A 224,931-nucleotide genomic window follows, 5' to 3' on the forward strand; every position below is an offset into this window, starting at 1 on the left:
ACATTTATATAAATATGCATAGATACTAATGCATTCACATACAAGCAATTTACCACTTCTGTGATAGTTAAAAAAAAGACTCTTCTCTCACTATGTTTGGAAAAGAAGTATTAAATGCCAAGCACCAGGTTTTTTCTGATAGGAGACATGCCTTAGGCCAGACCGCATCTCCCACATAGAATCATAGAATGATCCAGGTTGGAAAAGACCTTGAAGATCATCAAGTCCAACCACAGCCTAACCACAGTACCCTAACTCCAACAACCCTCTGCTAAATCATATCTCTGAATGACATGGAGTTGTCTCTGTCATTTCAGAATTTTTGGATTTTGCATACATGAAGGAAAGAGAAATTAGCAACATTACCAGCAAATACTCCAAGAATAACTTGGTGAGGGAAATGTGTTGCTATGAATACTCTTGAGATGCACACACTGATCTGGATAATCCAAAAAACAGTCCAGAGTAACGACCACATCAGTCTAAGAGGAAAAAGAAAGATGCTTAAAAATTAAGATATTTCACCTCATAATTTACACCAGGTGCATTTGTGTCAAGTTTGTCTTTTAACCGAGCAGAGACAAGTAGAGAAGTTTAGAATCATAGGACTAAAAACTGAAAGTAAGTACTAAAATACTAGCAAGAATAGTTTAGTTATTCTCTTGCAGCCACATCCAGGGCTGCAAGAACAGATCTCAGTAGTTCCAGATCGTGACACTATGATATATTATAGTGATGAAAGGCAAGTTAAATTAGAACTATTGCCTTGAACATATTTAGCATCATAAAGGCATATTCAAACACAAAGCATCATTAATTTGGTGTAATATAGGGACAACCTCACCAAGCTTGGAAAGCACAGACACCAAAGTAAATACAGGGCTTTCCCACAGAGCTGAATAACATGGTACAGTGCACTCTGCTAGCATTATGTGTTTGCTTTAAAACAGGGTAAGAATGACTACCATGGAAGCAGTACATTAATGCAATAATAAAATAAAAAGACCCAGCATGTAAAAAAATTGTTGATAGAATTTAAAATTTCTGACACTAAGGACCTGATGCAGTCTGTAATGGGAGGCTGATTCAGACAGATCATGATGTAACATCTGTAAGTTATGACATACCAACCTATAGAAATGCATAACTCTTCTTAGTATTCTTTGTCTTCAGCTGAAGTAAATTACAGTGTGGGGTTTTTTGTTTGTTTGGTTGTTGTTGTTTTGTTGTTGTTGTTTTGCTTTTTCAAACTGGATAAAAGCTACTATGAATATTTGGTTAAAAATAAGCCCATTAAAGGCACAACATGTTAAGAAAAATCAGTATGAGTTATCATAATGGGAAGATACTGACCTGTGAAGGGTAACTGCTGATTTCTCTTTCCACCTCACAGTGTAGCTAAGTGCTGCCGTTACCATCACATACCAGACGCAGGAAGATCCCATGGCATGTCCAGATGGGCTCCCTAATAAAATCAAAAAGTTTAAGCTTAAAAATGATGGCTATAACAGGCATACAAAAAGTTTGTTTTCTCAATATAAATTTTTTAGCAGATTCATCTATTTGGAATCCAGAATATTTGCCAGTAATCAAGCAGGTAACATCTCACCCATCTTATACCAGTGTCAGCCAGTATCCTGATCAGAAAGCACAGCATTTTTCCATGACTTAGACTTGGACTATGGTTAAAAAGTAGAGCATTTAGTTGCTAGCTGAATGCTGATGTCTTTACATAATTGTCATAATTCTACAGCTTGAGTTGGTCAATATTATTTTTCCGTTGCCACATAAAGAATATGAGATAACAAATCTGAGTAATTTTTATTTTTCCTGAAGCAACACGCTTACAGGGAGTGTGCCAAGCTGCTGTATTTCTTTCATATACAGCAAGTTATGGCATACCTGAGCTAATGGCATTGAAAACAGCTCCACAGATCCGAGCAGCCAGAGGCCTAATTCAACAACTACTGACACTGAAACTTGAGCTGTTACTCTGTTACCTTGTTGTTATAAACACTAGAACTCCTCCCAGGGTTTGCAGCATATAATGTACAAGTTACATATCCATAGGCTACTTCATATTTTTAATACCACACAAAATCATCGTAAGTCACATTCTCTGCTTACCCCCAAAGCCAACATATGTATTAAATGTTTCAATGCAATCTCCAACATTTCTTACCTGGTCCAGTTTCACATGTTATAGGAAACTGTTCAAGGCATGGACTGGACTGATTGGGATAAATCATTGTTTCATGCACCCACCAGTAGGGACGATGGCCAAATAAAATCCTAACAAAATAAAATGAAGAAGAAATGCAATAAAAAGGTTTTTTTATGTAACAACACCTCAGCAAAGCATGATAAATAACATTATGACAAACACAAAGGTCTATACTGCCCAAACTGCTGTCTAACAGTGCTATAGGTTCTTGTCTACGCAAAATTTCATTTCAGACTTCTCTTAAAAATCTTCATTGTGAAACCTTACTTTAAAATGATGGGGGAAAGTCTACCACTCCACCATCCACAGAACACATCCCAAGCTTGAGGAACATACAGAATCACACAGAATCACAGAATTCGCTAACCATCATTAGAAATAAATAGCAAATTTTAGAATAAATACAACTTCTTACCATTTAAATATGAGGTTGAACCAATCACCAATGACTGCCACCCATATCATTTTAGTACCAACCACTTGGTTGAGCTGAAACCAAAGAGGAAAATAAAATGAGAATATATTCCGAGGATCTCCAACATGTGACATAAAATTAAGGAAATCCTGGTAAGCCCTGTAGTCTCTCTGTAAATGCTGAATGATAAGCACTCCATTGCTATGAAGGAGATCCATCTTAATCGATTAAACTGTATTTGAAATATAGCAAAGCTCCTTTAATCTTAAGTTTCTAGTGAGGGAGAATGAGAACCATGGAAGGGAGCTATTAAAAAGCGAGAGAGAAGGTGATTAATTCTGCCTTTATATTGTATCGGTGTGGCATACCTGGCCATTCCTGGAACACGTGGCTCTGAAGCTCTGAGTCTGTTAGCACTGCAAAGCTTGTCTGTTTGCAAATTTTAATTGGAGGAAAGTAAGTGAAGTACATGCTGATCAGCAGCAAATTGTGGGGAAAGTTTTGTGGGAACACAGCGCGTGACTTATGTAATCCTTTGTATGAACAGTTGGAACATGTTTGCTTGAATTTTTTCACAGTTCATTTCTCTGCAGGATGGACATTAGTAACGTGTATACCTCATTAAGTTTTGCCTGTATAAAGAAGAGAAAGAATACGCAGTGATGGGTCCTTGCAGAACTGACATTAAAACTGTACATCTCCATTTGAAGTAGAATTTGGCTACCATACTGCACCCAATACACAATGCATTTTTAATCAAAGAAAAAACAACGAGCATCCATACATTAACCATTCTGTTGGACACTAGATTCATCTTTTAAAAGGCAACTTTCTCAAAGCTGTGAAAAAGAATTATTTCCTTGATGAGGGAGGCCCTGTTAACCCCCATGCTGCAGACGATGCTTACCCTCCAAACAACCTCATTTAGCATTGCCATTCACACACATTGCTTAAGTGACACAAGTGCTACACACCTGTCCCAAAAGGAGCTGAACCTGCCCAATTGCAGCACAATGTGTGGTCAGGGAAGTCACATGGAACCATTAAGTAGATTCAACAAACAAGGCCTGATCATTAAATGGACTTAGAAGACCTCTCTTCCTGACACAGACTCACCTTTACTTAGCCATTAATAGTTTGCTTTTAGAAACACTTTACCAGGTGTGAAACCTATATCGCTTACTGCTACCAGCTGCACTGAACCACGCAGAAAACTGATGGTTAAAAAAGAGCATGAAAATTCTATGAACTGTTTCTGAATAACTATAAAAGTACTTTTCTGTACATTGACTAAATTGTTCACTTGGTTTCAAGGAAAATCCTTTGCATCCTTTTACTACTTCTGGGTACAAAAATACACCAGGACATCTGCTCAGGCAGAACCCTCCTCCTCGGGCAGATCCACTCAGGCACTCCTTTGGCTCTCCAGATGTTTCACATACACAAAGCCTGAAGGAGCACGCCTCAACAACACTGCAGCGAGGTACCCTCTTCAGGTACAAATGCTAGAGCCAACATTCATTTTAATTGAAAATATTCTGCTGCTGATTCGTATGCTGATAATTATCTTTCTGCTTAGATAGAAAGATAATCACATCGGAATTAACGAATACACCATTATGCTCTTAACAGGTAACAGCAAACATATGAATAAACTTTAGTTTTCTCCTACATTCTTCTGACTGTTTCTGCAGCTCCTACATTCAGATATACAAGAGAAGTCATGTTTATAAAAGATGGGGTTTTTTGGGAAAAAACCAACCCAACAACACAGCAAGTCCACATCTGACAAACAAAAGGCAGGAGGGGTTGGGAAGAGGTAAGCAGGTTTCTGCGAGATAGGCAGCTCAGGTGATGTTGCTGCAGTGCCTGGAAGCTCTCACAATCCTGCCTCATCCAGCTGATGTGTGGGTCACTGCTGTGGCATCTGGCAGTCCACAAAGGGCTGAGATACCCAAGACTTTCTGAGCTCCAGCAACCAGCAAAGACAAGACAGAGAAATATCTACTGAAATAGAGCATTTAACAACTACTTTGAACTCTGGGAATGAAGAGCTACTTCCTCAATAGGCTTTTCCTTCCTATTCTGTGCAAAGCACTGCAAAATGATCTGTAATGCTCCCAGTCTTTTGAACTGCTCAAGATAATATATGAAACAGAACTATTTGCTGTATTTTAGCAAGTGGAAATGCAAGGAAAACTAGTTATCTGCATAAAATGGTAACAAAGTAATTCAAAACGTGCTCTGACATCAAAGATTTTGACATAAAAACCCTTTAAAATCGTTTCTGCTCACATAAAAGGATTTTAACTGGCTTCATTTTTTCCCAGATAAGCAAAAACAGAGATTATAAAAAACATTCTATAATATTGATAATAACACAGAAACAAAATCACGCTGATGAACCACAGGAGGAAGAACAAAATGTTTACAGCTACTTTACACCTACACCTGAGAGCAAACATTACATAACCAATGTCAGACGTTGCAAAGCAAATGTTTGCAAGGGAAAGAAAAGCCGTCAAAGCAAACATCTTCTAAATCACTGTTAATGGGAGCCTATGTACCAGGCCTAAATTTCTGCTACATTATGTTTAGTTAACTGAACAGTAACGTTAATTTCCATGTCGGTGTTTTCATTGGCACTGGACCAACTACAAGGATTGATTAACTAGCAAAGCCTCCACACAATAGCAGACAGCTGTTTTCTTCAGTAAGGATATTCTCCAAATGGAGCCACTGAGAAGATGTATCTTAATTTCATATTTCAGAACAGAACAGTCTTTCAAGCAGCTCTTACTTTCCTTCCATATTTCACGCCCTCAAGCACTCTGTTGGACCCAGGACCCATGATTGCTCTGGTGAACATGAAATTCTTGTGGACTGGACTGACCATTGGAGTTAGCAAAAGCTAACACAAACTAACTGCTTTCTCTTGGTTCTGACACCTTAATCTGATCTTTCCTTACTACTGTAATTCTTCATTCCTTGGTATAAACTTAACTATGCAAATAGAGGAAACTACAGGAACTCCCATTTCCAACACTAACTGTGAGACTTTAATATTGTATATATTCCTGTCTGCTTGTACATGTAATGACGTCTATGGTACAAACAAAACATAGAATATGGTTCTGGCATGTTCCTGAAACTATCAAAGCTCAGGGATGTTATAATTTCAAGTATAAGGAAATACATTTTTGGTACCACAAGCAATCTAGAGTTTAAGATTGAGTAAAAAGTATAACTTAGCCTTCAAGTTCCATAAACTGCAGGAAGCTGTGGAGTCAGGACCCATTAGGACAAAAACCTTCACTATAATTTTTTGTTCCCTTTCCAATAAGATCACTCTTGTCTTATTTATTAATTGCCATTCCCTGGCCTCTGACACTACCCCTATCAACAGCAGCCCACTGAGATTAGAAGCCTGGCAAGCTGAGTCTGCTTATGAGCACCAGCTCCTCAATTTTATGTTCCCTGAGCAGGTTCCATCCGAGCTGCAGCAGCTTCCTTGCCTTGAGCTGAAGCTCTCACCTAACCTTGTCTTCAGCACCGCAATATCAGGTCAGGACTTGCAGCCAGCAGTATAATAACGCTACAGATTTTTGTTGGCAGAAACATGCCCCTCTTTTTGCAAGCATCTGTCACCCGCTGGTGCCACAACAAGTTTAACCATGTTACACGCACATACACCCAAAAAAGAGCCAGAAAAGGGGGAAATCAGAACAATTGCACTGCCTGCACCAGATCTCATAGGGGTACAAGCAAGGTAAATCACTGTCAAAACTTCATTCCATGCATTACTGCAATGCTTGAATATGTCAGACATTTAGAAAATAACACATTTTAAAACAAATTCCTGGTCCAGAGTTCGTGAGGGTTAGTTTTTGATGGAATCAGACTGTTAAAAGACATTCTAGGTTAGGGCTTGTTTAGATCAGTTGAATTTGCATTTGCTTAACTACTAGGTTTAGGAAAATCGCATATTCAGACAGTTGCCCAAAGAAGAAAGGCAGTTGTGTCAGGAGCAACACTGAAATGTTACACTGGCAGTGTTCACTCAGGTGTAAGGTTGGGTTGCGAAAAGAACAGAATCATAGAATCAGAATCATAGAAGAGACCCCAACGATCCACCAGTTTCATCCCCGCTGCGAGCAGCGCTGCCAGTCAGTAACTGAGGCACTACATAAGGCTGCTAAAGGCCACAACCCGCCCACAGGCCCCGCCCCAGCCCCGAGGCCGCCTCCCACCGCCCGGCCCTCACTCCAGCCGCCGCAGGAAGCACGGCCGGGCCAATGAACGTTGCGCTTGTTGCGGGGCGGCAGCCGTTAGAGAGGCGGGAAGGCGCCGGAGGTTCGAACTCGGAACTCGGCTGGTCCTGCCCCGCACGGAGCGTTGTGTCCGGGAGGGGACAGACAGCTCGGCACGGCCCGCACCGCTCCGTGACGGGGCAGACGGAAAGGAAAAGGATAATGGCAACTCACGGGAGGCGATAGCTGCCCCGACTCTCTCTCCTTAACGCTGGGTCCAGCTGCTGGGGTTGGCTTGCGTCTCGGCAGTGTTTGCTCATACGCTGTAGCACCATGTGTGCTGTAAAGACAGAAGATGAAATTACCGTCGTCGAGAGGGAAGTGAAAGAATTTTGGACTGAATTGAAAAGCATTTATGGCGCTGAGCAGATCAATCAGACCTTAGCGCTGAGAGACTCGTGCAAGGAGTCCATAAAGCTCCTTTCAGGTAAGAACGCCGTGTGTTCGTGGCATCCTGTGTTCTCCTGTTACCTCAGTGTTCATCAGGTAACTGCGGGCTCTTCCTTACAGAGAGATGGTCCAAGAAGCTGAAAGAAGGAGACCTGATGATTGATAAAATCCAGGAGTACAGGAATGGTACAGTATGCTGTTCTACTTATTGTCTCCCTTTGCTAACATTAATACAGCTGCATGTCGCACTTCCTGTTTTAAAAGGTAACTTGCAAAGCTGGAATGAAGCTAGAATCAAAGCCCATTGCCTTCAGACACAGGATGGGAACTGGAGGTCAGGAACTATTTGCTGCAGGACGTAATTGCTCATTCAGAAAGGATAAAGACTAATTAAACGTTTTCTGTATAGTGTTTTCATTGCTCAAGAATGAACTGGTGATTACACTCAAAACAACCAAGTAAAGTTAAATGTTGTTTGGCTACTTATGCCTCTGTTAATAAAATAGAGTCAACAATCTTGGACTAATAGCTCAAAATGTAGCAATTGAATTTCAGAATCTCAGGGAAAAATTAGTTGCAACATGTAATATCAGTGAGTGTTTCCTTACCTGCGGGGTTTCTGCTGAGCAGTTTGTCTGTGAAGATCCATCATCCTCACGTTTTGTAGATGTTACCAGTTCTGGCAGCAGAAACATCCTCCATGTCACTGAACTGTCAGAGGAACTTGCTTCTCTGTAGCTATTTTTCTGAACAACTTTTACTCAGTGTTGATGTTTGATGCTCGCAGTCATGCTGACTTTTCTATCTGTTGGGGTTAGCATGCATTTCACTACATTTTATTCAAATGAATCATCACAAACTGTACAGGCAATTACTAAATAGTGGAGACCTAATCAATCAGATGTAAATGTTTGTATTTTCTTGTTTCCTGTCAGAGATTCTCCAGCAGAACAAACATATATCAGAAAATGAAAAACATTTGACAGAAATAAAATCTAAGCTAAACCAGGAAGAAGAGCAAAAGAAGGAGCTCACTGACAGCATCCGAGAGCTTAAAAAAGAGCTGATGAAGAAAAAGGAAAGTAGGTAGAGTTTCTTAACTAGAGGAGGAATTGTTTTCAGTGCTGGCTCTTGATGAGCTTTTCTGCTGTTGAAAGTTTTGCTATGCTTTGCTAACCTTTACCTTCATATTTCTGGTGGTTTTTAAAATTCTAGTAATAGCTTCTAAAAACAAAGCCACTAAGGAGAAAGTGGAACGACTGTGCAGGTCTAAAGAGTTGTTTGAAGAGCGGCTTGGATTGGAAATACGCAGAATTCATAGTAAGTTATTGGTTTCTTTGGTTTCCAAATGCACTGATATAATCTGGTTAACACTGTATTATACAGTAAAGTTGCATCTCACACAACTGAAGAATTACTTCAAATTAAATTGCTTCTCTAGTGCATTACATTGAGTCATTTTCCTTTCATTACATTTGCTTACACCATTTATCACTGCCAATGTGCGCTGATTGAGCAGCAGGCATAGTCTGGGCCTCTATCTGTGTCACTGTGTCTCAGTTGCTTTTGTCATGGAAGAACAGTTCAGATATCTTTGTAACGCTGAGGAAGCAATGGTTAGTAACTGCCAACTGCAAGTAAGTCTCTCAAATGGCAAAAGATGGTATATTAAAACACATCTGCCTTGCAAAGAGACTAGGTTTGCTGAATTTGCAAGTATTCTAACTGTATCTTAATACTTCATTTTGTTTAATTGCTGAGGTTCTCCATCCAAGGTTAATGGTGTTAATGAATTGTTTGTTTGCTTTAGATGAGCAGTTACAGTTTATATTCAGACATATCGACCACAAAGATCCCGACAAGCCGTATATGTTTACCCTTTCCATAAATGAACAGGGAGATTATGAAGGTATGTGAATTTTAAGTTCTTTAATATGAGAACAGAATCTGATGTGCATATTTGAGAGACAACTATAAGTACAGTTTAGTTGTAACCTTCTAACTTAAGAGTGAAAAAAAAAATGCAGCATTAATATGTTCTTAATGAAGTTACTCTTATAATGGAAACGTATCTGCTTACCTGCACTGTCCTTCACTTGTGAAGTTGCTGTTTTCTTTGTACCAAGCAAAGCAGGAGAGAGATGCGGGGACAGATGGATGCTCCAGTCTCTCCGTGCCCCTGGGTACAGACAGTAGACTTCATTTTCCATTAATTTAAGACCAAACTGTGTTGAAGTTTATCACATGCTGGGCTACATCAGTTTTCAGTATGCCCACCTGCAGTGCAACAAAAATGCTTAGGAATGCATTTCAGTCTTTGAGGCAGGATGCAAATTGCTACAATTGAAGCAGGAGCACAGAACCAAGTGGGAGGTCTGGAAATAAAGGAAAATTGTGTTTCTTGGAAGCTTTGTCTTCACTGGAAGAAAATATTTTAATAGATTCTTCAAAAATAATAAGTGAAGGTAAAACACAACACAGGCTGCCATCTACATAATTCGTAAGTCTGGAAAAAGCACTAATACGTATACATATACTTTTAATAAAAGTGGTCTAATTTTTCCAAATCTTTCTTGTTTTAGTGACTTCCTGTACTCCTCCTCTGGACTGTATATCAGAGTTCCAGCTGAAAGTGAGAGAAACGAACAATTTTTCTGCATTTATTGCCAACATCAGAAAAGCCTTCACTGCTTTATCTTTTAAACAGACTACTTAAGATTAGCTCATAACTGCTTCCAGTTAAGAAGCACTTTTAATTTTCCTTCCCGTGCTGTGAAAGTATGTATTTGTCTTTGTCTCACTCTCATTCTCTAATTTCTAAATAAAAATAATGAAAACAGTATTATAGTCCAGTGTTATAAAAGGACATTTTGGATAATTTTGGGAACAACATTATACTCAACTACTTCCTTAACTGAGTGTCTCTAGACACGTAAGTATGGATCCAGAAGCAAACAGCTAAGTTTTCATTTAAGAGGTTTATAAAAGTTGAGTAATGTGTTATTTCTGTTTGTTTTTATTATTTTGTTATTACTCGTGTGTTGTTGGTACTCCTACCACCTTTCTTGTAGTAACTCCATCAATGTTACAAATTCCCATCCCTTTTGACTTCTCACTAACTGTCACCCTCCTAGTGCAGAATGCCTGAATTCATTTTCAAGCTTGTTCCTACCCTTCTCCATCTGCCTGTGCTACGCAATTCTTAGCTGCAATGGAAACATCTAAATATCTAACAGCTTTTAAGTACAAGCAAAAAGGCACTATGCAGTCACCTTATTTCCATGCTTTCAAGTAGAACTTTCTCACTAGGAGTGTACAAATTGCTTAGGTGCACTCTGAAACATGTCATCTTCACAGGGTGAAAAAAACACACTGAAAAAGGCTCTAACAAAGACAAACACTCAGAATTACTGCTGTTTTCTTTTCACCTGCCATCATTTCTTCTTTTCATGTTCATTCCAGGCATGAGTAGTTGGTTTATGGCTTCTAATGAAATTACTTTGCCAAGATCATTCTGTACAGAACATAAAATAAATGACAAATAATTCCTAGGCATGTACATTCCAATGCAGTATCGGCTAGAAGAGATGTGCCTGGTTGAAAATATTCTGCGCACACCCCTAAAAAAAGCACTGCAGTTTAAAATGTTTATTGTGTGTAATTTAAAGCTTTGCAACTCCTTTTGGAATTTTAATAATGTATGTTTGTATTCATCAAGGCAAATTAGATGAGATCTTGCTTCCCTCAGAAAAAAGCTAGGCATTCCAAAAGCAGGTAAAGGCTAAATAGCAATATATTTGTTTCCCTTACTGCAAAACATGAAGTAGAACTCGCTTGTGACATCTCTGAAACAGCCTATCTGCTAGTTGAATATTTGTCATAAATGCTTAAAACTTCTGTGCTTTGAGCAATTGCACTTAAGCCTCATACGCTGGAATGTGTCAATTTGGAATTTCATGTTCTGAATTTGCACAACGCATCTTTATACAATAATAGCAGGGCCAACTAGGATAATAATATATTGACTCAATAGATGCAATTATTGGGACCCCAGGATACTGAATAACAGACAGACTGAAATTTCTTAAAGAGCTTATTCAGACAAGCTTTTGAGCTTAAAAGCAAAATGCAGCTCCGTGACTATGACACAGTCATCCATCTCCCTTCAGCTGGGAGTGCTCCATCTTTCAGTAGGATCACAGCTATCTTGATCCAGAGAGATTCTATTTTTGCAAAAGTCAGAAAAGGCTTTTTTAAATTTATTTTTTATATTTAAAATAGGTAATGTTCCCAGCCCTAAATACTGCCTTCTCTTTCAAATTATCTACCTGTACTCAGCTACTGAGGCTTAAGTTTGAAATTCATTGACCAGCTGCTACTAATGACTACAGAGAAACTTCTAATGCACATCAGCATGTATGCTCAGAGCCTCATCAAATTTATTCCATAACTGCAGAAAATCTAGGAAAAAGTGTTGGATTTAAAATATATTAAAGTATATTAAAAATTCATTGTGAATTTGAGGGCAGAATTTGAGACAAAATATTAAACATTAGTGTTTTCACCATATTCACCATTAGCTCGCTGGAGGTCAGATTTGAAAAGAAATTGCAATACTTTAATAGTTGTTCTGGCTAACAACAGTTTTATTATACAGCTACTCAAACAAGATTGGAGGTGGTTTGACTGAATTTGATGTTTTCCATAACCCCCCTTGCACTTTGCTAGACTTTATAAAAAGCAAATGTGCTTCTCTATCACGTTTCAGTTGTTTTATATTACTTACTATCTTCCCTAATGCTTCAATAAACTGAATTTATTCAATACCCTGAAATTGTCTAAATTAGTCCCACTGTTATAATACCCTTAAATCACTATGCACTTATTTGTGAGTGATTCAAATTTCTGCTGAACTTGATATAACAAACCTGTGCATACATAAGTCATTTAGTCCCACTGGCAGATTACAGTACACATTCTAACATTATGAAAAAACTATACTAGATAATTATTGTAATACTCTCTTACCTTTTTGAAAGAAAAAGGTGCAACCCAATTACACATTAGGCTGTACTGCTGAAATAGGATTCTATGCCTGAAAGGTTTTGGGAAACAGCTTTGATTGCCAAACAATGAGAATTCATTCTTGTACTTATTATCTCTGATCAGTCTAAAAATTATCCACAAAGAACACTTCAGAATCTTGAGCTCGTAAGCAAGTTGTTCCAGAGGTACTGAAGCCTGGCTTCCCACAGATCTGTGTTACTGTCCTGAAACTGCCATTTCTCTTCACTGCAATATCTCATCTCTTCCTTACAATCTTCCTAGTGAGTGTGAGCTTGCCCCAGTCCTCAGTTATGCTATTTTGTTGCCTGGTTGGCTGCTGCTAAATCAGAAGGATAACAGTTGTTCCCTGTCCACACCTCAGTGTGGAACATGGATTTGTGGCTCTCCCCTTTACCTTGCTGTTGATTTCTAATACACTGTTGAAACACCAGTAGCTGCAACACTACTTGATATTCATATTCGAGTTAAGCATTAGATTCATAAGTTTTTAGAGATACTACGTTATAATTTTTAATCATGTAAGTGCACTGTTTTTTTCTATAGCCTTATGGATATTTTAAAGTGCCTGTGCACTGAAATGATAAATTGAAACAAGATGCAATTAGTGTTTTTCTTTTCTCACTTTTCCTTTTCTCAGATCACAGCATGTTGAACAATGCTAATTGCTATTGACCCACTGCTTGGTAAGGAAACATGCACTTTGCCTGACTTGGCTCAATACATTCTTTTGCACAGAGTACTGAATCATGGGCCCAGTTCTTCAGTGTCCTGTATCTTCTGCACCAGAGCTTCAGTTGGAATAACTGTCTCAGCAGAGAAAGAGGCCTAATGCAACTCCAAAGAGTCTGCTAGATCCCACTCCTGGGTTCTGGCAAGCTCTGTAACCACTTCTCAGCCCCAACTTAGGCTTCAAATTTGGAATTTCTATGAGAAGTAAACAAGCAGCACATGGATTTGTCACTGATCACCTGGCAGAATTACTAAACCCAAAGCTCCTTAATGTATAACACAGTGAAGATTTGAATATTATCTGTGCAGTCAATATACACACATCAATTCCAAAAATATCAGACTCAGAACTGTTTCTTGCTCCACTGCTCTGGCTTTATGATGTGAATGATGTAGCAAGCTCCGGTCTAACAGCTTCCTGTACTATATTTGCCTGATGGCATTTCTACACTCTCCTCATCTCCACTAAAACAGTTCTACAATGGCTCTGGTTTTTAATTTTGCAGGTAAAACAGTGTGTCTGAAGCATGACCTATTTTTAAATATATTAATCAGTCTTTTGATGGCTGCTCTGATATCCCTGAATCAAGAAGGCTACTGAGACCATCACCACTCAACCTGTACCAGAGGAGACTGTCATCTTCCCTGCTGAATGTTACATTTACAGATTGTCTCACAATTGCACTGATAGTTTTTTCCCCGACATCTAACAATACAAGCTCAAGTCCAATTTGCTGTGCTTAATGTTCTAAAAGTTCTGTAATCACTATTTACTTCCAGTTTTTTTTTTCTTTTTTTTTTTTTCTCCCACTGTCTCTGCTTCTGTAGGGTTACTCTCCCTCAGAACACTTTATCTCAATCTATTTTGCCAGCGTATCTAATCTTAGGGGTTTCTGCAGTCTGTTATATGTGGAAACCCAGAGCTTCTCACACTGAACATTAATTCTGAATTTCATGAAAGTAGGACCTTGGAAAACCTTCAGTGCTTTTCATCTACTAGTTCTAAAGCATATTTTCACAACGTTCTTCAATGGTTTCCGCAAGCACAGGCTGCCTCCTACAGACAGCCTCACTTGTTTCCTTCATGCAAAGCAAAGCATTGTGCCTCCATCAATGGACCAGCAGCAACTATCTGGGGAAAGCCAGCTATCCTCTAGCACTCAACCTCTGCCCCTCTAACATGTGCATAGAGATAAGCTTCACTGGATGTGTAAAAATAAAATAAACTTGCTTGCAGAATTAATTTACATTTGCCTTGCACAGAAAGGTTTTGTATTATCAAACTTAAAGCCAGCTGCTTAGTGCTTAAGTTTTCATGGAGTGACAGATTCTGGCTTTGAGAGTGCCAGAGGGGAAGGACAATCACTAGTAAGAATTCTGGACACCTAAGTTAGCCCAACATACATTCTATCTTCATTCTTATTACTCATATTCAACAAAAGAGAAGCAAAAAAACCACCAGCATGAGTCAGGGAAACAACAACCTTCCATCTGCATTAGAAAAGCCTGAACTGATGTTGTGGAGCAGAAAATCCTTCTATGCACGCTCCTGGGTTATGCCCATGACAGTGTGATGAACTACTGAGCCACACTGAAATTTGCACACTCAACACATTTATACATCTGGATTCCTTCCACTCACCTTCTGTCCTGCAGGAAGCTGTCTGTGGGCAGCTGGTGTGTTTTAGCTCTTCTGAAGCAGCACAGGCCTCCTGCTTTCTTCTGAGAACCACTACACTTTCTTTTGCAGATTTGTACAGACTTGAAAGCAGAACACCAAGAAAGTCTTGGTTTTTTTTGTTTTATATTATCCTGTGCCATTTTCTGTACACACTTGCTGTCACCTGTGCTATGTAAGCTGAGTGGTACAAATGGATTAGGAAGAAAAAGACATTAAACATACAACTAGATACATTCCTGAATAACTAAATCTTCCAGTACATCTCTTTAAAAAGAATTTGATACACTCAATCTGCAAGATTTTTTTCTACATATTACCATGGTGACATTAAAAAACTGCAGTAATTAGTTCTTGAAATATAGTGTAAATTTCTAGGTTTAATCATCTCCCAGAAGAAAAACTTCCACCTGATGTGTGGATATCCCTATATAACTGGTACTTGTGTTTTGCAAAAATGTTACTGAAATTTCTTCTGAAGCTGCATGAATGTTTCTATGCATCTCACCATTCAAGAAGTTCCTCACAGTGTTCTAGTGCTGCACCAGAGGCTGCCTGATGGTGGTATCTTGTAAACTCTACAACTGCGAGTGTACAAAAAATTCCAACTCAGTGCACTGGAGTTGCTGCTTTACCGACTGACCGTCTAACCTGAAACATACAAAAGAATCCATTCATCCATTTTTATAAAACTCTGATCACGTAGACCACTTGAGAAGTGGGTAAAGCTGGACACTCAGAAATGGTAACTTCCAGAATTTTATATTTGAAATCCTAGCAAAATGTCTATTTTTCACATAGAGAACTTGCTCTTCTAACACTCATTGATAATCGTCTCAACCAAGAAATGCCAGACAATACCACAGTGACAATCTCTGCAAAGACATACTTGGTTCATCCTAAAAATGCTGACATCTGCAGTGTGGATGACAACCTATGAGTTAAGACAAAGGAAAACTTGCTGTTAGCATTTCATGCAAAATAAGGCAACTGACAGTACATTCCTAATATTTATGTTTATTATGAAAGTGTCTCCAAATTAAAATAGCCCACAATATTGATTGGTTCCAGAGACTTTATGAGGAATAATAATTTTCCATATTATAAAAGAAACAACCAACAAAACCAAACTGAGTTAAACAAAAATAACTCCTGAAGTTCTATGCAACAGCTGTACATTAAAGGACTTTCAGCTAGCTAGCACATCACTGTGTCTGGAACTGTGGAGTTCCTACATATCGCTGCATTTCTGAAAGAGTTGCTCACGCACAAGATTGTAATGAAAACACAGCTGAAAGTGTCATCTACCTGTCATCTACCTCACTCTAACCCTGACTTGCAATAGGCAGTCAACGTGCACAGTACAGTATGAGAACTTGCCTATGAAATTTAAATCCTGGGACAACAAGAAGTTCAACAGAAGCTATAAAACATCTTTTACTGCACAGATCATTATAGGTGAAGTAAGATCATTTTGATTTTTTCATCTCATATCTAATCATGGCTACAAAACATAATTTCATGGCATTTTCATCCACTTTCAAATTGAAAGCAATTTCAAAATTGTTCTGTACAGACACATTCAAGCACTGTGTTTTCATTGCAACTACAGTCAGAAGTCTTTACAGTTTAAAGTCTACATACATATGCCACTTTTCCAAACTTCCATAAAGGTTTTCCAAAAAGAAAAGAAATAAAGAATAAGGTTGTCTTCCTGAAGTTCCCATTATGTCCCTGCTCCAAATCAAACCTGTCAAAGCAAGTAATAAAAACTGTTTTTTCTTTATGGTTTAAAGGCAACTGTAGTTTGCAGAACACTGAAGTTAGGCCTAACAGTTTTTACATTACAGGAAGGATAAAAAGTATTCAACAGCTTCTTTTACAACAAATGTCACAAGTAGTAGACAAGTAGGAGACATACAAAAATGGGTTGTAGCAAATAGATTAAAAAAATACCAAAGCATCAACTATACAAAACCAATGTTAGCCCATATTTCTCTGAGAATATGGAAGGCTGAGCTAATGAAAAGATGAACATAACAGGCATGATGCTTCCTAGTAGAACAGGCTGCGTAAAACACAGCATCTAAATCACCTCAAGCTGATCACTGTTTGTTGCAGGGTAACAGCTTTTGCCATCAAAGTCTGTTCAGAACTGTGAAGTGATTTTCATTCAGATTTAAGACAAGAATCATTCTACTGTAAGCAAAGTTTTAGTGCATGTACTGGGGTCTCAGAAAAAGGATTTGGCATCAGCAATCATACAGAATGGTCCCAGTCTGAAACAGGAGTTGAACACATCTGAAACTGTGACACCTGTTTCAATTCTGCTTGAATTAAATAATTAGCACATAGAAAAAATACAAAATGGCAACAAGGAAACAACATGGGACGCTTTGGTATTATAGAACTAGCACTATTTAACAGCAATCAAGACCCAAATGACTCCAGAGTTCACCACTGTTGTTTCATTAGATATTTCTCCCATTTTCTGCAGTGTTTGTTTAAAGTGTTTTTGTTTTGTATTCTTCAGAAAAAAACAACCCAACAAAAAATATATATGTTTTTTTCTCTGGTACAAAACATGAGAATATGAAAAGCAGTAAGCAAAGGGAGACCTGAATCTTACTTTAATGTACTCTGGACCGGCTAGGGAGAGAAGAAAAATTCCTACCATTTACTAACAAACTCTACACATCACTTCCTCATTTTTCTACTTCAACATCTTAACCACTGTGTCGTGTACTGTACTATAGACAGAGAGCATAGAGGTTGAAGACAAAAAGGTTACAGAGTACAAACCCTCATTTCTAAATTCTACAAAAGGTATGAATATACAGAACCTTTTCAGATATTGCATTTACCATGAGCCATGCGAATCATTTTAATAAATTTTCAGGAATACGTGTGATTATCCTTTATATATGTAACAGCCTCCAAAAGCACCTTACAAACCTCTTCAGCAAAGAAGCAAACAAATTGAACTGAAAAGGAAACAAGTGCGTGATCTTCTCTAGAAGATGAGGCCAAAGCAGTGAATCAAAGCACGCTGCCAAGTATGGTCACTAAAACACTTGGCCGTTCTCGGTAAGGACAAAAAAATAATAAAAAATTTAAGAACTCTTAATCTCCATTAAAAATTGTTTAGCAAAGTTTAGATAAGTACTCAAAGCTTCTTTGCTCTCATCCCATTTTCACAAACATGCCTTTTGTCTCTGTTACTCAGAATATTTTCTAGACATATTTGTTTTTATTCTAGGCTACAAAGAATGGAATTCAAAAAGCCTGGTTTGTAGGAGATAAATAAGTTAAATAAGGGGGGGGGGGGGGGGAGGTCAGATTAACCACAGTAAGTATTTACACGCTTTAGTACATGACAGATACAACTTAATTTAGAATTCAAATCATTTTCAATGCAAGTTTCCATTCAAGTTACATTATTTAACAATGGGGATACACTAAGCCAGAGGCAGTTAGTTAACTCTGTAGCACTGACTGTAGGTCTGTATCAACACAGAACAGCTGGTGAGGATCAACAGGGACTGAGGTTACCTGCCTCTTGTTTGGAGATTGTTAATGGGAACTGTTTTCTGTCCAGATACCAAAGACGTGACAGTAATACAGGTGTATACTCACAATTGAGAGCAACATTCTGCCCCCCACATAAGACAAAATATTTGCCAAAACACCAGCTTTGTAATTATCTTTGCAAAAGGGAAATCCTGTAGAGCCAAATCTGAAAATCATAAAGGAGGAATGTTTAGGCCTATTCACCAGAGACTGGTTGGCACTGGAGCAGTCTCCCCAGAGCAGTGGTCACAACCTCATTTGGCCAAAATTCAAAGAACATTTGGACAACATTCTTAGGGTTTAAATTGTGGGTGGTTCTCAGTGGAGCCAGGAGCTGAATTCAACAATCCCTTGTGGATCTCTTCTAACTCTGGATATTCTATGATTCTAAGATGTTATTCTCAATGACTATCAGGTCAGATTTCAGAAATAATAAGGCTTATTCACTTTGTTTTAAAACCTTAGTATAATCTTAACAACAATTATTGAACAGTGTCCACTTCAAATACTGTGGATAGGATAGTTTCTATTGCAATCACGATATCTCCATATGTGTTACACACTATCTTCATGTGTTTTACTTGCATTAAAATCAGAGGCACAGAAGACAGATGAAAAAAATGAGACTCAAAGAAGCTTTTAGAGGAGAGGAAGATTTAAATAAGGTTCCCTTTCTCCCTCTGATATGCTCAGGGACATACAAACTATGGAACTGCTGACTAATGAAGGATGCTGTATAAGTATCAAAACTGACAATTTTTCTCCCATGATTTAGAAGTTTTTCATTTTCTTACCTTTGTGTTCTACTAAGTGGTGGTGTGATTTTCATTCATATGATTCTGCCCTTACTTTCAGTGCATCTTTGCTAATATGCAAATGCTTCCTATGAGTAATAAAAGTTTCAGAAGTTTTCAAGACTCACAAGTGGAATAGAACAATTTTTTTTTTTCCTCAAAAAGAGAGAAGTGGTAACAAAACTTTCTTCAGTGGAGTCCGTATACAGTAGAGTCTTTAAACATGTTTTATGATGCCAGAAACCATCTATATTTTACCATTTGCATAGGTAGGAGGAATAAAGAAATATTTCCTGGACTAGACTTTCAGCTGAAGGCAACATTCTAGTCTCCTTCAATATATAAGACATGCTGTTACATTTTTTTTCCAGTTTATTCCTTCCTTCCATATTTTTTTCTTTTCTTTATATATATATATATATATATATACGTCTTTGGTCTATAAGCACATTGGTTCTTTGTGCACATACACAATACTGTTGAACAGTAGGTTGCATAGAGTCTGTTGCCCGAGAACCTTGCCTATTTTGGCACTGCTATCACAACTAACAGAAAAATGTCCCACAAGAGTTTTATGATCCTTAGCATCCTATGTCAAACTCTGATCTTGGAAGAAGTGAGTATATCATGTTAAAACGATACCTATTTGGGGTATTATTTTGTCTTCTTCAGGACACAGTTTGTAAATCTTGGATGAAACAGGAGAGCAAAGTTATTCAACAGACAATCTAAATTTGATTTATAAAAGTGACAGAATAATGCTGAACCTTCAAAGTTTTATGTTAAAAATTATGTTAAGTGAATTTTGCTCAAGTTTTCATGCATTTAAGCTACTTCTAGTAATGTGTGGCATTCTGTCTTTTCTCTCTCCAGCCTACTAAAATAGTGGCAACAACTATAAGAACGATACCTAATATAAACTGTGTCCAAGAAAACACTGACTTTTCATCCGCTTTTTTTTCGTTCTCTGCTCTCATCCTTATGAACTTGCAAGAACAGTTTCAGGAGTGAGATCTGGATTCACAATGGTGCACTTGAACAAATACCTTTCAACATGGAATCTGTGTAAAAAGCTGCAATCTATAGATGTTGAAAATTGCAAGGAAAAATAAAAGGCAAGACTGAGTGCATCCTAACTGCTGACATCAATGCTTCTGGACACTTGCACAACTAATCAAATCTTCTTCTAGTGCAATTAATCACCAGTTTTGAATTTGAACATTTCCACAATCACAACAGTTCTTTTTCCCCTAATTGCTAATTGACCATATTACCTAGCATTCAAAATATCAATCCAGTCTTTTAAAACTTTATGTTGGAGGAAGGGCCAATGTAATTTGATAGGCAGTTTCAAAATCAGCACTTTAAAACACAAATGTAGCAAAAATATCTGAAGCAGAACTAGAATCTGCAAAGCTATATTCTATCTTTTGTAAGTAACAAATCAAGCAACTATTATTTATAGCAGACTCAGCAAAAGCAACAGGGATGGACAGAAGAGATCAGAGCATGATGCTCTCCACCACTGAGAATCCCAAGAGATAGTTTGAGAATGGATGTTCCCTTTTGTCCAGAAGTTCCCAGAAGTAATACAGAATAAATAATATTTCAAAGATGGTACAAGTGAAAATAATGCTCCCATTGTGTCAATTACATACACATACAGCATGCCTACCTATGTATACAGAATGATGTGTCGTCTTCATTCACGAACAGGGAGTATGGCAGTGCACTATCAGAATGCTTTGATACTCCTAATTTTTTTGACGCTGAGATATATGAAGAAACCGCATTCACAACTTCTAATTTACTTACAGTAGCAAACAGTTCATTCTGTTTGTGTCTTGTGACACTCAAAGATTAATGCTCCTCTGAGCATGTGCTACCAGTAAGATACCCGTTTGTCCCATTGGCACCACCAGTCCCATTAGTGGTGACAGTGCTGTGCAGGGTCTTTGAACGAGGTACTGTTTCTTCCTCATCTGAGCTTGACTCAATGTCACTTCGGTCATCCTTTGTTACCTGTAGAATTTGAAGAAAAAACAAGCAGTAGACAATTTTAAGGAAAGAATAGAACTTTTTGATTCAAGCTGGAATCAGAGAATTCAAACAGTTTTCAATTGGAGATTTGAAAGCGGCATCAGGTCTGGCACATTTCTCCTCCTGCCTAGTCCTAGATTAATGTACAGGCAGTTTTAAGCTGGCCATTGTCTTTCTGCAAGTGTCTGACTCTACTTTCATACAACTTAAATTTCCTTGGTTGAACTACAAGGCAGAGGACTCATACTCTCATGTATGCTTCCTGAATGGTGCAAGAGTAGTTGTTATCCTAACAGTATTTATGTACAAAAATGCTTGTAATGCAATAACACCAAGACATTATGAATATTAGGTGATGCACATACAAGAAGTAAAAACAGCCTTAAAAGACAGTCTTTCTTCAAATATCTAAATACAAGCAATGGGAAAAATAAAAATAAAAAAAAAAAATCAGGCAGAAATTGCAAAACAAAAACAAAAGCATCTTTTGTTAAAACAAAAATATCTTTTGTATAGTAAATGTAATGAAACTTACATGCAAGGGGTTCCACTTTCCAGCCTTCCAATGCAGCACAAGGGAAAGGACAGACAAGCAGAGTAAGAGAGGATGCGAAACAACAGGCCAAGTTCTGATGTATATTCAGAGAAAGCAGTTATCTATAGAACAGTCACTATTCCATTTCGGGGTGGCTATGCATCTAAAATAACTACTTATGAGCTCTAATCCTTAAGGGCAAAATATCCCATACTTTACACAGTCCTTAGGCATAACATTCATAGTCCAAATACAAGTGTTGTTTCTCACACAAAGTAGAATGAGGTTAGCATTTTTTGTGAATTACATCTCCCCATCAAATGTAACAATGCTAACAAGACAGTACATTCTATCCCAAACACTTTTGCTGGGGAGATACCTCTGGCCCTTCCCAGAGTCTCACAAATACCAAAAAGAGGTTGTGGTTTGTAACCTTGCCACTAGCAAAGGCAGAAGAATTTCAGTTTGTATTATTATTATTAATATCAGCTGGGAAGCTAACACTTTTCTAACTAGTATGAAGAAGAAAAACAGAATTGGCAGCTCCTGGAAAACAGTTTGCTTGTTTTTTAAAATTCTATTTCCCCAGATTAGTTTGATCTAGTGCATCAGGTCATTCAAAAAAAGTGTGTGAAAGCATGTATAAATACACTTGCTTTAGGGGATTTATTAACTTATTTAATATTTGCTAGAGGTAGTTGACAAATTTTCCATAAAATGGAAAATCTAAACACATAAAGTGTTTAGATAAGATGTGTGTTTAGTAATTAATGTATTTGGATTCAGAAAGAAAATGTACCCCAAAAGTGACCATGTATTGATACTGAAACAGATAAAATAGTAAACATGAAACAAAAGCCTGTCAGTGCTGTCTTACCTTCCCCTTTGAAATAGCTTTGTAGGCCGCCTTTATTATTAGGTAAGACCAAAAACAGTGCAGAATTTGAAGAACCACAAGCAGCACATTGAAGACCCATAAGGCAGGAAAATTGCCCAGAGCTTCATAGAGTTCAAACAACGTAGTGTTTAATATCCTAGAAGAGAAAGGAACAGAAAAATCCTTACACTTTTTTTAAGCCAGTAATCTCAAAGGATGCTTTCTAAATCAAGACAAATAAGGGATTAGATGGGATCTACCCATCTTACAGCAGTAGTGACTTGGTCTGAATCATCTTGGTGTCTCTAGAGAGAACCACCACCAAAATTTGGCTTTCAGTGCTTAATGTCACTTAACACACACATTACACACAGGAAACAAAAACTGTCAGCATGCACTTCTTCCTTTATAAAGCTGGCCAGGTATCACTTGTCTTGAATAACCAAAATGGTGATCAATAATAATGATTGCTTAATTCTGATTTATTTATTTATTTATTTTTTAAATAAAGTTTTTTTCATCTTGACACCCTCCAGATATGGTACCCATGTACTACCAACACAAAAGAAAGAGCATATATGGGGACTGTTACTTTGAACGCATCTCCCGCATTCCCAGGCTGCGATAGGGATGCAACCGATCCAGGGAAGAGAATTAGTATCAATCTATAGTCATTAGATGGCAATAGACATGCTTTGTCTGAATGCAAAAGGGACATTTCTGAGATCCTGCAAGGATTCAGGACAGCAGAGCTTAACTTTTGAAACACTAGGGACACTGAGCTCCACTTTTTAATAATCACACTTGCCACAGCTACAGTCCTTTCCAAAAACATTACAATCAGCTCAAGCAATAATAAGTACGTACACACACTTAAGTCAGAGTACAGCATAATGATTTATATATATAACAGCACTGAGCATAAATCAGGCAGTGATTTCTAACACTGTTCTTGCCGAAGTGCAAAATATTGGAAAACAGAAAGGTCAAAGAGAGTGTTTCCAATTCCAAAAACAGTTCCTTTGTGCAAATTGTTGTGTGGGAAACAAGCTTTCAGTGAAAAAGCAGAACGCTTACTTGCTTGTGTCTGGTATCAGGTGTTTTGGTCCAGTTGTCAAAAAAAAAAGCAAAATAATGTGAAACAAGAGTGGGGAAAACTACCCCAAAACTTATCAAGCATACCTTTGTCCTGCATCAGAATTCTTTCATAAGAACTTATATGGATGCGGTGTTTATTCCAAAGTGATTTGCTGTAATGGCCTCCTCATATCTGAGCACTAATGAGGCTTGAAGTGAACCAGTACCATTGCTCTGCTTTTAAATTCACTCTAGCATTGTAAAATATGTCCCACTAGCAGCAAACCCCACTGCTACAGATCTATAATACAAGAAGAAAAGTGGAAACACTGACTGAACAGCCTGTCCCCAACAACAGAGGTCATTATTGCAGCCACAGGGCACAGACTATAAAAACTAAAAATGAGGATAGGAACTGACTTTGGAAGACCTGATAAAATCCTTTTTCATTTCATTTTTTTCCAGTTGCGATCACATAAGTCTTAAAACCTAAAATGCTGAACAAATGCCACTACTTGTTATTTACACTGCAAAGCCACAGTGATGAATGACATGCATAACCTTTCAATTTCTTACAGCTTTCCTGTAAACTCATCAGTATTAACCCAGCATTTTATAGACTTCAATTTTTCTTTACATAGCTTGCAGAGTCCTGAGTTCACAAGTGCTGTAAACTTGAGGAAATAAAATAACCAGGCATTATTAAGGACATCTTTGACAAAAGCAGATGGGATGACATTATATATACGTATGTCTGCTACAGAGCTAAGAGTTGAAGTTAGTGCTTTCTTCGAATGTTCTTTAGTTAGCTTGCCAGAAACTCTTTATAAATGCTGTTGATTAAGTGGATAGGCTATGAGTTGCCTGCTGAAACAACAAAACACCTGAATTACAAGGACATTACATAATTTTTGCTGTTAGTTCTGCAGCATCCACTCAATGATGCCATGAATAATATCGGGAATCAAATACACTGGATTAAAATAAGAACTCATTCCTTCAATATCTGCTATCCCAGTCTAGGTTGTGCATTATTTTAGACAATGTTATGAGCAAAATGAGGTCAAAACAGTGTCAGAAAAGATTTACTTTTATAACAAGAAAGTAATTCATTTTACTGCAGAGCACTTAGATATGTCTGTCCAGCTCTATCCATAATACTGGCCAGAATAGAAAGGTTTTCACTGGCCTCAGGATCCAGTGAGAACAAGTAAGGCCATCATAAGTAAAACACTTTTCATTCAGAGTACAGGTGAGGTTTGGGCAGCTGGGATTTATCTGGTTACCTAGATTTTCACCATGCCTAGTAAATAACCATAAATCTTGCTTTAGCTAGTGCCCACGTCTTGTTTTGATGCAGTAGGATGCTTGTGGGTTTGAGCTTTCTGTTTTACCAATATGTTCAGAGGAATGAAGCAGGGTGCCTCTGTCAGGGTCCACATGCTGCCTTCCCACCATACACATGCTCAAAGGGCCAAACATTAGAAAATGTGCTTGGAAGGAAAAGCAGTATCAGAAAATGTTCCAAATTCTCTGCATGCTAGGAACTGCAAAAAACAGTCAAAATCAGCTAGAAAAAAAATGAGGACAGGAAAATAAAAAAAAAAAAGAGGTTCAGCAAATCTCTTCAGCAGCTGCTACAGACAGGGGCTCTGTGCTGCCCTATTAATAACCCATGCTGCAATTTCACTCAGAGAGAAGCTGATTGCAGGATAAAAGGAAGGAGACAGAACAGTGCAAACTGGCAGCACTGGATCACTATTTGGAGACCCAGTGTGTGCATTAATAACATGGCTGTATTCCACAGTGTTGTTTAACTAATGAGGAAACTCAGGAAGTGCTAGTCAGCTGGTCATGCAGAGATGAGAGAGAGATAGTAATAAGTAACTAGGGCTTGTTCCAGCACACCAATGGTGAAAAGAACTTAATTTTAACTCAGCAAGGATCATTCTATGCCTGTTTGGCTCATGCAGATAATCACTGACACAAAAAGGCAATTAGAAAGTAGTTATTCTGAAAACTGGCAGACCTGTGGTTATATAGCTCTTGTTGTCATAAGAAAAAAAGCAAACAACCATTTAGCAACTACACTTTTGAGTCAATGAAAAGACAGGTACCTGATACAGTGAGAATTATTATCATTACTGAGAGAATCTTTCCAAGTAGATGCACAAATGGAACATCCAGTTAGATGTACCAACTAATATTAAACAGACCACACCATGTAGCCAAAGCAGTTTTCTATCTGTGCTCACAGCTTCTAATGTTTCGGAGGCATCAAGAGTGTCTGAAGAGGCCAACAACAGGACTACCTGGGTAATAGCAAATCTAACTATATTAGAATTTGATGGACAGGAGGAAGATGCCTGTGTTCTTTATAATCAGCTTGAATCAATCTTTCACTCAGTTTTCAAGCTTTCACATACAGTTAAGCTACAGTTGTTTTACAACATTTGTGAGTGAATTTACACAGTATGCACACACTGACACTTCACAGATCTCATGAGTGCAAATCCCATTACCCTGCTCTCTTTACTTTTGATAGTGGCATTTTCCTGCAACTCAGTGTGTTCTAGTTTTCCTATTTATTGCCTATTAATCAAAAGTAGTGAAAAATAACCTCATAATAGTACTATTCTTAGAATCCTACATTTACACAACTTAGCATTATCCACATGGTAAGCATTAGCCTTGCTTTCGTTGGAGCCTTCTCTTCCTTCTTTCAATCCAAAAGTTACACCTTTTTGTAGCTATTTCAATACATTCCAAAACAGTAAATGAGTTTACTATCCTTGTGTTTCTCTCTCCACACCAACTGCTTTCCACTGAAGCTCTTCAAAATACCTGTCACCTTGTGAAACCAGTTTCAGATACTGAACTCTTCATAGCATTATTCCAACTGCTCTGTCACAAAAAGAAAACACAATGCACAAATTCTGGAAGGATAAGCACAGTAAGCGAGTAGCCCTCTTTAGCCCAAACTTCATGAATTTCACAGATCTCAGAACAAGGATTCTGCAACAAGCAAAGAAAGACTAGAAATCTTCACTGCTATAATGCATCATCTTCTTCAAACCCACATCTCCTGTAATGTAAGAGCCCATTTGTTCCCTATACACTTCAAATAATGATTAATAAATATTACGGCCCCTTGGCATTTTCCATTCAGGATACTGAAATAAAAACAAAATGACATCAAAAAGCAAACCATTCCTTTATCAATGGAGAACAAACTGCATCTGTGCAACTACATCAAAACCATATGTTTGAGAATTAGGGAAAAGAACTCACAAGGAATTCTGGAATGAAGAAAAGCTGATGTAACAGTTCTGCACAGTATGATCACAGTATTAAACCAACCAGGATCTCACATCACTTCTGTCAAGTCTGAGGCTGCCTTAATTCTCTTTACAACTCTTTATCACCTGAGAAGTCATCATATTCCCTCGACTCATACAGAGTTGTGTTTTATGTTGTAATTTGCTAGAACAGAGATTATGCACAAGTGGGAGAATTTCACAAGCATAATGTCTTGTCAGTGAAAATAGCAGCTTTACTCCTACATTCACTTAGAGGCAGGAGGCAGAAAGTGTCCTGGGGTTTTTGAATTATTGCTGAAATGAACTCCAGATGCCTGTAGAAAGACTGCTAAATATATACCTAATTGCCTGTTTCTTTTGTCTTAGCCCTGCTGCTAAACAACCTTCAGACAACAGCATTTGATACATTCTGAATTCTTTATTAGCACCTTTATGCAGAATTAAATGGCACTTGTGCAAAGCTGGAGCACAAGCTTATGCCTGCACTTCATAAGCAGTGCTGTTGGAACTCTGCCTTGGATATTTGCCTTCCTGTGTGGGGGAGGTTTTCTTATAAATTACAGTCTTCCTTTCACATTACATACTCACTGATTTTTTTTTACCTCTTAGTTTTTATGCTAGAGAAATCTGCATATTTATGTAATATTAATCAAGCACCAAATTTTGCTATTTTGAATATTCAGCAACAAGGAAAAGGAGAGCAGAACTATGTTTTCTGGCCTGCTGCCACTCCAATGACTCATATTCGTTGACATGCAAGCTAATGGGGATGAAGAGTTAGAACTGCAGCTTCATAGAAAAAGGGGATTTGCGAGATACAAGCTCATGCATCCCGTACTTAATCTCTACTAACCATGGCTCCCTTGTGCAATGCTCCCACTAAGCTGAGAATTATGAAACTGCCTCCAAACTCTGTGATTACAGATGTTTGTAAGGATAGTCATTAAGAGTATGTAAATTGATACTTTGGTCTGGAGAAATGATGGTGTCAAAAATCACAAATCATATACACCACACTTATACTCTCTTCCCTGCAGTTGAAGCATCCTTGCAACTAACACTCCAGCAGGAGTACCCTCTGAAGACACCTTTCCATTTATTCCTTTCTGTTAGAAGGTATTTTATGGCTAACCTGTGATTCATAGTTTAATAAGATTTCAGTGGAGCCTGTTATTTCATTACTTAGTCATGCAGGTAAGCTTATTAAAGACTGCATGCACTTCAAGGCAAGGATCATACTTTTCTTGCAGTGTGATTGTTTTTCTTGTTATGAAAACAAACAAACAACCCAACACCACCACTGTGCATTTATTAAGAAGACAAATTTCCAAAGCTGAAATGCTGGATTTTATTTAATTATTATTATTATTATTATTATTTAATTTATTTATTTATTTATTTATATATAAATGAAAAAGTGAAAGGACCAGGAAAACTGACAATTTCAAGACATAGACAGAAATGTCACTGTTATGAATAACATCAGGTTCCAGGTGGACTCAGTGTGATACAAACAATGTTACAATGTTCACAGTTCAGTTTCATATTCACAAGGTCAAGTTGAATGGCTAAACTGTTCGCAAATTCAAGTGACATAAACATGCTCTTTGGTCAGCTAAGCAGGAAGAAAGGCAAAGGGATTGCTAGTGTAACCATCCTACCTGTGAAACAAGAGTACATTGTCTGCTGCTAGCTACACACAAGCCCTCTGCCTTCTCTGATTTTGCCAGTCTGTTTTGAATGATACCACCTAACCAACTCCAATCCACAATGCATTCTTCTACCACAGGCTCCACAAGAACAAAATATGGGTATTACACAGGCAGTATGTCAAACAAATTCTACCCTTGTAAAAAAAAAAAAAAAAAAAGTTTGTTGTCTACATTATCTAGCAACTAACCTTGCCCATAGCTGTAACCTGATGTCCTCATGAACCCAGTATATTCTGCCCCTCTTTCCCAGATCTACTCACCACAATTTTCATCCTGTTTTCAGTACACTGGGCCACTGCTACTCTATAGAGCAGGATTCAGACAATGTTCAATAAGAAGTGTTACAGAACTGCTGGTGGTACCCAGTGCACACAGGAATAGATCGGTGCACCCTTGATCAACAGAATCACAGAATCACAGAATTGTAGGGGTTGGAAGGGACCTCTAGAGATCATCAAGTCCAACCCCCCTGCCAAAGCAGGCTCCCTACACCATGTCACACAGGTATGCGTCCAGGTGGGTCTTAAATATCTCCAGAGAAGGAGACTCCACCACCTCCCTGGGCAGCCTGTTCCAGTGCTCCGTCACCCTCACTGTAAAGAAGTTCTTCCGCACATTTGTGCGGAACTTCCTATGCTGTACTTAACAGCAAAAAATGTCATGCCTGTAAAGCAATGCTCCAATTTCTATGCTTGCTCAGTAATGTAATGCTGTGCTGGCAGTCTCTTCTAGGACTCTGCAAGTCTGACAGCATGAGTGTGCATTACAGATATTTACGAAGACTTCAGCTCTACTATGCCTGGCTTTCACTAGCCATGTTGATCTTTATAACATTGCCTAGTCCTAGTTCTCTAGTGTGCATGAACCTCAGTTCTGGTTACAAATGCAGTGTTATTTTGAATGTCTCCAAGTTAAAGTGTGGATTTTCAAAAACTTGACTACCAAATCAGGATGTAAAAGATGAGAAAATCTTCACCTTAATGATGTTAAGATATCTCAAGAGAAAAAGCATACTGGGCATCTGCTTCTAGTTTGACATGTATGGGATTAATGTCTGCTTTCAAAATCATGCACTCTGGAAAGATTAATCTGCTCTTCATTGACTGTTTATCAAAGCAAGCACAAAGCAGTGATCTGCCCAAGTAACAAAATTTAAAATCAGCAGTTCTTTCTTTGCCATTTCAAATAATAAGGACAGTGGTTTAAATGTTCATCCTAGTGCTACAGATAAACACATAAGGCTCCCTGTAGTATCACAGAAAGACTAAGGTTGGAGGGTACCTCTGCAGATTATCTACTCCAACATTCCCATTCAGGCATGGTCATCTAGGGCAGGCTGTCCAAGACTTGGACATTTTCTGCAACACCAGGTCCCCTATCTCATTCAGCTGTAAGGCCCTTATTTTCCCTAGTCTTCCTTTTCGTTGCCCATGCATTTACATAAGACCTCTGTTGCCTTTGATATTCCTTGCCAAAGGAAAGAGAAGTGACTAGTAGGATTTCTATTTCAAGCTGCCATAATCAGACTGATCCTTTCATGCATTTCCCAATATAAAGCAGTGTGTGACAGTTGGATTAAATCCTATGATCAGAAATGCCATCATTTTTCCTATTTCAGATCATACAGATAGAAAAATCAACTCAATTCACTTAGAGAAATTCAGTGAATGGGCAAGACACTTCAGGGAAGTATTAACGAAAAGGAAGCAAAGACGTTTAAGAAACAAATAATCACTCCTTGGAATAAAATAACATGCATTTAAAAATTGCAGTTTGTGTGTCTAAATATTTCTTCCTTTCCTTATGGGACAGTACAAACTCACAGCAGAGTAGGAATCAGGCATTATCATATTAATCTTGGGGGTCATTAACAACCAAAAGAGATTTCTACATTCTAGTGTTAATCAGCACCTTAAGGGCTCCTTAGGTTTATCCTGGTTGCATTAAGAAAAGCCAGAAAGAGATACCATTATATAGGATTTGAGAGGCAATTGCAAAGGAGATTGATACTACTATCCGTACATCCTCTGTCTAACCTTTTGCAAAGGGTAACATTTCTGATGCTTTCCAAAACCAAAACTACTGCCATTATCTTCTGACATAATAATAGATCCTTTCTGGTCCCACAGAGATGTGGAAATTTCAGTTAGTTCTGTTCAGACTAGAGGAAGGAAGGATCTTGAACATAAAAGAGTGAGGTCAATGCCTTCTCCCAGGCTGGCTCATATATATATATATATATATATATATATAGGATACATGGGCCTATAGTAGAGCATTTCCTTTTTAGGCAAAACTAACTCATACTATAGTTACAGAGAGACTTCAAAGAATTTCTCCACTGGTATAGGATGAGTCTGCAGCCTTCTGGACATGAAGATTCTAGATAAAGAATCAAGTATCTATGTCTATTTGTATGTGTTCACGTGTATGTACCTAAGAGAGAGGATGTGCACACACAAGCAGCTAGCTTTGTCTGGGAAGAGATGAGATTACATTAACACTATTATAATTACCTTAAAGATGCATATTTTGCAGACCTTTCCCAGTACCTCTGACTCAAAGGAAGGATAATAGCCTGTGGTACTGCAAATCTGCATGACAATAACATCCTTACACTGATTTCAGCAGGGCTGGACTTTCCTCAGCTCACTGTGCTTTCTTTAAGCTGAATGCGTTCATAAAGCATGTGTTGAAAGCTAATGAGAAGATCCTAGCTTCAAGCTTAGCATCTGTTCAGTGCATTCAGTGACTAATATTTTATTTTCCCTCCTACTTCTTGCCAACACAAGAAACTACCTAGTAACCTGAAGCCATGTGATTTCCAATTAACTTCTAACTTAAAACCAGCAGAAGCCCCATATGTTTCTTGTCTAACACACTGTAAATCCAATGGCAGTCTAGCAAATAGGCTACTACAACACCTGGTTATATCTGAAGCACCCTTTGACGCTTTGGGAAACAGAGTAATGTCAACAAATCCTATTCAATTACAACAAAGTTATTTCGAAATTTGTTTGACACTTAGCATTTGGTGGAAATCATGTGCTTACTCACCATAAGGGAAATATGCCAAGCCTACTGACAATGAAGACAATGGCAAACGTAAGGAACAGGAGGTCACTCAGTTTTTGACACTTGCAATAGTTTGCCATTTTGGCAGCCTGTAAAAGAAAGAAATGCCTGTTTATTTCTGTGAGGACAACTGGATTCTCTCGAATCATGTATAAGTTGCTAAAAAAAAAACAAAACAAAAAAAAACAAAAACCAACCAAATTTTGATTAAATCATTGGGCTGCCTCACAGAAACCTCAGTATTCCTCTGAACCAAGCAGCTAGAAAATGTGTTTTTTTCCTGAGAAAAAGAAAAAGATGCACAAAACCAGAATATTTCCTCTTCATTCATCTTCATTCCATTCCCTTTTTGAAATCCTACAATTTCAAATTTACAAAACTCTTGTAGAGATTTTACTGAACTCCACTATGTTTATTCTTTCCTTGTCAGCAAGCTTTTAACTTACTTTCTCTCATCTTTTCGCAGTGCTACAAATCTGAGTCTTTCCCACCAGGCTGCAGTTTTGGCTACTATACATCTTTCAGCTGTCCCATACTTCCATCTTCCAGTTTTTGCTATATATAACACCCTTGTTTCAAATGCTCTACTGTGCCCCATAGCCTCTATTCTCCTACAGTATCTTTCCTGCCTTTCTGGACCATAAAGAGAAGTTTCTGTCTCTTAAGTTTGTATTCCTCTCTCTAAATCTTTTTTCAAGGCTTCTATTGCTCCTAATGTCCTCCTCCTCATCTACATCACCTTTGCTCACCTAACCTTTTGCCCTAAGGCTATTTTTACATGCTTTTCTCATTTGTCTTCATGCAATCTTCTGACTCTTTCCTTGTTCAGGGAGTCAACCAAATATACTTTATCAAACTCTTTAGACTTTCCAGAGGCTAGGAGGGATAAAAATAACTGCAATGCATGTAGAATACTTGGTCCGACTGCAGAACTCAAACAAAAATACTATTTAAAATGGTGAGAGACAGTCCTGCATTGTTTAATTCTATTTGTATGAACACACTGAACCTGAAAATGCTCAACACTCGTGTCAGACAATCCACATGCCAAAACCAGCCAGCAATTCAGGATTTAACATAGCATCTGCAATGTTTCTATTCAAAACCTGAACATAAAGCATATTCTTTCAAACAGAAAAGAAATTAGGAAGCTTACAAAATATTTGGAAAGCTGCAAGTGCTGCAAAGAAATCATAAGCATTCTGAATCAAACCTATATTCCTTAACGCGTTCTCAATCAGTCCTGTATTCTACTGGACATGAATGAGTTTCCTAGCTGTTTGTACTCAGTTTGTAAGGATAAAGTTTGCTGGATAAGGAAAAGATAATACTTTGGATGCCAACATGTAAGGAGAAGATTTACTAACATCTTGATTTTACAACAACTGAAAGTTCAGTATTCTTGTGACAGCAGTCTAAAAAAGATGGTTTTACAGTGTGTGAAGCTGGTATTGCCATGGCAGCTCGTAGTTGTATTTCTCAAAAACAGTACAGGTGATGGATTATCAGTACTCAAAACACAAATCTACAATCAATATTGATAAGGAAAACTGGAAAAAATTAGAAAAGTGCATGTCAAGGTCCCTCTGGATAGCAGCATGGCTCAGCACTCCCTCCCATTTTGTATCACCTGAATTCATCCAGATAGTTAATGAAGATGTTAAACATGACTGGATGCAGCATTGGCTCTTGAGGTACTCCACTGCTTACCAGCCTATAATTAGCGTTTTCACCACTGACCTTTCCCTTCATCCAGTCCCGCTATTACTCTTCTACACGTGTGCTTTATCGTCTATGGAAAAAAAAAAACTCACCTCCAGTATTTCCAACAATACATACTGCTTTCTGCAATGAGAACAGCAAAACTAATGCATCCCCACTGTAAATATTTTGTTAAGAAGTGGTAGGTGGAAACAATTTAGTGACTACTAGAAGTAGTTTTCCATTTGTACCAGTATGTAACATATAAAACAGGTCAGGTGCACAACTGACCCATCATGGCAAGAAATTCTATCAGCTTCTTTTGCAGCTAAATATTCATTTTCCTCTGTATTAACCTTCACTAAATAATGTCAGCAGAGTTCATTTTGCCTCACATGGCACTGTGACTACTGTCTTAACAGAAGAGACCCTGTTGAGTGAGCTATAACAGCCTCCCTAGTAAATGTTTCTCAAGGATTTTGGTTATGATTCTTATACTTCATAAGCAGCTGTAGTATTCCCACGTAAAACAGACTGACTAAAAAGACAACAAAAGGCTTTCTCACATAACAAAACAGATTTTGGTTTATGTTTTCAAATAATTTGAGAACAGCAATCTCTCTTTGACTTGGGGGGGATGCAGGAATTGATCAAAAATATATATCCCAGTGTGTTCAAGCTAAGATTTTAGTTAGCCTACCACAGCTGCTCTTCAGTGTCTTTCTAGTTCCACAGGCACTGGTCTGATCTAAAATGACCAACATCAAGTATACCCTTCTGGTGACAAGAAAAAAGGGATGAAGAAGGTTTGGGTGAATTCACAGCCAGCAGAATGGATCTACACATGTTGCTAAAAAAGGAAAAAAGCTTGCAAAGATGTAATTATTTCTAATTGGAGAAAACCAGATTCTTTCTTGCCTTCATTCTCAGGCACTCACGTGATTTCTAGATTAAAAATAGATTAAAAAAATAAAACCAGGGTTATAGCATAATCAAACCAGAATGGCAAGACTTCAAGACTGAAAAAAAGTGCATCATGCAGTGAGGCTATGATCTTGCATAAAAGGATCCTTGAAAATACTTAAAAAAAATGAACAACAACAACAAAAAAACCACAACCAAACTTTTAGACAAAACAGTTATTATCTGATCCTGATGGAGAGTTCATAGCGCAGTCCCAGCATTACTCAGAGCATTACTGGTGAGAAAAATCTCTAAATTGCCACTAAAGAAGTTACAGATCATCTGGCTTAGAATATAAATAATCTCCCTCTTCTACAAACCCAGCTGCTTAATACTGGCATTTAGATGAGGTGTGGGGACAGGAATTTGAAAGTCCTCCAAAGAAGCAGGTGAGCTCACTGCCATTGCACAGAACAGCCACATTGCTCCAGGCCATCTGCTGATCAAAGAATAGTAGAAACAAAACACGACACCTTGACTCTTCCTGAGGCAGGATTCTCCCTTAGCTCATTACTTCAGAGTGGTCAAGCCAGGAGTTTATCCCATACAGCTACCACTTTTTCCATATTTCATAATCTTCAGGTTTTGTTTTGTTTTTTGTTTTTTTTTCATGCTAGATTTAAAATCTGTGCAACTCTTCCTGGCAACACATCATGAAACTGCTCTATGCAAGCAGCTTATCAAAGAATAAATCAGCCTTAAGTCACAAACACAGACTACTACAAGCTTAATACATTTCAGCAAGGAAATACACAATATTAATCAACATTACCATCTTGAACTAGCCTCTTTGCTTAGGAAATACACATTCTGCATAGCAAATAGATTCTACCCACTGACATGTAAGCTCTCAGAATAATGAATATCATGTACATTGATGACACAGGTATTGTCTCACCTCTAGGACAACATCAGCTGCATCATGGAGACATAAGGTCAGGGTTCCCACTCGTGTCAAATTGGTTACATATGAGAAGGTTATCAGGGTGACTGTTACAATGTGATGTGTAAACATGATGCCAAAATCCTAGAGAAGCAAGAAGCAGAAAAAAAAAAAAAAAGAAAAGAAAGAAAAAGAAAAACCAAAAACAATGAAACAAGCAGTGAGATTCAGTACTCATACATAAAAATGAATGTTTTTAATCCAGCATTATGGTTATGCTGCATGAAGATCCTCCTACTTAACTGCTGACCCAGCAATATATTTTCCTTTGACTTAATAAAATAGCCACTGTATGATAACAATAGACAAAAAGATTATCAGAAGCTAGAAAACAGCGATGCCTCTTAGTTTGTAATAATTTAATCTCAAAGTAAATATTCATGACTTATGCTACTTTGAAAAAACTTATGTACATACAAATCCACATCACAAAGAATTGGCTAAAAGCAGATAATTGTATCTTACTTTGACATACATCCAACATTTCTCAGTCAGACTATTTGGTCTCCAGCAGTCTGGAGCACAATCAAACATACTCAGCAATCATTTCAAGCAATTGTTTACATTCCATTCTCTTAAATAGAACGGAATACAAGGAAAATTAAAGGCTATTTCCTCTTTCTGAGGGTCTTAATTGAGAGCAAGAACATGGCATCTTAGTCAATTCAGTAACCACAAACCCACCCATGGGGACCATTTGACTCTGCCATAGTCAAAACAGCAAAGCATCTACCCCATTTTCCCCAGGGCTAGAAGTAAGGTGCTAGCATTCCCACATTGCCATATTGCAGATTGCATGCTTCAGTAGCAAATGCTATGGCACTTCTTCATTTTCCTGCTAACTGTAATTACGATTGCACATAGGCAGTCCAAATGAGGCAAGATAAGCAGAAAATTTACTCTGTTTTTATAGATGCCACATTCATGTTCTACAAAGACCAGAATTCCATTTCCTCCTGGGAACTTGCTCCTGGGAATGCATTCCTGACAATACAGATTATTCCTAAGCAGACCTAATGATTATGGGCAGCAGTCTTCTGCATCAATACATGAGACTACTTATTGAAATGCTGTCCAAGAACTCCTTCTCTGATAATGTTTATTGAAAGAGACAGTTGACTCCGCCAGCTCTGAAACAGAGATACTGGTCCAACATACTGAGAAATGTTAGAATAAAGTAGTAGTGATATAAATGACTTTTTTTATTCTAGTCCTTTCCTTCCTGCTATTTCCTTATCTCAGTAATTATTACTATTCTTCAAGAAGCTATGTCTTACATTTTAATTATACATAAGGCTAACAAATACACAGAAACTAATGTTGCAAGGCTACATAATGTCAAGTGGTACTTTCGTTCCCAGCTCACTCAAGTAGTTTTATACATACACAATAGAAGAGTAGCTATGCAAGAATGGTTTCTTTCTTTAGCGTATTTTGAACCATACACGTTTGCACAAGACACATTTATTTCCAGCACAACTGTAGCCTCCATTTGTAATTTCAGAAAAATAGCATGTGCCTGTATATGAAAATATGTTTCTAAGAATAGGAGCAAAACCATACTCATGACACCATCAGTGGAAGAATATGGTGCAGACAACAGAAAATCCCGTGAGTCTCAATCATGATACAAACCCTTCAGAAACAAGATTTCTGTTGCCTGACTATTCTATCAATGAATATTTCCGGTAACCAGAAAATGTTAAATAAGTCTGATTACTTTTAAAACTTATCAGAGTCTTGTTTGTCAATCTCATCATCTTCCTGTGTGTTTTACTAAAGAGGAGTACAGGAAGCTGGAGAGAAAATTAAAAAAACAAACACAACAAAACACCAAAACAAATGACAGCAAATCGTAGTCTTTGAAAATGCGAAACCCCAAAGAGTCGAATATAATTATAGCTACACAGTATATGTTTACGAAGCAAATAACACAATAAAACCATAGAAGATAGTCTATTCAATTCATTGCCCGAACTTAAACCTTAATATTTTGTTTGTATCTCTTCAGCCAGGCAGAAATAATCTGGTGGAACTTATAACAACTGAAAAAAAGATACACAGCTATTAAAAAAATCAGTGTAACCTTTTGAAATCATGAGTGTGTTGTTAGGGAATAACAAAAAAAAGAGACTGAAAATCAGAAGTTCATTTATCTTGAGCTGCACAAAGTAAAGGGCCTGTGCTGGAGCTATGCCAGTGCTCAGCGCTGGCATTTTCAGTAAAGACCTACAGCACCTTGCTTTGAGAAAGCAGGATGCACAAAAGTGGTTGGCTGAATTCCTGCAGTGCTCGAGTCTGCCTGGGCACTTTTGATCATTCCAGACCACAAGACAGGACATGTTGTATTTAAAAGTATCTAAAATGATAAGCACAACATACACAACAGTATTCCTCTCACAGTAGCAAGAAAACATGTTTATCAGACAGAGAACCGTTAATCTGTTCTACATAAACTGTCATGAAGTGTTACCACAACGTCTGATACTAGTTGGTAAATTTCCTGCTTCTTCCAGATATGGATGTCACTGTATCACATATTATACAGCAGACACATTAAGAAGTTTCCATATTTTTTAAATTAAATTTGTTCTTTAAAAGAGAACTATAATGGTGCTATAAAAGCTGATGTCTCCATCAAGCTTATACTCTATTGAGTGATGTTTAAATTTATTTATTTATTTATTTATTTATTTATTTTCAAAGAAGTTGCTTTTGTACTTTTACTTGCTGACCTAGTGAAGTCAGAATTTGGTGATGTGCAGAGCACCTCAGGAAACTGGCTTTAAGACCAATCTTTTGTCTCAAAAATCCATGAAGTGCATGAGTTTGAGCCAACATCATGCTTCTCACTTTATAGGTTGAGCACTTGTAAAACTTCTAGTCTTTCCTTGTTGGTACATATATCCATGTATTTGGTGCTCCTGAGTGTCTGACAGGAGTTCACCTTGGAGCTAAGGCTCACATCATGTTTTCCTAGCAACATTTTTATTCCCACTAGTCTGGCACATTGTCCATATGATATCCCTCTACATCCTGAGCTATCTTGTCAGAGAAGACATTCTGGCACAGTGTTGTGATCCAGCTGATGGCTGCCATTGCCTTGATGCCCAGCAGCATGTGGTACTACTTGTTGTCAACTGCTGTAAGCTCTCAGTGTTAACACTATTCAACTCATGGGTTTCCTTGACAGCCTGCATTTGCCCCTGGCAACAGAGCAGTTGTACTGTCTGACATCAGCACACAGCAGCATTTGTCCAGTCTGATCAACCTAGTTATCAATTTTGTTTAAACTACAAAAAGAACTAGCTCCACGGTGCAAAGCAGTCAGTGATCTCACAGTTAATTTACAAATACGGCATCGCCACTGTCTCCTGCAGTGTGCTTACAACGAAAGGTTTTTGACATGTTATCACTACACTACAGATACTATGCTCTTGTTCTGCTGAGACACTACATTCTCAGATACAGCAGATCTGCTGCTTCAACTTGGTGCTCTGGGGTCAATCACTGTAAATCTGTGATAATGGTGTAATTCAGCTGCAAGCAAACCTTACCTCCATTTCCCTTTCATTTCCAAAGCAGTATGTTGTGAAGCCTTTTGTATGAATGCACAGCGTGCATATATATACACATACATATATATACATACATACATACATATATATATATGTTATAAATATATGCATACACACACACATATATGTATTTGTCTGTAAGTCATTTATAAATAACTGAGAGACATACAAAAGATTCTTAGCTTGCAAAGAATGTATGTATGGACAGGATCAGACTGCCTGTGCTCAGCTCAACAATGGAAACAAACTCTCCAAGTCACAAGGGCAAATGCTATAGCTTTTTCTCAGGAGACATATTATTATGAAAGGTGTTACTGCCTACCACAATGGCTCTTTTCAGAACTGTACTTCAGCATACCTAGATGCTGATTGAGTACTTCCAATTACATTTCACATAAGGAAAACAACGAGTCAGGAATTTATCAAATATTCTTTAAAAATATAATGTTGCAATTGCAATGCTGTTGAATTTTGCTCTCTCAAGAGGTACACAAAGATAGGGAAATACAGCCAACAGTGCAGAGAGCTGAAATGGATGCATGGGGACTGATTAGATAAACACATTTCTGCAGCAATAATCTGAACAATTCTGTAGCACTGCTGTAGAGATTTGGTTTTAGTTTATAACCAAGGGTTATATGTAGCATCACTCTTTATTATTGAATGCATCTCTGTTTTCACTCTGTCTACGCAGGAAAATAAATTCAAAGCCTTCAAAGATCTTACCAAACAGTACTGTGAATTTATGAGGCAGCCTTGCTCCACCATTGATATATAATCATTTAACCCTTAGTAGAAATAATATATCCATTTGATCAGTTGAATTCAAGTCATTTTAAAAGAGCAGTAGATCTTTTCAGCTGGTGCCATTTCCCTTTGAATATCTGATTACACCAGGCTCTTCTTCCCATGTGCAGAAAAAAACAACCCCATCATAGTAGCAATGAACAGTGTGAAACAAGCACTCCAGCATCAGTTTTTCAGTAATGAATATCAAAGTCTTTGGTGTTTTCAGTCTCACTGTTCTTACCTTTCTTTTGATGTCAATGAATTGAGAAAACATTAAGGACCAGTAGAATGATAATTCAGCAATGTAGTAATAATGAAGGTCAGGCATCAATGGCTGAAAGACGAAATTGAGAAAAGGTTAAAAGAGAGTCTAAATGATAGTATGGGCACCTGAGGTCTATACAAGATATATTTAATCACAGATGGATTATTGTACTTTACATAAGGATTCTATGTGAGAAAAATGATGTTGCTTCTTACAAACTTCGATGGTTCTGGAAAAAAATACTCCTAGCCTACACTGGGAACAGTCTGCACTGACCCAATCACACACCCAAGCATAGTAAGAGCTATTTCAATCCAGAAAGAGGCATTTCAGTTGTCTCTTTTATTCCCATTCTTTTTTGCAGACCAATACTTCATAGACAAAGTTTTCAGGTGCTGACTGAATGTGCTATATGGGTTATTTAAATGTAGATAAATGTTTACACTTTATGACAAATGCGCACACTCAAAAATCAGTCTATTAAAATCACTGCTTGTGCCAATATAATCATCTTCTGATTTAGTGACACTATCAGTAGGCTTTTAACTAGGTGTAAGAAGAAAAGAAAAAAAAAGGAAGAGAACAAGAACTAACAGTGGTAGTAATGGGCTGCAACTATTACATTCATTTTGCACGAGAACTCACGAGGGAAAATTTCTAGTAAGATTATCAGATACTTTATTAGCAATAACATTAGTATTTCTAAGCCCACATACAATGATAATAGGCGAAGGGGGGATTCTAATAGCATCATGGTTTCCTTCCACAAGAACATAAATAGCGTGTTTAACTTAGCTAACATATTAGATTTCAGTTCCCTGAAGACTTAACTTCAATAGGACTGTTCCACTCTTATGGGTAAGCTGTCCTCCAAATGATTCATTTGACTGCACCTATTGTAAGTCCACTTAGATTTCTGCAATTTTGTGTTGAGTAACTTATAAAAGGATTGTAACAGACAAGACATTAGAACTTTTACCTATTTAAGAAACAAAGAACAAATGGAAAACCCAATGCATAATCCCGATCAGCACTCAGTAGATGCCTTTGTTTCTGAGACAAACATTTTGAAAATGATTTTTACTGGATGGTCTCATTTCTGATGGGACTCTCTTCTCCTGCAGCATGATTTTAGATACAGCAAGTATAATTGCCCCCTTTAAGACTAGTGACTAACTTTCTGAATTTCCCAGTCTGCTAGATCTCTGGCTTTGCTGAAACTTTCAGCATCCTCAGAACTTTGTAAAAACTGGCTTTTTCTCCAGTGTGACTGATGCCTGCTTTAATAGTTAGATTTCCCATATTTGTTTTCAGATAATGCGTTTCATGTCAAAACAAGTGTGACAGTTAAATTCCCATTTCCCATATTTAACACAAGCAAAACGTAGCATCTAGCAACATTTGAAACACCAGGTAGCTTGTTCAAACTAACATACTGACATAAAGCTCCATCATAATAAAAACAGAGCTCTTCAGAGATGCCATTTTTAGTTTTAGGCAGTACTTTTACCTGATATGGGTAACCATTCCAGCACTGTCTGGTATTCCAAAGCCAAGGTGTCTGAGAGAGAAAGGAAAATAAAACAAAAAAGTCTTTACATGTAGTTTCAGTCAATGTAAGTGTTTATGGTTAATACAAGTGAAGGACAAATCTATAGGAACAGCATAATATTTGCACTTGTGGATAAAGGCTACACGAACTCAATACAAGAAGTAGATTTTTTGAAGTTTCACAAATATACTAGGGCAAAATGCCCATCCTCAGAGAATTTCATTTAGTGCACTGTGACCTTATACAAATGGCTTTCACAGGAGCACAGACTGAATATGATCAGCCTGTGCACAGGTGGTCAGATCTCACATTACCTTCTCAACAACACAGGAAATCTTGACCCCAGACTGCAAGAACTTCTCTTATGTATACTACTACATGTAATCATCCTTCCGCACAGTACTACATCCTAGCCAATATATCCACTCCAGAAAGTGAACTATGCCTTTTGCTTTCCTGGTTGAGGAGACGACCATCCAGAGATGACGGATTTTGCTGCTACATGGGAAAGACTGATACCTTAGGGCAACATGAAAAGAGCCTCAGACAAATATATTGTTGCAAGAAACCACAGATTCTTCCATTACAAAAGGCTGGGCAAACTAAAAAACTTGACTTGGAGACATGCAGCTCTTGTGTCCTTTTTTTTTCTTTCTTTTTTTTTTTCCTGGCTGCACAAGGCGTATGCAATACTTCTTTTCCAGTGTTACACAAGATAAAGCCATGTAACTAGAGGTTGTTTAGCTTTTCCCTCCTTTTCTGTGCAACTATGGGACTCTAGATAGAAATTACCATGTGAACAAGCTCTTCTACCTAATGTTTTCAGCTGTTAAATATTTCCACAATAGGCAATAAGAACATGGCCAAGCCAACAGAAACCAAGTAGACACGCTTCTCCTTTTTTTTTTTTTTTTTTTTTTTTTTAATGCATGAGCATCAACAACTCCTTTTCAATGCGCATAGCACAAGAGCAAAGCACAGCTGTGTCTCAGGTTCTAGAGGCATCTGGACTTTGAGAAGAACAAGCCTACAGCACAAGAGTCTATCTACCAAGTGTCTCACTACAAACATGAAAAAAAGCTGTGAATTCAGGATATTTGTATCATTAGCTGCTCCATATCCAAGTACGAAGGCTGCAGAATATTGGTAGGTCTCCTGGATTAGAACACACATGCTCCTGCAAAGCTAAGTGCTTCTACCAACACCATGTTTTTTCACACAAATCCCTTGTGAATGAAACAGAGCATTTTCTTGTTTTCACCATCAGGTGGAGCAGTCCAGCTCAGGCAAAGCATAGCAACATGCATGTAAAATGCAATGTTTGTGAGGAGCGTCAAACCAAATAAAATAAACACTAAATAGAACATTGTTCTGGAGCCTAATGCCCTATGATGAAAATCAAGCTAGTAGAGTCTTTATAAATAGGAAGGATTTGTACCATATCAGAAGACTATAAATTACAGTCAGAATTATAGCAGAATTCCTAACTGATGCATAAGTCCTAGCTATGATTTGTCTTACAGAATGTCCTCAGAACCTTTCCTGGCTAGGAGTGACGTAAATATGACTATTAGAGACTCTTCCTACTTTTTTGAATGTGTCCAGAGGAAAGAAGAGAAGAAACTCGCACATACTCCCACTGCTCCTCAAGTGGAGATTAATAATTCTTACATTAACTTGAGCTGTATACCAACACTTACAAATAAAGGATCTCTTATGATTTTCTGATGCGTCTCTTACAAGGAGGCTGTAAGAATGGTGAAAGTCCATTCAAACCTCTCTACCCCTCTATTTGGAGTAATAATTTAATGAAAGCAATTCATCGGTTTAACACCTCCACAGTGATTACTGTGATATGAGTTCCTCCCATTTTACACAACAAAAAAGGTATCTTGAAAGAGATATAGCCCCTCTATCTACTACTGTTTATAATACATCAAATCTAAAATATTTTTTCAGGACAGCTGCTTAAAGTAGAGCCATCCAAATATTATCAAATATCAAATTTTATCCAGGTTTATAAAAGCTGCAACTGTCTTCCATATCAGATTCAACTAGAGATAAGATATACTTCCTATCCAATTATTTTAAATTATTTTTAATTATATTTTATTGTTAAATTATAGGTGCTGGCAAAAAAATCCGTATTTTTCTCTTTCAAATATTATGACACCTTAAGGCTTCTTAGGAGAGATTTATTCTATAGGAGCTGCAGATATAGTGATTACATTCAATTAAAATACCGAATGCTAAATAAAAGAGCTTTCACTGTAAGAATCCATCAAGACTTTACCACAAAGCCTGAAAGGATACCACAAATTGAGAAACAATGTAATAAATGCATTATTATTAAGTCTCAGAGACAACACACTACAAAACATCTGCTTCCAAGCCAAAGGCACCTCAGAAAGCAATGCTACCCTCATAAAAATGCTTCTGATCTGCTGTTTGAAAACCTAATTAGATTCTTTGTGGGCAACAGGCAGGCAACAGTGACTAAGACTGCAGGATATCTATACCATTTTCCTACCTCTGTTTCCTTCCCAGTCTCCTCACTACTTGCCTCAGCTTCTTGGAGTCAACTCTTAACTGTTTTAGTAGAAAGGGACTTGGGTTATGGTTTCCCTGGCATGCTTTAGTGTAGAGCGGAGAAAGAACACCTGGTTCACACACAGCCTTCCCGTCCAAACCTCTGCAATGAACATAGCCCTAGACTGAATTGGACTTCTCCTTAAAGACATAGTATTAGTAGAAGATATAAGTGCCTTACCTAATACTCTGTGAACCACACCACTCTAGGATACTCAGGGCAGGTTGAACTTGAAGGAGAGAATCCCTTATGTAACATAAAGAGCCCAATCAGCAGAGTATCAATGACAGTGAAGGATGACAAGCTGCTGTTAAAACTGCTGTCATTTACAGCATTAAGGAAAAAATTTATTTTATTTTACAGTAGTTACAGAAGTACCTGTCAAAAGCTCCAACAAACCTGTCTACAAACTCTGCGATTAAAGGGAATAATTTTCAAAAATTCTTTCAGAAAAAAAAAAAAAAAACAAAAGAAAAAATCCTCTTAAGACAAGAGAATGACTGAGATGCTTGCATATTAAGCAGAAGCCCCTGTTTGCCTTGCATGCATTGTCCTACTTACTTATCTGTAAAGAAAGCTTCTAACTGGGCCCTGGCTTTCACAAGCCCTAAAGTAATGAAAATCTGTGTGTCTTGCTCAAAATGCTGCTAGAATCTTCTACGTCAAAGGATAGTTTTGAAAGTAAATGATCAAAAAATAATAAAAATAAAAAGGTAGCACAATAAAACCACTCCCATTGTGACCTGTTCCCTAGGCAGTTGACAGTTGATTCAGTTGAAAGGCATTTCTGTGTGTTTTTTACCAGAGAGAAAATAAAAGTACCTGATCAAGTTCTATTTTAATATAAGAAGATTCTAATTCATCACACAGTGATATAAACAACCATGGATATTCCTTTTATCCATATGTGCCCAGCAAGATCCACTGAATACAAGAAACACAAAAAGGTCACAGGCTGGATCCTCTAACACACAGAAGCCCTCCATATCTTCCCCACACTGCTGGGGAATCAGCCATCAGATGCGTACATATAAGGCACGTAATAAGTGTAAGTGATTTACATGCACGTTTTTTATGAGCAGCTTGTGTTTTTAAATATGAACATATTTACACATGGGTCACACAGTTCTGCACAACAATTGTTAGTGTAAAGCTGAAGTTACTTTAACAGTTCATCTAATTCCAAGTTGCTCTGTCACTCACTAAGCTATTTGTACTTGTGCTGAGCAAAACTAGGACCCAAACAGGCAAGTGGTGCCCACATGCATTGATATTGCTTTGCCCAGTAATTCAGTTTCATCCTTGGAAGTATGAGTCTACAGATAAATAAGATGTGTGGGGAAAAAAAAAAAAAAAAAAAAAAAAAAAGAATAATTTTGCTGGCACTCATCTTTCTTTTCTGAAGCCTATAAAGCTGAAACAAGCAACATGCTTAGGAAACACTTCCAGAGGCACATCTTTAAGCCTAGCGGCAACAAACCCCAGTTCTCTACAAAACAGCCTCTACCTGACAGTTTCAAGTATCAAGCAGCTGTTATGCACCTGATTCACTCTTGATCATATGGGCACATTGTAATTCCCAAAGGAGTTCTTCCTCAGTTCCCAGGCAAGAAAGAAAAATCTCCCAACTTTTCCCATGGATGAATAAAGGAGGTGGGCCAGCTGTTTTCACCAAGATAGAGCATGCGAAAATCCAAGAATGCCGTAACAGAATCCCTGCATCTCAGGAAAGCCTATTATACACAAAACTGTATTTCAAATAAAAGCGAGACATTCTCAGTTTGAAAAAGATTATAAAACGCCTTTGTTGCCTTTGAAATTAGAATATTTTTGTCCCCATAAAGACAAAAAGAGCACAACACAGAAATTCTGAGCATTCAATGCACACATGCTCCCTACTCCAAAATCTGAAAAGGTCAAGATTTTGTCAGGCTTAGTTAATACATTTAGATACAGCTTTACAAAATTTTGTACCTTACAGCTATCTATGGTTCTATTTAGTGCAACAGAAATTAGCACTATTAATTAAAGTCAAGATAATACTTATGTCAAATTTCTACCCACCTTACTCTGATGCAAACACAAATGTCTCACGGCACCCATATCTCTACTTGCATCAAGTTAAAGCAGGCCCTTGGTCTTCAAATAATTATGTAGTTCAGCTGAGGCCAGAAGCTTTTCTCCTGGTCACTATTTATTTACTGAGGCCCCAAGATACTGTGCATAGTTTGTTCTCATCCCTAGACCTAAACGTTTCTCATCTCATACATATGTTCAATTTCCACTTTTCCTAAATAGTAGCTGTGTGCTCTCATTGTATTCTGCCTGCGATCTCTTGCTCATGGGGATCCTACTCTTCACATTTTTTTCCCCCAGTTAAAGTTAAGAAACCTAGCAATTTTATTCTTATTCAACATATTAGTAAACATTCCTCTTGCACATAATTTAGTTGAATAGGTGCTCACTTAGAGGAATTTACTTGAATTACTTTTTTTTTTTCTTTTTTTTTTTTTTTTCCCTACAACACATGCAGCCTTTTGGCAGGGTAAGTTGAGTAGCTGCTGACATTAGAAAGTCAGATCACCTTGGTAGCACACAAAGTATCTTTCCGTGGTTTCCCACTCCAGAGGCACCACACTGCTGTGCGAAAACAACTCTGCCCCACTGTCAGCAAGTGCATCTCTCAGATTAAAATTTCACAGGGGCTTCACTTGCTCCTGTGAACAATGTAGAAACCAACACTGTGTGTTTCTTTTTCTTAGCTACTGAAAAAACTCCTAGATGTTAATTGCCATAAAACAAGCCATAGATGAGTAGATACATGCTGTCACAAAAGAAAAACAATGAGAAACACTTCCTTGGCAATATAATTCATAAATAGTGCACTGATATATTATTAAAATAAGCAAAATGCACTGGGTTGTAACTAGCATCCTTTAACCATTCAGCCTGTCTTTATTAGCTTTCTGAATGTACTCCAAGCATTGCTTCAACTTAAAAATACCCAATAAATGCTGAGTAGATACTCTGCTGTTACTTCATCTTTATACAAACAAAATGAAATTAGAATCCTTGTTTAAACAGACTCACGGAGGCAAAGCAGTTACATACAGGGGCAAGGCTTGTACATTCTACTAACCATGCAAAAACTGGACTAGCACTAGTCTGTTCTGTCCATGTACAGGTAGTTAGCTGCCATATTAAAATAAACTACCTTACTTGGCCAGTTAATGCAGCTCCTGTGACTTCTGATGGCAAGTTTATTAGACAAAGTATTGGGCATCTGAGAGACACTTGTCAAAAATGCTCCACCTCTTATTCATTGCAGCACTCAGCAGCAGAGGTTAACATGTTAACAGCATAAAGTGACAAAGCTGAATACAAAACTTCTGCCATGTGCCATTTCCTTAGGCAGGACAGTGACTGGGGAATACAAGGTTTCAAGCCCTCAGTCTGATTTCTGGAAAGGCTCTCTCAACCAAAAATTCACTTGATATCCTGGTGATGAAACATGCAAATTCCTGTAAAGCATTATTGAACCATCAAAACTGATTATTCAAAGAAATTATGCAGCTGAAAACATCCAGCACTTATCAGTGGTACTATTTTCAGTTTCAACTGGAAAACTAACTTGTATTTTTAACTTCTGGACACATCTGTGATTTTATTATGATAATACAAGCATTAGCAGCATGTTCGTGATCATTTGGAGGTGGGTAAAGGGATCAATATCTTGATCATATTTCTTTCTGTTTAGTTATTTATTTTTTACAAGGAAGAGATTTTTGTTTGTTTGTTGTTTTTAGACAAGTATCTGCATTTTGCAGCAATTTTATCTTCAGCAGAAAGAAAATTCAACTTTTCCCCATTTGCCTTAATTTTTAGATTTACCAAGGAATAACCAGAATGCTCTATGTCAGCTTTTGACCGCGTTCCACTGTATTTGCCCAGCCTCCAAGTACTTCATATTTAAGATGTCTCAGAAACTTTATCTGGTCACCTAGAAATGTGTTTTTCCTCATAACGCCTCAAAAACCAACCTAAGACAGAATATGAATCACAGTAATATCATCCATTGTTATGGATGTATTTATTTTTCTAAGATCTATCTCACACTGAAGTCTCACCCATTCAAAAATTCTATCAGAGAGCTTCCAGCCTCCAGTTGCTGCTGTGACAGGTATTTCATGCACAATCCTAGCAGCTGATGGCACTGGCTGGTTTTGTTTATGGCAGGATGAACCATGGAGTCATCACAAAATTCTCCCTGCAGAGGCCAGTATTTAAATATCTATGGCTCAAAACTAAATGCATTTCCCCCTGCCTATGAAATCACCAAGCACTGACAATGGAAAATAGAAGAATCTGTGGCTAAATATTTTGTATCAACCTGCATTCTCTTCTTTTTAGTGACTGGAGGTTTTGTTTGCTTCTCATAGCAGGAACAGCATTTTCGTAATTCCTTACCGACCCAAGCAATCATTCATATTTCTTGGCACCATTCACAACATAACTGAAGACAATATGACACACTGCCAGTGAATCTCCTGAGGTTCTCTTTTCATATGTTATGACTAAGCAAACTGTCATAAGTTTCTATGGAACTGTTATTGCTCTTCAGTCTGTTATTGCTTTATGTCTGCAAAAACAAAGTATCGGGAAAATGCGCTTTTGCAATGCAGAAAACCCAGCCTTTCCCCTCAGCAATCCGCAGGGCTTACTTCCAAATATTATTAAAAATGGTACTTCTACTAATTGAAATAATAAAATGTACAGAAGGACACACTCCAAGGCCAAGATTAACAACAATCATTGAACAATGCACTTGACATTTCAAATGCAAATGTATGAGTGCACAAAATTATTTTTAGCAAAATATGAATTCAAATTTGGATTTATTTACATAAGTCACATCTGGAAAGGCAGAGTAAGCTCAGTGTACCACATATATCCACTTTACCCTTTAAAACTAAAACATACATTGGTCTTGTGTTGATAATCCCAATTTCAACTTAGAAATCATGTGGAAAACCACTCCCCAGTATTTTAAAATGAAAATGGTAAAAGGATTAGATAGATATGATAGTTGTAGAAAAGGGCTCTAACACCTACCTAAGGATAGAAGTGAAGGGAGGAAAGAAGCCTGCACTGTTTCTTGCAATGGACACTCAGAGGCCCAAGAGTGAAATTCAGCATGCATTACAAATTAATTTATTTATTTAAAATTAAATTTCTCTGTTAACTTTGATCTTTCATAGTGTGATTCATGATCTATACTTTCAGATACTCAAAGCACTCTATTAATCTCTCCTAAATGCTCTCAGCAACATTTATGCCCTTTGAAAGAGATGTGTGAAACAAGTTCCTTGTCCAATAAAGTGGGTCTAACTTTGGATTTGCTGGAAACACTTTTCCACTTTCACCGCTCACTTAGAAATGCAATATAGCATTTCCCTTTTTCAGAAGACTCGGGAACAAGCATTCTTCCTGCTTTCACAACAAAGTAGAAATTGTTTAAATGCAGCACCTATCACACAGCCCTACTTAAGGAGAAAGGAATGTGACTGGAATTGCATTTTAACATCCAAAATTAGTGCAGCTTAACAAAGTTCATCACTTATGGTCACAACTGAATTTGTTTTCACAATCAGGTAAATAAATAAATAAATAGAAATCAAGAAGAACAAGATCCCAAATCAATTTTAGAGCAAGTAAAATCTGCCTAAGGCCAGCTTCAATTCCTCCAAGTGGCACATCTGTGGGAAATTGGTAATCACAGCCTGAACCTCTGATTAATCAGCTGAGGCAAGTGTCGGGTCAGCTGTGGGAGCACAGGTGAGACTAATTTAGCTGTGCTCCCAGAAGGGATAGAGCTTGACTCCATCTCCTCTAGACCTCATTTAAGGGCTGACCACCACTAAGGCAGCATTTCTTGGAGATTGCTCCCTGATGAAGATTGCCTCAGCGTTTCCCAGCGAAAGCATCTATATCGGTGAGTTTTTCCCTATAAATAACCTTTTGAATATCTGTTACCATCTTTGTATCATTCCACCTTACAGGCACATGTATCATATTATCTCTCCATGAGCAGTACAATAAAATATTGAATAGCAGCATTGCATTAGAAATGCTGCAGACTGACACCTAACATTCTTCATTTAAATGAGAGCATTTATCCAGGAGCTTACAGATAACCTCAATGAACAAGAGCATCTACAAGGTTTCAACAGCAGATAATACAACCTTTCAGCTCTAATACAGGAAAGAAACACTTTAACACGTGCAGACTAGAAAATGTGCGCAACTGAATTACAGAACTGCAGGGGTTGGAAGAGGCCTCTAAGGAGGGCAGCAGTAATGGTTCTGAAGCAACCTCCCCCCCAGCATCAGCTGTTGTCACACCACTGTTTTCTAGAGTCAGGTCTGATATACACCAAGGTAGCAGACAAACTTGTGCTTTGGTATGCCCAATCTAACCGTAGAAGAGTCTGGCCCACCTTAATTAGTCTCATAAGAATCAGCCTGTCAGGTGTTTCACATACCCACAACAGCATGTCTTTGAGATGCTAAGTTTCCCATATCATTCTGTTCAGCAAAACAGCCAGAAGCAACAGCCTCATGAAGGAAAACATGCATCAACATGAACTGGAAATGTATGACAAATGAAGCAGTACCCATTCCCACCCAGCTTATATTTTTCCTCTTCCAAATCAGGAAAGCAATGCACAGTGTGTTTTGTGAATAGCTTTCCAGCAGCTGAGAAGCTTCTTCAATGAAGACAAGTCTTCTGCTGCCAGGAAAACCAAGAACTGCTTAATTATGGTGGTAGGACTGTTACTGAATCACTGAATGAGATACCAAATTCATCTGCAGTGTTGCTCCATGAAATTCTAAGTGATTTTCACCAGAAATACCTTCTGTTACCATCAAATTCCTTAGGTGCTTCAGAAGAAAGTATAAACTAAACTAAAATTTCTCTTTGTTATGGATCCTGCAATAACTTTAAATTCTCAACCCCTTGTCCTGTACAGGAAGCAGACCCAGTCAAGTACAACAATTTATTTGTCAGGTTTGCAGCTGCTGATATTCTGCACTTTGAGTTTTCCTTGTTTTTTAGGCAAAATAATTTGAGACAGAACTGTTTTATTGAGTCAGCACAGGGCAGCATTTATATTGCATGCGGGACATCCCACAAGCCTGCTGAGTTGCTAAATGGCTAAGACAGAAACAGGTGAACAGAGTACAGTGAAATCTCTTTCTTATTAGAGAAAACACGTACTTGCTCTTTAAAATAAGAGGAGTGATTCAATTAAGCCTATCATAATACAGCCAGAATGCAGTATTCATTTGTTTATCACTTTAGAGCAGTTTCCATTTAAAGGAAGATTAAATAATAGAAATGTACAGAACAATACAGTATTAATTTTAGAGTAACTCCTCACTTTTCAGGGAGCATGTGAGTTGTAATACTACTCTGGTTGGAGGTCCTCAAAGCATCAGCAAACAACCCTGATGTACAGATGAGCAGGACACAGAGAGAGCTGCCTGGAAATCCTGTCTTATGGAAGCTTTTTTCCCCTGAAGACCAAAGAGATCAGATGACTGTGAAATAGGAATGCTTTGGGAAGGAATGGGATGATTGAAATTAATTGAAAAGCAAATCTGAACAAAAGTTCTCTCTATAGCAAGACTATAGAAGAACTCTCTAGAAGTAAAATAAATTATCTACATAGATGGCAGAAACCTGAGGAAAACTGAAGGTGAAACATCAGTGATTAAATTGATGCAAGACACATCATACAGTGAAGCTATTAAATAGTTTGATGGTGTTTTAGAACAGCTGCATAACTGCTAAACAAAAGAAAATTTCCAAAATCAGAATGGCAAAAGAGATGCTACTCTAACTAAACATCTCATGTCCCCATCTTGTCTTACTTCTCACAAGATATGAACTCAATTTTCATCACAGAGACACCTCTTTCCCTGAATATAAATACTACAGAGTTGACTACTGCTGTGGGAATCAACAGCTACTTATTTCTTCAGTGGTTAACAATCTCTATGGTCAAGAGATAAAGATGTAACACCAAACATCAAATATTGGTCACCACTCCAAGAAGTAACAAATTCTCTTTTGCATTTCAAATGCATCATACCATGTATAAAACCTACAAACCTACAATGTGTTACAGGTTTCCTTACTGAGTGCAGTAAATCATCAGATATATTTTTATCAGCCATTAACTGCAGAAATGGAGAGTAATGCAAACAAGCTTGCCATAGCATTTTGAAAATGTACCACTGCTCTAAATTGCAGCTTTATTAGCTTTCCTGTGCCTGTGGTAGGGAAGTGATGAAAAAAGCAGAAATCTGATGCTTATTTCTCCATGTGAGATGCTTTACCAAGACAGATACAAAAGTTCCATTCTAAAAATAACATCAGCATGCATGCCATGCTGACAGACCCACTCAGTTCCATGACTAAAACAGAACTGATAAGTTTGTTATCTAATTTCTGCTTATTAAACGTTGGCATATCTTCCCAAATGAACTAGATAAGTTTGTCAGCTGCAAAAGCCACCAAAGACATAGTGACACTTTTTGCAAGAATGGTGGTTTGGCACCATATCCTTCTTAGTGTTTCCTCAGGTGGTTTGATGGCACACAAGGAAACACAAATCTGTTCTTTTGCTGACACTGCACTGATGCAGTAATACCACTTTATGTAGCAAAAAGGGAAGGTGACAGTAGAAGAGAAAGCAGCAGTGATTCATGTCCTGTGGGCATTATAAGAAATGTGTTTTCAGAAAGAGTTCAAAAAGACGAATTAGTATCCGGGCAAGGGGCCAGCACACCGGAAAGATCCTCAAAACTTGTTGTGCTTAAGTAATTGACAGTCTCCATACCAGTCTTGCATGAAAAGGTGAATGTCACCCTCAAACCAAGGAGAGCCAATTGTGAATAAAAGCAACCAGTTGGTCTAAAACAGCATAAGGAGCAAAGCAAAGGAACAACAGGTTAAGAGAAGACCAGGTCAGAAGGGAAGAAAATAGAGAAATGGTTTGTAATGAAATATGGATTTACTGTATTCTTTGTAGTCTTTAAAAGTGCTGGTATTAGAAGAATAGGGCTGCTTTACTTAAATGATGATTCTCTGTTGAATTAATTACTATCACAAGTAAAATATTTAAATAATTTTGATTTAAAGAAATCACACTGCTCCCTAAAATTCTATTGTGATCTGAAGAACATTACGTCATACATACCACTATTGGCATATGCTACTAAGCCAGAAAAAAAAGTATATATAATACAGCCATAGGGAAAAATAAAAACATTTTTAAAAATTCTGTTGCACCATGGCCACTCTCCCCATCAAACATTGGTAGAATAATGTGACTTTAAGTAGTAACTCTTCTGCACTGAGCAAAAGCATTCAAATAAGTCAGAAGCAAACTGTCAAGCGTACAGTATTCACTATGGCAGCAACATCCACTTAATTGCTTTTCGTTAAGTCTATTTTCGCATTTCATGAGAATTTTTCACAAAAATTGAAGGCAGAAAACAGAAAATTAGATCATGGAGCATTAGTGAAATACACCAAGGGGGAGCATTCAAGAAGAGCTTGTGCATAGCATGTGGCTTGTGTCCATTTGGAGGGCAGGCACACACACACTGTATCTGAGGCTGACCACTGTTAAGTGACTGAGAACAGCTCCAATATCCCCTCCCTGCCAAGGGGCATAATTAATCCTGCTGGCACCAATTTTGATCACCTGAGAATCTCAAGAATCACAACAGTAAAAAATGATGTGTTCCTCTCCCACTCTGAATCCCCAGGTTATACTTCTGTTTACAAATCACCAGAAGCATGTAAGATACATCCTACTGCATCAATTTTCTGTACAAAGCGAATAGTCAAAATTACATAAGCACAACTGAGAACACACATTCCCCTAAACTCAATCTCTCAGGCTTACATACATATTGCTTCACTTGTACAAATCCTCAGGGAACTAGCAACACTGTAAAAATTTGCACCACAGATACATACAACAACCAATGGTTAGGTTAACAGACCTATGATAAGGGCAACTGGATGCCATTAATATCCTTCCCTGTTTTAAATCACCAGAAACATACCACTGATAGGAAACCACACAATACATCTTTCCAAAGTACACCAGACAAAGAACAAGCAAAAATAGTATATACAAAATCACTAGTAGATTTTGCTTGTTATTAAAAATCAACTTCTGCCAGAGGAATTTAAATAAGAATGATGCAGAAGTTGAGCTGAATACTTCGGTGAGCCTTACAACCTGTTTAATGCCGATAATGAAAAGTGATAAAGTGAGTGAGGCATGTTGCTATAACCATGGATTTTTTTGTCCCGTTAACTATTGCTAAACTCCTTGTCAGTGCCAATGGCAACTCATATTATGAATGCAAATTAAATTTTAATTTTTGTTTTGTTTGTTCTGTTTTGTTAATTTCATGCCTGTGCTCCATGTTATATCTATGTAAAGTTTCAGAAAAGTCTGTGATGTGTTATGAAAACATAGCAATGCAAGTGCCTACCTTTTTCAGGAACCGTACTCCATAGGTAAATATATAAAGGTAAAATGTAAATCTCCACCTGCAAAAGGTACAATAGATTAACTCTAAGATACCAGCTTTACACAATTCAACAAACCATTACTTACAGCACCACAAGCTCAACATGTCCTGGTCACATTAACAGAAGTAGAAGCAAGACTCTGGGCTGTTTTTCTACAACTTTCATCATCAAACGTTCTGCTCATCCACCAGCTTTTTCCCAGCTTCCCACCCCTATGAAAATATTCTTTAATTTCAAATCAGGAGAAAAATCTTTCAAGGATCATTAAGTTCTAAAAAGTTTTGTGAAAACTTTTAATAGAGAACAATGGACTGTTCACAGGTCTGTTGCAGGCAAGTCCACGTGTTATTAAATACTGGAAAACCTACGAAGCTTAGGGAGAACAAAAGAATCCAAGACAGTGCTCATTACTTTTAAGTGAGAAAAACTGTAATCCTATTACTAAGTAGAGAATTCAAATATGAGAGAGATTTGTAAGAAACCGGGATTCATTAATTCCACTCTGATAACACTGTTTCTTTTGAAAGCTGCACTCAAATTCAATGAATCACTTCTGTAAATAATTAAAACTTATTTCAGTAAGTGACAATTCAGAACTTGTTTAAATTAAACACCTGTTCCATACTTCCCAGTTCCATTGTTACTCTGTTTCAGAGGTTGTTAGTGTTACACTTGCTTCAGTGGGGTTTCATTTTGAAGGCCTCTTATTTGGGAAAAAAGTATTAACATTAAACCACTTGCGTGCCAAGAACTTTGATTTTCACGAAAAAAAAATTAACACCTAGGATTGCTATCACTTCTGACACTCTGGAGTTACTGAGGAATCAGATAAAAAGAAAGATTTACTGCAATTACTCTACGGGACCTGACCTCCTACTTGGCACAATAAGAAATTTTATTAAGCTTTCAACAGGCAATGTTAGAGTGCTGCAGACAAAATATCATCTTCAGTGCTGTGAAGCATAATGTGCAGCAAGGAGAAATTGAGCAGAGCAGATTCCAGGAAGTCACTCTTGGTTTTAGTGAGAGAATTTACATCATATAGATATATTGGACATAGGTACATATCTGTAATTTATGTCTGCTTCCGAAGAGATTCCTAGCCACCCATTTTCAAGAGTTTCCTATTCCAAAACACACATGAAATAATTGTCAGGCTTCTAGGTCCTCCCTTCAGAGGCAAACTAAAAGTAAAGAGAATGATGACACAGGAGAGAAATCAACAGAAGACCTAAGAAGTCATCCTTGCTTCTATAGCTGCCTCCCTTCTGCAATAAAAGGCAGCATACTGAGCATCTTCCTATCCTCTGTCCAATTACTGGCTTAGAATAGAAAGGTCAGTGGAAGTATAAGGAAAGAAAAGAAAAGCCCTGTGCAATGCAAAATCTTACAGGAATCCCTGTAAGGTGTTTTGTTGTTGTTTTGGTTTTTTTTTCCTTTTTTCTTTTTCTTTTTTCCCATCCCATAGAATCATCATAGAATGGTCTGGGTTGAAAAGGACTACAATGATCATCTAGTTTCAATGCCCCTGCTACATGTAGGGTTGCCAACCACCCGACGAGGCTGCCCAGAGCCACATCCAGCCTGGCCTTGAATGCCTCCAGGGATGGGGAATCCACAGCCTCCTTGGGCAACCTGTTCCAGTGCATCACCACCGTCTGTATGGAAAACTTCCTCAAAATATCTAACCAAAACCTCCCCTGTCTTAGCTTAAAATCATTCCCCCCTTGTCCTTTTCCAGAGGACTGGAGCAATCATACAGACATGCTTGAAGTAAATACCAGTGACTTACTATTCATAACATTAACAGCAGGACGAGATTTAGCTTCACTAGTGAATCATCCTCTATTACATATTTTACAGGACAACTTTCTGTCCACAAGCAAAACTATTAGCTTACAGCTAACTGCCACTGAAGTGCATTCAGCCATTATTGGAATTATTTCAAACCTGAAAACACTCCTAGGAAAAAAAGGTTAATACAGATCTTACTCTTCAAAGCTACTTCTACAAGTGTTTAGAAGGAAATTTATCAGACATAAATAACTTTATGACAAGCTGCGTACAGGAGAGCATAAGAATATCAATGAGATTTTAACTGCAATACCTCCACTGCACAGAAATTGTCTCTTATCCTGTAACCTCCAGAGCACTGCAGAGGTTATTTACTCATTTGGTATTGTATAAATACCAGTCCCTTTGAGGGTTCAGTAATGCCAACAACACAGCTCACAGCCTATATGATAGCAATTTCACTTCAAGAGAGTACTTGGGGCAAAGGGGAGGTGAAGGTGAGAGTAGGTGTCCTGGTAGAAACCCTCAGACTACATACATGGAACAAATGCTTCAAGGATAGCAGCATGAAGCAAGGTTTTATTTAGTAACAACTTTCTCATTAGACCAGTTTTATGGCTAGGAAACCTGCTGTTTAAATTCAAAGTCATCTACTTCCTCTAGAAAAAGCTTCAAGACTGCTGCTGGGAAAAAAAAAAATATATATATATATATATATATATTTTTATATATTATATATATATATATATATATATATATATATATACACACACACAGAATCACAAAACGGCCCGGGTTGGAAGGGACCTCAAAGATCATGAAGTTCCAACCTTGTCTAAAAAGCATGCAAGCTTTCAGAGATCTGAAGAATTGCTATTCCTAGTTGCCATCACAGTTTCTTACACCTACTAAAGATATTTAAAATAAACAGCTTTAATAAATCCTACATTTGTTTGTGCTTAAAATGACAAACATACACATGGAAGCCCAAACACAGAGCAGACTGGAAACACAATTAGTGCATAACTCTGCCCCACACCATGCCTTCCGCTGATTCAGAATCCAGGCAGTGAAACTCTTCTTCTGTTTTTACTCCCCAGGAAATCCATACTTATCTTGGCTGTTGATAACTAAACTCATATGATGCTACGTAATAGTGTATTTGATGGCAGCAGCTTCACTGTTGCAATATTCTGCCTCACAAGATCTCTTTTAATGGTAATTTCCTGCATTTTTAAAAAGCCTGATGGATATAACTGGAGTTACAGTGTTAATTAAAATAATAATAATAACAATAAAAGTGCTCTTGCCCTTCTTGGCATGGTACTGCTGTTGAACTTGGCTGGAGCAATGATGTGAAAAGTAAGCACTGTGGTTAAGAAGCTATTTGAGGAAGGGGAAAGTTATACATAGCTCATTAAGATGTTCAAAACAGCAGGTATGGTGAATCGATAAATTTTCATTGCTTTCCTCTTCAATGTTATGGCTTAAGATTTGACTGTCATCTGATTTTCCTCTTGGCTGCAATCTGAAACAGTTGTTTAATATTTAATGTTACAGTGCCACTTGAGACCAGTCCTGTCCTAAATCTGTATGCTCAAAAAACAGCTCTGAAAGTCTTAAGAGCAAAATTTAGTGGTGCAGAACAAAAAACAACAAACAAACAAACAAAAAAAAAAAACCACAAAAAAACCCCCACCAAAACCCAACAACACAATGATGCAGTTTTACAAATAATAGAACATACTTATATAATTACATCAGAAAAGACGCACAATGTAATAGGTGTTTTGCTAATTCCTTCTAGGTTATGTAGCTTCTGTTTCACAGTTATGCAACTGCCCTGGGGCATCCAAAAGAGAACAACATGGAATAAAGCTCTGATAAGACAGAGATCTGTTATCCCTGCCAAATTCTGCCTTACTATCATGGAAAGCTCGTGGGAAGAGCACAGAGAAAACTGGCATCACTGCCATACCTTCTCTCTCCAACTGACAGAAAAGCTTTCCACAAAAGTGACATTCAGTGTACATAGCTGACACAAACCTTTGAGAGAAGAGACCCAAGGTCCTTACACCCTGAACTTCTAGTCTCTGTTCATACTGGTAATCTCACAAGCCACTTGTGTTTCAGAACATGGTCCTTTGACTTTCCTGTGGCAATCACAACATCCACTTTGTCCCACACTCTTCCAGTTTTAAAGTAACAAAAATTTCCAAATTACATTTGCTTCGCAGCTAGTAATGTTATCCAAGCTGTGATGGGCAGTGTATACACATAAGACAACTTTACTGACAGGTAACTATTATCTTAGACAAACTAACAGCAGCTTTTTCCACTTTTTCTCATGTTACTTCCCTGCAGCATTATTTCATTTGCTTCAGAGTAGTTTTTAGCCCGCTAAAGCAGATACTGGACCCTTACTGGTGCGGACCTTCCAAGAAATAGGTAAGGTGGAAGGGTTATTTCCCCACTTTCCCGAAGAAGCCACCCAGCTATACAGAGTAATTCAAATAGCACAGCATGTACTATGTCGGTGCACAGCAGCCACACACCCTTGATATTACAAGAGTCTAGATCAGACTTCTGGGGAGGGTTTGTTCCTGTTTCACATTCAGTACTTCATTTCAGCTGATAAACCTTGCTGAGTAGCAGTACTGTCATAGCTCAGACTGGAGAATTGGCCAAGTATGTAAACACTATATTCAAATCTCACACTGTCCTTCATTTTATTATCCCATTTACATCCTGAAGTGCACTTAGTCTTCTGCATTCTCCTATTTCTCTACTTTCTTGACATGACTAGTTGCATCACTAAAACATTAGGAAAAACAAACATCACACGATGCTCATTCTAATGAGCAAAGGCTGTTTTGTTGTTGTTGTATTTTTAATGTATGGGGCTGTTTTTTTTTTGTGTGTGTTTTGTTTTGTTTAAGATTTCATAAATAATCCTTCAGTATTCTGAGCTCACAATAAAGAAGTAGGAACAGGATGACATTTTAATATGCTTAATGCAAATGTGCTCCAGTAAGAGACCAACTTAAACAGCCAGAATGCTAGTATATTTAAAAAATATAATCCGCCCAAACCATACTTGGTAGTCTGAAACTTTTTAGATAACTAACCATATAGGATAGCATTTGATATTTCAGAGCATGGTTTCTACAGTACCTTGCACTGTTTCCTGCCTGATAGTCTCCACTTCAGCTACTTTTGAGGCCTGATCCTAGAAGCTTTATGGGAAGCAAGTTGCTCATGTTCAAGCTGCACTCTATGTACCTTCTTACCAAGACCAGTGCTAACTCACAGGCCATTGCTTGACTTCTTTTTAGGCAAACAGTACTCCTGTGTCACCTGCCTTACAGTCGTGGACATAATCAGGATGTTCAGTTCATATATCACAAAAAACAAAAAAACCCAACAACAGCCCAACAATCTGCCAAATCAATCTTTTTTCCCCCTTTAAATAAAAGGAAAATCATTCCATAAAATGATTTTGATTCACAGCAATACAAACACAGCATTAAGCAGGCATTGTCTTGAACCAGGCCAGTTTATAGCTTTCAGCTTTTAGCAAATAAATAAATAAATAAAAAGGAGAAGGAAGAAAATGGAGAATAATATCTCATAAGCTGCCACACTGTCTTACAAACTATTTACATTTTAAGCAAATAATCAGTTCAGCTTTCTCTAAAGAGCATGAAAGTACATTATCAGACAACTTACTAATACAGAAAGCAATGTAATTAAATGCCTGTAAGGAAAAAATATTAAACATTTGGAAGCTAATTCTCGTCTATAATTACATCTCTGTGAACAGCTGCACATAGTACATGTATCTACAAAATGAAAAGTAATAAAACGCATCATAAAACTGCGTGACAACTTAAATAAGAGAGAGAAGAGAGAAGTAAAGGCTAGAGTGCCAATTCAATGACTGCTGCACATAAAACAAAAACTTACTGTGACTATTCTTCAGAATGCATATCATTTTTACACGTTGATTGTGACTAGTGATCTGTGGAGAAGTCATTCTAATCAAACTTCTATCTAGTGAGGGAGAGCTGACAGTAATTTAGGAAGGTAAATCAGTAACAAAAACTACCATTCAGAAGAGATAAATATTTCAGACAAGCACACTGACATGATGAAAAAAAAACACCCAAAGTTTCAAATGGATCAAGAGAAACAAACTGGGAAAAGTCCTGGTGCTGAATTCACAGATCCTTTGCAAATCTTCAAGAGTCAGTTTTTAAACCCTGTGAATCCTATCTGCAGGTGGGAAAATAAAAAGCAAGAGATTCAGCCTTGAAATCTGTAGTATCCCAGACTGAGCACTTGTTCAGCCTTGATCACTGTTCAGAAAAATCCCAGGTCTACACGTTCTTTCACTTTTGTGCCACCGTCTGAGAGACTTGACAACTTATTTTTAAAATTGAGGCTAACTGAAGAGTCGGCCTTGTGCATCATCAAGGGCTGCACATTCAAGGCAGATGGAACATAAGAAACAAGCAGGAACTGCAGCCTGTGCAGTTTTCCCCTGGTTGGCTTTATCCACTACATTTAAGCAGTGATTTTGAACAAGTACACACATTAACTAGAATTTATGGAGGAGTTATCTAATTTCCATAACATAAAATAATGATGAACACATACAAACCACGAGAGAAAGGAAATCTATTTAATTTATTATAACCTTGGTTAATGTGCAGTGGGGTAATGTTAAGTGATGGTGTCTTTTTTGCAGGGCTAGAATCTGGGTTAATTTAAAAATATTAATTACATTAAAAACTGTGTCACAGAAGGCAGTAAGAGCAGGGAATTCAAAGTTGTAAGTAATCCAGTTTGAGGGAAGAGGGGAATTCCATAAGATGCAAAATGAAAAGTGCTTACAGCAAAGTCTAAAAATACAGTGAGCATCATCTGAAGTCACAGCATGGGCATATTTGCCTGCTTTCTCCAGCAGAACAGCAAAGGAAGAGACCTGATGATTCCTGACACCCTACCAATGCCTGTGCACAGAGATGTCCTGAGACTCATCTTACATCTTACAAGGCAAAATAAAGATCATAAATGAGATTCACATATGAGCGTGGCAGAGCAGGAAAGAAATCATCAGCAAAACTGCCAACACGGTCCAATTATAGGGTGTGCTTCATATGAGTTCTGAAATAACTGGAACCTCTGAAGCAGCAGACTAAGGAGTAACAAGAAGCCTACCCCTACCTCAACTTTCACACAACAGTTTAGCTCTCTATCCTGTAGTGAAATGGCAGGGCAGCAAAAGAAGACTTGCATTTTTTCTATTGAAAAATTAAGAAATATGGATAGGGAGGGTGTAAACAAATCCATAGGAGCAGCTGTTCAACAGAAAAGCATTAATTCTCCTAGCCACTGTTAGTTAATCTAAACACTTTGGAGATAACAGCATTGGCAGTACTCACAGGATGCCTTGTGCCCATGGCATGCCTTGCCTTGCTGTATTTTCCCATCCAGCCACACCGGAAGGAACTGTGTTGATGAAGAAACGCAGCAAAGCCTCCTCCTCCCCCCAGCTCCTCTGCTGCACCAAAACCTAAGTGTTCCCTTCTGATGCCTCCATATCTTCTGTTCTGTGCTCAGGGGCATATATAACCCCCTCTACCACAAGAAATGGGTCTCCAGAATGTTTATATTAGTACCTCATGACCCACATGAGGAAAATCTGACTGAGAAGCATGTTCTCTTTTTATGCAGGGTGTCACAGCTGTGTAGCTAGCTGCCTGCTGCAGCACAGAGCAAGGACAGGGTGAGTACCAGGCCAGGAGGGCCTTTACACTTGATGGGAGCAGCAACAGTAGCCTGTGCTGCTAAATGGCAGTCTGAGCCAGCCTGGGCAACTACTCTACAAGCCACTGAGAGACAGAAGCACCACAAAAGAATACAACAAGTTCATTAAGAAAATACATAATTCAGCTACTCCTGCCAGTCTGGCCAGAAAAGAAGTGTGAACAGTCAAAAGCTTGATAATACAGATGCTCCCAGAGGCAAAGCTGGAGGTATAAACTCATTGCAAATCACACTGTAACTGCAGGGTGTGATACCCAGCCCACCCCAAGCATCTGGAAGCACCAGTGCCAAGCAAGCTGCACTATAGAGAAGGCAAAGATATAATATTCAGTCCTGATTCATCAGGCAGCATTACAGCAGAACTAGAATTGCTCTCAGCAGCTGCACTGTGCGCTCATGATTTTAAAATCAGAATAGCTTATTTTGCCAGCCAATAACTTATTCCCATGTACAGAACCTTATATTGGGTTTATGTGGCAATAATGTGGTAGCAGGGGGCTGCAGGAGTGGCCTCTGCGAGCAGCACTCTGTAGCTGCCCCATGTCAGATCAGAGACAGCTCCAGCTGCTCCAGAGGGACCCACTAGTGCCAAAAGTGAGCTATGAGCAACTCTGAAAAAGCAGATTTAAGAAAGGGAAAAAAACAAAGCACAACAGCAACCAGAAGGATGAAAATGCAAGAGAAGCAGCCCTGCAGCCACCAAGGTCAGGGCAGGAGGAGGGCAGGAGGTACCCCAGGTACAGTGTGCCCTTCCAGGACCCACACACCACGCAGAGCAGATCCCATCATGAAGATGTAAATCTTACAAATAAAATAACACTACTTTACAGGCTTACAACAGACCACGATTGCTTTACTTCTCTCTATACTGTAGTCACCTGTTGCTAGATGACTTCAATTTGACCCTCCTTTTTGAGAATTGTGACTCATTACAACATCCCTGCTACCTGCAGATATTGCAAACCTCCTGCACTTGCTGAAGGTCACGTCTTGTTTCAGAACAACTTCACAGACTCCAGCTCCCTCCAGATCCCACAGAAGGCATCTTCCCTCACCTATCTGCCTCAAACCCAACTCCACCAGAACCTCAACTCATACTCCCTGTTATGGTCTTCAACTCAGACACCATTTGTTTTCAAGGCTCTTCTCTCCCTTACCTTCACACTCTGGTTTTAGCAAGTCTGATGCTCTGCAATTAAAAATAATGGTCTTCACAACTGTTTTCTATGCAAGCTATTTATTTATCAGCACAATACTTTATTGTCTTGTTGCTGAAGTAAACAAAACAATCTCTAATTACAAATTACTGCTGAATTATTGCCTTAGGAGAGCAATGAAAGAAACACGAAATCCTGATTAATTATTCAGAGTGTGAAAAATTGTTTTCAGTACTCAATTTTGAATAGCTTTCTTTTCCATTACCTATCCCCTGGTTCTCATACTATGCAATAGGTTGTCGACATTTTTCTCTTTATTCTCTTTATACAAATCATCATTTCCATACGCTTTTATCTTTTACTAAGGCAGCCCTTGCTCTTCTTCCACCGTCTCTGATCTACAGCATAAGCCCTTTAGTAGCTATATAGTTGATGTCCCACAATTTGTATCAGCAAAGCACTGTACTTTCATGTTACTTCTAATGAAAATTTTAAGTAAAAAAAAATGGCAATGGAATAATTCGTTCCACTTGAACCAGTCTAGCAGTACAGATGGGGAATGGTGACAAGCATCCTCTCTCAATAGGCTTCACAAGCAACAATTACATTCCTTTCAAAGTCAGCTTTTCTGGAGTTATAACAGAGCTCGTCTTTGCTGCTAACACCAATACTACATTCACATCATCTGACATGAATCCTTTCACAGACATTTCACGGAGTTGAAGGTTGCATGAGACCAACCAGGTTGGACTGGCTTATATCCACAGTGCTCTGGGCTGGAATGCTAGGTAGCACATGCCCAGGATTTCTTCTACATTCACAGGAAATATAGCTCCAAAACACTGAGAAGATGTATGTTTTTGTTATTTTTCTTTTCTTCCCCCTACTTCTCCCCCATCATAGTTTCTCAGATACAGAGACTGATAGACACATCTTGCCAGAATGATGCTTTTTTAGCCTAACACCAAGCATGTGCTTCATGCCCTATGGCACAGTGTGGACACACTAGCTCTGCCTGGATAACAAGACTATCACAGCTGGAAGAGTCAGATTTGGCATGTTCTGTATTACCTATCCTCTGTCTAGAGTAAAGCCTGGAGTGAATTGTCTTTTCAATAAATCATCCTTTCAGTAGCGCTCGCATTGTCTTTTGGCAAGGGACAGCAGGCAGGAGCAAAGCAGTGAAAGTGTACCGTGAATAAGGGTAAAAAACAGCAACAACCACCAGAGCTGAGGTTTTCAAGCTCCTACTTTTAGAAAGACAGTTAAATCAGGAAAAAACAAAAAACACAACACTAGAAAGAGAACATTGTGAGACCTTAACACCAAGAATACTTGTTTTTTAATTAATTCTTCTTCCTCTAGCATTTCCAAATTAGAAATCACACAGCACATTTCTTTACTTTCTTCTAACAGTTTAAAGAGTTACAAGTTCCTACTTTAAGGGCATTTTATAGCTGTTTAAGAGCCATCAATTCACCTTTACCAGCAGTTTAATGCCATACAGCTATCAGGAGTTCCCAATATGAAGTTCCCATAAATGGTAATGGAAAGATATCCATTAATGGAAAGTTACTTAGTTAGATGATTTTCCGTCAAAGATGGATGGATGAATAAATAAATAAATAAATAAATAAATAGACACATTTGGGAAACACCATTAAAGTAGACTTTATTTGTAAAGGCTGTCAAACTCAACCTTTTAAAGGCCCAATTCCTTCCCATTTTGGCCATACACTTTGTATTCACACTTAGAAGGCAGAGCAAAGGCAACTCACCCCACAGGAGCAGCTCTGTTTTTCAGACATCCTTTGCTCTCTTTTACAGCTGTGAAACACTGGTCAGCGCTCTGCTGCAAGCAACACTGAAGCAGCTGAAAATGTGTGTTGACAGTTCAGAAGTAAATGGACTCGCAGTACCATTTACCAGATATTTCTGCTTGCACCTCAAAGATCACTGAATTCAGCAGTGTTTTGTAGCTGAATTAAGTGGGCCTGAGGCCACAGAGCTACAAGCTTTTTGATGCCTATTTATTTTCTAGTGCTTTCTTGCAACATACAAAGCACAGACTGATGAATTCTTTTATGTGCTTTGTTAAGATTTTTACCAGCACTGTGCAGAATTCCAACAACCAAGCAGCTGTCTCAATTTTAATTCACATAGTTATTTTTCTTGTACAATTCTGCAGAACAGTTATTCTGCTGCTGAAGAAAAAAGGCAAGAAGTTGCAAACCGCCCATAAAATTTCCACAAAAACATGCACAAGTAGAAAAAAATGGTCTGTGTATATATATAAATATATATCTATATACATGCACATGTATACAAGTAGATATATACAGCAATCTTCCCCAGAGCAGCATCCTTAAACACTGTTTCACTTCCTTAAGAAAAAAATATGTTCTGTCTAGATTTCACTCCCCAGTATGCAAATCCCTTGTTTTCACACACAGACTGTTGCAGAAACTCAAGAAACACTCTTGTCCACACATATCTGCCAGCTGCTCCTTGGAAACCATGAAAATCTCTTTCATAACCAACTTTCTTCTACCTACACAGGTGAAGGACAGACAAGCCTTGTATCTGATGGTAACTTAGGACATCACAGATATTTTTTGCCTTTGCTCTGGACATGGAAGGGGAGCAGGATGCTTGTTTGTTCAATAATGTTTACCCTTTGAGAAAAGAAGTGCCTGTGTGCCCATAGCATGAAGCAGCAGCACAGTACACTGAAATGTCAAAGAACCTGGAAGTCATTTGGAATCACCACTGCACTGTCTTTCCATGTATACTAACAAAGATATCCCTGCATCCTGCACTCTGTCTGGCAGTCAGTAAAACCATCATTCAAGGCCTTCCAGGCATTACATCCTCTCAAATAGACCCCAGCACACCCTGAAGCTCCCTTTCTAGCTTATTTCATACCCTGAATTCTCATACTGCTATATTCGGATATAACTTCCCCCTTAAGATATTTCTGGGAATTTGTTTTCCATTAATGGCTAGACACTGACACTGTTTCAATGTGCTGGGGCCTGGCTCTTGGGCACCATTCATGACAACTCAAGTGTGTTTTCACTCTTAGCCTTTGTCCTACTGAATCTCTTCTGCCTTTCACGGTAACCAAGAAATCCATTACGAAGTAAAGATAAGGCAGTCAGAAATAGTATACAGTCCCTCCTGAACAACTGCCTTCTCCTCCACAACACAGAAAAGTGATTCTGGGCACAAGAACATTTTCACTAGCTGTAAATTGAACTGACTTCATATAATAGAGTTGGAGTTGTTCTTAAGCAGCTCCACATTTACTGTGGGTTCTGTCACTTCTATTCCCCAAGTCACAGCCAATGAAGTCCGTTGCCAGAAAAACCGTAGTGTTTTCTAGAAGGACAACAGAAGCTCCACAGCTGAAGGTGTGGGAGGAGATCACTGTTGCTTTGCTCACACTGTGCCCACAGATTACTCAAGGGGAGGTTTCACCCTCTGGCAGGCTACTAACCACCCTTCGGCACTATGTTACTGGAGGATTGGAGCACTACTGTTCCCACGGCTGCCACGGGAACACGTGCTTCTTACAGCACACAGCTCCAAGATGCCACCCACACAAGGATTCTTCAGACAAAAAAAAAAAAAAAGGGTATCCCTGATTTTCCACTGCTGTGTGGACTGACTGCTGCCAACTCTGTCCACTGTGCAAGACAAGGGACAGCTGCTGACACGTGGCACCACTGCAAATACTCACAGGGGAACTCTCTTCTAGCCAGATAACAGCTTGCTCTCACAGTAGCGCATACACACGAAGTTGCAGAAGCAGCTCCTACTGTGGCCTCTGAAAACCACAACCTAAGAGAATCTGAACTATTTACATACAAATTACAACAACCTGTTTCTTTTTTAAAATGCAACTACTGTCATTATTGTTAAGTATGTATATAGAAATAACACCCAACGGCAATCTCTAAATGAAGCTGGCACTTAATTATTCCTACAAAAGTTAAGGCACACAGAGTTTGATCTCACCTCTCAATTTGCATTCCCAGCTCTAATCCACACACTTTTTCCATAACATATGCCCAAAATATGGGCAGCCCAAATGCACTGTCACTCAGGCAAGAGAGAATCTTTGACCCGAGTTACAGAAGCAGCCAAATAAACTCCCTAGATATTTGAGACCTATCAGTGATAGTTTTGGTTTTTTGTTTTTATTCCAGATTCCACAGCCTCTCCTGCAAGTTATACAATACAAGTGTATACATTTGCAGATACCATGCTTGAAGAAAAAGATTGACCTTCAGTGATCTCAAAAGTTATCAACTCTAAGACCATCAGCTGTTGGGTAACACATTCACTATATTTACCCATAATCTCACTCTGCCTGGTTTTTCTTTAGCTAAGTAGGGCAGCTTTTATCTGTAAATACCACAGAAAGGAAGAGTTCTGACAGTTATGTTCATCTGTTCATTAAAAAACTATCATCTTCAGGCTTTTTTTTTTTTCCTTTTCAAATACAAAAATGACACTATCTCAGCTAGAGAGACAATGTGCTACAACAATTCTTCTAATTTCTCACCTAATCAGTCCTTAGTTGAAAAACAATAACAATTGCTACTGAAATAATATTTCATCTGTGACTTGGCTTTAATTTATATAAATTATATATTCAGGATATGGTTATGAACTTTCCTGTACATCTCCACAGGAAAATAAAGTTTAAGTAAAACAGTTTGGAAAGCCACATGAGAGGGGAATACAAAATGATATAACAGCACACTTCACAAGGAAAGAACATACAAAATCACTGCAGACTACCATATCCATAAACATATGCTGCAACACATATTTGTATGATTTCTTTACATGCAATTTTTAATGAACTCACAAAATCATAAAATTGTTTGAGTTGGTACAGTTGCCTAAAGGTCACCTAGTCCAACTCCTCTGCAACAAACAGAGACACCACAGCTATGGTGACATGGTGCTCAGAGCCTGGTTCAGCCTGACTTTGAATGTTTCTAAGGATGGGGCATACATTATCTCCTCTGGGCAAGCTGTTCCTGTGCCTTACCAGCTGTATTGTGAAAAAAAGTCCTTCCTTATATTCAATATAAATCTCCCATCTTTTTGTTTGAAACTGCTTTCCCTAGCCCTATTACAACAGACCCTACTAAAGAGTCTTTCCCCTTCTTTCTTATAGACTCCCTTTAGTTACTGAAAGGCTGAAATTATTTGGAATCAAATCAAGTTTGAGAAAAAAATATATTAAAACTAACTAGGGTTTGCTTTCTAATTTATACAGGCTTCTTTTGTTGCTGATGACATTTCTACCTAAAACTTCTTTCCCAGCTGGCAAAAAACATAACCGGCTTTCAGCCAGCTACAACTCATCTACTAAACAGGGTGTGATAAAGCTGATGGTTTTTTATGGCAATATTTTCCAAGTGTCTTGATTTGGAGCATATAAAACTTGCCTTAGATGTGTGACTTTCCACACCGAAGGAGTGACATTATACCAGTGCTGGAGGGCTGAGACTTTTAATTAAACAATGCTTTCAGATAAACCGCTATTCTTTGGGTATTGTTGCAGGTTCAATGTCTATCAGTTCTCCTTTAAGAAAAACATGTAAATGTATTAAGTAGATTTAGGTTTTTGTGCTCTTTCCACGTAGATTAAGCATTACTTTTCTAAATCCAGCTAGCATGAAAATATGACTCAGATACTAGAAAAAACAATGGTGTCTAACAAGAAGAAGAAATCTGTGTAGATAATGTTTGAAGAGCAATTGGATTCTGAGAAATAATCCTTAGAAGCAAATGCTTGAAGGTAAAAAAATTAACTTCCTCAAGAAATTGTAAGAACCTTTAGCTTCCAATCAGTAAACATACTCAAGAAAATGTGCTATTAAAAGTGACCACCCCAGAATGAGAAAGGCAAGGAAAATGGTTTAAGTCTTAAATTGGCTTTTATCTTTATCCCTCCTTTTCTGATCTCTGTCAAGCATATATATGTTAAGATATTTAAGCTAAAGACTGTGCTATAATGACAGTTTCCTTACATGCTCTCACAGAACTTCGTAAGAGTACTGGGCTTCTCCTGGTTGCGCCTTTGTCGAAACCAACGCTGAATGCTGCTTACATCCCAGTCCAGCTGCTTGGAGAGGCCCTCCAGCCTCTTTTCATCCGGATGCTATACAACAGAGATGGATAAAAATTATTTATTTTCCCAATGACATTAACTTTAAGTTTAAAACTGATTTAACTTCTTTCCAATGACTTAGAGGCTGTCTGTCTGACATATGGGTACATAGAAATAAAATGCCTATGACAGAAATCTCTGCTGGCACACGCACATCAAAATATGCTTACAGTGACTATTATTAATATAGAAGGCTGACATATGCTGTAATATTGCATGTGGGTTCTTAGTAAAGAAATTTACAGAAGGTAGCAGAATGAAAACTTGCATGAGACTTGGAAACAGTAATCAGCAGGGATAACGTGACATATACTTTTGAAGCAGTAGGGATTACAGACACTCCCTTGCCTTCCATATGCCTTGTCTGTTCCATCTTCTGTCCTGTTGATTGTTATAGGAGATTGTTTGACTGACACGGAAAGAGGAGGATATAACCCATGTTTTTTGCAAGGCAATGTTAAAAAATGAGGTCATTAAACAAAGTGACAACTTCAAATGGAATATCACCTTGGAAACAGGGAGGTTATTTTATTTTTTTTTCCCCTGTAAAATTAGCTACAGAGTTCTTCTCCACAGTAGCAAATATGAAACTTGACTTCCATTTGAATGGTTATGGCTCTGCAAACCAGGGCAGAAGCAAGACAGACAGAAAAGGTCTGTCCTTGACTACTCCACAGAATAGTATGGGCCATTTTTCACTTTTCTAGCTTTTCCCTCCAGGTTCAAAAGACACAAATCACAATGCAAACTGTGACAAGACTAGAAAACCACCAGCACCCTTCACTCAAGCAGTTGTTCTAGAAAGATTATCTTAAAAATTTCAGAGAAAACACAGTAAGGCATCTCATCATCTGTTATTTATTCAAATAAAAAAAAAAAAAAAGTGGGAATTTCTAAAAGGTAAAAAATGAAGGAAGCAAAATAAAAAAGCAGGTGGCTATATGGTACCTATGAAGTATTTCTATAACTTTTCTTTTTTTTTTAATTAAAAGCTCACAAGGTGATGCTCAACTGCTCAAGCTAGCATACCAAAACATCAGTGTTTGCATGTTCTGATTTCAGCTGTGAAAATGCAACACAGCTCTGAGCAGTTAGTTTCATTTCATTCAAATATATTTTATAGCGCCATATCCCACTTTATTACATAAATACTGTACCTTTGTAATGGCCGTAAAAACTTTTTCCAGGATAGCATTAGGTTGAGCTTTTTGTGGTCCATTGGCTTGGACTTTAAGGCCTAAGGCACATGGTTTAGCAATGAACCTACAAGAAACAGAAGAGTAAAAAAAGAAGGTAAGTGAAACCCTTTGATTATTTACTTCATTACTGTTATCAATAAATGATATGTGATAAATGCACAAGTATTATAAGCCTGCCAAAAACCCCCAAACCAATTGTTGGCCTAATTGCTTAAAAGAAACCTCATGCAAGTGATTGTGACAAAGTAAGTCACAGCACTTTGAAAGATGAAGTGAACTCCACCACAGAGTACAATGTGGAGGATTTTCTTTCATGCGTGGGAAAAGAAAAAAGCACACACACACACAAAAAAAAGTATGAGAGTGCCCAGACAAGCACCACTATGAAAAGAGCAGGGCAGCTTGCAGAAACAAGGAGAATGTAGTGTTCTCCAAACAGGACCTTTTTCATAGGTTAGTTTCCAGAGAGGCAATTGCCTCTTGACCTGTTTTGCACAGAGGAAATTCAAACAAATTTCTTAGAGGCAATAAGTATGAAGCACCCCAGTCAATATAATTTTATGATCCATAAAGCTTGAACAACATAGAGCCCATAGAGATTTTCCTCATGAAACATATCTTCCTCCCAATTCTTCTGCTGTAGCACAAAGCTGTTGCAGATCTAAATACCAATCCATAAAGTCATCCAGTTAATAAATTGGGTGTCTCCAATATATTTTAAAGATATTTTAAACATTAATTACATAATTTGCAAAGCTCAACATTACATTGAAGAATTAAACCATTTGCAACTTTGAACCCCATTCTTGAATCCCCATAAAAATTACTAAGTCTTGGTATTCAGGAATAGTAGAGGAATCAGAAACATCATTTCAACAGCACCAAAGATGTAAGCCATGGCATCACAGCAAAGCATGAGTGGATGTACTGAACCCAACAATTTCTTTGAAAAGAAAGGGGAAGACACTCTCAGAGAAATATGTCAGTATTTACCCCTATCTTTTGCTCATAAGCGGTGACTACTGTGAGACTATAAAATGTCTCCCAGTTGGAAAAAAACATACAGGAAAACTTGAATTGGAATAATTCAGGATGCTACTTAAATAAATCATATTTAAGTATTACTAGTCTGTTTATGTATAAACTCCTCAAGCTCAGGTACATCCTTTTTTTTCCTATATTTCTGGGGTCCCCTAATCACACAGCTGAAGGAGAACTCCAGGGTAAAATAAGGTTTGCTGACTTCTAACAAGTGGTGGTGGCCACAATGGTAACTGGAGTGAGAACTGGATCCCACTGTCTTCTGAAAATCAGATTCCTAAACACCCCTGAACTCAGTATGATCTTCACTACTAAATAAGTTCAAGCAATTTCTCCAGAAGACAAGAGAGCCAGACAAGAAACAGGTTTAAGACAGACAGTAAGGAGAACATTGCTCAGTGTTCAAGCAAATTTCACAAAGCTCTACAAGGAAATATGTATTAGTAGAGACAAGGCAGAGAAGTGACATAGGCAAAATAAAAATAAGTAAAGACAACTTCATCAGTTTCACTTATTCAACAAGGAATCCAATTTTGACTGTCACTGTCAACAGCAATGTCAAGAAGCATTCACTAAGTAAGTACAAATAAAGGTTTAAAAATTGTTTCAGATAGATTTTATGGGCCCTATAAAAGTCCGTCTCCTCTGAAATGAGATGGTGTACACAAATGTGCACATCTCAGTGTAAAAAAAATACCTCAACTCTTCTAGTGAGAGAAATGGGAGGTAACAGAATTCCAATAGAAAGGCAGTTTCCTAAAGACAGTAATTTAAAAGGAAAAAAAGTTTTTAATGTGCTCCAGTCAAAAGCAAGTAACAGTTCCCACTAGAAAAATTCTCCTGGAAGCAAATTTAACAAACCTAAACCCAGCCATTGGATTTGCTTAAATGCCATTCTTAAAACTTGCCTGGCTAATGAATAGTCCAAATAAACATAGGACAAAGAGAGATAAAATAGGAGATCTTATAGTTTTCTCGTGAAAACCTATTTTCAAACTACCCTTTGCAATATTAATAGTTTCATTTTAACCCTGAACAACATGTTAGAATTAAATCAATAGAATCTCAAATTTCCTATTGTTATCATAATTCTCACAAATAATTTTCTGTAACTATTTAAGTTAATTCATAACGAAACAAACCAAAAGCACTATTTGATACGTGCAAAAACTGAGTGTTTTGTCAAATGTTGTACTCCCTAAGAGCATTATTCATTTTTTCCATTTCTACATTATTGTGGTCTTCAATTCCCTAAGCAGAAATTAACAGGACTATTTATTACATAAGGTATTGCAATTAAAAGGGAAGAAGTATAGTGGAAGAAAGAGTAAGAAGTGCAGAACTGAATACACTGCCTGCTTTCCTCTTCATACATAAATCCAAGAAAACACCATAGCAATCTCTCTTTCAACTTACTGCAGTAAAGCTGAATTGAAAGCCAGCATTCAATTACACAGAAATTAAAAGGAAAAACATTTTTTGCCAAATGTAATCCCATCTATTCTGGATCTACAAATGAAATAACAACATAAACAACGGAATTAAACTCAGAATTCTAGAACCTTTGCAAAGGCGGCCTCCTCAACCCTGGTTTAAAACCATATTTTAAAGCAAACCAAACCCAAAAAAGCCAAAGGGAACCATTCGGATAACAAAGGTTACTACAGAGCACCCAGGCAGAAAATGTTTTGCCCTTGCTGGCCAAGAAATTCCATGCTGTCGAAATATGACAGGCATTTGTAAGCAACATGTAACATCCAAAGGCAGCCACTGGTTTCTATTTTGGATTGTGCCTTTATTTCTCAAGTATTTTCAGCAGTGACAGCAAGGCCTCATGGTCCACATAAAACACGCATAAATTTGATTAAGTACCACATTGGCTTTCCCATTTGTGTCTTTAGCAAATGATCATTTTACAAACCCAGCTGCTATTATGGCAGATGAGCAAGTGGAAAATCTAAAAAAAATAAAATATTAAAAATGAAACAAACAAAACAACAACAACAACCAAAACATAGACCTGTTGGTATACATCCAAAGAAGGGCCACAGAAATTATCCACAGAATGGCATGCCTCTCCTACAAGGACAGTCTGAGAGAGCTGAAGCTCTTCAGCCTAGAGAAGAGAAGGCTCCGAGTTGACCTTAGACTAGCCTTCCATTATCTAAAGGGGATCTACAGGAAAGAAGGGGACAGACTCCTTAGCAGGGTGTGCGATGACAAAAAGGGGGAAATGGTTTCAAGCTCAAAGAGGGTAGACTTAGGTCAGACATCAGAAAAAAATCCCAGTGGGGGTTGTGAGGCAGTGGAATAGGTTGTGCAGTGATGCGGTTGATGCCCCATCTCCGGAGACTTTCAAGACGAGTCTGGATAAGGCCCTGGGCAACCTGATGTAACTGTGGTGTCCTTGTTCACTACACTGGAGTTGGACTAGATGGCCTTCAGGGCTCCCTTCCAACTCTTAAGTATTCTGTGATTCTAAAATCTAAACGATTAATGATTTTTGCCCCAGTAGAAGTTAAAGCTACTGCTTGCAGTAGTTATAGTGGGCACGATACTATGTAACAAAAGGCCACAATTCCACCCATCCTTTGGTCCCAGCTGAAATGAAAGCCCAAACCTTCACACTATTCAGAAGTTGTTTTCAGTGCTCTACACAAGAGCGCAATTTCTCACATTCAGAAAGTCACAGCTCAGTAATCTGCTAGTTCCACTCTCTACACCCTTCACATCCTGTGAAAACTTTAGAAATATGAATGAGCCAGATCTTTCATAAACACAAATCATCCTGAACAAACAAACTAGAAACAATGTGGATGTGTACATCACAAATCAAATAACCTCAATAAAAGAGTAAGGGAAACACTTCCAATGACTCACAGTTACTTCTATGCTCATTTACTGCATGTTTCAGCCTTGCTAATTAATTACCACAAGCCTTTAAAAACTCACTGCTATTCATCTTGACAAATTATATCATTTTAAACTCAGAATTAACGAGACATTTTAGAGTTGGCCTTTGTAACACTATAACACAATGGAAAGCACAGCAATGACAGCAGAGTAGCAAAGTCCTAGGCTGCAGCAAGTGAGGACTTGCTCAAATGCAACAGCCACAGGCACAGAAATAAAGGAAAGAAACTGCTTACCTTCAGAAGGCCTCAGGTAGGCAGGGATCTCCAGCAAGATACCCTTACATCCACTGCCAACCCTTAAATGAGGTCTGGGAAGGGTTGGCCCTGCCTTCCCACCAGGTGCTCAGTCACTTTGTTCAGGCTGTGACTTAGCATTTCTGTGGCCTTCATTGTCCTATGAGGCTAATACTCATCAGCACTAACAAATTTTGCGTCACAGGAAGCAGAAGAGTACTTTTTTTTTTTTTAAAATTATTTTTATTTTTTAGCGACTCTGCATTTTACTACAAATCAAAGGGTCCTACTGTGATGTGCAATGTTTGCCCCAAATCCTGTCAAAACCAGCATACAGGAAAGCCTGTAATCATCTGGGACAAATGCTCCCACTCCATGCAGCAGTATTAAGGCTTCTGAAAGCTGTTCAATTTTTGAATTTAAATCTTTCAAGCTAACTGTACCGAGACAAGTGACCTGTCTGCTTCACAACCTTGAAACCTCTCCCACGGTCTGAAAACAGAAACTGAATTCATTTCTGTTTCTAACCTAATACTGTCATTTCTCAGGTTTGCATCAGCCTTCTTGTTTCTCCTGAGTCTTGTTAAAGCGATGACCTCTTCTGTCTAGTTTTAACACATGTATGTAGCACATTTAATGACACTGGAAAATCTTCACATGGGTTAGAAAACACTTTTCCGCTGATGCGTTTCAAGCACAGAAAGCTTCTTCCCTTGCTTGAACAGTTTTATTTTGTGGCCAGTTTCACTGTGGAAGCCCACTAGCAGATTTTAATCAGTACCAGTCAGAAAAGTAAAGCTAGCGTACAATTGACACTTAAAAAAAAGTATGTTGATCACAGCTTGAACTACTCCAATTTGGCTATCATTTTTGTCAGAAGTATGGACTATGGGCAAACAGGCAGTTTGCCTTACTATAACCTAAATCTTACAGAGCCATCCATCACCTGCCAAACTGTGTGTTTTCTGGGACGGTATCTATACCGTCCTTAAAAAAGCCACAATAAATTGCTGCTCCTATGTGTTCTGTGCTAATGGACTGAAACTTCTGTAAAGCCTTTGGACAGGATCCTGGCTGAGAATTCCCCATGAAAGCTGAGAATACACTTTTTTGCTTCAGCCTCTCAAATACACAAAAACTCTTGAGTGAGTTGCCTGTTGGTGCACAAGATAAGTTTGAATCTCCCCTTCCTTTGCAAAGGTAACATCTTCATGGGCAAATTAAGAAAAAACAATGCTGAATCAAAACTGAGAAGAACATCTCTGAGGGATAGGGAATGTGAGCTGGGTTTAGACTGTCGTGAGACAGGTTAGTTTTACCCTACTGATGATGTGTTGTTGCGCTAGTAACATTCCAAGAAAAATGAACTCTAGTTTGAGCTGAGCGGTAAACTGCCAATCTGCATACAGCATCTCTATGAATCTAATAAAAAGTCACATGAGCACAGGTACGATTCAAGTGGTGCTTGCGTAAAAGACCATTGATGGTGCTAACACAAGCCAACTGTGATCTCCATGGTAAAAAAAAATAAGCAAGTTATTCCTACAATTTAACGACATCACATCAAATCTTTTTTTTTTCCCTATTAGCATATTTATAAATACCCAAGGCAGCTGTAAAGCACAAAAATTCGTCTGTACTAAATATGTGTCCAACTTAATTTTGAGGAGTTAGGCACTCCTTTTGAAAGTGATGTGGAACAGATTTTCCCAGCTTCATGCTCTCTAAGCACAAATCATTCCAGGGATTTATGATCACAATTGTCTGACTTGTTAGACATTGCAGTTTTTAAATCTCAATCAGTTCCAGCTACAAGAACTGTGCAAAAAGAGGCTTGCTTCTGAGCAGACAGTCAACAGATTTACTGATGCAACATACTAACAAGCAGCTGAGTTTTTGGTCTTATTGTACAGCTGACCAATTTAACTCAGAAGTTACCTGTGTTACTAATTAAAACAAACACATAAATATAAATACAGAAAATCTCAGCAGTCCTTGGATAAATCCATTGGCTAGGCTACAGAATCACAGAATAATAGGGATTGGAAAAGAACTCTGGAGATCATGAAGTCCAAGCCCCCTGTCAAAGGAGGTTTCTCTCAGTAGGTTGCACAGGAAAGCATCCAGGCAGTCATTGGATATCCACACCATTTCTGGGCAGCTTGTTCCCGTGCTGTCACCTTCAAAAAGTAAAGAAGTTTTTCCTCACATTCAGACAAAACCTTCGAAGCCCAAATCTGTGCCTGCTGCCTTTTGTCCTGTTGCTGACTACCACTGAAAAGAGCTTGCTCACAGCCTAGGGAGTCACTTCAATATTCCATGTCCAGAATTGAATTTTCTTTATGTTTCTCAACACATTCTGCTCCAGAAGCACTACTAGGATGCAAGGCCTGAAGCAGAGGTAAGAGCTATGACACAATTAACCTTAACTTCTCTGTATAGCTTATGGGAGCCAACTCTTTCAGAGAGGATCTATTCCCAAGTCTCCTGAAGTGACCTTAGAACAACAGATGTATGCCTGTCATCTAAGAGATGTGATGCAGTCCTTTCTCTTCATGTTAGAAAGATGCATTACCCATTATTGATGCAGCAACATCATTATTCCATCTCTCCCATCAAATTTATATAAAGCACCGCACTGTGGAATCCACATGTTTATAAAAAAATAAACACTAAGTAGCTCACAGGAGCATTCAGGTTACTGAATGATTCAGGTTTTATCTCTCTGGCTCAAATTACTAGAAAGCATTTATGCTTACTGAAGGGAAAAACATGATTATTGGATAACAATTTTTTTTTCCTCTGAAGTTCTGAAAGCTTTTAATTGATATTTCTTCCTGAGAAACCTTCTCAACAAGCATGCTTGCTTTAGCCACTGCATTTCTAATAAATATCATAACATTCATTTTTTGTATGCAGCAAGCCATAGAACAGAAAAGAACTCCATAGACATGCTTTGTTCCTGAACGTTGTCATTGTGCTATTTAGGATAGCCACAAACTTGAAGTCTAGAGAGAAGCACTTGCCATAAAGCTTTTAAATATTTGTAAAGTTCCTCTTTGTTCTCTTGAGAGTCTGAGGGTGGTGCAAGAGTATGGCAGAGAGGATTTAAATTTATACCTCACTCTTAGTGACAAACCAGTAACTGCAGTGCAAATCCTGTCTCTTCCTCCATCTGGAGGCATTATGTGTTTCAGGAACTTTCCTACTCTGAGATGAAAGCTCAGACTAAATCTTTCTTCTGGTGAGTGAAGACTGTTCCCTTTGAAGAGGGAATAGGTCACGGATGCCTCACAGCAGGATGGCTGCGTCTCTGTCAGCAGCTGAAGTAGAGATGGTTGGTTTGACTTAGAAGTTAAACTTTCATTCCAAGAGTGAGGTCACAAAATCAAACCTTTTCAAAGTACTTAAAGAACCAATTTTTATCCTGGCTGGCAGGTATTAGTCACACAAGATGATCAAAGGTACTCATTTGTATACATTTTGTGTGTGTGCATATGTATGTACTATACATGCACATTATATAATACATGTATGTGCATATAAATGCACATTATACACATATATGTATGTACACACACATGTATGCCAAGTGTTAGAATCAAAGAGTCATCTTTACCACAACTACATATGAAAATACATGGCCAAATGAGATTAAAAATTGAGTAGAGAAAAGAACAGGAAGAATAGATATGAAAACACCTTTATATTCAAACAGTGAAACATCTAAATATTTAAAAAAAAAACAAAAACAAAACAGAACCAAACAATGACATACATATGAAATAGATGCACATATATACACAGGTATTCAAATATATATGTAATCTGTGTATATACAAAAATCAAACTTTTACGTATTGTCTGACTACTCAACAACAAGAATTAGAGCTTCATTTCTGTCCAGATTTTTTATACAACATTAGAACAAAATCCCTTTTCCAACTAGGATAAAATTTTCATTGTTCAACTTATTTCTAATTAACTTCTAACACACACACACACACACAGAGAATAATACAAATACGTTCAAGTATTCATAAAACATATTTCTGAAGAAGCATACAGTCAAACTATACAATAAATAATTATGCCTGTTGTATCCTCAAACTGAGGCCACCTGAAAACATAACACCATCCAAACTTCAAATAGATTCAACCAGGCCAGGAGAGGACAGGCACTACATCATTAAATACAATGCAGATCATTCATTCATACATTCAAACAAAACCAATTTTCACCAGCTTCAAGCTGCCCTGTACATTTCTCATCTCCATCCTTTCATCCTATTTCAAATTACTTACAAATTTTCCTAACATCCTCCTGGCTCATTTGCCACCTCACTGAGGCACTCTCCAGGAAGAGCACAGAAGCAGTGGTGGAATGCAGCCATGGCTCTGCACCAATGAGTGCAAGGCCCATGGCACACTGGATGAAGGTGCTGAGTTTCTATTAGCTTCACCATCTCCAAGTGCCAGGTGAGTGCCAGAATGAAGGATGCACACTGCTGTTTCAAGTTCTAAGCCTCCACTTTCTGCCTTTCATGCTGATGCCTTCCCAAAGCAAAACCCACTACTGCAAATGCTCAGCAAATCTTTCAGACAAAACGCTCATAACAAAGCTTACAGACATCTCATTGTACTCCTAATGCGTGATAAACAATTAGTGATTGGACAAAACAGTGCAAGATCAAATCCTATTAACAAATAATAGGATTTGTTTGTGGATCACCAAAACGCCACTTTGGCAATTACTCCCTTGGTAGCTGCAGCCAGCAGCACCAGGCAGGGAGCCCTGTGACACATATATCCCATGAGCCCCACACACAGATCCCAGCCAGCTTTGGGGCTCCCAGCACAGAGCAGCTGCTCGCTAACTAAGAGGAACTGAAATTGCTGCAGCGTGGGGCATACAAAAGAAATCTCCTAACTGAGTTTTTTTCTGAACCATTTACTCTTTGTATCACTTTGCAAGCATGTTTAGTACAATAAAACAGGCCAGAAAAGAAACAGTCACATTTTTAATTATTTTCAGCTCAGCACGAGTTTTCACAGGAACATACTGTGAAACATTTATCTCAAACTTAAAAAGTGGCAACTACTTGTTACCCTTGTTCAGTGGTGCCATTCCTTCTCATCTCCTTATTATCAATAGAACTGTCTCATTTGTTTTAACACGCTGCAGTGCATTCTGCTTGGAATTAAAACAACTTCTTTCACACCACATTACAAACTAACTGGACCCTCTGCCTTTCCAGTTAGAAAACAGAAATGGAAACTAATAACCAAAATTAGGAGCCCACAAGAGTTATAATTATGTAAGAATATTTGATAGCAGAATTAGAAAAAAAGAGATAAAACTAATAGCAGGCCATGAATTTTATTTTTTAACTAAAAGGTTTAACTATAAACCCATTCTTATTTAGAAGTATACCTAAAAGGTCAAAAGGAAAAACAACCTGCCTGTTAACAAAGCTTTGATCAGACAAACCAAGGCTACAGCAAAACAGAAATCTGGGTACAGGATAACTTACTCTTAATACAAAACCCACCCAGCTACTCTGAGAAACACACATGCTGCCTCATTAGGTATTAGGTCTTCCATAGGTGTTGAATATTTATCCCATTGCTCTAGGCAATGAAGTAAATTGAGCATTCTGGTGTGAATGAATGAGGCAATCTGGAGGAACAAGAACTAAAGCTATTTGGATGATCTGTTAGTTTGCCAGCTGAAGCAGCATCCAATCTGTAGTCCAGCTGCATTAGAGATTAGTTGTGCGTAGTACTGCCAAACTGGAAATGTCTTGTTCTGTATGCATGGCTACAAGAGAAAGAAGAGAGATGGAACCAAGTGGGAGAATATCTAGGTAAAATTGCTATAAGGCTGATTGCAGACTTACTCATGCAGACTCCTTGCTCAGTCAAAAAAGCATTTGCAGACCTCACAGACACCCAAACAGTTAAGGCCCTTGCACCTAAATGTTATTTATACCCCAAACCATACAGAATACTTATCAATTCAGTATCTGTATAGTGTTTGAACTAAACAAGGCTTTAGAAGCAAAGAGTGCTTGACAATTACCGACTTTACACAGAACTTCAACAGCCTGTCAGAGACAGCTGGTTCTAAATGTCTGGTCTTCCACTGCTGAGTAATAGAATTGAAATAAACAAACACCCCAACCAAGCAGAGCCCTCAATCACTTGATACAAATAGAAATAAAAAGAAGGCAAAATGATTAGTTAAGAGACATTATCAAAAATTATTTTAAAATATCTCTTTCAGCCTTGTTTACTTTGCATGCAAAGCAGTCACACCAACTCTTGCAAAAAGGTAAGAATATGGGCTTCACACACCTTGAAATATGACAGACTGGATGAAAAGTTAAGCATTTCATGTCACATAGCTACCAAACACAGGGATCATAGTGATGGCAGAGTGGAGGAGAAGAAAGCAGCAAAACCCAACATCCATCCAGCAGAAGTGCATGCCTTTCTTCACTTCCTCCCTATATGCACACATTTCCATTTCACTATACAGTAGCAACAAAATTTTTACATTTTACCACATTTGAACATTCAAAATAAATGCATCTGTTCATACGGGGGATAAAAATAAATAAATAAATGCTCTTCTACAGAGACAGGTTTAGAGCCGAATCTGCCTGCAGAGCCATACAGATTGGAAAAACTAGGTCAATTCTTTTGCTAGCCAATCTCACTGCTGTTCCTCCCCACCACCCTTCCTCTTTAGCTTTCAGTAGTTACTGAATCAATCAATTAATGAGAATGCAACAGATACGTCATATAGGTCTAAAATTACTTATGTTGAGTACATTTCAGGTGGGTTACCCATGCAATAACAGATGAAAGGGAGAAAAACTCAGTGGTTACAATTATTTTACAATACACAAATACTAATCCAATGCACTCAGTGCTACTAGAGTCTATTAGCAGCCAAACAGCAGCATATGCATAAGGTGCATGTTGGGTGGAGGGGAGGAGGAGGGTAAGGAGCATAGAAAGGCAGGAAAGAGACAGAGATGGGAGAATTGCTGTGCTTTCACTTTTGCTGCGCTCATGGGGAAAACATTATAGCATCTGCTGCATTTCTTCTTCTTCTTTTTTTTTTTTTGTTAAGCTTAGAATTCTTAAATGAAAGCTTGCTAGTCTATCTCCTACACTTTGCAAGTGAACAGTTTTAGAAACCTAACAAATATCACATTTTGACACTGAATTTTCAAAGTACAACAATGATTACTTTTCATATTTAGTATTCATTCTGTAAGTGTTTTAAGGAATTTTCTTTTAGGGAAAAAAACACCTTGGATACTCACTGTCACAGAGGCATTAAGTGTTTTGTCAGCCTTCACAAAACGCAGGGACCAAATCAGCTCAATTCGGCACACTCATTTTTATTCATTTCTCTCCTTCTGCCACCCAAGGCAGAAGGCACTCAGTTTCGTTATTAAAAAAACAAACAAAAAACAAAGAAAAAAGAAATGCAGTTCTGTACTAACTGAATCCTAGAACAAATCACTGTCAAACTCCATCTCTGCACATGCAATATGCTGCCTGACAAATTACTGCAAGAAGGCAAAGATGGCCAATCTAACTGGTTTGACAGTCCACGTGCCCAAATCTTCACTTGGATAAGTGCCACAGACACTGCCAGACAGACGCAGGGGGGAAACCAGTGAGCCACACTGGACAGGAAATGCACAGATCTAGGTGGCAAAATGAGTAACTATTCCGAAGCCATTTTAGCCTGAATTAATAGAAATCATAATAATTTCTCTGCACAGGTGCTCAGTGGAGTTTCTACTGTGATAGCAAGGCCTTTTTCCCTCACCAGTAATCCCAGGCCTACCACACATCAACTGCAAGAGCTATTTGGAACAGCAGGTATAACTGAGCAGCAGACTACAACTGAATTGCCAGAATGTACACAGGGGGCTCTGATGCTTCTTCAAGTTTAGCCTGCCTGCCTTTGGCTAAATTCCTCTGAAACCAAGGCCATACTACACACAACTTATCTAAGTAAGCCCCATTTGGCATTTATTACTGATGTGGACCTTACCTATAGCAGTCACTGTTAAGCTTTTAAAGTCTTGGATAATTTTTCACCCCCAACTCAGAAAGCCATAAAATAATTACTTCCTCAGTACCTTAGACAAATGGCCATGGAAATCCTGAAGAAAAAGTTGTGGGGTTTTGTTTTTGTTAGTTTTTGAGTTACTTTTTGTTGGTGGTTTGTTTTGACAGTGACATATTAAGAGGAGTGGACCCTCAAACCTGAACCCAGGAGGATCCTTGGAGTCAGGACTAAATGACACATTAAATGCAACCCAACAAACACTGCTTAATGCCTGTTGGATCAGAAGGTTGGTACAGAAACAGCAATGCTGGAACTATATTCAAGGTAGACAGACCAAGGAAGGTGTCAAAAATGAACATCTATCTGTGAGGAAGCTGCCGAACTAAAACCATTCTAGAACCACTGCACTGTCCAGTAGCAGCTTCCAACACACTGTGACTCACTCCAAGCAAATTACTCAGTTTTGAAGTCTGTACATTAATATTCCGTGCTTCTCCTCAAGCAGTGCTCATGGGTGATGGCCTAATAAAGATCTTTTGCTTCTATAAAAATTAGAAGATTCATTTTCTCCTATTCCTTTTAATGAAGGTTGGACAGAATATTTGGATTTCTCTAAATGACATGTTCCTTATTTATCTTTCCTTTTTAAATACTCAACTAGGATAAGAAATCCAAATTTTTCCAATTTTTCCCTTCAAAAAAGGGAATTAAAGTTTGAGGATTTCTTGTTCAAGCCTTGGTTATTTTGAAAATCCATAACCAGTCTTTCAGAAAACAGCTCTTTTCCTTAATTGGGTTCTTGCCACAGTACACACCTGGAAAGTCTATAAACTACTGAAAACACCTTGCGTTTCTACATGATCCAGACAATCAGAGTTGTTCTGTATTACTAGAAAACATCACCATATCCATATTTCCCTCTCACACAGGCACACACATATCCCTCCTCAGAACATAACATAAAGCAAGAACAATTATAATGCTACAGTATAACATTATACTTATATTATAACTTCAGTGCTAATCAAGTCATCAGAGAAGCACACTAATTTTCCAGAGTGACATGAGCAGTAGTTTTTGTACTGTGATTGCCAAAGATACGGACAAAAACTCATCTGACTGAAAAAAAGCTTTCTTAAAGTTTGGACTTTTCAATAAACAAATAATTCTTAAGAATTTTCAGAGCTCATCCCTCAAAAACTCAAGGGATTCACATACACAAAATTTCTTCCCAGGATACAAGTGATCTCATGTTCCTTTGAATTTAGAAGCATACTTCTCATTGTTTCTGGTGTGAACGCTTTCCCCTCTCTCTTGCTCCCAGTCTACATCTTTACTCACTTGCAGCTTCATTCCCTACTCCCTATAATTATAACCTATTTAATAATATATATATGCACACACACTTAGTTTGCTCTCTAAATAACTACACTGAGAAATGTGAAACAAACATCATTAAGGAGGGCACTTTTTATGCATAACCAGCGAAGCTCTTAATAGATCCTTATATTATCACTTTGGCAGTGTGACACAGTTGCAACACAGTTCCCAGCACAGTTCAGAACAAGCTGCAAACACCCCTGCAGGACTGCCAGTCCCTGTTCAGGGAACACCGGGATATTCTTTCCAGGCAACTCCAAATGTGTTGAAGTGAATTGCAACCACTACTACCACCACAGCCGTATCTGACAGTCATCTGTGAAGCAGCTCTGTGCAAGAGCAGACCTGAGGCAGGGCTTGTGGAAAGCTGCTGACAAGTTACTGCCTCACAGCCAGTCATTAAATTGCAGACTTGAAGCCTACTGTCAGTATTAGTGAAGCTCTTCAAAGAGGCAAGGCAAAGAAAAGCAAGCCTATCAAATGACCCTGTAAGAGCAGAGACTTGAGGAAAAGGAAAAGAGAGAAAGGACAATGGATGAGAAATTATGACACTACCAAGTTAATGTCCACTAAATGAATCTTCTGCAGGTGAGGTCTGCATATAGCAACCAGTGGCACTTGCTGGTGCACATGTATTACCAGTTCTAGCAAAAATGGTGGGCAGAGGAGTAAAAAGAGCAGCAATTAGTCAAAAAAAGCAAAAAAGGACAAAAAAAAAAAAAAAAAAAGAAACAGCAACCACAAAACTTAACAAACACTCCCACACAACAACAACAAAACCCAAATGTGATTGCCTTGATTTCCATCTGGCTGTAAAGCATCTTTTTGCTTCATAATTTCTAAAAGAATAATCAAACAGCTTTGCAGATCTGTATGTAATGACACAGTTTCTGATCTTCCTCAGTTTTACACCAGCACAACATCTGAACAACATGGAAACTAATTCCTAAATTACATTGGTAAAAGATCATATTCAGGATTTTTGTGAGTAAATAAATCATACCCAAGAGTAATATGCTCTGGTCTGAGATGTGGGAGATAAAAACTGATTATTTTCCAGATATTTTCTCAGTCCAATACCATTTCCAAACCTTTCAAAGAATATTATCTGGTACTTTATACAGAGAAAATGTGAAAGAAATTACTGTTTTTCTTAATAAACACTTGGAGGATTTTGCAACAGAACTGACAAAAATATGCTTACTCTAGCAAACTAGAGTTAGAAAAACAAAACTGAGATCAGCTTGAAGTCCTCCCTCAATCCAAACCTGTCTTCCTACACACCGCTGCACTCACTCTATTGAGGCTTTTATAATTAAAAACCATTTTTGAACCTAACTTACGAGTCTGCAACACTATTCATGCTGTCTTTCCATTAAGGTGTAGTGGAAACTGAATGATAAGGTTGATACTCTAACAGCACAAAAGGCACAGGTAGACAGCTTTTGTTCAAAGGAAGAGAAAAAAAATCAACAAGAAGAGGATGAATAAGAAGAAAGAGTAAGAAAGGAGCAGTTACAGGATAGAGAACATTTAAGAGGCATGAAGAAGAGGAGAAAAGATTGGAAAGATGCAAAACAAGAAATGCAGGGGTAATCCTTAATTTTAAGATAAGGGGGAAGAGCAAGGGAAATTTGTTCTGAGACTGGAGATGCAGTTATAAGATGAAAATTGCAAGAGACAGTTAAAATGTGTAAGGAATATTGCTTTGCCCTCAAACAATGCATATTTATTGAACTCTTAACACTCAGCTTCCACAGAAGATCTGAAATAATCAAAATCCTACACTCTATTACTATATTAACACAATCCTGGTGCTTCAAAGTTGCAATGGCTGTTAGAGACTAAACGCAACCTCCAGAAAATGGCAAAAAATTTAACTACAATGCATTTAAAAACATAAAAAGCCAGTATTGCTGCAGTTTTCTTTCAGCCACATTACTCTGAGAGATTTGCTATTACTATTTAAAGCTTTATATTTCTCTAGGGTTATGCCTAAACTATTCCAATCAGGAAAGAAAACGAAACACAAATTATTGTGATGGATACCAAGTGCCATTTTCTCTTCACACCTTGAAGTCACCTCTCATTGGAAGGGTAAGCAATACAAAGAGATGTTCCTTCATTTCTACTAGTGGACCTTTCATCTTGAAAAGAGAAGATAAAATATCAGGATAGAGTCCATTTTCAACAAAATCAACCCATTAAGAGGTTTGTTTTTATCTTTATTGATTTTTATTTTCTAGGTAGCATTCATACATATACAGGCTGCTAAGTCTAAAATTAGGAATTGGTCAAGAACATGTTTCTGAAGGCTAGTAACGCCATAAACATCTCATTTTTTGTACTACATCATTATCTTGTAAGCAAACCTATTAATCTGTGCTGGCTGAAAGTCAGGACATCTGTTCCTGAGAAATTTTGACATTTCTAAATTTCCTTTTCATTCCAAACTGGAAGAAAACCAAATATTTGTCATATTTTCCATAAATGCTCTAGAAAATAACAATTCCAGGTTCATGCTCTCACACAAAAGTAATGTCCCATTAATTAATTAGGATATAGAGCATGTTTCTTCTACCAAATGTCAAACTGCTTCATTATAACCCCAGGGAATCACGTTTTGGAATACCTCATTTTCTGGACCAGTCAACATTCCTTATCTCCTCTTAATGATTGTTGTTTTTAATTTAATGATTTTAAAATAAAGTAGAAAAAAAGAAGTATTCCATCAGAGTGACACAGTGCCAATGCAGTTTGTACATTCTTTCATGTTGTACACACATATATTTACAAATATATACTTATATTGTCTATATAGGCAACTAGCAAAGCAATAAGTGCTTTTCCAGTAAGACATGACCACCATTCCCTCTTAACAGGGGACACAAGAGCACTCTGTCTTGTAAATATCCCTTTTTGTAAATTTTTTGAGGACAAAATTATCCTGAAGACATTATGATATTTTAGAAGAATCAACTTACGAGGAACAAAACTGAAATTATTCTCAAAATTGCCTGCTATAATCACATTTAGTGCTATAGGAAACACAAAGTATTGATCCTACACAGGAACAGTTGCTGTTTATAACACAGCAACTCAGACTTCATTTAGGGTACTCACAAGTTAATTGCTGTCTTAGGAAGAGAACATCCAAACATATTTCTTGACTTATTTTCTGTCTGCTCATGCCAGACTACAATAAAAGCAACCAAAAAAGCCATTCTGAGGCAAACAGAAAATCCACATCTATCAAATGTTGTGTGCTCCACCTAAATTAATTTTCTCTTGTAGAATTACAGCAAACTTCAGCCTAATCCTCACCTATTTCAGACTTCCACTACAGTTCATCAACTTCATAAATATCTGGCCTCCCATGTGACTCCTTGAGTCCTGCATTGTGGAAACATGCCGTTTAGGACAGTCGTAATCTCACAGTATTTGCTACAGATGGAAGAGACCTCTGGAGATCACTAAGTTCACAGCCCCTGCTCACAGCAAGGTGAACTACAGCAGGTTGCTCAGAACTTTGTCCAGTTGTTTGAGCATCTTCAAAGATGGAAACTCTGAAACTTCTGTCCCAGTGTTTGACTACCATCCAAGGAACAAATTTATTCTTATGTTTAAACAGAATTTCTTGCATTTCAGTTGCATGTTGCCCCTTCCGCCCCAATAAATAGTCTGGCTCTACTTTCTTTACCTCTCTGCCCCAATCAAGTATTTGTACAAACTGATACAATCCATCCAAAGTGCCTCTTCTCCAGATTAAACAGTTGTAGCTCTCCCAGCCTCTTCTGATACAAATAATGCTCCAGAGGTTCATTGTCGGCCTCACTGCATTACCCTCATATCTTATGCAGGGAAACCAAAACTGGACCCAGAACTATTGATATGGCCTCACCAGCACTGAGCACCAGGGATATCATCACTTCCCTCACTCTCCTGGCTCTGCTCTTCCCAACGCAACCCAGAAATCTGTTGGTACATTTCTGGCTCACATTCAACCTATTACTCCCAAGACTCCATTTGAGGATCAACTTGTCATAATCATGTCAGTGCAATGACTGCAAAACTAATTTAGTACAACTGTGTTGTAATCCCTGGGAGCATTTGGCTTTGGAAATTTTCATATTTTCAGGCTATTCTGTTATATCAGTTATCTCCCTTTTCTCATATTAGGTGTGTGGGAAAAGTTGATAGATAAGTATCAACCACACAATTGCCACCCAATTCTTGCTTCAGTGTATACAAAACATCTTCTCACTTGCAGCATAACCACTTGCCTTTCTTTTTCCCAAAGGCTTATTTCCAACACACATCCATAAGGGGAATAAATACATCCAATTAGACTTGATAACCCTCTCCAGCTGCACGCTTTGGACAAGTAGTGGTAAGCAGCAGGAAGTCCAAGAAAATCTAGTGGACAGCTACAGAAAAGCTTGTCAACAGGCACATTCTTACTCATGTAAGTTGTGAATCTTCTCATTACACACATTTAGCTTAAACTTATTTTCAACAGAAGCAACTGGTCTCATCAGTTGCAACAAGGATTCTGGTCTTGGTGATTCATTGGTCTAATATGCTACAGCAATGCCCTGAGTCAGCACAAGAGGCTGCAGCCCTCCAGCTTCCCAGCTGAGATTGTTTCTTCCCTATAGGGCAGTGAGTCAGAGGAGCCTACAGCCATCTGAGTTTATGCTGCTAGAGCTATCCTAATCATTTCTCAGTTCAATTTCATTTCATGTAGATTTGATTTTCTGTGCTTTCCTTTACTGTATCTCCCACAGGTGTAGACTAACATTCAGTGTTTATACAGCCCGTCTACAGAGGTGCCACATAAAGGCTAAATTTCATCTTTCTTAAGGAGCCTATCTTGTTCAGGCTTTAATGACAGCACAACAATTTGCCTACAGCTATGTGAACAGTGCAAAAGTATCTTTCAAAAATAAAGCTCAGTGTGACTACACAATGCCAAATACCATAGCAAGTGAGAAGCAGAGAACTGCCCCCACTTCCACTTTCTCCTCAGTGAAGATGAGAGCCCCAGGGACATGGTAAGCAACAGATCCAGTGAAAGTTATGTACACAAGTCTCTCAGAATTGAACATCATCAGCATCAGAAGGAAGAAAGGAGTGTAAATTCCAAAGTAAAGACTTCAGCTTAATTTCAACTGAGTTTTTTGTTTTGTTTTCTCATCCTTCTGCTTGCACAAGTAAATTTTATCTCCAAGGTTGAGAAATGAGCAGGTGTGATCACACCAAATGTAACAAATAAAAGCCAGTTCTTTCTTCAAGTCATTTCACTGATGTTGAAAATATAGCAACTTGCTTGTTATGAAGGATACACAAATAATACTGCATGAACAAATACAGAAACAGCCTCAGAAATCTAAAAATCTTATGCCATACTGGGGTCTAACCTATGGGATTGTGTGTGTGTGTGTGTGTGTGTGTGTGTGTGTGTGTGTGTGCGTGCATATGTTTTGCACTAGAGTAACTATGTCAGTGAGACATCTATTTATTTTTACAGTACTGTAGGTTACTCCCTTTTGCCCCCGTTCTCTGCAAGAGAAACCAAGACAGAGTAGGTGCTGTTAAAAAGAAAGCTTTTACTAAACTTACACTGAAGGAAAATGTAAGTGGTTTAGATATATTCCTTTATCCATCATAGTGTGACCTCTGAGTGTAAAGATGTTTTCTTATCATTTCACACCAAGTGTTAAGGCACATCATTTGCAATGTTCAAATGAGGTGTCGACTTGAGAACCTGAAAGGTATTTCATTAATACAGGGTAATTAGGAGAATTTGAGCATTCTGTTCTTTCCTATTCAAAAGATAACTTGAGTTAATAGCTGATATATAAATATGTATTTGTCTTGCATGCTACAGATCTAATAGGATATTATACATCTTTACAGCTCTTATATCTTCTTAGTTATACAGACAACTAACTTGAGAGTTAAAATTCAATTATGTGACATCAGTAACAGCTGCAGGGAGCTTCACTACTGTTCAGCACTACTAAGTTTACAAAAGGATATATTAACTATGCAGAAAAAAAATAATAATTATATTTCACTCTCTGCTTCTAGTACAAAAATCATAGCTTTGTGTTACAGGTCCACCAGCATCATGAAAATCACCTCTAAGATCACAGCTGGCTCTGATCATACTTCAGTTCTTCCACCTCTGTCACCATTTCACTACTCAGAAAAACAGAAAAGGTATCATCCCGGTGAGAAATCAATGACTGCCAGACAGTCCTTACTGAAGACTGCAATTTGACATCATGTACTTCCTTGCAGAGGAAAACTACATATTCATCTTCCTTTCCTTCATTTGGATGCCTATCCCTACTGGCTTTCCCACATCTAATAATTCTCTAAACAAGTGAAGGGAGTCACTGGTTCAAGAGATTACAAAGAGATCACAATGTTAGATGAACAATTCCAAAGAACTGCTGATACACATCCCATGCATTATTTGTAAGGTACCAATTACAGGCTCAAGCCTACTATTGAGCGTTATCTCAGGTTAGTGTGCATGTTCTGTAAATTTAACTTCCTTGCCAAAACTTCAAGATAAACCTGAGACAGGCACAGAAACCCCCAAACTGTCAAAGCCACTGTAAACATGGAATAATTTTTTAGCATTATAAAAAAAAACAACAAAACAACAAAAACCACCAACACAAACAATGGTCAATTCAGGCACCCCCATTTTCTTTGCCTTGCTGACAAGTAGCAGAGATAGTCAAGGGCACAGATTTCACCAGATGTTAATTTACTACTTATTTTCTATGGACTAATAAGAAACTGGTATAGACAGAATCACAGAATCTTTTGAATTGGAAACGACCCTTAAAGGTCACGACCAGCCTGGTCCAGACTTTGAATGTCTCCATGGATGGGGCTTCCACCACATCTCTGGGCAAGCTGCTCCAGTGCCTCACTGCCCTTACTGTAAAAAACTTCTACCTTATATCAAATCTAAATCTCCCATCTTTTGGTTTGAAACTGTTTCCCCTTGTCCTATCACAACAGACACCAATAAAGATGAAGTCCCCTTCTTTCTTATAGTCCTCCTTTAGATACTGAAAGGGGGCTATCAAGTCTCCCTGGAGCCTTCTCCAGGCTGAAAAAGAGCAGAATATTAGAATCTGCTCTTTTTCCAATACGAAATTCTTAGCAAATGCCTGTTAACCAATGACAGGGGCAGAAATACAAGCAACAGAAAGAGCCACAGACAATTTGGATCAGAAAGCACTGTTAAAAAATCCAGGTGAGAAGTGAAAGGAAGTTGCTAACAGTAGTGGGGACCTCTACTCAGACCAAACACCGCTAATAGCAGCTCTGTGCAAGGAGTAAGCTCCCAGTATCCTTCAGTAACTTATCAATGAAACCCTTTTCTCAGATGAACTGCAGTTTGGCTGTCATACTGCTGTCACCTGGACATTTCAGAAATTGGTTTTAATGGCATTCTCCCCAGGAGCTCAACACATATCTCCAGTTTAACTCCTGATTTTAAGATCGGCACAAATGTTCACTTATAAATGGCTTACTATTTTAAGACATTAAAATAGTACCTATTATCTCTACTCTGTTTTTTTTTTTTTTTTTTAAAGAAATGGATAAACACTGTACAATACACATTTATTCCAAACACACTTACTATTAATGCTATAGTGTTATTATTTTAAAAGGGAGTTTGTTTAAAGTATGAAATAAATTGCTTTTTAGCTATTTTCTTTCTATGTCTTTTCATAAGGAAGCAACCAAAGTCCAATTTGGTTTCAACTGAATTAACTGTCCAAGCAAAAAAGTCCCAGATTTTCTTACTGAAAAAGGAATTGTATTAAAAAAAAAAAAAAAAAAAAAGAGAATGTTACTGTCAGAGAACATCTTTAACCATTGGCACACTAGTAAATGAAAACTGAACAATTAGATCATGTCTACTACACAAGGAACCATGCAAGACATCCAATAATACTGCAATCTATGAACAGGTTTGTCTGGGCAGAAATAACAATCCTTGCCTCACCCTGCCAGCCAAGAGGAGGTTTGGGGCTTCTGGAAATGCACAGCATCAGTACTCATCCTTCCAAATTCGGTACCCTCTCTAAGCTCCCTATAATCATAAGAAAGCACCAGTACTAGATGTCTTGGAGATTACGAAGATCAAACATACATACACATACACCATATACCAGAGACACTGACAATGCTTTAATGTATTGGCACTTGAATTAATTTTGACAGTTTGCAATATCTATGTGCGCACATATATATACATGCTCACACACCCGCTCATTGTATCATGTCACCCTGACTCACTAGGAATTATACAGCACTGAACTAAATACGAGTCAGCTGAGGTTAGCTTTGAGGCTGAACTATCATTATAAAAGCAAAATGTCAAACAAAAGTAATAAATTTCCATATGCTTAGAGTATGTTGATCCAACCAATCATATACCATGAGGCTGGTTCAGCTTAAATCAGTGCTGCTGGAGGGCAGCTGCTCCTTATAGTCAAGCTATACCTGACCACATCAAGCTATTCCATCAGCTGAGGAAGATCAGCTTCACCTTTAAGAAACAATCCGTAGACACCTACACCAGAGGACAACAAAAGAACTGTAAGCTCAGCATGGTGAATTATGGAGAGACCCCATCTGATCTGAGCTCAAGCTGTTGCTTATAAGGCAAAAGAAAGCATGTTACAACTACCGTGCAAATATGAGCCAGGTATACAGAAAGCACTGAGAAACATTACAGGACTCAGACATAAGAATGCTGGACCACAGCAGAAATGTGTTTAGTTAGCACATCTTCTGGATAACTCAGCCAACCTCTATCTGTTGAGAGATGGCTCTAAAAGAGAGGAGCGTTACCCTCTCATCTTGTGCCAGATGAGCACACTGACTGCTAAGCAAACCTTATTTTCATATATTTCTCTCACAGAAGACAGGCTTGGAGGGACAGGCAGATGTATGGGGTCACATATAATAAAGATGAAAAATTATATTTTGCTCAGAACAACAGATGGCACTTCATCTTTTCAGGCCAACCAAAACTACAACACTGTGCTATTAACAAGACCAGCTTAGATTCAGCTTTAACCTGTCTTGCCTGCTTTAGAACTAGAGATGATTGAGCATTAATAAGCATTTACATTAAGTCCTTAGATATGAAGATGTTAGTTCAGGAGGGGATCCTTAGTTGCTAACATGTCTTGGCAAAACCAAGAAAACAGCAAGCAAACAAACAAACAAACAAAAAACACAAGAAAACAATGCAAAAATTGATGGATGCTATGAAGAAAAATGTTTCCGCTGCAATGCCAAACTAAAGCCATCTTCCAAACTACCAGGTAACTTTATCACTGTGCTTAGTTACCATTTCTAAGATGTACTTGACGTTTAAAGAAAGAGATAAATGAGAAGGAAGGGAATAAAGAAAAAAGCTGCTGAGGTATTTTAGCACCTCATCCATAACTATGATGGCCTCATCGGGTAGAGCCACTAAACCTTAAAGTTGAGATTACCTCTGAGAGCAAAGCTCATTCCTAAAGCACTCATCACCATCAGATCCAACTGTTGGAGGATACACTTAATGTTCTAATCTAGTTTTTTCCCTTCAAACATGAGTGAAGGTCAAGGATGACAGGGTAGGGAAATCAGGAAAAGCTGTTTCTCTGAAAGGGAAACAATATACATATATATAATTCCAGAAAGATCTAGATTCTTTTCCAGACTTTGCTAGTTGATTCATCAAACAAACCAAAAACCACACCAAATAACCAGGAGGTTAATTTTGTTAACAATGGGCGGATATACATAGAACAAAATTTTCAAGTTCACAGTTGCACATACAAATACATAACCAAAATGTATAGATATTTAATATATGCACACATAAAATGAAGTCAACTTTTAACCTTTAGCATGACAGGTGTAATCCTCCAGACATAAAGAGCTCTGTAAGTAAAGACACATGAAGTCCAAATCACAGCCTCCCCTGAAGTGTGTTTCTTATTGCTGTAAGATCTGGCAAGTTGATCATCCTTTACAGCAAGGGAAGTAAAAGCACACTGCTCAAGCACCAGCTACTGTGAAGCAGTTTGAAAATAACAGGTATAAAATGCTAAGGGAGATTCTCAGCACCACATGGCTGCTTGCCTATCAGTATTAAGAATTACCGGAGCACCTATACTAAGTATCTTAAAAAAGAAAGAAGATACACTCACGTTACAAATATTTCAGTACAGTCATGGATTGCAAGTTTGCACGAAACTTGTTAAGATATATTACAGTATCTATTTTTATTTGTTCGTTAAGTGATTCTGTTGCAAAATCAGCAAAGAGACCTGCAGAAACCTGTTCCAGGATGTAGTGTATGCATTATCAGTTATCAGCTGAGATATTCTAGAAAGAAAAAAAAGAAAAAGAAGTGCAGCTGTTATGTGACACAGAGAAATGAAAAACGATCAATCCAGATATCCCTCTCTTGTCCTTTCTAGTTCTCAGAAAGCTTTAGAGACCAAAATAACTGCAAGCCTTTCACTAACCAGGAGCACGAGGCACTGTGGCTGCTCCCCACAAGCAAAACACGGAGGTCTGGTGAAACAGCCTGCCAAACTAGCAACCGTAATCAATAGCCCATCATTCAGAGAGAACCCTCCAGCTTTGAGCGGTGGGACCAGGTCCTGCCGCCTCTGCTCAGCCTGCAGCGCTCCGCATTAAAAGTCACAGCTGCTCCATGCCGCCTGGACGGCCCGAGCCTACTCTCACACTGAAGCTTTAAAGCTGATATGAAATTTAAAAGGTGCAAATACTTTCTCAAATAATTACTAAGAAAATCTTCTTGGATGAGAAGCACGCATTGCACGGACAGCAAAAGGAAAACAAAAGCTCAGGCATTATCTAAATGATATCTGGCACTCAAATGGCAATCCTACCTCACTGTTAGGATAAGCGTTAAATCATCTCAGCCAGGCCACGAGTTTCGCTGTCTTTTCAATCTGTAGAAGTCACACGGAAGCTAAGGACAGCGGGTGGCAGCTTGTTGCTCCTACTGTCCTCTCACCGGAGCTATGAAAACAGCTGCCTTTATCACCGACCAGAAAACCGGGCACCATAACGTGACAAGGGCAGGGAACCGCTCGTTTCGCAGCGCTCTCCCTCACGGACCGGCTATTTCACAGCGGTAACGCACCGCGACAGCACCTGGCGCCCGGCTTTAAAGCACCGCGCGTAAAGCCCGCGGCAGCGGAGCCGAGGGAGAGCCCGGCTCCCGGGTAACGCCGAGGCGCACGCGGGGCTGTGAGCGGCTCGTTCCCACAGCGCAGCCCTTCCGCGGGAGCCCCCTGGCGAAGCCGCGGGGGAACTCTCCTGTCGGGACGGCTTCCCGCTCGGACCGAGACGCGAGGCCGGGGACGCGGCCGGTGGGCGGCAGCCCTTAGGCCCGGCCCACACAGGTACCCGGGGGCCTTTCTCCCTCCGCCGGCGCGGGGCCGCAGGTGGAGGGCCGGGCCGCGGCGCGGGCTCCAGACCCCGCCGGTCGGCCCCCAGACCTGCCCGCATCGGGCCGCTACGTGACCGAACGACGGGGGAAGGAACACGGAACGACGCGGCGAGGCCGGGGGAAGAGGAGCCGAAGCGGCCCCACGGCGAGCGGCCGCCCAGCCCCGCGCTGCCCGGGGCGCCGCGTTACCTTTCGAAGAGCAGCCGGATCATGAAGATGCAGAAGGCCAGCGGGAAAGCGAGGTAGAGGTCCTCCGCCTGCGGAAAAGAGGATTCCTCCGTGCTCTGCAGGTCGGCCCAGGTGACGTTGTGTGGCAGCCAGAACCTCTCGTTCCAGAACCAGGCGAGGATCCCTGCCATCTTTGCTTTGTCTGTTCTGTCGCGGCGCCCCCCGCTCCGTTCCGTTCCGCTCCGCCCGCCGGCCTCTCGCGCCGCGGCTGCCGGGGAAGAGAGGAGGATGCGGGCGCGTGTCAGCCCCGCGGATGCTGCTGCCGAGCGACGCTGCCGGCTCCCCGCCCCGACCGCCCGCCGGGGGTAGCGGCCGCCCCGCCTGTCACTCGGCCGCGCTGGCCCCCATTGGCTCCCGCCCGCTCCCCGCCGGCCGCCGTTGCGTGGTGTGCGGCTGCCAGAGGCTGCTCGGGGCCGGCCCCGCTGGCTGCCCGCGGCCGACTTCCCCCCGCCCCTCCCCTGCTTCCTCGCGGAGAGCCTGGGGGGCAGCACAAAAAGCCTTTCCAAACCGGAGCGCCCGTGTCGACCGAAAGAGTCCCCTCCCTTAGCGGCACCCACGACCGTTACCCTCTACTATTGAGTCGGACTGAAGGCGGGAGTCCTAGCCGAAAGGAGCCGCAGAAACGCCTCCCGACCTAACCCAGTACGCCAAACAGGAGTAAATGAGGCACGGACAGGTGTCTGGAGCACACGCCTCGGCGGAAGCAAATCTGAGGTGAGGGTTACTGCTTTCTATTCCCAGATTAAAAGTCTCTTGGAATGTATGTAGTTTATGACTGTTATCTCACAGCCTGGTCCTAGCAGATACAACCTACAAGAAGTTGTACAAGAAGAATATAGTTGTATCTGCTGGATTTCACAGAAATGATGTAAAGCAAATTTCAGTGCTGTCACGGCCTCAGGACTATAGACTAAGTGGTTTAGGTACAGACAAACCTACTTCAAGTCTTAGGTATACTTCTCCCACACCATCCCCTTTTCTGCCCTGCCTCACTTTATTTTTGGTTGGCTTCAGTTTTCTCCCCTACATCATCACACCCTCCAGCAGGCTACTGAGTACTTAGGAGAAGCTGACTGCTTTGCGAGGCACACCAGAATTTTATCATCCTGCATGGTTTGCTGCCAGCTTGCTCTTTATTTTTTTCCACTGGCTCTACTTGTCTTTCCTGAAAAACTAATGAAATACATCCTCATCTGTGCACTGACAGTTCTATGCTGAAGAAAATCCTAAGGTAAACACACAACACAATGAAACAGTGAAAAATACTATAGTTTTAACAAAGTTTGTCGTTTTTGTATATGGTGAGAATTGCCATCCAGGACATCGTGGGGATATTTAAGGGAATGCTTTGGCAAGATGGCCAAGGAATCATGCAGGTGAATGCACAATTGGATGCTTTTGGCTTATTGCTGAGCCAGAAGCAGATGTGTTTGCGAAGTTTCTGATTCAGTGGTCCCTTCCAGGGCAAAGAGAAAAGAGCTGGTAGCTGGAGGCTGCTCCATGGACACCCAGTTGTTCAAACCATCTGAAAAAAGTGTGGACCAGCAGCATTGGTCAGATCTATCTGGTCCTTTTCTTCCTTAGCTGTGGTGCTCACCACCAGTGCCCACCAGAGCCCTTCACAATGTTCCAAGCTCTTCTGGCTCCAGCCCCATGCGTAATTGTCTCAGGATCCTGCTGGGAGTTCCCAGCATGAGCACAACCTGCTATAAGCTGGGGCTTCGCTGACTTCCACTTAGAGAGAAACAGACTTTGGGAGTTGCATGCCTCTAATGCAGCCTTCTTTACCTACAAATCATGGTTTTTCTAGGCATAAGATAACATTTTTTATTTCCTCAAATCTGCAAAACTTTTAATGTGTACTCAAGCTGTAACTGGCTGCTGTCTACACTCCTTTTCCCAACCTCTCTCCCTTGGCCTCACAGCCAGATCTCACTCCAAGTCTGACTGACATAGAGCTTCTCCTGGGAGCTCATTTTCCAGCTCTCTCACCAACATCTAAGCTGGCTACTGCAAATACACTTATGCATCTCTTCAATTACAATACCCAGATCTTCCAGATCTCTCAATTCTCTGCATTGACTTGCTTGATCCTCAGCATTACCTCAGAAGTATAAACTTTGAAATCTACTGATGAAAAGCTCTTCAGATACAATTTCAATAGCTCACAATATGCAGAAAACCACTGGCTTAATTAATGGTAATTGTGTTTGAGACAAAGTTAATTTTAAATGGTAAACTGGTATCATTATTCTGCACCTAAATGTGATCTGTTTCTACAGTATTTTTTGATATTTCAATGTGAACAAATATATTCAGTATTGATGTCTGTTTCCAATACAATAAAATAGTTCCTTCCCAGACATTGCAGAGGCTCGTCAGCACTGGAGCTTGGTATTGCTTATGTGCAGATACCAGTAAGGAACTGGTCTGGGCAAAATGAACCTAGCCACAGCAATACTAAGAAGTTAATTCCTGCTGAACAATTAATACTACTTTGACTTTTCTGTAAGAGTAGAATTATTATTGGTCAACAGCACTCTAAGCATATCTGAAAAGACATTTCTGAAATATTTGGGTGGATAACCATTAAAATCTTTAAACTGAATTCAAACTGCTACAACAATCACGTGGAAGTAGCCCAAGGAAGACTATGGAATGAGAATGCCCGAATCTTGTGCTGTGGAGGGGTGATACTACAGAGGAGCTCAAAAAGCAGTTTCACTAATTTACAGTGGTTAATAACTTCTTTTTTTTTAAAAAAAACCTGCCTTTTAAAAAAAAATTATTTTTTTTGTTCATCTGCAGTCAACAGGAGTTTGCATTACACCTCTAAACTGCTTTGAGCCTGTTTGTTAGCATCCCTGCAACTGCACCATGCTGCAGGCCATCTGGAGGAGTTCCTTGACCAACCAGGAAAAGCTGCAGCAAAATGCATCTATCTCAAAGGACTACTAAGGAACTGAAAGAAACTAGCCTTTCCCCCCCCCCCCCCCCCCATTAAGTGTGCTGTAATTCTAGAGTGATACCAGGCTTCTACACATGCAATCACCCTTAGAGCCTGGGCCAGTCCCTTTAATGAAAGGAATACCATGTTACTCTAAGACTGGTTTTGTTAGACAAATCTGAACAGGGCTGTTACTGAACAGAGATGTCTGAGGCTGGCCTGTGTAAAGGCAGTGGAGCCAATCCCATTTCCACAAGGCCATATTGTTGGGCCTTTCAGCAGCAGACTACTTAGCAAAAGGGTCGAGTGTTGGCTGGATGTCATTTGGCCTCTTCATGCCACCAGGAAGGGCTGCAGGATTCAGCAGGCTAAGCTATGTCTCCAGGCTGTTCTTCTGACTGCCTGCTAATCACAACAGGTGTGAGGCTTCCACTTTTTTTGTGCTGTTATTTTTGTTAGTTTTCCTAAATCATTTCACCCAAAAAGTAAAACCACATGAACAGAGTGGCAGTCTTCATTATGAGATCTATCCTAGGCCTTCAAATCAGTCCTGACTTCCGCATGCGCCTGTTGTTGAGCAGAAGAAACTAGTCTGACTTCACCCAATTAGCAAGTGATGTACACTGAGCTTACTGTCAGAGCTCTGTGTAATAGAGCTTAAAATACATCAGTGCAGTAGGTGTCCCCAAGTTGCATCACTTCAGTCTTTCAAATGTTTTTATCTTGGCAGACAGGAGGGTTTTGATACTTGGGAAGACATGCAATTGTAATTAGTTTGGCTGCTGTGAAAAGATGCGTGGACAAATGACTTTAGTTGAAAGAATGGTTTATGTGCCTCAGGAGGGTTTGTGCATTGTGCTGGGCTCCAATTCAGGTTGACCCAAAGCAGAACTGCTCTGTGAGGACTGGTCAGAAGCAAAAGAGGAAGCAAGGATTGAGTCACTATATATCCATGCTTCATATTTCTCCATTGTTCACTTTGGTTTGGCTTCCTGCACTAGCTTTAAAGGAAGCGTGCCAAAGTGTACATTCTAATTATGATACAGTCATAGTTCACAATTCCAGTATTGCTTAACCACGTAAGCTGAATTAGATTCTATTCACACTATGATAAAGTCAGTCAATCTTTTACATTCATTTTGACTAGTGTGCCCCAAAGAATTTAATTTGCCAGACTTTTAGTGTAGTCAGACTGGAAAAAGGGCTGATTTTATCTCATTTGAGCTAGTTGCAGCATTACACTTGAATTGGCACTTCAGATGCATCCATTTCATGCCTATTTGCATGGCCAGGTTTGGGCTAGAAACTCATAATGATCTACTTAGTAAAGGAACTTCTCAAACCTTCTGGCAGTTCAGGTTATTGGTGCATGGAGCCGTATGGATCTTGTCTCAGCATCTAGTGATACTCAGGGGGACTGCAGGCTTCAAGTAGTCCAGCCTTATTTACATGTTCCATAAAATCTGGGCACTAACCAACCACAAAGCTGTGCCAGACTCTACAATGAGCATGTAGCCTGGAGTCTGTGCCAGCTTTACATCAGCTGCAAGGGAGTAGACAATACCTGACCAGAGAGCTAATCTGGCATAAAGGCATCTACTTCAACACTAACTCATCAGACTGTTTACACTGGTTTTACACTGACAGTGTGAGTTTGAGATCAGTACTTCCCTCCTCATGGCTGCAAGTTTTGCATCAGTCATGGCAGCCCGAGTTACTCACTGTGTTATCTATCCACAGTCCTGAGAGCTCACCCTCAGAGTGAAATTTGCTTACTGGTTATCTTCAGCCAGCTTCCAAAGTGATTATATTCTGCCCAGAGGAACACTTGCCCAGTCATCTCATTTGTTTCTCCCTCACAAAGCTCTTTTAAATATAGCTGCACATTAATCATCTGTTAACATGCTTGTGTTCACACATGGATGAGGCCATTTTTGATTAGTATTTGGTTTTAAAGACCCCACATAGACGTACATTATTAGTTACCTCAAAGCTAGATGACAGGCAACTTGCTGGCAATAGATTTATATTTTCTTATTACATAGTTTTAAATGGCTTCCTTATAAATTTGCTATACTTGTGTCACAAGTGTACAGGGAAACCTGTATATATGTTTGGTTTGACTGAAACTATCAATGCCAATTTATCAGATTAGCATTTACATCTTCTCAAATCAGAAAAATATATTATTCTGACAATTTTAAGCCAGAGTATCAATTTTTCTTTGTAGCAACATCACAAGAGTGAGGTTATTTCTCTCAAGTGAATTGGAAGCAAAATATAAATCAAAGGATTGGTTAAAATTGGGCACATCGTGGCTGTGTGATACAAGTATACTTTTAAAGCTCCAGGCAGTAATGAAAGAATACCCTAGTTTCACTGGAAGGGTCAACACTCTCTAGATGGCAAGTCATGCAGGTATGTCAGCTAAGTGGCAAAGATACTAGGCAGCTACACTGGTGACCCACAAGCCATGCTCCCTGTTGGGAGCACTCTAATGCTCTCTGTTCTCTACCCTGAACATAACTTACTGCATCCTGTAAATAGGATCATAAGCCTGTGAAAGGAGGCTGACAGCATTTTGTCTCCTGTCTCTATTACACAGCTCAATAAACAGCTACCATAAACATCAGGCTGCAAATTAGCTAGGTATGGCTGTAAGATTTTTCTGAATGGGACCTGTAGTACCCAATTCTTTCTGCCCAGAGTTGCGCAAAGCAGAACAGGCTTCTCAAGCTTCATTTCTGATCCACTGTGTATTCTCTCTTTGGCTAGTTCATGCTGGGTAATTAACCAACAGAAAACTGAGGTTTTCTTCACCTTGACTGTGAAAAAGGGACAGGTTCTATTTCTTCTATGAAAACAAAAAGCACCAACATATTTTCTCAGATTTTGTATATAGGTATTATGTTCTAATTACATAAAACAGTTATATACCTTGATATAAGTTTCATTTAATCATTAAGTGCCATCATTTTACCCTCCCTAGTGGGCTCATGTCTCCACTTAGACCGGTAGCTGCAGCCAATCTGTGTTCTCTAGAGTATTTACTCTCACTGAAGCCCTAAAGCTGCCACACACTGTGCTTGGCTTCCCCCTGAAAGCAGTCAAGGAACAGTAACAGACACACCAGCAAAATCTCCCTAGCTATTTATCTTTTTTTTTTAATTATTATTCATTCTCATCCACAGGGTCTTTTGGGATAACTAGAGGCTTATTTAACAGTTCTTTAATTAAGAAATGTGGATATTTATGTGTCAAGCTAAGCATCCAGCAGAAGTGAAAGAACTTGTTCACCCAAATTTAATGTTGGCGTGGCCTTGAATACTGAGTACAAGACCAGTAAGCATCCTTATTTGAAAACAGACACATAGAGGAACATAAATGATTTTTACCCAAGCCTTACTAGCAACAAAACACCAATACAGAAAATGCAGCAAACAAAGGGTCTAATGCAAATGGAAAAGTAGTACAAAGGAAAAGTGCTCACCTGTCACCTGATCTAGGCTTGCAGGAAAAACCTCCACAAGGAAGGAATTCCTAATCAAAGAGCCTTCCACAGTGGTAGCCAGCCCTTAAATGAGGTCTAAGAGAGGTGCAGCCAGGCTCCACTCCTGGCTGAATTACCTTCACCTGTGCTCACTAGCCTGGTCCTTTACCATGTGCTCCATCAGAGCTTCAGGCTGTTACTCAACAGTTACCACACAGAAGGAACCCCCAGGGAATTTAGCATAGCCTCTATAACTAGTATTGGACACCCATAAAACAATCTATTCAATGGATCCCATAGCACCCCTTAATGTTTAAACAGAGCACTAAGGAAACAAATGTGTACAGAAGGCCTTTAGCCAGAAGATCTGATTTGCTAGTTTGTTACCACACTGTAAAAATTCACAGCAAATAAGTTGCCATATTTGTACAGATACTATGTAACGTTTCTATGTTAAACACATATTTCTAAAAGCTTAAGGAAGAATACCATAGAGTTGTTTTGTGGATATTCGCCAGAAAGATAAGGCAAACTTGGAAAAGCGTGCCCCAGGAAAGCATATTTGTAGTTGTAAGGTGGAATGATACAAAGACGGTAACAAAGAAAGTAACAGATATTCAAAAAGTTATTTATAAGAAAAATCTCACCAATGCAGATGCCTTCACTAGGAAAGGCTGAAACAATCTCCACCAAGGAACAGTCTTCAAGAGAGGCTGCCTTAGTGGTGGTCAGCCCTTAAATGAGGCCTAGAGGAGGTGTAGTCAAGCTCCATCCCTTCAGTGAGCACAGCTAAATTACTCTCACCTGTGCTCCCACAGCTGACCCAACACTTGCCTCAGCTGATTAATCAGAGGTTCAGGGTGTGATTACCAATTTCCCATACAGTAATGCTAGCTTTTTAAACAATTCAAATGTTAATTTAAGAAAAAGATTCAAAGAACAGTAGCCAACAGTAATGATTTTAGACCTTTTAGCAAAAATGCTAAGTCATAGCCTGAACCAGTGATTGAGCACCTGGTGGGAAGTCAGGGACAACCCAGGGGAGCTCAGTTGCATGCAATGTACCTGAGTGGCTGGAAGGGGTGGAGTCAGAATCCAGCCCTTTCCAGACCTCATTTAATGGTTGGCAGTGGAGGTGGGCATGCTTCTTGCTGGAGATCTTTGTCTATTTGGGGCCTTGTGAAGGTGAGTAGTTTCTTTCTGTTATTCTTATGGCAATGGTTTTTGTATTTGAATGTCACGGGTTAACCAAAAATCTACCTGTGTTTGTGATAGGCGGGGATGCTTACCACTATACTAACAAGGATGGGATTCAAACCCATGCTTTTTTCTTGCTGTAGTCTAGGATCTTGCTGTTCTGTTGTCTTTGCTATGCTTTCTTTCTGCTGTGTTATGTATCTCCATCTCTAAAAGCTTTTTCTTTTGTATGAAAGATTACGGATTTTGTGGTTTTAAATCATTGTGTATAATTTTGTTCTGGTGTTAATGGCAATTTTGTCTCTAATTTCAATGGAATACTATTAGATTAACAGAAAAGTCAACTTGAGTTTATTTTTTATTTGTCATCATATTGTTGCTATTTTGCTTTATTTGTGGTACATTTAGGTTTCATACAAATTAATAATAATACAATGAGTAAGACTTTATTTTTTTAGCTCAGTCACAGAGCTTTCTAAGAACTGATCTGAACAAATCAAGTACGACAATGAATCTATTTAATAAAAACAAAATTTGTGTTGGGGACTTTAATGCACTAGACACAAGAGAGATATTGTAGTTTATTCATTTCCTAGTTATTAGCTGGTACTCTTGAGGTCGGTGTTCTTAATCGTTGTATGCAAATCAAGTAAATTATGTGCTGTAAGGTATTCTTTCATTAGTGTTGCCTCCTGATGTGCTGGCTTCTGTTGTGGTGGGGAGGAAGCCTCCTTCTGCACAATGAAAGGGGCCTGGCTGTAATTTGGGAAATTTCACAAACAGAAATTTTATGCTAGAAACCACTTTTTGTCAGCTTAGCAAGTTCATGAAAGACAAAATAAATACAGCTGTAAATGCTCAGGAGCTTCCCTGCTAAAAAAGCTCTGTATCGAGACATCTAAATTAAATAGGAGAATTCATGCCTAGCAGCTGAGAGTAGCTAAATAGTATCAATTAATATTGGTAGGCCTTTTTTGATAAAATTTTTTCTCCAAAGTTTATCTTCTCTCAAAACAGTGACTTTTTATTAGGTAGGCTCTTTTGTGGAAAGAAAATGGTATAACTTATGTTAAACACAGTATTTTTAACTAGCAAGTTTATCTGTGTCATAGATTGCTATTGTTTATCAGTGAAAGAGGTTTTAATTTACTAAGCCCCAAGTAATTAAAGCAGGAAGATGATGCTGATGGAAACAAATAAGTGAAATAATGCAAACCACAATGGACTCTATTTCTAACTATGCATCTAGTGTAGCAGCAGAGGATGGAAATCAAGCTGGCTGGGGCCCAACATGTTTGCAGTAGAGGGAAGAAAGGGAGTTAAAGAGAGCCAGTTTAAAGTAAGAAAAAGATTATCCTGTTGCACCTTCCAGTGGATTTGATCACCAAGTGCAACATATTTTATGTCTGCTCCTAGGGGCAGATAGAAGATGGAGAGATGTTCTGACATGACTGATTGAATCTGAATGACACAGACGAGGCCAGTTCTCTCTCATCTCATTATAATTATTTGAGGTTGTTTGACCTTTTTCTTCAGAGCATTTTCTGCCACATGTGGAATTGCAGCATCACGGTCCAGAGTGGAAGAAGTGCAGCTGTTAGGAGTGGAAGGCTGAGCTGGGATGGGTCAGCTGTTGCCTGGGTCATGAAGGGAAATTTTCCTGCACTGAAGTGGGATTGTGACAAGCTGTTTCAGGAAACAATAGAAGCAGGCAGTCCACTATAGGAACATGTTTTCAAACAGGCAAAAACTCTTTACATGAAGTCACTGAAGTGAGACAAAATCACACAGCAATACTGAATTGCAAAATGTACCCCTCATAATTTGCCTGTCTTTAAATTAATACCACCTCTTTAAATCATGGAAAGTCCTTTATGTATTATTTTCAAGTCCTCTAGAGCACGGTTATTTGGATGGGGGGTTTCTGCCCTTTTTTTTTTTTTTAATCAAAATGCTTATTATCAAAATGCTTAATTTCTAGATTAAGCTGTGTGGCTACATCAGTGCTCCCCTGGCATGTTATTTTGCGTTACATATTGTGCCCTGTTATGCAGGTTTTTTTTAGATATCACTTGAAGTCATGATGGGCTGCATTAATAGCAGCATTGGTAGTCACCATGTGAGGAAGCAGTTAGTGTCAATTTGTCAACTCCTTTTAACTGAAGTTGGCAGTGGCAATTTTCTTCTTTCTATTTTCTTTTCTGTCAGTTGAAAACTGAAAAGACCTGGAGACCCAGCAGTCAATGCTTTGCAGGTGTTCTTTTGTAAAATGAGAATGTTAATTAGGTATCTGAATCAAATTGGTTTTTTTGGTTGTTTTTTTGTTTTTTTTTTTAACTTTCTGCATCAATGGTTTTTTTCCAATGCTTGCATTTTCCAGATTTCTCACTTCTTTCCAAGCTATTTTTCTTTCTCACGTGACTGCTTATCTTCTGCCCTTTCCTGTGTATGTGGTCATACTCTTCTTACTCCACATTCACTAAATTTAAGTTGTGAGAATTTGTGTATTTTTACTGCAGTATTATTTGAGATAGTTAACAAGTTTATTTATTGGTGCACTCATATTATCTTTGGTTTCATGCTGATTTGACTACAGAATCAGCCTAGGAAGTGAGAGGAAAAACAGCATCAACTATACAAGCAGAGGCTATTTTGAACAGGAATTAACAGGCTACTAAAACATGTTTTCAAATTCACTCACTCACAAATACTGAAGATTGTTGGCATGTTTACCACAACATTCTCAGAACGTGTAGTCATCTAGTAAAACATAGCATGGAATGAAGTGAGTGCAAGCATGAGCAAGGATTTTGCCACTGGTTTTTGAGTAATGCTCAAAGATTTTCAACTTCAGAGATAAAAAGGTACTAGCTATATAACTAATGTTTATTGCTGAGGAAATAGTTGGATTTGTGTTCTGAAACAAACCAAATTTTCATTCTTTATATCAGTGCTGTTTTTTTTGTGCAGAAGGCTCAGATACTGGAGGGGAGCAACTGAAAGAAGCAACAAGAAGCCTATCATTAGCAGTATTTTTCCCCCCTCTTGATTTCATTGGTGCACAAGACAGCAGCAGCAATTTCAAGCTCTGGCACCACTGACTGGCTCAAGGATCCATGTGAAGCTGCTAAAAAGGGAACTGCTCCTGACAGTGGCTGATTTAATGATTTGTCATCTGTCTGGCAGGAGCAGATATCAGCATCTTGTATGCAACATTACATCACATTCCTTAGAAAGGGCTATTTCCCATTCTAGGAGCTAAGAGCATCAGAAAAATAACTTAGCCCATCACTTGTGAGATTTGCCAACACAGTGTTGACCAACATAGCCATGCCATAATGTTGGGTTGGAGAGAGAGTATTAAGATGGTAGTAGCTTGTATGTCTCAGCTTCTTTTAACATCGTTGGGGAGGCCACACTCATCCATCCCTGATAACACATTGGGATTGGTGTTGAGAGAAAAATTACCAGTCTTGGCCTTCTATGGCTAGCTACTAAGGAACTTTAATAAGTTTTTGCATTGGAAAGATTTCTAAGTGGTTTTACAAGGAGAACAAACATGTCTCTGTACATAACTCAAACTATCTACCAATCTCATCCCACTGTTATTTCTGGCCAAATAACTGATGATGTGGCGAAAGAGGCCACCTAGAAGTTTGACTTCTGAGTTTACTATTTTTTTTATTGAATATTCTAAGTCCTTAAATCCTATGACCTTCTACTCTTAATGTCATTTTGTTCTTAAGCAGATGTTAATCAATTGCACTCTTTTAAACCTATCAATGTTACCCAATATGTCGCTTCATAGACCTACTATAGTATTTTAGTGGGGGACTCCTAGAGATCCTTTTGTTACTATGACTCATTGCCTTATTTTCCTAGTGCATCAATTCTTGCCATGTCTATCATTTCCTTTAGCTGAAGGTTTCTAATTCTTCTTGATGTCAGGACTTCTTAAGGGAGCATTAACAGAGTTTAAGAATCTTTCTGTTGAACAAGGGAGCAGTGTTCAAAGAGGTACACAAAGGGGTGTAATGTTCTAAATATCTCAGCTGGTAGGAAAAGATTTCTAAGCTGAAACACAGCTTAGTCTTCCTGCAACTCCAAGCAGCTTTATAAGCATTCTAATCCTGAAATTTTCCTGTTGTCTTAGTGAAACCCTACTGCCTCCTTTAAAGTTAGTTTTTACACAGGAATAGTCTACTGCATTTTTTTGTTTCTGTCTTAAGTACAGATTGAAATTTACATTCCTCTTTATTTCAAAACTAATAAATTGCACACAAAGAGAATATCGTAATGGCCTTCTGCATTATTTACAGTGTTCTCCACAGGAATCTAACACTAGCTCTGCAGTGTCTCATAGTCTCTATTAGCATTCCTTTTTTCTGATGCTCTCAAGTTGTGTGGTGATGCTGGTAGCTGCATCAGGATTTGAGCAATTTCAAATTTCCTCATGGTCAGTTACCCGTGTGTATCTACAGCTCTCCTCGTTTTTCTGGCTTCAGAGACAGTTGTGTTATCTCTGAAATGCAAACCAGAAAGAAAAGATGCATGAAAATAGGACTGTTGGCAGCAAGTGGAGTCAGATCAGTAAACTACTTTCACTTTTTTCCTTTGGAAACATAGAGAACATAACTGAAGCAATTCTCTTTCCCCTGAAAACATTTTTGCTGTTCTATTCTGATCTACCTCTGTTGCTGCAGACAAGGCCAGAGCCCTGACCTTCCTTCCTAGCCTCTGCCCGGCATATGAACAGGTATTCTGTACAGTCTTGCAGGGCAGCAGACAGGAAAGAAAATAAAGTGGTGGAAGGAATGATGCTGTGTATGTGGGGTGGAGGTGGGGGGAACAGAGGAGATAAAATGCATATTCAGAATTGTGCGATGGAAACAAATGTACAAGAAGTATAAGCTGGACCTGGCTGGCAGGTTGGGTTTTCTGCTTACCTGGAAATTCATTGTGTGTCTGTAGGGTGATCTTGTCCTACCTCACAGCACCCTGCTTATCAAGTGTGGTTGGAAAGTCCCTGCATGATTCAGAAGAATCAAGAAAGCATAAGCTGTCTTAATTGTTAGAGCCCCAGAGATCCAAGGCTGTAGATAAGGGGTAAATAAAAAGAGGAAAGGAACTCCAATCATGAACTTATGTTAATTAAAGACAAAATAGATGCGGATACAATTTTCAGGATGTGGTGAGTCTGCTATTCCCAGGGCTCATTGTAAGGACTTAATCCTCATCTATCTTGACTGCATGCTACAAGGGTTAATTGGCATTCATAAACCATAAGATATGAAATGGGCTAATAAATTACAAGCATCCTTAAAAAGTAGTACCTGCTTAGAAAATTAGTAACATGAATAACTTAGTTCTGAAAATCGTATCCTACATTTAAGCCTTCAATTTAAAATCACTCCAAATTTCACCAGTAAACACGCAAAATCCCACTTTCCAGGGAGCAACAAAAAGACAGGCTAGAAGCTAGAAAGGATTGGCAGTTGGAGGAAAATGTAGTTGTATGACTGTTCCCTTATGCCTGAAGTTTTACTCAGAAAGAGATCTTTTTAATGCTGCTTTTGAATTATGTTTCTTTTGATGCCCTAACCTGAAGAGAGCTGCCTGCCACCTACGGAGCAGCCAGAACGGGCAGAAACCACCTCTTTATTGATTTGTCTGATGTTTTTGTGAGAGCCTTGAATGGAGCAAAACACTAATAGCCTATGGGTTGTTATCAGTGGGGAGCTGGGCACTGGGAGTGCAGAGGGGACCTGGAACACAGGTGGACCTCCTGCGTGTCACACACCAAGTGGGATCAGCACCTGCTGCAGGAGTGTACCAAAAGGTGTAGGGGCTTGCTTACTTTTGCAGTTTATGATGAAAGAGGAATATGGCAATTAGGAGTAAACAATTACTGTTACCCCCTCCTAGGGAAAAATGGAGGCTGCAATGCCACCTGTATGAACGTGTCAGGAGGAAAGCATACTATAGGGATGGACAAGGGCTGCAGTCTGTATGCTATCACCCTTTCTCATGGTTTTGAAAAGCACCAGCAGAGCAGCTTGCGGGCATTAACCTGGGTGGACTCTTTTAAGTATCATTACACACATAAGCTTGAGACAGACTCCTGAGGGGAATAGTTAGTTTACTACAACTGATTGAGATATGTTCACACAGCGCACACACAGTCTTCTCCTGGGGCATTTTTACTGGTTGTAAAATAGCAGTCAATTTATACTAAGGTATGTGCAATGTCTACCACATGTTACAGTCAACCCAAGGGCTATATTTCTAGGAGTTCATTATACAAATTTAAGATTACAGTTAGCAGCAACAATAAAAAAAGCAAAGCTGTTGTCCCTGGGAAGAGTGGTGACCAGATTCTTGGAGGAAGTGGCAGGCTGGAAATGAGTCTGTGATATTGGGTAATTCCCTAAAAGCCTGAAGGATTTGGCTCTATGACACAAACTCTTCTCTCTGTAAATGTGGCCTCCTTGCACATGCTGTGTGGAGGCTGGAGCTGGAAGCTGTCAGCAGTCTGGCATGTGAGGTGTCAGGCAGTGGCATGCACTGGCAGCCAGATCCCATCCATCCTGCCAGGCAGAGAACTGGGAGAAAGGGGGGACTCTATCATGAAAAATCTTTCAGCCCACTTGACAGCTGGTATACTTGTATGCCCTGTGGCTGCGCTTACTCCACCAAGGTTTCACTAGAAAAAGCATTATTTTAACGCACGTTGTTTTCTAACACCTTTTCAGGTCCTAGTATAACCAAGCTGCTAAAAATTTGCAGTCATTAGCTGGTTAAAATGAAGCCTAGCATAAAGCCCAAGGTCTAGCTTGACAAGCCTAATCTGATAAAGTGCAGGCTATCATCACAGAATCACACAAGTATGCAAGCAATTACTGGGTGATTACTCACTGTTTAAGTGTCCCATTATTATTAATTATACCGGTATTAAATTTATTTGTTTTTAGATACCCAATATATTGTGAAACACTATTACTTACAAAGCTATTTGTATTCTGGTGTGTTTAAATGTGAGATGTCAAAAACATAATTGATTTCAAACTACTTCCTTTTGCCCTTATCTAGTCTGTTCTTCTCTAAGAAGGGCTGCTGCAACCTCCTGCCTTTGTTACTCACCCTGCACAATGGAAAGCAGCCCAAAAAGAACTGGTCTCCCATGGACAAAGTGGATACATGCCTCAGAAATTGAAGAAACTGCAATTTAAATTTGACAAGATTTTACACGTGCCTCTCCTAATACTTTGAGGCTTCAAGAAATTTACTGTACAGTACCTAAATAACAGCGGAGATGCCTTTGACCTTTATGCCCATTGTATTATAGGACTGTAGGAACAAACAGTAGTGGCTTTGGATCAGAGCTGCAGAAAGCTGAAGCAATATCTGTTGAGTCAGACCTGCTGAGAATCCAGCCCAGACAGAGGTTTCAAGCAGGTTTGTAAGAAGGCTGCGTGGGTTTGTGAGAAGGCTGGGCAGCTTTTCTGCTGACACATAGTGCAGGTCATAGGAAGCAGGACTTGAAGGAGTGTCCCAGCCTTGTAAATTCATACCTGAAATTCATCCTTAGACATGTACTACTTCAGTATTTTGCATATCACTGAAATTAACTGATTGCCAGTTCTTTTGAGACAGCTAATAGGTTTTCAAAAGATAAAGCCAAAAACTAAAAATTTGTTTGTGTCCCAAAGCAAGCTAAGAACTTGCCATCTGAATCACACCCAGGATGTAATTCATCTGTCAGTGGTCAGTACAAAGTATTTCAGAAGAATATATAAGATCTCTGCAGCTGTCAGATGACAGAAATATATTGTCTTCCACTTTCAGTTTACACATACTTCAGATTTTTTCCTAATCTAATGGAAATTTTATGAATCGCTCAAAAGCTTCACACCCTCCAGACAGTTTTGTCCATAGTTACAAGTCCAGATATTTGTTATCTAGTGACATTCTGACTATCATTTGTCAGTCTTCATCATTCTTCTCATGTTAGCGAGTGTAAAGGTTATATTAGGCATCATTACTTTTGTGCTTTCGTCCTTTAATTTAATGCTGCCTTGCTCTTAGCTATAGAATTATTACAGACAGGAAGCTTCGAGCAAGTTCATAATGTATCTTGTCTACCATGCTCTTAGTTACCTTTGCAAGCAGTTCTTATACTACAAGTAGTATAGGCATGCCTCATTTTCCTGTGCTTTTCTTGCAGCTTAGGAGAAAAGAGCTCTGTAGAGATCTCTGGAAAAGTGGTACTTGTCTTGTTACTGTCAGCCTTCCAGGTGTGCAGTGCATTCCTCTCCACTGGTTGAGACTTGTCAGAATGAACACTAAACAAGGTGAATTTGAATCAAAAATAGTTCCTTCACAAGGAGGTGTTTCACATCCCTCCCTTTTTCCTTCTGCATAGACTTCCCACATCAGCTACAGACAACATGGTTGGTGGCACTGCCTCCAAGTCACCCCTCACCTAATCACTGACTTGCAAAACTGATGCTGTTTGACTGTAAAACGTCAAATACTCATCAACAAATAGCAGCTTGTGTGCTGTGACCAGCACTGTGGTTCTGAGTGTCAGTCATACTGGCCTTGATATGAATTGGCTATTACTGAGTTAAAAAGAAGTGTAATGAGGTTGAAATGAAGAAGTTGCTTTTTATGAATTGGGTGCCCTTATTCCAAGTCTTTTAAATATGAAGAAGGTGACTAAAGTTCTGACTTTCCCCATGAGAGGAATCATCATCTTGTTAGGTATGATTTTTATGGTGATATAGAGTGTCTGGATAAACAAACTCAACTGCAGTATAAGTACAGCTTGTTGTAAACTAAGGTCCCTGAAACAGTCAGCTCCCAGAATCAGCTCCTTTCTGGTCATTGACAGGAGCAGGGAAGTCTGCCTTTCAATGTAAGGACAGCTGGACTGTAAAATAAACCTCAGACCATCGCATTAAACTTTTGTCTGGTTAATGGCACTGTCTTAGGAGGGCACTTTCTTTCTTAGGAGGGCACTTTCTTGTGTTTTGCTTTTTGGTTGTTTTGTTTTTTGGTTTTGTTTTTTTTTTTTTTCATTTTGAAATGTACTGAGATGGGAAAAATAAGAGCAAGTCTGACTTCAGATTCTTGCCACACTGCCTTTGGCACACATTCGCTTACATTAAGGCTCATGCATCAAGCAAAGACTGAGATTAAAACTGAATAGAACTCAAGGTTCTTAAGGTTTTTAAGCCTTGGGTTCTTGAGTCAGATAGCCACCAGGTTTTCAGAAGTGTGAATTTCTTCTATTTAGTTACAAGTTCTTAAAAACACATTGCACTAGTTTTGCAACACACAGGTGAAAGTAACTTCAGTTGTTGTTCTTTACTTATAATGTATTGATACTAAGTTTGTAGCTGCACATACTCTTTTCTAAGTATCTTAGCAGGAAGCAACAATGACTTTTTGACACCCTTTAAAATGCAAAATTGATTATATTTTTTCCCCCCTTTCTTCATATGCTTCAATGGAAAATATCCTTTTGATGACACTTAGCATCCCTTCAACTTCCTACATGTTTGTATTGTTCATTTGTAGGAATAATATCTCACATTGAAAAGTCAAGAACTCCTGTGTTATGATACTGGCCCTGATGTAATATTTGATTGTCATTAATTTGAAAGGAAATTGCTACTAAAAGTAAGTCTCAGGTACAAATTGGTGAGATGGTATATCAGCCAGTTGTGTCTCTATGTAGTGCTTTATGATGACATGGACAGTAATTCATAAGTCATAATACAGAAGACATGTGGGCACTAATAAGTTAGAATAGCATTAGCATTTTTCACCCAGACGCCATGTGCTGCAAATATTAATTAGGTCTCACTGTACCTCTTTAGGGTAGCTCTGTACTATGAAATAAATTCCAAGATAACATATGCAGCTGCTTATAAGGAAGAATTTTCATTCTCTATTATTTTGCTCTGTCAGTTAGCACTTCCTCACTGAAGTATTCATGCATTGGCATATGTCTGTTTACACTAAGACTCATACATATAGATTAAAATGCAATCTAAGATTAAAACTGAATAGTTAACCTTGGATTCTTGAGTCAAACATCTACCATATTTTCAGAAGTTAATTTCTCCTGTTTAGTGTCAAGATCTTATAAATGTATCATTGATCATGTCATCATGCATATTCAGGGACTTTTTAAAATGCATGTTACTAATGATTGAATGAGGTAGCTCATGTGCTTTATTACACACATCTTTTGCAAGAGCTCGGGAGAATGTCTGTGCTGTTATGGTTGAATATAAATGTTCTTGCAGAATTGACACAGGTTGTTTTATTTGCAACCAATTATGGGTGTTGTACATACATAAGTACATACCAAGGGCACTGATGGCAATTCATGGCTACTAAAAGCTCTGTTTTTCTGATGACAGAAATATCTTGTCATCTTCGATAGATACTTTATTATTTATATGTTAAAAACATAATGGTTTTTGCTAAGTATGTATCTGATTAAGTTCTTCAACCTGATGCCACTTGGATCAAAGGAAGAAATTCACTGACTTGAATATTCCAGATTATTATGTCCTAAAATGGCAAACTGCTATTTAAGGAAAATGACATTTCATTTTCTAGTATGAGCTCGTTGATCTCAATCTAGATATATAATTCGAGAATTGCTGAATGTAATGTAGGGAAATTTTGTCTTCCGTGGAATTGCAGTACTCAATCTGTATTCTATGTCTGATATTTTTCATTAGATACTAATTTCATCAAGGTATTTATCCCTTGGGCTGGTGTTAGGAACAGGGGGTATCAATTACTTATATACTACGTATATTATCTGGTATCAATTATTTCCTTCCAGTCTGTAGTTTTTTTTCTACAGACTGTGTTCAGCAGTAGGGCATCTTGCATCCCTCTACTTCATTTCATAGGAATCAAGACACAAACTATACTTTTTGTAATAGAAAGGTATTTTTAATATAGAAATATTTCCTTGCCAAGATGCATAACTTGACCTTTTTAGAAAGTTATTGATACAGACTCCTACATAACATCAACTTTACAGGACTGGATCTACAGAACAAGGACTCACAGGAGGCTAATTTTGTTTCTTTGGCTGCAAACAGTGTTGCGATTACTACTCATCCAGAATTACTGTCTTTTCATTTCTTGGTACTGCTTCATAGTTTGGAAGATCACCACTGAGATGCTCATGTATCAAGAAATATGGAATGCCCAAAGAAGTATGGCAAGAAATCATCGGACATAAATTCCTTTGCTTGGAGGGGAATTTTGAAATGTTGGTGGGAAACAGGTGAGAGGCAGATGATCACAAGCTGGGATGCTATGGAGAACTAGATAGAGAGGCTGATAAACCATCCTTATTAGAGGACAATTTTACAGCTCACTAGAAAGTCTCCTGATGAAATGTAGTTCACTAAATTAATGATATACAACAGATAAATAACAGTTGACAGCTCAAATGCTATGTCAGATAGAGGTTTTTCTACCTGATGGTAATTGGCCTCAAGGAGGAGTTCTTCCAGATATAAGAATTAAGTAGAATTTGGAAATCCAACAAAAAAACACAAGATTGCTTTCACCTGAATTTACCTGCTGTGAACTCAGTTTTCAGCTATAGTTTGGGAACAAGATGGACCCTCCAATTTCTTAAAAAAAAAAAAAAAAATCATTTAAAAATCATCAAGAAATTTGCACTGAACTCCACGGTCCTTTGTTCTTTCAGCCAAATCTGTTCCTTTATAAGGACAAAGCATTGGTCCAAACTGTCATGTCAGACCTGGAGGACAGGATTTTCTCCAGTCTTTCTATAATATGTTTTTTAGCCAACATTTTGTGAACTGAATTGACCTTTTCTGCTGGTTTTGAGGCATGTAAAGAGGACAATAATGACAGAGGAAGACAGAAGAAATGTATTTAGTGAGCAAATCCATTTTCCTTTAAGGACTGACTGCAGTTCTAGTGATGGATGTATCATGTTACATTGTCATAAAAATTTGATTTTGCCAGGCATCTGCAAAAGTGATTTATTTAGGTATACGTTTGTGTGGAAAAGGGAGGAGCAGTGCCCCCTCCCCCAAAAGCCCCAAAACTCTTAACATTATCTTTACTTGGGAAGGATTTATTTTTTGTTATGCCTGTATGTGGGTTTTGGGGTTTTTTTGGGTTTTTTTGGTTTTTTTTTTTTTTTTTTTTCAGTTCTGAAGAGCTGCGCAAAACTGTTTAACCCTCTGAAGTGGAGGACTGAAAGGTGACAATGATATTTCAGTAACATACATCTATTTAAGTGCCTTAATCTTAGCGGTCACTTGGGTCTTGCAGTTCTCTTTCAAAAAGCTTTGTTTATTGTACTGTACAACAACTGCATTACATTGCACATTAATTATTTGTACACATATACACAAGGGGATTAAAGTGGTGTGAATGAGTAGCGGATGAATTGGAGCTCAATGATCTTTAAGGTCTAACCTAACTTGGATCTACAATACTTAAATGCAAGTGAATAAACAATTATTCTCTCCATCTGTTCTTTCTTGCCGTGTATTTGAATCTCTAAGGCTTGTTTGAAAGACACTTGGATGTCCTTTATAAATAAAGGAAAATATTTTAGATAGTGAATCTCAGCACTCAGATTTTGCGGTTAAACCTCAACTTATTTTGAAAGATAAATGCCTGGAAATACAAGGAATTATAACTTCAAAAAGGAAGTAATGTGCTCAGTATGGGTAAAGATTATGATTGAAATAGTGATGGAACAAATGCACAGGTCTTGAAACATTGTATTGTCATGTAATTTCTGCCTGCCCTTCCCATCTCACCCCATCATCTTCTGGAAATAGGAAGACAGATACAGCTATCAGCTGTCTGGCTTCCAGCATGTGGCAAGAATTTTTAAAAATGTTATTGTAATTACACAACCACTGATTTTGTCAGTATGATCACTGTGAAGAGCCACAGGCTGTCTAGTATAAAATATGAACTTGCCTCATCTTTCCTTCAACTACAGCAACTGTGAATACCTGGTCCTAAACTTTCTATCTCTTCTAGATAACACAAACCCATGTCAAGGAGCACCACTCCTTTGAATTTGGGTCCTGCAAACAGCCCTAATCATTTGCAAATCTGAATACCTAAAATACAAAGCAGACTTCAAATGACATTACCGGATTTCCAGGGCCTTGAGTGCAACACCAGGCAAGGTCTCTTTTTAGGGGTTTTGTTGCCTATGCTCAAGGCCAGCTTCAGTACAACCTGGACCAGGCTCTTGGACCTGGAACCTCTGGTCCTGCACCTAGTCTCACAAGTCCTTGCCTGGAGATTTGACTGGGCTAGGCTTGTTCTCCATCTATTGTCTTGCTTCCCAGTTTTGGGAAGAATAAATGGGCTTTTGAACACGTTGACTTGCTTTTGTTCTGGAGCAGAATCTCTCAAATTCTGACAAAATACGCTTAGGGAGGAACTGAACCAAGTTTAAATCCCTTGAACAATTGAGAGGAAAGGATAATTGGCAAGGAAGGAAGCAGATAAGTTGTTGGGGCTGTAGGATGTAACATTAGCAGCTCTGGAACAGGCACTGTGCAACAAAAATTAATTGTCTGAATTTATGATTTTTCATATGTAGCAAAATTATGTATTGCTCTTCCTAGACTCTTTGGAAAACAGCCCAGGATGAGAGTTGAAAGGTCAGAGCTGAAGTGGCTGTTCCATGAAAAATGTAAGGGAGTGTTTCTGTCCCTGAGTGTTCATGCTTCTGATCTACGTCTATCTCTAAGTTTGCTGCTTCTGCTGTAGAACTGAAGAAGCTGTGACCTAAGAACTTGTCTTTCCTCCTCATCTCCTCAACACTGTCAGTTAAAATAATAAAAATTATTACTCCTTCCCACAACCTCATTTCTGCATATAAAGATATGTATAAGCTATATTCTAAGAAACCTCACTGACTGTGAACAATCTATAAGTAGGAAGAAGATATAGACATCCACCTGCTAAAAATAACATAAGCTTCTGCATATTACTTAGCTGAACTTCCAAGGAAAGAGTAGGCGAGAGAGGGAATTGAAAATTAATGTACAAATCTAGAAACTGGCAATCTGCAAGTGAGATAGGCCCCATCACCTCTCTGATTATAGGTTGTATCTAGCACTGTCATCTGGCTGACAGAGTGATGCTTTGAAAACACTCATTGTCTCCTTGCAGTTTGGGGCTTCTGTTATGTGATGCTCTGTGGCAGTTTCTGCAGTGGAACTGAAGACTAGTGAGGTGGAGGTGGGAGTCTGAGATTGTGTTGATTCTGCAGCCTGGGGAAGCCGTCTGTCTGTCTGTGCTATTACTCTGGTTCCATTAAGCAAGGAGTTCTAGCATCCAGGCTAGTCTGGCAGCTTACAGGAGCACAAAGTTAAAAGTGCTTTGAAACTTCAGGAAACATAGGCTTTTTTTTTGTTGTGAAATCACTCATTTGAAAGTAATAGTACTTTGGATTTTTTCTGACTTGCTTCTACAAAAGGTTTCAGCTTATAATTCATCAAGAGAGTAAAAATGTCACCTGAATGTTGCTGAGGAATATGAGATCAGCACTAACACAAATCAATACTGGTTACTTTCCTGATTCATAATGGACGTGCCAGGTTGCAATTCCCCAGGCAGCCTGCTGGACATCTTTATCTAGAAGCTCAGTCAGCCAGGGCTTGTAGAATATAAGACTTACATTTAAAAGCAATAATGAATTTTGAACTTTGAGACTCATTCAGAGGTCTCACACTGTTACTGTTGTAACATATCTTGCAAATGTTGCAACTCCTTCAAATTTGAATTTACATTTTACTCTATTTCAAGCAGTGAATAATGCTTTTATATAACTTGAGAAGTACAATTACAGGAAAGGCAACAAAATTCCCTCTCTCTATTGTTGCTTGTTCAGAGGCTTAGGAGAATTAATGAGAAAGAACTGGTACTTAATTCCTTGTCTGACAAAGTGGCAGGGGAAACACTCCTTTCTTTTCCTGTTATTAGAGGCCACTGTGTTTCTTCATACTAGAGAAAAACTATGAGGTGTAAAAGCAAATACAAAACCTATTTGGTCTTCCTTCACCATTATTTAGAGATTCTTGGTATACAATCAGGTAGCTTCATGCTGAAAAGCTTATAGTAGACAAAGGAGTCCTTGCCCTTCTGCTGGGATGGCATAAGTGACCATATGAAAGTCCTTAGACTATTCTAGTGCATCAGCTTTCTTTCTGAACAACATGTAAAAAAGCATGGGGTTTTAAAAACTGCAGGTAGTGCCTGGAAACTACTTAAATGGCTTAGAGATTAAAAATGACATTTAGTGAATCCCAGCTGAAATATCACTGCCACTATTTATATGGAAAACTCATTTGTTCTGCTTCCTTTCTGTCAGGGGATTTGGTGACATTGCCTCAGCAATGTCAACAAACCATTGGTTTTATCTCATTCTATAGGCAGCTGCTCTCCTTCCTTTCTGCGAGCTGAGTTTGGTGCCATATGTTCCTTTCACTGTCTCGGCTGGAATGGTAACCATAGCTGTCATCTGTGATATCTATGATGATTTATTTCCATGTTTATGCATTTTGAAGGGGCGTTCATACCTAGGGACTCATCACCTTGTTATCTCAGTTTTTTTACTTCTTTTTTTACACACCCCATTTTTAATTCTGCCTCCAGATTCCTTCATTATTAATATTTCAGTTTTCCATAAAATATATCTGTAGGTTCCTAGCAATGATTCACTGTTAGAACTGCTAAATTCTGCTTTGCATTTGTAAGTAACTGAATATGAGACCAATGAAACAGAACACACCATTATCACTACAGTTCCTTTAAGTGTGGATGGTGTTACTCTAAAACAACTTTCAACGAACTTATTGAGTTGGAGGAGAAACACAATCAGCTTTATTGTGTCCTGCTGAGACTTGTGCCATGTAAGGTGCAACCTCAAATATTTATCCAGCTAAACAAGTCTGACTTTGTCAATCAGCTGCTTAGCTGAGATACTCCTCTAGCATGTCTGTTCCAGGACATTGAGAATATTAAATCATAGATTTTTTTCTGACAACATAAACAAGGCAAAGAAAAATTTTACTACTGCCTTTTTTTCTTGTCATCAGGATACTCTTGTTTTCACTGAAATTGTGTCTGTGGTATATCACAGATCCCCATAGTTAATCTGACAACACAGAAGCTACAGGGCGAATATAAAATCTTACTAGTTCTTTTGTTTGCTTTTTAAAGCCACACATAGCCTATAACTTTTAATACATTTAGCTACCTTTAAAAAAGAAAAAAAAAGAAAGAAATCGAGCTGAGATCTTGCTCCAGAATTAGGATGTACAGCTGGGCACCACCTGTCCCAAACTGTGCTGGCAGCTGTAACCTTAAAGGCCCTCCAGGTATGATATTATCAATTACAATCCACATTTTGCTCAGAACTGTAATTACTTTTTGATCTAGTCTTTATTCAAGTACTTGTCTCTTGCTTTTGTTCATTCCCGGAAGCAAAGGCTTACGCAGCATTTCTTTGTTTTCTGTCTGCTAGGCACTGCTCTCATCCATGCTACTGCTGTCAGGACTACTTGCAGGTTGCTCTTGACTCTGAGCTCTGCCACCCTTCTTCCCACGGGGCTGTGTTGTTTCTTAGCCCTGTGTGGAACACTGGGCTGTTTCCAACCCTCTACAGATTTCTTCCTGGAGTAGGTAACTTCAGCTGCTTCAACATGCCACCAGAGAAGCCAAGACTTTGGGCTCCTTAAGTGCTTGGAATGAAGGTTTTATTAATAACCCAACACAGTACAGACGACTAGACAAACTTCCTCAATTCACACAGCTTAAACAGGTTCTCTTAGTTTTCACTTTACTTTTGTGTTGTAAGGTTGAAAAACTCTCTTACATTTAAAATATACACATGGTGCTTTGCTTGTCTGTGTAATAAAAGACAGTAGTAAAATTATTCTAAGTAAATAGTTTCTGATATACATGATATGCTAAAGATAATTTTATTACTATAGGAAATCAGGCTTTACTGCAAGAAATTGCATATTTTTATTTCTCTGACCCTGCAGATTCAGATGAAATCTCTATGTAAGTATCTTCCTGTCATTTTTGCATAGTGAGATTTTCAGCTGTCTGGGAGCTTCTAGCTGCCCTAATCTCACTTTTTGTTGTTTAGCACTTTTCACCCTGGGCCTCTCCCATGCCACTCTCTCTGCTGCCACTCAAAGATCAAATTCCAGAACTGCATCACTTCAGCTGATGCTCTGTGTAACTGGAATGACCTACATCAGTGAGTGCTTTCATACCAGAACACATGTTCGTGTAATCACTGGCAATAGAAAGCTGTGTCCATGATGGCAGAGGAAAAACTGCATTTGACTGGCACTGTTTCCATGTATGTTTTTGTGTACTGTGGCAAAATCCATCTTTTGTTAGTACAATAACAGCACTCATATAAGCGAAGCAATCAGAATGATCAAAGTGGAATTTTTGCTTCTGTAGCTACTTTTAAGCACAGTCATACTGGGCAGAGTACTAGGTCATGGCTCTCTTTTCCACAGCTGTATTTGCAAAGGACACATTACAAGCTATAACAGTAAATCTTGCTTATACCAGGGTATCTGATTTTCATGTACTGTGTTGATTGCTTCTAATGTATTGATAATGATTGAAAAAAAGCTAAGGAGTGCTGTCTTGGCATGCTATACCTAGCAGTATGTAGCATATGTAGGGCTTTTATTGGAGAATCTGTGAAAAAATATATCTGTTGGGGGTGTTTTTTCACTTTAGTAACATGCCAGAAAATCATAAAATCAGGTTGTGCCTAAAGTCCTGATTTGTTTCATGTGTAGTAAGATCAGCATGGAAACATTTAGGCTTCTGTTATTCATGAATGTAGTGGAAATGCTAAGCCACAACCTGAACCAGTGATGGAGCACCTGGTGGGAAGGCAGGGCCAACCCAGGGGAACTCAGGTGCATGTAGTGCCCTTGAGTGAGTGGAGGGGGTGGAGTCAGGATCCACCTCTTCTCAGACCTCATTTACGGGCTGGCAGTGGAAGCACAGGTAGCTTGCTGGAGATCCTCTGCCTACCAGAGATCTTCTAGAGGTAAGTAGTTTTTCTTCCTTTGTTTCTCTTTTGATGGTGTCTGCACTTGAGTTTGTTCTCATTTGCTGTAGCCTAGGGTTGTTACCGTTCTACTATTATTGCCATACTCCCCGTTGTGTTGTAGTATTACAGTGTTACAATGGATGAATTAGAACTTAAGGAAATCATAAAAACAGTAACACATAGACTAGAAAATAGTGTTCTTTATGCTGTTATGTTTGAAGTCACTTTTTCTTCAGCTAAAAGATTGTGCAAGGCCCAAAGCAATTGGTAAAGGTCTTCTAGAGAAGAATAAAACCTGAAATGAACTTTTTTTTTTTTTTTTAAACTGTGAATATTTAAGGATATTATTTCTGTATTTTTTTTTTTTTTTTTTTTAAACTGTGAATATTTAAGGATATTATTTCTGTATGTCTTAGCTTTTCTTACAGACGGGAGAAAAAGCAATTATAGTATATGGAATCTTACAGCATTCTCACAGTTCTAAGAGAGATTATTTTGTTAGATTTGAGTTCTATTTTCAATGTCTTGGTTGTTATTTTCATCTTCCTAAAGTGAAAACTACTCATTTCTTGGTACTGGGAAGAGTTGTGAGCTTTGACTGATAAGTAGGAAAGGACAGCAATTTATGACCTTTCCCTTTTGGATACATTGGCATGTTTCAGCGCTGTCTCAGGCTAGAGGGAATTAAAGCAATAGGCATCTTCCTGAATGTGAATCTGTAGCTCTGCTGCCAGTAGTTCTGCACTGCCCTGTTACTTTGGATGGTAACGAGGTATAGAGAGCACCCTACCTGTGAAGCAAAAGAGGCTTCTTAGTGCTTAAGCTCTAGTGGTTGGTGTTCTGCAGGGTTTGTGACTTTATTCCTTCCTACTAGACGTAAGAACAGCTGAGTTGTGTGAAAGAGTTGCAAACAGCCTCACCTGGGGCCTGTCCTGTAAGCCCAGGGTCCTTGTTTAGGTCTACTGTGCTGAAACAGTGCCCAGCTGTGTACCATGCTCACCCTGACCCTGCCTTGCAGCTCTGGCTTCTTTGCTTCGCTGTGGAGCTCCCTGTTCCTGCATACTTCACCACTGGCCAGCCCTTGTTGCTTTGCCTTTGCCTGCCACTGCCCTCTGGGTGCAGCTGCTGTGCCTGCTGCTGCTCAACACCTGTGGTACCTGGCTCACCTGGAGCCCAGCCTGTATTGCTGCATAAGGCAGCAGGAGCTCCTCATGAAGCAGCTTGCTGTCTCCAGGGTGGCTGAGGAGCTCTGCTTGTCTGAAAGCTCTGAGAGCAGGGTAAGCTGCTTTGAGATAGGAGTTTGAACTCTTTATGATGCTCAAGTTAGGCAGGAATTCTTAGCCAGCAGCTCTTGGTATTTTTATTTGTCATTTGTAAATCATAATGCTGGAAAGAAAGCATAAAATGAGTAAACCTTATTTTAACTGCTATTTCAGTTTCCCAGAAGGAACTGAACTGCCCATTACTACTGAACCCATGTTTCCAGTAGGAGGAGAAAAATGGAGACTTTAAAAGTCATCAAAAATTGCTGTTTAACAGTTTCATACACAAGCCTACTTAGATTTAAATTACAGAATTATTTCAGATTACATCCTCAAAAGTAAAACTCTTTATTTTTGAAGTACTTCAATTCCAAGAGCTCAAGCACTTTACAAACATTGCTGAAATGAAGTTTGTAGCTTTCCACTAAAGTACAAACTGTTCATTTCCTGTTATTGTAAATGGAAAGTGAGGAAAGGTGAGTGTCATTTACTCAGGTGATGAATAGCATTTTATAATAAAGTTATCTGTTTGGGGTTTAGTGCCATCTCATGACTATTTAATAAATCTAAAACAGTTCCTGTTGAATTGGTAGCATGTCCCAGTCCTTGCTTTAAGCTACAGTTTTTCATGCCAGTACTGTTTATCTTCTCTATTGCTTGTTTGGTTGCATGGTGAGGTAGCTATTTTTTTGTTCAGCTGAACCTAATGGAATTATCTGTCAGGCTGTTCTTGCTGTGAGGCTGTGTGAAATCTCATCCTTTGAAAATGTGTTACAGACCCAGTTTTGCTACAGACATTATATACAGTGTTTGGCAAATCTCTTAAGCTCTATCTGTTTCTGGTTGTGAAGTTAAGATAATTGTACTCCCCAGCCTTTTAGTATGTAAATATTAATAAATGATTATGCATGAGGTGGTCATAGCCTACAGTGATGGAAAATCATAGAAGTGCCTTGATCAACATGTCTGTACATTTGAGTGTCTGCCCCACAGCTCTGCTGAGAAACTTGTGTAGGCTTTATTATTTTTTATGCGAAATCTTAAATATGCCTATTGTGGTTTCTCAGATTCAAAGTACAAACATATGGGCATTTCTTGTATCTGTGCCATTTCCAAAATAGGTTGAGCAAAATAATACTCAAGGAAAAGGTTTGGCGTTATATTAAAGGGAATAGCATTTCATCCTTTTTCAAATAGCAAGCACCACTCATTGCAGTGGCAGGTATTGTGGCACTGACAGTACTTACCAGATGAGTAATGGGAACTTCTATTGGAAGGGCTGGTATCAGCTTAGGAATATAGCATGTAAGGTAATAATTAAAAAGTTAATGTGAGTGTGTAACAATGAGCTGTAAGTTAATGGTTCCTGGTTCAACAACCAGCGATGTCCAGAACACAAAGTCTTACATCCTGAATTTAAGGAGGAAATGAGCTGAGTACAGGTTACAGAGCTTTATAAAGAAGTGAAGTGCAGGAGGAGAAGAGAAGAAAGCATTAAGGCCTTCAACTCGGAGGATAAAAGGTGACTTGCTTTGGAAGTATGCTCTGAAATTCATTAACTCTAGTGAGATTTAGCAAAAGCCCAGCTGACACAGTGACTACAGAATGAGAAGTTCTCCAGGGTATCAAGGTCCTTTCTTAATGCATATTGCCAAGCAGATTATAACATCTTTTCTAGTGTATTTTGTGTAAAGGAGGAACTAACCTAAACTACAAGATTTTATGAAAGGAAGCATTCTAGCAACAATAATAGGCATGTTACCTACTAGACTATGTGTTTGCAAGAAGTAAAAGGATGACTGGTAGTGTTTTGTTGTCTACCATCAGCACCAGCCGTTGTGTCAGCCTTCATATCTCATGATGTTTAAAAGCACAGCCATCCCACACTGTGATCAAATTAGAGGCTTACAAACCCAAGATACAAAACTGCAGGAAGATGTATTATACTATGTGATAGTCATAACTGATTAGGCCATTTCTAGGTGAGAAGGATGGCTTTATTTCACTTCTTTCTCTTCCCAGCCGCCTCCAGCAGGGGCCCTTCTTTCCAAAGACAGCTGGCGGCTGCTGCGGACCAGCCGCTTCGAGGTCTGGCTGACTGTCGCTTTCCGTTGTGTTACCTTACCCGATGTTGAAACTTGAGCTGTACGTTGTTCTGGCTGCACTTCTTGTAAAAAGCTGCTCATCTCAATAAATTTTGAAGTGTGTGTGTGCTCTGGAAATTTCCAAAGTTTTATTGCTAGTTCTGGGACAAAAAATTCTATAATTCTCTAATGTTAAATTCTGGCAATTTAGCTAGTGATATGGCAGAAGCATCACAGGAATTCATGGCTTAGGAACTAAAAGTATCCCCTGCCACCACCCGCAACAGCTGAGTGCAGATGGGGAAGCTGGCTCTTTGCCATCATTAGTGAGGAACCCATTCTCAGTGCTGATTGATTTGCCCTAATGCTGTTGGTGTCTTTTTTCCTTTCTTTTTCTCCATGCTATTGCTGGCAGAAGGGTCTTCACTGCTAACAGGTTTGCCTAGTTCTGGCATTGAGCTTAATATTGAATGACAATTAAGTACATCCTCTTCCAAGTCTTGTTGACTTTTAGTTTTGTGGCAGATAATTTCTAATGTTTGTATATGGAAATATTTTAACGACTTTGCTTTTGAAATTAAATTGTAATGAATCATTTTTTTCCATCATTAAAAACATGCAGTATTTACCTACTGCTTGTGGCCTCCATACTGAGCTTAATAGTTGCTTGTTAGAAAATGGAAGCTGACAGTAAAACAAGTCATTGATGAACCTGATGAAATGCTAAGCAATTATTAAAGATTCAGTCTTCATTCTGCTTTCATAGCAATACAGCAAAACATAAATAACTTGTTTTTATTTTTGGAATAGCTTTATATTTAGGAATAGCTTTCTTTTAAAATAAGATAGCAAATTCATAGATGAGAGGGTTTGACTTGTTACTGTCAGGTCAGATTCCATCAATTCTGCTGAGAAGTTAGTAATAGAACCAATGTTGTAGGTGATTTTAGAGGTCTTTTCCAACCTTAGTAGTTCTGTGGTTTGTGCTTTCCAGCAGTTCTGAGATCCAGTTCTGACATCAATCAGTGCTGGCACTGAGACATTTCCAGCTCGCATTGTCATCATCAGTTCAAATGACCTTAGGTCTCTATAGGATCACTTAAGGTTGGGAAGCACCTCCAAGATCAACTTGCCTAACCATCACGTACTATCAGTATTTCCCCTACTGGTTGGTAGTTGGAAATGAAATTTTAGAAGTATTTACGATGAAACCCTTACCTCTTTCTGAATCCAGTGGATTTTAAAATATGACGCTTTCAAAGTAGGAGTGAGGCTGTAGCAGGTAGCACCCTGCTGGTACTGTACTGGTAACACTACTGCTAAGGTGGCAGAAAGAAAAAAATGATTCCATGCTATATTAATACATTTATTAAGTCCCTGAATTTTGCATATTCAGGGTTTGTTTGTTTTTTTTTTAAAGTCTTATCATGCAAAGTGGTAGAAGAGTTTAATGGTGATTCTTGTCTGCTTAGACCCCTTGGTTCTGCTGGCCATGGGGCTGCTCCTAGCTGTGTGCTTGTCCTGCCTGCTGGGTGCGATGCTGTCTGTGCTGAGGTGTAGTGGTGTGGCACTGCTTTCTTGCCTTGAGTAAGGCCACTTGTGGAGTGGCCATATATCTCTACTTTGTGGGACCAGTGTCCTTGCAGCTGCCAAAACCAAGTGGTTGCTCATGTCTTCAGATTAAACGCAAGTGACTGCACAGCAGTGATGCTGTTGGCAGTAATGCTTTTTTACTTGAAATAAGTGTTCTAGAATTGTCTGTGAGCTGGTGCAGTTGGCCTAACAGGGGCCTTCCAGCATCCCTGCCGCGCACCGAGCTCCCTCCGATCCCCCGCCGGGTCCTCGCCCTCGGAGCAGTCCCGGGCCGTTCCCGCAGGCCGCGGCCTGCACGCTCTCAACCGAGTTCCCGCAGAGCTTCCAGCGCCGCCGTGAGCCTGGCGGATGCGCGAGGAGGAGGAGGACGGCAGCGAGCGAGCGAGCCGCCAGGTCGGCAGCGCCCGGGGAATCTTCGGGCCGCTCTCCGAGCCGGGGATGCGCGATAGCGATCTCCAGCGCCGAGCGCTCGCCGAGGCCCCGCGGCGGTCGCCCGACCTCCCCTCGGCGGCGCGGGGCGAGCGGAGCGGTCGGGGCCGGCGGCGGCGCCCGCCTCTGCCTCCTCCCCCTCGGTGCCCTGCCTCCTCCCTCCGCCGGGCGGCCGGCTGCGCGGGGCGGGAGGGAGGGAGGGAGCGCGGCCGAAAGGTGTTGCTGGAAGTTTGAAGAAGGTCGCCGGGCGCTCCGGCAGCATCATGGCGGAGCAGGGCGAGTCGCCGGTCCACGTCCAGCAGCCCCAGCCGGCGCCCGTCGCCCCGCCCGTCGGCTGGCCCATCTGCAGGGACGCCTACGAGCTGCAGGAGGTTATCGGTCAGTGCGGCGGGCGGGGTAACGGGGCGGCGGCGGGGGATGCGGCGGCGGCCGGCTCCGGGCCTAGCGGCGTATCTCTGCCCGGGGCCGGGGCTCGTCACTGCGGCGGGCGCGCCCGGCACTGCGGTAGCGCTGCCGGCGGCTGCCGCAAACTTTGTCCGCCCGGCGGCGGGCGGTGCGGCCCCGGGGGGCGGCGGCTCCTTCTAGAAAGCGCCGCGCCCCGCCCGGTGCGGCCCGGCGGCTTCGCTGTGCCGCATCGTCAGCTCGGGGCGGCGCGGAGCCCCCTGCTCTGCCGGGACCCCGGGAACTGCGGATGCGCTCCTTGCGCCGTGTGGCTCGCGGCGCACGCAGATGCACACGCATCCACTTGGATTAGTCTGCATTTTTCTGGCGGTTTCTTCGGGGAGGTGTATCTCACCCGTAGACCCGCTGCTGTCGCGCACGCTTCCTTTTTCCTTGTGTTCCCTGTGTATGCCCGCTCGTACACGAGGTCGGTGCGGCATCGCTGCTCGGGTCCATCCCAGAAACCGCCGTCCCGGAGGGCGGTGGGACGCAGCCCCGCAGGTAGGAGCTTCGTGCTGCGTGCTTCGTTCCTGCCCATCCAGTGTGCATCAGATGAGTTCCATCTCCATCTGTGTTCTGGAGTTTTGTTATCCTGAAATGTGCACTGTGATAATGCGACCACTGTTAGCAGTCCCTGCAGAGGAAAGTTTCTTATCTCCTGACCTGGGCACTGCTTGTTGCTAATGGAACCTACTGTGAGAAGACTTGCTTTTGTTTGTACATGATTCTTTTAAACTTTGAGCAAATGCTGCAGGAGATACAGGCCTAAGACTGGGATTGCTATTCTTTCAATACATTTAAATTTAAAAAAATGACCCGCATGAGACTTGCCTGGTGGTGCTGTTGGCTGTCTTCACTATTGCACACCAATTGCTCATGGCTTTCAGGCCAGTGACAGTGAGAACTAGGAGTTATTGATCAGGGCTGCAGGTTGTGCTTGCTCAGCTTTGTCATCAGGCAAGCTATTTTCCATAAGCAGAAACAAAACAGTTGAGGTCTGCTACCTTAGAAAGGTGCTGGGATGGCTCTGAATGCCCCAGCACAGGCTTATTGGCTGCAGGTCTGTCTCTTACTCAGCGTAGGAATGGATTGGTTTTCACCAAGCAGAATTGATTCTACCTGCGTAAGCCGTGTCTTTGCTGAGGATTAAACTCACTTTTAAGGTGTGGGCTGGTTTTTGTTTAAGAAAAGCATCCAACAGTTCTGGATTAAAGTCTTGCCTGGGGTGAGTCACAAGAGTTGTCTTTCATAGAATGGCTGTGTGAGCTTTCTGGGTGAATGTCTTTTTCCTTTCTGCTTAAATTCTTACATTTAATATGTTTAGAAATGTAATACACACATACTTAAGAGTTATCCATTGTAAGGGTAGATGCTAATTGATGTAGCAAATCTGTATCTGAAGAGTAACTTTATTGCTGGGTACCTATGGGTGCTGCTAGATATCAATATTTCCTTAATTAAAGCAAAGCCTAGTGAGGAGATGGAGGTCATTGGATATAGGACCATATAATCCATAAACCATGTATTGAATTCATGAACATGGTGATCTTATTTGACTTGTGTTGGGCTTCTGCTAAGTTGTTGCTTATGTTATATTTTTCTTCTCAAGTGCATTGAGATTTATTTTGTACTGTGACTTAAATCTTGTGGGGTTTTCTTTGCCTTGATAAAAAATCACTGTGATTAAGCTTTGTCTTGACACTGTTAAAAACAGTAAACATACAAAACTTGTAAATTCAGTGCAGTTGACCAAATGTGAGCGTAACATGGATCCAGCATCTCCAGAATTGTTGATTAGAATAGATCTAATGAGGGATTCCTAAAGCATTGCTTTTTTTTTTTTTTATCGGAGAGAGGCAGGAATAATACAGCTCTAGCTCAGATCATATTCCCCTGCTGCAGCTGGGGGTTAGCTAGGGTTAGCTAGGGTTAGCTGCAGTGAGAAACTGAGCAGCTGCCACTGGCTGGAGAGAGCCCTTCACCTGTGGCAGGCACCTCCCACCTCTCCCCCAGGAACTGGGTTGAATCCTTAGGGATGGCTTCTGTTACTGCAGCCCTTTGCCAGTGAAATGAGAAAAATAAGGGGCATCTTTGTGGGCTCTGCAGGGGGAAAGGTGAACTGGGATGTTTGATCACAAAACTTCACAAAGTAGCCTTTGTATCATATGGCAATTAGTACGCACATGCACAAAATGATTTTGGTTGACTGCTTTAGAATAAATTTAATTTTTGTTGGTGGTCACAGAATGGAAAGTGAAAATCATTATTAGTCGCATAGATTGTTTCTGTCCTGCCTGTGGATTTGGCAGGTTGGAGAAGCTCTTCCTCCTTTCTCTGTGCAAATGTAAGGTTTTTCATGTTGCTTGCTGTGTTTGGTCAAATGCATTTGTGAAGGGTGAGGCCATGTGGTATGGATATCAAATGATACAACTCATTCTCCTGCCATTCTCTACTGATTATTTTCTGTGACTGTTAGAAGATTCAAGTGCCTGTTAAAGGGGAAATGCTGGCCCTAAGTAGTGCTTCTTCTGAGATGTAATTTCATGTCTTTTTATTGTGATTAGCCGGTTCTCTGCGAACTCTTGGTGCGCGGTTTCATGATGCATTTAATCTGCTCCAGCAGGCAGCTGCTGAAAGGAGCTCATTGATCTGACAGAAAACTAGTTCTGCAGCTGGGTTGGTTTTCAGTCAGATCAGATTCCCTGTTTGACTTGCCACATGGTTACTCTGTTGGAAAGAAGAGGGTCTTCCTGTTATTCCTACATACAGCTCGTTACTGCAGCGGGAAGAAATCATTGTGATTGCTGTCTGTAAATGTGGAGGATAGAGTTAAGAGCTGAGAAAATTGTCTCGTTAACTCAGATTTGTCCAGGCTGTCTCTAAACCTGTTTAGAAGCAAAAAGGGGATTTTCTTTTTTCTTTTTTTCTTAGTTTTTGTAAGCTGGATGTAGCAAGTGAGGTTTATTCCTTCTCAGAAGCAGTAGGAATCTGTACAGAGCGAGTGTTTGAATGGTAATCAACACAAAAACATGAAAATTATCTGGTCTTAACGTTAACTTTAATGGGTTACATCAAAGGGATGAGACAAAGCAGCACTTTTAAAAATATTTTTAAGATCTCTGAAGTTGATACGAACAATTGACTTGGTTTGCTTTTGTAGAACTGCTGCAGACAGTGCATTCCTCCTGCATGTAACTTAATCTCTGTGAGACTGTGATGATTTGAGGGAAGTTTCTGTTACAGAGACACAGATTATATCATGGCTGCTACTTCCTGGTGTGTAGTTACATTTTTTTTGCATCTTCTTCTGTAACTGATTTGGAAACATAATTTGCCTAGAAAACAGGCAGAATTATTTGGAAAATGAAGAGTTACTTACATATGATGGATTGGCTTTATATTGGCAACTCATTTAGAGGTTACCCTAGTTGTGCTGTGGCTTCAGTCTTGTATTGCCTTTCTGACTTTGGTCAAGGTTTTCTGTCAGTTAATAACCATTTGGAGAAACTAAAAAATGTTAAATCTCTATTTTGTAACTTAAAAAGAGTGTCTTTTAATTCCATTGCCAGAGTGAAGATGGTCATTGCACAACTTAAGAATACTTTTCAGAACATCCCCAGTGCTGTGCTGCAAATGAGGCTCAGCAGAGCTCTGTTAGTTGCTTGACTTGTCTACGCACGATAGTAACAGTATTGGGTAAGAGAGCTTTGTGTTGGTCTTTTTTGAGAGGAAGTGAACTTTCTGCATTAGAAACTCCAAGGCTGGAGACAAAGCTGTAGTTTTTGTCACTCACAAGTTATTAGGCTTTGTAAGTGATCGAGTGATTTAACTTTGTTATATAACACGGTGTATGGGAAATTGGTAATCACAGCCTGAACCTCTGATTAATCAGCTGAGGCAAGTGTCGGGTCAGCTGTGGGAGCACAGGTGAGACTAATTTAGCTGTGCTCCCGGAAGGCGTGGAGCTTGACTCCACCTCCTCTAGACTTCATTTAAGGGCTGACCACCACTAAGGCAGCATCTCTTGGAGATTGCTCCCTGGTGGAGATTGCCTCAGCATTTCCCAGCAGACCTAAGGCTTCCATACAGGTGAGTTATTCCTGTAAATAACCCTTTGAGTATTGTCACTGTACACATGGTAACTTTCTTTTAATAACCCATGCAATTGGAATTCAAACTTGTTTGAAAGGAGATTGATTACATTTTATTAGAACTGGGATGGTATGGAAATAGCCTCAGATTAAGAAAAAATGTATAATTTGCTTTGGTTTTGTTGCTATTGAAATTAACCAGCTAATCTTGTTTATAACTTGTCAAACAAAAGGGAAAGCATAATCAATGTGCTCAAGATGTCAGACAGCTGTCAGGTAATATGTAACTGTAATTTACAGAAATGTATGCTGCGGTTTCTTACTCTTGGAAGCTGTTGGTCACTTTTTCACTTGCATCTCATGCCCCTCTGCGTTGTCTCTTACTTCCCAGCTTCTTCCTACAATGAAGGTCCAAAGCCTTGGAGACCTAGAAATCCTTGGCTCCACAGGAGCTGCTCAAGTGACACAAGAGGAGCAGTTCTGCTGCAGAGTGTATGGAAATTTGAGGGGTTTGCATGACTTAGATTCTCTTTAAGCCTTGCATCAAGGCTTTGCATCTTCAGACTGGAACAGCTACTTGTGACCAGCATTGTAAGAATGTATTCATAGTTTAGGCTAAGTTGAGACCTGGGAGAGCAATTCTACATTCATTCATGTGTTGTTCTAAAATATCAAAATTGTTGCACTGTGAATTTTCTTTTTGTGAAGGATTACTTACAAAAGAGACCAGTTGTTTTTTCCGGAATTTGCTTTCAAACGGAGCTTCTGTTTGTTAAGTGGAAACAAAACCACATCTGTTCTGATTTGCTTGAGGGGGGGGAAAAAACTGAGTTCTCTATGAGAAGAAGATGTGGATGACTTGTATAGTGGCCACATATGTAGGCTGTATTTCATTCTTGCGTGACTCTTCTGGTTCTTTCTTCCCCTTCCCCACTTCCTTCCAAGGTAATTCAGAGCTACAGAGCAGCAGTAGATGGAAGGTGGTTTTCTTTCTGGTAGTAATAATAGCAATTATTGGCTCTTAAAGAATGGATCTTAAAAATAAGGTTAATTTAATTACTGTTGATGACTTCTTGTGTTTGCTGAAGTCACTGGGATGGTTCTGAACAGGAGCAGAGCAATCTGCTTGTTGAACTTGGAAAATAAGTACCACCCTAGAAAACTTGCTGGTGCTCCAAAATTAAAAGCAAGATACATTTTTCCTGAATGAAGCTGCACTTGATGAAATCTGATGAGACAGCTTTTCTGAATTGGTGGAATTTCAATGTAGTTTTGCTGGTAGGATGAAATCCTGATAACTGCTAGATTTATGTTTCTTGGGAAGTTTAAAGGTCTTTGTGCATAAGGATGGCATAGCTGAAGCTTGTTGGATGTTAGGAAGCATCATCCAGCAGTGGCAGAAAGAAGCAATGCTGGTTGGTGTAAAATACTTGAGTGAGGAACATGCTTTAAACTCATTTCTTTTGTCTCTATCTCCATCATGCCGCATTTTGTGTGTTGGCATTAACAAAACCATAAGAGCAACCAACACTTGTTAAATGCTTGTCTCTTTTGTGTCTTCATCCAGTGTTTGGCTGCTGCCTTCCTCAACAGCCCTAGGATCACGTGGCAGGAGTGTAATCCTCTCTGCTACCTCCTTCTTCCTGCGCAGTACTTGTTGCTGGAGACCATGCTGTCATATTTAATGTGTACCTGAGATGCATAATGCTATTTGTGGGGGAAACCCTCCAGTGGGGCAGAAAATGTACTAACGAGGAAAAACATGGGGGAGTATATTGGGAAAAGCAGGCAATTGTGAGGTTACCTGACAACAAGGGAGGGAATTTGATATTTCCTGAAACAGCTGCTGTGTCAGAGTTATTTACTGGTTCAGAAGATAACATCAATAAAGGGTAAGATTAATCTTAATGGAGTGCTGTGCATAGTTCTGTTTACTTTGAATTCAGGTTGACTGGTGGCTTTCCTTGTGGGTTTCTGTTGTGCTGTAGAGACAGTGGCAATGCTGATAGCAATGGTAGGTTTTTAAGAGTTCTGAAGAATTGTTGGGTGCAGTTTTTCAACAGTCAGCATTGTTCATTTGTTAATGGATGTATTACGTTTGTGACGTTGGTAGGATTAATGTTCCCAATCCTTTGACCCAAAGTATTTGACTAAACATGTGACTCTACTCAATGACTTGGTGAAACTTCAGTATGATAAATTAGCTGTCTCCATTAATCCTTTGTCCTTACAATTAATGATTTCTGAATTGTTTGTGCCCGTGAATATCTACATGCCTTGGAGGTATTCCATTCAGAAGTAAATTGTAGGTGAAACTTTAGGATGTTCTAGAAGGCTGGTATAGTAAAAACTTCACAACGTAATCATTAAGCTGAGTTATGGTAATGTACCATTGGGATTGGAAGGTTTTTGGTGTTCCTGGTCTTGCTTTCAGATATTGTGTGTATTTAAGATCTGAAGGATCATAGATCTTAATGTTGAATATCTGAGGGCTCACTTAACAGAAACTATTGACATACAATTGATTATAGCTGCAAGCAAACTGTGCACCAAGTATACCTGTTCAATTATAGCGGTACATAAATAGTTAATTTAGCAGACCAGAAAAATATTGTTGACTTGCTGGTCATAGTTGCTGTCCCAAAGAAGTGAAATTAACAAGATCATGAGCTTGGGCTGTATCTTTAGACTTTCTCAAAAGATCGTGTTCTGGTTGAGAAGGATCACTACTAATTGTTTTGAAGGCATTTTACTATTAAGACTGAACTTAAACTTATTTATTCCTTAAGCATAGTGTTCTTCCTTTTATTTTTAAGCTACTTCAGACTAATAAGAACTTAAGTTACTAATAACAAGAGCTAGCTTAAAATTGCCAGATGAGAGTGTAATTATCGTGACAGCATTTACATTGCTTCACCATTTCTAGTTTTTCATGAGAAGTGGTATCAGAAACAGGGAAACAGGTAAGTTGTTTTTTTTTGTTTTTTGTTTTTTTTGCTTGTAGCGTGCATTCATGACAAACTCCAGTTCTAGCAAAGCAAGCTCTGTTGTGAACTTCAAGATGTTTTGTAGCTCAGCACTGCAGTATTAACTGGAGATCCTCACAACTGCAGTAGCAATGCTGCCTTTGTGTTGGCAGATTGCTTCATTCTCAGAATGATGTACTATGCGGTGACATCCGGAAGACATAGAAAATACGGCGTTCTTGTCCCCGTTTTATTAGAGTTGTTCCAAGTGTTTACTTCCAAACTAAATGAGGAACAATAAAATGCGCTAACCAACTAAATCAACACCACCATTTCTTTATAGTGCTACTTCAGAAATGAACAGTAATTCTTTTAGTGGCAATTTTTTTTATTTTTTATTTTTGCTGGGCAGAAGATATGACTTGCAATAGCAAATCTTCAATTTATTCTGCTGCATAAAGTAGAGCTCAAGTGATAACCTGATAAGGAGACTATCGTCCTACTATGACAGTCAATTTTCTTGCATAGCTTTTCAGAAGTATTTCCAGTGTGATTTTTAAATTTTTTTCTTCTTTGAAATATCTGGATTCGTATAAATGTTGAACAGTGTTTTCAGTATTCCTGAAAGAACAGCAAGGGTGGAAGTCATTGCTGTATGTTTCTCCCCTGAAGGTGTTAGGGCTGGCTGTTGACTTTATGGTGCTGACAGGGGTAAAGGAAAAAGGGATTGTCAGCAGGTATGATCAGGATGCACAAAGGGCTTGTCCTTCAAAGGAAAACATTTTATTTATCATTCTGGTATAAAGAAATATGTTGCGTTCTAAGGAGGAAGCTCTTAGATTGTGGTGGAAAGTGGCAAGCAGTTTCTTCTTAGGTGTTGAGGCATGGGCTTGAGTTATGACACTTAATAGGGAAATTTTAATAATTCTTAATATTTTGATAGTGCACTGCATGTGAGAGATGCACAGCGTGTGATGATGGCACAGGAGGTCAGTACTGAATCCCTGGAAGGTGGAATTTCTGGCTGAAGCACCAAATGACAAAAATAAGCTAAGGCAGGTACAATAGTAGTGGCTTGCACTGGACTCTTACTGGCTATGGCTCTGAATATTCTGAGGTCAGACTCCACAGCTTTATGAATTGCTGTAAATGCCACTTCTCACTGTTCATCTGCCTTCCTCTAAAATGACTGAAGAAACTGCCTGAGGGTGGTTTTTTCTGACCAGCCAGTAGGTGCAGGCAGGACTCAATGAAGTCCTAGGGGCACTGTGAACATGGAGAGTGTTGCTGGCATGGGCAGTCCTGGCGTTCCTGCTGCCAGTGGAGCACTGGGCTGTACAGGGCTGCAGAGACAGTGATGAGCCCACTTGCAGAGGGCATTGTGAGGCCTCTGAGACATAGCTGCAGCTTCCGCAGCAAGGCTGCCTTGCTGAGCCCATGTGTGAACATGCACATCCCACCAATGTGGGACATCCTCCTCGTTTCTTGTTGGAGAATCTAGAGCCAGAGGTATTTTATTATATTATTTGTATTTTTAACTTGAGGAAGCAGGCAGGATTTCATTCTGGCGTGGATCAACAACTTTTCTTTTTACTCCTTCTGTTTGTCTTTTATGTGATAATAGCATATGAGCTATTTTGAAAGTGAAGATCTTCCACTACTTGTAGCAGATGCTGTTTGGCTTAGAGTGAAAAGATGCATGGAGGAAAGTGCAAAAGAATGACTAGCAAGTCCTGTGGAGACTTTAAGATAAGCTTTAGCAATAAAGCTTTTATGCTGAGTTTAAGCTTTGCTTTGACTGAGGGAGTGGAAGGAACCAAAACACCAAACATGCCAGTTAACAATTTATGGAAATATCTAAACAAAGAGCGATTAAGCAATTAAAACATGGACAATGACTTTCAATCATGAGGCACTGCTGTGCTATTTTCAGATGCACACGAGAAAAGCTTCCAGTTGTTTTGAAGTTAACTGGTAACTGTATCCACATTTGTAGATCTTGACAACAAAAGGCTTTTTGTTCACAATTTGTATTCCTCTAGGACGTGCCAATTACTGAGGATAAGTGGAACATAATGTATGAGCAGGCTAGTATAACACGTGGCTAAACTCAGTGAGGTACCAGAAATCCATAGTTTATATTACAATAGATTTACAAGTAGAAACTACTCATTGGAGGATTTTAGATTTCTGTGTGGATGTGCGTGATGTAATTACTTCTAAGGGAACACACACTGCTATATTTGTTATGGCAGTAAGGTGTGTGAAAACGGCACAACTCTTGAAATATTAGTTGCAATCATCTGATTAATGCAGTGAGGTGGTACTGACTGGGACCAAGCTAATGGGTGCTTAATGAAAGAAGCAATGAGGCTTCTTACTATTGCTGTTTGTAAATAAAATATTTTATAATATTTAATGTTTTCCCTAGTGTTTTTGTTTATTCTGTCAAGCATTATCTGTGTATTGTATGACCACGATACAGATGTAACATATACCTTCCTTTGTTAGTGTGACATTTGTGCCTCTCATGCTCTTTGTGAGAACTGGTATGTTTTCTGTAGTATTTAATCATGATGATCAGGAACACACAAAACTACGGAAGGTTTGGCATGTTGAATGACGGTGATATTTTTCTTTCCATTGCATAGTGAGAACAGAAGCCTGGTAAGCAGGGCATGACTTGAAACAACAAAGATCACAAAGCCCAGAACCCCTATTTAATACTAAAATCATGTTAACTCTGTGAGTTATGTTCTTGATTGACACAGATGTATCTAAATGTCTGATGGCTTCCAAACTATATAAAATGCATTTGGGAAGTAGGTGTTACTTGTAAGTAAGCACAGCTTTTTAAGTTGTTGTCTTGGAGTTTGTTTGTGGGATATGGTACAGAAGCTTTGAGGTAGATAATTTTTGTTCTGTATTTGAGAAATGTTCAAACTGACTTCACAGAAGAAAGGTGTGTGTGAGGAAAGTGCTGTAAAAGGCAAACCAAAGATTTTAATTTCTTTTAGTGCGAGACTTTTATGATGGGCACTGGTTTAGACTATTATTAAGTCTCTTTTCTTTTCTGTCCTTTTTCAGGTAGTGGTGCTACAGCAGTTGTACAGGCAGCACTATGCAAACCCCGGCAAGAGCGTGTAGCAATAAAGAGGATCAACTTAGAAAAATGCCAAACCAGTATGGATGAGTTACTTGTAAGTAAACTGAAGGGAAACTTATTCCCAGGGAGGTGGTCTTCTTGTGTGTGGTTTTCTTTTTCCTATTTCAGTATTTGCTTGGTCTAAAAGTGAGAGCAAAAATTTTATTCAGGGTATTAGAAAAGGACTGGGAAATAACCTAAAAGGTATGTGTGTCTTTCCCCTTAAATAGGCTGCATAAATGTATATTTTTCCTAATGGTGGAGAAATAAGTGCAGTTGGGATAACCAAGTGCTGAGAAATGCAGAAAGAATCTTTTCCTTTGCTTTCTGGATGTTTATTTTTTGGGAGAATTGTGTCCAATCCTCAACAGTGAGGAAGATATATATATATATATTTTTTTTTTTCTTTTTTTTCTTTTTTTTTCTATTGGTTAAATACTGATTAAAAATCAAGGCAAAATTTAGTAGGTCTCTTTAATGTTTAAAGTACCATAAATGAGAGTAAAAAAATAAAAAGTTGAGTATTTTATAATACATTTTGTGGGGAAAACTAAGAATGGCTACATTGCCATCTACACAAGGAACTTGTTACAGCTAATAGCACACATTTATCCAATAGGTGATAGCAAACCATTTGAGGAATGTTGTTTGTTTGGGTTACTGATCAGAGGAGGGAGGAACCTGTAAAGGACTACAAGACTGCAATGCAGTGCAGAAGAAACAATATAGGCAAAATCACTAATCTTTTTTTTTTAAAGCACAACAAAACATCCAAAACAAACAAAACCCCAAACCACTCGTTATCTCCTATTGCTCCTAGTCAGGTGCTTACACGACTGTTGCTTATTTACACATAGCAAGAATCAAAGGACCAAGAACCATTCTAAAAGTGAGAACACTCTCTTCTGTTCCACAGGTTATACTTCTGCCTAGAGACTGTGGGCTTTTTCTAATGCAGAAATTCCTGCCTCTGAAGGAAATGATCTCCTCAGCAGGGAATTGCCAGTGCAAAAGATATCTTGAATTTGGTACAGAGGGTATGGTCCATCCAGTTTCTTCAGGAAAAAGTGGCTTGTTTACAGGAGAGGACCCAAAATGCTCTTCCCCTGGTGATTGATGGCATTTGCCTTCAGTTTATTTAACAGCTTTTATGGGGCATTGTGTTTTTGTTTTAAGAAGATTGTGGTAGTGGAAGCTACCTCTGAGGTAGTGAGATTTCTCTCAGACAAAAACTCAAAGATAAATTCTGCACAAGGCGCTGTGCCATGATAAATTACTACAGCCCATAAAGAAGATTCTGTTAAAGTGAAAATACTGATTAACATGGTCAAATGTTAGATCTATTTGGTCAGAATTTGAATAATGGGAATCATGAACTAAAGTTACAATAGACTAAAAAAAAAAAAAACCCACAAAAACAAGAACAAAAAAGTACACTAAAACTGCTGAAACTCTGGAAGAGATACCCAGATTGTATAGAGAGGTGATGACAGTTAGTTATCAGATTGTAAATGGTTACTTTAACAACTACCTGAGTATTCTCACTGCTGAGCTATCTCCACTGTCTGGTGAATTTCTGGTTGCATGTTGCTTTCTTTTGGTACAAAGGCAAGTGTCCATAATAGCCTTTTTATAAAACAAAAGCCAATTCATGTTTTTCTGTGTTAAGATTTCTTTTTTTATTTGTTAATCTTCTTTGAGCAGAATATAAATTCTGACTTTCTCCATACCTTTTTAGCAGAATAGGGAAAAAGGCCATATGTGGTTTCTTTTGTAATTTTTGTATATTCTTACCTATGCATCAGCATGCAAAACTGTTTCTTTTTCAGTGAAAGTGTTCTTATTCAGCCTCATTTCTAATAGAGACTTAAATTTTCTTTAAGAATGATGTTATTCTGGAAAAAGGAATAATTTACTTTGAAAACTGTCATCATAGCTTTGCGAACTTTTGTTTTCCAGTTGGTTAAATGTTTAGAATGCTCTTGAGGTTTTTAACACTTTTGAGTCTACTGAGTTCTCAATCGCTTGTTTTTTCTAATCACTTTTTGTTAGTATTGGGATACTTTAGAAGTGCTCTCTAAACGTGTTGTTTAGTGTAATTCTGCTGTTGAATAACTGGACAGCATACAAAGGCATCCTTCGTGTTCATCACTCTGTGGCTTCAGAGACATGGGAAAATGCAGCAAGCTTGGTGTCCTCATAAGCAGACTTAAGTTTTGGGCCAGTGTCAATTACAATAGAAAAAGCAGTGGGGGAGGGATTTAAATTAAGTTACATTAACAGCCAAACTCTTGAAATTCAGTAGTTTCCTACTATGTGCTGTGTTATCAGTATTGTAAACTCAATGTAACGTAGCTCTAGAAGCTAAGGAAGAAGTTCCTGTCCTCAGTACTACCCTGACAGGTTATCTTCTCCCACCTCCATACCTCCTCTTTTAAAATAGAAACAAAAGCAACAACACTTGACCAAAAACAGCATGATAAATACACACACATCCACAGAATGGCTTAATTTCTGTGCTTTTTCTGAGACACAGTGAATGGAATGCTGTTTTGAAATGTCCGTATGTTCATTACAGCAGTAAGCCTACTGTATGTTATATGGATGGCCTTTAAGAGACTGTCTGAGTATTACATGTTCTCAGGAAGGGGACCTCCTATATCCATTACAGGGCTTAGCTATTACAGTGGAGTACTGTCAGATAAATATGGCACTGATGGAGCTGGTCAATAACAGTAAAGTGGAGGCTTTATATAAATGCCCTTACACAGCCATATCAAGATTTGTCTTTCACCAAGGAACTTGAGTATGTATTTCTGGACTGTTGGGGTCTTTGGAGGAGCCCTTAACACATCATGACTAATCTCTGAATGGTTACATGCCAGATGTCTGTGTTTTTCAGGAAGCGCCTACAGAACTGTCACCTTGCCTGTCTGCTTGGAGCTGGAGCCTGGTCCTGTGAATGCTACAGCTTAGCACCAAAAGTAGATGTCTCACAGTTGCTTACTGCTTTGTCACTCACCTGCCCTTAGGCAGACACATTTTTGTGCAACTGATCAGTGAAGCAGGGCTGGAAATCATCTGGCTGAAAAGAAATTAGCTTTTAACTTGGGCATGGCTCCTGATGCAGTTCACAAACATGCTAGCACAAATCATAGAACTGCTCAGGTTAGAACAGACCTTAAAGCTAGCTTTGTTATGGCAAATGTCTAAAGCTGTGTGAATGTGGAGACTGCATCTGGGCATTCACCTGGACATCCTGCTACAAACTGTTCTGCTGGCTGTATGTTTTAAGTAGATGTTTCTCCTTCACTCGTGCATAGCATGGACCTCAGCCAAATAACTGACATTTATGGAGGCTTTTCTGAACTATGATAGAGGCTGTACAGAATTGAGTGGTTGAAATTAGAATCATAAAACTGTTTAGTTTGGAAAGGACCTTCAAGATAGAGTCCAAACATCCCAACCATCCAACTGTTCTCAACAAATTATTACTTCCCACCAAAATTTAATCCCCCTTTTTTTTTTTTTTTTTTTTCCCCCATAGGCAGGGGGAAAGCTTTGTTTTCTACTTTGTTTTGTTAATATTCATTTGAGAAAAGTCACCAAAGCTGAGACGCAAAGTACCTTTGGCCACGGTTTCTGTAATAGTTTGCTTCTTGCCACCAGTTGTTGCACACAGCCAAAACATTCAAAGTGCTTTCCATTAGCAGCAGGCAGATTTTGTGAACAATCATAGCTTTTCTGTGTTGGCAATGCAATAAACTAGTATAAGGAGTGAAATAGTAATATAGAATGGGATGATTTTACTTGGGGTTAGTATGGATAGCTAAGCTGAGAAAATGAAGCAGTAATTTACCTTATGTTTAAATTGGCGCATCTGGTGAGAAAGGGAAGTGTGTATGTTTCTTCTTCCCTTTTAGCTGCCTATTGTGTCCCACCTGAAAACATACAAAACAACCAGAAAGCTATGTTGTAAATTGTTTGGTTAGGTGGCTATACAGGCATTCACCATGTTATGGTTTGGGTCTGAGAAGCTGTCTGGGGAGAAGGGCTCTTGACAATGTGACTACCTGAAATGTAAGCTGCTGCAGTCTGACTCAATAATCACCAACAGACATAAGATTAAGTCAATTTTTAATACCATAGTTAACATTTTATTGTCAGGGGGCTGTGATTTGAGTGCATTGCATGTGACTCACTGAAAGAGTTCTTAAAACAGTCACTGAAATGAGGCTGGAAGTTCAAAATGGTATCTATAGGCAGCTTTAATCCACCTAATTAGGACTGCCCTTGTGGTAGCTTCTAATGAGCAGTGTGGAGCCAGTGTTGCCTGGGTTCCCCTGAAAGCAATTACGTTTCAGGGAGGAAGGGTGAGAGTTCAGTTTCTAGCTGGGTTGACTCCTGGACTGACTCACACTCTTGGAGTACATTCTCTGATGCTAGGGATGGATTAAGGCTGCGTGGCCAGAAGCAGAGAGGGAGGAAAAAGGTAGGGCTGTAGGAACTAAAGTTGCTTTGAGGCCTGATACCTTAGATTCAGAGGAAGCTCAAAGGCTTCTGTGTCAGGAGTTGGCAGGACAATGAGAACAGCCAGGAAGGTGCAGCAGAACAGTTATATGAAAGACTGACTAGAAAAAAGCCTTACTTAAAAGGAAAAATACAGGAAGGGTCATTTGTAAAGTGTACAGCTGTGTTTGGTATTACTTGGTAGTCTGACATCATTGCGCATCTTTTGGTGATTGTGTGCTCCTTTGCTCAATTGTTTCCTTAGACTTGGTCTGTAACAGTAATTGTTCTTGTTCCACTTCTGTTTGCTTGCCTGACAAGGTGGACCATCTGTCCATCTCACAGTAAGTGGAGCCAGGCCAGTGATTCTGTGTATTTTGTCCTTCCATCTTTCCCTCCTGCTCCAATTCTATCCTCTTGCATTGCTTTTGGACAGGAAAGGCAGTAGGTTTTCATCACCCTTGTGTTCTGTTGTCCAGTCTGTATCTACACCATCTCCTCTTGGAGGCTGCTCATTCAAAATGTGGGACTTTAAAAATCTCAGCTGGTATCAAAAGAAAATTGTTGTAATCATATCTGTATCTCCTGGCCAAGTATCTCTTGTGTTCTTTGCAATAATTCTTGATCTTGTGTATAGATCCATAAGTAAATTGAAGCATTTCAGTGCTGTAATACCTCTTTGCATATTTCAGTTCTGTTACAGTATTTCACTTTGGTATTAAACACTTGACGCAAGCAGAACTGATAGCTGTCTGTGTTATGCTGGGCTTTGTATTTCTTACAGAAAGAAATCCAAGCAATGAGTCAATGCAATCACCCCAATGTGGTGACCTATTACACATCGTTTGTGGTGAAGGATGAGCTTTGGCTGGTTATGAAGCTGCTAAGTGGGGGTAAGTTACTGCATTTACTTGTTTTGCTGCAAGGGAATTGCATGAATTTTCTAACGTGTGTTCTTTGAGTTAATTAACCTAAACCAAACAGGGAGAGGGCAAGAGAGTCTTAATTGGGTGGATCTATAGACATAGACATGCTGAATGGAATAGCAGTATTGCTATTACATACTGAAAATTGGTGGGATTAATTCAGGTGATGAAATTGCTGTCTTTTTATTCTAAATCATTTCATTGCAGCTCTATTAAGACTGGGTTGGTAAAAGTAATGGTGAGAATTAAGTCACTTCTGTCAATGTGGCTTTTTTTTTTTTAAATTACAAATCCTCTCTATTTAGAAGTACTTTTTTAAAAATTCCTTATTCAAGAAAGATTCTTTGTAGGACAGGCCTTACACATTGAATATTTTTTATTGCCTGAACTAACTGAACACATTCTGCAGTTTTGTTTTTTTTTGTGTGATATTAATGAATAGTATTGAAGCTTTTAATGGTTCTGGAAGAAGCAAAAGGGACTCAACTGAATGCACTTTAGGCTTAGAAAAATGAAACTCCAAAATAAGATGGTCCTGGTTGCTACATGATGTTCTTCAAAATTAGTCTTGTTGGCAACAGACATCTTTATCATTATGCTAGAAAGCGTGGGGGGAAGTCCTCATTCTCTTGTATCACATTTGTTTGAATTATTCAGTTCTTTTGTTCTATTCACTCAAAAGCAGGCACAGAGAGGAACCAGTGTTGGTTTTTTTGTTTGTTTGTTTGTTTTTTGAGAGGAATGTACTATGCAGTGTTGAAAAGCACCTGGATATCTATCCAGGAATCCCCTATCTGTAATTTAGCAGTAACTGAAATTGACAAGCTGCATGTCAATAGGAATATAGACAATATTTGTCTTCAGAGATTATCTCCTAGTCTTGCAAGTGCACGTTTATCCTACACCATAAATTCATGAAGTGTAATTTAACTTTGATAATAAACCAAACCATGTTTGGTGCATTTGTCTGTTTAAATTTGGTTTAGACTTGTAGCTTAGCAAGCAGGTCTTTGTAATGGAACAGTTACCATATTTTTGGCACAAAATATTGCTCATTTCTTTTTTGAATGGAAGTATGGTGTGCTTTATTCTAAGAACCAGTTAGTTGAAAACTTAAATATCAAGGAGAGAATGTAGAAATATGTTTTCTTCAAGAATCTGAAATGTCCTTTTTTCTTACCTGGATTTGCAATATAGGTTCAATGCTTGATATAATAAAGTATATTGTCAACAGAGGAGAGCACAAAAATGGTGTCCTTGAAGAACCAATAATAGCAACAATTCTTAAGGAGGTTTTGGAAGGTTTAGACTATCTACACAGGAATGGACAAATTCACAGGTAGGAGCATATACACAGTGAAAAATATTTTCAGAGTTGCACGTATAGTGTGTTGTTGATGCTGTTCAGCTGCAGTTGCTTGTTTAAGCAAATTATATTGCTTGTATGCAATCAGTAATTATTAAATGGTAATGCTCAGGTAGCCGCTATTATCTTGGCTGTAGTTTGTCACTGATACTTTGTATTTCATTCTCTTTCCTTTTTATAGTTAAGATAGGTCTGTGCTGCACTGTCTGCAAAAACTGGTCTATATTCCTGTAACTGCTGGTACTCCAGGGACTGAATCTGACTTTAGTTTGTGGTGTGGTCTGTGGCTTGTAGTTGTGTATTGTGTTGCATAATAAACCCATTCATAATTTGAGGCAATTAGACAATTCCATATAGATGTGAAATGTATTTCTTCCCGATAGTCAGTATTGTCTTATACCATTGCGCAGATGTCTCTTTATGACCATGAGGCTGAGACTGATATGAAAATTACATCTTAGCGTATGCATATCTAAATTATTTTCTTCTGTGTGTTCTCACTCTGCTGGCTTCCTCATTATAAATTGTTCAGATGCCCTGGGGTGATCTATGTGTATGTTCTGTAGTGATCAGCAAGTTGTTTCCACTGTTTGGAAGTTGGAAGGAAGTGCCTCCCTGACTAATTTTACTGCAGTGAATTTGCTGTTTAGTGAAAGTGCCAACAAGGGGCTCTCTGTTTCTAGGACTGGTCTTTACAAGAGAAGATTAAAAAAAAAACAACAACAAAACACAAAACACACTGCAGACAGAACTGAAAATAATGCTGATAGAGATGTAGCAGAGTAATAGTTCTTTTGGTGTACTGCTTACGTCTCATCCTATAAGTGAACTGCCTTTGATGTAAATTACAAAGTTTCCTCCTTCTGCAGGGAGAAAATTGAGATAAATGAAGAAATAAAGAATAATTAACTTCTACTCTGGAATTCCAAAGATCTGTCATAAAACTTAATTTGTAGTTTTTTAAGCTGATGTTGCTGCAGAAGGAATATCCATCAGCTTTTAGGGATAACAGGACCCTTTGAGATCCAATTTGTAAATTGCCTGTGTACCTATTTGAAGAATCTTAAGAGATGAAGCTCCTTATTATGCGTGAGATCTCCTTTTTACAACGTCTTGTTTATAAACTGTGCAATACCACTAAACCCTTGTATTTTGTAGGTGAAAGCTGTGATAGGTGATAGCTAGGTGTGTAGGTGATAGCACACATAGGAGTGTTGTTTTTTTTTTTTTACACAGTAGTTCCCAGTTGGAGATGTTCTCCAAATTAATGGATTTTATTTTGTTGTTTCAATGCATTCTCCTGTATGTAAGAAGTAGTAGGTTATGTTACTATTCAATACCAAAATGTTTATTACTTTCAGTAAGTCTTGGAAAGCTTAATGTTGTTATATGAATGAAAGATTTGTCCTGTGCATCGAGAATGGGATGTTTCTATTAAGGAAAAAAAGTAAACATCAAATCAATTAAAACCTCCCAGAAGCCTGATTTTTATTTTATTTTATTTTATTTTTTTTTTGAGTTATCTTTGAGTGGTATATTACATTGACAGATAGTTGATGTTTAAAAACACACCACATTTTTGACAGATTGTGTTTCAAGTAGTTTTTCATCATGGTACACCACAGAAAAATAAAACTTTGGGTAGAAATCTAGAGCGTATTTACCATGTATCTTTCTTGAAGATGAATCTCTTCTCTGAACAGGTCAATGGCAACAACTTTTTTTTTTTTTTTTTTCCCCTCCCTGGGGATGCGTTTTCGTGTAAGCAAGTGTTCGTTCTTGCTCTAAAGGTCCGAAAGGTTCTGAGGTTATACTTGTAAAAGTAGGCAAAAGAGCTGGACCTCAATACTTGTTCTAAAAATGTATCCCTGAATTCTGCTCATTTTGTGCCAAGGCCATATGTGTGGCTTTATGTAAGAAAGATGGATCCCAGGAATTTATTCTGCACTCTGTTTTATTGTAAATAAACTACATCTTATGCTTCAGTTCCTGTTTCTGCCTTTAAGATTTTCAAGTGCTATCTTGTGAAATTAAGTAATATGAAGGGGTATTTTTTTTGTCTTTTTCTTTAACATAAAAAATGATCTTATGTATTCTTTATGTAAAGGTAACTTTTTATTTGTACATTCTAGAGATTTGAAGGCTGGCAACATTCTTCTGGGTGAAGATGGTTCTGTACAAATAGCAGGTAATGGCAGTGGTAGAGAAGTAGTGGCTAAACTTAAAACTAATTTACAGCTGGTGTAGAGGCAACAGATACAAGTTTTTTTTTTTTTGTTGATTTTTAACTATTCCTTTTTGAAGCACCACAGTTGCAGGTTGTCCTGTTTTAGACTGCTTGCTTAATGATATGAGTTAGAAATTATTCAGTATTATTCAGTGTCCAATCAAATATATCAGGAAACATCAGTGCTTTCTTGTTAACTCATATAGCTTCAAGTGATTGCAAATGGTGGCAATTCTTATTTTTAGGTTTATTTCATGAAGTATTTCTAGAAGTAATTCTAATAGCAGAGGTTGAAAAATTTTGTATGTATTGCCCTTTTGTAAGATCTTATCTTTAAAGTTGTCACTGATGCATGAGACTTCTCACTGAGATGTTTTTTTGGTGTTCTCCCCAGGATTAACTCGCAGACCTTACAGTTTATAACTCATGTCTAAGGGATGAAACCTTAGTATTTAGTAGCACTCAGTAATAAGAATGGCTGTAACTGAAATTTGTTTCATATAAAATATACTTTCACAGTTCTGTGTAAACTTACATTGTGAAGGGCTTGAATATTTTAGGGACTGATGTTTATGAAATGGGAAGGGAAAAGATTATCTGGCAGCTGAGCCAACTTGAATTCTTCTACTGGATTTTCGGACTTTTAAAATAAGTAATCAATTCTACAGGCTTGAATTTTACTTAAATATTTAATACTTATTCTCTTGTTTATACTCTGCAGTCATCTTCATTTTCTATAGTGCTTTGAGCAAATAATGCTCAGTATTTTTAGATCTTTCAATAGTCTAAAGGAGTACATTTCCAGATAACTCACTTAATCAAATATAGTAACAAAAAAGTTCAAAGAGAATCTCGTGACCAGTCTGAAGGAAAAACTGTTGAATTCTCATTAAAACTTACACACAGAGTTAAATCTGCTGTCTCAGTAATCAGATAACTTTCAAGCAGGAGCTTAATTTTATCTTTTTGTAGTTCAGCTCTAGCATGTATTTTCTTGATCTTTCCCTCCTCCTTGCTATAGGCATCTGAAGTTTTTATTGTGCTGCTAAAGCACGCAGGACTGAGGAATTTCAGTAGCTGAATAGATGCATGGAATGTATTTCTGTCAGGTGTTGATTCCATATCAGGTTACTTAAGAAATTCAGCTAAAATATGCAGCAATATCAGACTTGTTTTGTTTCTTGTGTGGGCTAGCTGAACACTGCACTCTAACTGGAAGGCAGTTTAAATTCCAGAGGCTGCAATTCTTATTAATTCTTTTTTGCCCTGATGAAGTAAAATCCCCTTTAATCACTGAAGAGTAGATACTTGATTTGTAATCTAGCTGTTATGTTCTGGTTTCTTTTTAGTTTGTTCGAAGAACTTTTGTATGTCTTTTGACTGCTTGTTCTGCTGCACAAGTTTCTATGATTAAAAAGAAATACCTGTATTGCATACTGCTAACATAACAAGTAGCATTTGAAAACTCAGTTGTCCATTAGCAGTTCATTTATTTGGAGGCTCTATTACTTAGGAATGAAGCCAAACCTAGTGTTTCTCTGACAAAAGGTTTTGTATGGGTGTCAAAAACCATATGTTCTTCAAAGAAATTGAGTAGACTGTATATTCTTCAAAGAAGTGGATTAGCTCCACAGAGACTTCTGATTACAGACCTCAGAGGTTCTTTACAGATTCTCTGTTCAGTGAATTCAGTGTCTCTAGAGGAAAAGAAGAAAGCATATTTTTTCCTGTTCTGTTTAAAATTGGATGTACTTATTTTTCAACTACCAAATTCCTCTGTACAGAGCAGGAAATTTTAGGCTTCCTGTTCACAAATAAAATGTTAAATATTTGCTACAGTTCCTCAGGCATACTGCCTTTATTAAACCTGTTGGGACTGCAAGATCTGATGTCTTGGACAAACAAGATGGACAAACAACCCTTCATCAGGGTTACAGCCTTCTAAACCTGAATTGCCTAGAGGGGGTCAAAATATCTAAGAAACCAGCAAAAGAACCGAAATAAGATGAAATGAAGAGCATACAATAAAGAGATTGTGACTTCTAGTATCTAACACTAGATTGTTCAGCTCTTTCCTTGTAATGTATTAAACTATCCTCTTCATGAAATTTCTCTTCATTTATACTGTGTCTGCTATGTGATAGAAAGCTTGCCACTGTGGAATCATGTCTGTTAAGCAATGTGCATTTGTGAAAGCTATGTCTGGAATGAGACATGAATGTCTTGTTTTTACTGAGGAGCCATGGAAGCATTCTTTTTCTTTTCAGAAGTGTATATTGCTTGGCTAGAATTGTAGTGTGAAATGTTTGTTTGATTTGATTAAATGCTTATTGCCTCATTTCCAGTGAGGTGTCACAAAAGTTCAGTTTTGAAGCATATACAGGAGAGGGTTTTGGTTTGTTTTTGCTTGTTGTTCCAATGTGTCCTCCCTCCTCTTCTGTCTTGTGGCTCATGTCTTTTTCAAAGATTGTCAGAACTGTGCATCCCAGTTCCTGGAAGGACTTTTAAGCCATTATCTGATACAAACTATTTGTCTTTGGTACTGAAAAGATGTGGGGTTTTTTTATCTCACTTATGTGTTTATTTTTGCTTTCTGCTTATGCAGTTTTTCTTCCTATGCAGTAGTGTTCCTCAAAAAATAGTTACAAATAACAGTATTGAATTTAGGACATTCAGAATTTGAAGTAGGTGTTTCTGAAGCTATTCACCCTTTTCAGAAATTCAAATGAAATCCCTCTAATTTATAACTTACAGATTTTGGGGGGAAACATGATTTGTTCTTATTCATCAGAGAAGCTGTGGGAAAGTTTAAAAAATTGATATATTCTCTGTAGTTTTCTTCTTTTGTCTATTGTATTTGTGTGTTTTAATGATGTAGAAGGCGTCCAGAATTCCATGTGTAATGGCTGTTTAATGGAAAGTAATGGTAAAGCCCCCAAATCCAGACCACAGGGGCAATTCAGAATGAACACTGTGTTCTGGCAATTGGAAAGGATTAATAGTGGGAAGTGACAGTGTGGACTCTGTGTGCCTGTCCAGTGTTTCTGGAACAGGCTCTTCTCTAATGTTGTAGTCTAAAAAATAAACCTTCTACACAAAAACAAACCAAAAAAACCCCAACAACCCTTTTCCGTAGAGTTAGATGGTTCCATAGGTTTGCCATGGTTAAAATGGAAGTAAATACTTCAGTTATGTAATCTCTGCTGATAATTTGGGGAAGAGAAAGAATATAGTCAAGGCAGCTGAAGAATTACTGCTGGAAAATAAATGTAAAAGGTAAAATATTTAGGGCTAAGAGTACCCAGCCTGAAAATGTTTATGCGTTCTTTGAGCAGTGTTTGCTTGCAAAGTACATGTTAGTTATGGAGTAGAACTGTTTTACCAGCAGCAGTCCAACTCACTGAAAAATCTCTTTGGTCCAGAGACAACATAAATTAATACCATATCATGACAAATGCCGCTAGCTTGTCTAGCCGATATGTTGACTTTGCTAAATGAGCATATGCAGTTAATGCCCTTTTAAGAGCATATGTTGATTAGTAGTTCCTGTGTGCATTTTGTTTTCTTAATTCCTGGGAATGGATGTCTTCCTTTTTTTCAGTTGTGTATCTTTGATCTCATGAGAATTGGCTTCACTTTTACTCTATGAAAACTTTGATTTGTTACTATTAGTTTAACTGGCTATAACTTCTTTTCTTATTCCCCAGATTTTGGTGTTAGTGCATTTTTAGCTACTGGAGGCGATATGACTCGTAACAAAGTAAGGAAAACATTTGTTGGTACTCCATGTTGGATGGCCCCTGAAGTGATGGAGCAGGTATTACAAATACGTAAAAACAAAAATAAAATCACCTAATCTTTAATTTTTAGAACTTCATGTATCACCACTTTGTTTTTCCTTTCTGGCTTTATTCCAGGTGCGAGGTTATGACTTCAAGGCTGATATGTGGAGTTTTGGGATAACAGCCATTGAGTTAGCAACAGGAGCGGCGCCTTATCACAAATATCCTCCTATGAAAGTAAACGTCACTTTATATTAATGCTGGAGTGTTCTGGATTTTTAAGGGTGTGTAGGCAGCTGTGTGAGGGCACTGATGTACAAGGCAAAGATCTAAAAAGCTGGACTTTGAACCTTTATTACTATCTTTTACTTTGTATTTCATTCACTTCAGAGGAAAATCATAACAATAAAGGCAACTCTTCCTGATTCTGTTTTTATGCCTGTTGGCTTTTGAAATAGTGCAGTATAGAGGTTTTCAGAAAAAGTGTGCAAGTGGTTGTATGGAACTGCAAGTCCAGTATCTGATACCTGTTTTTAAAAGTAGGAGAAAGCTGCAGTTCATTTTGTCAAACCAGGAAACTTAGAATTTAAGTTACCCTTTAAAAATGAAAATTGTTGTCTCAGTTTGGTCATTTGTTAATGCTTTGTGTATTTTTCATTCTTACTGATAAAGATAGTAATGGAGCTTCCTTGAAATGAGTTTTGTGCTGTTGCTTTTAGAGGAGTTTGGACAATGTAGTCTTTCAGGGGAGCCTGCTTTGGAAAAAGCCCACCCTCCTCTGCTCCCCACAGCAAACAAAAAGCAGCTACCAAAAAACCTTGTGGCTGATGATGTTTGTTATTCTTGTGGTGACGATGAATTGTAAATGTTCAAAATTGAGAAGATACACCATCTTCTGTAAAGTTAAGATGCTTAATTTTACAGCAATTGCTGTATTGTATACAGCACTATCTCTGAAAAGGTGTTGTAGAATGGTGTTTAACTTAACATATTCATTCTTTTACCAGTTATGTTTTGAAGCTGTTCTGATAATAAAATGTATTTTGTTATTCAGGCATAAGACCGCCATAAGCTTTGGTCAGAAGTACTTGAGATCTTGCAGTGTTTCACTAAAGTGTTGTGTATTTTCTTAATTTGTGCTGCGAAAATGCTGATTGCAGCAACCTTGCTTACTGTTCCTTTTCTGCTTCACTATTATGTCCATATTCCTCTCATGAATCCTGTGTCCAGTGATGCTGCAACACCCAGGGAGAAGTTTTTTTTTCCCCATTATTTTAGAGTCTTGAGTTATCATTTCTTTGGGGAATTGTAGTGTTTATATTATTGATTTTTAATGTATTTACACAAGTTATACCACTAATTGCTCTGAGGATGGTGTAGAAATGCTATTTTGATGTTTAGCATTACTTTGTTTTGATTGTAAACCAAGATATTTAAATGTATGTACTCCAAAGAACAGTTTCTCTTTAGTTATACATCTTCTGATTTGACTTTACTTGCAGTAATTTTTTTTTGTTTGTTTTATTGTAGGTGTTAATGCTGACGCTGCAAAATGACCCTCCCACTTTAGAAACTGGTGTAGAGGACAAGGAGATGATGAAAAAGTATGGCAAATCCTTTAGAAAATTAATTTCTCTATGCCTTCAAAAAGATCCTTCCAAAAGGTAGGTCTTCATTGCAGTGTACAGTGTAACTATTTTTATTTTATAAAGTATAGAAACTGTTTACAGTTCTGGTATTTAAATATAATTGCCCTTTAATATACGGGTTGGACTTTGCAGATATCAAAACATCAGTGTCTTCGTCTAGAAGAAATTGCCTTTTTATTGTTACTTAAGTTTTCTTCTGAGTTGTTAACCTCATTTGCTTATATTTAGATATCCTGTCCTGATCAAACAGACCATGCTTTATATCTTTTTCATTACTGGCAAAATAAACATCTTGGTATTGTCTATAAATCTAACAAGACTGTTCAGGTTGATCAGGCAGAACTATTGGTAACAAAATATAATGACCTCTTCATCTTTAAAAAATCAGTAATTTAGTACTTCCTTCTTCTAAGCTCAGTATTGCCTTTAAATGAAATGTCTCCATAGAAATTTTTTGTATTAAGAGATAGCTTTGTAACAGAGATGGGATGCTCCTAGCTTGTTTAGAGTTTATAAAGTTACTGTAGGCTATTTTCTTAGTGAATGGGGTAGCCAAGATAATGGGGATGTTAAGCATCTATTTAAAATCTATTGCTCAGATCCTTGGTTCCCAGTGCAAATCATTTATTTATTCTTTGTTTCTGTGCAGACCCATATTCATAGGCCTCTTTGCTGAAGAGGTGGAGAAGGCAGATTCTAAATAACAATATTTCTGGCTAGCGTTCAGTGTATCACTTTAAAATTTTTATATCTGATGTTTTGGGGTGGGGGTGGGGAAGAGAATGGTCTGAAGAGATTGATGATTAGTGGGTGTGTAGGTCTTCACTGGTGTTCCATTAGCACTGAGCCCAGGATATGTAGTGATCAAGTTGGAAAGATGACAGCAACAATACTAGAAAATACGTGTGATTAAGAAAAATTACATAGCGCCATCCTTATTCTTTAAATCCTTTAAATTCTGCTTTGTCTGAAGAGTCTTTTGCATGTCCTTTGCAACTGCTGGTCTTATTAACAAATCCTAATGCTTGAAGCTTTGCACCGCTACTTGCTGGTTGTTTATAGGTAGGGATGAAATCTTTTTCTGGATAATCAAGGATAATCTTTGTCTCTAGAAGTTCTGGATGCCCCTTCCCTGGATGTGTTTGAGGTCATATGCAGCCTGACCTAGTGGAAAGCATTTCTACCCATGGCAGAGGAATTGGAATAGATAATCTTGAAACCCTTCATACCCAAATAATTATGTGATTCTATTCTGTGAAGTTTCTTTTAAGTGTCACACCACGGTGTCCAGTGGTTTTCAGAGTAAGGTTAAATTGGAATGAAAACATAATTAAAAAAAATTCTTTCTTTACTTGTAGGCATAATGCCAAGAGTTATTTGACAGTGTTCAAACATTAGTGTTCTCATGTATGTTGTATTCTCATGCTCAAGTTTGATCTGAACTGAACAATTAGCTTATCACATACAGGTCATGAGATCTATGTGCCAGTTATTCTTAATGTGACAGCATTCTTGTGTTATAGGGTCATTGCTACTCTTTCTTTGTAGTCTGGAGTTAATTTGGCAGAGATACTTCAGTAGTTACGTCAGTTGCGGAAGCTGTGTTTGCACATTGTGTTAAATCTGTTGATTTGAGGCAGAACTTTGAAAATTTGACATGGAAAGTGATTCTTAAAAAGCTCCCCTTAATTTTATCCATCCAAGGGTCATGTGCAAATTACAACTCAGGATGGCAGTCAACACGTCGTCACTTCTAAGAACTCCTTTATTTTAGAGTTAGGTGCTTTGGAGTGGAAGCAAAATAAGTTCTTGTGGAACTACTGTCTGTGTCTACATTAGATGCTTGTTGTTGATGACCCAAGTAGTTTCATTATTTCTAGCAGGAGTGAATATGTACTATTCCTGTTTTCTTCACTTCCTTATCAGATGTGATCTCAGAGTAAATAAAGCAGCTTAGATTTTTCTTTCTTCATGTCAGAACATTCTGTAGGTAAGCTTTCCCCTGTCTTATCTAATCTGATCTGTATCACTGTCTTGCTGTAGTTCAAATGAAAAACTATAGCAAATATTGCTTCTATTTGTTTGGAAATTAGGAATCTTGAAGATTCCAGCTTCCTTAAATGTAGCCATAACTATAAATTGGTAGGGGTCTGTGTTCCTAGTGGTATTAAGAAACCAAACAAATAAACCACATCTAGTCGTTTCTAGATCATCCCAAGAGCTTTTCTCTCCATCGTTGTCTTCAGCACCATATTACAGTTTTGTCCAGGTATGTAGCTTTAGGTCCTTGAGGCTAGGGGTAAATAAATCCTTGTATTGGAATCATCATTTCTGTAGCTGAAAGATTCTGAAAATCTGTTGAAAATATCGAAAATATAAACTTGAGGGTGATCAGAAGAATCTTAAAATGGCCTGGATTGAAAAGGACCTCAAAGATCATCTGGTTTCAACCCGACAGACTTGAACAGAACTGCAAATAAAGTTGAAACGTCTAGGTATTGACGAAACAGTTGATTTGATGTTTGTTTAGTCCTAAAGTGCTCCTGATAACTTCCTGGTTGATGCAGCAGTTGATAGAGTCAGTGCTGTTAATACCTGTATGCATCACTGAAATAGGAGTTCAGTTAACAGGTATTGATCCTACTGTCTAGAAAATACAGTCACCCTTTCATTGCTGTGGAGCAAAGTTCAGTTACATTTATGGAGTCACTTCAGGAAGCATGTTGCCTGACTTTATTTATTTATTTTTTTAATTTGCTTGCTTTTGTTTGTTTTAAGGGTAAAATGCATTTCTGTTAAAAGAAAAAAGGCAAAAGTTGGCAACTTAGGTACTGATTTCTTTTTTTTGGTATCTTTGCCATAGGGAAACTTAATTTTTTCATGAGTGGTAAGTAAGTATGTGTGAATTAGTTTAGTAGCTATTACCATTCATTTCCCCATTCATACAGTACTAATTAAAGAGTATTAGAGATGTACTATTTAACTAACGCCCTGTACTGTATTCACTGAGAGGGGTCTTTGTTTCCTGTTCTAATTTATTATTGATCTTTCAGGCCAACAGCAGCAGAACTTTTAAAATGCAAATTTTTCCAGAAAGCCAAGGTAAAACGTTTAACCCTACAAGTTAATTTTGCTCTGCCTTAAAATCTACATGATTTTTTCCATCTGTATTGATTTTTAACTTACCAAATGTTGATTTTGCAGAATAGAGAATACCTGATTGAAAAGCTTCTTACTAGAACACCTAATATAGCACAAAGAGCAAAAAAGGTGAGTGTTTTCATCTCTCTTGACTGCTATGCAAACGAAGGTGGAGACTGTTTAATTGCCTTAGATTTTAGTTGATGTGACTAAGCTGTCTTATGCATTTCTTCATAGGTTCTGTTGATGAATAGTTTCTGCAATTGTTCTCCAGGAAGCGTTGGGGCATTTAGACTTCCTCATTAGAGTTGCCAAAATATATATTATATGTATCATATGACTTTTTCCCACTCACTTTTAGAAATGTACAGGTGACATGATGATACAGATGGTGAGAGACAGAACTACACACATGTAGGTTCACAGACTGCAGAATTTGCCCTTATTTTCTTATCTAAAGAAAGAATAAAGATACTGGAAATGGTATTTATTGGGGAATACCCTTTTCTCTGTATTATTTTAAGCATTGCATTGAAATACGTGCAAGTCAGAGTCAAACTTGACAAGAATTCTTGAGTAGCTTGGACCTGTGAAGCCTTACTCGAGAGTAAGTTAAATGCACAGCTATGGCATATGCTGATTATTTTGTGCTTTTGGTACTTGTGTAAACGAGTTTACCAGGTAAGGTGTAGCAGAACTAAAAAATCTGAACAGGTATTTTATAACTTAAGAATTAAAGGAAGCAGCTGTTTATAAGAGCTAATAACAGAAATTAATTTAAACTTATATTTGTGATCTGTGAGAAGTTATACTGAAAATTAGTTAAACTGACAGTATTACTTCAGTATGAGGAACCTGCTGAAATTGCTAAGCCTGCGCAGATAATGGGATGGTGTGCTCAGTCCAGCTTTCAAAAAGCAGCTTTTTTTTGAGAAGGTGTTTCGTGGAGAACATTTCCAGAAAGGAACTGACAAATGTAATGTCCATTTTAAAAAAGGGCTGGAAAGATGACCATGTTAGCTTCAGACCTATCAGTCTCACATTGGTGCCAGGGAAGGTTGTGGAATAGATAATCTTTGGAGCCATCGTGGATCAGTTAAAGGTCAACCAGGAGATCAGGTGCAGTTAGCATGGGTTCATGAATGGTAGATCCTGTTAACAAATTTGGTGTCATTCTATGACAAAATGACCTGCTTAGTGGATGAAGGTAAGGCTATCAATGTGGTCTGCCTAGACTTCAGTAAAGCCTTTGACACTGTTCCCCACAACATCCTCACAGAGAAGCTGGCTGCCCATGGTTTGAATGGTCATATGCTACTCTGGGTGAAACTCTGAATGGCTGGACCCATAGAGTTGTGGTCAGTGGAGTTAAATCCAGTTGGTGGCCAGTCACTTTTGGTGTGCCCCAGGGTTTGGACCTGGGGCAGCTCCTATTTAATGTCTTTATTAATGCTGTTGATGAGGGGATTGAGTGCACTCACAGTAAGAACACAACACCTTGATCTGCTGGAGTGTAGTAAGGCACTACAGAGGGGGACCTGGATAGACTGGATCAATGACCCAAGGCAAATTGTATGAGTTTCAACTGGGCCAAGTGTGAGGTCCTGCATTTTGGTCACGACAACCACAGGCAGCCATACAGGCTTGGGGAGGAGTGGCTGGAAAGCTGCCTGACACAAAGTGACCTTGGTGTGCTGATGGACAGTTGACTGAATATGAGTCTGCAGTGTGTCCTGGTGGCCAAGAAGGCCAAAGGCATCCTGGCTTGTATCAGGAATGGTGTGGCAAGCAGGACAAGGGAAGTGATCCTGCCCCTGTACTTAGCACTGGTGCAGCCTCACCTTGAGTACTGTGTTCATTTCAGGGCAACTCAGAACAGAGAGGGCACTGAGGTGCTGGAACAGGTCCAAGGAAGGGCAACAAGGCTGGTGAAGGGCTTGGAGAATATGCCTTATGAAGAGAGACTGAAGGAACTGGGGCTGTTTAGGCTGGGGAAAAGGAGGCTGAGGGGTGACCTTATTGCTCTTGTCCAATACCTGGAAGGCGCTTACAGCAAGAGTGGGGTTGGTCTCTTGTCCTGTCACCAGTGAGAAGGGGCCTCAAGTTGTGCCAGTGGAGGTATAGGTTGAATATCAGAAAAGACTTCTTTACAGAAAGGGTTGTTAAGTACTGGAATAGGCTCCCCAGTGAGGTGGTTGAGTCACCATCCCTGGATGTGTTTAAGAACTCCTTGGATGTGGTGCTCAGGGATGTGATTAAGTGGTGGGCCGTGAGAGTTGGGGTAGTATGGTTAGTAGTATGGTTGTGGTTGGACTTGATCTTGAAGGTCTTTTCCAGCCTGAGCAATTCTGTAGTTCTGTGAACTGTTGTAGCCTTTGTTGGTATGCCAATTTTAGGGTTACTGAATGTCTGTAGGACTTTTGTTTTCTTATCAGTGAACCAAACTGGTGCTTTTTTTCTATTGCCTTTGTGGATATCCGTCTCTGGTGTCCTCATTAGGATAAGGCAGTCGGGAAGATTTGAATGCTTTGAGGTCCTTCTAGTTCTCCTTCTAGGTGGAAGCAACTTGGGAAATCAGTGTGATGTTTCAGCTTTAAGTGGCTGGAATAGAAAGCTGAAAAGCAGCTTACTGAGCAGCGCAGCATCAGCAAAATGCAAAGTACAGACGATTGGCCATGTGGTGGCAGCAGTGCCCACATAAAAATTGACCTACCCAGAGTGGAGAGGATAAAGCATTGCTCATTTTACTTCTTAGCTGTTAGGGGGGTAATTTAGGTATGCTGTAGTACCAGCTAGGTTTCTGAGAGAGTATGGACCTCATAAAACTCAGCTGTATCTTCAGATCAGCTGTACAGGATAATTTGTATGTACCCATGTACTTATTTCTTTGACTTCTCATTTAGAGTTACAAAATGAGTACATGGTAGCTTCCCCAGCACCATCAGCAATAGGTTACTGAATGCCTTATAGGATAATTCTTGAAAATTTTGGAAAAGGAGTGATTCTTAGAAATAAAAGCTGAATGATACTAGAGTATTAAATTTGAGGTCATTTAATTGCAGCATAAAATGGAAAAATAATTTTTAGTTAGTGAAAATGCTGAATTATTTACTTTTTAAAAGAATGCAATATTCATTAGGAATTTAAAATTCACGTAATCTTGCTGTAGCTGCTGTTTTAAGACAGTATAAAATATAAATGTATTTTATTATTTAACTGTTTTTAAATAAAAAAACCCCAAAAGCTTTTATAAGCAGAATTTGGTTACTCATGCACATGACCTGTAAAAATGTCTGAGAGGTCGCTCTTGGAGGGAATAACTCCTGCAGTAGAAGAAAGTGTCTCCAGGGCAAAAGATGAGGAGCTTTCATTTAGTACAAGTGCTGGGCACGTATCAGATCTGCTCTGTAGGGTTTTATTTTTTCTTGCGTTTACTGCATGTTTGATTACTTTGCCTTGTTGCATAGAACTGCAGCCTCAGTTAAGTTTTAACATTACTTTTTCTTTCTCATGACATAGAATTCTGATGTTTTACTGCTGCCTTTACAGCTTACGTTTGCTTACAGTTTTTACTGAAAATGATTTCAGGCCTGTTTGGGAAATCCTGAAAGGAGGTACACATGGCTTGTATTTGTGAGGAAAGCATTCAACTCTGAAAAGGGGTTTTCTATTACAAATACCAAATTGATAAGATTAAACAACTCTTACGGTGTGGTTTTAAAATACTGTGCTGTAAATTATGTCTTTGTAATTTGTGCATATATTCTCCCTGTCTCAGTAGCTCTTTATTTTGATTGTGTTAAGTAGAGAAGTGGGAGGTCAGACTGAAGCTTCCCCCTTGCTGGATGGTGTTATAGTAGAAGGACAGTCCACATTGTCGTGGTTGGCTCAGGGCTGTCTTACACTCTTGTTAAACTGTTTCTTCTTGCTAAGCTGTTGTACAGATGCATGCTTTAATCTGTTAAAGTAGTATTAATTTTGGACTGAATGCTAAGTCATCTTTCATTTCTGACTAGAAATGCTGTATTTGAACAGAGGAGATGAGAAGCAGCTTCCAGAATTCCACAGTCAGTTTTGAAATCTGGTCACACTGAAAAAAAAACAAACTTTAATTATAATTGTGAATATTCTGTATCCCCAAAGGCCATGCGTCTATTTTGTAGTTTCTTAATCCTGTCTCTTTAATTTTCAAAATCTGCATGACCAACACTTTTACAGAGTGAACAGAGAAAAACACACATCTGCATTTCATTTTAGAGCTGTCTGAACTGTTAATAGATTTAAAAAAAATAATAATTCTGAGTAATAATTGGTCTTGAATTATATTTTTCGAAAGGTAATTTTGCTCTTCACTGTTAATAGAAGCTCTTCAGGTCTTTCGAGTTGTAAGTTACTAGAAAAAAAAGTCAGCTGGTATAAGGAGATAATTAGTGTGAGTGATAGCAGCTTTTATTAAAATTTTAGTAGAAATACCCTTACTGATGGGTTGAAACTCTAGCTCTGTGGTACAGCTAATTTAGAGAAATGGCTCTGAATGGCATGTTATCCTGTAGAAGAAATTAACCATCATCTGCATATAGTGTGGAGAGTATCATTACGTTGTAGGTTTCTTTCATAGCTCTAACAGTGTGATATCACCTCAGCAAAGCATCACTTGCTCATTTCAGTAATGGATTTCATCTGGTAGAGGCTCCTTGCCAAAGACTTTTGTTAATACAGCTGTGCTTCAGACCTCTTCTAGTGCAGGATGGTTTTTACTTGTTTCCTCTCTGAGAAATGAAGCCTCAAACTCTTTGTCCATCTGACTTCCAAATCAAGTTGTCTTTTTTCCTCTGGGTTTGAGCTGAGGTTTTGTGTATACAGTGACCAAACTGAATCAGTGGTTGCTGTGAGATTTGTCACCTTTCTAGAGGACACATCATTATTTTGTCAATGCTGGCTAGCTAGGTTCAGCTTAGCATTATGAGATTTCCCACTGTGCTTTCTTGTATGTGCTTTCTTGTACTATGCGGTAGAAGAGGCTCTTCTACCTGTCTCCATCTTGTGTTAGTTGTGATTGTGAATATTTTTTGACGTTTATCAGCAAGGTCATGTGGAGAGCTGGATTGCAGAAAACTTTTGAGTGATCCTGCATTCAGAGAAGTGCTGCTATCTGCTACTGCTTTGTTGAAAGACTGAAGGAATAACTCTGGGATAATTTCTGTTTTCATATGGAGAACTTAATCACTAGCCATAGTTCTTAAAGGTGAATTTGCAAAAGCAAATAAATACCATGACCAACACTGAGAGAATTGGAAAGTAAATAAATTTTCCTTATTATACTATAAAAAGCTTGGAGAATCTCACAAGTTTCATAGCGTTTGTTTAACCCCACATATTTCCCACACACACTTGGTACTGATGGTATAATTCCTGGGGAGAATAGATTAAGCAGGACATCCTTGAGAATATACTGCAGAGTGATATTACAGGAAAATTTAGCTTAAAAAGTGCTCTTGGCTAAAGAAGTTATAATTATGGCATGCACTGGATACTTCAACATTTTAATCAGAATAGGCATTTTAAGGCTAACAGTGGAAAGATGGACCGTAATGGTGTATATACAAAGTCCAAATCATATTTAGCACTGAGAAGTAGCTCCAGGACAAGATTGTTTACCTTCATGTGCACTGTTTGAATAAAGTTATTTTTCCCTTTTCAATTACATACTACGTAACTCAACTGTATGACAAAAACTGTGCATCCTGGCTGTGCTGTCTAGGAGAGGAACTGACAGCAGAGGGCAGCCACACCTAACACAGCACATCATGCAGGGTTTACTCACTAGGATGATGTACAAACTCATGCAGGGTATATGAGCATTCCTATGTTAGGAGCAGCTCTAGGCCTGCAATTATAAATGCTAAATCTCTTGAATAAACTTGGGCCTTTTTTTGTTTGTTTGGTTTTTTAAGAAAAAAAAGTGTGATTGCAGAATATATACACTAACTTTACTTGTGTGTGATCAAGCCTTATACTTAAAGTAGAACAGGGAAGAAATCAGATTTTCCCCCTTCATAGGATATCTTCAACCTTTTATCTTGAAGGTAAGTGAAAATCATAGGGAAATAATCTGATATATATTTCAGAGAAGAATTAATAAATAATTATTGGTGTGACTTTATCACTGGTAGTGAAACCTATCTTGTGATGAGCTTTCCGCTACAGAGTAATAAAAGCTCTAAATGAAGCTGTATCTCTCTTATTTCCCGTGTGGCTTTTTCAATTAAGTAAATGGCCTGGTTGAAGGAACACAGGTTAGCAGGGTTGGAAAATGTAGATTAAGAAATTAGGATCTCATGATCCATCCAACATATAACTTTTTATTAATGTTTCTCCATATTGAAGTCTATTCATCTGAAGAGCGTAAAATCATAGGCTGGCTTGGGCTGAAAGGGACCATAAAAGGTCTAATTTGAACTCTTCAGAACCTCTGAAGTCTAATCTTTGTTCATCTGACTAGCTACTGATTTACTTTGCTAGTTTACAATATTTTTAATTGTTTAATTGGCTTTCTTTGACATCTGCAGATACCAACTTGGCCTTAGCATCTTAATTTAATTGGGGCACAGGGAAGAGGATATGAGAGTCTCTATTGACATGTATGAATTAAAACCATGGCACTGTTGAATCATCTAGGTTGTGAAAGGCCTTCAAGATCATCAAGTCAACCATCAACCTTACCTTCCAAGTCCTTACTCTAAAGTATGTTTCTTAGTGCCATGTCTTCATGCCTCTTAAACCCACTCCAGGGGTAGCAACTCTGTGGTAAGCCAGTTGCAACGCTTGGCTGCCCTCTCTGTGAAAAAATTCTTCCTAATATCCAATCTAAATCTTCCTTGTGAGACCTGGGATTATTACCCATCATGTCACGCTGCATAACATAATCAGGATTTCTTGTTTTTAGGTTAAGTGTTAATTTTCAGAAACAATACAATTCCTTTATGCAATTAATTAAAAATATCCTGCTCAGTACAGAGTCATGTTCATGTCTGAAAATACTGTTGTTAAAATAGAAATTAAAGGAGTGACTTATTTGCTGTTAATTAAAATTGGGTAATGAGACTTTATTTAGTGGAAGTAATAAAAAGGAAAATATTGTTGGAAAAACAGAAGTCATACTAAATTACTAAACTGGCACATTTTCTATGTTATAAAGATTTCTCCAAAACACTGCTGTTACTTAAGAAAAATCAGATTAAAATTCTGGACTCTGTCTGGAACATTAATAGCAAATATGATGCAGTATTTACATAAAACCTATTGGTTTTGGAATGCAGAATTGGCAGTGCAGGGAATTACCTGCACTTGTTTACAAGATGTTGATGTGGAAAAATTAGTCTCTAGTTTGAGCTGCTGTCCTTTCCTGTGTTTGAGCAAGATAATCCTGGAAAGAAAAGGCTTGGTGAAAGAGTGGAAGAAGAGCTTTGGAGAGGAAATTCCTCAGAGTGCATGGGCTGTTGGTGCACTGAACACCTGTATCTGTTTTTCAGCGTTTTCTCTAATGATGTAAGAATGTGCTCACTTCTTCACTCCCTCTTTGGCTTTTACTATATTTGCTTTTTTTCACTGATTGCTCCCCTGTATTCCATTTGTAACCTGTGAATGTATCTAAATGTTTGTGGCAGTTTTCTTAATTCATGGCTCTGCCTCCCTCACTCAGTTAATCTCAGTGCCACATTCATCATTTGAGCGTGCTATTGCTTGTGTTTGACTAGGAAAGCAAACCAGTTATCAGTATCATCAATATTTAAAGCAAACTGGTTTTTTTCCAGACTTCTTTTCTTTAACTTGTGCTGTTGTATTCATTAAATAAAAAAGGGCACTCTTCGATATCTAGTAGAGATTTAAGGAACACTTATGTAAATTCAAATTATCCATCTCCTTCATGCAGTGTCATTTCATGAAAATGATATAATGATCTTGCATTTCTAGATGCTGAGTAAACAGTGTAACTAATTCCGGTAGTGAGTAGAACTGGTAATTTACACATTTTTAAAGTGTAAATTACTTTACTCTGTAAAGTAATTCCTGTCTAAAATGACTCAGGTTCCACTTCATTTTTTGCAGTCTTTTCTGCAGTGTTAAGGAATAAACAAATATTTGTGCATTTGTATTTATGACTCACAGTTTGTCCTTACTGACTTATCTGTCTGAAGGTAATTATAAATAAACATGACATTGCACACGTCAGAGCAAATAGCAGTTTTGCAAGGATGTGCTGGATAGCTGTAAATACATTAATTCTAGCAGAGGTGCATTTAATATTACTGAAGAAAAATAATGTAGGTTCCAGTTTTGATTTATGAAAGCCTAACCCCAAAGTAAATGAAATATTTTGACACATTATTCTAATATAAAGTTTTAAATGGAATAACAATTTATGTGAGTGTTACCATGTTTTGTGGATATCAGTTACACCTGACTTGGAATTAAAAAAAAAAACAAAAAAAAAAAACTTAGAAATTACCTGGAATTGAAGGATTTTATGTTCTTGTATTTTGTAATACAACATAAATGCAAGAATATTCACCACTCTTACCGACTCAGGGTATATGAACTAAAATGCTGATGCTCTCACCTGCTATAGCTAGGTCACCTTGAACTATTGAAATTGAAAACTATGAGACTTCAAAACATGAAAAATATGTACTTCAAGGAGCATGTTTGTTTCCTAGGAGTTTCTGTACATTGTTTATTCCAAATATTCTGTTGTCTATAGTGTGGAATATATGCACAAGAAATGCCTGAAGAAATTCTGCAGGAACTACAAAAGCCTTCCATCATCTGTGCTTTTCAAAAGCTTTTTTTTTTTTTTTTTTTTTTTAAAACCATAAACCTAAGTGTTTGTACAATATAGAGAAGTAATAATGATTAAAAACAAATGGTAGCTTCTGTTTGTGTTCAGGGTTCAGTACCTATCCTTTTCTGCAGGCGTGAATTCTAACCATAACAGAGTTTTCGTGACATGTCATTGTGGGCAGCATAAAGCACTTGAAGCTACCCATCTAATGAAAGTCAAAACACATCAAACCTCCACAGTTGCTACAAAGGGAAGGGGCTTTATGTACTCCCAAATGATGGCTTGCACATCTCAATTCTAATTCCATGTTGAGAGTTTAAAATTACTTTCTGGACCCAAAAGGCTGGAATTATCATATAATTATTTTTCTGTGCCATGTCATATACACTTGCTGGCAATGTCTTAAGCTACCCTACAATTAAAAACAAACAAACAAAAACAAGCCAAAAAAGCTCGTTCCTGCCACATGAATATGAAACATTTAATGGTAAGTCTAACTTCTTTTCCAATTGGGAGAAAATCAAATTAAAACTAAGTAAGATTTTCCCTGTATCATTTGTATCATTGTACAGAGTGGCTTAAGAGGAAGAAATGCAAACATCAAAACATCAGGTAACCTTATTATCTTACTACCTTTCTACTTCTTACAGACCCGAATGCCTTGGGTGTTATTTTTGAAAGGCAGTGGTACATCATAATAAAGATAAACTTCCCAAAATAATAAACTTGGGGGAACTTAATAGCTAACAGTGAAGGTATTCAGGCATTCACAGACATGAGAGATGGGTTAAATGAGGACTAGCCATCTCCTGAGGAAGCATCTTGTCTATTGAACAAAAGGTGATATATACTTGGGGGAATTCAAGCTCTGTCTTGTTCCTCAAATTCTTTTTGCAAAAATGTGATTACAGTGTAGATGTTATGCAAAAAGATCAGTGTTTTTCTGTGTGAAAATATTTTGTAGAAAAGTGGATTCTCCAATATTTACTCTTTACTTCAAGTGCTAAGCTGTGATTAAATTTAGAACTGTTTTAAGTAAAAGGTTTGTGCTGTGATTGGATAAATGTTATAAGCTGATTTCCTTCGTTGCATTAGAATGCAAATATATGCATAGGTATTGGGATTAAAATTTGTTTTTGCATTTTGGGAAACATTCATAAAAGACTTGCAAGAGAGCTGAAGGTAAAATCTGTAAAACATGATTGCTCTATGGGCTTAAGGTGTTCATTAGGGGGACTGGTCTGTTTTTTTTTAGAAAAATAAATACATATAATAATATATGATGAAACAGAAACTGTTGTCTGTAATTGGCTATTTTTAATTAAAAAAATATTTTTTTCCAGTAAAATAACAGGAGCAGCTGGCATGGCAAATTCTTTACGCTGAAGTTGTAAGAGAAGTGAAGCTTTTGAGATTTGTGATTTAAAAAAATAATACATATATATTTAGTGGGCAGCAGTGGGAAGGGCAAAATTGGAAAAGCTACCTATTCTGTCAGTTACCAAGTAATACTGGCACATTTAAAGCCTGTATTTTCTATAAAAACTACTAGTTTGTTTAACAGTGATGTCCTTCCTCTTGCAAAGAGCATTGCCATGGTTTTATGGAAGGGTTAAGATTGGTGTTATTTGATGGGGTTCCTGCTTGCTTCTAGTAATAAACTTGTGTGCTGCTATTTAATGTTTACTTTTTTTTTATTGTGTTAAATAGCAAGTGATGGACCCAGTTACTACTGGACCCATAATAAATATAGTGTGTATGCCAGATTTATGTTGTTCAAGCTGTGTGGAATAAACTGCAGTTCTTTATTTAATTTCTTGAGAATCACTGGACAGGTGGAATCTGTAGCATGTATCTATGCATTTTAAAGAAATAGGGGTGTTTAAGATCTACTCTCTATGGTTGAGAGTTAGTGATGATCTCCAATGTTTGTGTTTCAGGAACCAGTGAAAAAGCGTTGATTCTTATGATCACTTGATCAAGTTTCAGAAACACAAATGCTTTCTTAGCAAAAGTTTTCCTAGCCAGACCTTTCTCTTAAATTTGAGTGAGGCATGTAAGCACAATTCTGCCAAGACTCTTTATTTCTGCTGTATTTATATATTCTGTTAAATAAATGATTCTGTATCAGGAAATCTTTTTAAACACAACAGAAAAGCAAAAAGTTGCTTACAAATGCACTTTGTCAGCTTCTTTTGGAATTTCTTTTGGGGTTCCTGTGTTTTTTCATGTTGACAGGTTCCCATTTTGTCTTCTCTGAGCACCTTTATGCTCAGCATTAATTCTCTTTTTTTCTGTCACCTCTTACTGAAAGAACTGGGGTGTAACTGGTGTTACTGCAGGGTGAAGGGACAAAGCATTGGCTACTCCCACACCTGGGAAGTTTCATGTGGCAGGTTAGGTGATGGGTAACCATGATTTCTTAGCTTATGTCAATTGTTTTGGGAACTACAGCTTATTTTTTTCCCTTAAGTATAGAGATATTTGGTAGTGGTGGTGTTTGTTGTTTTTTGGGGTTTTTTTTGGTTTGGTTTTTTTTTTTCTGTGTGTGTGTGAAACATTTCACTGTCCCTGAATCTGAAAACTGCTATACTTCCATACTCTAAAAAAGCTGCTTGAGACACTAGTTTGAAATTTATCTAGCTTTTCACTTTTCCCTGCCATTGCAAAAGTTATTTGAAGTAATGATGATAAATATTTGAAAGTAATTGGGTGTAATAAATAAGGAAGTGTTCTTAAGTTTAAAATTTAACAGCATGATCTTTGTAATAACTTAATTTTTGAAATACAATCTCAGAGATTTTTAATGCTATTGGAAAGGTACTGTCACAAGGAACAATCCTGTGAACATTTGTGCCTTTTTGTAGAATCATATCCTCTTCTCCTCTCCAAAGTGCCCAACAGTTGTTGACTGGGGTGTATTTTATCCTTAGTTTGAGGCATGCTTTCATTTTGACTTTTTTTTTCAGAATTTCACTAAAAAAACTCAGGAGAAAATGACTCAGATTTCTTGGAATAGGTTCAACATTGATTTCAACAACTGTAGATGGCACCATCTTGTTTTCTGAACTGATACTTGTTTTGCATTTCATGCATCCCTGGCTGCTGTGTGTTTGCTATAACTGTTAACTAATTTTGTCACAGAAGTGGTACCCATCTTGGAGTAGAGCAAAGCATCTGTGAAGTCTTCTGCTGATCAGGGTGTTTTGAGGAGAAAGTCTGCCTCTGGAGGAGGGAGAAGTCTTTAAGGACTTCTTTCTTTTCTGTGTCTCAGAGTAAAATCTTGGCTCTTACTAGATTAGGATGCAGGAAATGAAAAGCATGTTGAAATAACCAAGTTGTCATTCTTGCTCTCTAGGGCATGTGGGATTGTGTGTGTTTTGCATACAGTTCTAACAGATGTAGCTGAATGGCATCAGCAGTAGAATTACAGGTTTTTTTTCCCTAGAAGAAGCTAAGCTAGCTGACTCAATGACATGTTATATTTCCATAATAATGTGTTTTAAATAAATAAAATCATATTCTGTAGGTGTGCAAGTGAAAAGACTAGTATAGCTCCAACTGTTATGTAGTGAGAAGGTGTAGATCAAGATTAGGGTTCCTCAAAGATCTCTTCAGGTGTGAAGTGAGTTATGTCTGCACATTTGCCTCCTTTTGGGAATTTAAGAGTGAATTGCTTCTGTGATCTAAGTTACCTCTACATGGAGCATGATAAACTTATTTTCTGTGAAAGTGGAATGTTTAATGCTTGTTATTGGTATGAATTTTGCATACACTAATGCAGCTTGCTTAATATGCTTTCAGGTTGCCTCTTCTCTTTTTTGTGTAAAAGAGATCTTACTGGAATCCCACTCCAAATATTCGGTTACTATTGAGACTTTAATAGGAATATCTTAAATAATTGAAATACTGCAAAAAATCAGTATGATTTGTTCAGTAATCTTTCTATTGAATGAGAAATAAGACAATAGATGCATGAAATTACTCTTACTAAACAAACTACTTTTATATATGGTGTAGTTGATGAATTGTGCCATGTTTGTAATGCAGTAGTTTTTAATGCACGTATGCATTATCTTGTGGTGTGTTATTTTTGTTTTCAAAAATTAGAGGCTGCAATAAAATACTAAACTTGTTAGTGGGCCAGGTTCTTTGCTGGTTTGGGGAGCTCTGAATAGAGAAGTAGAAAGCTCTTAACATTCAGAAAAATACTCATTTCTTTCCTTGTCCCACTACAACAATTAACTTGTGAAGAGATTGGAGAAGTAAAAGAATCAGTGGTGAATAATAAATTCTTCTTTCCCTAGCCTCTCTAACATCTACTTATAGCAACTACATCAGTGCTTAGAAGACAGCAATTTGTTTCACTTCCTTATGTTGTACCTTGCTTTTCATCAGGCTTTGGAGAATGTAGGTAGCTTCTGCATTCTGGTACTGAAGTTCTCTCTAATGCAATTTTTGAACTAATTTTTGATGATCAGGTTTTGTGGTTACCACATTCATTTGCTTAAGCAGGCTTTCTCCTGGAAAGCTTATAAATATTATTGTATGTTAGGAATATTTATGATCCGCATCCTCCTTTAAGAGGATGAAGACCAATTGCTTTGCTGACATAATAATTTATTCTTCTGTCTTTGTGACTCTGATGTATAATGAAATAATCACTAACCAGCAAGAGTATAAGCAATATTAATTTGATATTTAATGTTTTTGTGGTAGTCGTATCTTTTCACTCATTATCCTGGCATACTGTGTTCAGCTGGTGTTCATATTGTTTCTTCTAAAGCTGTGGTGATTTTGGTGGCTTGTTAAGTTTTTCTTCATACAAACTGTTTTTAGTTACAGTTCTGAGCTGCTTCTCTGGGTGCAGGTTGAGTGCCAGTCATTCAAATTCATATATTTTTTTTTAATTCTGTGCACTCCTGATTTATATGAAATCTGTTTTCTAATACATATTAATTTATTTTTGTTAGGCTCAAGGCTTTTGTTGTTAACTTTATTAGCAAAAGTTACAAATTAGTATAGTTCTATTTTGGAAATAACGTCTAGGTTTTTTAAAACAATAAACCTGGAATTTGCATGTGTTTTAACTTGTTTGTTTCCCTCTGAATTATCTACTGAGAGAGATAATCCTTGCATAAAGAGCCATCAGTGCTGTGTATTTTGACTAAAGCTGATGGAGACATTGCTATTGTTTAGCTGCTACATTCTGCAAAGAGCTTTCGTATTTTGGTAAGGATATAAAAAGTTTGTTTTGGTTCATTGTTTTGTCTCTGATATACTTTTTACATGGATGAATTGCTGCATTTGTTGGTTTCTTTGTTTCTCTCTGTAAAATGAGAGGTTTGCACCAAGGTAAGAAGACAAATAGAATGTTCTGAACTGTCATCATATGGGCCAAATGCAATCATGCTTGCTGTTATCAGTCTTGCAGTAGAGAAAATCAAATACTGAAAATATTCCAAATGTAACTTCTGCAGTGTACTCTTGCTAGGACCAGCATTAAGGTTGTTGTTCTTATTCACCTTCTTTTCCCCATTGAGATTAATGTACTAAAGCAGTATGTTATCAGAGGCTGGTTGGTACTTGTGCACGTGGAAGGCTTTCTCATACTCCCTTTGACCAAACAGAAAAGATCACCTGCAGCAGTGTTCCAGCTACTTAGTTCTAATGGAAGAATCTGTTAATGACTTAATGCTGTTCTGCTTCACAAATGAAAATTGCAAGCAAGTGTTGATCTTGTCCAAAAAGCCAGTGCTTTGCTGAGGAATGGAATGTGATTTGTTCTAATCAAATACTAAGTGATCTTTCATTAGTTTTCTTGCAGGATAACATAAGGTGGTCTATCTTAAGTATGCTAGCCTAGAAACAATGTTAATTTTTGAAGTGTTGGATGTAGAAGGAAAAAACAAAAACAATAAAACAACACACTCTGGGTGTGAATGAGAATATGAAGAATATGGAGAAATTCGAACTACCTTTAGTGTCAATGGCTGATTTCAGTTGAAGACAAGCATCTGTTCTCATTCTGCCTGAACTTCTCTGCAAATTTCAGCAATGACATGGATGATTGGAAAGTTGAACTACAGTCCTCTGACTGTTTTAGACTTGCATATGAAGGTCTACAGAGATGTCTTCTCTCCAACAGATTGAATGAGTTTGTAATATTGATAGAAACTGTGGATTCATTCTTAACATCTCTGCCTTCTTCCTCGCCCCAAAGAACAGGAGTTTAACACAGTACAGATAAAGAATATACTGCATTGTTTTTAGGATAGTTCATGTGAATGAAATGCCACACTTGATTTTTATAAGAAAATCGGATTATCTTGATCTCCTCTCTAAAGGGTAAAGTATCATTGAATCTCAATTGAAAGTGTTGATAAACAGGGCGCAGAATATGGGCTTTCTTTGTTGATTATTGTGTGCTGTACTTCAAGGCAGTGCTCAAGTTATGCTTTCAAATCATACTTATCTTGGAGGCTGAGTTCTTTTGTCCCATCTTCAGGCTATTTTTACTTCCCAGGGTAATACCTGAACATGGAATAAATGCTTCATCTTGCATACACTTGACATTGTTCACTCACACTGTTTTACCTGTAGCACTTTATTTTGTGGAAAGCATCTAATGCTAATTAAAGAGTAGCTTGAACATGCATTTCAGAAAAAAGAAAAACAACCAACAGCTTCTTTAGAGAAGAGGGTGGAAATCAATCTCTATCAGATATAGAAGAGATTCTCTAAGTGGAATTCTAGATGGCCTGTGAGGTTTTTGTCATGTTACATTGTCTGAATTTGGGTGGGGATGTCCTTGATATTCAAAAATATTTTGATAGTGTTATTGCTGCCTGTATGTGTGATCTCCTTAGATCTGCTGCTGTTTCTACCATTTTTTCCATATAGTTTTGCGATGACCGGAGAGATTATTGTGAAAGAACATATTCATATGTTTTACATGGGTGAACACAGCTTTCTATAGCTGTATATTGTATGTACTTCAGATAACAGTCAAATGTTATGGAGCTATTCAGGTCCCCACAAACTTAAAATTACTCCTGTTTTGGCCCATTGCAGTGTTTTTTAATGAACTTCTCCAAGATGCAGAATTTCAAAGAAGCTAAAGCTGCCCACTACCCAGGAAAATAATCTAAGCTTTACCATAAAGGATTGTGGTTTGATAGGAGAAAATGGGATGACCTTTTCTTCCTCTCCCCTGATGGACCATACTATAATGTTTTTGCTACAGATGCAGACCTGTGGCACAGATCCCTGCTGTTGTATTGTGCACTGTGAGTGTCTTAAAGGCTACAACTGTAGCCTTTAAAAGTATACATATGTATAACTCTATTCTTCAGCAAAATGTTTTTCTCTTACATGTTTTTGTGGGCTGAATGTAAATAGTCTTCTCGAAGACTTGTGACAGTACAAGAAGAAGTGGCCTCAAGTTGTGCCGGGGAGGTTCAGGTTGGATGTCATGAAGAATTTCTTCTCAGAAAGAGTGGTGATGTATTGAAACAGGCTGCCAAGGGGTGTGATGGAGTCACTGTCCCTGGAGATGTTTAGGAAAAGGTGTAGTACTTAGGGACACAGTTTAGTGAACAATATTGGTTGTGGGTGGATGGTTGGACTAGATGGTCTTAGAGGTCTTTTCCAACCTTAATAATTTTATGATAGCTAAACTTTGTGTGTACATCACCTAGAAAAATACAGTGTAACAAACTACTAGATTATCTCAACAGCATTATTTTTCATCTTGTAAGATGCTTCTCTAGCTGCCTCATATTCAAAGCCTAAAAAGCTTTGTTTGCATACTGTATGTTTTATTCCTTCATTTTTTGCTGTGTTTTATTCCTTTGCTATTTTTAAAATTATAGTTTAGGATGGTAAAATATCATTCTCCTAAAGTACTTTGTTACTATTTATATGCATTTTAACAAATGCACTCTGAAAAGCCCACTGAAAATCTGAAGAGAAACAGAGCTAATACTGGTATTAAAAATCTGATGGTAAGTATGTATAACAACATAAATTTAGTATCATTCCACCTGATATGTGGTACTAGTGATAGAGGTTTATGATGGGTAAAAGAGAATTGATTTGGGATTTGAATTGATCAAGTACTTTGCTATAGCAGAAAGTATGATTTCCTTTGAATGTGTGTCTTGTTGGGAAGAAATCTGGTGGATGGAGTACAAGTCTAGACTTCTGTTTTTCTGCCTTTAGACACCTTTCAAGAAAATCATTTAATTTAACACTGTATTTTATTTTGAAGTAACTTTCTTTTCCTTTAGCCATTTGTTTATTCCTTATTAAAAGGCAATCTATTTAAAAGCTTGAAATGCAATCCGTCTTCATCAGTAAGCTTTTTCCTGTGACTCTCTGCCAGCATCATTAAGTGACATTAACATCATTCTACTTAAAACAAGTTTCCAGAACAACTGAAAATGGATGCAGAAGATATTTTGCTTAGTGCAAGTAGTCTGTGAATGTCTGTAACCTGTTCTATCTGAAAAAGCTTGTTTTTGCTTGTGGCTTATATCTTCCCATAAATTAGCATATAGTTGTTGAGAAGATGTGCATGTTGTTAAACAGAAGCCCACATCAGGGCCATTCCTTGTAGGATAATCAATAATTGCAAGCACCATGCAAATTGCCTGCTGCCTTCCCTTGTATCTGTGATAATCCCTGATGATGCAGACACTAAGAGTCCATTTATTGTGCAGCTGGAGCTAGGAGCAGTGCATTAGAAACCTGGATTGAGAAACAGGGAAGCTTCACCCTGTTCTCTAGTTGAGGCTTACATATGAAGTGAAGGAAGAGGGTTTAAAAAGTGTAGGTGGACACAAAGATACCTGCTTGTATATGTACCTTGGTTCAGTGATGTAAAATAATTGGAGAAGCACCATTGGGATTTCTGATTATTGTGCTGTGCTTCCAACAATCTTACAAGTCTCATTATTTCATGACAACGCATGGTGAGAATTGCTGGATGTTCCTCTATTTTGCTCAGGCTGAACAGATTGTGGGGAAACAATCAGGCACAGAAAAATCAAAATGGCAACAGAGTTTGGTTCTCAATCTTTGTTGCTTCTGAGCCTTCTGATCTACTGACTAACCTACAGATGTTTTCCCAGTTAGATTAGTTTGGTACATGTCTGCTTACCTTTTCACTCTACATACATCTACTACTTAATTTAAAAGGAAAATTGTACTTGTAAACTATCCTTAATGCCTTTCATGCATTTCTAAGCTTTTTAGCAGAACAAGTTATTATAATGTCAAGACCTGTATTCCAAGAACCTGTATTCCTTGTTTGTGTAGCCTCTGTTTCCTTGAATTACTGCCTTGAAATTGTTTAGTTTGTCATTTACTTGAGCTTGTTCTGAAGCAGCTATAAAATGTATCTGATCACCTCCATCATCTTTTTTATATATGAATTCTGCATGGGTTAGTTCTTCCCACTAGTTACAATGACTGACCCTTGATGTCAGATATTATTCCAGTGTTTTAAAAAGTCATATAGAATAAAAATTATGAAGAGGTACTTATCAACCAAGACTCAAGTGAAGACTTAAAATGTGTGCTTAATGGAGAACACTTAATGTTTTGGTAGGTTAGACGAGTTCCAGGTTCCAGTGGTCACCTCCATAAAACAGAAGATGGAGACTGGGAGTGGAGTGATGATGAAATGGATGAAAAGAGTGAAGAAGGAAAAGCTGCTGTTTCTCAGGAGAAGGTAACTTTTAATTTGCATCAAGACAGTTACAGTTTGCAAGATATTCTGTCTTAATTGTTAGTATTTCTGGATCTTTAATGCATAAAACTCATGTTTCACTGCATTTATTTTCTAGTCACGAAGAGTAAAAGAAGAGGAGAACACAGAGGTAAAAATGTATCTTTCAGGTGTTTTTTTTTTTCTTCCAAGTGTTTGAGGGAAGGGATTTCTTTCAATTTTTTCTCATTAAAAATGTGAAATGGAAAGCGTTGGTTTGATTCTGCAGTCTTGTATGGCAAGTACTTATGAGGACAGAGCTTTGTGCAGCTGGGCCTGTAGAAATTAATTTGAGTACATATTGAATAAAATGGATAGGAAATTCAAAGTGATGTTACTTTCCTGCCCAAGAGAACTGGTTAAGATAAGTAATTTGGCTACTTTTAATGAATCTTCCCAACTGGATCACACTATAATTGCTGCCTTTTGTCAGGGTGATAATGGCTCTTCTGGAGTAGCTGAAAGATCTCCAAATAATTTTTCATTGTCAGGATATGTATCACAGTGTGTGACTTGTAATTAAAATTCTTGATGCCATATGAAGTAAAACAGCTCAGTAGTATGGCATAGTGGATTAATTCAGAGTAATAAAACTCCATGCTGAGAGCATAAGAAGCATCAGTGCTGTAAATAATGGCTTAATAAGCTGATTGGCTTACAGCAAAAGTGATCTTCTATCTTAAAGTGCCTGTTCCATGGGTGGATGATGCTTGCCAATTCACCTGCAATTTTAGAGGCTCTGATCTTTTTTTTTTTTTTTTTTAATTGATGACACAGATATCTGCACAAAATATAATGGTTTCCTGCTAGGTTTGGTCTTGCTAGCTGCTGTGATGACCCTGGTGTTTCAGTGTCAGGGCTTGTTTATGTACTGTTACAGTACCTGTAGAAGTTGCCAGTCAGGGCTGAGATGGTCTTGGGGCCCATGCTCTGTTCCTTGTGCTTTTGATTTTTTTCATAAAGCTTAGGGATTCTACCCTGGAATTCCTCAGCAGTTTCAAATCAGTATGTAGTGGACAGAGTAATACAGTGTGAGGTAGGAGTGATAGTGTGAAAGATATGTGTATGATTTCTCAGTGGAAGACATTCCCCAAGCTGTGAAGCCTGCTTTGATACACTGCTAGTTCTTAGCAAATGGATCATAATGAAGTCTTACATCTACCGAAAATAGTTATTCAGAGATAATGGCTATAGCAGCTTGTTACTCTTGCTGTTTGCAGATTATTTAACAGGTTACTGGAGTTTGATACAAAATGGATTAAAAGTCCTTCTGCTCAGTTCTTTAATATAGGCCTTTTAGTTTTAATCCAGGAGTTTTACTGCTATCAGCTATATTTAAGACTGTTGCTGAAAGTTTAAATGGTTTTTGAGAGGTAGGGGATGTGTGAAATATTCTGATGTTGGACTGTTAGTGTGGCATGTATTTCAGGATTTTTCTTTCTCTGGCATCCATGATAATGCTTTTTTTCCTCTTTTCTCTAATAGCCTCAGCCTGCTGTTAGCGATGAATATAGTGAAGTTCCATGTGCAGTGAATCTTGTCTTGAGATTAAGGTAAGAGATACTTCTATTTATTTTAACATTCCTTGTAAGGTGACTTTATTATTCTTGATTTCCATCATTACTTTCATAATATTAACATAAAATAAGTGTTAACCTCTTTAATCTCCCAGTATGGCCAATGTGAATAGTGTTTCTGTGACTAATTGCTGTCTTTTAATTGCTTACTGAAATAGGGTAAAATGAAAAGCAGAATATGAATGTGGCTTCAGGCTAAATGTACCCTTCATTAAGTATTTTCTTTCTTTTTCCCTTTTGCAATGCAGGATCACAGTGAGAGATTTTTAATGAGTTTCTTTCACACTTCAGCAGTCAGTCTCTGACAGAAATAAACCATAGCTGTATTACAAGTTGCCTACTCAGAACGTTTTTCACTGGCAAGTTTGATCAGCCACTGTAGAGAAATGACTGATATTTTAGAAAATGGATACAAACATGTTGTCTGACTTGATGTTGTCAAAATGAGGCACCTTTCATGAAAATCCATTTAAAGCTAAGAATTGATAATGCTTAATTATGCAGTTTAATTCTTGTGTAAGAAGTACATTTGTCTTGAGACACTTGATGGCTTTTTCTGTATTTATAGCTATATTCCTTAAATGGCTAACCTGGTTAAAAAACTTACTGTCACTTGCTTTAAAACTCATTTTCATTCTCTTTGTGTTGACAAGAAACTACAGTCTCTCACAGACATCCTAATATCTTGTGCAAGTAAATATTATTTTTATGCTAACAAAAGGACAGAAAGACGAGCAGAGAAATATTGATGAAACTCTGACCGGTATGTTACCAGGAAATAGTAGATCAGTGCACAGCAAGTGGCTTAAAAACAGTATCCTTAAAAACTGTTGATAATCACAAGAAATATCTGTGTAGAATGACAGCTAAGTTCTGATATCTATTATCTCCCCATTTTTTTGACTACTTTTTCAGTGACAGCTGCAAAAAATTGGCTGCCGAATGTTGTTTACTGCAGGGAGTAGTAATAAATTTTATTGTAGGGAGAGAAGACTTCAAGATTATTTGGAACCTGTTTACTTGTCCCATTTACATGGCAGCCCAGTTTATGCTATCAATATTCTTTTTCATCCTTCTGCAGAATATAGGTAGATGAAGCTATTTACAAAACAGACCGATTCACACTGCTGCATGGAAGTACCAGTGAGGTGTTGGGTATTTTTAAATTATGCTGGAACCTGTGGAGTGATAAGTTTCTGCCCAGTTACCTGCAGTGTTGGCATATCTAAAGGCCAAACATTTTAGCACAGTCAAATGCCAGAGATTGTGCTTCCTTTTTTTCTTTTTTATTTATTTTTTTCCTCCTGTAGCTCCTAAGCTACATAAACTAGAGTTTCCAAATATGCTACTTGTGTGCTAGGAACTGAAAAGTTTTCTTTAAACAAAACAGTGACACAAAGGAGATACCTTCTGGGGTTTGAGAGCACTTTTTTTTTTTTTTTTTGAGGGAAAAAAGAAGAAAAATCTGAGGCATAATTTTGCAGAGTGCATTTTTGCTGCTTTAGGCTGACCTATATTCTGGAGCGTATGTTTTGCAGTGTGCATTCCTGGCCCCATGTGACCTCTGGCCATGTCCTGCCTCAGTGGTACAACTTGGGCTGAATGATACATATTTGCAGTGTTTATCTGGATTTCCTTCTGGTGGATGGCTGAACATATGAGCAGGATCACAGTTGGCATTTGATGTATGGTGGGAGGGTGGCGGTATATCTGGTTAAAAGCTTTGTCGTATTTGACCTTAAAGTAGGTACATTAATAGTGGTCCTGGCCTGGCAGTGAGCGTTGTACTTAAGTAGAGCACTCTGAGATTTTTGGGGTAGGTATGTCTGCAGTGGGCTAACTTAGGAAATTATGTACAGAGAAAGTTCTAGAAAAATTGATTGTTATAACAGAATGGTGGGCATGGGATTAGGATTCGTCCTTCTCAGCCCTGAAGAGTCCCGGTATATGAATCTTAACACACTGCTAATTAAATGCCAATGGGGAACTGAGGCTGGCATCCCGGTGACATTATTGACAAACTTGTGTCACTCCAGATAATGTAAATGATAAGCTTCAGAGACAGCGTTTTCAGAATACAGCAGGGTTTAGCATCGTTAGTGCTTGAGCTATAACTGTAAAGGTTTCCACTAATTGAACTGTTGTTTTGTTATTTATTTTTTGTTATTGCAAGGGTAACTGGAGGTGTTCCTTCATTAAAAAATAAGCAGCAAAGCCTTGGGAAATGAACTCTCTGTTATGTAACGTGTAACCTGGAGGCCCTCGGTTATGATCTGTCAGTCCTGGATTAATCTCTTTTTGCATTCCAGCTATCTTGAATTCACAACTATTGCAGGGTGAATGAATTTACGTTTATGGGAGCTGTATACGGGGGAAGATACTGTGGCCCCTAGATGGTATTCTCTGTTACAGTTACTGAGCAACTTTTTTTTGATTGTCTAAAAGCAAAGTGCTGCCTGTTTTGGCATTTGGTAGTTGATAAAATGGGTTGCTGGCTTGCTTTGTGTCACACAGCATTCTCTCAGGATTGTAATGCAGTAAATAACTGATATGCTCATAGGGATTTCTGCATTTATCCACCTCCAGTTCAGACTTTAAACTGTTCTGTTGATGCCTTTTTGGTGAATTGATCATTAAGTCATATAGCTGGTGGAGACTTGAGCACATCAGAGGACTTTTATGGGAATTGTTAAAATGAACCGTAAGTTGTGAAACATGTTATGAAGCAAATTAGCTACAGTACATGGATAGAAACAATTTCCTGTGATGCTTCATCTACTACTATTATATAGCTTTTTAAGTATGCCTTGATATTCAGATAAACATTGTGGAGATGAGTCTCCAGATTTGGCATCTAAAAACTCAGTATATCATCTGAAATGTTGGAAGCTTTTTCTTTTAAAATAATTTGCTTGAGGCAATAACGTTATATGAACTGCCTCAGCTTGATGGCTTCAGAGTACTGGTTTAAGATGCTTTGAATTACAGTTTAAAAAAAAAAAAAGTACTGATACAGGTAAAAACGTGAATACCAGTTAAATACAAGGCAAATGATGTGACTGGTGGTGGAGGAGATGTGAAGAGGACAGGGATTAAATGGCGAGAGAAGGTTCAAGGCTTCATCTCAACTCTGCTTTTCTTTTGTTTCCCTAAAGAGAGGCTGGGGTGACATTAGCAATAGGTGAGCATCTTGAATGTGAATGAGCTCCTCCTGTATGATGAGGGCTGGCTGGGCTAGGATGTGAGGGATAAGGCTTTCTTTTTTTTTTTTTCTAGGGTTCTTTGGCCTGGAAGGGCTGAGGGATGTTGGGGAAGTAAACTGATGGCATTTGTAGTGTTGCTGACTCCTTTTGGCTAGGGAGCTATCTTAGTTGGAGTGAGTTTGTGATGAAATACATTGTGACCATTTAGGGCCGTGTGGGAGAAGGAGCTGCTCCTCTTATTTTTTTTCTCTTTGGAAAGATGAGGAGATGTGAGGCCTGAAAAATCAAATGTTAGATGATGATAATACTATTGAAAAAAAATGCAAAACGATGTTTCAGTAAAAGTTAATAACATATACAGAAATTGAAAATGACCTTCCCAAAGGAGAAAAACTGGTGAAAGAATCAGTGCATTTCAGCAATTCTTTCACTGGATGATCAAGTTTTGACATATTTTCCAAAGCAGTAGAATTGGACTGAAATTGTGATTGAGTAGGAGATGCCAAATTAGCGCCATCAGCCTTTCTTTAGTGTAAATGTTGTGCTGTAGGTAAGAAGCACAATCTGAATCCTGACATACTTTTTAAAGAATCCCATAGTGCTGTTTGTAGGAGTGGTGGCATTTAACTCTGTTAGTCTGGGTAATTTCCAACTTGAATATCTGATTTTTCTACCCTTAGCTTATATTTAGTACCATTTCAATTTAGAAGGTATTTGTTTCAGAGAGGCTAACTTAGAGAAATATTCTCCCTTGTCAGAGCTCATGTGACATAATTGAATTTCAGGCACATGGTGACCAATTGTTGCTTGCATTGCTTGCATCTTCAGTTGGAGATGGCATTTTTTTTCCAATTTATTTTCTGTCTTTTCCAGTATTGTGTCTTGGAGTATTTTGCCCCAGAAGTGAAATTAGCAACAGTGTTTTTAAGTAATTCCAAGCAAAGCTTGTGAAAGAACTTTATCCTCATTTATTTAAGGGATTGTGTTTGAATTTTCTTATGCATTGAAGAAACTGGTTCTCATGTTTTGTCTGCTCTGTTGCCATGTGTATAACTGCGATCTGATCTACCTAAGCTGTGGTTATGTTGATATGTTGGTGCTTCTTTATCCTTTGCTTCACAGAGGAACAGGTGTTTGCTGTTGGGGAGGAATTAAATCTGCAGTCCAGGCTCTCTCTTGTGAGGCTGCATGTGTTCCATGTAATGTCTCAAACTGAAGGACCCTGGTTGGAGATCTGTACAGAGGCTGAAGGCTGTTTTCTGATGTGGCTGGGGAGAGATGGTAGAAAGGAGATATCACCACCCTTGAAATTTCCAGTCTAACAACCTGACTTGGGAAGGTCACTATCTGAGGATTTGACTATTTAGATTAATAACAGAGACATTTCACGTTAAATTAGGAGACTTGTTAATGGTTAATAGTTAAGAATTGCAAATTATCTGAAGCAATCTAAGATGGTTAAATTAGCTCATTTGACAGGAAGATAATTTACTGACTGTAATTTAGAATGTCCCAGGACCTAATTTAATACAGTTCCTGCGCACCAGATGAATTGAGCCAGAGGAAGAACAAAAGGGACAAATTGAAATTTTTTTTACTTGAAGCACTGGCAAATGGGATAGTTGAGTTATATTATCTCATATCTTACTTAAAATAGCATGTAGAGAAAATGCTAAGGCAGAATTACATGTAATGGCATTTTGATAGTTTGTGTTATTTACAGATGAAAGTCAGTATTTTAACAAAAATATTTCTTTGATGAAGTTGGTTTACTGCACTGTATAAATCTGCCTTCCTGTAAGTTTTGTAGTGCGAGTGGTTCTTATCAATTCTTGACTGTCAGGCCTAATCTCAGAAATTTCAGAGAGAAGCATCAAGGATAATCAGAAGCTTGGAGAGGAATAATTCTGTAAAAGCTGAAGGGAGGTATCAATATTTAGATAGAAAAATATATGATGTGTGGAACACAATGGCTCAAAACCTGAGAGATAGGACTGGTTATTCACTTTCTCAGTGTAGGAGCTGGAGGAGTGTGAGAAAAATGGCTACTGAAAGGAAAAGAAAAAAGACACACTGTGTAGTTAAACTTTGGGACTCCCTGCCCCAGGATATAGAAGAGAAATTCGTGAGACCTATGAAATGCTTAGAAATGACATGAATCTGAGGTAGCTGCTGAATGACAAATGCTTTGTGGCTGGGACAGCAGTTGCAGGAAACATTGCCATGTCCTACTTTTATAGTGGCTTTGTAGCCACCCACTATTGGCTGCTGTCAGAAATCAGGCACTTGGCTGCAGGTACCCAGTAGAGCTGTGGTTAGTACTTAAGTTTGAGGCTTAATTTTTAGGAACAAAGAATCTAAATAAGCAAAATGTTCAATCTGTTCTGGCAAGGTCTGAAATGACTTTGGTAATTGATTCAGCATCACCCCAAATTTTCAATTCTTTTCTATTTGATGGGGCAGTTTCTGGCTTAAACTTTTATTCTCACCTGGTTTGTAAGAAGGGGAACTGATATCTATCCTACACCAAAGGTTAGGCGTTCTTCATTATTTTTGTTTATTTAGAACAGCTTCTCAAGTGTATCTAATGACAAGATCCACAGACCAACTACCAGCTGTGTGGTGAATTTATGGCTGGAGAACAACAGCGCTGCTCTATAGGCTGGAAATAATTTAGTAACAAAACTGTAGAATTCTTGAAGTAACTGTGACTGATAACACTATTGAGTGCTGTCATATGTAATGTTTTGCTATCACCTCTACAGCATTTGCCCTCCCTCAGGCTGCTGTGGCAATATGGTTACTGAAGTGAATTTCGATTTCACAGTATGGAGGATTTGATTGAAATAACCTATTTAATCTTGAGTAAATCACGACTGAAATCAGTAAGCAGGAACCTTTGATTAAACTATAGATTCTAATTCTGTTTTCCACATTTACCTCTATTTCCTTCAGAGCTTGCTCATTAAAAATGGTAAATGGTGCATTCCTTATTCACAATTTAAGGATGCTTTTATGCTCTCCTGTATTTTTATTGAAAATTGAACAATGAAAAATGTTTCAATTAACAATTGTGTCTAAAATTTAGTTTACATAGAATCACTTAATAGATATGTTTTTTATTTTAAGAAGTTTGTATTTACAGTTGTTCATTACTGAATCAAGGAATCTTGTTTTTGTTATTGAACATAGGTTATCAAGATTTGCATGTCTAAATATTTTGATGGCAGGGAATTAAGTGTTTAATCTGCATGGTTGTGGTTGTAAATTTTGTGGGCAATTAATTGCATGTGACAATGCTGCTGAGGCTAATTTAAAAACCAACAGAACGTTATATTTCATTTTGCCTTTTTATTGTATATGCCAAGTTTCTTTTTGATTTTCAATGTCCAAGGAACTTCTCTAGGTTCAGGGAATGAGTTTTTATATTGCTCTTGTTTGGATGCGCTGCATCTGGCTATCAACTAAAAACCTCAAGCAGTGTAGGGAAAAAGTACCAGAGTACAACAGTTGTTTTCAAGTTTTTTGGAGATTGTTCATTAATGCATTTCAACCAGTTAAAAAATATTGATGCTTGTCACAAATAAAACTTAACACTGCTTAAAAAATTGACAAAATATTTTTTATTTTAATGAATCAATAACTTTAGGGAAAAACTTAACAAACATTGCCTTCTCTGTAGTAATAAAACTGATATTATCTAGCCATTTCCATCTGCTCATATGGGAGCATATAGGAAGTGTGAGTATCCAGAAGATGATGCAAGTGAATACTTCATTTAATCACAAATAAGTCATAGAAACACAGTATCATAGTGTGGCCTTGGGTTGAAAAGGACCTGAAGGATCATCTAGTTTCAACCCTCCTGCCATGGGCAGGGCTGCCAACTGTGCTAGACCAGGTTGCCCAGAGCCACATCCAGCCTTGATTGGTAATGCCCAATTCACTAAATGAAAGTTAAATGTGCCAAGGACTTATGCAGAGAAATGTAAAACTGAGAAATGAGTTTTAGAAACAAACAAAAAAACCTCTTTCAGAGTTTACTGTTTGACTTTTCTTGGAATGAATCATAGAAAACAATGAGGAATTGAAATTGAAGGGATTATAACTTTACTTTGATTTAGGTTCTGGCATCAGCAGCTGCAGAAAGAGAAAAGACCCAATCTGAAAGCAAGTTTAGGTATATAGATAAATCTAAAATTCTAACTTTTCTGTGTTGAAGAATGAGGACTTGGAACTGTAAATCATAGACAGGAAGGACCCATGTTCATATGCAGCTTCTAAAAGTACAAACACTTTTGCAGACCTGCTGTGTTATTTTGATCTGTGCTAGAGTTTTCTTGTCTTTTTCTATTGCAGAATTTCTGGATTTTCTTAGTTTTAATATGGTGTTCAATACATTATTAAAGCATTATAATTTAAGTAACTTCAGACCGGTCAGCTCTGATTAAAATTATAGTAAAGCTTCCTTCTTGCTGGAGTAGTTGACTACCCTGGAGATGTGGGCTGTGTTCTGAATTGATCATGTTGCAACCCATACAAGTCACTTGGTGACCTCTAATGGTGATGAACATATCCCTTTTCTGTGTGGTTGGTGGTGAGCAGAATTTTTAATAGATAACTGTTGTCTCATTCCAAAAGCATAATAATCAAATGACAGTGTTTGATTATGGCATTGGCTGCGCTTCAGCCTTGAAAGCATGATTTGGATGTGTTTTACTGTGCCTATTACTGCTGCCTCTTGAAATAGAATAGCTAACAAATACATTGCTTCATTTCACAGATCTGCTCTTTATGTAGGAGCATGTAAACATCATTAAAAGGTAGTGGCAGTGTTTTTATTAAGTTCTGCTAACCATGTTTCCTTCTTTTGATAGTGTATATATATGGATAGGGATAAGTTGTAAGCTCGTAAGAGTTTCTTGAAAGCCACTGAAGTATGTGGTGAAGTTTAAATGAACTTCAGAAAGTAGGTATTAGTAAGATATAGACTTGAAATAGGGAGATTTTAGTTCTATTCTGGTTGGTGGCAATCTGGAAGCTGGCAGACTTTAGTAATCTGTTCTGCTGCTACCGAAATTAACAAAAATGCCCATCCATTTGATCTAGAACTTAACTAAAATCATCAGAAATAAGCTGAAAAGAACCATCTTTCTTCAAAATGGCAGATAGACATAATCTGCTCCTGAGACTGTGATGGTGTGTAGTGGAGGAGCCTGGATATTGATTAGTAAATGGTAGCTGAGTATAGCAATGTTAAACAGAAAGGGATTTATGTAATCATGTGGTGAATCCTCAGGAGGCTAATGCTTCTTTACAGTAAATACTCTTCTGTTGTATTTGTATGATCCAATAGAAGCTTTAAAATTCTGATTTGAAAAATTAGCATAATAGACTTCCTTTTATTAGCTCTTCGGTTAGTGTTCTGATGGATACCTTGTATCGAGGTACATTGTGCCTTAAGCACGTGAAAGTGAGCAATGAATGACAAATTGTTGTGAGAAGGAAGATGACCTTTTACATATGAATACTATTTGGTAGGGTCAAACAATACACTCTCCTTCCCCCGCTATTAGAATAACAAAGGAAAGCTTGTAAACAAAATTTTTCTTTTTAAAAATGCCTATTAATCATATTCTTTGGGGCTTTTCCTTTAATTGCATTTTTAGCTTTGTACAAGCAAAGATCTTACCCCAGAGATATATAATGGAGATCAAATGGGTACATCTCCAGGATGTACGACCTAACTATCATTCTGATTAGACAGCTCCATTTTTACATCAATTTCGGTTTGCTTTTCTTCAGTCTAAATAAGAAGGTCATTTAAATGCTTCTGCTGTTTTAATTACAGTGGCAACTGCAATGAGGCAGTGCAAATGCCATGCTGCTTGTCCTTGTTTCCTAAGCTATGTTGAATTGCTTTTTTACTGCCAGAGTAACGTAGTTTGCTTCAGTGGTAGTTTTAATGCAGGTCAAATAATTTTGGATAATAATCTTGCACCTGCAAGACCTAAATTTTGTATAAAAATGATTTTCAGCAAGACATGCAGAGGCAAAACATGTATGCTGTTACAAGTGCATGCACACACCATTCTTTCACGTAATCTTATTTTAAGCTTTTAAAAATTGTTTCAGGAAGAAAGTACATGCTGATTCTTAGCTATTGTTACATGCATATCATCTAGGAATACACTTACCACGAGGTCTACAGAGAAGATGCTGAAACCTCCTGGAAGTAGAAGGTGATTTTTAACATAACTCTGCAAAAGGGGCTATGGATAAACTTGTGAGAAAATAAAGTAGAAAATAAGAATGAAAAACTGCTTGATATGTAATCAAGCTATCCTGGCATGATTTAGAACTTAATTTTAGTTCCAATGTGTGTAAGTTTTCTTGAATCTCACTTACATGATTGAGATCTCATTTTGAAGGACAGAAGACATACCAACGTTTAACATCTTCATTTTACAGTGGCATTGTTACACAAATGTTATTTCTTAATCTAACGCATTAGGCAATATTTTGTCAATGTAGGTCTTAAGTGTGTGGGACACTGTATTGAATATAGCAGGAATTAGACTATCAAGTAGTTATTTCTAAGTCTCTGTCTTGAAACATGGATGCCTGAGATCTCTCTTCACTTCTTAGGATTTGTCCAGTGTGACCACACCAATCTCGGCAGCTGTTTAGTCTCTAATCTTGATCTTGGTGAACATAAACATGGTTCTGCGAATAATTTCTCTAAAATTGAGTGGTTTTGTGTTGCCTGCTAAGAACAAGCAAATGAACGGGCAGGATAAGCCTATGCAATGAAGTTGGCCCATGTTCTTCTTTTTTTGCTTCTTTGTGTTGCTTCCTAGAAAATCAGAAAACAGCTCTAGCAATCTTTATGTGGACATCAAGTGACCCAGAGCTTCAAAGTGATTTTTTCATTAGGAAAATATGCTTTTTTGTGGTGCAAAATTTTAAATTCTAAAATGATGTAGAGATGGCCAACAAAATGTCTTAACATGGCTGGTTTGGGTGGTGTTCTTATTTAATGCAGATCTCTTGAATTAATCATGTTGGAAGTGACTGCATAGTTATAAACAGCATAGAGAAAATGAATAAAATGCAGCATGCTAGAATGCACAGAAGTATTTAAAACTTATTAGTCTTTTAAAGAGATGGGTTGTCTGTATCCTTGATAATCAAGGCATATGAGTTTGTAATGGCACAAAGCAAGAAGCAAATAAGAGGTATCGCAAAGGGTTGCAAAAAGGTCTGAGTTTGCATTTTTAAATAGAAATAACTTTTTCACAAATGCATTAGAGAAACTAGGGGCCATTAAGAAATGATGAAAAAGAAGATAAAATTATTAATCATGAAGATGTGAGTGCCTTTCTTCAACTCCAATTTCTGTTTAGTAGTAATAAAGTCTGTGTGTGCTACTGCATGATAAGACTAATGGACGTAAGTGGAAAAAAGAACTCCAGTGAACAAATGAAATGGTACTTGGAAATTACATACAAATAAATCAGCAAGCCCAAACAGTTGTCACCAAAAAGTAACAAGGGAACTATCAGACTAATTTAGAGTAACAGTGACTGACTAGAACTGGAAAAGAGGCTGAAAACTGGAGAAGAGGCTGCACCGTTTTTAAGGGAGGAATCAAATGCATCTTCTGTTTGGTAGATAAATATATAGCAAAATCAATCATCTATGGAAATCGATAAATGTCTGGAAGGTAATGGAACCATATGCAAAAAAAGCTTCTAGCAAATGAATCTTAACAGGCTTCCTTTTTTTTTTTTCTTTTTCTTTAATAATGGCGTACAATTAAGCAGAAAGCAGCAAAAATAGTTGAGTATTAAGGTGGAAATGGCAAAGTTGGCTTGAATTCTCGTGAGTTTTCACCTTCACTCTAATAAACAAATTTGACCCATAACTTCTATTTGGCATGCTTTGCAATTTAAAAACAAAATAAAATGCACTATTCCATTTTCATCTTTCTTTAGGAAAGAGTCTGTACTGGGAGCAGCTGGTCTCACATAGCTATGTTGGTCTGTTAGAAATTGGGTAATTTTTGTGAGAGTTCATAATTACTTAGTGCCTTTTTATGTGGTGAATATTTTATGGGAGGTTTGGGGAAAGGCAATCTGAGAACCTAATCAACTAGTTTCTGCATAGTTGTCTGGAAGAGTGCTAAATCTACAGACATCCTCAGCTGTGAAAAAAGATACGCAGGCTGGAGCAATTCACTGAAGCTGCTAATAAGAAAAACTTTCTGATTTCCTTCTGCCAAAGTGTGGAAAAAAGTTGTTATTCCTTTGATTTGTTCCTTCAGAAGTACATGCAGGGAGAGGGTATGTAAGTCTGAGCACAGTCCCACATTCAGCCTAAATAGCTCTTTTTTTTTTTTTTTTTTTTGGAGAAGTAGTGTGAATTTCTGTGAAACTTTGCCTTTTTGGAAAGCAGCAGTTTAATAAGCTTGTTAGATGTGATAAATTTCAGCAGAGGGGAGTGGTGTGCCAAAAGGGAGCTCAGAGATGTGTCGTATGTGACTTTCTTCTAGACAGGAAGCCATCCAGGGCTTTTGAAAGGGTAGGGGCTGGAGCACTGAGATTCATACTAATTCTTTGTTGAATAAAAATAGACTAGTGCATCATTCCATATAATGACAGCAGTTTTTTACAACAGAAGTAAATTAGCCTAGTAAATCTGTACCAGTCTGGCTGCATTATCCACAGTTTTGTATTAACAAACTTAAACTCCCATAGCTTTTTAGGGTAGAATTTTGGGAACCTGAAACTCCTTTAGCCTTGGAGCATTCAGTATATTCAGTAAATGAGTACTCTTCATTTTAAACGCTGCATGTGGCATACTTATTTTTCAGGCTTTGCTATATTGCTTTTGTCTCTGTTGCCAGTCATTGGTTCTTGTTTTCCTGCATGTTGCTGTTTTTTGACTCTAATATTTTTGTAAGTGTTTAACAAGTGATGATAGCTCTTAAAGCACAGCTGGGTATGCCTGCCTATTGGATTTAGTTTTCCCACAGCAAGACTTCATGGCCTGGTATGCTGAAATCTGAGCTTGCTTACAGTTCTCCTTGCTGGGGAGAAGAATAATGGGCTGCAAAACACATTCTGTTGCTATTAGCTTTTCAAGTGTATTGAGCTATTCATTGGATAAAGAATGCTACAGCAATTAAGTTCATCCCTATGCTCAGTCAGATTGCCATTTCCAAAAACAAGATGGATGTCTGTTTTGCAAAGAGGCTAATGTTTAGTAGATGGTAGAAATTATTAGCTAAAACTGAAATGGAAAATGTGTGAGAGATGGTGGTTTGGAGCACAATAAGAGATTATAAAGGAATTTTTTTAGTTGCGTAGTAAGTCCCTTATGGCTGTCTCATGTGCTTCACTGTTTAAAGTGCTCTCAGGAGTGAACATGAAAGCAGAAAATCCTTGGTTTTCATGCTTTACTGTGTATTTTATGTTTTGGAAGAACCTCCCTGTTGAGACAGTGGTGGTCAATTTGTGAAGTTATTCATTTCAGAACAGCTTTATAAATGCTATGCATCAAAACCTGTTCCTCAGTCTCTTCAGTGAGCTTCTCTCTGTGTATTTGATCTCCAGCAGAGAACCTTAACAAGAACTGAATATTTTGTTACTCTTGGAGAAGGGGTAATCTGTACCATTCAGACTAGATTGAACTGTTAGAGCCAGTATAGCAGTGTGTCTCTTGAAGATGGAAAGGAAAATATTTATTAGTGGATTCTGTTTTATCTTTTAGGTACTCCAGTCATTTTTCAGTCTAAGATTTTTCTGTTGGTTTTCACTAAAATATTGCTGTGAAAATGTGGTGGAGCCTCCTGACAGGATGTGTTAAGAGAACAGTATTTTTCAAGTTGAGGAAAGTCCTTGTTGCAAAAATGTGGTTGCCCATGCTATTTCTATCCTCTCTGGATACAGGGCCTGAGTAGTTGTCAATAAAACTAGTCTGTTGTTTTTTGTGCTTTGTCCTATGCTAGTTTAATATGGTTCCACTGTTAAACACAAGAGATTATCATGAATATGAGTAATTAAGTGAGAAATAGCAGGACTGTAGCAATTTTAAGTAGTGTAGGGTGGATGTAAAAGTTACCGGGCATCTCCTTCCAACAATATCGAAGATAAAATTCTCAGCAGCTATTGCTTGATGTGCCTGATCTGGGGTAGGAGCAGCAGGCAAGGGCCTGGCCCTTGGACGCAGTGACTGCTGTAGCCAAAATTTATATCCAGCTGCAAAGCTAAATGGTTTTCTGGCTAGGCTTAAGCAACTATTTGTGTTCGTTCTTGCTAATAATGATTTTTTGGGAAAAAAAAAAAAAAAAGAAAAAAAAGATATATATTTTTTCTAATTATATTTTAAAAAATAGTTTATGTGGCTTTTAGCCTTTTAAGTTTCTTGGCTGTGCCCACCAGTTGAGGTAATATTAGATCATGAAACTACATACTCATCACGTATTTCACTTACAAAGCTAGTTAGTTTGAATAAGCTTTTCTTCATTAAATTTTAATGTATGCACTGAATGTTTTCCAGGAACTCCAGAAAAGAACTTAACGATATACGCTTTGAGTTTACTCCAGGCAGAGGTAAGGCTCTTTCAACTGAATTATTTGTTTATTGTTCAGAATGGTTTTTCAGAAATTGGTTACTACTTATGGTTAATATAAGCTACCTCTTTGAAATGTTCTCCAGTATGCAGAGCTTCATACTGGACTTAACTTGAACAGGAGCATGCGACGTGTGTAAATTCTAGTGGCTAGGTTGCATAATGTGTTCTATGTGGTATGTAAGATCTTGCATCGTGATATTTATGGCTTTGGAATTTACTTTTTTTTACATTTGGAGAACATCAGAAGAAATGGCATATAATAACCATGAAAATATATATGGTGATAGTGGTAACATTTGAGTTTCTTTGCCCCGCTTCTTAAAAAGTTATGTTAAAAAGTATAAGGCATACACCATTTTTAAAATGTCTTCAGTTGGCAGTTGAGTTGCATTTGTAGCTTACGTCTCATCACCAGAAATAAATTCTGGCATTGAAACTTAAGATTCTACTTGTAGAAGCTTGTAGAACGCTGGCTTTCCAGTGCTAAGAGTTTTAAGAAGTCATAAAATTTATTTTTATTTGAAGAATACCAGATTTTGCTGCAGTAAAATACGCAAGAGGATGATATGTTGAGAAAGAAGGTATCATCCTTATTACATAGCAACCCTTTAACCTGTGAATGTACTTCATTTTCCTCAGAATTGAATATACACTATACTTTGTCTTCATACAGAGCTTCCACCTTAAAAAAAAAAAAAAAAGAGTCCGAATTGGAGCAGGTGGCTGTTTTTTTTTCCCCTGTAAATCATAGTATCTATCTCATGCAATGGTTTTATGGGTATATTCTGTTGCATGCCTACATTTCTCATCAGTTTTGGTAATGGATAATAATGAGAGATTTCTTTACTTGGGCACAGAGCATCCTGATTTAGTCAGTGTCAAAAGAATTATTTAAATACTCACTAAGCAGTTACACAAGCCATGCAAAACTTTGTTCATGATTGAGAAATGCAGGATATATCATAATAAAGTACAAATAAAGTACATGACTACTATTCCTAATAGTTACTGAGGCAGCTAGTGTTCTCACCCTCAAATCTCTACAAAAATTCTAACTCAGCAATGCTGTTCTTCATCTGTTTTACTTGAGGAGATCATGTAAGTATTCAGCTGCCTCAAAACATGGACTCCCTTGCAGATACTTTGTATTAAGGTCACGTGCAGTTGAGACTTTGTTGGAACGTAGGCTTTTTCCTGCTGTTTCACACTTACTCTAATCCTACCAAATTCTTTATTCAGTAATTTTCCAGCAGCAATTAGTAGTCATAAGGACTTGGGAATTAAGCCACTCAGTTGCATCAGTCACCATCCATCCAAAGGTCTGAATCTTCTGGGTCACCATACATAAAGCCTATTTTGAGCCCTAAGCTCAAAGAAACTAATGACTGTGCAACTCCCTTGCCCCACTGGTAACAAACAAGAAAACCTGATAATACACTTCTCCATCTAGATCCATCTAGAGGAGATGGAAGCAGCAGAGAAAATGCTCCAAAACTGTTTATTTTCTTGGTTGCAAAAATACTGAAATTGTAAACCACATAAGAGTACCTAGTTTAATAACAGAGAAGAAATGCTTGTGACCTGCAGAGGTCTGTATGGTGTTTGTAATGAATAAAATCATCACAATCATCACATTGTTTTACTGTGTAGAGGCTGCTAAGTTAATTATCTTGAAAAATTGTGGTCCTTGTTTTTCCTCTCCTAATGAACAATAACATTGAATTCAAGCCTGTGACTTATTGGTGTTTTGAAGCTTAAGTATATTTTTGTTATATTGCTTTGGGTGATTGATATTTTTTTCATTGTTTTTGTGAATTCTCATACTTACTTCACCTTTTGGACAGACACAGCAGATGGTGTTTCTCAGGAGCTGTTCTCTGCAGGCCTCGTTGACGGCCACGATGTAGTTATAGGTAAATTCCGTTTTTCTTTTCAGTTATGCTCTTGGGACAAGTTTGTGTTAAGTGCATATGAAAAAATGTGTTGTTGGTTGTTATAGAATTTTGTCCTAATTTTACTTCCATGTATGCATGGATTGTTCATCAAGCCAGTTTTGATACCAGTCAAGAATTGTGTTTTGGAAGATGGAACTCTTCTGTGGCTTAAAAGGGGTTATATAATAAATGTCCTGTAGCACCATTTAGAATTCAGTGATTGATCATTTCTGCACTAATTTATGTGTTTAACAATAAAATGATTTTGGAGTGGGATTATTCAAAGTATGCTTTGAAAACCCTGAAATTAAGTGTCACATGGAGTTTGTAAAAGTATCCAGAGCTCAGAACTGGGGAGAAATTGTGCTTAATTGTACCGTTTCAAGGGGAGAAAAAAAGATAATTGGAAATGTTTTCTGGTAGTTGAGTGGAAAGATACTTCTCTATTGTTCTATTCTATGCTTCAGTGTTTTTTTATTTTTTAATGCAAGTAACTGACAAATATGATTAATTTCTTAGGCATTCCTTTCCCTGCAGTTGTAGCTGTTCTTTTGGTTGTTCAATGCTACTAGAAATACAGTTGCCAAAATCAGAGCATTTTAGTAGATGTTGAGCATGTGAGTGCTGGATGAATACTAGTAGCTTGATCTTTGTTTGATCAATTGGTTTAGATATCTTTACCTAACAAATCTGTAAATTCTAAAAACCAACCAACCCATAAAGACCAAATCCAACAAAATGCAGCTTTCTACAGCATTGGATTATGCAGGCGAAGATTTGAAGGAACCTGGCCACATTTGTTTATAAGAAATTGAGCACGTTTTCAGCTGTCACCTCCACTATAGCAGTACAGTATTGAAAAATATTTCAGTCCCTTAGTTTAAAGCAGCAAGTCATAAAAAGAACAGATGGTGCTGAAAATGCAAATCCTCTTACAAAACTCATTTTCTGTGTAAAATGATTTTGCCACCTTGTTTGCTCCAAATTAAAAGGTTTATAATCTTCTTGACTATGAATAGTGGAGATGAGTTTGGTTGACCTTCTTCACCAGAAGATCTGATTCCTACATTCTGAAAGCAGCTGATAAATTATTTCTCACTTTTCAACAGAACCATGCAGAAATTCAGCCTCTATAATATAAATGGAAGCAGATTTCTGAGTTAGTCTGGTGAAAGTTGTTCCTGTACTTACTTTTAATAAAAGTTGAGACTTACAGAAACTGATGTTAAAAATATTTGAACTGAAGCTGTTAGTAGGTACCAGTTGATGTACAAGTTTTACAGAATTCACTGCTTAGCATCAACACACTTCACCTTTTGAGTCCTGCTGGATTCGCTTCACTTAACACAGACATCCTAGGAAGATTTCCATTCTGATAAGCAATAAGTTCAGCTACCTGTTCTGTGGACACATAAAAATCCCATCTTGCATGCTCAGTTCTCGCTACGATTGACTGGTTTCTGTTCTTATTGACAGTAGCATTGTTTCACAGGAGGTCCCCTAGATCAGGGGAATCATTACAAAAAACTTAGTTTTAAGGACACCTGGATTTTGAATTGGTGGGGGAATGAGTCTTGGCTATATGTAGACATCTACTTTATGAAGTATTTTTATGCAGCTCTGAAACAGCTGTTAAATCATGTGAAAGATCTGTAATATTTTTGGAACGTTTTCAGATAAAATATGTCTATGAATGTGCAGCATATGTATATTAACTAGTGAACCTTCACATAGTAATGCTTTGTTTGGATTTTTCTTCTGGAAGCAATCCTTTAACTTTCAGAATCTGAAGGGAGCTGACTATAGTTATTTAGAGGGGAAAAATGCTTCTTCCCAAACAAAACTTAAAAAAAACTATTGTAGATTAGCAGCGATGAAATATGCAGTTGTTCTTCATTATATTAATGTAACTTTAATTTTAGAAGTTTTTGTCAACAAGTGTCTGTGAATACCTCAAGAATAATGGAAGGTGTACCTTCACGTTTAAATACATCAGACAAAGGGCAGTAGTATTCTAAGGGTGCACATCCTGGTTTAGCACTTGAGGCAGCAGAGGTTTGCCTTTTGGTATCAGTCGTGGTTTGAGAATATTTGATTTTTGTGATCTTTAGTGAAGTTTACTAGAATTTTTTTTTTTCTTGTGTCTGTTGTTGAAAATAACTGATTCTTGGTGTTGTTGTGTATCACATTATATATGTTCTAAAGCTGGATGTACTCATAATCTTAGTAAATGAGAAAATGCCCTAACAGACTGTAAAAATTCATTTTAAGCACAGACTACATACTTTGTGTTTACTTTTCAATTTATTACCCAGAAAAGAAACATACATACAACAGAAATTGTGCAGCATTTTAAGGCATTACGTAGAAACTTGTGCACCTTCAGTGTGTACATGTAGCTCTATTTCTTTTTAGCAAAAGATGCATGTGCATTAGCGATAGGAGAATCTCTCTAAAATCCCTGGAGTTTATGTAGGGACTTAAATATTTCAACACATCTGTCTCATTTAGAGCTAATGCATTGAAGAGTGACTCATAATAACTAGACTGTCGGGAATTCTGCAGGTTTGAGATACACCCTCAGGTAATCAAGCTTTGCATCTAATAGCTTCTTCAAAGTTATTTTAGCTATGTATGTCCTGTGTAAAAGGTGCACTTGAGAAAGTATATTGTGTGAATAAGGCTGGTTTCATGCACATTCGCATTGTACTGAATTTTGTGTGATGGAAACTCAGATGTTCAAGGTGGTTAAAAAGAACACTGTGCTGGGTGAATAGCAACTGCTGCTGTAATGGCTTTTGTGGCTGAGCTGTGGCATGACATAAATGCATAAGAAGTTGTCAATGTAACCAGATTAATCCATACACACATCATTGGAAATGTGTTCATCTTAAAGGTACAATCAAGTAAATAACAATTTTTCATTACTTTAAGGGGGGGTGGAAATGGAGTTGGTAGTTGCTTTCAGAGAAGGTTCTACTCACCAGTGTGAGGAACAAGTTCATCTGTTTATCAGTGGGATTCGTTTGGGTTCTGCCTGATAAAGCAGGTGATGATCTTAAGACTAAAATATTCTGTATTCTCTCATAGGTCTGAGTTGTGGTTTTAAGGTCTTTCATTTGTTTTTGTTTTTTTCTTATATAAAAAAAAATAAAGCAGCTATGAATTTGAATCAGAAATTGCTAAGACAGCAGTGTAAGTAATGTTCCCCTTTCCAATAGTAATTTAGTTAGTATTGTTTATTTCCTCGGCATTCACTTCTCCTGCAAGTAGTATGTCAAAATAAAGATTTAAAGATGTACTTAAAACTAGAGGTAGTCCATTTCAAAACTTAACTCCTGAAATCAGGGCTTGTTTTCTAAGTGTATTTTTCACTGCTTCAAGTTTCATACAAGGTATTGAAGTAGCCTGACTGCCATTTCATCTTCTTAATAGTTTTGTCAGAACAAAATCTATAATTCATTTTCTATAATTCATAGCAGATTTCAGAAAAGGAGAGGTGTGAACATCTGATGAGGAGAGGAGATTACCAAGTCACAAAATGCATGGCAGAATGTGACCTTGCTTTATTTCTGCATAGACCTACATTTTTACTCTGATTTGGCACAATAAAGATACTTGTTGAGCTGGCTTTGATATTTTGACAACAGTTTGATAGGCAGCAAAACCTTTGTCTAAAAGCAAGCACTTGTTTTCTGTGTTCAGTCACTGGTAATTGACTTTTTTCAACCTTGTACTATGACTCACTCTTTTGTATAGAAAATTTATGAGCTTGATATACTGTAATATCTCAGGCTTGTTAAACATTCCTACTAGCAGTGTTGGGCAGCTGATCTAAACTTTTGTTTCAGATGTTAATTTGAGTCTAAGCCACAGTGCAGGCTCGGATTTTTCAAAACACTTGAAAATGAAGGAGAAATTGTGATTGTATATTCATACCTCAACCCTCTGAATTCTTCTAGGTATTGTCTACCTCCATTAAATGCTTGCAGAAGCTCACTCTGGAATACATAAGGATTTAAATATCCAGATATGTTCTACCTATCTTTTTATGGCACTGTTATAAATGTGCAATGGTTTGACTAAGAGTTCTTCACACTCTATGGGAAAATAAAAATATCCTGAAAACTCAGCCTTCCATTTTTTAAATAAGCTTCTGGGAAGTGGTACAATGTGCCAGTTACTGCTGTGTTTTAATTTTTAAAAAGTATCATATTTTTAGATTTTTTTCTTGGCAGGGGATCTAAAAGTGTAGAATATAATACATTGCCTTGGGATCAGAGGTGGCTACTAAAAAAATTGAGAATTTGAGTGTTTGCTCACATGCTTTTGGTACTGAAATACGTATGTTTCTAGCATTAAAATTTCTTCTTCCATGTCAGTGTAGTGCTTCTGCTTCATAAAATACGTTCTTCCAATTGGGTGGGATTTTTTCAGTCAAATTACCTAGAGAAAAATGTCTTATTATTTTGTCTGCCCTCCATTTTCCAATTTTTGTCTGTGATCTCTGGGTATTCTCCACATTAGTGAATGGTAAAGCACAGGGCTTTGAGAGCTGTTCTTATTCCATGATCTCCTTTTTGTTGTGGTTTGAGTGAGGATAAATATTCAAGAGCTTGATTTGTTCTTATAAGTAGGTCAGGAATATATGCCCTGATGCCTCTTCCATGCCTTTGCCTCTTCTGCTCTTGAGTAGCATAGCATGGCTGGTTATCAGCCAAAGCTTCGTCACAGTTCTCTTCCACCCCTTGAAACAGGATACACCAGTGTCAAACTAGTAGTTAAATGTCCTTAAAAAGTCTTCTGAAAGATGTTGAATAACCTTAACCTTTTGATCGGTACTTCACACACACAAGAAAACTTACGTTCCTGATTTCTGTCTGCTGTACTGGGGTTTAGAAACCATGTGAACCTCAAGGCTGAAGTGGTTTTAATAATCACTTTAAGCTGTGGGAGTTGCTGACTGTCACGTAATTGCAGTCCTGTTCACAGAGATGCTGAAGGAGATCTTTTCAGTTTTCCACTGTTCAAGTGGGGACTTTGGCCCTCTGTTATTCTGTTGATGAATGCTGTTCTCCTGCAAATGCGTTTTCTGACTGTAAAGCTGCAAATCAAAACCTTGGATATTAAAGTATCAAATTTGAAATGGAATAAATCATTTTTACTGTCTTTGTATCTCCCGATTCAGCAAAGAGAATTCAGACAAATTTGTGAGCCTTAATCTTCTTTTGATAAATTCCTAATGACAGCCTCTTCATAAATAATACATTTCTAAATGTTTTTAATGTTTCTTCCTTATCAGCATCCAATAGCATCTTCAGAATAGAAGCCAAGCTTGCTGTTGATTTCTCTATTTTCTTTCATTTTTTTCTTATGAGAACCATGTCTAGCTCCTTGCAGTCCTCCAGCAATAAACACTTGTTAAGTTAGCTGTCACAGATCTCAAAATGTTTTAATATTTCCCTTGCTACTGTTCTCAAGCAACATAAACAAAAGATTTTGACTAGCATCCTGAATGGATGAATTAACAGAAGCATTCCCACCTAAAAGACACTTCTGACCTCTTTGAAAAGATTTTTAATCTTTCCTGCAGTTTGTGAGCTATTAACAAACACTAGATAGAAATAATCAAGAGATCTGGAGGAATTGTTACCAAAAAGCTATAAAGTTTGATTGCTAGAATTGTTTGCATAATATACTGTAATCCAGTGCTGGCTAGGTTTCAGAGCTTGGTTTTGATTTGGTTCTGATCTTGCAAATGCATGAAAATCACTGTGCAGTGTGAAATACAAATGAGTATTTAGATTGCAATGGATGTCTTGCAATAAGTGGAACTGCCTCATGAGTATGCATCATAAATTCAGCACTTTGGAAAAAAGCTCTAACTTGTCACTCAGACTTCCTGCTTCTTGAGACCTGCACAGGAAGATACAGCATTAATCCTCAAATCGGTAGACTCCTAAGGCAGTTATTAAGTAGAACTCATGTATCAGATGGAAATGGCAAAATAAACCCCTACGTCTGGGGGAGAAATAATATTTGGTACGATCAGGGAGAGCCAATAAATCTGTGTTGCTTTGAGTTTGGCCTTTCTAATAGCAATACAGTTGGATGAAGTGGGGAGCAGCTAAAGTTGGCTACTTCTTGCTATTTCTTACTGACTGCATTTTGGACTACATAAAAACAATTTCACTTTTTATTCATTAAATACATTTTTTATTTTCTCAGAGCTTTTTTTTTAGCATCAGTAATTTTGTACCCAAATAATGTTTGCTTTTCCTTGTATCTGAATTTCAGGATTACAAAATGTAATAGCCCTCCAAATTGTCAAACCTAGTGTCAGAAGTTCCACATCCATTTTTCATCAAGTGGAAAAGTATATGAATCATTATGCTGTTGAGAGCATCACAGAAATATTGTCTCAGACCCTGGATGTTACTTGTTTGTGTTTATGCCAGATGGCCCTGGCTCAGTTGGCTGCACTGGCATTGTATGGGAAATGGTTCTACTGTATTCATATAGCTTTATTTACTGTCTCATTAATTTTAACTTTTTCAGAAGTTTTCCCTATTCTGAAGCCATTAGGGTTAGATTTCATGCCGTGTTAAGAATTTTAAATAAGCAAGCAGGCTTCTGTCACATTAGAGAAACAGCTATTTGAGACTGCCCCACATATGCTCAGTCTGTTAGGCTTGTTTCTTTTATGTGGGATCTTGAAGATGGCATTTTTTTTTTTCTGTTAGATTGGCTTATATTTATCACTTATTTAAAAATTATCACTGATGTCTGCCAAAAATGTTTAGTAGGGTGTGTTTTGTAGTATATGCTAAATAAATGTACATGCTAGAAGACACTGGCTATGAGGGCTTTTTATTTATTACATCTGCAATTAACTGCCTGTGTTTTGTGTATTTATATGCTGGTTTTGACCTTTTATCCTGCTGCATGCTCCACGAGTGCAGACACTTACTCTGACAGAGTGACACAACCATTTGTCTCTGAACAAAACCTGCAAGAGAACCTGGAATGATTTGTGGTGCAGAGGTTGATTATATGTCCTTCAGAAGGCTTCTGAAGCAAGCTGAACAGTTATTGCTGTAAACAACAAAAGCCTGTTGTGCTAACTGCTGCTAACATTTGAAGAGGGTATTTGCTCCAAGACATGATTTGAAGCGTGCTCTATTTACTTGCTGGTTTTGCTGGGAAAGGTTCTTCCATCACTGCTTGATTCCATTGTGCAGTTATCATGTCCATGTTTCTTCTGATTTGTATGGCAGCAAAGCCAAAACGTCTTGAAAATACACATTACAAAATGAGATGTTGGATCTGGTATATTCAGGCCCTATGGAAGCAGCAAATTCCTAACAAGGTTTTCAAACTGTCAGTTAGTGCTGATTGCAGACTACAGCGATGATCTTCTATGGCTTTCAGAAGTACGGTATCCAAGGCATGACTTCAGAGTAGTTCAATAAAAATGGCTTTGTCAGTTCAAACTGCAATTACACTTACCTTAGAGATGAGGTGTAAAGTAGAATCCAGAGATATGTTGTAAAATGTCCCCACTTTTCAAGTAGCTTAAGCATCAGTGGAGAGAATGATGGCACTTCCTTCTCGCTGCTACATCCTCTGTAAAATCTGCTAAGTTAAGCTTATTCTCACCTGATGATGGAGAGTGCTACTGTATTAAATTGACTTTGTTCACTAACCTGAAAGAAAAGAAAAAAAAAAAAAAAAGTTGGAAGCTTGGGGAAGGAGAAGGTAGTGAGAGATGGTTATTTTCTTCTCTTATTCCCTTAGGTTTCTTATAGCATTTGCAGATGTGATTGGTTTTATCTTCATTTAGTAACTTTAGGCTCATATTTTCATATCCAAGGAATATAAAAACTTTTTATGTAACCTCATTGGGAGGGTTAGTGAGTCAACATAGTATGTTGGTTTCCTCAGTGAAAAGAGACTAAATTCAGTAGCTGTGGCCACTTAAGAGCAGTATTACTTAAGAGATATTTTTTTTCATGCTTGCTTGATGCAATCAGTAATTCTGAACAGGGCTGAACAGTAGCAGCAGTTGCTCATATGTGGGAGCATTGTTTATGGTTGTGAGCATATCTGACAGGAGTTTTTAGGTATCTTTTGAGACACAGCATACTTAATCATCCAAATTGCATAGGTTTAATAAGAGTCCTAAACTTTTGGAAGTAAGTATATAATAATAGTATTAAATGCAACAAATAGCTTATTTTAATTTCTTTTCCAGTTGGCTGAGTATCCTGTTCTGGAATGTGGTCTTTAACTTCCATTTTTGTAACCCTGAGAATGTCATCTTTCTAGTTAAGATGGCATCTCAGACTTTCTGGGCAAGTAACTGGAAGCCCTGCAAGCTGGTTGTCAGGAAGGATTTTCAGCTGCTTGGATGGCTCCTGCTGCCTGTGCTACAGGCTCTTTTTCTGGAGGAAAATAACTAAACCAGAGATGCCATGGACACCTGCAGTTCTGGCGTTACTGCTATTTGTTTGTAGCTACTTACATCAGGCATTGAAAAATTCCAGTTATCAGTAGAGTCAGTATTTTTAAGCTGTTCAGCATTGGGCATGCCTCTCTACCTGTGTATTTAGTGAAGTACCTAGAACTGCTGGCTTACACTAAAGTGCAAAGAATCATTATTATCTCTTAAAAAGGAAACCATATTTTTAGTTTCCTGAAATGCAGACTTAAGTATCCAAATTCAGACAGTTGGCTGTAGTTTGTTGGCCTTGTGTTCTTGGTAAGGACAAGACACCTAGCAAGAAGAAGGCAGGGAGTTAATGAAAAAGAACAAGCCATCAACAGTGCTATGTGGTTTTCCTATGTAATTGTGCACGTTTCATTCATGGTTAATGTCTTGAATTTTCAGTGCAGAAGGTGACATCATTCATGGTGGCTTGAAAGAATAGTATTAATTACATTAATCTGGCAAACTCAATTTTCTTGCTATTCTAGAAAAGCCAAAAAATATATAAGAACACCAGAAGTCACTAGTGAAACACTTACTTTACTTGAATAATGCTAAATATATATAATTGAAATTGAAAAGATCTCTTTTTAGGAGACTGCAGGTGTTTCCATTTTTATGTGAATTTTTATTCTAATATTATGAAATTAGTGCAAGTCTTCTTTCTCTTTTTCAAGCATAGCTTAAAAATCAATGGCATCACTCCCTTAGTATCCTGCTAAACTTCTGTTTGATTAGGCACATTCCACTCTATTGTGGCCCAACAGAGAAGCAGAAATAGTGTTTCACATTCTTCCTTGCAATGTCTTTTCAGCATTTTATATGTAAAAGGTTTTGGCTTGCATTCGTATTTAAAGTAGAGACAAACATAGAAAACTGTAGACTTTAAATGAGCGCTGTTCTTTGAAAAGCAGTTTTCTTTAAGAATGTCACCCATCTAAATTATCACTTCTTTTTGTTAGGGTTTTTAATAAAGTAAATAAGATTTACTTTAAAAAACTATTTACATATATGTTTACATTAAGTATTTACATTTATTATTTATAGCTTATCTTATGCAGTTTTACTTTAAAGATTTGAATTTCTTCCTTGTTGAAGAATCAGCGGGAAGGAGTTACACTTTTTAAGATTTTGGTGCTTCTTTTGAAGGCCTCAGCGCATCTGATCTGTCTGCTGTGTGATAGTTTAATCTACCTGCTAATAAACTGGCCAGTACGTGCAAATGTAGGAACAGTAACTTTGCCTGAAGGCAGGTGGCAGTTCTTGCATTCAGGTGCAGTAGCCAAGCAGCATGCTGACTTGCCACAGTTGTCCTGCAGCTGGATGACACTAAGTGAACAGCTGCAAATGCCTGTTTGAAGTTCTTCATTTTATAATAGGTGAAGTTAGAAGTATTTGGATTCAAGAGATCCAAGACCTTATATCAGTTTGTTTTTCTGTATTCCTATTTTGGTGAAGCCAGCTAACAGAAGATGGAGTATTTATTTATTTATTTTAAATAAATGTTTAACGAGGCCTCAGGTAAGACAGAACTGCTCTTGAATGCATGATCTTATTAAATAGATTTTGAAGACATATAAGCTTGAAGGTGCTGCATTGTGGTTTCAGGAGCTACCAGACAGAACAATTTTTTTGTGAGCTTCTTGTGTAGATTCTTAAATATTAACTGTAATAAAAAGCATTATCTGTATTTGCATGTATTTTGCTAGGTAGGAGGTACTGCAATAAAAGATGACTTACTGATTATGTAAGTGAACTGTGTGATTAAAATAAAAAACATTTGTAATGACTAGAATAAAGAAGATTATGAATAACAAAGCTTTAAAATTGGAAAGACTTTCTATTGTAATGATTGTAGTTGAGTTCATGTAACGTTGAAGGTTAATTATTTGTTCTTTCCAAGAGTTGTTCTGTACAGAATGTACCTTGTGCTTATTTCTTAAGGTTTGTTTTTATTTTCAGAAGTCTTTTCATCTCCAGTTTAATTTATACATGTCTACAAACAGTGCTCTAGGCCATCTCAATGATATGGGGAAAATGAGACCCCCAAAATTTTGGTTTGCATTTATTGGTGACAGAGCTTATGCTGGCGTACCTGTTTACCTCTGGAAATTCCCTAACCAAATACTATACTTCCCTACATGAGGCCAAATGCTGTTCTGCTATGTCCCAGTTAATCAAACCACTAATCAGGCACTAAAGTGAAAACTGTCACCATGGCATTAGAACCAGTAGAGGAGGTAGGAACCTGAATTTGATGTGTGATGCATGTGGCAGTAGAACTTCAACTTGCACAAGGATTTGCTGCAGTCCTACATTCCACCTTACAAAATCTGGGGCAAATATTATTTACAGAGAACATTCATCTTATAATACTTACCTATTCAGTGTACTAAGAAATCTCTGCTACTTAACATGCGTCTATTTCTTGTCTCAATAGCTCTGCAAAGTGTGGAGTCTTTCTCATGTTGATGTCTGGTTAATGATGTCTTGTGCTCACCAGTTCTTTTGAACAATGGCACTGCAATTATTCAGTCTGAACTCAGCTCAGGATCTAGTATGAAGCTGGGGAACAAGTTTAGCAAACCAACAGCCAAGAGGCAGCCAAATTTCTTGATCAAGATAAATATTAATAACATTGTATTTAAAAAATAAAAATCACAACCATACCAACACTGCAATTTAAATTTTAAGTTAGGTGCTTTCATACAAAAAGGGTTTATTTTCCTCCCTCCTTTTCTGTTCTCTTTATCTCTAGATCTAGTTAGTGTTTATTTCTGTTCCACTTCTGCATTGCTAACCTTGTTCAAGCTTACTGATAGATCATTTTAAAGATCAGCTTTTATGTTTGGTTTTTTTTATCACCCTTATTTTTGTTGTATTTTTTGATGCTGCTTCACTGACCTGTAACAGATTGCTATGGTTCTATATGGGTACTATTACTGGCTTAGATAAGGGTCAGAAGCACTAGCATAAAGCCAGGTAAAGCAGCTTCAGAAACATATTAATCATTTTAAAGAAGCAGAAGATAGAAGAGAAAGTTAACTCAGCCTTATCCTATCCTGTGTTGGTGGAGGCCCAGGTTGTTAGCAGAACTGCAGTATAAGTCTTGACAGCTGTGGTTCTGTTTATCCTTTCCTACTTGCTTGCATTTGTCAGTAGTTAAGCAGTCTTGGGGAGCAGACTAGGCTGAAAATTAACAGTTGAGTTTTTGCTATCACTAGGTTCTCAGTCTGACTTTTTATTCTGACTCAATTCACATGGGCATAAAATAACAACAAAAGAGAGGAAACAGGTTTACAGCACTCTGACTGCCCTCTGACATCTGCACAGCAACTGGAGAGTAATTAAATTATTCAAGTACTAATTTGCAGGAATATATGTATATTTAATTAAGATGATAATCCAGCATTGCTACAAGGTTTGTTGCTATGTCGAATGCAGTTTTCTGTAAATCATTTTCTTCGTACTTTATTTTACAGTTGCTGCTAACTTACAGAAGATTGTAGATGATCCAAAGGCCTTGAAAACATTAACTTTTAAGCTGGTAAGTGAGAGTTGGTAATGAGTCATACAATACATGCAGCTTCAGAAGCAGAAATGTTCTCATATTAAAGAGCAGCCCATTAATTCTTTCTCAAATAGTTTCAAATGCTGTGCCAGCCATTTGGCAAAAACTGAAAAACTTTTTCTGACCTTCCCTTATAGGCTAAAAAAACATCATAAGAAACTTCTCTTAAAGATTTGAGCTTGTAACATTTGAGCAAAGCTTCCTGCCTGGAACAATAACTCTTCTGACTTCCTGATGGTGAAAGCATCTGTGTTCTTATGTCCTTTCTCATTCTCTTCACTCTCTCCTGATATATTTTAACCAGTTGGATTCCATCATCCAATGCAGTTGTTAAAGTTTATTAATTATATGTAAATTTAATGAAAGTTCTTGAACAAGGTGGAGGAGGAACTGCAAGAGTTGGGGAGAAAGTCTTACAGAAAATTGCATATGAACTTAGATATAACTTAGGGAAACAGAACAGGGCACTTGCCAACTTCTTCTGCAAGGAAAACCTATAGCTGCAGAGAGCAACGTCATCAAGCAGCAGTGCTGCAGAACTGGAAGAGCAAGTAGGAGAAGCATTTGTTCATCAATACATAGAATATCCTGAGTTGGAAGGCAGAGCCACAGGCATCATCAAGTCCATCTCCTGGCTCCTCACAGGAACACTCAAAACTCAAATCATATTTCTGAGAGCTTTGTCTGAACAATTCTTGAACAACAGCAGGTGTGGTGCTGTGACCACTGCCCTGAGGATCCTGTTCCAATGTCTATTTTGTGCACTAATTTCCTTACAGAATGTGGGTAGTCCTCAGTGAAGAACTTACCCTGCGTAAGGGAAATGGTTTTTAGATAGTCCAAATGCCTGAGAGGAAGGAAAGAAACTAATTATTGTAACATTAGTATGTTTTGTGCTTTATCTCACTTTCAGCTGTTTTGTTGAAAAAGTGTGTAGACAAGTGTGATGATTGAAACTTACGTGTGTGATAGAGAGAACCTAAACCCAATTTGACAGGACATTAGAGATATGTACAGTCATGTAGCTCCTTAACTTTGCAGGGGGAGGAAGGTTCATTCACATCAGTTCTGAGGACATGCTGTTCCAACTCCACTTCTACCAACACCTGCCAGCATTTCAGTTAAATGCAAGTCACACTTTCTGCTGCTCTGTTGTCCCTTGTTCTTCCCATCAACCTTTTTTAACCGAGAATCCACAATTAAAAGTTTATCTGTATATCATGTTAAACCACAGGTTTATGCCTGTGACTGTTTTGAGGTGCACATTTTGCCTTGGACCATGGATTTCAATTTTGGTTGATTTTGATGCCGTCCTGATGGATCTAATTTGATATTAATAGCTTAACATTCCAGAAACTTAATTCAGAATAGATGTGCTGTGTTTGTTTCTGTCTTCTATAATCAAGTTGAAAAATACAGATACTTAAAGCTGTTGAAAGATTAGCCATGTAAGTACCAAACTCTTGCCAATTAGCTTTCAGCACCCCTTGCTGAGAGTGACTCAGACACATGTGAAACACTAGATTGTCTATTAGGTAAGTAGGTCTCCAGAATCATAGCTTTGTTTATAAGAGCAGCTGCTGCTTATGGGCTATAGAGAGACATTTTTAGAGTAAGTGACCTAGTTGATGATAACTTATTAATTCAAGATTGTTCTTCCCATGTCATTTTTTAAATATAGATTTGAGTAGTTTTAATGATTAAATAATTTAGCTTCATTATTCCTCTACAGTCCATTAAAGTCACCAGAATGTATGAGTGTCCTTTTAGGAAGGGATCATGATATACCAGAGGTTATATAGAGTCTAGGTTGTTTCTAATTCACGCTCTTTAGTTAGAGGCTTTAAAATTCCAAATTTAATATTCTATAGTATTCAGTGAATGTTTGTATATGTTGAAAACAAAAAAACCTCATCTAATTTAGGTTGGGATATTTCTGTGTTTCAGCTGGATTTATTACTTAAATGCTGAGGAGCAGTCAGTGTCACATATTTCAGATTCCAGTGAGAGAATACTCCTAGGCTTTACCAAGATCAGAATTAATAGTCAGTTGTAATTCAATGTCTCTTTCCCTTCTTAAGGTAAGTTCTACCAGCTAGGTAACAGTTCCCAAGGTTAAATTTTAATAAAAGTTTATTCCTGATGTTTTTAACTTACTGGGAATTGAACATAACCACAAGAAGTATCTTAATTTATTCTTACCCTTGATTTATTTAATTCAAGTTCAATTTCTACCTGCTCCTTTGTAGTGGAGTTGCTTAGGAAAACTGTCATTTGTTTTTGTTATCTCCTAGTAAGATTTGAGAGCACTTGTGTACGATTTGATTAAAACACATTTCCTTGGTAAATATTTCATGGGGATTCTAAGTCTAAATCTGGCTAATCCTATATCCATTCAGTGAATTCAATTGAAAAGTGTTCTTTAGTCTAGGATTAGTTACTATTTGTGGACAAGAAATCTGGTTAGTGTCTCACTGCTTGCAGATTGCTTTTTCTTGTGTAGTATTTCTGCACACACAACAAAGCATTTCAATCTTCTGGGAAACAAGAACAACTTATGTCTTAACTGTATTTGTCTATAATGAACTTCTTTATTATTTTGGCAATAATTTAAGAGAGGTGTCTGAATGAGTCTGTTGTTAAGGTTTGATCTCCTTTGTGTTTATTTAAGTGCATCTTTGATCTTAAAATGATGCAGTTCTACAGAACATATGTAGTATTAAACCTCCTTTAGTTGTCTTGGCTAACTCAGAATTATGACTTTTCTGCATGATACAGATGTCTGCACTTAGGGAAGGAGGCTGCTTTAATACACAAACAGTCTTGGCAATATGCAATATAACAACATTATTATGCAGTACAATTAGCATTTTATATAAGGGTTTTATAGCTTGTTAGAGTGTAGAATGATGTAAATAATATCGTGATAGATTGCATACAAAATTCAAACTCCATTTAATAAATTTTAGTAAATTCCCAATTAATAAAACATGGAGATATCTTAATCATGACCGGTGATGATGATTTAAGACTTCAGCTTGCTACTTCACCAGGATAAGGCATTTTAAATACACTGTGAAGAGAGCATTTCAGGTCTGTGAGTAATAAAAGTAAATGTAAAGGAGTAACTTGATGTAATGCTTCTACAAGTAGAAAATAAATTTAGTTTTGGTTGTGAGAATTCAGTAGATAATGTCACTGGGTGAACATTGCATGTGTTGTCTAAGAATGTTTGTCCTGATATCAGATACACACAGACCAATTTCTACTAAAAGGTTCAGGTGCAAAAAATGTATTGAGGGTCAGGAATGTTTGTATGGAGTGAACCAATTGTTTTAACAGTTCTTGGGGGGGGATCTGCCAAAAATTCCAAAGGTGATTTTACATAATCTGCCATTACACACTTGATATTACTTCAAATTATTTACCCCATAGGTAAAGAACGCATTAAAAATGTACTTTCTCAGCTACAGAGTGATTTTGGATTTAAAAATCAAAATATTAAAATATTTTGCCTTCATAGTACACATTATTTTAAAGCAGACTTAAAGCAAGATATTCTTATATTCTTACTGTTCTTATATTTGCAAAAATTAAGTGGATTATTGATACAACAGACAGTAGTAAAGATTCTGAATTGTTCAATCTAAAGAACTAGTTGATATGGTTCAGAAAGATGTTTTTCTGCAGCCATTAGTTCTTACTCCTCATAAACTCATCCAGTCTCATGTTGAAAAATTCAGTGTGTTGGTAATTCGAGCAGACTCGATAGCTGAGTTCATAAGGGCTTTTCAGACATTTGGTGTCTGTAGCACACCAGCAAAAGGTAGAAGTGAAAACAGCATGCTCCACTGAAAAGCAGGTTTGGCTTTGGAAAGTTAAAGAATTTTGGTCTTTAAGAGACCTTTGCAGATAGCTGCAGAAAGCGTTTGTTTCTCATTTGTTTGTTTCCAGCCTTTCTTTTTATCTCTTTTTTTTATATACAAAGCAGTCTGAGAGGTTTCCTTCAAGTAAACTGTTTGCTCACTAGGTAGTACAGGGAAATTGTAAAGCCGGACTGTCAAACACTCCTTTTTAATGTGATACACTAAACATTTCTGTTTGTACTTGCAGGCCTCTGGCTGCGATGGCACTGAGATTCCTGATGAAGTGAAACTGATTGGGTTTGCTCAGTTAAGTGTCAGCTGATGTCTGTCCCTTGACCCCAAGCCGAGCTGTGAGATTGCGAAGAAGCCAGCTTAGATGCAAAGGAAAATTAATGCACCAAACACTGAGTTCTGCTTCATTCTCTAGCAATTCACAAAGTCAGAATGAGCAAAGCCCACAGCTACACCGCTGCTGCTAACATTCAAAATGCTACTAAATGTCTCTTAGCAGTTGATTTGGATTCCCCCTAAGTGAAAAGCCTGTGGAAATGCACTCAGGTGGCTGTATTTATTGGTTACAAAAGGAATTTTATATGTTCTTTCCTAAAGTTTTGAGTGATACTATTTTCCTGTACTTGTGGGTGATAATACTGCCTCTCTTATGTTGTATTTAGAAGTTAACATAAATACAAAAGTTGAGAATTACTAGCTGAACTTGAATTCTAGTTTTAAAACTGACTGTGAATTTTATTTTTCATATATTTATGCATTACACATCCTAGTAATAAGAAAACTATTGGACTTGATTACATGCTACTTGCAGTTTATCTTTCTTTATTTAATATGTTTCCGGTGTACCTTTGACATATTTGGTAACTTCTAGGGCTTTTTTTCTTTTCTTTTTTTTTTTTTTTTTTCCTCTTCAAGTCAAGTAGGCATTAGTAAGCTTTGATTGTGTCTGAAAACCAGTCCACAAACTGATTGTGAAGGGTGTGAGAGGTGCCTTGAAGACATTTATGTTTTAAGAATGTGCCTGAGGCTGCTAAAATTTAGAATAATCTCAATTTTCTAGAAGTACTATGCATATGGTACTAAATATATAATCTGAGCAAGGAGGCGTTATATGGTAGCAAAGGTGTTAAGAGAATTTTGACTGTGCTTTTTTGAGGAGTCTATGAGCTAGAACTACTTTAAACTATTGTCATTAAGGACTGCTTATTGTGTCCATCTCTGATTTGACTTATCCTGAATGATAGAAACTGGTTTCATACAGGTGATGAAAACTTGAAGAACAGAATTGAAGCTTTACTTGAATTTCTGGAAAATACCAACGTGGAGTGAGAATAATAGGGCTTTGTGCAATGATTCAGTAAAACTGTTAGAAAGAAAACACTTCTGATCCAAGTAGACTTATGCTTAACCTGTGGCCTAGATGTTATGGAGCTAGTGAACCTTAGGAAGATTATCAAATCTGGAGACAAGTTCCTTGGACGTTACAATTTGAACTACTTCCTAGCTAATCCTAGATAAATGGCAGCTCTTTAATGTACTGAAAACAGCAAATATATATTATTCAGAGAAGTTATTTATAATGCCTTGTCATAATCGTTGAGGTGTTCTAGAGCCATTTGCGTACGACTCAGTGTAATTCCATTCCATCCTCTTGTTTACATGATTACTCCAAGATGACTGCAAAGGATAAAAATAAAAGCGTATTGCACAAACACAGTTGAATTTGTGTGCTTTGTGGACATTTCTAATGCTGTGTGACACGTGTTGGTTGCTTTTATTTAGCTGATGAGTGGCACCTGTGCAAGGGACTGAGCTCCCTGTGCTGGGGAGCAGAAAGGGAGGAAACAATTTGTCTGCTCACAGCACTTTGCTGAAGCCATTTTTAAGACTTTCAACTCCTGAAGTGTTTAAATTTCAGTAAATTATTCTGGGGCAGGACTTTTATCCTTGAAGGGTGTCAGTGTCATGGAGCAGAGGGATGGAGCAGTATGGGGCCCAGGGGTGTGCCCGACCGTTAAGGCCCTCCCCAGGTGGCTCGTGCCCTCAGGACCAGCTGTGTGAAAGCCCCGTGCCCAGGGCCGGCTTTAGCAGTGTGGCTGCTGGGGCTGCGCATGGAGGAGTTCTCTGTTCCTGAGGAGCTAAGCCTGGCCTGCAGTGGCTGAAGAGAGACAACAAACGGTAAGTGAGCCTCTCATGAACAAAAATCATGTCTTTCCCTAGCTACGAGGTGCTTTGTGGGTGCTATTGTGGTGGTACGGATGATCTGCTGGGCATGTCTTCCATGTCAGCCCTGTCACAGGCCTGGTATTGTGCTGAGGGCTGGGCGGCATCTTCTGAGCTGGGGGAGGCTACAGTGTAACACAGCTAATTGCTCACCCTCAGCTTTTGTATCAAAGCAGGAGCAAATCAGAAATCTCCTTGCTAGTGTGTCTCTCAGTGAAATAGTTTGTTACCTGCGGCTCTGAGACTACCAGAAGGAGCTGCATCTGGGCCCTTGCTGTTCGATTATTCTTTTGTTACATATGTTAATGTACGCCTCGCTAAATGTTGCACCAGCTAATCAATCTAGGAAGTAGTTAACAGCCTTTTTCAGGCACATAGATCAACACTTGGGGTAGTTTGTTGTTTTCACAGGTCTATAAATGAAGCTGGAATACATTAGCTGAGGAGAATGGTGTGCTGCTCACCAGCCGCCCCTCATGAGGGAAGAGGTGCTGCAGTGTGAGCAGCAACTGTTAGAAGTGCTGGTAGGGACTGCAGGAGGTATCTAAATGAGGAGGAATGTAAATACTTTAATCAAAGCAGTCAGCAGTACTGTACCCAGATAAAGCTTCAGTTGTTGCTCACTTGCTGTCTGGAGCAGAAACATGCAAAAGCTTCGCTGAGCTTCCTTGGCTCAGTGAGACAGCAAATTCATGCAGCATGGCTCTTTGTCACAGCTGGGTTACTGCTGCTTTTTGATGTTTTTTGTTTCTGCTAAGGTATTGTTAACAGAATGTAAGCAAAATGGCCTGAGAGAAATGGCAGTTTAAGCTTTAAAGCCTTGAAAAGTGAAGTTCATTCCTGCCCTTTACTACACAGAGATTAAAAAGAGATGAAAATATGTAGCATGTTGTAATGGATTGTATGGTAGAAGTGAAGGTGTACACGAAATCTAACAGGAATTAGCTTTGTGAATACCCTGTCCACACGGTCTGGGTAACAAGGGAAAAGAAAACCAGCAGCTATTTGCTTCTTTGTGTATACGTGAAGAAGATTCAGTTCTCACACACAGGTTGCTCCAAAGCTGTTCTTGTGCATGAGGCACAGTGGTATTGCTGGGCAGCCTTGAGCCAGCTGCTTCCTCAGTCATCTGCCCACTCTTAGAGGAGGAGGTCTCTGATTAATGAGGTGAAGCTGGAACAGGTGTGCTGCTGCTTAGTGCTCTCTGACATCATGAAAACAGGGCTTAATTAAATGGCTCTATGTTTCTGTGGGACTGATTACATGGTGCTGCTTGCTGCTGGGCACTGGCAGGCTTTGTGGGCTGTCTGTGGAGCCAGGCCTGCTATGCCCTCTGCTTTAGCAGAGCAGTAGTACTGACATGGAAGTCACCAGATGAGGGGAAGTACAGCTCTGTTGTTGTTTCCTTTTCCAAGTGTTAAGGGGGACACAACTAAGCATGATAACAGGTCTGGGGAATGACAGGTTTGTGCCTGCACAAAGGCGTGGGAGAAGAGGGGCACTTCCAGCCTTTTCTCTGCTGGGATTCCAGTGTGGGCTGTGTGCCAGGAATGCTGCCTCCCACTCCCAGCACCATTCATTTCTCAGGCAAATAAAGCAGGAGTGTGTCTTTCCTTCCAGTGGTAAGTGCTGACCTCAAATTATCCCAGCAGCGCATACAGGGAGCTGTATGCAAGCTATGATAACAGCTAGCAAGTTATGATCGCTGTTTTGGCTTTCTAGAAATATTAAACATTTTGTTACTGTTATTTCTAATATAGACCTCTCTGTCCCAGAGCATACTTCTGCTTTATGACTGACCTACCAAGTGTAAAGGGCAGCAGGTAAACAAGCCAGGAAACACTACTGAATTCTTCTCTCCTGAGGTAGAAATGAGCATGTTTCAGCTGGCTTGGACTAACTGAAAATATCCTATCTGGGGGCTTTCAGAACAGCCCTGTAAAATTTGATAATGGACCATTCCTTCAGAGCATTTCTAACCATGGTCTTCCCCTGCCAAGAGCAAATGCCATGTGCAGCCTGTAGATGATGTGCTTCCCCCTCTGCTTTTCTTAATCAGAGATATGTTTTCCTTTTCACCACCTACCTCTGCATAATGATGTTGGATGGTGAGATTGGCCTGTGCCTGAAATCAATTAGCTATGATGATGAATCTGATACAGACCTAAAACACTGCTAATTGAGTGCACTGAAAATGCTGATTTTATTTAGCAAGGAGCAGAAAATGCTTCCCTCACCTAGTGTTTTTCAGAGCAGCAGAAAATGAGACCTTGCTGATAGCCAATAACAGTTGATGTCTTTTTTTCTCAAATCAATTGCAATATAACTTTATTGAGTCAATTGCTGTGATGTTTTTTTCAACTGCATCAAGCAGGCAGACTTTCTGCTGCCTTGTGACGTACCCATGCATGTGCATGCACTAAGAATGCTAATTGCTTTGAATTAAAAAGCTGGAAAGGCAGCAGGAGCTCACATCTTCACATTCCCTGTGCAAATGAGCTGATGGAGCAACTGGATTTGCTCAAGCTACGAAAACCTCCAACCAAGTCTGTTTTGCTTGTTTTATTACACAGTGGTCCAACTGATTAAATACCCAGGCTTGTTCATTGAGCATTGAGACATTTTAGTTATAAATAGCAAGAAAATGAATAAGCCCAGTGTTACAATGCATGTGAGAATGTGGTTTTATTGCTGCTTTCTGATTGTTAGGGGGTGGTAGGTTGGTGTTTGTCAAGCTGTTTTGCACAGTCACAGAATTCTGGGATGTTGAACCACACTCAGTGGTTGTGAAGCTTCCAGTGGTGTTCAGAATACCGGCAATGGCAGATCAATGAGCAATTACAGAGACATAGGGTGTATGGCAAGAAGGAGAAATGTTTAATTTTCACTGGGTGAACGAAGAGGAAGGCAATCTCCTCCTTCTCATGACATGAATATTTTGCCATCTAATCTTCAAATGTGAAAGCTAGGCTTGTTTATTGTCTCAGAGGGGTGTAGAAAATCACTTATGCAAGTGGATCTGTTTATGCAGAAGAACAGCTATGAGAAATAGAATTGGAATAGATGGAAAATACATTTATTTCGTTTTTATTTTGTATTTTCCCCCATAGGAGTGAATTTTATGAATTAAAAAAAAAAAAAACAACAAACCACACTATTTGTCAAATATAAAACTTGTTTTTCCTTTTGAAAAGAACCTAAATGGATCTTTATTTCTTTTTCATCCATGAAACAATGAGATTCATTAAGGAAAGGTGCTACTAATACCATAGGAGTGCTGGGGTTCATAAGATTTTCATTGAACACAAGGCTTTTCTAACTCGGTCATGTGCACTGCAGATCCTGTAGATCTGGCTTTGTTTCCTTAGAGGGAACTGAGGAATGGTATCTCCGCATAAAGGAATTTGGGGCTGTTTTGTGGCATTTTCACATAAAGGTGGTGCATGTGGCCTCACCACGACAGGTGGCAGCAGAGGGGCAGTCTGGATGAACGGCATCTGACATGGAGGTGTGTATGGAACAAAGGAATGTCCTTCCCCCGTGTGGAAGGAATTGCACCCATTGACATTCATCAATGCTTGCTGAGCTGTTGTCCAAGCAGTGGATGTGAGCACAGTGAGGCGGTGGGTGGTGCATTTCAGCAGTGGCACAATGGGACCCCTCTGCCGGTGCAGCTATTTAGAAATGCAGCAAGCAGGCCCTTGTTCATTGCTAGTGAAAATGCAGATGTAATAGTGGTGGGCTTCTTAAATATAACTTTGTAGCTGAGAATTTGCTCTATCAAGTAGTGTTATTGTGCTCTTTGTTGTGTTTTCTGTGGAAATAAATTGGAAGCACTACTTTCAGAGAGACTTGTGTTAGAAGAGGGTGGTGAAAACCACCTTAAATTAGAACAGATAATCCAGAGGGAAAGGCCATTACTGAAATCTTGGCCCCATGAATTAATAAGGTTTTACAATAGCTTCAGTGGGACTAAAATTTCACTCCCTATCTGTGTTGATTATGAGCTGCTCGGTTTACACCTGGGGCTATAAAATGAAAAAGGATCCAATCGTGATTAGAGAGTAGGTGTGATTTGAATGGAAGGTGATTACTAAAATCTCCCTGAAGTCTTCCACCCTGCTTGCGCTGCGAGCTTTTCCTATTTATAATAGCACAGCACAGCCATCCAAGCAGAAAATGACACCAGAGAGAAAGAGTTTGCTGATTGTTCCTGATTAGGCTCAGCACTAACCTTGTAAATCTGTCTGTCAGGTCGGGCACAGGCCAGTCATCCGTAAACCCAGCGCTTCACAAAAGATTGAAAGGCTGAGAAAACTTTTGTGCTTGTGTGGCACTTGATAGCATTATTTTCTTTACTTTGTTTTTCTTTCCTTTATTTTTCTGTAAATTCATCTGGAGGGAAGAAAAAAATCTGCAGTCTTGGATGGAAAATGTTGAGCTACAACTTGACATGCTGTACATTGCTGCAGGTCCTTACCACTACATTGTGGTCACATGTTTGAGTACCTTTTTGGGTTTCCTTGTTGGATTTATGAGACTGAGAACTCTTTGAGTTTGAGCCTGTTGTGTCTGAAGGCAGTTTGTATTGGAGGGCATCTGGACAACAAAGCAGGACTGTGTTCATGCAGATATGCTTCATGTTTCCCTCTTTGTCATTACATCTAGTTGTCAACATAGTCAAGTGGGGTCTTGTAGGCAGTGATATTATTTTTTTTAACCAAGGAGCTACAGGTGAGGTCTGGTAGTTTGTCCAGATGAGCTTATTCCATCCCAAAGACAGCCGGGGCTTCTAAATTTGTACCTGCCACATAAATTGTTGTAGGCAACATGAGAGCTTATGTTAAGAGCTGGCGGTGCTGAAGTTGACTGAATGTTCCTCCTCTTCTATGGCACCTAAAAATGCCTTTGCAAAAGTGACCTTGTGGCAGATCACATCAATGCCAGTGTAAACTATAGACAGCTGCTGGATGCAAAAAAAAAAATTGCAGCAAACTGAATTAAAAATTCGGTTTTGGTCCAGGAAAGTAAACTGATTTATTTTCTAATTTACAAGCAAAATACAGTTGGTTAGATGTACAGTTTCAGGGTTACAAATTAGTGATGATGTTCTACTTGCTGTAAAATTGTCATTGAGAAAATGTCTGATACTGTTTTGGCTTAATGAGGGCTATACTTCCAAGTAGTGGAACAAGCAGATAATAGATGCTTGGGTTATTTGAGGCATAAAATGTTTTTTAGCCTAACATGAAATCATGCCTGTTTAATAATTCCAGAGTTCTATTTTGTTGCATATTCCAGGTGATCCAGGGTTACAAATACACCTTATGTATTTATTATGCTAATTACTGCCACAGCAACACACAGAAAAGTGATTTATACCTTAAAACTTTCAAACATCATATGTTCCCACAAGCTTTTTTCCTACACTCAGCTGTCATCACCATTTATATTCTATTGGAAGTGGTCTATTTTTGGACTTTTTGTATTAACCACGTATTAAGTTAACTTACATGCTTCGAATAACAGAATGACTGGGGTTGGAAAGGACCTTGCAGCCCACCCAGTCCCACCCCCTGCTGCAGGCTGGTTGTTCCCACCAGCTAAGGCTGCCCAGGGCCACATCCAGACTGGCCTTTGGCACCTCCAAGGATGTGCCTGGGCAGCTGTGCCTGGACCTCACTGCCCTCTGAGGGAAAATTTTTCTCCTAATATCTAATCTAAATGTGTCCTTTTAGTTTAAAGACATTCCCCCTTGTCCTATACTACCATACTGTGTAAAAAGTCAATTGTCTTCCTGATTTCCTGATGCTCCCTCTGAGCATTCTCATAGCCCTCTTGGCACCCTCTTTCCCCTTTGCCCTCCCTTTCCATGGACAATCTGCTAATCAGGAAATCTTTGGGATTCTCTCACAGCTCCTGTTAGGAGCTGGAGCTGCTGGTTCCTGGAGCTGCCCCTTCCAGGAAAGCTCAGAGCTGGCTCCCAGTTCTGTGATTTGGCTGCCAGCACTGCAGGCTGAGATGCGGCTGCACTGACTGTAGAGCAATTCTTACGTGTTTGGCAATACAGACTCCCCCAGGTTTGATTTACCTCAGCAGTCATTTGTAGTTTTTAAAAGCTACTGCCATGGTTAAGAACAAAGCAAAACTACAGATCAGTGCCTACACACTTATTTGTAGTGTGGGGGGCAATTCCGAGCCCATCTGGTAGCTGGTGCTTCACATGTATGTAATTGAGGCTTCCTTTCAATGTTTAGTTCTTGATGTGTATGTACAGTGTTTTTCAACTATGAACTTGAATTTTTCTGATTAGTCCTGGGTTCTGTTTGTCAACACAAATTAAACTAATGGAGCATTACTAATGCTCGATAAAAGGAATCTGTGCACTTAAACAATTCATTACTTTTAAAAGCACTTGGGAAAAAAAAACAAAACAAACAGCTTCAGTTCCATGCACCCAGATCAAGAGGGAACCTTGGGAAGGCTCCATTAGAGAGAAATAAGTGTACATGGTGACACCAGCTAGCACAAATCCATAACAAACAGTGGAAATGAAAGCTTCTACTGCTTATCTAACAGGAATCATCATCATTGTATTGGCCACTAAAGAAATCTCTGCAATGGTGTCATGTTACCTCGAGGAAATGGAGCACGTGTTTATGGCTAAATTAAGTCTCATAATTTAAATTTGGTAGCAGATATATTTTTAAGTGCATTGTTAGAACTGAATTTATTGCAAAGAGTGTTAGGATGACATATGGGGAGAAGACAGCGCAGACTGCTCCTGTTGGGAGTGCTGCATTCCATCCTCGTATGGGTACACTCACGTTTGTGAAACTGCGCTTCTTATAGCATTCTAAGAACTGCTGAGATAAATCTGTTGCCAACTGTCTGATGTGTTCTATGGAGCTGCAGATCCCCCAGATGAAGCTGCCTGACCCACTGTGAGTTACTGCTCAAAACAAATGTGTGTCTTAGCGTTACAGAAAACTGAGGATAAATGTATGGATCAGGGATGGTGGTGAATGTGGGCTTTTCTCAAGTCTCATTATTATTTGACACAGTGTTCAAATATACCAAGAGTTGTAGCTGGAGTGTGTCACTTGCAGTAGAAATTCTGCAGCCTAGTTTCCAAATTTCATAAGCCTCCCCTAAAATTTCTGTGTCTGGTCATTGTATATAAGTCTTGGTTGGAATGTTGTCTGTGACTTTTTCTGCTGTATCCATTATTGGCCAGATGATAAATCATCCAGGTGGGAAGGAGGGTTGTGCCATCCTAACATCAGTGATCCTTCATCAGTGCCAAACTCTGTGGTCATATTCATGTGCTTTTTTTGGTATGAAGTGACACTCTGTCTCTCCCTAGCTTGATTTCTTCCACTTCTTTAGTGCTTATATGGAACAAAACATTATTACTCTTACTGTACAAGTGAATTAAGCTGCAAGCTGTGATTCAGCTAAAACAAACAAAAGACAAACCCATGCTCCCTTAGTGAGAGAATTTCTGTTCTGCTTGCTTTCTAACGTTATACTGCCTTAGTAACATAATGGGGCATTTCTGTGGGCCAGTCAGTGAAGAAAATCTTTCAACTACTCAGAAATAAATAAAATTTGAATAGAAATTTTCCCCTGAAGTAAAAAATGTCAGAGACTCAACTTGACAAATGTTGGGGAAAAAACACAGCCACAAAACATTCATAGCAAGTACTTCAGGTAAAAATCCTTTGGTGAAGTGTTTTGCTGTTAACCTATCTACATTTTAATTGTAAGGATTCCCTTATTTCTTTCTGGGAAGGCTCTTTGGGGAAGAATTTGTGGGAGGGAGAACTGGTGAGGAGAAGATGGAAGTTCATCTTCTGATGAACTGTCACCCCATCCTCTCTGCATATGCTGAGGAACCTCAGCATGCTTCTCATCTTGTTTCTGTATTTCATGAGCACTTTGCCAACCTGTGTGTACATGTGACTAAAACTTTTCTGGTGCGCTTGTTTCTGTTTTCTTTAAAATTGTTTGCAGTACATTAAGCTTTTTTTTTTTTTTTTTTCTTTAAATGGCCTTACTGAAGTTATGCTGCATAAAAAAAATCAACGGTTAAATACTTTCAAAGTGAAGGGAATGAAAATGAAGAGAATGAAATATGATTGATGATCAGTGTGAGCTGGAAAGGGAAAACATGGGCAGGTGGTGGTGTTAATACTGACAGTTTTTCGTTTACTTACTGAAGTGGCAGTCCCAGCATTCGAATGCAATGTGATATACTCCTCTGAATTGATATTTCTCTTGGGTTTAGCAGAAGATAAAAGTGCAAGCTTGTTTTCCATGACATTTCCAGCACAGCAATTTCCAAAGCATAAAAAAATAAAGCATTTCATCATCTAAAATGTCCAGGAAATAATCATCTATCACAAACGAGACAACTTCATGTGCCAAGTGCTTTCTCTCCTTACAGCCTAGAAATCAAAATGTAAACTTTTAAGGGCTGTGAATTGTTCTCCTAGGTAAAATATGTTGGTCCCCATGGAACCTTCACACCAAGGTGTGACCAAGCATTCTACCAGGTTTCTGCCTCATTGTACATACTAGGAAACACCCAGACCCAAGGCTGATGCAAATCTTCGGGGTATAAGATCTGTAGGATCAAAGTGGGTTGGGAAATTCTTCATTTGTATCCCCTCAGTAAGCACACTGTGAGGGTAGTCTTTTACTCAGAGATAGCAAGGACCAGCCAGCATCCTCAATTGGAAGGGCTTCCTTGCTAGTCTCTGCATCCCTAATTTTGCTGCAAAGGAGTCTCATCAACATCCCATTTTTGGCTTGGTTTTCCAGTTGAGATGCACTTTTCTTATTGGATTAAATATTTTTCTGCTTATTTACTGTATCATTGGATTAATTAGTTTGTTTGTAGTTTATTTTCATGGACAGGGTGCTTGGAGTGAAAGTTAGTGTTAAGGAATATCTCTGAAAGTCAAGATGGGAGACAGCACCGGGATCTTAAGTGCTAAAGTGAATAAAGAATATTTCCTAAGCCAGTATGTGTTCACTAGGTGTACCTGCATTTTCTTTCTCACTTTTTAGCAAATGGCTTTGCCCTGTAGCAGGGCAGCAGAAGCAATTCCACCGTAGGAACCTTGATTGCACTCATGACATGTGTTGGGGGTAAAGAGTAAGCATTATCAGTTTGCATTTGCTTAACCTTATTGTTCTGAGCACATGGATGGATGTGTGGTCTATGTGATGCCTGTGGGACTCACCTCCCTCTGAGCTGCAAATATGTGCCGATATCTCATATTAAGTACGTTTTTATCTTGTGTGTGTTTTTCTTAATCCTATTTCTCTAGTGCATAAACTGATAGACAATAGCTCCTGTCAAATACTGGCATGCAAAGCTTAGTTTATTTTCCTGTTGATACTGAGAAAAAAGCTCATTGTATCTTGTGTTCAAAAAGCCTTTTAAAGGGATCTGTGAACCACTGCGTAATTTATTTCACCTAATTAACACAAGCCAATACTTTTTACAAGTAATTAAATCAGTTTAAAAATGTTTCACAGCTCACCCGTCTGTTCGAAGTAACAGCTGAATTGCAGCAAAGTACAAATTAAAAAGCAGACTTCTGTAACCTGCACTTCTAAGTGCATGCCAACACTTGCATTGTGTGCATGTATGTTCCTCTATTAAAAATGTAGTTTCAATTATGTGCTGAATATATTCTTTATTCTGGCACATTACTTTCATCCCATGCATAGGAATGCTGAATCCAAGGAACAAGGCAGTAAATAAGACTGGCTTTTAAAGACCAATTAGAGCAGCCCATCGTCAACCTTGCCATCAGTTGAGTTTGTAATTCAAAGTACAGACCTGCTGTAAATGGCTGGAATAAAATAGTGCCTGGGAAGTACCAAGTCATTCTTGTTCCTACATAATAGGACTCTCCAGAGACAGTAACACTTCATTTCACAAACCAGCCTGCAGCTGAAGTTTAATAAAACCAGAAGCTAAGTGTTTCCAAAGTGATGGCAAACTTCAGATAAAGCCTCAGTGGACCTCGATGTCTTCCTCCTGATTGGTCAGGACTTTTCTGTGGCTTTTGTGAGGGGGAATTTAGGTGAAGTTCATTAACCAGGGACTTTAAAGATTACATGGGTATGTCGATACCTGCTCTGTCTGTAGTTACTCCAGCTCTGCTGTCTTGCTATCTGCTTCAGATAGCAAAAGTAAATTTTCTGTTTCAAATGTGATAATATAAGACAAATTGTCCTGTCTGGTGAAAGGAATCCAATATCCCACTCCCTGAGACATCAGAAATTGAGAAGGAGGGAAAAGCACTGCTGTGCTCAGTCTTCATGCAAATACACTTGTAACAGGTTCAGTGCTGGATGCTTGGTTGTTAGAAAGATGTGAGGCAAGGGCAGGCAATGTTGGGAGCAGGAACGGATATAAAGATTAAAGCAATGAAACTGTGGATGGAGATGTACTTGATTAAGTTAAAATGTGGGGGAAAAAACACATTGTTTTGAATTCTTGTAAGATATTTAAGTTTATATGAGGAAAGGTAAAAGAAATAAGGAAAACAAAAAACACATATATATTGGGAAAATGTCTGATAGTGAGATCTGTTAGGCTGTACAGTGATCTCTGCAGACACAAGCAAGATGAAAGATGATAGAACTTTTCATGTACTTAAAACCTCAACCAGGCGATGATGCAGAAAAGGCTCTTGAAAGAGCAGTTGTGTATTCTGTATGTTTTGTAAGACTGCTTGTCCTCTAAATCACACTGGGCTATGTGGGGCTCTAAACTCCTCAGGTAGAGGCCATCACTTTGTGTTCCAATTTTATGGCTGTTTTGGGTGGATACATTGGTTGGTGAGATCATGTGTCCTGTAAAAGTGGAAGGAAAATGAGAAGCATGGGGGAAACAGCAGCAAAGTGTATAATATTAGAAGTGCAGAAGAAAAAAATCAAGGGGAAATAAAATTACTCTAAATTAAAGGTCATTGGGATTCTCCTAGGTGAAGGAAGTTTAGGAAGTTTATAATGCCATTTTTTCTCCAATGCAGTAACTGCAAAAATAAAGGCATCTTAGGGAATGAAAAAGAAGTGATTGCAAGGAGCAGACATGGCCCTACGGGGCTCCTGTTCTGCTGGTGGCATGTCTTTTTTAGTGCTGCCAAACAGACTTTTTATGAGCAGAATATAACATGTTAATGAACTGACAGAGAATGCTCTCCTGCCACAAGTTAAGTGCTGAACAGCTCACAGACCCATAGGTCTTGTGCTCTACTTTGTATTCATAAGGATTGTGTTTAAGGGGAAACTGGAGAGGTTGATCCTTGACTTGTTTTCTTGCTTGCATTTGGTAAGAGATGAAGTTTCTGGTGATTAAAGAACTGCCTGGATTATAGTGCTCTTCCTCAGAAATCAAGGTGCTAGCCCAGGTGACTTTACTTTGAACAGGAGTAAGACCTAAGTTGGACACAGAGCATCAAATTCAGCTCTTTTAAACACATGCACAAATCCCCCTGACACTGATTTGCATTGTGACTTGGATCAGATCCGATTTGCTTCACAAAGCTCAATCCAGCTGTAATCTGCAGTACAGCAGATAATGGAGCCCAGTTTTTTATTCCATTATCTCTGAATATGTATGAGGGTAAGATCTGATGGATAATGGATTACTGCAGAAATGTCTTACAATTCAAGATTCTTTTTGAGGAGGGATTTTTATGAAGTTGCATAAATAATAAAAAAAAGTTAGAATGTTTCAAATGTTTTATTCCTTTCTGCTCTTGTTATACTTTGGCACTGCTTTCTTTTAACGTGTTCCTATAAATGTTCTAAGTTGCTTTAGAAGAGGACTATTTTGTATGCCACTATGCCTTTACAGCTGGGCTACATGATCTTAGTGGTCTTTTCCAACCTTATTGGTTCTACATCTTATCATGTCTCCTTCCTCTTTGTGTGAGTGCTAAACTGGAGGCCAGTCACCAGGATCAGAGTCCAGGTACTGGCTGCGGCCTCTCACTCTATGGCTGCTGTCATTGCTGAGAGGACAGATGTCGCACTAAATAATTCTGTGTTCTGGGCATCCTGCCGCTTCTTCAGGAGCACTCCAGGGAGCTCTCAGCTTCCTACTTTTACTGCTGTACTGAGGCACCTGAAGATGTGCTATCTTCTGCAGTCTTTAAAAGATCATGGAGTAAAGAAACTCCCAATGGAAAAAAAGGATTATGAGATCATAATCATTCTGGCTGCAGATGTGGTAGATAATGCCTAGGACAACTCAAATTTGGGTATTAGCTCGCCCCAAATAAAAGTTGCCTGCATCACAAAACCATTGCACATAATTCTGCACAGCTTGACGTGTAACGCTGCCTTTGCAGAAGAAATGTTCAAGGATAAATCTTGCGTGAAAAGTAAATCACCTCTTGCTCTCCTTAGCTCTTTCAGGTGAGGCAGAGCTATAATGTAAAGTCAGCTGATGTGCAGACCTAGCAGAAAAATGGACCTTTTTTTTTCCTGAGTTAGGCTGTCATCAGAGGAGGTGCTTGAGACAACTCTAGTACGGGTGCAGTTGAATCAATAAGACATATTCATTATTCTTTTTCAGATGACTCTCCTGCTTTACTTTCATAAATTGCTCTTTTTAACACGGGAAAAGTAAGCAGGGATTATTCAGTAGAATGTTTCATGTCATATGTGGCACTTTGCTGTTTCAATTGGATAGCGTCGGCAGTTTTCTTTAATATATTGTTTTCACTTAAGGCAGTAAAAAGTTCTTTGGAAATCTATGACAATCAATTAAGTAAATGAGAAAATAGAATGCTTGTAATTAAGATAATCAAGCTACATGAAATCTACCCTACAAGTGCTAATATCTGTATATCTCCAAGCTGTATATTAATTAAGCACCATGTAAGTGTTGCAATTAGACTTAGGCGGCTGTAGTGAAAATGAGAAAAATCTGCACATGATTGGAGGGGTTTTTACTGCACACGAAGCTCCAAGTTGTTTGAAAGCTCTCCTTGCTGTAACTTGTAAGGTGGCAGTGTCACTGCAGGCACTTCAGGGTGCCTGATTAGTCTGTAGCAGCCTCCAGCTGCTCCTGAGAGAGGTGGCCTCAGGAAAAAGCCTGCAAATGTGGTTTGTGGTGTTCTTCATCTTGAGTAAGTTTGTTGCCTCCATTCTCTGTTCAGTTTTGGATTGGTGGGCTCTGAAGCCAGTGGTCAAAAAGGTTAGAAACTGAGTTCTGATCAGGAAGTTGAGAAGGTGAGGGTGGAAGGAGAGGAATCTGCTTTTACAGGATAACATTCTTCCCTGTGAAAAGTGAGCCTATTTATTGATATCATGCTTTCAGATAATACCTCTATGTTTCTAGAAAGAAATGAAGAAAATTGTACATAACACCTTTAGTTTTTCATGTAGCTTTGCTCTTTTAATTTCTTTTCTTCCCTCCCCCCCCCCCATTATTTGACATAGATACAAAAATGTAGTATCTCATATCTTGATTCTCACTAGTTCATGGAGCAAAAGGACTTCATATCGCTTTTACGATTTTGCTTTCCCTCTTTCCTTATTTTGATGTGAAAACCCTAAGGCCTCCCAGGCCTTCCCACCTGAAACATGGCATCTTAATGTGCTTGGATCAGGAGCAAAGCCCCACACTAGACAAACAAGATAAGCTGAGTGCATGCAGAATGTGCTTCCTCATTAATCTTCCTGGTTGGGGCATGTGGAAGCAGGAGCCCTGTGACTATGTGTGAGGAGGACCCCTTTTGACTGCTTCCTGTTGGTGCCTGTAGATGCCCTTCCAGCATGTTTGTTGTGGTTTAATGAGATGAGGGTTTGGGGATGCTTATGTTTTTTTTTCCTATAGGTAGCTTTTGGATTGCTGTAAGCACACCAGGTACCAGGAGGTTCCTCATGTTACAGGACTAGTGAAGCCAAATAGCTCCTCCACTTTGAGGCTTGCAAACTGGTTGCATGAGCTGGGGATGCCAAAGCAGATGAGAAGCTTGTCTGCTAATTTGCTAGATATTGCCATGGCTATTTTAAGCCAGATGAAGTAGTATGCCTGATCAGTATGGACATCAGCTTATGCTGTTGTGCTAACAGTAATATTTTTGTGTATATATATATATATATATATTTTTTTTTTTCCCAATCATTTTTCTAGAATCTGCTTTTACAGAATAATCTTTCTCATGAAAAATCAGCCTATTTATTGGTATCATACTTTCAGATAATACCACTTACGTTCCTAGAAAGAAATGAAGAAAACTATGTGACACCTTTGATTTTCCATTTGACCTTGTTGTTCTTTTTTTTTTTTTATTATTATTATTTGACATCGATACAAAAAAATAGTATCTTGATTAGCAGCTTTGCTGGCAACCCCACAAAACTGTAAATAATACTTTAATCTAAAAGAATGCACTCCTACAGACACTGAAGATAAAACAATATATACAATTTAGACAAATAAATACATAAGTACAGCCAGTCGTATATAATGATACACCTAAAGTTCGGTTACTGTTGACAAGCTTTTCTAGTTAATTATACTCTTCATTTACAAATGCCATTGCCATCTACATTATAAAGACAAAGAAATCCTCCATAACAAATCAAAACTGATACTTCAGATTATTCTTAGGAAAGACAGAAAATGAATCTTGAGACTTCTGTCTAAATACCCATATGAGTTTAGCTAAAATTGTTTTGTCTCTCCAAAAGAGAGACATTTTCCCATAGATTCTTAGTTTAGTGTGCTTTGTTAGCATATGCTTTGAAATAAAAATATGATTACTTCACAGTTTTGAAGTGACTAGAAGCCAGAAGATCTTAACCAAATTGTCATTTGCCCCATGCCCAGTGAAACAAAATGACCTTTAAGGAGCAAACACTTCTTTTGTATAAAGGAAGCTCAATGCAAACACTGTTGTTTGTTAACAGTACCCAAGGTGACACAGATTCTTCTGAGTGAAAGGGAGAGTAAAACCCATGC

At 38.3% G+C, this 224,931-nt stretch overlaps 4 protein-coding genes across 13 annotated transcripts in view; 2 read left to right on the forward strand and 2 right to left on the reverse strand.

Annotated features, from left to right (window-relative positions):
• The window catches only part of G6PC2 (glucose-6-phosphatase catalytic subunit 2), a 5,229-nt gene extending 1,183 nt beyond the window's left edge, over positions 1-4,046 (reverse strand). For 2 of the 3 annotated variants that reach the window (XM_015868589.2, XM_015868587.2), the window contains exons 1-4: positions 2,640-2,858; positions 2,183-2,292; positions 1,354-1,465; positions 367-482 (exon numbers count right to left, since the gene is read on the reverse strand). In XM_015868589.2, coding sequence (XP_015724075.1) covers positions 367-482; positions 1,354-1,465; positions 2,183-2,292; positions 2,640-2,857 — 556 coding nt within the window. In that variant the 5' untranslated portion in view covers position 2,858. Of the gene's footprint in view, positions 1-366; positions 483-1,353; positions 1,466-2,182; positions 2,293-2,639; positions 2,859-3,007 lie in introns of those variants that run through there. The other variant, XM_015868588.2, reaches the window with a different exon arrangement.
• Positions 4,047-7,041: 2,995 nt separating this feature from the next.
• On the forward strand, positions 7,042-10,181 carry SPC25 (SPC25 component of NDC80 kinetochore complex). The gene is made up of 6 exons (XM_015868597.2): positions 7,042-7,376; positions 7,460-7,525; positions 8,275-8,421; positions 8,555-8,659; positions 9,150-9,248; positions 9,922-10,181. The coding sequence occupies exons 1-6, from the start codon at positions 7,223-7,225 to the stop codon at positions 10,053-10,055; spliced, it is 705 nt and encodes a 234-aa protein (XP_015724083.1). The 5' UTR covers positions 7,042-7,222; the 3' UTR covers positions 10,056-10,181.
• Positions 10,182-15,810: 5,629 nt separating this feature from the next.
• CERS6 (ceramide synthase 6) lies at positions 15,811-96,680 on the reverse strand. Of its 2 annotated transcripts, XM_015868584.2 has the most exons (11): positions 96,372-96,680; positions 70,949-71,054; positions 69,652-69,782; positions 54,776-54,833; positions 41,563-41,613; positions 40,029-40,121; positions 35,376-35,504; positions 31,796-31,902; positions 22,630-22,786; positions 21,753-21,776; positions 15,811-21,199 (listed from the first exon to the last, which is right to left on the reverse strand). In XM_015868584.2, the coding sequence occupies exons 1-11, from the start codon at positions 96,539-96,541 to the stop codon at positions 21,038-21,040; spliced, it is 1,188 nt and encodes a 395-aa protein (XP_015724070.1). In that variant the 5' UTR covers positions 96,542-96,680; the 3' UTR covers positions 15,811-21,037. The 2 variants fall into 2 exon arrangements, with proteins under 2 accessions (XP_015724070.1, XP_015724071.1); XM_015868585.2 differs by lacking the exon at positions 21,753-21,776 and having other exon boundaries at positions 96,372-96,679.
• Positions 96,681-96,868: 188 nt separating this feature from the next.
• On the forward strand, positions 96,869-209,420 carry STK39 (serine/threonine kinase 39). 7 transcript variants are annotated; one of them, XR_004307918.1, is made up of 19 exons: positions 96,882-97,124; positions 117,718-117,785; positions 138,143-138,255; positions 143,494-143,602; positions 144,833-144,974; positions 147,134-147,189; positions 150,936-151,045; positions 151,146-151,247; positions 152,541-152,674; positions 155,713-155,761; positions 155,864-155,929; positions 174,256-174,378; positions 174,494-174,526; positions 175,900-175,967; positions 189,758-189,810; positions 191,678-191,746; positions 203,738-203,802; positions 205,774-205,907; positions 207,940-209,420. XR_004307918.1 is itself a non-coding variant. In XM_032445771.1 (17 exons), the coding sequence occupies exons 1-17, from the start codon at positions 97,072-97,074 to the stop codon at positions 198,373-198,375; spliced, it is 1,659 nt and encodes a 552-aa protein (XP_032301662.1). In that variant the 5' UTR covers positions 96,869-97,071; the 3' UTR covers positions 198,376-199,501. The 7 variants fall into 7 exon arrangements, 6 of the variants coding, with proteins under 6 accessions (XP_032301662.1, XP_015724065.1, XP_032301663.1 ...); XM_032445771.1 differs by lacking the exons at positions 203,738-203,802; positions 205,774-205,907; positions 207,940-209,420 and adding an exon at positions 198,065-199,501 and having other exon boundaries at positions 96,869-97,124; XM_032445772.1 differs by lacking the exons at positions 203,738-203,802; positions 205,774-205,907; positions 207,940-209,420 and adding an exon at positions 194,279-198,042.
• The last annotated feature ends 15,511 nt before the right edge of the window (positions 209,421-224,931 follow it).

The sequence above is a fragment of the Coturnix japonica genome, chromosome 7 (assembly GCF_001577835.2).
Source record: "Coturnix japonica isolate 7356 chromosome 7, Coturnix japonica 2.1, whole genome shotgun sequence".
In the NCBI taxonomy this organism is placed as follows: Eukaryota; Metazoa; Chordata; class Aves; order Galliformes; family Phasianidae; genus Coturnix; species Coturnix japonica.

Coding starts and splice junctions, on each gene's coding strand:
- STK39 (XM_032445771.1), top strand. CDS start 97,072: ATGAGGCACGGACAGGTGTCTGGAGCACACGCCTCGGCGGAAGCAAAT. Junction 147,190..150,935: donor TGGTTCTGTACAAATAGCAG/GTAATGGCAGTG, acceptor CTTATTCCCCAG/ATTTTGGTGTTAGTGCATTT. Junction 189,811..191,677: donor TGAGTTTACTCCAGGCAGAG/GTAAGGCTCTTT, acceptor CCTTTTGGACAG/ACACAGCAGATGGTGTTTCT.
- CERS6 (XM_015868584.2), bottom strand. CDS start 96,541: ATGGCAGGGATCCTCGCCTGGTTCTGGAACGAGAGGTTCTGGCTGCCA. Junction 71,055..96,371: donor ATCCGGCTGCTCTTCGAAAG/GTAACGCGGCGC, acceptor TGTTTCTTGTAG/GTTCATTGCTAAACCATGTG. Junction 54,834..69,651: donor ACGAAGTTCTGTGAGAGCAT/GTAAGGAAACTG, acceptor TACCTTTTGCAG/GTGGAGATTTACATTTTACC.
- SPC25 (XM_015868597.2), top strand. CDS start 7,223: ATGTGTGCTGTAAAGACAGAAGATGAAATTACCGTCGTCGAGAGGGAA. Junction 7,526..8,274: donor AATCCAGGAGTACAGGAATG/GTACAGTATGCT, acceptor GTTTCCTGTCAG/AGATTCTCCAGCAGAACAAA. Junction 8,422..8,554: donor GCTGATGAAGAAAAAGGAAA/GTAGGTAGAGTT, acceptor TTAAAATTCTAG/TAATAGCTTCTAAAAACAAA.